This window comes from Pocillopora verrucosa, chromosome 1, assembly GCF_036669915.1.
Source record: "Pocillopora verrucosa isolate sample1 chromosome 1, ASM3666991v2, whole genome shotgun sequence".
In the NCBI taxonomy this organism is placed as follows: Eukaryota; Metazoa; Cnidaria; class Anthozoa; order Scleractinia; family Pocilloporidae; genus Pocillopora; species Pocillopora verrucosa.
Window position 1 is genome coordinate 14,664,355 of NC_089312.1, and position 246,253 is coordinate 14,910,607.

At 37.5% G+C, this 246,253-nt stretch overlaps 16 protein-coding genes, 1 long non-coding RNA gene and 1 pseudogene across 42 annotated transcripts in view; 9 read left to right on the forward strand and 9 right to left on the reverse strand.

The window, feature by feature from the left end:
• The window catches only part of LOC136277430 (fibroblast growth factor receptor-like 1), a 98,081-nt gene extending 34,463 nt beyond the window's left edge, over positions 1–63,618 (forward strand). For 2 of the 4 annotated variants that reach the window (XM_066159498.1, XM_066159508.1), the window contains exons 6-9: positions 40,032–40,316; positions 40,542–40,910; positions 41,646–41,702; positions 43,295–44,443. In XM_066159498.1, coding sequence (XP_066015595.1) covers positions 40,032–40,316; positions 40,542–40,910; positions 41,646–41,702; positions 43,295–43,602 — 1,019 coding nt within the window. In that variant the 3' untranslated portion in view covers positions 43,603–44,443. Of the gene's footprint in view, positions 1–35,154; positions 35,423–37,370; positions 37,665–38,045; positions 38,082–40,031; positions 40,317–40,541; positions 40,911–41,645; positions 41,703–43,294; positions 44,444–63,539 lie in introns of those variants that run through there. The other 2 variants (XR_010715871.1, XM_066159483.1) reach the window with 2 other exon arrangements.
• LOC136277445 (macrophage mannose receptor 1-like) lies at positions 410–27,403 on the forward strand. 7 transcript variants are annotated; one of them, XM_066159558.1, is made up of 14 exons: positions 410–414; positions 1,038–1,070; positions 7,827–7,942; positions 8,590–8,776; positions 9,408–9,616; positions 10,933–10,980; positions 12,337–12,490; positions 14,709–14,962; positions 17,227–19,240; positions 19,945–19,994; positions 22,072–22,213; positions 25,154–25,269; positions 25,984–26,094; positions 26,721–27,403. In XM_066159558.1, exons 3-9 carry the CDS (start codon positions 7,852–7,854, stop codon positions 17,322–17,324), a joined length of 1,041 nt encoding a protein of 346 aa, XP_066015655.1. In that variant the 5' UTR covers positions 410–414; positions 1,038–1,070; positions 7,827–7,851; the 3' UTR covers positions 17,325–19,240; positions 19,945–19,994; positions 22,072–22,213; positions 25,154–25,269; positions 25,984–26,094; positions 26,721–27,403. The 7 variants fall into 7 exon arrangements, with proteins under 7 accessions (XP_066015655.1, XP_066015657.1, XP_066015649.1 ...); XM_066159560.1 differs by lacking the exons at positions 410–414; positions 1,038–1,070 and adding an exon at positions 6,612–6,634; XM_066159552.1 differs by lacking the exons at positions 410–414; positions 1,038–1,070 and adding an exon at positions 7,661–7,719.
• Positions 27,760–32,930, forward strand: LOC136283184 (low affinity immunoglobulin epsilon Fc receptor-like). The gene is made up of 4 exons (XM_066171611.1): positions 27,760–28,694; positions 30,073–30,326; positions 31,261–31,326; positions 32,890–32,930. The coding sequence occupies exons 1-4, from the start codon at positions 28,567–28,569 to the stop codon at positions 32,928–32,930; spliced, it is 489 nt and encodes a 162-aa protein (XP_066027708.1). The 5' UTR covers positions 27,760–28,566.
• On the forward strand, positions 49,534–63,644 carry LOC131785924 (fibroblast growth factor receptor 3-like). Its single transcript, XM_066159451.1, has 9 exons — positions 49,534–49,812; positions 55,773–55,854; positions 55,971–56,127; positions 58,082–58,375; positions 58,757–58,792; positions 59,618–59,914; positions 60,132–60,515; positions 61,252–61,308; positions 62,898–63,644. The coding sequence occupies exons 3-9, from the start codon at positions 56,043–56,045 to the stop codon at positions 63,203–63,205; spliced, it is 1,461 nt and encodes a 486-aa protein (XP_066015548.1). The 5' UTR covers positions 49,534–49,812; positions 55,773–55,854; positions 55,971–56,042; the 3' UTR covers positions 63,206–63,644.
• Positions 63,645–74,958: 11,314 nt separating this feature from the next.
• Positions 74,959–125,847, forward strand: LOC131781650 (fibroblast growth factor receptor 4). 3 transcript variants are annotated; one of them, XM_066159408.1, is made up of 17 exons: positions 74,959–75,178; positions 75,295–75,451; positions 77,511–77,804; positions 79,170–79,472; positions 80,749–81,129; positions 81,556–81,858; positions 83,134–83,514; positions 117,963–118,309; positions 118,760–118,913; positions 119,172–119,282; positions 119,756–119,943; positions 120,468–120,590; positions 121,340–121,410; positions 121,671–121,711; positions 122,472–122,568; positions 123,180–123,285; positions 123,948–125,847. In XM_066159408.1, the coding sequence occupies exons 2-17, from the start codon at positions 75,367–75,369 to the stop codon at positions 124,575–124,577; spliced, it is 3,615 nt and encodes a 1,204-aa protein (XP_066015505.1). In that variant the 5' UTR covers positions 74,959–75,178; positions 75,295–75,366; the 3' UTR covers positions 124,578–125,847. The 3 variants fall into 3 exon arrangements, with proteins under 3 accessions (XP_066015505.1, XP_058954342.1, XP_066015512.1); XM_059098359.2 differs by lacking the exons at positions 74,959–75,178; positions 75,295–75,451; positions 77,511–77,804; ... (2 more) ...; positions 81,556–81,858; positions 83,134–83,514 and adding exons at positions 110,276–110,583; positions 110,869–111,032; positions 114,125–114,397; ... (1 more) ...; positions 115,252–115,554; positions 116,827–117,207; XM_066159415.1 differs by lacking the exons at positions 74,959–75,178; positions 75,295–75,451; positions 77,511–77,804; ... (2 more) ...; positions 81,556–81,858; positions 83,134–83,514 and adding exons at positions 110,276–110,583; positions 110,869–111,032; positions 114,125–114,397; positions 115,252–115,554; positions 116,827–117,207.
• LOC131785921 (fibroblast growth factor receptor 3) lies at positions 98,921–108,052 on the forward strand. Its single transcript, XM_066159574.1, has 7 exons — positions 98,921–99,167; positions 101,120–101,413; positions 101,795–101,830; positions 103,795–104,091; positions 104,308–104,679; positions 105,399–105,446; positions 107,042–108,052. The coding sequence occupies exons 1-7, from the start codon at positions 99,083–99,085 to the stop codon at positions 107,347–107,349; spliced, it is 1,440 nt and encodes a 479-aa protein (XP_066015671.1). The 5' UTR covers positions 98,921–99,082; the 3' UTR covers positions 107,350–108,052.
• A 1,486-nt stretch (positions 125,848–127,333) lies between the features above and the next one.
• LOC131781679 (uncharacterized) lies at positions 127,334–142,234 on the reverse strand. Its single transcript, XM_059098401.1, has 6 exons — positions 142,177–142,234; positions 129,757–129,881; positions 129,033–129,131; positions 128,436–128,621; positions 127,975–128,070; positions 127,334–127,474 (listed from the first exon to the last, which is right to left on the reverse strand). Exons 1-6 carry the CDS (start codon positions 142,232–142,234, stop codon positions 127,334–127,336), a joined length of 705 nt encoding a protein of 234 aa, XP_058954384.1.
• On the forward strand, positions 134,567–158,715 carry LOC131781660 (enolase 4). 7 transcript variants are annotated; one of them, XM_059098375.2, is made up of 15 exons: positions 134,568–134,824; positions 135,903–136,015; positions 141,987–142,066; positions 144,332–144,568; positions 145,393–145,437; positions 146,213–146,296; positions 146,649–146,932; positions 147,829–148,186; positions 148,795–148,923; positions 149,214–149,276; positions 149,358–149,522; positions 150,406–150,531; positions 151,010–151,202; positions 151,484–151,551; positions 157,380–158,715. In XM_059098375.2, exons 4-15 carry the CDS (start codon positions 144,425–144,427, stop codon positions 157,569–157,571), a joined length of 1,851 nt encoding a protein of 616 aa, XP_058954358.2. In that variant the 5' UTR covers positions 134,568–134,824; positions 135,903–136,015; positions 141,987–142,066; positions 144,332–144,424; the 3' UTR covers positions 157,572–158,715. The 7 variants fall into 7 exon arrangements, with proteins under 7 accessions (XP_058954362.2, XP_058954358.2, XP_058954357.2 ...); XM_059098379.2 differs by lacking the exons at positions 141,987–142,066; positions 157,380–158,715 and adding an exon at positions 153,364–154,595 and having other exon boundaries at positions 134,567–134,824; XM_059098374.2 differs by lacking the exon at positions 141,987–142,066.
• On the reverse strand, positions 152,073–156,307 carry LOC131781661 (trypsin). Its single transcript, XM_059098381.2, has 5 exons — positions 156,039–156,307; positions 154,418–154,662; positions 153,917–154,145; positions 153,385–153,585; positions 152,073–152,938 (listed from the first exon to the last, which is right to left on the reverse strand). Exons 1-5 carry the CDS (start codon positions 156,127–156,129, stop codon positions 152,745–152,747), a joined length of 960 nt encoding a protein of 319 aa, XP_058954364.2. The 5' UTR covers positions 156,130–156,307; the 3' UTR covers positions 152,073–152,744.
• A 2,247-nt stretch (positions 158,716–160,962) lies between the features above and the next one.
• Positions 160,963–175,479, reverse strand: LOC131781640 (uncharacterized). Its single transcript, XR_010715731.1, has 3 exons — positions 175,342–175,479; positions 167,830–167,932; positions 160,963–161,238 (listed from the first exon to the last, which is right to left on the reverse strand). It is a non-coding gene; the product is annotated as an uncharacterized lncRNA (long non-coding RNA).
• Positions 175,480–177,263: 1,784 nt separating this feature from the next.
• LOC131781676 (leucine-rich repeat-containing protein 27) lies at positions 177,264–191,711 on the reverse strand. 2 transcript variants are annotated; one of them, XM_059098398.2, is made up of 13 exons: positions 191,563–191,711; positions 191,236–191,366; positions 190,283–190,341; positions 189,418–189,503; positions 188,577–188,646; positions 188,026–188,091; positions 183,069–183,321; positions 181,883–182,023; positions 181,233–181,324; positions 180,875–180,927; positions 180,038–180,108; positions 178,813–178,939; positions 177,264–177,640 (listed from the first exon to the last, which is right to left on the reverse strand). In XM_059098398.2, exons 1-13 carry the CDS (start codon positions 191,704–191,706, stop codon positions 177,512–177,514), a joined length of 1,422 nt encoding a protein of 473 aa, XP_058954381.2. In that variant the 5' UTR covers positions 191,707–191,711; the 3' UTR covers positions 177,264–177,511. The 2 variants fall into 2 exon arrangements, with proteins under 2 accessions (XP_058954381.2, XP_058954380.2); XM_059098397.2 differs by lacking the exons at positions 177,264–177,640; positions 178,813–178,939; positions 180,038–180,108; ... (2 more) ...; positions 181,883–182,023; positions 183,069–183,321 and adding an exon at positions 184,006–186,490.
• Positions 191,712–192,287: 576 nt separating this feature from the next.
• On the reverse strand, positions 192,288–197,127 carry LOC131781677 (probable alpha-ketoglutarate-dependent hypophosphite dioxygenase). Its single transcript, XM_059098400.2, is given in 5 exon segments — positions 192,288–192,817; positions 194,118–194,283; positions 195,047–195,206; positions 196,342–196,433; positions 196,667–197,127. Coding segments are annotated over 3 exon segments (765 nt in total). The 5' UTR covers positions 195,197–195,206; positions 196,342–196,433; positions 196,667–197,127; the 3' UTR covers positions 192,288–192,368.
• A 2,821-nt stretch (positions 197,128–199,948) lies between these two features.
• Positions 199,949–209,663, forward strand: LOC131781656 (F-box/WD repeat-containing protein 1A-like). The gene is made up of 13 exons (XM_059098367.2): positions 199,949–200,066; positions 200,166–200,400; positions 201,406–201,592; positions 202,282–202,372; positions 202,846–202,983; positions 203,225–203,343; positions 203,967–204,072; positions 205,207–205,350; positions 205,945–206,063; positions 206,416–206,478; positions 206,736–206,783; positions 207,267–207,345; positions 207,888–209,663. The coding sequence occupies exons 1-13, from the start codon at positions 200,025–200,027 to the stop codon at positions 208,029–208,031; spliced, it is 1,515 nt and encodes a 504-aa protein (XP_058954350.2). The 5' UTR covers positions 199,949–200,024; the 3' UTR covers positions 208,032–209,663.
• A 150-nt stretch (positions 209,664–209,813) lies between these two features.
• Positions 209,814–224,004, forward strand: LOC131781702 (condensin complex subunit 2-like). 4 transcript variants are annotated; one of them, XM_066169971.1, is made up of 22 exons: positions 209,814–209,855; positions 210,201–210,233; positions 211,745–211,970; positions 212,415–212,499; positions 212,984–213,079; positions 213,676–213,787; positions 214,659–214,723; positions 215,726–215,806; positions 216,207–216,411; positions 216,517–216,605; positions 217,614–217,689; positions 218,189–218,274; positions 218,458–218,573; positions 218,654–218,802; positions 219,409–219,524; positions 220,248–220,370; positions 220,673–220,715; positions 221,531–221,592; positions 222,496–222,690; positions 222,949–223,056; positions 223,229–223,402; positions 223,823–224,004. In XM_066169971.1, the coding sequence occupies exons 3-22, from the start codon at positions 211,750–211,752 to the stop codon at positions 223,880–223,882; spliced, it is 2,262 nt and encodes a 753-aa protein (XP_066026068.1). In that variant the 5' UTR covers positions 209,814–209,855; positions 210,201–210,233; positions 211,745–211,749; the 3' UTR covers positions 223,883–224,004. The 4 variants fall into 4 exon arrangements, with proteins under 4 accessions (XP_066026068.1, XP_058954401.2, XP_066026066.1 ...); XM_059098418.2 differs by lacking the exon at positions 209,814–209,855 and having other exon boundaries at positions 210,184–210,233; XM_066169969.1 differs by lacking the exons at positions 209,814–209,855; positions 210,201–210,233 and adding an exon at positions 210,735–210,854.
• On the reverse strand, positions 210,392–211,643 carry LOC131781705 (uncharacterized). Its single transcript, XM_059098422.2, has one exon. The coding sequence runs from the start codon at positions 211,476–211,478 to the stop codon at positions 210,408–210,410; it is 1,071 nt and encodes a 356-aa protein (XP_058954405.2). The 5' UTR covers positions 211,479–211,643; the 3' UTR covers positions 210,392–210,407.
• Positions 224,005–225,885: 1,881 nt separating the features above from the next.
• LOC131781704 (uncharacterized) lies at positions 225,886–232,658 on the reverse strand. 5 transcript variants are annotated; one of them, XR_009339981.2, is made up of 3 exons: positions 231,714–232,658; positions 230,641–230,781; positions 228,834–229,459 (listed from the first exon to the last, which is right to left on the reverse strand). XR_009339981.2 is itself a non-coding variant. In XM_059098420.2 (2 exons), the coding sequence occupies exon 2, from the start codon at positions 227,916–227,918 to the stop codon at positions 226,416–226,418; it is 1,503 nt and encodes a 500-aa protein (XP_058954403.2). In that variant the 5' UTR covers positions 227,919–227,969; positions 231,702–232,140; the 3' UTR covers positions 225,886–226,415. The 5 variants fall into 5 exon arrangements, 2 of the variants coding, with proteins under 2 accessions (XP_058954403.2, XP_058954402.2); XM_059098420.2 differs by lacking the exons at positions 228,834–229,459; positions 230,641–230,781 and adding an exon at positions 225,886–227,969 and having other exon boundaries at positions 231,702–232,140; XM_059098419.2 differs by lacking the exons at positions 228,834–229,459; positions 230,641–230,781 and adding an exon at positions 225,886–227,969 and having other exon boundaries at positions 231,714–232,138.
• A 3,492-nt stretch (positions 232,659–236,150) lies between these two features.
• Positions 236,151–238,315, reverse strand: LOC136276797 (toll-like receptor 6). The gene is given in 3 exon segments (XM_066171997.1): positions 236,151–236,602; positions 236,895–237,032; positions 238,180–238,315. Coding segments are annotated over 3 exon segments (726 nt in total).
• Positions 238,316–239,239: 924 nt separating this feature from the next.
• Positions 239,240–242,665, reverse strand: LOC131781680 (fibroblast growth factor receptor-like 1; annotated as a pseudogene).
• Positions 242,666–246,253: the final 3,588 nt, after the last annotated feature.

A 246,253-nucleotide genomic window follows, 5' to 3' on the forward strand; every position in this document is an offset into this window, starting at 1 on the left:
TTGGTGATTGCCATGATAGGTCAGATGAAAATGGATGTCCAACGACGGCTCCTCTGGTTTGTTCAAAAGAAATGTTTCACTGTGATGGAGACTGCATACAAGGTCATTTGCAATGTGATGGAAAAAACGATTGTGGTGATGGATCCGATGAGAGAGGATGTGGTGAGTATAAAAAGTGTTCATTCATGAATGAGAAGATGCGATTTTTCCGCTCAGTACGAAAAAGAAAATACTGAAGTTGAGGAAAAATCTATCGATAAGTTTTATAAAAAGTACAACTGTTGTTTTTGACCAAACATTGAAGTTTTAGATTTTCTTGTGTCTTATGCTGCAGCTGCGCCCCAGTTGAGGCGGTCGTCTCCTCCAAGGCTCGTTGAACAAATGAGACAAAAGGAAGTCAAGCTGATCTGTAACGTGAGCGATGCTAAAAATTACATTTGGTATAAGGATGAGAGAAAGATTCATCTGCCCTCTGATCGGTATTTTGTAAAATCACATTGGTATCTGCAAATTACGGACGTTCTTAAATCGGACAGTGGAACGTTTGTTTGCTTGGCTTCCAATAGCTATGGAAAATTAAATTGCACAGTGAGGTTGATTGTTGAAGGTAAGAGTTTTTGAAACTTTGAGCAAATATTAAATTGGGTTTGTTGTTTGTGTGATGATTTGATTTCGTTTCCACTCAATACAACAGAAAAAGAAAGAAAATGCTAACGTGGAGGAAAAATCTATCGATGAGTTTTATTAAATGAAAAACTTTTGTTTATGATCCAACATTGAATATTTTCGACTTCGAAAGGAGAGCTGTGATCTTAGTTATTGGAAAACTATTTGATATCTAAATGTTCTATAGTTAGAGTTGAAAATTGTATTTTGGTGTAAGGTTGTCTCAGTGCTCTTCATCATGTCAAGCTTTTGAGTTTAAAGGAAACGTTTTGCAAGTGTGATATGAAAAAAGAAAGGAATTTGCTTATTAGCCCTGGGGTATTGGTCATTGGTAGTTGTTGTGTGAAAAAACAGTTTTTTCTTTTGTTCAGATCCAACGGCTTCACCTACAAATGTTTTAGGAGGTACAGTTCATTGATATATTATATAACTTAATTACTTCTAGTTATTATATAGCAAGGTAGTCTTGAAGTAGATCCGAGCGTTCTGATCGGTTCTTACTTGGTCGGTATTTTGCCATACGGACTGTTTCCACGGAAACGGTCATACGCCCTGTATTTTTCTTTTGATAAGCAAGCAAGTTATAGAACAAATTTAACTCAATAACCTCGCTTGCTCGAGCCACAATGGGGAATATTGGCCCCCAGTCGTTTTTTGTAAGAACCTGGCTGCAATTGGTCCAGACTGCCAAGACCTGGGCCAATATTTCCCAGTACGGCCCTTTCGCTCGCTTGGTAAGAAGTTTTTATCTTAGATTACAAATGCCTTTTTTGTGTAGCTCTTTACTTTTGAAGCAGATTGTCAAGAAGTAAAAAAGGAATATGCGTCCTAGGCTGCCAAGCGCGATAAAAATGCGGGGTTTGTGGTCATATTCCTAATGCATTTGAAGACTGTTATGTGAAAGCTAGGTTACTATTTAGAATCTTAGACCGCGTTTTCAGTTTCTTGATTTCAAAAACGTTTTGAAATGGCGCCGGGAGAATAAAAATATTGTGGGTTATGAAGCAAACTTCTTCTGCTGAATGGAGGAAATTTGCATGATCACTCGACGATCATTTCGTGGGAAGTAGACTGTAATACATCTAATCACTTCATGTTAAGGAGGCTTGGTTAACCTTGAGCTGTTCAACATAAAACCACTAGATTAAAATACTCTTATGAGCTTGCCTTAATTCAAGGCTGAATGTAAGCGATGTATCACAGTGGTTGCTCTAAAGTTATAAATATTTATTAAAGTTACTAATATTTACTAAAGTAAGTAATATTTGTTAAATAAATTCCCACGTCGCTTAGCTGCATTTTTTAGGATCTAATCCTGAGACATTAAAAAAAAAACAGGATAAACAGGATATGAGATAGAGGAAGAAAACTGAAAAAGTAAAATCCATTTAAAACAAACTAGCTGTTTCTGTATTTAGAAACTTGGATGTAACAAGCTCTGCTTATAATAAGTGTTGGCCTCAATTACTTTTCCAAAACTTTCAGCTCCTTTCGGTTGCGAAAGCTTTAATAACAAAACCTTTTCCGGGAGAGCAAGACAACGAAATTAGTTAAGTTCCTACTACTTTAGTCTCTGGACGTTTCCAAAAAGCCAAATATTGTTGAATTTACAGGAAACTATTTGTGGGTTAATCATAACCATTACAATTTCCTCAAATTTGATTAGTGCACTAACGCTTTATTTTTCACTAATTATTTTGTAGAGTTGTAATCGAACAGTGTAACAAGACAGTTGGCTGTAATCGGACACTTGTTATCTGACAGTTGAAGAAGCCAATCGTACTTAATCCACTAAGCTAATCAACTTATAAAAAAATTGATCACAATAACCATAGCAACAACCACTTATCCTAAGAAAAACTGGGGAATTTCCAAAATGGAGGAATTTTCAACTTGAGACAATTGTTCTAAATGTATTTTTATCGGAAATCGTGATGGTTATGATTAATTGGTCGAGATTAACAAATCGCTTCGCGTTCGTCCGATTTGTTAATCAAAAGTATAATTACATACCGAAGTGGACTCCACTTGATCCTATCACCACTATTGCGCATGAAGTGCTATAATTTTGTACGAAATGCGACACGTTCTCATTTTTCGGTGAATAGTTACAATCTACACAGACTAAGGTCGTTCTCTATCATCTTAACATGTTGTTGTTTTTGCGGATATCACCTTTATTTTTTATAGCTGGACCAACGTTTGGGAATTTAGGCAATGGGCTCGATTGAAAACCTATACTGCTAAACTAAAAGTAGAGAATCGTGGCATGATGCGAATGGCTAAGAGAGAAGAGTTCGAGGTACAGCCATCTCCTCCAACTTGTACTAAGAAAACACCAGCTCATCTCGTCAAAACCCTGCTCCCAGTGTGACCTTGCATGTTCATATTCTAGTTCCTCCTGACTTCTATTGCGTATGAAGTCTTTGATGATAAGAAATGATAACCTTGAAACGTATCCGTTCCTCAGATAAGGCTCGCGATGCTCTTGTCCCTGGAATCGTCTCGGCAGGCGTGCTAATTACCGTAGCTGCTTTATCTTTTATCTGCTGGCGCCGTCGATCCCGATCCAAGGAGCCCGTGAATAGTGCAATTTCAATGTCAGGTTAGTCTAACTTGGGTTAGAGGTTTAAAGATCTCTTTGTTACTTCTTTGTTTGTGTAGGCTATCTACTGAAAGCCGAAAGCTCGCGTGTTTGAGTCAGAGAACGCCCTTTGATCTCATTATGAGTTTTAACCGTGCTGAGCCATATTTTTAATATTATTAAGGTGATTCCTCGGTATTGAACTGTGCATCTTGTATTGGGCATAAAAATCACGTAATCAGGCGAGTAAGCGCGCGCATATTCCGAGAATACGGTATTGTTTTTCAATAAGGGGACTGCGTAATGAGGTAGGATGGTCTTTAGCTCGTGGACGAGCATGGTGACCCATATTTTTTAATTGCACAATTATTGTTTATAAATTCTCCCCTTTAAATTGGGCAAATTAAAAAACATTCATCGAATTGGAAAAAAAGATATTGCTAATATCGTGCAGAGACTGTTACTCGATGATGCAAATTATGACTTAAAAACAACGACTCGAGGAACGTTTTGAGTTGATGTCATTTAAAATTGCATGATTTTTTCGCAAATTACATATCAAATTGTTCTATACGTTCAAGACTTTCAACTTATAGAGTTTTTCAGTTTTAAAATGTTACTTTAGCCACCCTTGCTTCCAGCTGCAGCAAAATGTGCTGCGAATCAATGAAATGACGCGCATGATTAGTGCTAGAATAGGCATAAGTGGGGTACGTTTGGCTCATCATATCTCTTAAACGAGTATGGTGACCTACCTTTGAAATTGTACTTTTCGAAACAGACATTGGAAGGGAACATTTGAAGAAAGTCGAAAAAAGAATTGTTCAATAACTTTATTTTTTTCTGAGGAATCACCTCAACGGGTTTTGATTAAAAATCTTACTCCAATAAATTTTTACTATAGAACTCTCAGCCAACAACATGTCCTTATTTTTTGCTTTCAGAACTTGAATTTGAATACGACGCGTTCGTTATTTTCAGCTCCCAAGACTCGGATTGGGTGACTAAAACTCTAATTCTAACTTTGGAGGAAAAGCACGGTTTTAAATGCTGTGTACACTACAGAGATTTCGTTGTCGGAGTACCTTTTCGTGAAAATATGGTCAACAGTGTTTACAAGTCAAGAAAAACAATAGCTGTGGTGTCTAATTACTTTTTCAATAGCAATTATTGCGGTTCTGAAATGGATTACGCCCTTCACCGACTCATGGAAAGGAGAGATAACAGTTTAGTCGTCATCAAACTTGATGATGTGGACAGAGGAAAACTCCCAAAGGAGCTGCGAAAAAGGAGCTTCATAGACCTTTCAAAGAATGTTGAAAAGGAACACTGGGAAAGAAAATTGGTTAAATGTTTAACGATCCCTAGCGACTTGTCACAGGAACAGATTTTGTAACAAGCTTTTTGATAATTAGGTTTTAACTACTTTTGTATGTGCGGTAACTAACTCGAAACGTGGCGCTGTATAAGTATATAAATAATATTTATCATTTGCGCTGAATAACCAATTTACTTTGTGCTTTCCCTTCAATTCCATGTGCTTTCAAGTGAGATCGTGACGCCTTGAGCTGAAGACACCGATTTTTTTCTGCGCAATCAGTACAGAAAAATTTACTAGAGATCGAACGCACTTTACTAATCTTTGATCATTACTAGTTTTATTACTATTTTGTACTTCATTCCTGAGCTACCAAATAATTTTGCTTTCGTTCGTGTGTTCCGGCCTATTTATTATTATTCAGGGACATTGTTAGTTACTTAATGCTTAATGACATTGAAGTAAACCAAGTTGCTAGTCAGAAAATTATGCAATATGGATACTGGCTCATCAGATTTTGGAAAAATGTTTATTACGCAGTTCGCAGAACCACACAAGCGTGAGACTCAACAAATTATTTACAGGTATTCCAAAGAAAATCCACAAATGTTCCAGTAAGCAGGCCGAGTAAACACTCAGTTAGGCAATAAGGCAGGTTTTCTACGAACAAAAATTACACCTTTAGCAAGCGAAATTACAATACATACGAAATACGATGGAACTTACCGACTATTTCTAGTTTAGGGTAACCATAACTCAACAATTTTGGTTAGCAAAATATGCTAGTACAAACACGGTAACTAGTTCTTTTTCGACAAAGCTCATGGTCGATGTCCCGGATGTTGACGTCAAAATGCAGGCACTCAATGGGAGCTACAACATTTTCATGCTCGATTTAACATATAGAGTCCAATAGTACATCGTTAAGGACCAATTAAAATGTGATTCAGATCATCACATAAAGTGCTCTAATTTTTGCCAGCGGAACCTATATTAAGCGGTCAACATGTATTAAGGGGCGGTAACCATTCCTTGTGGGTGACCGCTTAATACTGGTTTGACCTACATTAGTTTTACCAAAACTTGACGCATAATTTTGTGTAAACATCACAATATCTTTATCAATATCTTAAAACTTGTGCAATATGGATACGGGCTCGTCAGATTTGGGAAAAATATTTTTATGATCGATACCGCTCTTACTTTAGCCAGCAATACTTGGAGTGTGAAGCTTAGTGAAGGTCTTCTGTGAAAATCTAGGAGGTCCATGTTGAGTCCTTTGGCGAGTGTAAAGAGCCGTGACAGAGTATATACGGCCAAGGAAACGTGCAAAGCAAAGTTGAGATAGTTCTTCCGCAATATCCTTTCTCTTCCTTAGTCATGATGACATTTCAGTAATACAGTTAGAAGGCTTTTGTTTTCAATATCTATGGAAACCAAGGATTTTGCCCGTGTCTCGTTCTTAGCTATAATAAGCTAATTGATACTGAAAGTATTATGGGCTTTGGGAATTAAGGAAAATTTCGCTCACTGCTGGCCAATCGCAGCACACATTAGATCTTGACAAGTGCTTCTCGTTATTGACGGAAGTTTGTGTCTCACCCTTTAGATCACATGTTTTGTTTTATTTTTTTCCCTCAGGATTCTGAGAAATGTAATATCGCCTAACTAAGTTGGCCGTCCTTGTTTCTATAATCGGAGACTTGTTTTCTTATGCCAGAGTTTTCCTTTGTAGTTGGTTACGTGTTTGAATTATACAGAATAACCACTTGAAATCAGTCTGGTTTTACATCACGATCTTAATCATGACCTTAACTAGTTAGTGCAGGAAGTTTGCTCGTGCTGTTCAAAAAGGTCTGAGAAAACCTGTCGGCACCAAAAGGAAGACTCAGCTGTAAAACCTACGAGTCCGCTGGTAGAAGTCTGAAGTAGAAGTAGAATGAATTTTCTTGTCATTCCTTCCTAGTATTTATCTGCCGAAATAACAAGTGATCAGACAGAATGACTTCGCTTTAAGGGATGGGTTGAAACAAAACACCATTGGATCAGTTTGGACAGGTCAACCGGTACATGAAATTATAAACGTTGCACGACATTGATTAGAAACCGAAACATTCCGAGATATTTTAGACAAGACAACCTAAACTGTAACTGATATTGGTTTTCTGGTATAATTACCCGCCACTTGGAGTGTTGGAAAAATACCCTTAAAACCCCCTAAAAAATGAAAGGCAGACGAAACTGCACTATGCGAAAATAAAGTTTTTGGCAAAATAAAGTTTTTGAAACAAAAAAACAATTTACTTTAACTAGTCAACGGTGAAGTGACGTAGTTTTAAACTAAAATGACAAACAATAACAAAAGTTACACAATATGTGATGTAAGGAAATAACGAACAACACGACGGAAAGAGGACTCTTAAACACTAACGTTGTTAAGGCCGCACAAGAGACCAATATCAATACTGCAAAATACAAAGGCCAAAAATGGAAAAAGATAAGCGAAAATTACGTTAAGTTATCGAACAGCTGCACTTTGCGCGATAGGAGAGAAGAAAGGCATATTGTTGATATATATATATCGAACAATTATGTGAGGTAGCAATAGGTCGGCAATGAAAATGACGAAAAGAAAAAGGTGCTAATGAAACAACAAATATAAACGTTGGCTGGTTACCGGGTGAAAAGACTTAAATAATAAACTCTGAACACGTGAAAAATCCAACACGAATAAATGTTGCACTTGGAACTTACAGCAGATATCACCTTTAAAAATATTTAAAATTTAACAAAAAAATTTAGAAAAAGACAGGGATAATCGTGCTTCTCTATAAAATGAGGTATATTACAAATCAGAAATAAGGTATTTTGGGATCTTTGTTACTGCTGACAGTCAGCTTTTCTTTCATGGCACAGGTGTGGTTGTTACGTAATATGCTTGATAGATGTACGCTTTTGGATATGAGCCAGTTTGTTTTTCACAATGGCACATTATCATTTGCGTAATGTTTGCTTGAGGTAACATGATATTGTCGTCGATATAACCAGGGATTAGTCAGGGCTGGTATCAAAAACAGTTTTATTTTCGAACTTCTGGCAGAAGCGCAGAGTTTCTTGTTGTTCCTTTAGTATGCTCCTCTGGTAATAACCGGTAAGCAAACAGAATGTTTTATTTAGTATTTTAGAATTCGCGCCGACAATTGTTTAGGTTCCAATATCTTCCATATAACTTAGGCTAAGTATTTGTTTTCTTTTCAGTCTGACTTGGACTCACTCAGACACCATGATACTCACTTTGCACTTGTTCAAAGCGTTGATAGTTTGTGTTCCGTTCGTTCTTGTTATTTGCGAAGCAAGGAATATCTCTGAATCAGGTGAGTGTGAACCTATTTCAAAACATTTTCACTCGCAATGCCACGTTCTGAAAATCTTTCCTTGCCGAAATTTTTAACTTTAAGTTAATTAATGTTGGCACGTATGGCGCAGCAACAAGAACGCTCCGCTCACCCAGATCGACTCCCACAATGTGAGTTGGATTTGCTTTTATTTTTCGTCGTTCGCTTTCACGAGGGTTTTTACCCCCTCGACAATAATCTATCTTCCAATTGTCAATTCGATCGAGAGAAAGTAGACGAAGAATCACCTGAGGGATTTGCTTTTCTTCGTAGTTAATCCAAATTAGTTTTAATTCTTACGCCTGAGGAAAGGGGTAGTTCTAATTTTATGAAAAGTGTAGAGATATGGGCAGCACCAAAATGTGTTTTACGGCCCTGAATAAGTGGGGCATTAGAGAAACACTTAATCTGACTTGTGTGGCCAATTATGACACTGAATACACTTTATCTGATTCGTGTAGCCAATCACAACACAGGATATATATATACTTCATCTAACTCGTGAAGCCAATCAGAACACAGGATATGCTTTATCCAACACGCGTGGCTAATCGTTTTATTTTCGTTTTCGTGGCGGGGAGAAAATTATGGAAGGTTGCTATTTATGGGCATTTCTTTTACAACAGCTCCTGACATTTGCCCCCCCGGATGGATGCGCTGGAATAATGCGTGTTACTACTTTGCAAATGATTCTGTCTCAAGCCGGGTCACATGGCAAGACGCTCGACAGGCATGTCAGAGAATCCGTGGAGGAGACCTTGCCAGTATTCACAGTGCTGCGGAGAACGACTTTATAACACGCCATGTCTCAGGGTAAGAGCGGTCCAACTCCCTTTCTGAATTCTCACCAAATATGAAGAAGTCGAAAAACTTAATTTTTGGAAGGGGGGTGGGTAAATGTGTCCTTGCAAGGGAGTGTACCGCTGGATATTGCGTAAAAGACTGTTGCAGCATTTTAGCAATCACTGGGAAAAGGGCAACCTAGTTTCACTGTGTGCAACGCTTACTGCTTAAACCGGAAAACGTTGCGAGACACATTAATCTTATACTTGTGCGAAAGAATGGGCCTAAGAACAAATGTTTATTGTTGTCAGATGATTTCTTTGTGTTCAATTGACTATTAAATGAGTTTTATTCCATTTTTACTTAAAAAATATTGTTGATCTCATTGCGTTGAAATCTATATTAATTAATCGTAAACCTATCTCCCAACTCAACCAACATTTGAGTTTGTTTTGAAAATCGTGCATGGAGAAAAGTCATGCACTGTCGCATTGAATGATTCCGAAAATATGATTTTTTGGTTATGACCTGACTCAGTTCGTGCGTTCCATCGTACAACTCTCAGTGCAAGCGCAATTATTCAGCTGTATTTTATCATTAATAAAATAATAGTCTTTATGATTATTTTTTAATTATTCTTATCATCAATTTTATTATGTAGTATTTGTTGGATTGGACTTAATGACCTCAGAGCAGAAGGCAATTTCCAATGGTCGGATGGATCATCATTTGTTTACAAAAACTATAGCAACAACGAACCAAATGATATCCATGGCCAAGAAGACTGTATAGAAATAAATTGGTGGTCAAATGGTTGGAATGACTTAAATTGCGGTAGGACCCTGTGTTACGTCTGCAAGCAGACCAAGGGTAAGTTACCCACAGTATGCCAGCTGATATGTAAAACTTATCACATTTTAGGCTGATACATTATTTTGTTTTTCACTCTCCGTAGTCACTGTAATGAGAAGTCAATTGTTCGTGTCAAATTTCTATCCCAAGCATGTACGAACCTCACCGCAAGCCCTTACTGAAAACTTAACCCTAAGATCAGTATGCATATTCTCCATACTGTTCTCTACAAATTTCCTAAGGTGCTGATAGGGAGAATTTATTTAAAAGTCAAGAGCCTCTTAGTTGGTGATCATTTCCTTTATTCCCTTCCCGTGACTATGATATTTGTTTCAGGGGTGATATTCAAGGGAGAAATTAGCTGCTAGTCCATGTTAGGGTGAAAAGGATTTAAGTGCTATTGAGAACAATTTTAGCTTTGACGTTTGATTTCATAAACGAATATTCAAGGCAACGTCACTGATCACAAGGTAATCTGTTTTATAACTAGGCTTCCTAATATCTTAAACTTGGGTTGATTATGCTGGGTCTGTAGTGTATTTTGGGAAAACAATTTCGTGAGCTTGTATTACTCGCAAGCATATTCTATCCTTTCACGAAGTTAATTGGTTCGGAAAAATTAAGAAACATATTTCTAATATTGCTTTTTTGCAACAAAATTTGGCAATAAAATTTGGCAATAAAATTTGGCAATAAAATTTGGCAATTAAAATTTGGCAAAAAATAAAAGCTACAGATATTCATGATATTTACAGAGTCGCCGGTATATGTATGGTCTCTGACCACGTTCTCGGTGCCCTAGTCAACTCTCGCACTATATTTTTACTTTTCACTTGCCTTTCGCTACCGGGTACGTGACACCTTAATTCTTTTACTTCACTTTTTCTCCGACTTTCCAACCCGTCAAGATTTCCGCTTTCAAGCTGCAAACCTTGCGACGTCGTGTATATTTCATTTGTTAGCCCATTTAATTTTGAGAAGAATTTTCCAAAATCGAAAGAGATACGAGCCGATGACTCGAATTTCAAAGTGTGCAATGTTGTACCTAAAATTCATTTCGAAATACTATTTTTTTTCCGTTAGTTTGAGGGAAATTAGAATTTTTCAAAACTTGTCATTTAATTCCATATGCTTGTTATTCCGGCCCCTTCATAGTTGCCTCGGAGCATTGCTTCGCTAGAGATACTCATTTAAAGTAACAGATGCGATCACAATACTGCCCGTCTGAATCAAAATATTCCATAATTTGTTTTTGTCAGAAAGTGACGGCTGATTAAAAGAGAAATTCTGCACTGGCTATGTACTAAACGATATTTTTATGATGTGATTCACAGACGCCATCATACCAGAATCAAATGTGAACTCTTGGGCTTTAGAACCAAGTAAGTATTATCGACATTAGTTAGAGACACTAAACCTTTTGTTATCAATATTGTTTATTGTTAATATGTTTGTGTTTGTAAACAAGAGCCAGAATGCTTAGTTGCTACTTTTGGTTTTCAATTGTCGGAATATCTTAGATGAAAGAGGTATTGTACATAAAAGTTTTCCGATCATCTCAGATTTAGCTGATTCAGGAATGAACACCAAATTTTAAGGAGTTTAATCTTCCAAGAAGATTTTGTCGCAAATGTATTAATATTCAAGCGGTAAAAGACATTTTCTGTGTTAACCTAGCCAAAAAGGAAGTTGGAAAGCAGGAAGCTGACGTCGCAACATGCTCTAGTCTAAACACACTATCGACCAATGAGAGCGCGCGTACCGTCTTAAATATTTTACGGTGTTGAATACTCCCTAGAACAATGTTTAATGAAGTGAGGCAGAAAATTGTTTAGCTATGATTATCCAGGTGGTTAACACAGTAAAAACGCGTTTCAACTTATTAGACTTCTACTGGCCACCAACTTGCAACACATTAAAGAAAATGGACACGAAGTCTGACGCCTAGATTACTTGGTCAATCAACCAAGTGCACGCGCCTTAAGTTCAAAGAAAGAACAAAAAAGAGAAAAATGCGCTGTATCAAGAAACAAATTGTAGCTTATTCAATCCAAAGAGTAAAACATCATTATTTACCTTAATGTTACTGTGGCCTTGAGAAATCATATTTGTGTCTGAGCAGTTTACATATACAATAAAGTTATTAGTTAGAAAAAAGTCAAAACGCCGTAAAGCTGTTTTGAGAGAATAGCAAGCCTTAATAATTTAGGTGCGCTCGACGGCTGTAAAAAACAACAACAACAACAACGAACAAACAAACAAACAACTGTGAAGTTCGTTTTCGATATACGCGCGAAGCGTGAAATTGTGTGCAGTTACGATGCGAAATGTGGTACTACAAGACTTCAAGGCCCCGATCCAACTTTGAACTTTTCATGCATTGAAATTTACCTCCTTACTGAGTTCATAAGTAGAAAGATGCTTGAGTCGATGAAGCTGAACATTAGTTTTGGTTGACCCAAGAATTTTGTGCGAGTGGCACACACGAAATTCTGACTGTAGAGCAACTTCTATGCAAACGAAGTTTTTTTATGAGCCAAACATAATGCACGAAAGATTACTTCGCGTCCCATAATTCTCTTCTCTTACTGTATAGCATCAGTTCGACATATTAAGTTTAACAATATATTCTTCTGCAGAACTTTCTCTTTTAACTCCATTCAAATAGGTATTTCAGTTTGGTACATGAGAGGTTTGAGACGGGCCAAGGTGATTGTTTTTTCTTTGTTATTTATAAGCCCTTGGACGATGTGAGGATGGCTGGGTAAACTATGAAAAGAGCTGTTACCGCAGCGTGTCAGATCCTCTTCTTTCTTGGCAGAAAGCAAGGGATGTTTGTCGAGAAGGAAATAACACCAGTATGCATGGAGACCTTGTTACAGTCGATAATCAGTAAGTATTATATATTTAATCATAACCATTACAATTTCCTCAAACGCGATTGGTGCATTAGCTGCTTTATTTTTCATTATACATTCTGTAGAGCTGTAATCGAACAGTGCAATCGGACAGTTGACTGTAATCGGATAGTGTATTGGACAGTTGAAGTAGTCAATCATACTACGTCCTCTCAGCCAAATCCACTAATCACAGAATAAAACAAAATAACCATAGCAACAGCCACTTATCCTAAAAAAAATTGAGGAATTTCCAAAATGGAGAAATTTCTTTATTTAGACATTGTCTCTACCAAAGATATTTGACCTAAATGGATTTGTTGTCTTCGGAAATTGAAACGGTTATGATTAATGGGTAACAGGACTTCTTGTCATCCAATTCTGTCTGTATTCATACTCGTGATTGACAAATTACAGAGCAAATTGGACTCCACTCAGTCCTTTTACTTAGTCCTAGTACCATTATTAAACTTACAAGTTACGCGTTTATATCACAGCTCTAGTGTGAGCCTTTTACGGTTGTTTATTTTAGCTCGTCTCTTTCCTCTTTTATGTCGAAAACTTACTGTAACGCAGTGTTTTGTTTTGTTTCGAGATGAGGTGTGCTCGAGGCTTATCGGGTAATGTTCTTATGATAAGCTGTCACTTTTGTACAATCTTTGCTGAAAGTAGAATATAACTCTAATTCCTGGAATCGGTTTACTGTCACGTCGCCCTGAAGTCCTAATTGGCACCCACAGATATTGTAATTGTCTAACGGGAAAAATTGCATCCTTACCCTCTTGTCCAGAGGTGACTTTGTACCTGGCTGATAATCAATCAGTTTTCAATGAAGTCTACAAGTCCTCAGCTTCTACGTTCGCTATGAATGATCGACTAAAAAGGTCCGAAGTAAAAAAACGAAGGAATGGTAAGGGGCTAGCTTTGTTGGTTCAGTTGGGTTGCGGTCAGCTGAGTGTGTTGCTAATAGAAAACGGTCATATGTAAATTTCCTTCTGAGTTGAAAATAAACCTTTTCAAGGTACTTCTTTGTTTATGTTTTTATGATTGCGGCGTCGTTGAAGGAAGTTTTGCGCGGGTTAAAATGTCCTTGAGTGATTTTTCCTTCCTGTGAGTGGCTGGTTAAAGATATGTGCAGTCTAGGCTGGTGTTGAATGATGTGCCAGTGTTTCGTGAGAACCTTTTTAAGATTCGGTGTGGCCGGGTTGTGATTGGTAACAAACGGTGAAAGTTCTTTCGCCTTCTTTGTTTTGTTACAAAGGGTCTTTGTTCTGTCGGAGAACTGATCTTCAGTTTGGATTTTATGAACGAGCGTCGTAGGATAGCCTCTGTTACAGAGTCTTTGCTTGAGATCTCGTTTATTTTTATCAAAATTCTCCTTTATTGAGTTGGTCATTAAAAGACTTAATGCCTCTCCTTTGATAAAACCCTTTTTCGTATTAAAGGGGTGGCAGGATGAGAAATGTGTATATTGAAGTGTTTTAGTGGGTTTAAAATGGGTTTGTGAATCGAGAATTTTAAGAGTTGAAAGACGTGGTCCTTTGAATATCTCTGTGTCGAGAAAAACAGCGTGTTCGGGTGACATTTCACAAGTAAACTTGACTGTGGGGTGGAACAAGTTGGCGAAGTCTACAAAAATAGAAATTTCCTCCATTGGGATGTTCCACAGAGAGAATATGTCATCGATTAACCTTTTCCAAACGAATGATTTAAGTAGACTAGCGGCTAACAGTCGTTTTTAAAGGTCCGCCATGAAAATAACGGAAAAAGCGACTGCCATTTTAGTTCCCATAGCGATCCCGTGAGGTTGTACGAAGTGTTCAGACATTCTTTGTTTCCTTTTATGATGAAAAAAAAAAAAGAATAGAAATATCAGGTAATCAAAGAATTGGCATTTGATAAGAAATCGTTCTAAACCACCTTGATTCATATTGCTTTCTCCGAGGCTGCCATGCTTTTTGGTTTGTTTTTAAACTTTCAGGTATTTTCAAAGATGTGATTGGCGATAAAATAATTGCATTTGCCCTTAAGAACGTGCTCGTTTCAACTAATGTTCAATCAATCATTAACCCCGCTTTTCGCACACTCTTTTGCATGGGCATGACCAGACTATGAAGTAACGTGGACGGCAAACTACAGTTAACAATTGTAAGACTAAGTTTATTTACCGAAGCTAAAACAAACTAAAAGAGGTTTGGCTTTTCATTTTCCAGGCAAGAACAGGCATTCTTGAATACTGTCGTTCGAGAAAACAGCACTAATTTTTGGATTGGCTTTAATGACTTGATCTGGGAGGGCACATTCTTCTGGACAGATAACAGTCCTATCAGATACACCAACTGGAATGTCAATGAACTTTCAAAAAATAACCCGTCCATGGATTGCGTACTCATGAATCCTCATAAAGATGAAGGAAGATGGAGGACTGCCTCATGTAGTCAGAGATACGGGTTCATCTGTGAGGCAGGTTTGTGAAGAAAAAAATGATTTTATGAACTGGCCATAAAGTACACAACCATCGAGGAAAAATGTTCACACAAAATAAGTTAATTTAAAGATGTCAAATTAACGTAGGGAAAGAGGGAAATCTGACTTCCAAGTGAGAATTTGAACCCAACATCTCCGATGACGAGTCGGATGTTGTATCTTCAAGCTTTGAAAAAAAATCGGTGTGATAGGCCTTGTGCAACGTTGGGGTCATAGGTGACAGATGTCGTAGGTTCTACTACGATCAGCCTCTGTAAGTGCGTCCTGTAGGCAAAGGAGGTACGTATGGTATGTTACATTAGAGCACTTTTTGATTGGGTGTCATGTAATTAAAACCAAAGCAATCTCAAAAGCCGAACTGGCATAAGAAGAAACATATCACGGGGAGGCATATTATGCGAACTTGAAGTAAAAACAAGCAAACTGCATGAAGCGCGGGAAAACGAGGGTGACCAAGTCGAAATTTGTTTTAGTTCTGAATCTGACTGAGGTGTTTTTTTTTCACATAGCGATGTAAAGCAAAAACAAAGCAATCCCGGGTTATTTTTTGCCACTCAATTGAAAATTGCTCTATTCACACGTAATTTATTGTCATGGCCACCGTGTTTTCTATAGTAAGGTGAGGAATTTTTAACATTATAAAGCAAGGCTGAAAGAAATAACTGTAAGGGAAATTTTCAGACGTGCAGATAACCATATATCTATAATCTCCTTCGCAGCCGTTGTTTGTTCTCGTCACACAACACCCTCTTTTCCACGTTGGAGAGAACACCATTGTGTGACGAGACCAAATGATGGTTGCGAAAGAGACTCTGCTTACAGCCGTTCCTCTAACAGAAAGGGAACCACAGTTACTCACCTCAAAAATATAATTTCACGTAATTTTACAGCGAAAAGCAGACTGAAACTGTCATACCTCCAATATAACCTAACCAAAGACACATGGCGAACTTGTATAAGGGAAGATACACTAAGCAAGAGAAAATGATCATATTTCAAAGAAGGATCCTTGATTGGTTGTTACCTATCTGGACTTTGCCCTCTGTGTGTGAGATACGTGATAAAATACAGGTTGTTTACTGGAATTAACACGCGATTGAGTGAATTCCAGAGTAGCTAAAGCGAATTTCATTCCCAGAAAGAGTCAAAACGCGGGAGAATGCGTGGAAAATTCACTATCTGTAGCATAAAGTTTCATGTAAATTTTTTCCAGTGGTGTCGGATAATGCGGTTAGAATACGTGATAAAATGCAGGTTGTCTACAAGGAAATGGCATGTGATGGGGCGAAGTCTAATGTGACAAAATGGAATTTGATTGGTAGAATACATTTCAAGCAAGTGAACAATTGCCTCATGTTCATGTAGTGCAATGATTGGGTATGTCGTAATTGGACTTTGGATGATGTTTTCACAGTACGTGATGAAATTTAAGTTATTCGGCGTGTGCATTATGAGAAAAGGTGCGGAAAAAACACGTTTTATCAGAAAAAATTATACAATAAAAATAAATGTGAACCTTTCATATTCCGAAAAATTTCGACCTCACTCGAAGAGGCTCTTGAAAGGCACAATCATAAAACTTTTCAAATGAGCCCAAGATTTCTGGTTAATGTCATTCTTTGTGCGCAGCCCCCTGATTCCATGACATCATTTACATGAAAACAATACCCAAACGCTGTGATTGGTGCATGATATGCAAACGCTGTGATATGATTGGTGCGACATACACACCCTTATGCGGCAATCTGATCGGTGCGAGATACATACCCTAATGCGACGATCTGATTGGTGCGAGCAACATACCACTCTACACGCTAACAAAATAACTCAAAAAGAAGGCAAGAAACAATACAAGAATATGAAAAGAAAATGGGTGATTTGTACACAAACTGAATACGGGATACTTGAAATGACTGTTAGAGATATAGTCAGGCCACCTAACCAGCATTAATGGTAGTTTGAATAATATAAGATTATGCTCGAGTGATAAAAGCATTACGATTTAAACAATGGATAACCATAAAAACGACTACAAATGTATAAAAAAATAAGGAAATGTGTGAATTAGGCTACAGATATGCAGAGTTTGTTAGCTTATACTCTCTCTCTCAGTGTCTGCTCTTTCAATTCCTGATGAAATTATTTGTCTAGGTAGTATTTTCAAGAAAGATCACTTAATTAATGCCATTTAGCTCACTCGCATATACTGAGGGTTTTTGTTTTTGTTTTTTTTTTATTTCACAGACGCTCTTCCCATTCTTACAACTCTTCCACCTTATGACCGACTGCCGGGTGAGCTTTTTTTATATGTTGTCCATCTAACCCTCCCAACGATGATTTAATGGAAAGTTGAATTTAACCGTTACCGTTGAATTTTTTCTTTTGTTTGTTTGTTTGTTGGTTCGTAACTTCGTAACTTGGCGCGCAAGTTGCTAACTTCGGACCACATCTTGGTAACTTGCAATGGCAACATAATGACTTGCGACTTGCGATTGCACATAAACTTGCATGGCATCACTTGGTGGCTTACAATGATAACATAGCAACTTGCAATGGTAACTTAGTAAATTGCAAAGGTAATTTAGTAACTTGCCATGGTATTTTCGTAACTTGTCATTTGCAATAGCAATTGAGAACTCTGAAATGGGAATTTAGAAATTTGCCATCTTATTTTAATACCTTTTAATGGTATTTTAGTGACTTGTAATAGCAACTTGGCAATTTACAATCGCAATAGAAGTGGCAATTTAGGAATTTCCCATCTTATTTTAGTAACTTGCAATGGACACTTAATAACTTGGAATGGCGATTTAGTAACTTGCAATAGCAATTTGATAACTTGCCATGGGATTCCAGTACCTTACAATAGCAACTGAGCCATTTGCAGTGGCAATTTAGTACTTTGCAAAGGCAATTTAAGAATTTGTCTTTGTATTGTATCTTGCAATGGCTATTTAGTAAATTGCATTAGCAATTTAGTAACTTGTCGTAGTATTTTAGCAATTTACATTAGCAACTAAGCAATTTGCAGTGGCAATATATTACTTTGCTGAGGCAGTTTAAGAATTTGCCTTTGTATTCTTGTACCTTGTAATTTATAATGGCTATTTAGTAAATTGCATTTATCAGCAATTTAGTAACTTGCCATAGTATTTTAGCAACTTACACCAGCAACTAAGCAATATGCAGTGAGAATATAGTACGTTGTAATGGCAATTTAAACATTTGTCTTCTTATTTCAGTAACTTCCAATAGAAACTTAATAACTTCTAATGGCAGTCTAATATCTTGACGTGGTATTCTTATAACTTGCAGGCGCAGCTCAGTAACATGCGAAGACCCTTGATTAAGCAATTTGCTCTGGCGACTTTTTGACTTGCAATGGCAATTTTGTTACATCCAGTGGCAATTCACTAACTTGTCAAAGCAAACGATTGCAAATCAATCACGTCATGCGGGGCGTGGCGGAAATTTTAGTTTATCGCTACACTTGCGTTTAAGATGCTCGTAAGTAAGTCAGATGACCAGACAATTTAGTTCCTTGACGGGGCGCGCAACCGCTTGTCAAAAATGACAAGGACTCTGCGAACGACATTGGCAACCTTCAGGACAATTTGTAGGAACTACTTATCTTTAAACCTCATCTTCTAACATTAAGTTGGTTTTTTTTCTTTTTCAGTATGGCTGTTTTGGTTGAGTCGTAACCTATACTCAGCCACACATTAATGGCGCGTTATGAAACGCAACACAGTAATTTTGCAGTTTCTTTTAAAAATGCTTTTCAGCCCGCGAATGTCGCAAACGGGTCACCGGGTCAGGTTCATTGTTGGAGATTTCTTAAGCATTTCCATCCATGGTAAAGCAATTGCGCATGGTCACTGCATTTTCTAAGATATCCGTGGCGACAATTGAAAATGGAGATAAAAAGGAACAAATTTTGATGAAAAGTAAATAATGTGGATTCATGTATATTCCATTGAAATGTTGATATACGGCTAAAAAGTTGCGTTATACAAAAAAATGTAAAATAGAAAGAAAAAAGATTTGTTGGCTATAATCACAGGAAATCCTTTGTCAAATGAGAAGGTTAAGACTTTGCCAGAGAATCTCCTAAGAATACTTTTCGAGGATCAAACAAGCTGAGCATAACAATAACAGCAAGAATTCATCCTTTCCTGGTAGAAGCCATCTCAAAATTTCTCCAAATTTACAATTTATAGGCAGTCATCGATTCCATTGGTGCTTGTGACATTAAAAGGTTTGTATGCACATTGTCTTTTTTTCCTGAAATAAAGCTGTCGCGATGTTTTAGAACGGTGTTTCTGTTATGCAACGTGATTCCATACCAAAACTGCTGTTTGCGTTAGGTGCAAGTGGGCTGGGAGAGATTTTGTATTCAGAATGGCCAAGGATTTGTGAGAAACAAGTGTTTTTACACGAGGAGATAGAAAGACTGAAGTATAATTTTAAGAGAAATCCCAGAGAAAGAAGGTTTATTTCGAGATGTCAGGGCTTCAGCTTAGAGAAAGACAACAATCCAGAGCCTTGATTTCACTCATAAATCATACATACACAACCCTTGCTTAAGTGGCCTTCTCCCGGGAGGCTAAGATTCAATCATATTTAATTTTTGACTTAGAAAACATATTTCGTGTGGCTCTGATTATAGCATCCATATGCGTCCATTCCGCGGTAAAATACCACATTTTTGTCATTCGCCAGACAATAACGTAGACAAGATTTTTCTCCGCTTATATGTAGGTTGGATGGACTTTGTCATTGTTGTCTGGTGATGGAGAATTTCATTAACACCCCCATTACTCTTGGGTTAATTATTTCCATACCCCCACCCTCACTGCACCTCGCCTAATTCGTGAACTTAGTAATATTCATCAGGTACATTATCTGAGAAGTTGTGCGATTTTTCACCGTGAACCCGTGATATTTGTGTTCTATTCCCAGGTCCTCAATCCTCCGCGTTGGGAAATTGAAGAGGAGAATTAGATAATAAGGTAATTAAATATGGAGAAGGAAAGGGTTGAATGGTGCATGGACTGTCACAGTGACATCTCTTTACGAATTCTAACTTTAGTGAGATATGATTAGTTTCGTTACTCATTCTTGGTTAGCTTACGCAATCGATCTGCCATTTTTCCCAAAAGATTGCGGGAAAAACTACGCTTAGGCAAAGTACAGGAGACTTTTAGAGAACACCGATGGCGACGATAACGAGAAGGTGGCGAAATATAAGATTTACTGAACCTGAAAAATATCTTAGCGTGCGTTTGAAAACTTTTTATAAATTGCTCTGAGAAATGCGCGCGCTGTGATTGGTCAGAACGGGTAATATTTCCATGACGCACGCGTCTACGTCACACGAGTGCACCGTTGAAATATAATGCACGCAGCCTACGTCATCGGTATGAGCGCGCGCACCTCACGATACATTTTATGAAAAAAATAAAAAAAAACTTGTTCCTCGAGCATTGTTGAGTTCTATAAGCACTTGGGAATTTTTAAGAACACTCGAGAAGTGCGAGAAGCACGAGCCGAAGGTGAGTGCCTCTCTGCACTTCTCTCGTGTTCCTGAAATTCCCGCCTGCTTATAGAACTCAAAACGCACTCGGCGCATTTTTTATTTCTCTATTGAATATCTTGGTCGTCCTCTACAAATCAACATTATGAAATCTCCAAAATTTTGCGCAGTCTGAGAGTGGGAACCCCTTGGGCAAATTATCCACGTTTCTGCTTCGAACTCTACGCTCTATTCTCATGTTTTGCTGAAAGAAAAGATCTGGCGCCGTTTAAGACAGCGAACACCGCAACAGTTTATATACCCATGCTTGAAGTTCAATTACAAATGAACACATCACAGAACGGTACTATATAGTTTTCTACATCGAGATTGACGTGGGTCTTCTTGATATATTTGCTACTGAAGGTCTTAGTCTAAGGTATGCCGTGTTGATTTTAAGTCTCTGATGAAGCTCACGACCCTTGTGTCAAATCCTCCTTAGCATATGATAAAATTAATTTTCTTCTAAGATAAGCTTGATCAGTAAGTATTGATAAGGCCGATAAGATCAGAGATTATTATGCAGGGGTACATTCAACGAGAAACCCCAACAACGCAAATACTGATCCTTGTGATATTTAGATGACGATTCATTGGGCGCGCCTTTAGAGGTCTGAGTTTAAAATTTCAAGGTCTTTCCAGTCACAAATCACTGTCAAGGCTCTGATGTGCATGCTTGCTTACAAGATGTTTTACATGTAAGCTTCAAGGAAGACACGTTGAAAAACATATGAAAACATTAGGTATCAGCGACAACATTTTCGCATGCTTTTGAAATGATTTTCACGTGCCTTTCACTTGCACATAAAACTATAGGTGTGAAAATCGTATTTAGACTTCGTCTAGATTTTACCATTACAAGAGCCTGAGTACGTGCAAATATGCATCTAGGTTTTTTTAAGGCTTTTGCCTTGTATTGTTGTCTATCATGCGGGGAGCTTTTCTTTGTGTGAAAAAAAAAACCTTTCATTTTTTTCTCGTGACTCTGGCGAACCCTTCTCGTTATCAAACGGAAGTTGTGAGATGATCCTCTTTCGAAATAACAGTCAAGGTGAAATTATAAGGGTTTGTATGGGAATATTTATGACCGCTCTAAAGAATAAAAAAATAGGTCAAATGCTGAATGAAAATACCTCACCTTACTTCCAGAGTACATTTCCTGTTATTTGGCTGCTTACTCCGTTGAAAGGAATCCATTTTAGCGAGTTATACATTTCGAGGTTTTCTACGCACATAAGAAAAGCTTTTCTTATATGTATGTATGATTGTGTGTGTGATCTAGCAATGACTTATGAACAGCATGTAGGCAAATAGAATTTGCTTTTTTTGTAACCTTGCTCCAAATTCTGCTACCTCAGTTTGTTGGTTATCTAAAATATTTGACAGTCAATTATCTCTTTTTCGTTGACGGGCCCAAAACGGGATTATTTAAATTTTTATGAACTTTTGTGGCCTTTACGGTTCGTGGGCAAGACTGCTTGAGAAATGACGCAAGTTTTTTTTTTAATGAAAAGGAACACAAATGCATTGCGAGCAGCTCTGAATAACTTTATGAAAGAAACTGATACTTCAGGAATCATCATTCGCAGCCAAACACCTTGAGAACGTCAAGTCACCAACCGTGTTTACAGGGAACTTTTTCTATGCGCATTACAGGTAAGCAGAGTTTCACTAAAAACTACAAACTTGAAAACAATTTTTCTGATAATAATTAACCAATGCTTAACCAATTGAAAATACTCCATACTAGAAAAAGCTGAGACAGACTAACTGAAAAATACTACATCAAACTTCACTGGAACTACACGAAACCATGCTGAAGAACTTAAGCTACTTACAGCATCCCACAACAAAATTCACGAAACTACACTAAACTACATCAAACCATACTTGACTTCATCAAGCTACACCAACCTACACCAACTTACTCCACACTACGCCAGCTTACACCAAACCGTACACCAAACTACACCAACTTACACCAAACCACACCAAACTACACCAACTTACATCAAACTTCACCAGACTACACCAAACTACACCAATGACTACACCAGAATACACCAAACTACACTAAACTACATCAACTTACACCAAACTAAACCAGACTACACCAAATTACACTAAACAGCACAAAGTTATACAATCTGTGAAAACCTGCAATCGGACTACCATCTGAACTACAGTGTGCTAGATTAAAGCTCACCCAATGCTAAGCAACTTCACTGATTTCACCAACTACACGAACTGAAGCTAAAAGTACGCGAAAATACACCCAACTCCACCAGTTGCTAAATTATCAACCAAACTCAAATATGGTCAATTCATTTCAACCACAATTAAAATAAACTTAAAAACTGTATAAACTCTTCATGATAAGGACACGAGACAGAACTTTACATTTCAATTGGCTGTCATGTGCATTCTCCTCTCGGTGGAAAAAAAATTGAAAGGAAAAACTTAAAATCACTTTACGGATGGTCTTATACTTAGTAGCTGAGAATTATGTGCTAGCAAAAAATGTTAAGCGTCACACTTTCATCATCAAAATTTCAATAGTCAATCAGTTGTTACCTTGGAGAAAGGTTTCATTATGAAAAGCACTTGAAATTTGAGCTTTTCAACAATAACTGTGGAAACAATGTCTTGATATCCTAAAGTGCGCTTTTCAGCATCCACTGGCATATTTTCATCTGACAGGAAAATGAATCATGTCTTATACAGAATTTGCGTTACACTTTGAATCGTATTCCGCTAGCACAATAACAACTTCAATCTCAAGAATCTATTTTTTCCTTTAGTTCCGCGGCATTGATCTCGAATCATTAAGCTCTTTAATTCCCAAATCTCATGAAAAACTAATTGAAAAAAATATGACTCGTTTGCGGTAAAATTTGGTGATTAAAAGCAATGTCAAAGTAAGGCAAACTCGTCATGTTCAACCTTGATAATACGGAAACATAACACAAGGTACGTGCAATTTCTTTTGGGAAGGAAAAAAGAACAAGGATAATTTGGTTACGACTGGATAAATATGCTTCTCATTGATCGCCGAACCAGTGTGCTAGTAGTATATGGTTTGAAACTTAACCATGATGCAGATTGTTACTACTGTGTTATTGGCCTCTTATTTTCTATCATCAAATGTGTTCTGATATGGTTGAAAATATTTGGAGCTTAACTTTCATTGTGCATCTGCGGCCACACTAAAGGGTAGCAGATTCCAAGCCCTATTTTTTTCAGTTTTCATTTTTATTGTATAATTAAGAAAATTGAAGACGGAAATCTTTGCGAAATTTGCCTCAAAAATTTCGAAATAACTGCTATTTTTGCATTAGCATTGCATCAGTTCTTTCCTAATTCGGATTTTGAATGTCGATGAAAGGAGGAGAGGAACCCGTCGGTTTCATTTTGATTAAGGGCACTGCTACTACGTTATATTAAACGAATTCTGAACAGGACGAGGATAGTCATTTCCTTAAGAGTACTTTTTATACAGTAAAACGTCTAATCTGAGGGCTAAGAAATATAGACTTAATAATCTATTTTTGTTACGAGAATTCGTCGAGATGCAAAACGTGACATGAACTGACAGATTGACTTCCGTTGTGTCCTTTAGAGCTCAGAAATCAAATTTCAGATATACAAGATAGAATTCCTTGATTTATAAGATAAAAGTTTTCTTTTCGTTTAACGCTGACTCTAAGATATATCCCAAGTAACCTTGCTTTATGAGATGGGGTGCATTCGGTTGCAAGGTTGCAGAAAAAACGTTTAGGAACAGCAATAATATAAGGGGCGTGTAAAACTGCACTTATATGAAAAAGCAATAACTTTTAATAATGTAACATGCTGGTCTGAGCCTTATACGAGTTTTTTAGGTTTTTTCTTATCTTGGATCGATATCATTTCTCTATAATTACTATATGTTCCAAGCTGAAAAAACCATGAGTCATAGACTCGTCCTAAAGATAGCATCACTAAAAGCTTTCTCGGCAACAAGATTTGACTGCAACTTGGTACCCTGGCCTGGAAACAAAACCTACTACAAGCACTGGGCAATGGTCCTTGAAAAGCCTGGCTGTTTTAAAGGAAACGACCGAATGATTTTTCTTAGTCCTACCGTTTAAGCAATACTTTAATCAGAATTTTAACACTTGTTACCATGAATTTTCCATTTAATAGTTCTGCTTTTCAAATCCTTCATGGGAACGTGGGAAAACACCATCAAGCAAGATCTATACGTTTAATCTAAACATTATATGCTTGACTTAAAGATGTACGCTATTGGAAATGAGTCACTTTGTTTTTCACAATGATACATTATCATTTGCGTAATGTTTGCTTGAGGCAAGACCATACTGTTGTTGATATAACCAGGGATCAGTCAGGGCTGGTATCAAAAACAGTTTCGCTTTCGAACTTCTGGCCAAAGCGCAGAGTTTCTTGTTGTTCCTTTAGTATACTTTTCTGATAATAACAGGTAAGCAAACAGAATGTTTTATTTTATGTATAACGAGCCGTATAGCATCCGCGCTGACAATTGTTTAGGTTTCCAGTATCTTCCATGTTACTGAGTATTTGTTTTCTTTACAGTCTCACTTGGACTCACGCAGACACCATGATACTCACTTCGCACTTGTTCAAAGCGTTGATAGTTTGTGTTCCGTTCGTTCTTGTTATTCGCGATGCAAGGAATGTCTTTGGATCAGGTGAGTGTGAACCTACTTAAAAAACATTTTCAACTGCAATACCATGTTGTGAAAATCTTTCTATGAAGGAAAAATTTAAGTTAAGGTTGATTAATGTTGGCATGCATGGCGTAAGAACACTCCGCTTACGCAGACCGACTCTTAGAACTGGATCGTATGTGAGTTGGATTTGCTTTTAGTTTCCGTCGCTTTCACGAGGGTTTTTACTCCCTCTACAATATTCTACCTTCCAATTGTCAATTCGATGGAGAGAAAGTAGACGAAGAAGCACTTCTGGGATTTGCTTTTCTTCGTAGTTAATCCAACTTAATTTGAATTCTTATGCCTGAGGAAGAGGGTTGATCTAATTTAAAAAATGGTAGAGATATGGGCAGCACCAAAATGTGTTTTATGTCCTGAAAAGGCAGTGCGTCAAAGAAACACTTTATCTGACTCGTGTAGCCAATCATAACACTGAATACAATTTATCTGATTCGTGTAGCCAATCATAACTCAGGATACACTTTATCTAACTCGTGAAGCCAATCAGAACACAGGATATGCTTTATCCAACACGTGTGGCTAACCGTTTTATTTTCGTTTTCGTGGCGGGGAGAAAATTACGGAAGGTTGTTATTTATGGGCATTTCTTTTACAACAGCCCCTGACATTTGCCCCCCTGCATGGATGCATTGGAATAACACGTGTTACTACTTTGCTTTATTTTGAATCAAGCCGGGTCGCATGGCAAGACGCTCGACAGGCATGTCAGAGAATCCGTGGAGGAGACCTTGTCAGCATTCACAGTGCTGCAGAGAACGACTGTATAGAACACCATATCTCAGGGTAAGCGCGGTCTAATACCCCTACTAAATTCTTACCAAATATAAAGAAGTCGAAAAACATAATTTTTGAAATGGGGGGTGGGAACATGTGTTCCTGCAAGGTAGTGTAACGCTCAATATTGCGTAAAGAACTGTTGCAGCATTTTTTGCAATCATTGGGTAAAGGGAAACTTAGTTGCACTGTGTGCAACACTTACTTCTTAAACCGGAAAACGTTGCGAGACATATTAATCTTATATTTCTGCGAAAGAATGGACGCATGGAGAAAACAAACATGTGCACAAACGTCTATCGCTGTCAGATGGTTTCTTTGCGTTCAATTGACTATTAATTTAGTTTAATTCCATTTTTACTCTCATTGCGTTGAAACTTACATTATTAAAGCGTAAATCTAACTCCCAACACAACCAATATTTGAGTTTTTTTCAAAATCGTGCATGGAGAAAAGTTGTGCACTGTCTCACTGAATGATTCTGAAAATATGACTTACTGGTTATGACCTGACTCAGTTCGTGCGTTGTATCGTACAACTCTCTGCACTTATTTCACCTGTCGTTTATCATTAATAAGATAATAGTCATTATGATTATTTTTATAATTATTCTTATCATTAATTTAATTATGTAGTCCTTGTTGGAGTGGACTTAATGACCTCAGGACTGAAGGCAATTTCCAATGGTCGGATGGGTCATCATCTGTTTACAAAAGCTATAGCAACAACGAACCAAATGATTTCCATGGCCAAGAGGACTGTGTGGAAATAAGGTCGTGGTTAGCAGGTAGTTGGAATAACTTAAATTGCGGTATCAACCTGTGCTACGTCTGCAAGCAGACCAAGAAGTTACCCACAGTATGCCAGCTGACATGTAAAACTCATCACATTTTTGGCTGATACATTATTTTGTTTTTCACTCTCCTTTGTCACTGTAATGAGAAGTCTATTGTTCGGAAAACAACGGTAATTTAGCGAGCCTGCAAATACTTGAAAGCATTCTATCCTTTCACGAAGTTATTTGATTCGGAAAAACAAAGACACATATTTCTAATTTTACTTTTTTGCAGAAGCAATTAAAATTTGGTGAAATAAAAACAACAGATATTCATCATATTTACAGAGTCGCCGGTATATGTATGGTCTCTGACCACGTTCTCGGTCCCCTTGTCAACTCTCGCACTATACTTTTACTTTTCACTTGCCTTTCGCTACCGGTTACGTGACACCTTAACTTTTTTACCTCTCCCTTTCTTCAACTTTCCAACAGGTCAGGACTTCCGCTTTCGAGCTGCAAACCTTGCGACGTCGTATACATTTCATTTGTTAGCACATTTAATTTTGAGACGGGAATTTTCCGTTAGTTTGAAGGAAGTTAGAATTCGTTTCAGTGGCGCTTTAAAAAGTATTCGAGGATAACGGGGTCTCAAAACTTGTCATTGAATTCCATACGCTTGCTCTTCCGGCATAGTTTTTGTCTTGTCGCCGTGGAGCATTGCTATCCATTTGAAGTAACAGATTACGACCACATTACTGCCCGTCTGAATCAAAATATTCCATAAATTGTTTTTGTTAGAAAGTAACGGCTGATCAAAAGAGTAATTCTGTACAAGTTATGTACTAAACGATATTTTTATGATGTGTTTCACGGACACCATCGTACCAGATTTTAATGTGAATCCTTCGGAACCTAAACCAAGTAAGTAATATCGACATTAGTTAGACACTATGTATTTTGTTATCAATATTGTTACTATGTTTGTGTTTATAGACAAGAGCCAGAATGCTTAGTTACTACTTCTGGTTTTCACTTGTCGGAATATCTTAAATGACAGAGGTCTTGTGCATGACAGTTTTCCGATCATCTCCGATTTAGCTGATCCAGGAATGAACACAAAATTTTAAGGAGTTTAATCTTCCGAGGAGATTTTGTCGCAAATGTATTAATATTCGAGCAGTAAAAGACATTTCCTGTGATAACTTAGCCACAAAGGAAGCTGGAAAGCTCAGGAAGCTGACCTTGCAAGATACTTTCGTCTAAACACACTATCGACCAATGGGACACGCATACCACCTTAAATATTTTACGGTGTTGAATACTCCCTAGAACAATGTTTAATGAGGCTGAGGCAGGAAATTGTTTAACTATGATTATCTAAGTGGTTACCACAGTAAAAACGCGTTAGAAGTTTCAACTTATTAGACTTTTACTGGCCACCAATTTGCAACGAATTAAAGAAAGCTTCTTTTATGAGCAAAACACGATGCTTGAAAGATTTCTTCGCGTCCCATAATTCTCTTCTCTTACTGTATAGCATCAGTTTGACGTATTGAGTTTATATATTCTTCTGTCGAACTTTTTCTTTTAGGCCCACCCAAAGAGATAGTTAAGTTCGGTATATGAAAGGTTTGAGATGGACAAAGGCGATTGTTTTTTGTCTTTGCTGTGTTTAAGTCCTCGGACGATGTGAGGATGGCTGGATGAACTATGAAAAGAGCTGTTACCGCAGCGTGTCAGATCCCCTTCTTTCTTGGAAGAAAGCAAAGGATGTTTGTCGAAAAGGAAATATCACCAGTACGCATGGAGACCTTGTTACAGTGAATAATCGGTGAGTATTTATATTTAATCAAAGCTACAACAAATTCTCGAACATGATTGGTTATCACCAGTCCGATTTGAGCACTAATAGGAAAATGTTTGCGTCATGCTTGTAATTGGACAGTGTAATAGGACAGTTAAATCGTGATGACGGCGGCTTATTACCTAACGCCCATTTACACCTCGTCAGTTAAAAGGGCAGCTAATTAGTGAGCATATTCAAATACCCCTTGTCGCAGCAATTTGATCACCCCTGATGAAGGCACTAGACAGGGGTGTCGAAACGTTGGGTCTATGAATTGTAACTTCTCGGTCACATTCATTTAATCTTTAAACCAGAGTAGCATCATACTATGTCTGAGTCAAAGGGACAGTTAACACGTCAGGCCTTGTAACTGTGAACAGAACGCGTCATGTGCGCGCGCTGTTGACTCGCATTTCTCCGAGTTAACTGTAAGTTTTTTTTTATGAGAACGTACAACTGATGTCCAGCTTCTTTCTCAAATTTTATTATAGTTTTGATTAATTGATAACAGGACTTCGTGTCGTCCAATTCTTTCTGCAATCATACTCGTAATTAACAAATCGAACTCCCGCTTCGCGGTCGTCCGATTTTGTCAATCACTTGTATGATTACAGACCGAATTGGACTCCTCTTGGTCCTAGTACCATTATTAATCTTACAAGTTACGCGTTTATACCCCAGCTCTAGTCTGAGCCTCCTACTGTTGGGTATTTTAGCTCGTCTCTATCCTCTTTTATGTTGACAACCTACTGCTAATGCAGTGTTTTGTTTTGTTTCGTGATGAGGTGTGCTCGAGGCTTGTTGGGTAATGTTCTTATGATAATCTGTCACATCTGTGCAATCTTTTCTGGAGGTAGAATACAACTCTACTTCCTGAAATCGGTTTGCTGTCACGTCGTCTTAGAGTCCTAATTGGTACCCACAGATATTGTGATTGTCTAATGGGAAAAATTGCTTCTTTATCCTCTTATCCAGAGATGAATTGGTACCTGGCTGATAATCAGATCAAGATTGAGCAAGAAACAGCACTGATTTTTGTTTCCTTCAGTTCAACTAAAAAAAAAGTAGAAATATCAGTTAATCAAAGAATTGGCGTTTGATAAAAACGAAACCGTTTTAAACCACTTTGACTCATATTGCTTTCTCCGAGGCTGGCATGCTCTTTGGTTTGTTTTCAAACTTTCAGGCATTTTTAAAGATGCTGATAAGAGATGAAATAACTTCATTTTCCCTTAAGTGGGTGCTCGTTCCAACTAGTGTCCAATTAAGACTAGGCAGTTGTTGAGTCCAAACAAATTGGAAGACGAGTTTATTAACCGAAACTAACTCTAATTAAAAGAGGTTATGGCTTTTCATTTTCCAGGCGAGAACAGGCATTCTTGAATACTGTCGTTCGAGAAAACAGCACTGATTTTTGGATTGGCCTTTATGGCTTGATATGGGAGGATACATTCCTTCGGACAGATAATAGTCATCGCAGATACACCAACTGGAATGTCAATGAACCCTCAAAACATAACCAGTCCATGGAATGCGTACTCATGAATCCTCATAAAGATGAAGGAAGATGGAGGACTGCGTCATGTAGTCAGAGGAACGGGTTTATCTGTGAGATAGGTTTGTTAAGAAGAAAATGATTTTATAAACTGGCTATAAAGTACACAACCATCGAGGAAAAAATGTTCACTCAAAATAAGTTAATTTAAAGATGTCAAATTAACGTAGGAAAAGAGGCAAATCTGACTTCCACGAACCCAACGCCTTCCGATGACAGGTCATCTTCAAGCTTTGAAAAAAATCATCGGTGTAATAGGCATTGTGAAACGTTGGGGTCATAGGTGACATATGTCCTAGGTTCTAACAGGATCAGCCTCTGTAAGTGCTCCTGTGGGCAAAGGAGGCACGTATGGTATGTCACATTAGGGCACTTTTTGATTGAGTGTTGTGTAATCAAAACCAAAGCAATCTCAACAGCCAAACTGACAAAGGAAGAAAAATATCACGGGGAGGTATATAATGCAAACTCGAAATAAAAACAAGCAAACTTCATGAAGCGCGGGAAAACGAGGGTGATCAAGTCGCAATTGATTTTAGTTTTGAATATGATTGGGGTAGCAGATGACCAGTTTTGTTATTTGAACAGAGACATGCTTCTTTCGTTTTATTGTAATTTTTTGGGCTTTTCTTCATTCAAATCCCTATGTTGTGAAAAATGTTTAGTGAAGGGGGTTGATGGAAATGACTGTTAAAGATGTAGTCCGGCCACATGACCGACATTAATAGTAGTTTGAATAATATAAGTTTATGATCGAGTGATAAAATGTAAATAATGGATAACCATAAAAACAACTACATATGCATAGAAAATAAGGAAATGTGTGAATTAGGTTAAGAGATGTACAGAATTTGTTAGCTTATACTCTCTCTCCGTGTATGCTTTTTCAATTCCTGATGAAATTATTTGTCTAGGTTGTATTTTCAAGAATAATCACTTAATTAATGCCATTTAGCTCACTCGCATATACTGAGGGTTTTTCTTTGTATTTCACAGAGGCTCTTCCCATTCTTCCAAATCTTTCAACTCTTCCAACTCTTTCAACTTATGACCAACAGCCTGGTGAGCTTTTTTAATGTTTTCCAACTAACCCTCCTAACGATGATTTAATTGAAAGTTGAATTTAACCGTTACCGTTGAATTTTTTCTTTTGTTTGTTTGTTTGTTGGTTCGTAACTTCGTAACTTGGCGCGCAAGTTGCTAACTTCGGACCACATCTTGGAACATAATGACTTGCAACTTGCGATTGCAACCTAAACTTGCATGGCATCACTTGGTGCCTTACAATGATAACATAGAAACTTGCAATGGTAACTTAGTAAACTGCAAAGGTAATCTAGTAACTTACCATGGTATTTTAGTATCATGTCATTCGCAATGGCAATTGAGAACTTTGAAATGGCAATTTAGAAATTTGCTATCTTATTTTAATACCTTTTCACGGTATTTTAGAGACTTGCAATAGCAACTTGGCAATTTGCAATAGCAATTGAAATGGCAATTTAGGAATTTGCCATCTTATTTTAGTAACTTGCAGTGGTAATTTAGTAACTTGCAATAGTAATTTGATAACTTGCCATGGTATTTCAGTATCTTACAATAGCAACTAAGCAATTTGCAGTATCAATTTAGTAGTTTGCAAAGGTAATTTAAGAATCTGCCTTTATATTCCCGTACCTTGTAATGGCTATTCAATTTAATGGCGGGAATTTTAGTTTATCTTTACACTTACGTTCAAGATGCTTGTAAGGAAGTCGGATGACCAGACAATTTAGTTCCCTGACGGGGCACTCGACCGCTCGTCAAAAAGGACGAGGACTCTGCGAACGACATCACAACCTTCAGGACAATTTATAGGAACTACTTATCTTTAAACCTCATCTTCTAAAATTAAGTTAGTGTTTTTTCTTTTTCAGTATGGCTGTTTTAGTTAAGTCGTAGCCGAAACTCAGCCACACATTACTGGCGAGTTATGAAATGCGAGACAGTGATTTTGCAGTTTCTTTCAAAAATGCTTTTCAGCCCGTGAATTTCGGGTCAGGTTCTTTGTTGAAGATTTCTTTAATATTTCCATCCATGGTAAAGCAGTTGCACATGGTCAATGAATTTTCTGAGATATCCGTGGCGACAATTGAAAATGGAGATAAAAAAGATCAAATTTTGATGAAAAGTAAATAATGTGGATACATGTATATTCCATTAAAATGTTGATATACGGCTAAAAAGTTGCGTTCTACAAAAAATGCAAAATAGAAAGAAAAAAAGATTTGTTGTCTATAATAACAGGAAATCCTTTGTCAAATGAGAAGGTTAAGACTTTGCCAGAGAATCTCCTAGGAATACTTTTCGAGGATAAAACATTTCAGCACAACATTAGCAGCAAGAATTCATCCTTCCCTGGTAGAAGCCATTTCAGCCATATTTCACGCCAAATGCTGTGGCGAGATATTCGGATAAAAATTTATAAGCAGTCATCGATTCTAATGGTACTTGTGACATCAAAAGGTTTGTATGTACACTACAAGTTGCCCAACTCGTGAACTTTGACATATTCATCTAGTACATCATTTGAGAAGTTTGTTATTTTTGTACCGTGGACCTGTGATATTTGTGTTTTATTTCCAGGTCGTCAGTCCTCCGTATTGGGGAATGTAGAAGAGAATTAGATGTAATAGGTAATTTGGTATGGAGAAGGAAAGGTTTGAATTGTGTATGGTCAGTTTATTCGTCATGGACTGTCTTTATGAATTCTCACCTCTGTGAGATATGATTAGTTTCGCTACTCATTCTCGGTTAGCTTACGCAAGCGATCTGCCATCTCCCCGAAAGATCGTGGACAAAACTACGCATAGGCAAAGTATGAGAGACTTTAAGAAAGCAACGACGGCGACGATAATGAGTAGGTGACGAAATATAAGATTTCCTGAATTTGAAAAATCGCTCAGCGCGCGCGTTTAAATACTTTGTAAATATCCGCTTGGTCGTCGTTTACAAAACAACATTATGAAAGCTCCAAAATTTTGCGTAGTCTGAGAGTGGGAGCCCCTTGGCAAATTATCCACGTTTCTGCTTCGAACTCTACACTCCCCTCTCACGTTTCGCTGACAGAAAAGATCTGGCGCCGTTTAAGACAGCAAACATATCATGCGCTACTCGAAAAATACTTAGGAAAAAGGGAAGTTTTTTTTTGTTACCCCAGGTATAGCTGTCGTGACTCCCTAATTAAATCTGTGGCAGAACGTATGTAGAAAATTTATTCAAACACATCATCAATTACATAACGTTGACGAAATAGGGCAACAATTTCTATACCCATGCTTGAAGTGCAATCACAAATGAACACATCACAGAAAGGTCTAAGGTATACCATGTCGATTTCAAGTCTCTGATAAAGTTCACGACCCTTGTTTTAAATCCTCTGAAATAACCTTGATTAGTGAGTATTGATAAGGCTAATAAGATCAGGGATTATTATGCAGGGGTCCATTCAACGAGGAACCCCAACAACACAAATACTGATCCTTTTGATATTTAGATGATTCGCTGGGTGCGCTTTTAGAGGCCTGAGTTTTAAATTTTCAGGTCATTCCAATCACAAATCACTGTCACGGCTCTAGTGTGCATGCTTGCTTACAAGAGTTTTTACATTTAAGCTTCAAGGAATCATTGAAAATCATATGAAAACATTGTGCATAAGCGATAACATTTCCTTATGCCTTTTAAATGATTTTCACGTGCCTTTTACTTGCACATAAAACTTGTACAATATAGGTGTGAAAATCGAATTTAGACTTCGCCTAGATTTTACCATTACAAGAGCCTGAGTACGTGCAGATATGCGTCTAGGTTTTTTTAAGACTTCCGGTTGTCTATCATTCGGAAAGCTTTTCTTTGTGTGAGAAAATAAATATCATTCTTTTTGTGACTCTGGCGAACCCTCCTCATTATCAAACGGAAGTGACGCTTTTATTCAATCAGTACTTATAACTTGTTAATATCAGTTTCCTGCCTTTTATGGTGGCGTTCTGGTGTTCTCGGTATCGGAAACTTGTTTTGCTGAGTTATGCATTTTGTTTAGTTGAAACAATTAAGCTAGTTATGCATTTTGTTCAGTTGTGCCTTTTAAGTAAGTTTGACTGTTTGAACTACTTCAGCCAATTAAGATAGATTGTGAAATTTGTGAAGTTAAACTGTTCTCGCTGAAGTTTTGGTTTCGGTTTGACACGCTGCTGTTCCCACGGACGCATTCAGTAGCGTGCAAACTTGACTGACTCTGCTATCCGCTTGTTCCTTTGTTTTTTTTTTTATTATTATTATTATTAGTTAGTTGTTCAACGTTACCAGACGACGACCACCAAATTATGCTCGACTTTTTTTTTCAGAGTGATTGAATATATATTTATTTTTAACCGCAGAATATGACATCTGCGGCCTACAGAAACTTCGACATGACTTATATCAGTTTGCCGAATATAAGACGAGAGCCGAAATACTGTATGTGCTAAAAACAACGTTCTCAGCATGATCAGAAAAACAGGTCATAGATATCCATTTTAAACTCTCCCTTTTAAATTTTTTATCAAACATTTCACTTTCCTCCCATTTCTTGACTTGTACCAAATAGTATTTCGCACAAAACACCGAGGCTTCAAAGACAGAACAGCCCATCTCGCCACAATGTAGAAGTTGTATTTGCGTGCCAATAATAAAAGCTGATTTTTTTTTAGTAATATATCGTGATTATTATAAGTAAGAATCATTGGGACCTTGTTCACTACTGACTGTCTGCAAGTTTTGACTTTTATGTAACCTCGATGTTTTGATTGTGGTATGACTCTGTGCGTGATCTAGCGATGACTTTCAAATAATGACATTATCTTTGACCTTAAGGGCTTGGAAATCAGTCTGAGAAGGAAATCCGCTGGCTTCTGTAGCATCCGGTTGCTCCAAATTCTGCTCTGTTTGACAGTCAATCACCTCCTTTTCCTGAACGGGCTCAAGACGAAATTACAATTATAGCTGTTCAAGGAAGCTGTTCAAGAGATCACCCAAAACAGGAGTATTTTCATCGTCATGATACTAAGTGCTCTCCTATTCAAAGCGATTCTTGTTGCTGTCCTAGGCTTTCTGGATAATTGGCACGCAGATGCGTGTTCAGGTTGGTGTGAATCCACGTTCCTTCTTATCCGCTGTCAAGAATAAGGGTATTGTTGCGCTAAGTGTATCCTCAGCCTTATTCGGGAGAAACTTTATAAAATCTCTCGTTATCTCTAAATCCAAATATTAAAGCAACTATAGTTTAGTCACTGAATGGAACATGAAATGTGTACGTACCCAGATGAAACAACATCAAGATATTTAGATTGACTGTGGATTGTTGCACCTTAATTAATGATCATAAACAAGAATAAGTCCATCATGGTCATTCAGGCAGCCCATTAAAAAAGAATTCGCCTTACTTGCCTGGCAGCAAGGCCATCATATCATCATATCATACCCATGATATCGAAAAAGAGTAGATAATGGTCCAAGTTTCTTCTTTGTCGCATTTGTAGGAATTCCAGGTTCAAAATAAAAGTCCGGATACGCGGCATGTTTAGTAATTTTAACTCTTCCTATTCAAGCGGAAATCGACTGCATTCTGCATTTAAATTGGTTTCATTCAAAAGACTCACACCATTTTCGCCAAACTTTGTGCCTTTCAGTCAAGAGGAGGTTATGAAGACGGGGGTTTACGATCTTCCAAAAGAAAAGTATGAAATCAGCAGCTAACAACTATTATTTCCATAAATGATAACGTCCTTGTGATAGCAACTATTTTGTTTACCGAGGAGTCTGGAAGTCTTAAGGATTGCAAAACAAACTTGATGATGTAAACGTATATCATTATCAATTTGTGCTTTGTGTCGCCAAAAAAAGCTTCCGATATTGTCTCTTTCTCTGCAATTTTAATGTACGGCTTAGATGTATAGGGTGTGTACGATGGGATTTTCTAGTTACGTCGAATAAATTCACGTTTATTTTTGTAAACAAATTTTGACTCGACTGAACAATTACCCCAGTGTTGTAGGCGAACATGAAACTGAAAGATTCTTTCTGTATTTATTAACATATATTTTGATTATTAAGTTCTAGGTTTGCATCCTAAGCTTTAAAGAAAACAAATTCTCTGAAAAGGCAGGGGTGGTGAAAGGCAAAATCCAAAACTCCTAATTAGACCGTCAACAAAGTTTCATTCATTTAAATGGGACTATGATTTTCAGAGTAATTTAGTGTTATCAACTGAGTTGATAATGTGAATTGGCCACCGTGAAGAGTTTAAAGGCTGACGTTTAGAGCGTTAGCCCTTCGTCAGAGCGATTGACGCTATACTCTCCCACCGACGCAGCACTATAGTTTCTTTAGCAATTAACCCCCTTTATTCATTTGAAATCAGCTCGTTAGCCGAGAGGAGTTCCAGCCACGAACTCATTAAGAGACGATTTTTAGAGATATATATTCTAATGAAGCATAAATCAAATAATTTCACTCAGATAGTGAGCTGGTTCCATCTCGTGAAATAAGTTCAAGTCAGGTATCATCGACTTTTTGATAGCTTTTGTTAGATTTTTTGCTTACCCTGTAGGCTCTCATTGGCCAAATCATCGCTGTATTCAAAAATTGATCAGGTACATGGAATAAAGATTGATATAACGTGAATTTAGATTATTAACGTACAACACCAGGACTTACGAATTTTCTTTCATTGGAAAACTGGAATTGACAGAAGTGGAAAAATCATCATACAGGGCAGGTTACCGGTGTTTATGGAAGTATGTGAACTTCATAACGTATATTCTGAAATGTGACCTGTCAGTCAGTATATAATTATGATAGTATTGGCGATGGAAAGTGACGCAGTCAGCTGATGGATGCGTCACAGTTATGTCAGGGTTTCCGCGTTTGCTCGCCTGATGAGGGAGCCGTTAGTAAGAACACTGAATTTAGTATGTAAGCATTAATATTGCAATTGCGGGTGTTCGAGTAATGTGAATCTTAGTAATGGATCAGGAAGGGCATCTTTGGTATTTCGGGTTGAACTCACAAAAATTTTGCTGCTTTTTCAGTTCCTAACATTCGTGAAAAGGAAGGAAACGAGATAAAAGTCATCGAGGTGACCAGCGGAGAGGATGTTAAACTCACTTGCCAGATCAGAACCGTTGGTCAGACCTCAAAACCAAGGTATTACTGGCTCAAAGACAATCAGACGCTCAGTCCATCGAGTCATCAACGTCTGAGGTTAAAACTCTACAGATACCTAAAGATAAAAAGAGCCAAGAAAGAGGACGCCGGCTTCTACACCTGTGTCGCAGTAAATGACTGTGGCAAGAACCCTTTTACAATGCACCTATTTGTCGGAAGTAAGTAAACATTTGCGACCATTTGAGTTGTTTTAAAAATACAAGTACGCATGTGATTTATAGCGGTATCCTGGGAAGCAAAGTTCTTTTATACTAGTTGTGTGCGACAAACTGAGGTGATGTCAGTTTAAGTAGGAGTTGCTGAGGTAGGCAAATAAGAAGGGAAAAGATGGTAATTTCATACTTGCCATCACAAAAAGTTATTTCTGACGAAGGTGCAATGTTTCCTTTACCATTGCTTAAAGTATTTAACTGAGACAGCTGGGAGTTCAAAATCCCGTCAGGACGTGAATTGAAAGATTCAGATGTGTGTGGCCTCAGATAATCTGCATCACAAAAGCATTTTCCATCTGGATAATTTCTTGTGTTTTTCTCTTTAAGGTCCAACACTGAATCCCAACAAAATTACAATAGGAGGTAAGACAGATGTGCTTTCATTTCTAATCGGAAGAAATTAGTGAAAGATGAATATAGAAGCAGTTTAGTTGATACAGGAGCCGATATTGATGTCAGTCTTTGAAATAGAGAAAAGCAACCTTCCTCTGGAAGAGTCTCAATGGGGTGATGGCTTTTACGGCTAACGTAACGTTACGGCTAATTTTGGCCAATCTACGGCTAACGGCTAAATTTTTGGCTGTTGTAAGGCTGTCGGATAACTCCATTAACACCCTCCGAGAAGAAAACTGATGATGAAAAAAAATTATCAAGAAATTATAATCTCTTGAAAAAAAATTGATGAAGTGTTGAAGCTCATCTACAAAGCCCATCAAATGAATCTTTCAAGTTAAGATTTTGTAAATCCGATCAAAAAAATTATATTTTGGCAATCGCATATGTTATCCAGTAAATTTCATAATTTTTCTACGCTTTGTGCGTTAAACATTGACTCGGGAGCTGAGACGGCCAAGATCTGATTGTTAATTCTCCCCTTTAGCTGCTACACGCATTTCCTTATAAATGCTGGAGGAACGAAAATTTGGTGTTAGTTACTTCTAAGTGATAAGTTTGATTATTCTCATTGCCTGTTTGCTGGATAATGTATGGATATTATACTAGGAGAAATTACATGTTGGTCACTTGTGGGAGTTAAAGGGCAAACGGGTTATGGGTCAGAGTGACGTGTTACAGTGAAACCTCGATTCAACGAAATGCCAAAGGACCGGGGAAATTGGTTCGTTACATCGAGGGTTCGTCATATCGAAAACCTCAATTTAACAAATTTGCGGAAGAACAACCAAAATGTTCGTTATGTCGTGGCATGGTTAACAATTGCTTTCTTTTTCTTCTTTCTTTTTTTTTTTTAAGAGTGAGGTACCACAGGAATCGGAGCAATTACTGTAAATTATATTACTGAATTATTATATTATATTACTGAATTATTTTAAATTATTTTTAAAAACATTTTTTAAAAATCTAAACTAGTGAGCAGCAATCTGCGAACAGTGGTTGTAAAACTTTTTAATTCTCCGACGCGTTTCGTCTAACTGTCGTAGACTTGAGGGAGTTTTATAAGTTAACACGAAACGCCTGTATTTATAAACCATAGTCAGTGGCTTTTACTGGGACCAATGACCATATAGGCTTGGCTGGACTTACGAACAGGAACAGGTGAAGTTGTGAACAATTTTGAACACTTTTAAAGCAAGGTTAGAAAAATATGTAGGGGCCACGGTTTTAATTTAGTGTTAACTTGTTAAACTTCCTGAAGAAGTCCACGACAGTTAGACGAAACACGTCGGAGAGTTAAGAAGTTTTACAACTACTGTTCGCAGAGTGCTGCTCACTAGTTTAGATTCTTAAAAAATGTTTTAAAAATAGTTCTTCACATAGACATTAAAGCAGTAATATAATTTACAGTAATTGCTCTGATTCCTGTGGTACCTCACTCCTCCAAAATATTTGAGGAAATTGCATTTGCGAACGATGTCAACGCGATGAGGCCCTTTCAATGCCGCCACAAATGTCGAAAAAAACGTAACTCTTAAAGAGATTCAATCAACACTTTATTCACAGAATACAGTTATCAATGTTACATGCATGGCTTCATTCAGTTACATTGCAATCAATAAATCCTTGCCGCAAACAGCAATATGGCTCAATCAGTATCAAGCAATCATGCCCTCTTGATTACCAATAGTGCCCACGTGATTAAGAAAAAAATACTCTCTGTCTCAGCAAATCTGCATTCAGTAATTTTGCCCCGCATGTGATAAAACTCTGAACTATCATCAAAAGATCAGTACTGTAGAACACTTAGAATAAAATGATGTTTAGACTCTAACTTGAAATGTGTTAGTAAGGGGTGGCTTCCGGGCAGTTGTCGAGAAGTTTAACGCTCAAATGCTCTGGCTGTTCTGCACTTCACAGCTGCTCCAAGATTTACGGTACCGCAAAGCAAGATGAGGCGCAACCTTCTTCATGTACCCGTTGGAAACTCTGTTCGGATGGACTGTTCTGCCGATGGAAACCCTCGTCCTACCGTGAAATGGTATAAAGACGGAAAATTGTTTAAGGAAAGGAAACTTTATTCGAGTCGAAGGACAACCTTGTTGAGTCTGAAGGACTTGGTTCCCTCTGACGCTGGGTCATACATATGTAATGTGAGCAACTCATACGGATGGATTAATCATACATACAAAGTATACGTTCATGGTAAGAGGAAAAATCCTTCAAATTTTTCTAGCTGACACAGACTCTGAAGAGTACTCACGGTTTTCTTTATCTGAGAAAAAGAATCTTCAAACTCTTGTGGTCAATATAAATCCCATTTAAAAAGTCAAATTAAAATAAACATTACAAGTAACGAAACAATGGATGTTTTTGGGTTACATTGACAGTATTGACAGTATTGACAGTATTCTCTTTTCAATTTTTTAGAACGAGCTCGTGCTGAACCAGTCGTTCTACCCATGGAAAATGTCACAGTTTATCGAGGAGATAATGCCAGCTTTACATGCAAAGCATTAAGTGATTCCATGCCTCATTTCCAGTGGCTAAGGTGGTTTCCTACAAGTTTCAACAGTTCGATAAACGGTTCAATTGAAATTCCTCACTACGAAATCGTGAATAAAGAAGATGCAGACCAACATGTAATTATGCCATCAAGTGGTGTAAAGATTGATTTCCACGTAGTGAAGTTGACTTTGTTAAATGTCACAAAGAGGGACGAAGGCAAATACACTTGCATTGTGGGAAATGCTGTTGGTTACGCATCCGAACATGCTTACATCATTGTCCAAAACATTGGTAGGTAAAACTATAATAAAATTACTGGTTCTTATTAATTTTTGTTATCATTCACTTTATTATGATCAGATTTGAGGGGCTTTCTGTGATGTGCTCATAGCAGCTGTTTTTCTTACCACATTTTGATGTCATCTGTGATATGTTACTGAACAGATGCACGGCAACATGGAATTTATTTGTTAACCTTTTAACCCCTAAGAGTGACTAGCATATAATTTCTACTTATAATATCACCCTTGAATCAAACATTAAGGTGAGAGAATAGAGGAAATGATCACCAACTAAAGCAGCTCTTGATTATCCAACAAGTTCTCCATGTCAACACCTTACGAAATGTATAGTGAATAGTATGGAGAATGTGGATACTGATGTCAGGGGGTGAAGGGTTAATCCGTTAGGTGTATTTTATTGTCCATGAACCGCTCGTAAACAGCTTTCTTTTCTTGAGAGTCTACTTCGTCTCGGGAATCACGGAGGGTCGATTTTTGCACGACTACGTGCTGTATTTAGTCGAAAAAGCTTGCGCTACCGAGCGACCTGTGGCCGTTTCAATCACTTTGATTTGGGTTTAGAACACTCAGTTACAGTGTTTGTGTCGTGACTCTGTTCAGTTCCACTTGGGCGTTAGAAAATCAAACACGGGCCAATTAAAAAAAGCGACTGCTTTGTTATAGCTGATAATTTGCTGAAAATTGTTTCCAACTGAGCATAACTCATTTTTTTTCACTTTTTTAGTTCGTGAAGATAAAGCAAAACTAACCGAACTTCAGAAAACTGAAAGCACCACAGATGGTAAGTGTAACCGTGAAAAACGGATAGGATTCATTTTTTTTAAAATAACATTTGTAATTTCTCTATCTCATTGAAAAAAGAAGCACCATCGTTCACATTTCGGGTACGTATCGTTACTAAAAGACCGGTAATTACTGGTCATCCTGGGGAGGGGGGGGGGGCACCCTGGAGAGGGGGGCTTCCTGGAAAGGGGAGGCCTGGAGGATTTTGTCTGCGTCACAATAAAATTCACCTGATTCCCTCTCACTGGCAGTTAATTAGCAGTCAGTTTTTTGTATTCCCCCCCCCCCCCCTCTGTTCCCCCAGAAGACTATGTGATCCGCCCTCAAAATCCTCTGCCCCTAGCTCCAGGCTATAAATTATGAATGGTCGCCAGGTGTGCCAATTGTTAAGCATGCACACGCCACGTGGTACACCACGTGCGCACTAAGTATAAGAAAAGCTCATGAAAATCTTGACTGATGGTTGCTGCAAATAAGGATGACCATATTTTCGTTGGATGCACCTTTGTATTTGTGGATCTCTTCCTTTCATAATTCTCTCCATCTTGCCGAGCAAATGAAACACTTAAATGCGATATAACATGTATCAAGAAGCCTTCTTGTTCGTATTTTTTCTAAATAAACAGGAGCTTAATTCTGGCCTGAGGGAATGACTTTGGTATCAAACAGAATTATCGAAACGTTTTATTTCCTGTAAAAAACACACAACGCCTATCTCAAAGAATTTTTGAGGGATTTGTTGAAGGTAAAGTTCCCTTGTCGCATTTGGCAAAGACGAGCTCAATACCAGTCGAAACCAGATTTTTTACAATTCTTTGTTACGACGACTTCAATTACTGATAACCTGTAGATATTCATTCGTTACCTGCTGTTTCGTCACCCTCAGATCAAATCAACTACTTACTATTTGTAGTCAGATCCCTTTACGCGGAACTACCTACTGAAATTTGTCTCGCTTCGTAGCTCAATAGGTATTAGCGCTCATTTGATATTTGAGAGTAGGTCTGTCCTGATCGTGTTCAGCAACATTTGAGCAACTTTTGGCGTTTGGAGTAACTTTTTGCGGTTGTAGCAACCTCGAGGAATTCTCGCCTTTCTCGACAATTTTTGAGCAAAATATAAGTTTAGAGCACATATAAAGGACGAAAGAGTCAACGATTTCATAGAAAACTTCAGTTTTCATGAATTGTTTGTTAACCTTTTGAACACATAACTTGTCACGTGACAACATTTGGCAGGCCTATTGAGATCCTTATCTAAGATTTTAACAGATAATCGGCTAAAATGACTTTCGGTAAGACGTCAAATGAACCATGTGTTTTCTTCCGTTTAACTAAAGAGTATTCTTAAATTTCGCCCATATTTGCGAGCAACCCTTTAAAGCTAAGTTTCTTGACCGGTGTTGTTAGCAACTATTGTGAAGGCGAAAAATAAGGTTATAAATTAACATTTATATATAGATATCAAAAAATTTTAAGTAGCAACTTTTTGGAATTTTGGCAATTTTTAAGCAACCTTTGTAGTGCTGGGGGAAAGGAGGGAATTCATTCAAGATGGAGAGATATATATGTTTGGTTCATTCTTGTGTAGGCTCTACTGTTAACCTGACATCCATCAGTTCTGAAAGTGAAGCAGTTACGCAGACGTCAATGGGTTGGACTGATAGAATAAGGTACCCGGCGGCTGTAATCGCAGTTTCAGTGGGCGTGGTCGTTATGTTGATCATAGCTTCCGGTCTCTGTTATTGGCAGGTGAAGAAAGGCCGAGCGAGCTCGTCCGCAACGATGAAAAGCCGACACAACATCGATTCACTTCAAGCGAAGCACGTAGTCCAGTCAAATGAGTACGTAATAGTGCCAGACCTAAAAGGACTCGGGAATGATTTTGGCACTAAGTGATTGTAGATAAAAAGCCACATAAAAGAGGAGCTCAAAAGTAAAGTTAAAAGAGAAAAAAGACCGAGGGGGTAAAAACAACAGCAAGACATCTAAAATTGCCCGACACGAAGAGCAGTTATCACTTTGTTACATCTATTTGGAAATCGCAAAATACAGTCGCTCAAATATAGATTATTCAGTCTCTACAAATATTTTATTGATTCAGTGATGAGCTGGTTTGGAAAAAGTTGTAAAAGCTGTCTTTCATTTTCCTTGCGATTTGATGGATTTCTTTAAATAAGCCTTGAATGGTTGATGTGTTATAATAAAGTTGTCTCATTGGCTTGGAAAAAGATGCGATTTAGAACATAAAGTGGTGCTATTCGTGGATAAATCGCACGATGAGAGCCTGTCAGATTGCAAGGATCACAACGGATTTCAAAATGGATGTAACAAACATAGTAAATTAACCATGAGCAGAATTTCAGTTTAGCAGAATAAATGAATAAAACTGCATACCCTCAAAGAAACACAAAAGGGTTTGTCAGGCTTTGTTCAAATTCAATTCTTCAGTTCAGTTTCGATTAGTTTTTTTCTACAACCGTCGAAGGGAAAGGATTAACGTTTTAGTTGTTAGAACCAGTTTCCTTACCGAAGGGACCGCTCTTTTCTGCAGCATGTTTGGTCTCGTCACGCAACGATGGACGGCTTCAAGGAGATGTTAGTAGGAAACGGTTCTCACACCTTAAGTGTTTTTTCTTTGACTTATTTCCTCGTGCGTTTCAATTTCATCCATAGTTAAAATGTTATTTTTGATTGATTTTGGTTGAAATAAAGTACCTTGTGGGTTTGAAACAAGAAACGTCATGATGTGAATCGTTAATAAAAAAAAAAGAGCAAAGGGAAATAGAACAAGGTCAAAGGACTTGAGCGACAAAAGGGTTAATAGAAGGAAACATTAAGGGAGGAGAGGAAGGAGTGCGAACATGGGTCGGGGGAGTGGAGCTGGGCCGGGCTTTACCTCAGTGTCCCTCCTTCGTATCAGCCTTCTTTTGAAGGTCGTTCTCCAAATTTAACTTTCAAAGTATGCAACTTTGCATTTACTATGATTGGTTATCACCAGCCCGATTTTAGCGCTAATCGCACAATGTTTGAGTCATGCTTGTAATTGGACAGTGTAATAGGACAGTTAAATCGTGATGACGGCGGCTTATCATCTGACGCCCACTTACACCTCGTCCGAAAAAAGGGCAGCTAATTAGTGAGCATATTAAAATACCTCTTGTCGCAGCAATTTTATCACCCTTGATGAAGGCACTAGACAGGAGTGTCGAAACGTTGGGTTTATGAATTGTAACTTCTCGGTCACATTCATTTAATCTTTAAACCAGAGTAGCATCATACTATGTCTTACTCAAAGGGACAGTTAACACGTCAGGCCTTGTAACTGTGAACAGAACGCGTCATGTGCGCGCGTTGTTGACTCGCATTTCTCCGAGTTAACTGTAGGTTATTTTTTATGAACGTACAAATGATGTCCAGCTTCTTTCTCAAATTTTGTTATAGTTTTGATTAACTGATAACAGGACTTTATGTCGTCCAATTCTTTCTGCAATCATACTCGTAATTAACAAATAGAACTCCCGCTTCGCGGACGTCCGATTTTGTCAATCACTCCTATGATTAAAGACCGAATTGGACTCCTCTTGGTCCTTCTACCATTATTATTCTTACAGGTTACGCGTTTATACCACAGCTCTAGTCTGAGCCTTCTACGGTTGGTTATTTTAGCTCGTCTCTTTTCTCTTTTATGTCGAAAACTTACTGGTAATGCAGTGTTTTGTTTTGTTTCGTGATGAGGTGTGCTCGAGGCTTGTCGGGTAATGTTCTTATGATAAGCTGTCACATCTGTGCAATCTTTTCTGAAGGCAGAATACAACTCTACTTCCTGAAATAGGTTTGCTGTCACGTCGTCCTAGAGTCCTAATTGGTACCCACAGATATTGTGATTGTCTAATGGGAAAAATTGCTTCCTTATCCTCTTATCCAGAGATGAGTTTGTACATGGCTGATAATCAGATCAAGATTTAGCAAAATTCGTTCAGACATTTCTTTGTTTCCTTCAGTTCAACAAAAACTGGAATGTCAGTGAACCCTCAAAACATAACCAGTCCATGGAATGCGTACTCATGAATCCTCATAAAGATGAAGGAAGATGGAGGACTGCGTCATGTAGTCAGAGGAACGGGTTTATCTGTGAGACAGGTTCGTTAAGAAGAAAATGATTTTATGAACTGGCTATAAAGTACACAACCATCGAGGAAAAATGTTCGCACAAAATAAGTAAATTTAAAGATGTCAAATTAACGTAGGAAGGGGGAAATCTGACTTCAGGTGAGAATTTGAACCCAACACTTTCCGATGACAGGTCACCTTCAAGCTTTGAAAAAAAATTATCGGTGTAATAGGCCTAGTGTAACGTTGGGGTCATAGGTGACATATGTCCTGGGTTCTACCAGGATCAGCCTCTGTAAGTGCGTCCTGTGGGTAAAGGAGGTACGTATGGTATGTCACATTAGAGCACTTTTCGATTGAGCGTCGTGAAATCAAAACCAAAGCAATCTCAAAAGCCAAACTGGTATAGGAAGAAAAATATCACGGGCAGGCATCTAATGCGAACTCGAAGTAAAAACAAGCAAACTGCATGAAGCGCGGGAAAACGAGGGTGACCAAGTCGCAACTGGTTTTAGTTTTGAATCTGATTGAGGTAGCAGATGAGCAGTTTTGGTATTTGAACAGAGACACGCTTGTTTCGTTTTATTTTAATTTGTTGGACTTTTCTTCATACAAATCCCTATGTTGTGAAACATGTTCACTGAAGGGGTTGATGGAAATGACTGTTAGAGATATAGTCCGGCCACATGACCAGCATTAATGGTAGTTTGAATAAAATAAGATTATGATCGAGTGACAAAATGCAAATAACGGGTAACCATAAAAACAACTACATATGTATAGAAAATAAGGAAATGTGTGAATAAGGTTAAAGATATACAGAGTTTGTTAGCTTATACTCTCTCTCAGTGTATGCTTTTTTAATTCCTGATGAAATTATTTGTCTAGGTTGTATTTTCAAGAAAAATCACTTAATGCCATTTAGTTCACTCACATATACTGAGGGTTTTTCTTTGTAATTCACAGAGGCTCTTCCAATTCTTCCAACTCATGACCAACAGCCTGGTGAGCTTTTTTAATATGTTATCCAACTAACTCTCCTAACGATAATTTAATGGAAAGTTGAATTTAACCGTTACCGTTGACTGTGCTTTTTTCTTTTGTTTGTTTGTTGGTTCGCAACTTCGTAACTTGGCGTGCAAGTTGCTTACTTCGGACCACATCTTGGTAACTTGCAATGGCAACATAAGGACATGCAACTTGCAATTGCAACCTAAACTTGCATGGCATCACTTGGTGCCTTACAATGATAACATAACAACTTGCAATGGTAACTTAGTAAATTGCAAAGGTAATCTAGTAACTTACCATGGTATTTTAGTAACATGTCATTTGCAGTGGTAATTGAGAACTTTGAAATGGCAATTTAGAAATTTGCTATCTTATTTTAATACTTTTTAATGGTATTTTAGTGACTTGCAATAGCAACTTGACAATTTGCCATAGCAATTGAAATGGCAATTTAGGAATTTGCCATCTTATTTTAGTAACTTGCAGTGGTAATTTTTTATTAACTTGCAAAAGCAATTTGATAACTTGCCATGGTATTTCAGTATCTTACAATAGCAACTGAGCAATTTGCAGTGGCAATTTAGTACGGTTTGCAAAGGCAATTGAAGACTGAATTTGCCTTTGTATTGTTGTACCTTGAAATGGCTATTTAGTAAATTGCATTAGCAATTTAGTAACTTACTCCAGCAGCTAACCAATGGCAGTGGCAATGTAGTACGTTGCAATGGTAATTTAGGAATTTGTCATGTTATTTTAGTACCTCCCTATAGAAACTTATTAACTTCTAATGGCACTCTAATATCTTGTTGTGGTATTCTTATAACTTGCAGGTGCAGCTCAGTAACTTGCGATGACCCCTGATTAAGTAATTTGCTCTGGCAACTTACTGACTTGCAATGGCAATTTTGTAACATCCATGCAGTGACCATTTACTAACTTGTCTAAGCAAACGATCGCGAATGAATCACGTTATGCGGGGCGTGACGAGAATTTTAGTTTATCTTTACACTTGCGTTTAAGATGCTCATAAGGAAGTCGGACGACCAGATAATTTAGTTCCCTGAAGGGGCGCACGACCACTTGTCAAAAAGGACGAGGACTCTGCGAACGACATTGACAACCTTCAGGACAATTTGTAGGAAGTACTTATCTTTAAACCTCATCTTCTAACATTAAGTTTGTGTTTTTTCTTTTTCAGTATGGCTGTTCAGCCTAAACTCAGCCACACATTACTGGCGAGTTATGAAATGCGAGACAGTAATTTTGCAGTTTCTTTTTAAAGTGCCATGAATTTCGTAAACGGGTCACAGAGTCAGGTTCATTGTTGGAGATTTCTTTAACATTTCCATCCATGGTAAAGCAGTTGCACATGGTCACTGCATTTTCTGAGATATCCGTGGCGACAATTGAAAATGGAGATAAAAAAGATCAAATTTTGATGAAAAGGAAATAATGTGGATACATGTATATTCCATTGAAATGTTAATATACGGCTAAAAAGTTGCGTTATACAAAAAATGCAAAATATGAAGAAAAAAGATTTGTTGGCTATAATAACAGGAAATCCTTTGTCAAATGAGGAGGTTAACACTTTGCCAGAGAATCTCCTAGGAACACTTTTCGAGGATAAAACATCCCAGCACAACAATAGCAGCAAGAATTCATCCTTTCTTGGTAGAAGCCATTTCAGCCATTTCACGCCAAATGCTGTGGCGAGATATTCGTATACAAATTTAAAAGCAGTCATCGATTCTAATGGTGCTTATGACATCAAAAGGTTTGTATGTACAATCTTCTTTTTTTTCATGAAATAAAGCTGTCACGATGTTTTAGAACGGTGTTTCTGTTATGCAACGTAATTCCATACCAAAACTACCGTTTGAGTTCGGTGTAAGTGGGTTGATAGTGATATTGTATTCAGAATAGTCAAGGATTTGTGAGAAACAAGTGTTTTTAGCACGAGGGAATAGAAAAAGGCTGAAGTAGAATTTTGAGGGAAATCCCTAAGAAAGAAGTTTTATTTGGAGATTTCAGGGCTCCAGCTTAAATCCAAGAGAAATTCGAGATTCGAGACAATAACGTAGGCAAGATTTTTCTCCACCTATATAAAGGTTAGATGGACTTTGTTATTGTTGTCTGGTGATGGAGAATTTCATTACCACCTCTATTACCCTTGGTTTAATTATTTCCATACCCCCACTCTCGCTACACGTCGCCCAACTCGTGAACTTTGACATATTTATCTAGTACATCATTTGAGAAGTTTGTTATTTTTGCATCGTGAACCTGTGATATTTGTGTTTTATTTCCAGGTCGTCAGTCCTCTGTATTGGGGAATGTAGAGGAGAATTAGATGTAATAGGTAATTTGGCATGGAGAAGGAAAGGTTTGAATTGTGTATGGTCAGTTTATTCGTCATGGACTGTCACAGACATCTCTTTAATATATAGATTTAGCCCAAGCCTAAAAGCGGAGCTCTTGTTGATTTATTTTCTAGCCCCTCATAAAAATAAAAACTGCAATAAAACTCTTCAGCAATGGCTGTAGGAGAGTTTCTTCAAGGGAATGAAGAGACCAGTCCGGGGGATGGGGAGGGAAGGGAAGAATTGGCGAGGTCTCGAACCCGGGGACAACGTTCTCACAACCTGCGATAAAACGCATTCTAGTCAGCGGTATCTTCAAGCAGCTGAGGACCTCCGTTGTGGTTCTTAATGTGGTCGATGAGCAAATTTTCGAAGATAGAGAATCTTTTCTTCTTCAGAGGAAGTGTGCGATGTCAGCATCAGTTGAAATTATATTCTTTTGAGTGTGACTGATAATTTTGGTTTGGGAAAATGAGCCAAAACTGAAAGAAACGACGGTAAACTACTTCGAGTCCAGACATCACCAGTCGATTGAAGAGTATAGACGTGATAACAGTGAATTAGTAAATCAAGACGCCAGAATCGTATGGGCTTCTCTTATATCTTCTATTGAAGTTTCCAGGTACGACTGCTTGTTTCATGATTGTCCTCTGGCTGGAAATACACGGCGCGTTTTAGAGATTCTTTCTGTTAAATTATTCCGTAACCTCTGATATAACTGCTTACAATGTAGGTTTCTTTAAGCCAACTGCCCATGATCTTAGTAACTCGAGCTAATGAAGTATGAAATTTGTCTAACATGTTTCTTACGCTGCAAAAGTTTGCTTTAAAAGAAGACAAGCTAGAGCTAAAATGTCGTGATTCAAACTCGATGACAAAGACAGACTTAGGAATTTCGATGATGAAGACATTATATTTTATGGAAAACTTGAGATAATACCTGGATTTCATTTTTACCGTAATGGCATCACAGCAATCAATTCCAAACATCAATCAAGTTTTCTCTTTAGTTTAAATGTGAGTTGATGTTGTTGGCTATGTGAAATGGGTTGAAAAATTTTTGATGGTATTTTCTCATGTTTGCAAATAGTTGAATTTACTGGAAGGTAGAGTTATTGCAACTGTTAACATGAAACACAACGATAAATTTTATGGATATGTTAAAAGTATTCATTTGACTATCTACTGGCAAGTTGTTATATTATATTTCAACCCAACTATTTTCCACAATTTGTAAACACCATTACAAAATAATTAGTCAGGGAAACATACATCATGTTTGAAACGTTGTGTCCATAGTAAGCAAACAGGATTGAGGAGGGTATATGTGGGAATAGGCTCTCTTGTCTGTATTGTTAATTTGCTAATCACTCCTGTTGCCAATGTTTTGATGAGGTTGGGCTGTCAAGGTAAAGGAACAGAGGATTTTAGTAGGCAGTGACTTTTTTCAAACTTGGAAACTATCATTGTGAAAGCCATACTCGTGCCTGGTAACTCATTCTTATTCTGATAAACTAGTTTTAAGAAGGATACAATATTTTATTGCAAATATTTGATGCATAGACTGAGCACAAATATTTAATTTCACTATATTTTTAGAGCCAATACGAATCCCTAGGCATGATGAAATGTCAGTAGGATCAGTGGAAAATGTACTATATGACTATACAGGTCATGTGGGTGGTTCCTGCTTGGGGACTGACATTTCAATTACCTCATCAAACTGTAATCATCAGAATTGCAAGCCAAGTTGTATTTACCAAGTGCTCAAGTTTCAAATTTAAAGTAGTGACCTATTTGTTACAGTCGAGTTCACTCCTTTTTGAGGCTATCTTCAGCTTGATCATCCTGTGTTACATGTGAAAACATCAAATGTTACTCACATATTCAAATACTTGGCTGCTTGAATCAAAGTTATAATGTTTTTAATAACCTGCTTCCTTTAACAATTAATTTCTGATATTGACTAGCATCTAATTTCCCCTTTCAATATCACCCCTGAATCAAACATTAAGGTTATGAGAATAAAGGCAATAATAATAAACTAAAGAACCTCTTGATTGTTAAAAACAAATTCTCCCTGCCAGCACATAATGAAGTGTATTGAGAACAGTATGGAGAATTGGCATGCTGATGTTAGGGTGCAAAGGGTTGATAGTGCTTCAAAAATAGTAAATAGTGTTGGAGAGAAAGAAAGAAAGTTCTTGAAACATTCTATGTTAAATGAAACTTTGTTATGAATCAATATGTTAGTTGCGACAGCAATGAAAACATCTGTGAAGCTACAATAACAATTACTTTTCCATGTAAACAAACCATGATGAAGCATGATATGGATAAATTTAATTTCACACAGTTTGAATGTACAATTCGAAATCTAGTAAACTTACTAGTGAAAAGGGAAAAAGCTCTATACGTTTTTCCTGCTTCTGTCATTCTAAATATTACAAATCAATCATGCCACTACTTTAGTTTGTTTTTCTTCAAGATGTGTACTTTTTCTTATGGTCATCTATTTTTAGTATCCATCTTTTAACAGCTGACATCTGAGAAGAATCAAGTCCACACTGGTGATTTAACACATTGTAATCAAACCCTACAACTGATTAAATTTTATTTGATCAAAAACATGAAGGGCAATAGATGAAATTGGCTGGCACAATTCAAGTTTCCTTTCTTAAGTATTCTTTGATCATTTCTTCTACCATAGGGTAAAGTTTATAGTGTCCTTTATTTCATTGTCTTCTGTTCATCTGTTTGCTTTCATAACAATCTTAACTACTGTTGCCGACAAATGCAAGGAGCACATAAAATGTGTACAGTTATTAACACTTTAATTTCAGAGAGTGACTAGTATCTAATTTTTCCTTTCAATATCATCCCTAAATCAAGCATTAAGGTCATGAGAATAAAGGAAATGGTAATCAACTGAAAACCTCTTGATTGTTGAACAAATTCTCCTTCTCAGCACATTAGGAAATGTATGGAGAACAGTATGGAGAATATGTATACTGATATTAGGGTGTAATGGGTTGAAGACATCAGGTAATCAGTTTTATATATGTAGAGTATTGCTTGAATATTATAATTGTGGTGAGTGCAAGTGCCTGGTAAACATTAGTCTATGGTCTTCTATTCTTCCACCTTGGAGGGTGCCTTGTGTACATAAAAATTGAAGTTGAGTGCCTTTACCAGCTTTTTTAGGCAACAAAGATCAACAAAGAACAACAGCCACACCAAAAAATATTTTTCATGAAAGACATCTCTACAGTGGTAGGTACACACAACTGACATGTTTGAGGGAAGCATGTCAAGCATTAAGGTATGATTGTCAGTTTGCTTTTCATTTCTTGCAAACAGCTTATTTCTACCAGCTTCGAAAACTTCTGTATCCTCGCTTTCAAAGAAAAGCATTTCCCATGAATATTTAAACATTAAAGACATAAGCTACCAGCAACAGGTTTTTCCATTGTTTCATAACATCAGATTCTAATCACATTTTTTTTGTTACATTTGAAAGCATAAGAAAATTGTAATCATTACAATATAATGAAATCCCACATTTTAACTGTTTTAGTCCCACTAGTGACCTTACGCTATCAGTACAATATCAAGCAGACGAGTAATGAGAATTGAAAAAGATATCAATTAGAGGATAATTGGTTGATCCAATTCCAAATTCTCCACACAAACATCACATGAATAATTCATGCAAAGAGAATTACTAATAAAATCTTGAAAGTTAAATGGTTATGTAATCATATGTACCAGAAAGACAGCAAATAAATGTAACATACTCCAGTAAAGTGTTCTTATGTACAATGACGTTTCAAACTCACTGAAATTAAGTTGACTTCATGATTCAGATTTTAGTGTAAGAAATGTGTTATATCTCTTAACATGGATGAAAAGAGAATGCCATTTATGAATTTTAAAATAGTAAATGCAAAAAAACTTAAGGATGAAATTTAAAGAGACTGATGAAATATGGCATATATATTAATCACTGGCTGGCACACAGAGATATAAAAGAGGCTTTGTGAAAAAGACTAGGGCAATAAAATTAAAGGTTCAGGAGGAGCTTATGACATCAACTAGTTTACTGATGTTCTCACCTGAATTCAGTCTGTAAAGAGAACTCTGCATCACTTCTGTTTTATCTTCTCGCTCTTGAATTAAAACATAAAACTTAATTATTTGCAGGCAGGTTAAGGAGGAAATTAAAGGAATGGATATATGTTACATAAAAAGAAACCCCTTACAATAAAAATAAAGCAGAAGCATATTACTTACGTGTCTTTGCTTCTGAATAATAGGTATTTTTTTAAGCAATTATCTACATAATTATGTAAACTGGGTGCAATGTACGGTCGTAAAAGCAATCATTTTATTCTAACCTTCCTTCTTCAAGGGTGCCTTGTGTAAAAAATCAAGTTCAGTACCTCTAGAGTCATAAGCCGGGCTTTTAGGGCTACAAAATAATAAAATCAACGCGTTATGGCAGGTCAATTTATCGAGAAATGAATAAAGGGGTAAGTTTCTAAAGAAACTGTGGTGCTGCGTCGGTGGGAGAGTATAGCAGGTTAAATTTAGTGTTAACAACTGGGTTGAAAACGTAAATTAGCCACCGTAAAGGGTAAAAAAGCTGAAGTCAGTTAAATATAGTTTCCTAAAATCGTATGGAAAGTTTAACGTGTGCTTCACTTGTGTTACATATACGGATTTATCGTTGTAAATTACTGATGAAATTCCGAGAGTGTGACTCGATTAATTCAAAAGAAAATATCCAAGTAGATTACAGAAATGGTTCACAAGTTGTAAACTGGTAATGCGTTCACAAAACCTCTCTAAATTATGGTGCCGATACGAATTTATCGTTCATAATCACTTATAAAATTCCAAAATTTTGCGCAGTCTGAAAGTGGGAACCCCTTGGGCAAATTATCCACTTTTCTGCTTCGAGCTCTACGCTCCCCTCTCACGTTTTGCTGACAGAAAAGATCTGGCGCCGTTTAAGACAGCAAACATATCATGCGCTACTCGAAAAATACTTGGGCAAAAGGGAAGTGTTTTTTTTGAGCGATGTTATCCCAGGCATAGCTGTCGTGACTCCCTAATTAAATCTGTGGCAGAACGTATGTAGAAAATTTATTTAAACACATCATTACCTCACGAAACGTTGACGAAATACGGCAACAATTTCTATACCCGTACTTGAATTACAATCACAAATGAACACATCACAGAAAGGTCTAAGGTATACCATGTTGATTTCAAGACTCTGATGAAGTTCACGACCCTTGTTTCAAATCCTCTTAAAAAACCTTGATTAGTAAGTATTGATAAGGCTGATAAGATCTGGGATTATTATGCAGGGGTCCATTCAACGAGGAACCCCAACAACGCAAATACTGATCTTTTTGATATTTAAATGATTCATTGGGTGCGCCTTTAGAGGCCTGAGTTTTAATTAGGTCGTACCAATCACAAATCACTGTCAAGGCTTTAGTGTGCATGCTTGCTTACGAGAGTTTTTACACCTAAGCTTCAAGGAATCATTGAAAACCATATGAAAACATTGTGCATAAGCGATAACATTTCCCAATACCTTTTAAATGATTTTCGCATGCCTTTTACTTACACGTAAAACTTGTACAATATAGGTGTGAATAAAAACCTAGATTTTACCATTACAAGAGCCTGAGTACGTGCAGATATGCTTCTAGGTTTTTTTAAGACTTCCGCCTTGTATGCCGGTTTTCTTTGAGTGAGAAAATAAACCTGTCATTTTTTCTGTGACTCTGGCGAACCCTCCTCATTATCAAACGGAAGTGACGCTTTTATTCAATCAGTACTTATAACTTGTTAATATCAGTTTCCTGCGTTTTATGTTGGCGTTCTGGTGCATTGGAAACTTGTTTTGCTAAGTTATGCATTTTGTTTCGTTGAAACAATTAAGCTAGTTATGCATTTTGTTCAGTTGTGCCTTTTAAGTAAGTTTGACTGTTTGAACCACTTCAGCCAATTAAGATAGATTATAAAATTTGTGAAGTTAAACTGTTCTCGCTGAAGTTTTGGTTTCGGTTTGACACGCTGCTGTTCCCGCGAACGCATTCAGTAGCATGTTAAACTTGACTGACTCTGCTCTCCGCTTGTTCCCTTTTTTTTTTTATTATTATTATTATTTAATTAGGTGTTGAATGTTACCAGACGACGGCCACCAAATTATGCTCGACTGTTTTTCAGAGTGATTGAATATACATTTATTTTTAACCGCAAAATATGACATCTGCGGCTTACAGAAACTAATACATGACTTACATCAGTTTACAGATTAAACGACGAGAGCCGAAATACTGTATGTGCTAAAAACAAGTTGTATTTGCGTGCCAATAGTAAAAGCTGATTTGTTTTTATAGTAATATATCGGGATTATTATAAGTAAGAATCGTTGGGACCTTGTTCACTACTGACTGTCTGCCAAGTTTTGACCTAATGTAACCTTGATGTTTTGGTTGTGGTATGACTCTGTGCGTGATCTAGCGATGATTTTCAAATACTGACATTATCTTTGACCTTAAGGGCTTGGAATCCAGCCAGAGTCAGAATCCGCTGGCTTCTGTACCATCCGGTGCAAGGTTATTTGTTTCTCCATGAAAAACAGGTAGGCAAATATAAATTGCTATCTTTATAGCGTTGCTCCAAATTCTACTTTGTCAGTGTGTTGGTTTTCTAAAATATTTGACAGTCAATCATCTCCTTTTCCTTAACGGGCTCAAGACGAAATTACAATTAAAGCTGTTCAAGGAAGCTGTTCGAGAGATCACCCAAAGTAGGAGTATTTTCTTCGTCATGATACTAAGTGCACTCCTGTTCAAAGCGATTCTTGTTGCTGTCCTAAGCTTTCTGGATAATTGGCACGCGGATGCGTGTTCAGGTTGGTGTGAATCCACGTTCATTCTTATCCGCTGTCAAGAATAAGGGTATTGTTGTTCTGAGTGTATCCTCAGCCTTATTAGGGAGAAACTTTATAAAATCTCTCGTGATCTCTTAATCCATATATTAAAGCAACTATAGTTTAGTCATTGAATTGAACATGACCGTGTGTACGTACCCATATGAAACAATATCAAGATATTTAGACTGAATGTGGATTGCTGCACATTAATTAATGATCTTAAACTAGAATAAGTCTATCATGGCCATTCAGGTAGCTCGTTAAAAAAGAATTCGCCTTACTTGCCTGGCAGCAAGGCCATTATATCATTATATCATACCCTTGATATCGAAAAAGAGTAGATAATGGTCCACGTTTCTTCTTCTTCGCATTCGAAGGAATTCCAGGTTAAAAATAAAAATCCGGATACGCGCCATGTTTAGTAATTTTGACTCTTCCTATTCAAGCGGAAATTGACTGCATTCTGCATCTAAATTGGTTTCATTCAAAAGACTCACTCCATTTTCGCCAAACTCTGTGCCTTTTAGTCAAGAGGAGGTTATGAAGACGGGGATTTACGATCTTCCAAAAGAAAAGTATGGAATCAACAGCTAACAACTATTATTTCCATAAATGATAACGTCCTTGTGATAGCAACTATTTTGTTTACCGAGGAGTCTGGAAGTCTTAAGGATTGCAAAACAAACTCGAAAGGGAAAAAACTAGATCCATTTCAGCAACTCGATGATGCAAATGTATATCATTATCAATTTGTGCTTTGTGTCGCCAAAAAAAGCTTCCGATATTGTCTCTTTCTCTGCAATTTTGGGATTTTCTAGTTATGCTACGTCGAATAAATTCACGTTTATCTTTGTAAACAAATTTTGACTCGACTGAACAATTACCCCAATGTCGTAGGCGAACATGAAACTGAAAGATACTTCCTGTATTTATTAACATATATTTCGATTATTAAGTTCTAGGTTCGCATCCTAAGCTTTAAAGAAAACAAATTCTCTGAAAGGCAGGGGTGATGAAAGGCAAAATCCAAAACTCCTAATTAGACCGTCAACAAAGTTTCATTCATTTAAATGGGACTATGATTTTCAGGGTAATTTAGTGTTATCAACTGAGTTGATAATGTAAATTGGCCACCGTGAAGAGTTTAAAGGCTGACGTTTCGAGCGTTAGCCCTTCGTCAGAGCGATTGACGCTATACTCTCCCACCGACGCAGCACTATAGTTTCTTTAGCAATTAACCCCCCTTTATTTATTTGAAATCAGCTCGTTAGCCGAGAGGAGTTCCAGCCACGAACTCATTAAGAGACGATTTTTAGAGATATATATTCTAATGAAGCATAAATCAAATAATTTCACTCAGATAGTGAGCTGGTTCCATCTCGTGAAATAAGTTCAAGTCAGGTATCATCGACTTTTTGATAGCTTTTGTTAGATTTTTTGCTTACCCTGTAGGCTCTCATTGGCCAAATCATCGCTGTATTCAAAAATTGATCAGGTACATGGAATAAAGATTGATATAACGTGAATTTAGATTATTAACGTACAACACCAGGACTTACGAATTTTCTTTCATTGGAAAACTGGAATTGACAGAAGTGGAAAAATCATCATACAGGGCAGGTTACCGGTGTTTATGGAAGTATGTGAACTTCATAACGTATATTCTGAAATGTGACCTGTCAGTCAGTATATAATTATGATAGTATTGGCGATGGAAAGTGACGCAGTCAGCTGATGGATGCGTCACAGTTATGTCAGGGTTTCCGCGTTTGCTCGCCTGATGAGGGAGCCGTTAGTAAGAACACTGAATTTAGTATGTAAGCATTAATATTGCAATTGCGGGTGTTCGAGTAATGTGAATCTTAGTGATGGATCAGGAAGGGCATCTTTGGTATTTCGGGTTGAACTCACAAAAATTTTGCTGCTTTTTCAGTTCCTAACATTCGTGAAAAGGAAGGAAACGAGATAAAAGTCATCGAGGTGACCAGCGGAGAGGATGTTAAACTCACTTGCCAGATCAGAACCGTTGGTCAGACCTCAAAACCAAGGTATTACTGGCTCAAAGACAATCAGACGCTCAGTCCATCGAGTCATCAACGTCTGAGGTTAAAACTCTACAGATACCTAAAGATAAAAAGAGCCAAGAAAGAGGACGCCGGCTTCTACACCTGTGTCGCAATAAATGACTGTGGCAAGAACCCTTTTACAATGCATCTATTTGTCGGAAGTAAGTAAACATTTGCGACCATTTGAGTTGTTTTAAAAATACAAGTACGCATGTGATTTATAGCGGTATCCTGGGAAGCAAAGTTCTTTTATACTAGTTGTGTGCGACAAACTGAGGTGATGTCAGTTTAAGTAGGAGTTGCTGAGGTAGGCAAATAAGGAGGGAAAAGATGGTAATTTCATACTTGCCATCACAAAAAGTTATTTCTGACGAAGGTGCAATGTTTCCTTTACCATTGCTTAAAGTATTTAACTGAGACAGCTGGGAGTTCAAAATCCTGTCAGGACGTGAATAGAAAGATTCAGATGTGTGTGCCCTCAGATAATCTGCATTACAAAAGCATTTTCCATCTAGATAATTTCTTGTGTTTTTCTCTTTAAGGTCCAACACTGAATCCCAACAAAATTACAGTAGGAGGTAAGACAGATGTGCTTTCATTTCTAATCGGAAGAAATTAGTGAAAGATGAATATAGAAGCAGTTTAGTTGATACAGGAGCCGATATTGATGTTCTTTGAAATAGAGAAAAGCAACCTTCCTCTGGAAGAGTCTCAATGGGGTGATGGCTTTTACGGCTAACGTAACGTTACGGCTAATTTTGGCCAATCTACGGCTAACGGCTAAATTTTTGGCTGTTGTAAGGCTGTCGGATAACTCCATTAACACCCTCCGAGAAGAAAACTGATGATGAAAAAAAATTATCAAGAAATTATAATCTCTTGAAAAAAAATTGATAAAGTATTGAAGCTCATCTACAAAGCCCATCAAATGAATCTTTCAAGTTAAGATTTTGTAAATCCGATTAAAAAAATTATATTTTGGCAATCGCATATGTTATCCAGTAAATTTCATAATTTTTCTACGCTTTGTGCGTTAAACATTGACTCGGGAGCTGAGACGGCCAAGATCTGATTGTTAATTCTCCCCTTTAGCTGCTACACGCATTTCTTGCCGCAAACAGCAATATGGCTCAATCAGCATCAAGCAATCATGCCCTCTTGATTACCAATAGTGCCCACGTGATAAAGAAAAAAAATACTCTCTGTCTCAGCAAATCTGCATTCAGTAATTTTGCCCCGCATGTGATAAAACTCTGAACCATCATCAAAAGTTCAGTACTGTAGAACACTTAGAATAAAATAATGTTTTGACTCTAACATGAAATGTGTTAGTAAGGGGTGGCTTCCGGGCAGTTGTGGAGAAGTTTAACGCTCAAATGCTGTGGCTGTTCTGCGCTTCACAGCTGCTCCAAGATTTACGGTATCGCAAAATAAGATGAGGCGCAACCTTTTTCAAGTACCCGTTGGACACTCTGTAAAGCTGGACTGTTCTGCTGACGGAAACCCTCGTCCTACCGTGAAATGGTACAAAGACGGAAACTTGTTTAAAGAAAGGAGACGTGGCGACAAACTGTATTTGAGTCCATGGACAACCTGGTTGAGTCTGAAGGACTTGGTTCCCTCTGACACTGGGTCATACATGTGTAATGTGAGCAACTCATACGGATGGATTAATCATACATACAAAGTAGACGTTCATGGTAAGAGGAAAAATCCTTCAAATTTTTCTGGCTGGCACAGACTATGAAGAGTACTCACGGTTTTCTTTATCTGAGAAAAAAGAATCTTCAAACTCTTGTGGTCAATATAAATCCCATTTAAAAAGTCAAATTAAAATAAACATTACAAGTAACGAAACAATGGATGTTTTTGGGTTATATTGATAGTATTGACAGTATTCTCTTTTAAATTTTTTAGAACGAGCTCATGCTGAACCAGTCATTCTACCCATGGAAAATGTCACAGTTTATCGAGGAGAGAATGCCAGCTTAACATGCAAAGCATTAAGTGATTCCATGCCTCATTTCCAGTGGTTAAGGTGGTTTCCTGTGCGTTCCAACGGTTCGGCCCACAGTTCGGTAAACGGTTCAATTGAAAGTCCTCACTACGAAATCGTGAATAAAGTAGACAGATACCAACATGTAATTGTGCCACCAAGAAGTGGCAAAAAGTTTGATTTCCACGGAGTGAAGTTGACTTTGTTAAATGTCACAAAGAGGGACGAAGGAAAATACACCTGCATTGTGGGAAATGCTGTTGGTTACGCAGTCGAACATGCTTACATCATTGTCCAAAACATTGGTAGGTAAAACTATAATAAGATTACTAGTTCTTAATAATTTTTGTTATCATTCACTTTATTATGATCAGATTTTAGAGGCTTTCTGTGATTTGCTCACAGCAGCTGTTTTTCTTACCACATTTTAACGTGATCTGTGATATGTTACTGAACAGATGCACGGCAACATGGAATTTATTTGTTAACCCTTTAACCCCTAAGAGTGACTAGCATATAATTTCTCTTTATAATATCACCCTTGAATCAAACATTAAGGTGAGAGAACAGAGGAAATGATCACCAAGTAAAGCAGCTCTTGATTATCAAACAAACTCTCTTTGTCAGCACCTTACGAAATGAATAGTGATTAGTGTGGAGAATGTGGATACTGACGTTAGGGGGTGAAGGGTTAATCCGTTAGGCGTATTTTATTGTCCATGAAGCCCTCGTAAACAGCTTTCTTTTCTTGAGAGTCTCCTTCGTCTCGGGAATCACGGAGGGTCGATTTTTGCACGACTACGTGCTGTATTTAGTCGAAAAAGCTTGCGCTACCGAGCGGCCTGTGGCCGTTTCAATCACTTTGATTTGGGTTTAGAACACTCAGTTACAGTGTTTGTGTCGTGACTCTGTTCAGTTCCACTTGGGTGTTAGTAAATCAAACACGGGCCAATTAAAAAAAGTGACTGCTTTATTATAGCTGATAATTTGCTGAAAATTGTTTACAACTGAGCATAACTCCTTTTTTTTTCACTTTTTTAGTTCGTGAAGATAAAGCAAAACTAACCGAACTTCAGAAAACTGAAAGCACCACAGATGGTAAGTGTAACCGTGAAAAACGGATAGGATTCATTTTTTTAAAATAACATTTATAATTTCTCTATCTCATTGAAAAAAGAAGCACCATCGTTCACATTTCGGGTACGTATCGTTACTAAAAGACCGGTAATTACTGGTCATCCTGGGGAGGGGGGGGCACCCTGGGGAGGGGGGCTTCCTGGAAAGGGGAGGCCTGGAGGATTTTGTCTGCGTCACAATAAAATTCACCTGATTCCCACTCATTGGCAGTTAATTAGCAGTCAGTTTTTTGTATTCCCCCCCCCCCCCCTCTGTTTCCCCAGAAGACTATGTGAACCGCCCTCAAAATCCTCTGCCCCTAGCTCCAGGCTATAAATTATGAATGGTCGCCAGGTGTGCCAATTGTTAAGCATGCACACGCCACGCGGTACACCACGTGCGCACTAAATATAAGAAAAGCTCATGAAAATCTTGACTGATGGTTGCTGCAAATAAAGATGACCATATTTTCGTTGGATGCACCTTTGTATTTTTGGATCTCTTCCTTTCTTGATTCTCTCCATCTTGCCGAGCAAATGAAACACTTAAATGCGATATAACATGTATCAAGAAGCCTTCTTGTTCGTATTTTTTCTAACTAAACAGGAGCTTAATTCTGGCCTGAGGGAATGACTTTGGTATCAAACAGAATTATCGAAACGTTTTATTTCCTGTAAAAAACACACAACGCCTATCTCAAAGAATTTTTGAGGGATTTGTTGAAGGTAAAGTTCCCTTGTCGCATTTGGCAAAGACGAGCTCAATACCAGTCGAAACCAGATTTTTTACAATTCTTTGTTACGACGACTTCAATTACTGATAACCCGTAGATATTCATTCGTTGCTTGCTGTTTCGTCACCCTCAGATCAAACCAACTACTTACTATTTGTAGTCAGATCCCTTTACGCGGAACTACCTACTGAAATTTGTCTCGCTTCGTAGTTCAATAGGTATTAGCGCTCATTTGATATTTGAGAGTAGGTCTGTCCTGATCGTGTTCAGCAACATTTGAGCAACTTTTGGCGTTTGGAGTAACTTTTTGCGGTTGTAGCAACCTCGAGGAATTCTCGCCTTTCTCGACAATTTTTGAGCATTTTTGAGCACATATAAAGGACGAAAAAGTCAACGATTTCATAGAAAACTTCAGTTTACACGAATTTCATGAATTGTTTGTTAACCTTTTGAACACATAACTTGTCACGTGACAACATTTCGCAGGCCTATTGAGATCCTTATCTAAGATTTTAACAGATAATCGGCTAAAATGACTTTCGGTAAGACGTCAAATGAACCATGTGTTTTCTTCCGTTTAACTAAAGAGTATTCTTAAATTTCGCCCATATTTGCGAGCAACCCTTTAAAGCTGAGTTTCTTGACCGGTGTTGTTAGCAACTATTGTGAAGGCGAAAAATAAGGTTATAAATTAACAGTTATATATAGATATCAACAAATTTTAAGTAGCAACTTTTTGGAATTTTGGCAATTTTTAAGCAACCTTTGTAGTGCTGGGGGAAAGGAGGGAATTCATTCAAGATGGAGAGATATATATGTTTGGTTCATTCTTGTGTAGGTTCTACTGTTAACCTGACATCCATCAGTTCTGAAAGTGAAGCAGTTACGCAGACGTCAATGGGTTGGACTGATAGAATAAGGTACCCGGCGGCTGTAATCGCAGTTTCAGTGGGCGTGGTCGTTATGTTGATCATAGCTTCCGGTCTCTGTTATTGGCAGGTGAAGAAAGGCCGAGCGAGCTCGTCCGCAACGATGAAAAGCCGACACAACATCGATTCACTTCAAGCGAAGCACGTAGTCCAGTCAAATGAGTACGTAATAGTGCCAGACCTAAAAGGACTCGGGAATGATTTTGGCACTAGGTGATTGTAGATAAAAAGCCACATAAAAGAGGAGCTCAAAAGTAAAGTTAAAAGAAAAAAAGACCGAGGGGGCAAAAATAACAGCATGACATCTAAAATTGCCCGACACGAAGAGCAGTTATCACTTTGTTACATCTATTTGGAAATCGCAAAATACAGTCGCTCAAATATAGATTATTTCAGTCTCTACAAATATTTTATTGATTCAGTGATGAGCTGGTTTGGAAAAAGTTGTAAAAGCTGTCTTTCATTTTCCTTGCGATTTGATGGATTTCTTTAAATACGCCTTGAATGGTTGATGTGTTTGGTCTCGTCACGCAACGATGGACGGCTTCAAGGAGATGTTAGTAGGAAACGGTTCTCACACCTTAAGTGTTTTTTCTTTGACTTATTTCCTCGAGCGTTTCAATTTCATCCATAGTTAAAATGTTATTTTTGATTGATTTTGGTTGAAATAAAGTACCTTGGGGGTTTGAAACAAGAAACGTCATGATGTGAATCGTTAATAAAAAAAAAAGAGCAAAGGGAAATAGAACAAGGTCAAAGGACTTGAGCGACAAAAGGGTTAATAAAAGGAAACATTAAGGGAGGAGAGGAAGGAGTGCGAATATGGGTCGGGGCAGTGGAGCTGGGCCGGGCTTTACCTCAGTGTCCCTCCTTCGTATCAGTCTTCTTTTGAAGGTCGTTCTCCAAATTTAACTTTCAAAGTATGCAACTTTGCATTTACTATGATTGGTTATCACCAGCCCGATTTTAGCGCTAATCGCACAATGTTTGAGTCATGCTTGTAATTGGACAGTGTAATAGGACAGTTAAATCGTGAAGACGGCGGCTTATCATTTGACGCCCACTTACTCCTCGTCCGAAAAAAGGGCAGCTAATTAGTGAGCATATTAAAATACCTCTTGTCGCAGCAATTTTATCACCCTTGATGAAGGCACTAGACAGGAGTGTCGAAACGTTGGGTTTATGAATTGTAACTTCTCGGTCACATTCATTTAATCTTTAAACCAGAGTAGCATCATACTATGTCTTAGTCAAAGGGACAGTTAACACGTCAGGCCTTGTAACTGTGAACAGAACGCGTCATGTGCGCGCGTTGTTGACTCGCATTTCTCCGAGTTAACTGTAGGTTATTTTTTATGAAAACGTACAAATGATGTCCAGCTTCTTTCTCAAATTTTGTTATAGTTTTGATTAACTGATAACAGGACTTTATGTCATCCAATTCTTTCTGCAATCATACTCGTAATTAACAAATAGAACTCCCGCTTCGCGGACGTCCGATTTTGTCAATCACTCCTATGATTAAAGACCGAATTGGACTCCTCTTGGTCCTTCTACCATTATTAATCTTACAGGTTACGCGTTTATACCACAGCTCTAGTCTGAGCCTTCTACGGTTGGTTATTTTAGCTCGTCTCTTTTCTCTTTTATGTCGAAAACTTACTGGTAATGCAGTGTTTTGTTTTGTTTCGTGATAAGGTGTGCTTGAGGCTTGTCGGGTAATGTTCTTATGATAAGCTGTCACATCTGTGCAATCTTTTCTGAAGGCAGAATACAACTCTACTTCCTGAAATAGGTTTGCTGTCACGTCGTCCTAGAGTACTAATTGGTACCCACAGATATTTTGATTGTCTAATGAGAAAAATTGCTTCCTTATCCTCTTATCCAGAGATGAATTTGTACCTGGCTGATAATCAGATCAAGATTTAGCAAAATTCGTTCAGACATTTCTTTTTTTCCTTCAGTTCAACGAAAAAAAAAGTAGAAATTTCAGTTAATCAAAGAATTGACGTTTAATGAGAAACGAAACCGTTTTAAACCACTTTGATTCATATTGCTTTCTCCGAGGCTGACATGCTCTTTAATTTGTTTTCAAATTTTCAGGCATTTTTAAAGATGCTGATTAGCGATGAAATAATTGCATTTGCCCTTAAGTGGGTGCTAGTTCCAACTAGTGTCCAATTAAGACTAAGCAGTTGTTGAGTCCAAACAAATTGGAAGACAAGTTTATTTACCAAAACTAAATCGAACTAAAATAGGTTATGGCTTTTCATTTTCCAGGCAAGAACAGGCATTCTTGAATACTATCGTTCGAGAAACCAGCACTGATTTTTGGATTGGCCTTTATGGCTTGATCTGGGAGGACTCTTTCCTTTGGACAGAAAACAGTCCTCGCAGATACACCAACTGGAATGTCAGTGAACCCTCAAAACAAAACCAGTCCATGGAATGCGTACTCATGAATCCTCATAAAGATGAAGGAAGATGGAGGACTGCGTCATGTAGTCAGAGGAACGGGTTTATCTGTGAGACAGGTTCGTTAAGAAGAAAATGATTTTATGAACTGGCTGTAAAGTACACAACCATCGAGGAAAAATGTTCGCACAAAATAAGTAAATTTAAAGATGTCAAATTAACGTAGGAAGGGGGAAATCTGACTTCAGGTGAGAATTTGAACCCAACACTTTCCGATGACAGGTCACCTTCAAGCTTTGAAAAAAAATTATCGGTGTAATAGGCCTCGTGTAACGTTGGGGTCATAGGTGACATATGTCCTGGGTTCTACCAGGATCAGCCTCTGTAAGTGCGTCCTGTGGGTAAAGGAGGTACGTATGGTATGTCACATTAGAGCACTTTTCGATTGAGCGTCGTGAAATCAAAACCAAAGCAATCTCAAAAGCCAAACTGGCATAGGAAGAAAAATATCACGGGCAGGCATCTAATGCGAACTCGAAGTAAAAACAAGCAAACTGCATGAAGCGCGGGAAAACGAGGGTGACCAAGTCGCAACTGGTTTTAGTTTTGAATCTGATTGAGGTAGCAGATGACCAGTTTTGGTATTTGAACAGAGACACGCTTGTTTCGTTTTATTTTAATTTGTTGGACTTTTCCTCATACAAATCCCTATGTTGTGAAACATGTTCACTGAAGGGGTTGATGGAAATGACTGTTAGAGATATAGTCCGGCCACATGACCAGCATTAATGGTAGTTTGAATAAAATGAGATTATGATCGAGTGATAAAATGCAAATAGCGGGTAACCATAAAAACAACTACATATGTATAGAAAATAAGGAAATGTGTGAATAAGGTTAAAGATATACAGAGTTTGTTAGCTTATACTCTCTCTCAGTGTATGCTTTTTTAATTCCTGATGAAATTATTTGTCTAGGTTGTATTTTCAAGAAAAATCACTTAATACCATTTAGTTCACTCGCATATACTGAGGCTTTTTCTTTGTAATTCACAGAGGCTCTTCCAATTCTTTCAACTCATGACCAACAGCCTGGTGAGCTTTTTTAATATGTTATCCAACTAACCCTCCTAACGATAATTTAATGGAAAGTTGAATTTAACCGTTACCGTTGACTGTGCTTTTTTCTTTTGTTTGTTTGTTGGTTCGCAACTTCGTAACTTGGCGTGCAAGTTGCTTACTTCGGACCACATCTTGGTAGCTTGCAACGGCAACATAATGACATGCAACTTGCAATTGCAACCTAAACTTGCATGGCATCACTTGGTGCCTTACAATGATAACATAGCAACTTGCAATGGTAACTTAGTAAATTGCAAAGGTAATCTAGTAACTTACCATGGTATTTTAGTAACATGTCATTTGCAGTGGTAATTGAGAACTTTGAAATGGCAATTTCGAAATTTGCTATCTTCTTTTAATACCTTTTAATGGTATTTTAGTGACTTGCAATAGCAACTTGACAATTTGCATAGCAATTGAAATGGCAATTTAGGAATTTGCCATCTTATTTTAGTAACTTGCAGTGGTAATTTAGTAACTTGCAAAAGCAATTTGATAACTTGCCATGGTATTTCAGTATCTTACAATAGCAACTGAGCAATTTGCAGTGGCAATTTAGTAGTTTCCAAAGGCAATTTAAGAATCTGCCTTAGTATTCCTGTACCTTGTAATGGCTATTTAGTAAATTGCATTAGCAATTTATTGACTCGCCATGGTATTTTAGAAACTTACACCAGCAACTAAGCAATTTGTAGTGGCAATGTGGTATGTTGCAATGGCAATTTAGGAATTTATCATCTCATTTTAGTAACTTGCAATGGACACTTATAACTTGCCATGGTAATTTAGTAACTTGCAAAAGCAATTTGATAACTTGCCATGGTATTTCAGTATCTTACAATAGCAACTGAGCAATTTGCAGTGGCAATTTAGTACGGTTTGCTAACTTGTCTAAGCAAACGATCGCGAATCAATCACGTTATGCGGGGCGTGACGAGAATTTTAGTTTATCTTTACACTTGCGTTTAAGATGCTCATGAGGAAGTCGGATGACCAGATAATTTAGTTCCCTGAAGGGGCGCACGACCACTTGTCAAAAAGGACGAGGACTCTGCGAACGACATTGACAACCTTCAGGACAATTTGTAGGAAGTACTTATCTTTAAACCTCATCTTCTAATCTGGTGATGGAGAATTTCATTACCGCCTCTATTACCCTTGGTTTAATTATTTCCATACCCCCACTCTCGCTACACGTCGCCCAACTCGTGAACTTTGACATATTTATCTAGTACATCATTTGAGAAGTTTGTTATTTTTGCACCGTGAACCTGTGATATTTGTGTTTTATTTCCAGGTCGTCAGTCCTCTGTATTGGGGAATGTAGAGGAGAATTAGATGTAATAGGTAATTTGGCATGGAGAAGGAAAGGTTTGAATTGTGTATGGTCAGTTTATTCAATTCGTCATGGACTGTCACTGACATCTCTTTAATATATAGATTTAGCCAAGCCTAAAAGCGGAGCTCTTGTTGATTTATTTTCTAGCCCCTCATAAAAATAAAAACTGTAATAAAACTCTTCAGCGCTGGCTGTAGGAGAGTTTCTTCAAGGGGATGAAGAGACCAGTCCGGGGGATGGGGAGGGAAGGGAAGAATTGGCGAGGTCTCGAACCCGGGGACAACGTTCTCACAACCTGCGATAAAACGCATTCTAGTCAGCGGTATCTTCAAGCAGCTGAGGACCTCCGTTGTGGTTCTTAATGTGGTCGATGAGCAAATTTTCGAAGATAGAGAATCTTTTCTTCTTCAGAGGAAGTGTGCGATGTCAGCATCAGTTGAAATTATATTCTTTTGAGCGTGACTGATAATTTTGGTTTGGGAAAATGAGCCAAAACTGAAAGAAACGACGGTAAACTACTTCGAGTCCAGACATCACCAGTCGATTGAAGAGTATAGACGTGATAACAGTGAATTAGTAAATCAAGACGCCAGAATCGTATGGGCTTCTCTTATATCTTCTGTTGAAGTTTCCAGGTACGACTGCTTGTTTCATGATTGTCCTCTGGCTGGAAATACACGGCGCGTTTTAGAGATTCTTTCTGTTAAATTATTCCGTAACCTCTGATGTAACTACATACAATGTAGGTTTCTTTAAGCCAACTGCCCATGATCTTAGTAACTCGAGCTAATGAAGTATGAAATTTGTCTAACATGTTTCTTACGCTGCAAAAGTTTGCTTTAAAAGAAGACAAGCTAGAGCTAAAATGTCGGGATTAAAACTCGATGACAAAGAGAGACTCAGGATTCGATGATGAAGACATTATATTTTATGGAAAACTTGAGATAATACCTGGATTTCATTTTTACCGTAATGGCATCACAGCAATCAATTCCAAACATCAATCAAGTTTTCTCTTTAGTTTAAATGTGAGTTGATGTTGTTGGCTATATGAAATGGGTTGAAAAATTTTTGATGGTATTTTCTCATGTTTGCAAATAGTTGAATTTACTGGAAGGTAGAGTTATTGCAACTGTTATCATGAAACACAACAATAAATTTTATCAGCGGATATGTTAAAAGTATTCATTTGACTATCTACTGGCAAGTAGATAGTCAAATAGATAGTAAACACGATTACAAAATAATTAGTCAGGGAAACATACATCATGTTTGAAATGTTGTGTCCATAGTAAGCAAACAGGATTGAGGAGGGTATATGTGGGAATAGGCTCTCTTGTCTGTATTGTTAATTTGCTAATCGCTCCTGTTGCCAATGTTTTGATGAGGTTGGGCTGTCAAGGTAAAGGAACAGAGGATTTTTGTAGGCTGTGACTTTTTTCAAACTTGGAAACTATCATTGTGAAAGCCATACTCGTGGTAACTCATTCTTATTCTGATAAACTAGTTTTAAGAAGAATACAATATTTTATTGCAAATATTTGATGCATAGACTGTGCACAAATATTTAATTTCACTATATTTTTAGAGCCAATACAAATCCCTACGCATGATGAAATGTCAGTAGGATCAGTAGAAAAATATACCAAACATCTGCAAGATTTGATGTAATTATTTTAGTTACATGAATATTAACTGATACTAGGAGATCTAAGAATATTCAAAAGAATGTAAACTTTTTTTGAAAAATTAGAACTCAGCATAGGCCAAAAAAACAAGATTCTTAGAAAAAGAAATGTATGTTGATGAAAAAAGCTAAGCAACCTTTTTACCAGTTTTATATGTTGAAAACACACACACATGCAGATTTCTTATAAACCTGTATTTCAAGCCTACCATGACTTCAAAATTTTGATGCACACCTCAAAAGGAGAAGAAATAAATTTGAATTTTCAATTTATACAGCTTAGGTTTGTCAGGTAAAATAGAGTCAAACAAAGAAATTTTCCCAACTAATTTGATAGGTTAGCCTACCTAGAACAATCAACTTCATGTACGAATAATACTGGTTGTGTTCTAATGATGCACAAAAGAATTATCTGTAGTAAGAGGGCAGGCTTTCCTTTCTTCATTAAAAAAATACTGAGGTTATCATCTTTCCATAAGCTCAGTGGAAAGTGGGAGTGAGAGAGACTGATAGTGACTTTGTTATTTGAGTAAAATTAATATCCAGAGAAGGATAAAAGGCAAGATATGGTCTGCACAACTTTCTTATTTCAATTTTATAACCTATTTAGCTAAGTCATTTATATTCTTGCTTTGTGCATTATGCAGATGCCAATTAATTTAACTTTCATGCAGGTCAAAGTAAAAACATGAATTAAAATAGCAGAGCCCACTTTAATTTCAGTCCTAATTAAAGGGGAATCTTTGCTTTTCCAGTTTCCCACCCTTTAAAACTCACATATCTTGTGACCAATTCCTTATATCAATGTTTAGTCTGGGTATGAGTATTGGTAAGAAACACCATGCATTAATGAAAGTTTGAGCAAATGCAATTCAAATAAAAATATTACATGTTACAATGTGGCAACTTACACAGCAAAATTATGTAATCACACAATGCCAAACAAAGAAAATCAGATAACCTGTATCATTTTTTGAGGACTTGAGGTAGAAAGAAATAAATATGGTAAACAGTTACAATTAATACAAAGTTGAAAGTTTAAAAGCTAAGAGATATACATTACAATCATCAAATCCTATGCATTTTAACAAAAAAGGGTTGGTTACCACTATAACTTCTCTCAAACATTCATACTTACAGGAAATTATTAATTTTTGTCACTAGGTGGTACTGTACTTACAATAGTTCCACTGACACAAATACATTTGCCTCAAGGTATCTCATAGCTTATGACTATACAGGTCATGTGGGTGGTTCCTGCTTGGGGACTGACATTTCAATTACCTCATCAAACTGTAATCATCAGAATTGCAAGCCAAGTTGTATTTACCAAGTGCTCAAGTTTCAAATTTAAAGTAGTGACCTATTTGTTACAGTCGAGTTCACTCCTTTTTGAGGCAATCTTCAGCTTGATCATCCTGTGTTACATGTGAAAACATCAAATGTTACTCACATATTCAAATACTTGGCTGCTTGAATCAAAGTTATAATGTTTTCAATAACCTGCTTCCTTTAACAATTAATTTCTGATATTGACTAGCATCTAATTTCCCCTCTCAATATCACCCCTGAATCAAACATTAAGGTTATGAGAATAAAGGCAGTAATAATAAACTAAAGAACCTCTTGATTGTTAAAAACAAATTCTCTCTGCCAGCACATAACGAAGTGTATTGAGAACAGTATGGAGAATTGGCATGCTGATGTTAGGGTGCAAAGGGTTAATAGTGCTTCAAAAATAGTAAATAGTGTTGGAGAGAAAGAAAGAAAGTTCTTGAAACATTCTATGTTAAATGAAACTTTGTTATGAATATGTTAGTTGCGACAGCAATGAAAACATCTGTGAAGCTACAATAACAATTACTTTTCCATGTTAATAAACCATGATGAAGCATGATACGGATAAATTTAATTTCACACAGTTTGAATGTACAATTTGAAATCTAGTAAACTTCCTAGCGAATAGGAAAAAGCTCTATGTGTTTTTCCTGCTTCTGTCATTCTAAATATCACAAATCAATCATGCCACTACTTTAGTGTGATTTTTTTCAAGATGTGTACTTTTTCTTATGGTCATCTATTTTTAGTATCCATCTTTTAACAGCTGACATCTGAGAAGAATCAAGTCCACACTGGTGATTTAACACATTGTAATCAAACCCTACAACTGATTAAATTTTATTTGATCAAAAACATGAAGGGCAATAGAGGAAGTTGGCTAGCACAATTCAAGTTTCCTTTCTTAAGTATTCTGTGATCATTTCTTCTACCATAGGGTAAAGTTTACAGTTTCCTTTATTTCATTGTCTTCTGTTCATCTGTTTGCTTTCATAACAATCTTAACTACTGTTGCCGACAAATGCAAGGAGCACATAAAATGTGTACAGTTATTAACACTTTAATTTCAGAGAGTGACTAGTATCTAATTTTTCCTTTCAATATCATCCCTAAATCAAGCATTAAGGTCATGAGAATAAAGGAAATGGTAATCAACCGAAGAACCTCTTGATTGTTGAACAAATTCTCCTTCCCAGCACATCGGGAAATGTATGGAGAACAGTATGGAGAATATGCATACTGATATTAGGGTGTAATGGGTTGAAGACATCAGGTAATCAGTTTTACATATGTAGAGTATTGCTTGAATATTATAATTGTGGTGAGTGCAAGTGCCTGGTAAACATTGGTCTATGGTCTTCTATTCTTCCACCTTGGAGGGTGCCTTGTGTACATAAAAATTGAAGTTGAGTGCCTTTACCAGCTTTTTTTGGCAACAAAGATCAACAAAGAACAACAGCCACACCAAAAAATATTTTTCATGAAAGACATCTCAACAGTGGTAGGTACACACAACTGACATGTTTGAGTGAAGCATGTCAAGCATTAAGGTATGATTGTCAGTTTGATTTTCATTTCTTGCAAACAGCTTATTTCTACCAGCTTCGAAAACTTCTGTATCCCTGCTTTCAAAGAAAAGCATTTCCAATGAATATTTAAACATTAAAGACATAAGCTACCAGCAACAGGTTTTTCCATTATTCCATAACATCAGATTCTTATCAAATTTTTTTTTACATTTGAAAGTATAAGAAATTTACAATATAATGAAATCCCACATTTTAACTGTTTTAGTCCCACTAGTAACTTAGACAGAATTTCTCCTTACACTATCAGTACAATCAGTACAATATCAAGCAGACGAGTAATGAGAATTTTAAAAAAAATATCAATTAGAGGATAATTGGTTGATCCAATTCCAAATTCTCCACACAAACATCACATGAATTGTATGGCAGACAGTAAAGAGAATTACTAATAAAATCTCGAAAGTTAAATGGTTATGTAATCATATGTACCAGAAAGACAGCAAATAAATGTAACATACTCCAGTAAAGTTTTCTTATGTACAATGAAGTTTCAAACTCACTGAAATTAAGTTGACTTCATGATTCAGATTTTAGTGTAAGAAATGTGTAATATCTCTTAACATGGATGAAAAGAGAATGCCATTTATGAATTTTAAAATAGTAAATGCAAAAAAACTTAAGGATGAAATTTAAAGAGACTGATGAAATATGGCATATATATTAATCACTGGCTGGCACACAGAGATATAAAAGAGGCTTTGTGAAAAAGACTAGGGCAATAAAATTAAAGGTTCAGGAGGAGCTTATGACATCAACTAGTTTACTGATGTTCTCACCTGAATTCAGTCTGTAAAGAGAACTCTGCAACACCTCTGTTTTATCTTCTCGCTCTTAAATTAAAACATAAAACTTAATTATTTGCAGGCAGGTTAAGGAGGAAATTAAAGGAATGGATATATGTTACATAAAAAGAAACCCCTTACAATAAAAATAAAGCAGAAGCATATTACTTACGTGTCTTTGCTTCTGAATAATAGGTATTTTTTTAAGCAATTATCTACATAATTATGTAAACTGGGTGCAATGTACGGTCGTAAAAGCAATCATTTTATTCTAAACTTCCTTCTTCAAGGGTGCCTTGTGTAAAAAATCAAGTTCAGTACCTCTAGAGTCATAAGCCGGGCTTTTGGGGCTACAAAATAATAAAATCAACGCGTTATGGCAGGTCAATTTATCGAGAGTCAAATATAGTTTCCTAAAATCGTATGGAAAGTTTAACGTGTGCTTCACTTGTGTTACATATACGGATTTATCGTTGTAAATTACTGATGAAATTCCGAGAGTGTGACTCGATTAATTCAAAAGAAAATATCCAAGTAGATTACAGAAATGGTTCACAAGTTGTAAACTGATAATGCGTTCACAAAACCTCCCTAAATTATGGTGCCGATACGAATTTATCGTTCATAATCACTTATAAAATTCCAAAATTTTGCGCAGTCTGAAAGTGGGAACCCCTGGGGCGAATTATCCACTTTTCTGCTTCGAACTCTACGCTCCCCTCTCACGTTTTGCTGACAGAAAAGATCTGGCGCCGTTTAAGACAGCAAACATATCATGCGCTACTCGAAAAAATACTTGGGCAAAAGGGAAGTGTTTTTTTTGAGCGATGTTATCCCAGGCATAGCTGTCGTGACTCCCTAATTAAATCTGTGGCAGAACGTATGTAGAAAATTTATTTAAACACATCATTACCCCACGAAACGTTGACGAAATACGGCAACAATTTCTATACCCGTACTTGAATTACAATCACAAATGAACACATCACAGAAAGGTCTAAGGTATACCATGTTGATTTCAAGACTCTGATGAAGTTCACGACCCTTGTTTCAAATCCTCTTAAAAAACCTTGATTAGTAAGTATTGATAAGGCTGATAAGATCTGGGATTATTATGCAAGGGTCCATTCAACGAGGAACCCCAACAACGCAAATACTGATCCTTTTGATATTTAGATGATTCATTGGGTGCGCCTTTAGAGGCCTGAGTTTTAATTAGGTCGTTCCAATCACAAATCACTGTCAAGGCTTTGGTGTGCATGCTTGCTTACAAGAGTTTTTACATTTAAGCTTCAAGGAATCATTGAAAACCATATGAAAACATTGTGCATAAGCGATAACATTTCCTAATACCTTTTAAATGATTTTCGCATGCCTTTTACTTACACGTAAAACTTGTACAATATAGGTGTGAATAAAAACCTAGATTTTATTATTACAAGAGCCTGAGTACGTGCAGATATGCTTCTAGGTTTTTTTAAGACTTCCGCCTTGTATGCCGGTTGTCTATCATTCGGGAAGCTTTTCTTTATGTGAGAAAATAAACCTGTCATTCTTTCTGTGACTCTGGCGAACCCTCCTCATTATCAAACGGAAGCGACTCTTATATTACTTATAACTTGTTAATATCAGTTTCCTGCGTTTTATGTTGGCGTTCTGGTGTTCTCGGCATCGGAAACTTGTTTTGCTAAGTTATGCATTTTGTTTCGTTGAAACAATTAAGCTAGTTATGCATTTTGTTCAGTTGTGCCTTTTAAGTAAGTTTGACTATTGTGGTATGACTCTGTGCGTGATCTAGCGATGATTTTCAAATACTGACATTATCTTTGACCTTAAGGGCTTGGAATCCAGCCAGAGTCAGAATCCGCTGGCTTCTGTAGCATCCGGTGCAAGGTTATTTGTTTCTCCATGAAAAACAGGTAGGCAAATATAAATTGCTATCTTTGTAGCGTTGCTCCAAATTCTACTTTGTCAGTGTGTTGGATTTCTAAAATATTTGACAGTCAATCATCTCCTTTTCCTTAACGGGCTCAAGACGAAATTACAATTAAAGCTGTTCAAGGAAGCTGTTCGAGAGATCACCCAAAGTAGGAGTATTTTCTTCGTCATGATACTAAGTGCACTCCTGTTCAAAGCGATTCTTGTTGCTGTCCTAAGCTTTCTGGATAATTGGCACGCGGATGCGTGTTCAGGTTGGTGTGAATCCACGTTCATTCTTATCCGCTGTCAAGAATAAGGGTATTGTTGTTCTGAGTGTATCCTCAGCCTTATTAGGGAGAAACTTTATAAAATCTCTCGTGATCTCTTAATCCATATATTAAAGCAACTATAGTTTAGTCATTGAATTGAACATGACCGTGTGTACGTACCCAGATGAAACAATATCAAGATATTTAGACTGAATGTGGATTGCTGCACATTAATTAATGATCTTAAACTAGAATAAGTCTATCATGGCCATTCAGGTAGCTCGTTAAAAAAGAATTCGCCTTACTTGCCTGGCAGCAAGGCCATTATATCATTATATCATACCCTTGATATCGAAAAAGAGTAGATAATGGTCCACGTTTCTTCTTCTTCGCATTCGAAGGAATTCCAGGTTCAAAATAAAAATCCGGATACGCGCCATGTTTAGTAATTTTGACTCTTCCTATTCAAGCGGAAATTGACTGCATTCTGCATCTAAATTGGTTTCATTCAAAAGACTCACTCCGTTTTCGCCAAACTTTGTGCCTTTTAGTCAAGAGGAGGTTATGAAGACGGGGATTTACGATCTTCCAAAAGAAAAGTATGAAATCAACAGCTAACAACTATTATTTCCATAAATGATAACGTCCTTGTGATAGCAACTATTTTGTTTACCGAGGAGTCTGGAAGTCTTAAGGATTGCAAAACAAACTCGAAAGGGAAAAAACTAGATCCATTTCAGCAACTCGATGATGTAAACGTATATCATTATCAATTTGTGCTTTGTGTCGCCAAAAAAAGCTTCCGATATTGTCTCTTTCTCTGCAATTTTGGGATTTTCTAGTTATGCTACGTCGAATAAATTCACGTTTATCTTTGTAAACAAATTTTGACTCGACTGAACAATTACCCCAATGTCGTAGGCGAACATGAAACTGAAAGATACTTCCTGTATTTATTAACATATATTTCGATTATTAAGTTCTAGGTTCGCATCCTAAGCTTTAAAGAAAACAAATTCTCTGAAAGGCAGGGGTGATGAAAGGCAAAATCCAAAACTCCTAATTAGACCGTCAACAAATTTTCATTCATTTAAATCGGACTGACTAAGATTTTCAGGGTAATTTAGTGTTATCAACTGAGTTGATAATGTGAATTGGCCACCGTGAAGAGTTTAAAGGCTGACGTTTCGAGCGTTAGCCCTTCGTCAGAGCGATTGACGCTATACTCTCCCACCGACGCAGCACTATAGTTTCTTTAGCAATTAGCCCCCCTTTATTCATTTGAAATCAGCTCGTTAGCCGAGAGGAGTTCCAGCCACGAACTCATTGAGAGACGATTTTTAGAGATTTATATTCTAATGAAGCGTAAATCAGATAATTTCAGTTTGATAATGAGCTGGTTCCATCTCGTGAAATAGGTTCAAGTCCGTCATCATCGACTTTTTGATAGCTTTTGTTAGATTTTTTGCTTACCCTGTCGGCTCTCATTGGCCAAATCATCGCTGTATTAAAAAATTGATCAGGTACATGGAATAAAGATTGATATAACGCGAATTTAGATTATTAACGTACAACACCAGGACTTACGAATTTTCTTTCATTGGAAAACTGGAATTGACAGAAGTGGAAAAATCATCATACAGTGTGTTTATGGAAGTATGTGAACTTCATAACGTATATTCTGAAATGTGACCTGTCAGTCAGTATATAATTATGATAGTATCGGCGATGGAAAGTGACGCAGTCAGCTGATAGATGCGTCACAGTTATGTCAGGGTTGCCGCATTCTCTGCGTCAGGGTTACTGTTTTAGGGGAGTCTACAAGGGAAAAAGCTTTATACATCGGTTCCCAGTATTTGTTTCCGTGTTTGCTCGCCTGTTGAGAGAGTCGTTAGTAAGAACACTGAATTTAATATGTAATTTTTACAGGATTACCGTTACCTCTACCAAACATTAATATTTTAATTGCGGGTGTTCGAGTAATGTGGATCTTAGTGATGGATCAGGAAGGGCATCTTTGGTGTTTCGGGTTGAACTCACAAAAATTTTGCTTCTTTTTCAGTTCCTAAAATTCGTGAAAAGGAAGGAAACGAGATAAAAATCATCGAGGTGACCAGCGGTGAGGATGTTAAACTCACTTGCCAGATCAGAACCGTTGGTCAGACCTCAAAACCAAGGTATTACTGGCTCAAAGACAATCAGACGTTAAGTCCATCGAGTCATCATCGTATGAGGTTAAAACTCTACAGATACCTAAAGATAAAAAGAGCCAAGAAAGAGGACGCCGGCTTCTACACCTGTGTCGCAGTAAATGACTGTGGCGAGAATTCTTTTACAATGCACCTATTTGTCGGAAGTAAGTAAACATTTGCGACCATTTGAGTTGTTTTAAAAGTACAAGTACGCATGTGATTTATAGCGGTATCCTGGGGAGCAAAGTTCTTTTATACTAGTTGTGTGCGACAAACTGAGGTGATGTCAGTTTAAGTAGGAGTTGCTGAGGTAGGCAAATAAGAAGGGAAAAGATGGTAATTTCATACTTGCCATCACAAAAAGTTATTTCCGACGAAGGTGCAATGTTTCCTTTACCATTGCTTAAAGTATTTAACTGAGACAGCTGGGAGTTCAAAATCCTGTCAGGACGTGAATTGAAAGATTCAGATGTGTGTGGCCTCAGATAATCTGCATCACAAAAGCATTTTCCATCTAAGCTCTTTCTTTAAGCTCTAGCACTGAATCCCAACAAAATTACAGTAGGAGGTAAGACAGATGTGCTTTCATTTCTAATTGGAAGAAATTAGTGAAAGATGAATATAGAAGCAGTTTAGTTAATACAGGAGCCGATATTGATGTTCTTTGAAATAGAGAAAAGCAACCTTCCTCTGGAAGACAGTCTCAATGGGGTGATGGCTTTTACGGCTAACGTAACGTTACGGCTAATTTTGGCCAATCAACGGCTAACGGCTAAATTTTTGGCTGTTGTAAGGCTGTCGGATAACTCCATTAACACCCTCCGAGAAGAAAACTGATGATGAAAAAAAATTATCAAGAAATTGTAATCTCTTGAAAAAACATTGATGAAGTGTTGAAGCTCATCTACAATACCCAATCAAAAGTTAAGATTTGTAAATCCAATTTAAAAAAATAATATTTTGGCAATCGCATATGTTATCCAGTAAATTTCGTAATTGTTCTACACTTTGTGCGTTAAACATTGACTCGGGAGTAGAAAAGGCCAAGATATGATTGTTGATTCTCCCCTTTAGCTGCTACATGCATTTCCTTATAAATGCCGGAGGAAAGAGAATTTGGTGTTAGCAACTTCTAAGTGTTCTCATTGCCTGTTTGCTGGATAATGTGTGGATATTATACCGGGGAAGTTACATGTTAATCACATGTGGGAGTTAAAGGGCAAACAGGTTTTGGGTCAGAGTGATGTATTGCTGTAGAACATCGATTCAACGAAATGCCAAGGGACCAGGGAAATTGCTTCGTTATATTGAGGGTTCTTTATATCGAAAACCTCGATTTAACGAATTTGCGGAAAAAAAGCCAAAATGTTCGTTATGTCGTGGCATGGTTAATATTGCTTTTTAGGTACCACAAGAATCTGAGCAATTACGGTAAATAATATTAGTGATTTAATGTCTACGTTAAGAATTATTTTTGAAAACAGTTTTTAGAAATGTAAACACTTATTTTTATTTGTCACTTTTGACAGCCGTGAAGCCCCACTTTCTGTATCCAGACAAAATGGCGAAGGACACGGCAAAATTAGATTATACGGAGGGAGACAAATTCCAACTACAATGTGACGCCAAAGGAACACCAACACCGACTGTCACGTGGTACAGGGGTAAAGAAATATATCGTGGTTCTAGATCTGACGAAACGATAACACCAGGGCGTTATCACTATACTATATATTTCAACGGGGTGGATGTCAAAGACGCAGGAAATTACACGTGCGTTGTGAAAAACTCATATGGTACTTTGACTCATTCATACGTCTTTGAAGTGAAGGGTAAGTGACAAAGACGGCGACGATTTGTAATAGAGGTTCGATCTGTCACAACCTCTCGTAATCTCTAATTTCCTACGTAGGATCTGTGAAAATAGGCTCGGTAGTGGTAACGATAGTTTGAGGTAGACCTGTTACCAATGTAATGTCGGACGCAATCGATTATTGAGTTGCGTTCGCTTTTTTGAATAGGTCGATTTAGTCACCCACTTATATGTGTCAAATTGGCTTTGTTCCGCACCGTAACTACCAATAATCAGGACGCGTGAGCGCGAAGGCGCGTGGGCGCGTGGTGCATGTTTTTCTGGTCCAAGGATCGAACAAATTACAGTCGAACCTGTATTAAATTATTAGTATTATTATTATTATTATTAGTAAAGTATTAAACAGTCACCCTGTATTAAGCGGTCAGTTGTCGAAGACCCGAATTTGTTTCCCCTTGATCACTGTAATTTTTACGTCTTTAAGTGGTCACCTCTCTTAAGCGGTCGTGGTCACCTTAGTGGATCAATATCAGTAGCTGGGAACAGACCCTTATATAAAACTACCGTACAATTTTAACAAAACACCCCCCAATATAACTCGCCTTAAGCGGTCGCGGTCACCTTAGAGTGAGTCACAACGGCCTGCTTCTATTATCCTCCAGCTGTGTTGAACGGTCACTAAAGCGGAACTACTCAAATAAGACTAAGAATATTATTACAACTAAAATTTAATCCTTATTTCTCTCCCGAAATCATTTTTTTATATCTTTGAGCCGGTTTTTGTACATTAAGAGTTTAGTTATGGCATATAACGGCATTTTTTTATAGTGTTCCTTTTCTGTGGAACCTGTATTAAAGTGGTCAACCAGTACCAAGCGGTTACCATTCCCCGTGGGTGATTGCTTAATGGAGGTTTCACTGTATATGCCGGAAATGGGTTTTAACGGTCCGAGCTTTTGACCAGTTTCTTGGATTCATGCCTACGCATGCGCCAGTCGTAATCTAGCCCCCCTTACCTGATTTAACTTTATGCTCAGGAATGCAGTTTAACTTGCGGTATCCGCGATTGCCGTGAGATGTTCACATCTATGCTAGTACCCATTTCAGTGGTCGACAATTCAATTGATATGATAGAAATAGCCGAGTCTACTTCGGTGGGATACGCTTTAACCTGTAAAACGTTTTTCCTTACCATAGGCCGTCATAAAAATGGAACATTGCATGACAAGAAAGTCTCTACCGGATTGTGTTTTGACCTTTATCTGGCATTTACTCTGTTTTGTCTTTTTTCATAGAGAAAATTCGAAGTGCTCCTCAGATCTTATCTATTTGGGAACAGAACAAACCTGAATATGCTGGAACCGATTTGCAGATGCACGCCATTGTCCTTTCCAAGGATGAGAATACGAAATTCTTTTGGTATTTCAGCAAAAGCTTTGTTTCAGATGAAACCAATCTAGGCACTTTAATCAACCAAACTTTGTCTGAAAGTCGTCTGGAGACACTGCCTAGTAGCGGTGTATCGTGGCTTAAATGGAAGGTAGTCCTGAATTTGAAAAATCTTTCTGTGGCTGATTCGGGTTCATATTGGTGCCAGGCTGAAAATATCGTTGGAACTGTTCAACGTCAGACCCCGCTTAATGTGACTACAAGGCCCATTACACCATCTCCTTCAGGTAGGAAGTGATTGAGTAAGCATGCTGAGGCAAATGGATTATGTTACTTCAGAAACCCACTCCAGACTATCTGTTAGCCCTTTTCACTCCTAAAATCTCATTAGTAATTCTCCCGAAAATGTGCGGGAGGCTTGAGTCGGGTCACATGAAAAAGCGCGGGAGGTTTGAGTTGGGTCACACTGAAAAAGCGCGCGAGGCTTGGGTCGGGTCACACATAGAGGCGCTCGTCAATTTCCTTTACTAACTCCTTTGTACTCTGTTGGTGACGACTGATCCCCTCACCGTTCTCTTGGAAAACCATGTGATCCCCCCAAAATCCTCCAAACCCCCCTTTTCCCCTCCCCCCCCCCCCATCCCGTTAGGCGAGAAATAATAACTGCTCGCCCTGCTTCTATTTCACTTATTTTTATTTGTCACTTTTGACAGCCGTGAAGCCCCACTTTCTGTATCCAGACAAAATGGCGAAGGACACGGCAAAATTAGATTATACGGAGGGAGACAAATTCCAACTTCAATGTGACGCCAAAGGAACACCAACACCGACTGTCACGTGGTACAGGGGTAAAGAAATATATCGTGGTTCTAGATCTGACGAAACGATAACACCAGGGCGTTATCACTATACTATATATTTCAACGGGGTGGATGTCAAAGACGCAGGAAATTACACGTGCGTTGTGAAAAACTCATATGGTACTTTGACTCATTCATACGTCTTTGAAGTGAAGGGTAAGTGACAAAGACGGCGACGATTTGTAATAGAGGTTCGATCTGTCACAACCTCTCGTAATCTCTAATTTCCTACGTAGGATCTGTGAAAATAGGCTCGGTAGTGGTAACGATAGTTTGAGGTAGACCTGTTACCAATGTAATGTCGGACGCAATCGATTATTGAGTTGCGTTCGCTTTTTTGGATAGGTCGATTTAGTCACCCACTTATATGTGTCAAATTGGCTTTGTTCCGCACCGTAACTACCAATAATCAGGACGCGTGAGCGCGAAGGCGCGTGGGCGCGTGGTGCATGTTTTTCTGGTCCAAGGATCGAACAAATTACAGTCGAACCTGTATTAAATTATTAGTATTATTATTATTATTATTAGTAAAGTATTAAACAGTCACCCTGTATTAAGCGGTCAGTTGTCGAAGACCCGAATTTGTTTCCCCTTGATCACTGTAATTTTTACGTCTTTAAGTGGTCACCTCTCTTAAGCGGTCGTGGTCACCTTAGTGGATCAATATCAGTAGCTGGGAACAGACCCTTATATAAAACTACCGTACAATTTTAACAAAACAACCCCCAATATAACTCGCCTTAAGCGGTCGCGGTCACCTTAGAGTGAGTCACAACGGCCTGCTTCTATTATCCTCCAGCTGTGTTGAACGGTCACTAAAGCGGAACTACTCAAATAAGACTAAGAATATTATTACAACTAAAATTTAATCCTTATTTCTCTCCCGAAATCATTTTTTATATCTTTGAGCCGGTTTTTGTACATTAAGAGTTTAGTTATGGCATATAACGGCATTTTTTTATAGTGTTCCTTTTCTGTGGAACCTGTATTAAAGTGGTCAACCAGTACCAAGCGGTTACCATTCCCCGTGGGTGATTGCTTAATGGAGGTTTCACTGTATATGCCGGAAATGGGTTTTAACGGTCCGAGCTTTTGACCAGTTTCTTGGATTCATGCCTACGCATGCGCCAGTCGTAATCTAGCCCCCCTTACCTGATTTAACTTTATGCTCAGGAATGCAGTTTAACTTGCGGTATCCGCGATTGCCGTGAGATGTTCACATCTATGCTAGTACCCATTTCAGTGGTCGACAATTCAATTGATATGATAGAAATAGCCGAGTCTACTTCGGTGGGATACGCTTTAACCTGTAAAACGTTTTTCCTTACCATAGGCCGTCATAAAAATGGAACATTGCATGACAAGAAAGTCTCTACCGGATTGTGTTTTGACCTTTATCTGGCATTTACTCTGTTTTGTCTTTTTTCATAGAGAAAATTCGAAGTGCTCCTCAGATCTTATCTATTTGGGAACAGAACAAACCTGAATATGCTGGAACCGATTTGCAGATGCACGCCATTGTCCTTTCCAAGGATGAGAATACGAAATTCTTTTGGTATTTCAGCAAAAGCTTTGTTTCAGATGAAACCAATCTAGGCACTTTAATCAACCAAACTTTGTCTGAAAGTCGTCTGGAGACACTGCCTAGTAGCGGTGTATCGTGGCTTAAATGGAAGGTAGTCCTGAATTTGAAAAATCTTTCTGTGGCTGATTCGGGTTCATATTGGTGCCAGGCTGAAAATATCGTTGGAACTGTTCAACGTCAGACCCCGCTTAATGTGACTACAAGGCCCATTACACCATCTCCTTCAGGTAGGAAGTGATTGAGTAAGCATGCTGAGGCAAATGGATTATGTTACTTCAGAAACCCACTCCAGACTATCTGTTAGCCCTTTTCACTCCTAAAATCTCATTAGTAATTCTCCCGAAAATGTGCGGGAGGCTTGAGTCGGGTCACATGAAAAAGCGCGGGAGGTTTGAGTTGGGTCACACTGAAAAAGCGCGCGAGGCTTGGGTCGGGTCACACATAGAGGCGCTCGTCAATTTCCTTTACTAACTCCTTTGTACTCTGTTGGTGACGACTGATCCCCTCACCGTTCTCTTGGAAAACCATGTGATCCCCCCAAAATCCTCCAAACCCCCTTTTCCCCTCCCCCCCCCCCATCCCGTTAGGCGAGAAATAATAACTGCTCGCCCTGCTTCTATTTCACTTATTTTTATTTGTCACTTTTGACAGCCGTGAAGCCCCACTTTCTGTATCCAGACAAAATGGCGAAGGACACGGCAAAATTAGATTATACGGAGGGAGACAAATTCCAACTTCAATGTGACGCCAAAGGAACACCAACACCGACTGTCACGTGGTACAGGGGTAAAGAAATATATCGTGGTTCTAGATCTGACGAAACGATAACACCAGGGCGTTATCACTATACTATATATTTCAACGGGGTGGATGTCAAAGACGCAGGAAATTACACGTGCGTTGTGAAAAACTCATATGGTACTTTGACTCATTCATACGTCTTTGAAGTGAAGGGTAAGTGACAAAGACGGCGACGATTTGTAATAGAGGTTCGATCTGTCACAACCTCTCGTAATCTCTAATTTCCTACGTAGGATCTGTGAAAATAGGCTCGGTAGTGGTAACGATAGTTTGAGGTAGACCTGTTACCAATGTAATGTCGGACGCAATCGATTATTGAGTTGCGTTCGCTTTTTTGGATAGGTCGATTTAGTCACCCACTTATACGTGTCAAATTGGCTTTGTTCCGCACCGTAACTACCAATAATCAGGACGCGTGAGCGCGAAGGCGCGTGGGCGCGTGGTGCATGTTTTTCTGGTCCAAGGATCGAACAAATTACAGTCGAACCTGTATTAAATTATTAGTATTATTATTATTATTATTAGTAAAGTATTAAACAGTCACCCTGTATTAAGCGGTCAGTTGTCGAAGACCCGAATTTGTTTCCCCTTGATCACTGTAATCGCATATGTTATCCAGTAATTTTTTTAATTTTTCTACGCATAACTCATTTTTTTCACTTTTTTAGTTCGTGAAGATAAAGCAAAACTAACCGAACTTCAGAAAACTGAAAGCACCACAGATGGTAAGTGTAACCGTGAAAACGGATAGGATTCATTTTTTTAAAATAACATTTGTAATTTCTCTATCTCATTGAAAAAAGAAGCACCATCGTTCACATTTCGGGTACGTATCGTTACTAAAAGACCGGTAATTACTGGTCATCCTGGGGAGGGGGGGGGGCACCCTGGGGAGGGGGGCTTCCTGGAAAGAGGAGGCCTGGAGGATTTTGTCTGCGCACAATAAAATTCACCTGATTCCCTCTCACTGGCAGTTAATTAGCAGTCAGTTTTTTGTATTCCCCCCCTCTGTTCCCCCAGAAGACTATGTGATCCGCCCTCAAAATCCTCTGCCCCTAGCTCCAGGCTATAAATTATGAATGGTCGCCAGGTGTGCCAATTGTTAAGCATGCACACGCCACGTGGTACACCACGTGCGCACTAAATATAAGAAAAGCTCATGAAAATCTTGACTGATGGTTGCTGCAAATAAGGATGACCATATTTTCGTTGGATGCACCTTTGTATTTGTGGATCTCTTCCTTTCATGATTCTCTCCATCTTGCCGAGCAAATGAAACACTGAAATGCGATATAACATGTATCAAGAAGCCTTCTTGTTCGTATTTTTTCTAACTAAACAGGAGCTTAATTCTGGCCTGAGGGAATGACTTTGGTATCAAACAGAATTATCGAAACGTTTTATTTCCTGTAAAAAACACACAACGCCTATCTCAAAGAATTTTTGATGGATTTGTTGAAGGTAAAGTTCCCTTGTCGCATTTGGCAAAGACAAGCTCAATACCAGTCGAAACCAGATTTTTTACCCTTCTTTGTTACGACGACTTCAATTACTGATAACCTGTAGATATTCATTCGCTACTTGCTGTTTCGTCACCCTCAGATCAAACCAACTACTTACTATTTGTAGTCAGATCCCTTTACGCGGAACTACCTACTGAAATTTGTCTCGCTTCGTAGCTCAATAGGTATTAGCGCTCATTTGATATTTGAGAGTAGGTCTGTCCTGATCGTGTTCAGCAACATTTGAGCAACTTTTGGCGTTTGGAGTAACTTTTTGCGGTTGTAGCAACCTCGAGGAATTCTCGCCTTTCTCGACAATTTTTGAGCAAAATATAAGTTTAGAGCACATATAAAGGACGAAAGAGTCAAAGATTTCATAGAAAACTTCAGTTTTCATGAATTGTTTGTTAACCTTTTGAACACATAACTTGTCACGTGACAACATTTCGCAGGCCTATTGAGATCCTTATCTAAGATTTTAACAGATAATCGGCTAAAATGACTTTCGGTAAGACGTCAAATGAACCATGTGTTTTCTTCCGTTTAACTAAAGAGTATTCTTAAATTTCGCCCATATTTGTGAGCAACCCTTTAAAGCTGAGTTTCTTGACCGGTGTTGTTAGCAACTATTGTGAAGGCGAAAAATAAGGTTATAAATTAACATTTATATATAGATATAAAAAAATTTTAAGTAGCAACTTCTTGGAATTATGGCAATTTTTAAGCAACCTTTGTAGTGCTGGGGGAAAGGAGGGAATTCATTCAAGATGGAGAGATATATATGTTTGGTTCATTCTTGTGTAGGCTCTACTGTTAACCTGACATCCATCAGTTCTGAAAGTGAAGCAGTTACGCAGACGTCAATGGGTTGGACTGATAGAATAAGGTACCCGGCGGCTGTAATCGCAGTTTCAGTGGGCGTGGTCGTTATGTTGATCATAGCTTCCGGTCTCTGTTATTGGCAGGTGAAGAAAGGCCAAGCGAGCTCGTCCGCAACGATGAAAAGCCGACACAACATCGATTCACTTCAAGCGAAGCACGTAGTCCAGTCAAATGAGTACGTAATAGTGCCAGACCTAAAAGGACTCGGGAATGATTTTGGCACTAAGTGATTGTAGATAAAAAGCCACATAAAAGAGGAACTCAAAAGTAAAGTTAAAAGAGAAAAAAGACCGAGGGGGTAAAAACAACAGCAAGACATCTAAAATTGCCCGACACGAAGAGCAGTTATCACTTTGTTACATCCATTTGGAAATCGCAAAATACAGTCGCTCAAATATAGATTATTTCAGTCTCTACAAATATTTTATTGACTCAGTGATGAGCTGGTTTGGAAAAAGTTGTAAAAGCTGTCTTTCATTTTCCATGCGATTTGATGGATTTCTTTAAATAAGCCTTGAATGGTTGATGTGTTATAATTAAGTTGTCTCATTGGCTTGGAAAAAGATGCGATTTAGAACATAAAGTGGTGCGATTCGTGGATAAATCGCACGACGAGAGCCTGTCAGATTGCAAGGATCCAACGGATTTCAAAATGGATGTAACAAACATAGTAAATTAACCATGAGCAGAATTTCAGTTTAGCAGAATAAATGAATAAAACTGCATACCCTCAAAGAAACACAAAAGGGTTTGTCAGGCTTTGTTCAAATTCAATTCTTCAGTTCAGTTTCGGTTAGTTTTTTCTACAACCGTCGAAGGGAAAGGATCAACGTTTTAGTTGTTAGAACCAGTTTCCTTACCGAAGGGACCGCTCTTTTCTGCAGCATGTTTGGTCTCGTCACGCAACGATGGACGGCTTCAAGGAGATGTTAGTAGGAAACGGTTCTCACACCTTAAGTGTTTTTTCTTTGACTTATTTCCTCGTGCGTTTCAATTTCATCCATAGTTAAAATGTTATTTTTGATTGATTTTGTTTGAAATAAAGTACCTTGTGGGTTTGAAACAAGAAACGTCATGATGTGAATCGTTAATAAAAAAAAAAGAGCAAAGGGAAATAGAACAAGGTCAAAGGACTTGAGCGACAAAAGGGTTAATAGAAGGAAACATTAAGGGAGGAGAGGAAGGAGTGCGAACATGGGTCGGGGGAGTGGAGCTGGGCCGGGCTTTACCTCGGTGTCCCTCCTTCGTATCAGCCTTCTTTTGAAGGTCGTTCTCCAAATTTAACTTTCAAAGTATGCAACTTTGCATTTACTATGATCGGTTATCACCAGCCCGATTTTAGCGCTAATCGCACAATGTTTGAGTCATGCTTGTAATTGGACAGTGTAATAGGACAGTTAAATCGTGATGACGGCGGCTTATCATCTGACGCCCACTTACACCTCGTCTGAAAAAAGGGCAGCTAATTAGTGACCATTTTAAAATACCTCTTGTCGCAGCAATTTTATCACCCTTGATGAAGGCACTAGACAGGAGTGTCGAAACGTTGGGTTTATGAATTGTAACTTCTCGGTCACATTCATTTAATCTTTAAACCAGAGTAGCATCATACTATGTCTTAGTCAAAGGGACAGTTAACACGTCAGGCCTTGTAACTGTGAACAGAACGCGTCATGTGCGCGCGTTGTTGACTCGCATTCTCCGAGTTAACTGTAGGTTATTTTTTATGAAAACGTACAAATGATGTCCAGCTTCTTTCTCAAATTTTGTTATAGTTTTGATTAACTGATAACAGGACTTTATGTCGTAGGAAGGAAGAAAAATATCACGGGCAGGCATCTAATGCGAACTCGAAGTAAAAACACGCAAACTGCATGAAGTGCGGGAAAACGAGGGTGACCAAGTCGCAACTGGTTTTAGTTTTGAATCTGATTGAGGTAGCAGATGACCAGTTTTGGTATTTGAACAGAGACACGCTTGTTTCGTTTTATTTTAATTTGTTGGACTTTTCCTCATACAAATCCCTATGTTGTGAAACATGTTCACTGAAGGGGTTGATGGAAATGACTGTTAGAGATATACTCCGGCCACATGACCAGCATTATGATCGAGTGATAAAATGCAAATAACGGGTAACCATAAAAACAACTGCATATGTATAGAAAATAAGGAAATGTGTGAATAAGGTAAAAGATATACAGAGTTTGTTAGCTTATACTCTCTCTCAGTGTATGCTTTTTAAATTCCTGATGAAATTATTTGTCTAGGTTGTATTTTCAAGAAAAATCACTTAATGCCATTTAGTTCACTCGCATATACTGAGGGTTTTTCTTTGTAATTCACAGAGGCTCTTCCAATTCTTCCAACTCATGAGCAACAGCCTTGTGAGTTTTTTTAATATGTTATCCAACTAACCCTCCTAACGATAATTTAATGGAAAGTTGAATTTAACCGTTACCGTTGACTGTGCTTTTTTCTTTTGTTTGTTTGTTGGTTCGCAACTTCGTAACTTGGCGTGCAAGTTGCTTACTTCGGACCACATCTTGGTAACTTGCAATGGCAACATAATGACATGCAACTTGCAATTGCAACCTAAACTTGCATGGCATCACTTGGTGCCTTACAATGATAACATAACAACTTGCAATGGTAACTTAGTAAATTGCAAAGGTAATCTAGTAACTTACCATGGTATTTTAGTAACATGTCATTTGCAGTGGTAATTGAGAACTTTGAAATGGCAATTTCGAAATTTGCTATCTTCTTTTAATACCTTTTAATGGTATTTTAGTGACTTGCAATAGCAACTTGGCAATTTGTAATAGCAATTGAAATGGCAATTTAGGAATTTGCCATCTTATTTTAGTAACTTGCAGTGGTAATTTAGTAACTTGCAAAAGAAATTTGATAACTTGCCATGGTATTTCAGTATCTTACAATAGCAACTGAGCAATTTGCAGTGGCAATTTAGTAGTTTGCAAAGGCAATTTAAGAATCTGCCTTTGTATTCCTGTACCTTGTAATGGCTATTTAGTAAATTGCATTAGCAATTTATTGACTCGCCATGGTATTTTAGAAACTTACACCAGCAACTAAGCAATTTGTAGTGGCAATGTAGTATGTTGCAATGGCAATTTAGGAATTTATCATCTCATTTTAGTAACTTGCAATGGACACATAACTTGCCATGGTAATTTAGTAACTTGCAAAAGCAATTTGATAACTTGCCATGGTATTTCAGTATCTTACAATAGCAACTGAGCAATTTGCAGTGGCAATTTAGTACGGTTTGCAAAGGCAATTTAAGACTTAATTTGCCTTTGTATTGTTTGTACCTTGAAATGGCTATTTAGTAAATTGCATTAGCAATTTAGTAACTTACTCCAGCAGCTAACCAATGGCAGTGGCAATGTAGTACGTTGCAATGGTAATTTAGGAATTTGTCATGTTATTTTAGTACCTCCCTATAGAAACTTATTAACTTCTAATGGCACTCTAATATCTTGTTGTGGTATTCTTATAACTTGCAGGTGCAGCTCAGTAACTTGCGATGACCCCTGATTAAGTAATTTGCTCTGGCAACTTACTGACTTGCAATGGCAATTTTGTAACATCCATGCAGTGGCCATTTACTAACTTGTCTAAGCAAACGATCGCGAATCAATCACGTTATGCGGGGCGTGACGAGAATTTTAGTTTATCTTTACACTTGCGTTTAAGATGCTCATAAGGAAGTCGGATGACCAGATAATTTAGTTCCCTGAAGGGGCGCACGACCACTTGTCAAAAAGGACGAGGACTCTGCGAACGACATTGACAACCTTCAGGACAATTTGTAGGAAGTACTTATCTTTAAACCTCATCTTCTAACATTAAGTTTGTGTTTTTTCTTTTTCAGTATGGCTGTTCAGCCTAAACTCAGCCACACATTACTGGCGAGTTATGAAATGCGAGACAGTAATTTTGCAGTTTCTTTTTAAAGTGCCGTGAATTTCGTAAACGGGTCACAGAGTCAGGTTCATTGTTGGAGATTTCTTTAACATTTCCATCCATGGTAAAGCAGTTGCGCATGGTCACTGCATTTTCTTAGATATCCGTGGCGACAATTGAAAATGGAGATAAAAAAGATCAAATTTTGATGAAAAGGAAATAATGTGGATACATGTATATTCCATTGAAATATTGATATACGGCTAAAAAGTTGCGTTATACAAAAAATGCAAAATATGAAGAAAAAAGATTTGTTGGCTATAATAACAGGAAATCCTTTGTCAAATGAGAAGGTTAACACTTTGCCAGAGAATCTCCTAGGAATACTTTTCGAGGATAAAACATCCCGGCACAACAATAGCAGCAAGAATTCGTCCTTTCTTGGTAGAAGCCATTTCAGCCATCTCACGCCAAATGCTGTGGCGAGATATTCGTATACAAATTTAAAAGTAGTCATCGATTCTAATGGTGCTTGTGACATCAAAAGGTTTATATGTACAATTTTCTTTTTTTTTCATGAAATAAAGCTGTCACGATGTTTTAGAACGGTGTTTCTGTTATGCAACGTAATTCCATACCAAAACTACCGTTTGAGTTCGGTGTAAGTGATATTGAGTTCGGCTGGTAGTGATATTGTATTCAGAATAGTCAAGGATTTGTGAGAAACAAGTGTTTTTAGCACGAGGGAATAGAAAAAGGCTGAAGTAGAATTTTGAGGGAAATCCCTAAGAAAGAAGTTTTATTTGGAGATTTCAGGGCTCCAGCTTAGATCCAAGAGAAATTCGAGATTCGAGACAATAACGTAGGCAAGATTTTTCTCCACCTATACAAAGGTTAGATGGACTTTGTCATTGTTGTCTGGTGATGGAGAATTTCATTACCACCTCTATTACCCTTGGTTTAATTATTTCCATACCCCCACTCTCACTACACGTCGCCCAACTCGTGAACTTTGACATATTTATCTAGTACATCATTTGAGAAGTTTGTTATTTTTGCACCGTGAACCTGTGATATTTGTGTTTTATTTCCAGGTCATCAGTCCACCGTATTGGGGAATGTAGAGGAGAATTAGATGTAATAGGTAATTTGGCACGGAGAAGGAAAGGTTTGAATTGTGTATGGTCAGTTTATTCGTCATGGACTGTCACTGACATCTCTTTAATATATAGATTTAGCCAAGCCTAAAAGCGGAGCTCTTGTTGATTTATTTTCTAGCCCCTCATAAAAATAAAAACTGTAATAAAACTCTTCAGCACTGGCTGTAGGAGAGTTTCTTCAAGGGGATGAAGAGACCAGTCCGGGGGATGGGGAGGGAAGGGAAGAATTGGCGAGGTCTCGAACCCGGGGACAACGTTCTCACAACTTGCGATAAAACGCATTCTAGTCAGCGGTATCTTCAAGCAGCTGAGGACCTCCGTTGTGGTTCTTAATTCAGAGGAAGTGTGCGATGTCAGCATCAGTTGAAATTATATTCTTTTGAGCGTGACTGATAATTTTGGTTTGGGAAAATGAGCCAAAACTGAATGAAACGACGGTAAACTACTTCGAGTCCAGACATCACCAGTCGATTGAAGAGTATAGACGTGATAACAGTGAATTAGTAAATCAAGACGCCAGAATCGTATGGGCTTCTCTTATATCTTCTGTTGAAGTTTCCAGGTACGACTGCTTGTTTCATGATTGTCCTCTGGCTGGAAATACACGGCGCGTTTTAGAGATTCTTTCTGTTAATTATTCCGTAACCTCTGATGTAACTACTTACAATGTAGGTTTCTTTAAGCCAACTGCCCATGATCTTAGTAACTCGAGCTAATGAAGTATGAAATTTGTCTAACATGTTTCTTACGCTGCAAAAGTTTGCTTTAAAAGAAGACAAGCTAGAGCTAAAATGTCGTGATTAAAACTCGATGACAAAGAGAGACTTAGGATTCGATGATGAAGACATTATATTTTATGGAAAACTTGAGATAATACCTGGATTTCATTTTTACATCACAGCAATCAATCCCAAACATCAATCAAGTTTTCTCTTTAGTTTAAATGTGAGTTGATATTGTTGGCTATATGAAATGGGTTGAAAAATTTTTGATGGTATTTTCTCATGTTTGCAAATAGTTGAATTTACTGGAAGGTAGAGTTATTGCAACTGTTAACATGAAACACAACGATAAATTTTATGGATATGTTAAAAGTATTCATTTGACTATCTACGGGCAAGTTGTTATATTATATTTCATCCCAACTATTTTCCACAATTTGTAAACACCATTACAAAATAATTAGTCAGGGAAACATACATCATGTTTGAAATGTTGTGTCCATAGTAAGCAAACAGGATTGAGGAGGGTATATGTGGGAATAGGCTCTCTTGTCTGTATTGTTAATTTGCTAATCACTCCTGTTGCCAATTTTTTGATGAGGTTGGGCTGTCAAGGTAAAGGAACAGAGGATTTTTGTAGGCAGTGACTTTTTTCAAACTTGGAAACTATCATTGTGAAAGCCATACTCGTGCCTGGTAACTCATTCTTATTCTGATAAACTAGTTTTAAGAAGGATACAATATTTTATTGCAAATATTTGATGCATAGACTGAGCACAAATATTTAATTTCACTATATTTTTAGAGCCAATACGAATCCCTAGGCATGATGAAATGTCAGTAGGATCAGTGGAAAATGTACCAAACATCTGCAAGATTTGATGTAATTATTTTAGTTACATGAATAATTATTAACTGATACCAGGAGATCTAAGAATATTCAAAAGAATGTAAAATTTTTTTTGAAAAATTAGAACTCAGCATAGGCCAAATAAACAAGATTCTTAGAAAAAGAAATGTGTGTTGATGAAAAAAGCTAAGCAACCTTTTTACCAGTTTTATATGTTGAAAACACACACACATGCAGATTTCTTATAAACCTGTATTTCAAGCCTGCCATGACTTCAAAATTTTGATGCACACCTCAAAAGGAGAAGAAATAAATTTCAAGTTTCGATTTATACAGCTTAGGTTTGTCAGGTAAAATAGAGTCAAACAAAGAAATTTTCCCAACTAATTTGATAGGTTAGCCTACCTAGAACAATCAACTTCATGTACAAATAATACTAGTTGTGTTCTAATGATGCACAAAAGAACTATCTGTAGTAAGAGGGCAGGCTTTCCTTTCTTCATTAAAAAAATACTGAGGTTATAATCTTTCCATAAGCTCAGTGGAAAGTGGGAGTGAGAGAGACTGATAGTGACTTTGTTATTTGAGTAAAACTAATATCCAGAGAAGGATAAAAGGCAAGATATGGTCTGCACAACTTTCTTATTTCAATTTTATAACCTATTTAGCTAAGTCATTTATATTCTTGCTTTGTGCATTATGCAGATGCCAATTAATTTAACTTTCATGCAGGTCAAAGTAAAAACATGAATTAAAATAGCAGAGCCCACTTTAATTTCAGTCCTAATTAAAGGGGAATCTTTGCTTTTCCAGTTTCCCACCCTTTGAAACTCGCATATCTTGTGACCAATTCCTTACATCAATGTTTAGTCTGGGTATGAGTATTGATAAGAAACACCATGCATTAATGAAAGTTTGAGCAAATGCAATTCAAATAAAAATATTACATGTTACAATGTGGCAACTTACACAGCAAAATTATGTAATCACACAATGCCAAACAAAGAAAATCAGATAACCTGTATCAACTTTTGAGGACTTGAGGTAGAAAGAAATAAATATGGTAAACAGTTACAATTAATACAAAGTTGAAAGTTTAAAAGCTAAGAGATATACATTACAATCATCAAATCCTATGCATTTTAACAAAAAAGGGTTGGTTACCACTATAACTTCTCTCAAACATTCATACTTAAGGAAATTATTAATTTTTGTCACTAGGTGGTACTGTACTTACAATAGTTCCACTGACACAAATACATTTGCCTCAAGGTATCTCATAGTTTATGACTATACAGGTCATGTGGGTGGTTCCTGCTTGGGGACTGACATTTCAATTACCTCATCAAACTGTAATCATCAGAATTGCAAGCCAAGTTGTATTTACCAAGTGCTCAAGTTTCAAATTTAAAGTAGTGACCTATTTGTTACAGTCGAGTTCACTCCTTTTTGAGGCCATCTTCAGCTTGATCATCCTGTGTTACATGTGAAAACATCAAATGTTACTCACATATTCAAATACTTGGCTGCTTGAATCAAAGTTATAATGTTTTTAATAACCTGCTTCCTTTAACAATTAATTTCTGATATTGACTAGCATCTAATTTCCCCTCTCAATATCACCCCTGAATCAAACATTAAGGTTATGAGAATAAAGGCAATAATAATAAACTAAAGAACCTCTTGATTGTTAAAAACAAATTCTCCCTGCCAGCACATAATGAAGTGTATTGAGAACAGTATGGAGAATTGGCATGCTGATGTTAGGGTGCAAAGGGTTAATAGTGCTTCAAAAATAGTAAATAGTGTTGGAGAGAAAGAAAGTTCTTGAAACATTCTATGTTAAATGAAACTTTGTTATGAATATGTTAGTTGCGACAGCAATGAAAACATCTGTGAAGCTACAATAACAATTACTTTTCCATGTAAACAAACCATGATGAAGCATGATATGGATAAATTTAATTTCACACAGTTTGAATGTACAATTCGAAATCTAGTAAACTTACTAGTGAATAGGAAAAAGCTCTATGTGTTTTTCCTGCTTCTGTGATTCTAAATATCACAAATCAATCATGCCACTACTTTAGTGTGATTTTTTTCAAGATGTGTACTTTTTCTTATGGTCATCTATTTTTAGTATCCATCTTTTAACAGCTGACATCTGAGAAGAATCAAGTCCACACTGGTGATTTAACACATTGTAATCAAACCCTACTACTGATTAAATTTTATTTGATCAAAAACATGAAGGGCAATAGAAGAAATTACCTAGCACAATCCAAGTTTCCCTTCTTAAGTACTCTGTGATAATTTCTTCTACCATAGGGTAAAGTTTATAGTTTCCTTTATTTCATTGTCTTCTGTTCATCTGTTTGCTTTCATAACAATCTTAACTACTGTTGCCGACAAATGCAAGCACATAAAATGTGTACAGTTATTAACACTTTAATTTCAGAGAGTGACTAGTATCTAATTTTTCCTTTCAATATCATCCCTAAATCAAGCATTAAGGTCATGAGAATAAAGGAAATGGTAATCAACCGAAGAACCTCTTGATTGTTGAACAAATTCTCTTTCCCAGCACATCAGGAAATGTATGGAGAACAGTATGGAGAATATGCATGCTGATATTAGGGTGTAATGGGTTGAAGACATCAGGTAATCAGTTTTAAATACGTAGAGTATTGCTTGAATATTATAATTGTGGTGAGTGCAAGTGCCTGGTAAACATTGGTCTATGGTCTTCTATTCTTCCACCTTGGAGGGTACTTTGTGTACATAAAAATTGAAGTTGAGTGCCTTTACCAGCTTTTTTTGGCAACAAAGATCAACAAAGAACAACAGCCACACCAAAAAAAAAATTTTTCATGAAAGACATCTCTACAATGGTAGGTACACACAACTGACATGTTTGAGTGAAGCATGTCAAGCATTAAGGTATGATTGTCAGTTTGCTTTTTATTTCTTGCAAACAGCTTATTTCTACCAGCTTCGAAAACTTCTGTATCCCTGCTTTCAAAGAAAAGCATTTCCAATGAATATTTAAACATTAAAGGCATAAGCTACCAGCAACAGGTTTTTCCATCGTTCCATAACATCAGATTCTCATCACATTTTTTTTTACATTTGAAAGCATAAGAAATTTGTAATCATTACAATATAATGAAATCCCACATTTTAACTGTTTTAGTCCCACTAGTGACCTAGACAGAATTTCTCCTTACACTATCAGTACAATCAGTACAATATCAAGCAGACAAGTAATGAGAATTAAAAAAAATATCAATTAGAGGATAATTGGTTGATCCAGACAGTAAAGAGAATTACTAATAAAATCTTGAAAGTTAAATGTACCAGAAAGACAGCAAATAAATGTAATATACTCCAGTAAAGTGTTCTTATGTACAATGACGTTTCAAAGTCACTGAAATTAAGTTGACTTCATGATTCAGATTTTAGTGTAAGAAATGTGTAATATCTCTTGACATGGATGAAAAGAGAATGCCATTTATGAATTTTAAAATAGTAAATGCAAAAAAACTTAAAGATGAAATTTAAAGAGACTGATGAAATATGGCATATCTATTCACTGAGATATTAATCACTGGCTGGCACACAGAGATATAAGAGAGGCTTTGTGAAAAAGACTAGGGCAATAAAATTAAAGGTTCAGGAGGAGCTTATGACATCAACTAGTTTACTGATGTTCTCACCTGAATTCAGTCTGTAAAGAGAACTCTGCCACATTTCTTTTTTATCTTCCCGCTCTTGAATTAAAACATAAAACTTAATTATTTGCAGGCAGGTTATGGGGGAAATTAAAGGAATGGATATATGTTACACAAAAAGAAACCCCCTACAATAAAAATAAAGCAGAAGCATATTACCTACGTGTCTTTGCTTCTGAAGAAAGCTATAATAGGTATTTTTTAAGCAATTATCTACATAATTATGTAAACTGGGTGCAATGTACGGTCGTAAAAGCAATCATTTTATTCTAACCTTCCTTCTTCAAGGGTGCCTTGTGTAACAAATCAAGTTCAGTACCTCGAGAGTCATAAGCCGGGCTTTTGGGGCTACAAAATGATAAAATCAACGCGTTATAGCAGGTCAATTTATCGAGAGTCAATTAAATATAGTTTCCTAAAATCATATGGAAAGTTTAACGTGTGCTTCACTCGGCTACATATACGGATTTATCGTTGTAAATTACTGATGAAATTCCGAGAGTGTGACTCGATTAATTCAAAAGAAAATATCCAAGTAGATTACAGAAATGGTTCACGAGTTGTAAACTGATAATGTGTTCACAAAACCTTCCTAAATTATGGTGCCGATACGAATTTATCCTTCATAATCACTTATAAAATTCTAAAATTTTGCGCAGTCTGAAAGTGGGAACCCCTTGGGCAAATTATCCACTTTTCTGCTTCGAACTCTACGCTCCCCTCTCACGTTTTGCTGACAGAAAAGATCTGGTGCCGTTTAAGACAGCAAACATATGCGCTACTCGAAAAATTTTTGGGAAAAAGGGAAGTTTTTTTTTGAGCGATGTTATCCCAGGCATAGCTGTCGTGACTCCCTAATTAAATCTGTGGCAGAACGTATGTAGAAAACTTATTTAAACACATCATTACCTCACGAAACGTTGACGAAATACGGCAACAATTTCTATACCCATACTTGAATTACAATCACAAATGAACACATCACAGAAAGGTCTAAGGTATACCATGTTGATTTCAAGACTCTGATGAAGTTCACGACCCTTGTTTCAAATCCTCTTAACTCACTCTCCTCAATGAGTGCCCCTTTAGAGGCCTGAGTTTTAATTAGGTCGTTCCAATCACAAATTACTGTCAAGGCTTTAGTGTGCATGCTTGCTTACAAGAGTTTTTACATTTAAGCTTCAAGGAATCATTGAAAACCATATGAAAACATTGCGCATAAGCGATAACATTTCCCAATGCCTTTTAAATGATTTTCGCATGCCTTTTACTTGCACGTAAAACTTGTACAATATAGGTGTGAATAAAAACCTAGATTTTACCATTACAAGAGCCTGAGTACGTGCAGATATGCTTCTAGGTTTTTTTTAAGACTTCGCCTTGTATGCCGGTTGTCTATTATTCGGGAAGCTTTTCTTTGTGTGAGAAAATAAACCTGTCATTCTTTCTGTGACTCTGGTGAACCCTCCTCATTATCAAACGGAAGTGACGCTTTTATTCAATCAGTACTTATAACTTGTTAATATCAGTTTCCTGCGTTTTATGTTGGCGTTCTGGTGTTCTCGGTATCGGAAACTTGTTTTGCTGAGTTATGCATTTTGTTTCGTTGAAACAATTAAGCTAGTTATGCATTTTGTTCAGTTGTGCCTTTTAAGTAAGTTTGACTGTTTGAACTACTTCAGCCAATTAAGATAGATTGTGAAATTTGTGAAGTTAAACTGTTCTCGCTGAAGTTTTGGTTTCGGTTTGACACGCTGCTGTTCCCACGGACGCATTCAGTAGCAGGCTTCAAAGACAGAACAGCCCATCTCGCCACAATGTAGAAGTTGTATTTGCGTGCCAATAGTAAAAGCTGATTTGGTTTTTTTTAGTAATATATCGTGATTATTATAAGTAAGAATCGTTGGGACCTTGTTCACTACTGACTGTCTGCAACTTTTGACTTTTATGTAACCTCGATGTTTTGATTGTGGTATGATTCTGTGCGTGATCTAGCGATGACTTTCAAATAATGACATTATCTTTGACCTTAAGGGCTTGGAAATCAGTCTGAGTAGGAAATCCGCTGGCTTCTGTAGCATCCGGTTGCTCCAAATTCTGCTCTGTTTGACAGTCAATCACCTCCTTTTCCTGAACGGGCTCAAGACGAAATTACAATTAAAACTGTTCAAGGAAGCTGTTCAAGAGATCACCCAAAACAGGAGTATTTTCATCGTCATGATACTAAGTGCTCTCCTGTTCAAAGCGATTCTTGTTGCTGTCCTAGGCTTTCTGGATAATTGGCACGCAGATGCGTGTTCAGGTTGGTGTGAATCCACGTTCCTTCTTATCCGCTGTCAAGAATAAGGGTATTGTTGCTCTAAGTGTATCCTAGCCTTATTCGGGAGAAACTTTATAAAATCTCTCGTTATCTCTAAATCCAAATATTAAAGCAACTATAGTTTAGTCATTGAATTGAACATGACCATGTGTACATACCTAGATGAAACAACATCAAGATATTTAGATTGACTGTGGATTGTTGCACCTTAATTAATGATCATAAACAAGAATAAGTCCATCATGGTCATTCAGGCAGCCCATTAAAAAAGAATTCGCCTTACTTGCCTGGCAGCAAGGCCATCATATCATCATATCATACCCATGATATCGAAAAAGAGTAGATAATGGTCCAAGTTTCTTCTTTGTCGCATTTGTAGGAATTCTAGGTTCAAAATAAAAGTCCGGATACGCGGCATGTTTAGTAATTTTAACTCTTCCTATTCAAGCGGAAATCGACTGCATTCTGCATTTAAATTGGTTTCATTCAAAAGACTCACACCATTTTCGCCAAACGTTGTGCCTTTCAGTCAAGAGGAGGTTATGAAGACGGGGATTTACGATCTTCCAAAAGAAAAGTATGAAATCAGCAGCTAACAACTATTATTTCCATAAATGATAACGTCCTTGTGATAGCAACTATTTTGTTTACCGAGGAGTCTGGAAGTCTTAAGGATTGCAAAACAAACTTGATGATGTAAACGTATATCATTATCAATTTGTGCTTTGTGTCGCCAAAAAAAGCTTCCGATATTGTCTCTTTCTCTGCAATTTTAATGTACGGCTTAGATGTATAGGGTGTGTACGATGGGATTTTCTAGTTACGTCGAATAAATTCACGTTTATTTTTGTAAACAAATTTTGACTCGACTGAACAATTACCCCAGTGTTGTAGGCGAACATGAAACTGAAAGATTCTTTCTGTATTTATTAACATATGTTTTGATTATTAAGTTCTAGGTTTGCATCCTAAGCTTTAAAGAAAACAAATTCTCTGAAAAGGCAGGGGTGGTGAAAGGCAAAATCCAAAACTCCTAATTAGACCGTCAACAAATTTTCATTCATTAAAATCGGACTGACTAAGATTTTCAGGGTAATTTAGTGTTATCAACTGAGTTGATAATGTGAATTGGCCACCGTGAAGAGTTTAAAGGCTGACGTTTCGAGCGTTAGCCCTTCGTCAGAGCGATTGACGCTATACTCTCCCACCGACGCAGCACTATAGTTTCTTTAGCAATTAACCCCCTTTATTCATTTGAAATCAGCTCGTTAGCCGAGAGGAGTTCCAGCCACGAACTCATTAAGAGACGATTTTTAGAGATATATATTCTAATGAAGCATAAATCAAATAATTTCACTCAGATAGTGAGCTGGTTCCATCTCGTGAAATAAGTTCAAGTCAGGTATCATCGACTTTTTGATAGCTTTTGTTAGATTTTTTGCTTACCCTGTAGGCTCTCATTGGCCAAATCATCGCTGTATTCAAAAATTGATCAGGTACATGGAATAAAGATTGATATAACGTGAATTTAGATTATTAACGTACAACACCAGGACTTACGAATTTTCTTTCATTGGAAAACTGGAATTGACAGAAGTGGAAAAATCATCATACAGGGCAGGTTACCGGTGTTTATGGAAGTATGTGAACTTCATAACGTATATTCTGAAATGTGACCTGTCAGTCAGTATATAATTATGATAGTATTGGCGATGGAAATTGACGCAGTCAGCTGATGGATGCGTCACAGTTATGTCAGGGTTTCCGCGTTTGCTCGCCTGATGAGCGAGCCGTTAGTAAGAACACTGAATTTAGTATGTAAGCATTAATATTGCAATTGCGGGTGTTCGAGTAATGTGAATCTTAGTGATGGATCAGGAAGGGCATCTTTGGTATTTCGGGTTGAACTCACAAAAATTTTGCTTCTTTTTCAGTTCCTAACATTCGTGAAAAGGAAGGAAACGAGATAAAAGTCATCGAGGTGACCAGCGGAGAGGATGTTAAACTCACTTGCCAGATCAGAACCGCTAATCAGACCTCAAAACCAAGGTATTACTGGCTCAAAGACAATCAGACGCTCAGTCCATCGAGTCATCAACGTCTGAGGTTAAAACTCTACAGATACCTAAAGATAAAAAGAGCCAAGAAAGAGGACGCCGGCTTCTACACCTGTGTCGCAATAAATGACTGTGGCAAGAACCCTTTTACAATGCACCTATTTGTCGGAAGTAAGTAAACATTTGCGACCATTTGAGTTGTTTTAAAAATACAAGTACGCATGTGATTTATAGCGGTATCCTGGGAAGCAAAGTTCTTTTATACTAGTTGTGTGCGACAAACTGAGGTGATGTCAGTTTAAGTAGGAGTTGCTGAGGTAGGCAAATAAGGAGGGAAAAGATGGTAATTTCATACTTGCCATCACAAAAAGTTATTTCTGACGAAGGTGCAATGTTTCCTTTACCATTGCTTAAAGTATTTAACTGAGACAGCTGGGAGTTCAAAATCCTGTCAGGACGTGAATAGAAAGATTCAGATGTGTGTGCCCTCAGATAATCTGCATTACAAAAGCATTTTCCATCTAGATAATTTCTTGTGTTTTTCTCTTTAAGGTCCAACACTGAATCCCAACAAAATTACAGTAGGAGGTAAGACAAATTTGCTTTCATTTCTAATCGGAAGAAATTAGTGAAAGATGAATATAGAAGCAGTTTAGTTGATACAGGAGCCGATATTGATGTTCTTTGAAATAGAGAAAAGCAACCTTCCTCTGGAAGAGTCTCAATGGGGTGATGGCTTTTACGGCTAACGTAACGTTACGGCTAATTTTGGCCAATCTACGGCTAACGGCTAAATTTTTGGCTGTTGTAGGGCTGTCGGATAACTCCATTAACACCCTCCGAGAAGAAAACTGATGATGAAAAAAAATTATCAAGAAATTATAATCTCTTGAAAAAAAATTGATAAAGTGTTGAAGCTCATCTACAAAGCCCATCAAATGAATCTTTCAAGTTAAGATTTTGTAAATCCGATTAAAAAAATTATATTTTGGCAATCGCATATGTTATCCAGTAAATTTCATAATTTTTCTACGCTTTGTGCGTTAAACATTGACTCGGGAGCTGAGACGGCCAAGATCTGATTGTTAATTCTCCCCTTTAGCTGCTACACGCATTTCTTATAAATCCCGGAGGAACGAGAACTTGGTGTTAGCAACTTCTAAGTGATAAGTTTGATTATTCTCATTATCTGTTTGCTGGATAATGTATGGATATTATACTCGGAGAAATTACATGTTAATCACCTTTGGGAATTAAAGGGCAAACGGGTTATGGGTCAGAGTGACGTGTTACAGTGAAACCTCGATTTAACGAAATGCCAAAGGACCGGGGAAATTGGTTCGTTACATCGAGGGTTCGTCGTATCGAAAACCTCGATTTAAAAAATTTGCGGAAAAACAACCAAAATGTTCGTTATGTCGTGGCATGGTTAACAATTTCCTTCTTTTTCTTCTTCCTTTTTTTTTTTTTTTTTTTTTTTTTTTTAAGGAGTGAGGTAGCACAGGAATCGGAGCAATTATTGTAAATTATATTACTGCTTTAATGTCTATGTGCAGAATTATTTTTAAAATTTAATTATTTATAAAAACATTTTTTAAAAATCTAAACTACTGAGCAGCACTTTGCGAACAGTGATTTTAAAACTTTTTAATTCTCCGACGCGTTTCGTCGAACTGTCGTAGACTTGAGGGAGTTTTACAAGTTAACACCAAACGCCTGTATTTATAAACCATAGTCAGCGGCTTTTACTGGGGCCAATGACCTTATAGGCTTGGCTGGACTTACGAACAGGAACAGGCGAAGTTTTAAAAAATTTTGAACACTTTTAAAGCAAGGATAGAAAAATATGTAGGGGCCACGGTTTTAGTTTAGTGCTAACTTGTCAAACTTCCTGAAGAAGTCCACGACAGTTAGACGAAACACGTCGGAGAGTTAAGAAGTCTTACAACTACTGTTCGCAGAGTGCTGCTCACTAGTTTAGATTCTTAAAAAATGTTTTAAAAATAATTCTTCACATAGACATTAAAGCAGTAATATAATTTACAGTAATTGCTCCGATTCCTGTGGTACCTCACTCCTCCAAAATATTTTAGGAAATTGCATTTGCGAACGATGTCCGCGCGATGAGGCCCTTTCAATGCCGCCACAAATGTCAAAAAAAATGTAACTCTTAAAGAGATTCAATCAACACTATTCACAGAATAGTTATCAATGTTACATGCATGACTTCATTCAGTTACATTACAATCAATAAATCCTTGCCGCAAACAGCAATATGGCTCAATCAGCATCAAGCAATCATGCCCTCTTGATTACCAATAGTGCCCACGTGATTAAGAAAAAAATACTCTCTGTCTCAGCAAATCTGCATTCAGTAATTTTGCCCCGCATGTGATAAAACTCTGAACCATCGTCAAAAGTTCAGTACTGTAGAACACTTAGAATAAAATAATGTTTAGACTCTAACTTGAAATGTGTTAGTAAGGGGTGGCTTCCGGGCAGTTGTCGAGAAGTTCAACGCTCAAATGCTGTGGCTGTTCTGCGCTTCACAGCTGCTCCAAGATTTACGGTATCGCAAAATAAGATGAGGCGCAACCTTCTTCAAGTACCCGTTGGAAACTCTGTAAAGCTGGACTGTTCTGCTGACGGAAACCCTCGTCCTACCGTGAAATGGTACAAAGACGGAAACTTGTTTAAAGAAAGGAGAAGTGGCCACAAACTGTCTTTGAGTCCATGGACAACCTGGTTGAGTCTGAAGGACTTGGTTCCCTCTGACACTGGGTCATACATGTGTAATGTGAGCAACTCATACGGATGGATTAATCATACATACAAAGTAGACGTTCATGGTAAGAGGAAAAATCCTTCAAATTTTTCTAGCTGACACAGACTCTGAAGAGTACTCACGGTTTTCTTTATCTGAGAAAAAGAATCTTCAAACTCTTGTGGTCAATATAAATCCCATTTAAAAAGTCAAATTAAAATAAACATTACAAGTAACGAAACAATGGATGTTTTTGGGTTACATTGACAGTATTGACAGTATTCTCTTTTCAATTTTTTAGAACGAGCTCGTGCTGAACCAGTCGTTCACCCCATGGAAAATGTCACAGTTTATCGAGGAGAGAATGCCAGCTTAACATGCAAAGCATTAAGTGATTCCATGCCTCATTTCCAGTGGCTAAGGTGGTTTCCTACAAGTTTCAACAGTTCGACAAACGGTCCAATTGAAAGTCCTCACTACGAAATCGTGAATAAAGAAGATGCAGACCAACATGTAATTATACCATCAAGTGGTGGCAAAAAGTTTGATTTCCACGGAGTGAAGTTGACTTTGTTAAATGTCACAAAGAGGGACGAAGGCAAATACACTTGCATTGTGGGAAATGCTGTTGGTTACGTATCCGAACATGCTTACATCATTGTCCAAAACATTGGTAGGTAAAACTATAATAAGATTACTAGTTCTTATTAATTTTTGTTATCATTCACTTTATTATGATCAGATTTTAGGGGCTTTCTGTGATGTGCTCATAGCAGCTGTTTTTCTTATCACATTTTGACGTCATCTGTCCTATGTTACTGAACAGACGCACGGCAACATGGAATTTATTTGTTAACCCTTTAACCCCTAAGAGTGACTAGCATCTAATTTCTCCTTATAATATCACCCTTGAATCAAACATGAAGGTGATGAGAATAGAGGAAATGATCACCAACTAAAGCAGCTCTTGATTATCAAACAAATTCTCTATGTCAGCACCTTAGGAAATGTATAGTGATTAGTATGGAGAATGTGGATACTAATGTCAGGGGGTAAAGGGTGAATCCATTGGGTGTAATTCATTTTCCGTGAAGCCCTTGTAAACAGCTTTCTTTTCTTGAGAGTCCCCTTCGTCTCGGGAATCACGGAGGGTCGATTTTTGCACGACTACGTGTTGTGTTTGCTCGAAAGAGCTAGCGCCACTAAGCGGCTTAGGTTTGATTTGGGTTTACAGCACTCAGTTACAATGTTTGTATCGTGACTCACTTGGATGTTAATAAATCAAACGCGGGCCAACTGAAAAAAGTGACTGCTTTATGATAGCGGATCATTTACTGAAAATTGTTTCCAACCGAGCATAACTTATTTTTTTCACTTTTTTAATTCGTGAAGATAAAGCAAAACCAAATGAAGCTCAGCGAACTGAAAGCACCACAGATGGTAAGTGTAGCCGTGAAAGACGGACATGATTCATTTTTTAAAATAACATTTGTAATTTCTCTATCTCAGAAAAAAAAGAAGCACGATCTTTCACATTTCTGGTACGTATCTAAACGACCGGTTATTATTCGTCGTCCTGGGAAGGGGGGGGGAGGCACCCTGGGGAGGGGGGCTTCCTGGAAAGGGGGGGCTTGGAGGATTTTGTCTGCGTCACGATAAAATTCACCTGATTCCCTCTCATTGGCAGTTAATTAGCAGTCAATTTTTGTAGTCCCCCCCCTTTGTACTTTGGCGACGAATGCTGCCCCTCTGTTCCCCCTGAAAACCATGTGATCCACCCTCAAAATCCTCTACCCCTAGCTCCAGGCTATAAATTATGAATGGTCGCCGAGTGTCACAATTGTTAAGCATGCACACGCCACGTGGTACACCACGTGCGCACTAAATATAAGAAAAGCTCATGAAAATCTTGACTGATGGTTGCTGCAAATAAGGATGACCATATTTTCGTTGGATAAACCTTTGTATTTGTGGATCTCTTCCTTTCATGATTCTCTCCATCTTGCCGAGCAAATGAAACACTGAAATGCGATATAACATGTATCAAGAAGCCTTCTAAACGGAGCTTAATTCTGGCTTGAGGGAATGACTTTGTTATCAAACAGAATTATTGAAACGTTTTATTTCCTGTAAAAAACACACAACGCCTACCTCAAAGAATTTTTGAGGAATTTGTTGAAGGTTAAGTTCCCTAGTCGCATTTGGCAAAGACGAGCTCAATACCAGTCGAAACCAGATTTTTTACCCTTCTTTGTTACGACGACTTCAATTACTAATAACCTGTAGATATTCATTCGCTACTTGCTGTTTCGTCACCCTCAGATCAAACCAACTACTTACTATTTGTAGTCAGATCCCTTTACGCGGAACTACCTACTGAAATTTGTCTCGCTTCGTAGCTCAATAGGTATTACCGCTCATTTGATATTTGAGAGTAGGTCTGTCCTGATTGTGTTCAGCAACATTTGAGCAACTTTTGGCGTTTGGAGTAACTTTTTGCGGTTGTAGCAACCTCGAGGAATTCTCGCCTTTCTCGACAATTTTTGAGCAAAATATAAGTTTAGAGCACATATAAAGGACGAAAAAGTCAACGATTTCATAGAAAACTTCAATTTACACGAATTTCATGAATTGATTGTTAACCTTTTGAACACATAACCTGTCACGTGACAACATTTGGCAGGCCTATTGAGATCCTTATCTAAGATTTTAACAGATAATCGGCTAAAATGACTTTCGGTAAGACGTCAAATGAACCATGTGTTTTGTTCCGTTTAACTAAAGAGTATTCTTAAATTTCGCCCATATTTGCGAGCAACCCTTTAAAGCTGAGTTTCTTGACCTGTGTTGTTAGTAATTATTGTGAAGGCGAAAAATAAGGCTATAAATTAACATTTATATATAGATATCAACAAATTTTAAGTAGCAACTTTTTGGAATTTTGGCAAGTTTTAAGCATCTTTTGTAGTGCTGAGGAAAAGGAGGGAATTCACTCAAGATGGAGAGATAAATATGTTTGATTTATTCTTGTGTAGGTTCTACTGTTAGCCTGACATCCATCAGTTCTGAAAGTGAAGCAGTTACGCAGACGTCAATGGGTTGGACTGATAGAATAAGGTACCCGGCGGCTGTAATCGCAGTTTCAGTGGGCGTGGTCGTTATGTTGATCATAGCTTCCAGTCTCTGTTATTGGCAGGTAAAGAAAGGCCGAGCGAGCTCGTCCGCAACGATGAAAAGCCGACACAACATCGATTCACTTCAAGTGAAGTACGTAGTCCAGTCAAATGAGTACGTAATAGTGCCAGACCTAAAAGGACACGGGAATGATTTTGGCACTAACTGATTGTACGAAGAGTAGTTATCACTTTGTTCCATCTATTTGAAAATCGCATAATACAGTCGCTCAAATATAGATTATTTCAGTCTCTACAAACATTTTATTGATTCAGTGATGAGCTGGTTTGGAAAAAGTTGTAAAAGCTGTCTTTCATTTTCCTTGCGATTTGATAGATTTCTTTAAATAAGCCTTGAATGGTTGATGTGTTTTAATAAAGTTGTCTCATTGGCTTGGAAAAAGATGCGATTTAGAGCATAAAGTGGTGCGATTCGTGGATAAATCGCACGATTAGAGCCTGTCAGATTGCAAGGATCACAACGGATTTCAAAATGGATGTAACAAACATAGTAAATTAACCATGAGCAGAATTTCAGTTTAGCAGAATAAATGAATAAAACCGCATACCCTCAAAGAAACACAAGAGGGTTTGTCAGGCTTTGTTCAAATTCAATTCTTCAGTTCAGTTTCGATTAGTTTTTTTCTACAACCGTCGAAGGGAAAGGATCAACGTTTTAGTTGTTAGAACCAGTTTCCTTACCGAAGGGACCGCTCTTTTCTGCAGCATGTTTGGTCTCGTCACGCAAAGATGGACGGCTTCAAGGAGATGTTAGTAGGAAACGGTTCTCACACCTTAAGTGTTTTTCTTTGACTTATTTCCTCGTGCGTTTCAATTTCAATAAATAAAGTACCTTGTGGGTTTGAAACAAGAAACGTCATGATGTGAATCGTTAATAAAAAAAAAAAGGGCAAAGGGAAATGGTACAAGGCCAAAGGGCTTGAGCGACAAAAGGGTTAATAGAAGGAAACATTAAGGGAGGAGAGGAAGGAGTGGGAACATGGGTCGGGGGAGTGGAGCTGGACCAGGTTTTACCTCAGTGTCCCTCATTCGTATCAGCCTTATTTTGAAGGTCGTGCTCCAAATTTAACTTTCAAAGTATGCAACTTTGCATTTATTCTCCTGGCTTCTTTTACACTGAGTAATTTTCAAGCTTCAGACTTCTCTTCCCGCCGGCAGCTTTGCAACAACTTCTACAAGGTACTTTTTATGTCAAACAAAGCTTGTTTTAATAATTTTAAATTTCAAGTGCAAATCGTCATTAAGGTGGGCACACTTCTGTAATTAATCATAGGAAACGTGAGTAGAATTTGTCCCAAAGGAAATTGGATTAAACTACAGGAAGTGGTTATTGCATTATCTTCAGTGAGATACATCGTTCCTCTCAGGGCACACAATTGCTATTTATGTATCCGGCCTGTTTTGGACTCTGTTTGCTTAACTTTTGGCGAATGTGACAAATAATCTAGATTTTAAAAAGCGAAAAAAATCTGTATTCAAATAATAATCAATAAACTGTTGGGGCGTTCCAATTAGACGATTTTGGCACCCGGGCTGTCACAAAAATACTCTTTGCACTTTTTGTGCTCTCGCTATGTAACAAGAATGGGCTTCTGACAAGAACCAATGAAATTCAAGAGATTTTATCAATAATCCGACTCTAATAATCTGAAAAAGCTGGGCTTACATAGCTGGTAATTTGCACTTATGGTGCATTTAAGATTAAGCCTTTTTTTTCAATCAAGTTTTACGCATTTCGTCAATGTCCTTGCTCAAAAATAAAGGGGCTTATGTAGTGTTTACTTGTAATTGTAGTCGTAATACGAATTTTTCTCAGCCACATAGTCTTCGCTGTTTCCTGTCGCTGCTCCAGTTGTATTCAAGATCACAACTGGATTAGCGACTAAAAACAGCCGCCAGAGATTAGGAAGCGCTCTAGCTGATCGTGCCATAGGCTGCATAGGCATAGGCTTTGTCGCTCGTGCGGCAGAGCTTGGTGAGACTTTGACTGCAGGTTTTTTAGTCACAACATCTAGATCTAGCTATATTATATGCTGATCGTTTTGATTGCGTTACAAAGGTCAACTGTATTTGATGCACCAATCATAGCTGAGATACATCCATTGAGAGGTGCGTGGTCGAAACATTTCTTTCAATAGCTATCAAGGAAAAAATAAGTTGACATTTCTCTGGAGGTAACTATGCGGGGGTGATTTTGAAACTTCCACAGATCATCAACGATTAGCTGTTGTTGGTTACTACAGGAAATCGATGGCCTTGTCTCCGAGCGAGAAGTAATAACTGCATCTGTATGAAGGGGTGTATGAACAGGAAGAGAGATCAAATCATTAACCTAAATTGCAGGAAGCCTTTTAACGCGTTCAGCCATTGGTGCTTCGTTCCATAAAGTTTATAAAATTCATCGATGATGCCCTAGAGTGGTTTTGCCAGATGCTTTATGGCATACACTCACATTTTTCGACATATCATTTCATTTCATAATTTCACCTGGAGCATGCGAAAAAATATTTACCGACCACAACAAGTGCGGTGAATGAAATTTGCTGTTATATTCTGTTTGCTACTTATATCTTGACAAATTTACATCCTGAAATAATTATTACCAAAACAATAATTTCTCTATTCAACTTGAAAACATAAAAAAAATTGGAAAATCATGAAAAAAAAAATTCTGCTGGACATTTAGATGTTCCTGGAGTGTTCAGTTAGTTTGAATCTTTTAAAATAAATAAAAGGGACAATTCTTTATTTATTCATTCATTACGATGGTCTTTTTGTACTATCAAGTACCAGCTGCTTATAGCTCCAATGCGAGCTCAAAAATAATTAAATGCTCTTTGGTGTTAATTTATGTCAGATTTTTCGGAGAAATGGTCGCTACGTGTATTTAAAAGTGTTAAGAACAAAAATTGGAAAATGTGCCCCATTTAACGCATGCATTAGTCTAATTTTCGGTTTTAATAAGTCTCTTTGATTTTCGAGCGGAAGTTTTGTAATAAATATATCAGTATTCTGGTCTCGTGTTGACAAGTCATGAATTACTGTCAAAAGTTAATTTCAATGTTGTCGTGTATTCACCCAAGCGTGTCCATGTAATTTCCACGCGCTCGCCGTCATGGGCTTCTGGCGAAACTTCATTTATTTCAAGGTTTTTGGCGTGAAACCCCGAACAATTTGAACTCTCAGGATTTCTGCAGCTCGACAGAAACACCATCTTCCTCGGGATCTAGAGCTTCATGCGTTAACAACTGAACAAGCGAGTGGAAGGAATTTTTAATATTGAATGCACGCCACAATCTATCCGGCGCCTGTTGAAAACGAAATGACTTTAACTTCTCGTTAAGACCAACAAGACCACTTCTACAACTTCCTATTTACGCAAGGTAAGGAGAAAGAAATTATTGAGAATACAGTGTTGTTTTTATCTCATTTTCTGAACGTTTGTGCTCATTACAAAGTCAAACCTTGTCTCGACGGTCAAACAATCGTCCGGATACTCGACGGAGCAGAAGAATGAATAATTTCTTAATTCGTTTTTCCGCACGTAGTCTTGTGGTTAAGTCCTAGCACCTTCGATCTCTCTAGCAAAAACACTGTGTTAGTGCTTGACCGATGTAAGATGTTTTGACTTTCCTAACATCCTTATTTAATGTTCAATTCCCCTCCAGGGCTTGACGTCAAGGCGAAGGTAGCCAGCACGTTTTCTGATCTACTCGAGTAGAAGGCATATTTTACCGCTGGAAAATGGTTCTCGCATTTCGTCGCCGGAGTGGTTTTCTCACCGTCTTTATTCTTGCCGGAATTTCTGCGATTGAATCTCAACAATCTGGAGGTAGGTTTGTGTGGCAAACCTTACGTACATCTGTAGACTGTGTTTCTTTTGTGCGTTTTATGAATGCATTTTATCATCATAGAATTCAGACACTGAGACAGGTCATGCCGCTTAAGATTCTCAATGAAATGTTTGATGATGAGTAACGCGCCAAAGCAGAATTTAAATGTTATAAACGATGTACCCGTTTTAAGTCGAGTGAGATTCTCCACTGATAGTCAAATGTGTTCGAATCTTTCCAAAGAAAAGTGTTATAATTTTATGCGCAAAGTTTTGGTTCGTTTTTAAACCTTATCGGCTCTTTGTTGCGTCTCAAATTTTGTTATCGTACACCGGTAATTATAACCAAGCCGCCAACGTCTTTCTCGGCAGCAATAATATTTATTGAAAAAACTTAGACGTATATTTCCCAGCGTGATTCTGACAGTCATCCAACAGCGGGATCCTTAAAGGGAACTATCGAAAATGATTTCGATTACCCAATTTATTTATTTACACGGGTTAATGAAATATCCCTATAGAAAAACAATTTAATTTAAAAGTTTTAAAGAACGGCATAGTGGAAATTTAAGTTATTGTGCTTTTCTTTATCCAAAACTCTTGATTCTTCGCTACAATACTTCTTCGTGAACATTCGGTCAACAATGGGTTCGTTTGCAAAGCAGTACGTGAAATTTCAATGGCTTTGTTCAATATTGGTTTACAATACAAACGGGTTGTTGTTGAATTTTTACACTATGATGTAGCGGAGTAACCGGAAAGTTCGCACACAGATCAATTTGGAGGTACTGTCAGAATCCAAGGCTTTTTGGTACAAGTTGCATCTGAAAGAGCACGTACACATTATATTTTCACAACATGACCCCTAATTAAAACGCAGAAAAAGATACAAATAGCACACAAGCCGGAATTTCGCGGCAGTCATAATACATTTTTTGCTTTGATTTCAGCTCAATTTCCTAGTTTATTGCGATATTAGGAAACTGTTATATCATTCCGTCGCCGTTTCGTTCTAATTGTTTCGGCTAATTCGCGGTAGTGGCGAAAACAAAAAATTACAGGGATGCGATATTCAACGATCGATTGGTCGAGTGAAAAGCTTAGTTAGTCGTTCAATAATGGTAAATTTGCACTGTATTTTTTTTTATTTGAACAAAAAGTTAGCTCTCATCCCATGTGACGTTTCAAAAAAAGCTTTAGACCAGATCTTGCGGACGCCAGCAATCGAAGTTATCAAGAACTTTTTCAGCTGGATTATTTTTAGGAGGAAAATTTGCATATCTTCATGGAGCCCACTCTAAAATGATGCATGGTCATGATTTGCCTCTAGCTACAGAGAAAAACCACTCAACTTGCGGTCACTTTTATCTCGAGTTGTTCCATTAAGGTGGTTGAATCTTTATTCACAATAAATGATACAAGATCACAGCCTGCAACAAACGTACAAGGTATATAAATGTGTAAATAAATACTAAGAAAAGCCCTTTTATGAAAGCTCTCTTAAATCGGCCTTGTCCAACGTAAGTAGGAAAGTAATTATGGCCACCGTCACGTAATCTCCTTTTCTTTGCGGGGAAGAGCTGAAGTTCATGGAGGCTTAGATAGGGATCTTGGTGATCTTCTCCCCGGCGCAGTGGTAGTCATCCCTTTCATGTTTTACTTTTTATTTCCTTTCAAAAATTGAAGAATAACAAGTAAACGGACTGATTAAAAAATTGGTGTCGGTCCCTGTCTGTGAAGTAACAGAAGTGAAATGTTTATCTCAGCTTGTCTACTTACTACATTGAGCGAACTCACAGCGAAATTGGCCACTCAGGAACGTCATCATGCATTAGTGGAGGATCAGCGCGCATGTGCGTGTGCGTCCTCATTCATCCCCACCCCACCCCCCCCCTCTCCTCACCCCCCCCCGCCAAAAATTGTAGTCAATGTAGTCAACAGGGCTCATGCCCAGTCACAATTGTTCTTTCTAAGAGTAATCTTGTCAAAGTGGGTAATATGTCCCGCATGTCATTGAATTTGGTTATTTTTAAAATGGTCTGGGTCGACATTGATACACTTAATGTTGTTAATTTTATGAACACAAAAAAAGCACAAATTAAACGCGAAAACATCGATGGCTGAAAAAACTCGTGCGACACCGGTTGACGTGTGTTCACTTCTAGTCTCCCTAAGAATTGTGTGGAACTAAAGTAATATCAAAAGTACGAGTTAACTTAAATTTACTGCTTAATGCCCGTCACTTTTTTACTAGTTCTTCCTTTTTTTGCGTCAGTATGACGCCACGTTAATTCCAGTTTTTGTCAGAACATAATTTATCGTGTTGATGACGCGTAGACTCGGCCAAGATTGAACACTGGCAATGACACAAACCTTTATGGTTACCGCTACAGATTAAATGTCGATTATTTTTTTTCTGAGAATTTATTCGCTGGTAAGCACAGAAGAAATAAGTGTTACTAAAATTCTTACTTTGGCATAACAAATACTATACGCAGTACAATTTTTTCTCCAGACTTCAGAGATATTTTTTATAATATTTTGTGCAGCAACTTTCATCTTTGAAAATAAAACTGAACGTTGTGGTGTAAACATTTTCTAATATGGAGCCTTTTATTCCTTTTGTCTAAACGTTCTAGATTACTAGCTGTGAAAAAACAACTTACTCAAATTGACTTCTGCAAAAACCTGTTTTTTGAAAACCGGGAGCTCGCAGGGTGAAGGAAAATGCATGATTTTCCTGGCTCCTCATCCACTATAATTTTTATTTTAAACGGGATTCGTCATGACTTGCGCACGATCATCAAGAATCGAGAAAAAAGTGACACGAACGGGCCGTTTGCGGGCTTTGCTGTCGAGTTTTATACTATCTGTGACCAAAATCCCTGTGGTCGTCGACTTATGCCGCCACACGCTCTGCTTCTCGTCAATTACGATGGGAAACAACACACTTAGATGACGCCTAGTTGGCGAACACGTAGTGTGACATAGCCCCTTTAACTAACAATTCACGTCAAAAATGGAGGTGCCCCTAATATTTCAGTCATAAGAAGTATATAGGGCTAAAGTCAGTCTTTTCTCTTTCTTTGCAGTTGCGCCTGATTTGAGGCAATCGTCTCCTCCAAGGGTCGTGAAACCAGTAGGACAAGAGGAAGTGAAACTGACGTGCTATGTGAAATACGCTCAAAACTACACTTGGTATAAGAATTATAAAAAGATTCATCAGCCGGCTGATCGATATGTTGTGAAAATTCCGCGGTATTTGCGAATAACGGACGTTCTTAAATCGGACAGTGGAACGTTTGTTTGCATTGCTTCCAACAAATATGGAACAGTAAATTGCACAATAAGGCTGATTGTGGAAGGTAAGAGCTTGGAGGAATTGAGTGCAAACTAAAAATTTTCCCTTTATTGATGGGAGAAAGGAGTGGGAGAGAGAAAGAGAGAGTTAGTTGTGAGTAGGGAAAATCGTGTTATTTGAAAACTTATTCCGACTGTGTAAGTTGAAAAATTAGGGAACCAAAGGGTATAAAAAGCAAATCAATATCTGAATAGCGCATATGTTAAATATTGTTTGTGGCAGTGGAGGTTTTTTTTGATAGAGGATAGATATAATGTATTCCACATGATTTTTCTTTGCTCAGATCCAACGGTTTCGCCTACAAATGTCTCAGGAGGTACAGTTAATTGATATGTTATCAAACTTAATAGCTCATAATTGTCTCATAGAAATTTTTGTATGTGTGATTAACCCTATTTTTTACCTTGCTCAAGGCGTCCAGTTGGTAAATCGGCGTGAAATAGTCAACGAAGCGAATGGAGGTCGGGTTAGCGGAGTGAAAAAGCGTGGGAGGCTTGGGTCGGGTCACATTGAAAAAGCGCGGGAGGTTTGAGTCGGGTCACACCGAAAATGTGCGGGAGGCTTGAGTCGGGTCACATGGAAAAGCGCGGGAGGTTTGAGTTGGGTCACACTGAAAAAGCGCGGGAGGCTTGGGTCGGGTCACACAGAGAGGCGCGCGTCAATTTCCTTTACTAACTCCTTTGTACTCTGTTGGTGACGACTGATCCCCTCACCGTTCTCTTGGAAAACCATGTGATCCCCCCAAAATCCTCCAAACCCCCCTTTTCCCCTCCCCCCCCCCCCCATCCCGTTAGGCGAGAAATAATAACTGCTCGCCCTGCTTCTATTTTACTTATTTTTATTTGTCACTTTTGACAGCCGTGAAGCCCTACTTTCTGTATCCAGACAAAATGGCGAAGGCCACGGCAAAATTAGAATATACGGAGGGAGACAAATTCCAACTACAATGTGACGCCAAAGGAACACCAACACCGACTGTCACGTGGTACAGGGGTAAAGAAATATATCGTGGTTCTAGATCTGACGAAACGATAACACCAGGGCGTTATCACTATACTATATATTTCAACGGGGTGGATGTCAAAGACGCAGGAAATTACACGTGCGTTGTGAAAAACTCATATGGTACTTTGACTCATTCATACGTCTTTGACGTGAAGGGTAAGTGACAAAGACGGCGACGATTTGTAATAGAGGTTCGCGCTAACGATCTGTCACAACCTCTCGTAATCTCTAATTTCCTACGTAGGATCTGTGAAAATAGGCTCGGTAGTGGTAACGATAGTTTGAGATAGACCTGTTACCAATGTAATGTCGGACGCAATCGATTATTGAGTTGCGTTCGCTTTTTTGGATAGGTCGATTTAGTCACCCACTTATATGTGTCAAATTGGCTTAGTTCCACACCGTAACTACCAATAATCAGGACGCGTGAGCGCGAAGGCGCGTGGGCGCGTGGTGCATGTTTTTCTGGTCCAAGGATCGAACAAATTACAGTCGAACCTGTATTAAATTATTATTATTAGTAGTAAAGTATTAAACAGTCACCCTGTATTAAGCGGTCGGTTGTCGAAGACCCGAATTTGTTTCCCCTTGATCACTGTAATTTTTACGTCTTTAAGTGGTCACCTCTCTTAAGCGGTCGTGGTCACATTAGTGGATCAATATCAGTAGCTGGGAACAGACCCTTATATAAAACTACCGTACAATTTTAACAAAACACCCCCCTATATAACTCGCCTTAAGCGGTCGTGGTCACCTTAGAGTAAGTCACAACGGCCTGCTTCTATTACCCTCCAGCTGTGTTGAACGGTCACTAAAGCGGAACTACTCAAATGAAACTAAGAATATTATTACAACTAAAATTTAATCCTTAATTCTCTCCCGAAATCAATTTTTAATATCTTTGAGCCGGTTTTTGTACATTAAGAGTTTAGTTATGGCATATAACGGCGTTATTTTATAGTGTTCCTTTTCTGTGGAACCTGTATTAAAGTGGTCAACCAGTACCAATCGGTTACCATTCCCCGTGGATGACTGCTTAATGGAGGTTTTACTGTATATGCCAGGAATGGGTTTTAACGGTCCGAGCTTTTGACCAGTTTCTTGGATTCATGCCTACGCATGCGCCAGTCGTAATCTAGCCCCCCTTACCTGATTTAACTTTATGCTCAGGAATGCGGTTTAACTTGCGGTATCCGCGATTGCCGTGAGATGTTCACATCTATGCTAGTACCCATTTCAGTGGTCGACAATTCAATTGATATGATAGAAATAGCCGAGTCTACTTCGGTGAGATATGCTTTAACCTGTAAAACGATTTTCCTTACCATAGGCCGTCATAAAAATGAAACATTGCATGACAAGAAAGTCTCTACCGGATTTTGTTTTGACCTTTATCTGGCATTTACTCTGTTTTGTCTTTTTTCATAGAGAAAATTCGAAGTGCTCCTCAGATCTTATCTATTTGGGAACAGAAAAAACCTGAATATGCTGGAACCGATTTGCAGATGCACGCCATTGTCCTTTCCAAGGATGAGAATACGAAATTCTTTTGGTATTTCAGCAAAAGCTTTTTTCCAGATGAAAACAATCTAGGCACTTTAATTAACCAAACTTTGTCTGAAAGTCGTCTGGAGACACAGCCTAGTAGCGGTGTATCGTGGCTTAAATGGAAGGTAGTCCTGAATTTGAAAAATCTTTCTGTGGCTGATTCGGGTTCATATTGGTGCCTGGCTGAAAATATCGTTGGAACTGTTAAACGTCAGACCCCGCTTAATGTGACTACAAGGCCCATTACACCATCTCCTTCAGGTAGGAAGTGATTGAGTAAGCATGCTGAGGCAAATGGATTATGTTACTTCAGAAACCCACTCCAGACTATCTGTTAGCCCTTTTCACTCCTAAAATCTCATTAGTGATTCTCCCTACTGTCTGACATACAGTTCCTATTCTCATCACTTTTCTTCTTGGTACTGTATTGATATTGAGAGGAGAAATTCTGTCTTGCTTACTCATGGAAGGTAAAGGGTTAAAAAGGGTTTGGGAGCGGTAAGGGAGATATGGAAGATAAAGAGCCAATATTCAGTGGGCGATATGGTGGTACGTGCTCTGGTTTGCGGGCTCGATACCTGGCCTGTTGTTCGCAGGCAAGACACTTTACCCTCACAGTGCCTCTCCCACCCAGGGGTAGAGATGGATGCAGGCTTCCTCTCGCCGGGGGAGAATTTTGGATCAGTTTTTGCTGGGTTTGTGCTGCTGGCCCCTTAGAACCTTTACCCCATTATAGTCTACTCTTTGGCCAATTATGGACCCCTTAATCACTCTTGGTAATACGGTAACAACTTTTAAATCACGCATCTTTCCATTTTAAAATCCCTACTTTCCAGAATTTTCATACCCCCAAATCCGAAAATGTGTGACTCCATTCAAGTAACTTAATTTAAAATTAATTCAGTCAATCAATTTTTTACCACTATTGGCTGCGCCTCGTGAGTCCACAACACTTTGACTACTGCGATTTTCATTGTTTTTCATAATCAACGAGAATTTTATAATGTCATTCTCAGGTACACCGTCAGTCACAACTCGACCAGATACAGAAAGCGCTGCTCCAGTAAGTGATGTATCAGGTCCCCCTCCGATTTTAAGTCCATTGGAGATTACTCTTTTCGGTGTCGGCGCTTTTATCTTCATACTGTTATTGATCATCTGTGCAGTTATCTATTGTGTGCGCTTGAGAAAGCGTAAGAAGAGTCGCAACTTAGATGTAAAATACGACGTCGTAACAGAAGGTGCTGTCATCGAATCACAACGCTTCGCTCCAAGAACAGCGTCTGTTTCTTCTACAGCCTCAGCGCTTTCCTTAATGCGTCAAAGGAGCTTTCGCAGTCGCCTGGAATCGAGGTTAACACAGGTGAGGGTTAGATAAAAGACACTTTCTGGTGGTCTTCTGCCGCCTGTGAGACCTCTTACCGCCGTCTGTTTAGCCATCGAATAGGTTTTCGTGTTTGGGTTTCACCATGCCACACTATCAAAGATGCTTAACTGTCAACTTCCCCTCCCCCTTCCCCCCTTTACCGTGTTAGGCAAAGCGCATAACATTTCCTTTATAGTCTTCTACTTCTTGGGTGGACTTCAAATTTTTCTTCCGAGCAATAATGATATTTAAGGACAAGCAACACTCCGCCTAGTACACCATCGACAGCTGCCCACGGAAAAAGTTATCGACAACTGAAATTTGTACTTAAGCTTCACATTTTCACTTGGTGTGAGCCCATTTTGTGTTGTTTTGGATGCACATGTTCTCCTCTTTTTCCCACCCCATTTATACCTAGTTGTCTATTTTTCTCTGTATTATGGTTAGGTGTCGGACATCGAAGTGCCATATGAAGAAGCTTGGGAGATTGACAGATTTTCGTTGGTTCTCTCTGACATACTCGGTGAAGGAGCATTTGGACGAGTTATCAGAGCAGATGCTCTTGGCCTAGGTTGTACTGTAGCTGTGAAAATGCTTAAAGGTAAGTGAGGGGACCTATTTTGAGGCCCCACTTAGTCACGCTGGTTTTTTGTGGGCCCCCTTTACCGCGCAAGTCAAAGTACATAACATTTCTTTTATATAATTCTTCTACTTGCGTGCATTTCATTTCCGAGCAATGATGCGACGTAAGGGCAAGCTAAACTCATTTTGGTAATCATAGAGCTTACAACGGTGTGATGCTTGTCTTGATATAAGAATTACCAATAAATGTTTTGTGATCTTTTGTTATGATTTGCAGAGGATGCGACGGATCAGGAATTGATGGACTTGGTGTCGGAAATGAAAGTGATGAAGACAATAGGAAAACATAAAAATATCATCAACTTATTGGGAGTGTGTACACAGGAAGGTAATTTTCTCCTTTGGTTAGGCCTTTTCACCCGAACATCAGTATGCATATTCTCCATACCGTTCTCCATACATTTCCTATGGTGCTGGCAAAGAGAATTTGTTCAACGATCAAGAATCTCTTTACTCGGTGATCTTTCCCTATATTTTTGTGACCGTAATGTTAGACTCAAGGGTGGTATTGGAAGGAGAAATTAGATGTTAGGCACTCTAAGGGGTTGGTGGGTCAAGAGATGAAATTCTTTTTTTTTTTCTTTGAATCATGTCGTGAAGTAACCATGCATAAACCCACGCACTCTTCAAGACATGTCTTATACTATAATTGATCTATATTGATCTGACATAATCTGTTACCATCTTTTCTTCCTTACGCTGGTTACGTTGCTTGTCAGTATGTTTGATATCAACCACATCGTCACGTAGGAGAGGAACTTACTTGTCGCTTAACCTTGCATCGTTTGTTTTGCTTTCCAGGTCCCTTATTTGTTGTGGTAGAATTCGCGGCTCATGGCAACCTTCGGCAGTTCCTTCAAGAGAGGAGACCTGGGTTGGAGTACCATAATGAGGCTGATAGCCTCTCTCCAGAGCAACTTACTCTTCAAGATCTTATGTCTTATTGTTATCAAGTAGCAAAAGGAATGGAATTTCTGTCATCCAGAAAGGTGAACAACAATAATCTTGCTTGTTTAATTACGTTTTCACGGAAATGAAACAAGGAGCTGATCCGTTGTTATATTTTCGGGTTTTTGTATGCTACTTCACATGCTATGTGACTGATTTGTCTGATCGCATAACTTTCGAACGGAATATGCTTTAGATTTGATTAAGAACAACCTCCCTCCCAAGGGCTCTATCCTTAATTTTCTCGTCACGATCGTGAGAGTAATCCGGGATTGAATTGGTTTTGCTTTCCTTTACTCTGTGATTGGTCCAGAAAACTCTCGCCGCTCTCTCAACCAATCAGATGCACAACTAACGTCAATTGCGACTTGATCGCCCACGTTCTCTCGCGTTTTATGCGATTTGCTTGTTTTCACTTTGAGTTCTCATTGGCTCGGCGTTATTTCTTACTTGTGATTGGCCTTTGAAATTACTTTGGTTCTGGTTTTACGACACTCCATTGAAAAGAGCTCCATACCATTATATGAAAAATAACTCACTACTTTAATTTTTTGGTCTTTTTTAGTGCATTCACAGAGATTTGGCAGCAAGAAATATTTTGGTGGCCCAAGACTACGTCATAAAAATTGCTGATTTTGGTCTAGCGAGGAACGTGCGAGACGATGATTATTATCGGAAAACAACAGACGTAAGATTATAGATAGCAAAGAACAAATATTTAATGTCTTAGTGATATTGCCGAAACATGATCGAGCACTTATCAAGCCGAAAATGCGTCAGAAGAAAGTACGAGCTGTCTTGATTGGGTATCTTCTATAACGCAAATCACTCGAAGACAGAATGTTTCAACTCGGATGGAAATATTGTATGCGCATCATGGAAAACCGACTTGTCAATGTTGGTAGCTCGTGCAAACGCTTGCAGAAATTTCGTGACCAAAGATTGTTGTTGGATGTTGTTGTGTAAGGTATTATTGCTTCAAACATTATAGCCAGCATTTCTTTCGTTTTGTGGTCATCGGAGACCATTTGTAAGCTTCCACCCGTGCAACCCAACAGCTGCTAGATTCTCAGGTTGTTGAAACGTCAGTGGACAGTGGACAGACAGTCAGTCACAGACAACAGCGCAGACCTCACCCCAGATGATCATAATACAGAATCTATGGCTAACCGTTGATATTGGCACCGAGTTGTCTTATTGTTAACTGAGCACTTTCCACAAAGGATACAGTTCATTCGGTCCTAATACGACTTTTACTATATATATCCTGGGTTCTCTTGTGATTATCTCTTCTAGCAATTGTTTTTAGACCTTAAAAAATGCATAGATCTTCACTTTACTTGCAGCTAGTGTTCAACCTCAAGATGTGGTTTATTATCCATAAACACGAGGAAGTGTTTTACACGTTCGTATATTCTCTCTACTATCCTTTCTTAGGGAAGACTTCCAGTCAAGTGGATGGCGCTTGAGGCATTGATCGATAGAGTTTATACCACGAAAAGTGATGTGTAAGAATAATTTACTTTGATGTTACTGTGATACTGTTGTTTTTTTTTTTTATGAAACTGCCATCTTTTCATGCTGTGTCAGTTCGACGTTGCTACACTTCTTGTCCAAGCTTACATGTTATTTCTCTTTTGCTGATGTTTCAACCTGATGTAACTTCTCTTAGATTTAATTGATGGTTTTCAAGCTGTACCTTATATGATGTGATACTTCAGCTCTATAGTAGCCAAAAATTAATGTAAAATTTCATTTCTTTGTTTAGATGGTCGTTTGGAGTGCTAGTATGGGAAATTGCTACTTTTGGTAAGTGAATGGTACTTTGTCTTATTTATGAATTTTTATCCTCTGCATAATCTATCTTGACACTGACATCAACACTGACATCAACACTGACATCAACATTGACAATGACATTGACAATGATGGTGACAATAACTGACAATGATGGTGACAATGACATTGAAAGTGATGGTGACGATGATATTGACACGGGCAATAACATTGACAATGATGGTGACAATGACATTGACTGTGATGGTGACAATGACATCGACACTGACGATAACATTGACAAAGATGGTGGCAATGACATTGACACTGACAATAACATTGACAGTGATGGCGACAATGACACTGAAATAACATTGACAATGATGGTGACAATGACGTTGACCCTGACAATAACATTGGCAATGATGATGACAATGACATTGACAATGATGGTGACGACAACATGGACAATGATGGTGATAATGACATTGACAATCACAATGACAGTGACAGTGTTGATGAGGATGATGATGATGATGAACGTGTATGGCTTAATTCAACATTTGTTTAAGTGAAGTAATGATGTGACGGTTGAAGGAATAGAATGAAATCCTTTATCATTCATTTGCCATATACGCGTTGCGTATGTTTATATGACCTTTTTGATGCCCACTGATGGCCACGTCAACTTGGATTTCAGGATATTCATAACTTCTTTACACACCACTAGCCAATCACCTTTGGTTGATCACTCATTCCACTTCTGTTATTCTTTCTTATCAACTTGTTTAAGGGGGCTCTCCATATCCTGGTATTCCCGTGGAAAATCTTTATGGACTGCTCAAGTCAGGTTACAGGATGAAACGTCCCATCAATTGCGACAGGGAACTGTAAGTGAGATTGACCTCCTTCTTCAGAAGCGCTAGTTATGTCTTGTCACTGCTTCAGTTCCTCTAAGAAGAGGTTCGAATTTAATCACATGATAATGTTTCTAAGGCTCTTTTTAGGTAAATTGTAACGTCAGGCAAAGTTGGGAAGGCTAAATGGAGAACAAAATTTTAGAAGAATTTACCGGATTGACTCTTAAAATGATTACGTGTATTAACCCCTCCGTTATTTATGTATGTATTTTTTTTTATTATTCTGTTTTGTCATATATTTATTTGTTGTTGTTGTTGCACTCACATACGCATATAGGTAATTTATGACGTATTGTGTGTTTGATAGTGCCTGTGAAGTAGTGTTTTTTGCGAGTGTTACCCGTGCATTGTTATTAAGTTAACATGCTCCACGTAATTTCATTACTGGATTTAATATGAGTTTTTCAAGTGTAAAATAGTAATGTAAGTACAGTTAGTATCGTATGTAATCTTTTATTCTGCTGGGTCTAGTGGTGCGAGTAAAAATTGAGTTCAGAAAAACTTCATTATCGTTTTTATTGCAAACTTATCTTTGTCAACACAGATCAACTCACTTTCTCGTTATATTTTCTTCTCCTTAGGTATCAGCTTATGCTAAATTGTTGGAATGAATTTGCTGATAAAAGACCGACGTTTCCGGAACTTGTCCACGAATTCGATCAGATGATATCGATGCTGTCAGACAAGGTAGATTGCATTAATACCTGACGCAGAAATAGTACTCTGAAGAAATGTCCCCCCCTCTTCTCCCCCACTCACCTGTGCCCATGCAATTACAATACAATTTTAAAGAAATTCGGATTATAATCTCGTTTCTTACAATGCCCTGTTCACTGTTTCAAGGAAAAAAGCCAGTTTTACCATCTTGTGAGAGACTTGAATGCGTACTGGTTAAATTAAAACATGCCACATAAATGATCGCCATGCGTGTGATCGAGCTGGTGATCATGTTATTTTGGTTAAGGGCTTAAGTCTTTCTCCAAGCATAGTAGGTTTATCCGTCTAGCCAACTCTTTTTTCAGTTCATCAGGGGGCCAACGATTTTAATCCACACTACTCTTTGAATTGATTAGTAACGCGGAAAATCCACTTAAGTATTGGTCACGATTCGCTTCCATCCATTTATCATGCTGCAAGAGTTAAAGCTCTTTGAATACGAAGTGTTTTTCCGTCAAAGCAACACAGTAACCAACATACTCGAAACTGGCCGGCCCAATTCGTGACTAGGCACCGTCTAGCCTTTTGAGTCCCTTGGTCAATAAGACATATTCCTGACATTGTCGGCTTAAGTATCAAACAAAACTCCAAAACGAATCTCTTGTCTTAAAAATTGCCTTGCTCCCCCATAGGAATATCTTGACCTTCAACCGCCACTTGTGAGTCCATTGACTCCCAAAACCCCTTCGTCTTCCGAAGAAGACAACGTTTTCGGAAGTTCAGAGCACGTGTCTAAAAGTAGCAACAGTTTGAATTGTGATGACGGGGAAGGATACCAAGATGACGTTCACGATGAAGAACACACGCCTGACAGTGATGGATACGCAGATATACGTCATAACCTTGACAGTGAACCCTTTTTAGCCACAGGTGGAAGCAAAACCTCATTGGCGTCTCACTCATCGTCTCTTTTTGCAAAAAGGAAACTAGACCAGCTTAATGGTAGCATTGTATCGCTTTCCTCTCAGCTGAGCAAACAATTTCGTGGCACAGGAGAAAACGAGGATGATAGCAAAGAGGAAAATATTGGGCTTTTGGACGAAGACTTGGATCAAGCAAGTGACGATGCTTTCGAGGTGAATGATTCGAAAGCCGCACGTGAAGAATCCAGTGACAAGTGCGCGTCAGAAAAACTGGGAAATAGTGTTACCATGGAAACTGATGCGCCGTCAAGACAGGTAGATCCCTCTGTCTTAATTCACAAAAGACAACAAGAAAAAAAGACTCCTCAAAGGAGGCCTTCTCAGCAGACTGAGGTCTAAACAAGAACATTTTATGCGGTTGGTTCAAGTTTTGACCCATTCCTTGTCCTTTATTTGTGACTGGGCTCGTCCATAAAATGAACCATCTTACGTGAATCGAAAGGGTTGCTTCCGGTCCTTGAATGCGTTCATGTGGGTACAGTCGTCTTTCGCTGCCATCGTCGAGGCGTCGATGTCAAGATTATAGGCTTCTTTTAGTTGTGTCACGTCGTTTAGCAAGATGGTGTTACACTGCGTTACCAGTGATGTTACTAGCGACTGAGATATCAATGTAGTATCAAAAGTATCTTTCGTATTAGCGTTTGACGTTTAACGTCGGTTATTTATGGAATAACTTAAAAGTTTCTCTATAAGTCAAAGCAATCAATACGCAATCCTTCGCCTTATTGGTTCCTGACCCAAATTGTTCCATGTCATAATTTCTTATGCAAATTCCTGACCAGACTCAACGATACCATTTCTTGGGAGACAAAAAATCAGGGTCTAAACTACTCAGTGGGTGGGTAGTGGGATTCTGGAGAAGTTACGAGCTCGCACAAGCGATTATTTTGTGACAAAGTTAACAGCATGTTAACTACCAAAAAAGAGAAAGAGCTCGCCTTTTTATCGTTGTTGCCCAAGAGTGTTCGTGATTCCGATTTAGAAACCTTTCACCAAACTTTCACAGGATCATTGTTTTGGATGAAAAGTTAAGCTCTGTTGTTTATTTTTCCAATCGTTGGAAATATTTTAGATAACACTGGTAAAACTCTCTCTACAATATTTAGTGGGAAATGGATTTTTATATTCAATGTGAGCAAGTGAATTAGAGTATACTCGTCTTGCTCGACGATTAAAACAATGTTGAACTAAACCAAAAACTGGGAAATGTTCGAGGGAAGCAAGTAAATTCCATTGTTTTGTTTAAAAACAGGAAAATTTGCAGTAGAAGATAAAAGTGGAAAAATTATATTTTAAATGAATACTTTACTAAGCGTAATCTGCTTTTTTTTTTGTTTCTTTTCAAAAGATATTTTAAATTTTTTTTGAAATTTTTCGGAATTTAATTGTAAAAAGTCTCATTTCATTCGTGCACTAGACAATAATGTACAAGTAGAATGTTTGTGAACAGAGAAAAACTTCTGTAGATATGTTCTTGTTGCCCTGCATGGATGCTTCTTCGGTGAAATATTAATTTTGTAAGTAATGAAAAAAAAAGCGATCATCGGGAATCGATAAAAATGAAGAAGTAAGATCCTATTTGAGAATAAAAGTTACTGTTCTTTAAAAAGGTTCGTAGATTTCTTCAACTGCACTGTGAAGACCAAGGACTTAATTCATTCTTAGTTAGTGAAGATTCGTGTTGAGTAACGTTTCCACAAAGAATAAATCGGGTGTTGAAAGGTTTGAAATCCAAATCCTGAACCCATACACAGCAAGTTTATCCTGAAAAAAAAAGTCGAACTTGCCACAGTGGTGTGCGCTCTTTTTTATGCAGCTGATTGCCCATGGCGGGCGATTTATATTTGGAAATAAACTACGGCAATTAAGATCGGCTCGATTAAACTAACGAATAGATCCAATCGGAAATAAATCGTGTTAACGTTACTTCAACATGTGCGAAACGAAAATCGACCATAATGGTGGTGCCAAGCAGTGACTTGGGTGAACACCTCCTATTAATCTTGTAACCCCAAGAGTATCTAATTTCTTCCTACAATATCATCCCTGAATCAAACATTAAGGTCATGGGAATGAAAGAAATGATCCCAATTATAGAAGCTTTTGCTTGTTAAACATCGTCTCTTTTAATCACTGTAGGAAATGTATAGAAATCAGCAAAGGGAATATGCTTACTGATTTTTGATTGTAGGGGGTAAATGATAGAGCATCGTAGCGCAGAATCTGACGGCCTGAGGTTCTATTCCTAATGGGAGTTCTATTTTGTCCCACGCTCGTGATGAGGCGAAGAAACATCTCTGTAGCCCTGCCGTTTGTTTCTTCCGCAAATGGGCGTTTTTCACACGAAGTTAAAACGCTCTGTTGGTGCAAGGACGGCTTATAATAATGTCGACTGTTGTTTATAAAGATGAGGTCAGTTAGTGATGCATTGTTTACAGTTACTCTACTTATTCTAGTTAAGTCTCCTATCGAGTAATTTTTTCAATTGAGTCTCGAAGCTAATCGGGGATTGCATTTATTTTGGTTTACTTCGCTCTGTGATTGGTCCAAAAAACTCGTGCCACCATCTCAACCAATCAGATGAAAATATAAATCCAGTCACGACTTGGTCGCTCCCGTTTTCCCGCGTTGGCATTTTGGTTGCTTTTACTTTGAGGTCCCAATGGCTCTTAAAGGTGTTTCCCTTTCTTCTAACTGGCAGTTGTGCTCTATTTGCATACATAAAGAACGCAAGAACCACACATCTCTGTTGCTAAGCAAATGCATTTATTTCAGTGAGTATAAAAATGAATAAATAGTATGATATATCTGTTTGAATAAACATCTCCCTATAACCATATGTTCCAACCAAAATAGTTTACCATGAATATTCTTACAGAACAATAAGTTTTGTATTCAATGTGAATAGTCTATATGAGAAGCTGTTCGAATGAACCTCTTCATATCCTTGAAAAAATAGACCTACTCCAAGTATATATTAAAATAGAAAGTTGCAAATTTCAAATAAATCAAATTCGAGCGAGCGTTTGTTTTTATCCATAATGTCGTTTTCTAGCGATTAAAACTTGATCTTTCCAGGTCACCGTCAACTGATCTCACACCGGGCAAATCTGACTAAGCTGAACTTTGGTATTAAAGCAGGATCTTGGAGTGAGTTTTATGTCGGAAACAACTTCGTTTAGGTAATCCAAGAAGACATAATTTCGAACTACCACTGCTCGACTTGCCGACAATCCCTGAAAGAAATGAACGAAAGAAAAATTGGTTAATTCGTCGATAAACCATTAATTGTTGTTTGTTAATTTCTGCGAACAACTTAAAAAAGCTTTGATAGCTTCGGAGTTTTTTTCTTATTTGTATTTTATTATTCACTCATCCTTTCGCCCTGTGAAAATTTCAGTTTACCGCAGGAAGGCGTTTGACTTTTCAGAAAACACTTAAATATCCCCAGTCACATTAATTTTGATTAAAGAGAGTTTCAGATCATGATTATCTCTTTCCACCTTAACTCTGGAATTGACACTCTCCACACTGTTCTTTTTGAACTTCCTAAGGTGCTGATATGGAGAATTTGTTTGACAATTCACAGCTTTAGTTTGTAATGATTTCCTTCATTCTTGTGACCATAATGTTTGACTAGATGCCAGTCACTGTCAGGGGTTTAAGTGTCAGAGGAGCTGAGGAAACTTTACGCTGGTTTAATTCCACCAATCATATCGCTGTATCAATTTCTTACCGACTGTTTCAGTTGCCTCTTGGCTAGTGCTGTCATTCTTGTCATGTCCACAGATGTCAGTTTAAATGGTTTCAGGGAAATACTTTGACGACGGGCCTAAAGACAGATTTTGAAAAGAAACGTTGACAGTCATTTTCAGAACATGTGTATCGGTTTTAGTTAAAATACTTGATGTGATGGACTCCTCAGACTTGTTAAGAGTATTAACCAGAGCGAAGTAGCGGATCTATCTTTTCCCAGTATGACCTAGTCGTGAAATCTAATAAATTTAGTGTTTATAATCCCATAAAAGCCACTGTAAAATGTGTAAGCGAAGCATGACTCAAAAGTCTCCGCCACTTTTCGCGTCAAAAGTGTTATATTTAAACATTTTCAGTTTTGCATATGAAAAAAGGTTCTGAAGTAAACGTACTCATGTGTATTTACAGAAAATACACAAGAATAATTTTAACCAAACGTACATATATGTTAATGTCCTTAATAGCTGTCTCCAGGAGTTGATGTAATCCATGGACTGTCTTGTTCAACGTGTTTCCCGATGACTTGCAGTTAAAGTGTGGCCGTTTAAGGCTTGCCATGACAACCTCGAGTGGCGCCATAAAGTTCTTCAACGATGTCAAACACTTTTGTGCCTTCTGGCTGTTATTCTGTTGATCAGTTAAAATTCACAGGCTATTTTTTGATAAACGTGATTGGTTGGTAAAAATATGGTCTCTCAAAACAAAAGTCGTGGAACCATAGTAGTGAGCTCATTTCAACCCTCGCCAAACTCAAGCTACAGTGACTCTAGGTCTGAGTCGGGCCCAAAACATATTTATGCCTGCGAATATAAACTCCTAACCCCTTATTAACCGAGCATGAGGGCTATACTGGGGTGTATTCGTCCGATGTCCCGACAGTACAAACTGACCGCTCGAGATTCGTGCAAAAACGACTGAGGACCAATATTCCCTACTACGGTTCGAGCTAGTGGGTAAGTTACCACAATTATGGCAGAATTAATTATTGAGTTTACCTCAAGACTACCTTGCGATATAATGAATTGTTTTAGTACCCACCATGCTAGGCCAGTTGTCGATATCTGTCGGAAGAAGACTCTTCATAGCCAATCCAAGACTTCTTCCACGCTGGAGACCAGCGGGGTTATGGGCTGCTCTCTGTATCCATCGATCAGACAAAAACAAAAACGAAAACAACAATACATAAATAGTTCTGTTAGTGAATACGTGCCTGAAGTGATTGATATCATTTTGTTCATATATCTTGAAAAAGTGATTCGAAAATGCACTGACAGCACTCTTTTTAAGATCTTGAGAATGAAAATTGTAGGCTAAAAACTAGAACAAATAGTGCGCGTGTCGAATGGGAGAAAAGGTTTGAATTTTCTGTGACGGGAATCCTCCAACTGAAATTGCATACAAGATGTGGAACAAACGAAATGCCTCACCCCTGAAAGGGAGCTTTCTGTTTTGTTTCCTTCATAAACAATTACAAGTTATTAAAACCGCCCTCCATTGCAGATGACTTTATGAAGACAAGATCACTTTAACCCTTAACCTCCAAAAGTGATTAACATGTAGTTCCTCCCTATAATATCCATACATTATCTAGCAAACATGGAGTGAAGATACTCAGTCTCAACGGGTACAGGTTTTTATCTTGATCTAAAACCAAATCTCATAACTGATTAATTGTGCGGCAGCGAGAGGGGAGAATTGACAATAAAATCTTGGGAGTTAAGAGTTAGTTGCGATGAACATGCTTTTTGAAAACTGTACTTACGTAACATGTCTCTGCGGCATCTGAGGTTTCAAAAAGGCAGTGAAAAACTGGATCACGAATTGATCTCCCATTACCAAAGGCAAAACTGATCACAAAGATAGTGGCACAAAGGAAGAAAGCTTTATCTGGTTAAAAAGATAAAACAGAAAATAAATTGAAAAGAACTACCACAACAGTTAACAACAGTTACTATTTTTGTTTCAGTTTTGTTGATAAAACTAACCCTTGACGGGTACAAGTTTCTATGTTGATCTAACACCAAATTCTTGTACCTATTTACAAGGAAATGTGTAACAGTTAAAGAGGAGAATTAACAATCAGATCTTTAAGGTTAAATAGTCAAGAAAGCCGCTGGCGAGAAGGTCGAAATAATTGCTAATTTAGGGGCGATTGTAAGCTTTCTCGCCTCTCTTTGCGTAGCTTTTATTGGTTTCATTTTAATCCTGATTACATAGTATTGAAACCGTAAAACCTTTGAATTTTCCGCAATAGCTTATTCATCCATCTGGAGTTTGATGACGTTCCGCCTTTATTGTCCTCAACCAAAAATAGAAGTTTATCTGTTTTACAAAGGAGGGTTTACGAAGGCCGAATCTCAACTTTACTGAATGAAACCATTTCCTCTGTTCAGGTCATCCCAGTACACCTTGGTCATTTAAGGCCAAGAAGTAGTGTGCCTTCTGCCAGAAACTAATTAAAGTTTCATGAAAATTAAGCGAAATTTTGACATTGTGAAATAATTCGATTCCTTAATTACGTCACACTTGAAAAATATTTATGAACAAAAATAGTTAGATTCCAGTAATATTTTACATAGAATAACTTTTGACGCACTGTTTTTGTCATAAAATCGATTTAGCGCAGCAGCCAATTGTCAGTCAATACCTTTTGTTTGGTGAAATTTTTGTTCAGTGAAATATTCAAACTTGGAATATTGTAAAACTTAATGAAAATTAAACGAAACCGTGACATCGTGAAAATAATTCGTTCCATACAATACCTCGCACGCGAAAAATAATTGTAAACAAAAATGATTTTAAAAATTTTTCTTACTTTTTGCACATGAAATAGTTTCTGACACTATTTTGTTTGATAAAATTGCTTTAGCACAGTGACCAAATTTCATACAGTATTCATTCCTATCAGTCAAAGTGTTCGTTCATTTGGCCTATCTAATTTGAAAAGTGGTTTTATTCACGATAGTAATATCATTTGAAATGTTCTGTTATGTTATGCCCCATCTACATTTACCTCTTTATCTTCAAACCCTCTTCAATACTCTTTTACACTATGTTAAACACCGAGAGATCAAAATATAATTATGAAATCTCAAAAGAACCGATAACTAATTACCACGTTGCTTTAGTGCCCTGGGGCGATTAATGAACACTTATAACTGGCAACAGAAACTGCAACATGATTGTTGACGTCAATGACAACGGTTTGTCGTCGTTGACACAGGAAATCAAAGCGCTTTCGACGCAAAATGTCTAATCTTTTCTTTTGAAACGTTTGGCGCGAGTTTTCCGCAAAGCAACTCAGCTGTGAAATGGCCTTTCTTTTCGTTTCCAAAGGAGTGTATGTAAGTCAATTGAAGTTTGGTTAATTAGGCTTTGCTTATTATTATCAATTGTATAAACAACTGCAACTAATATAATTCCTTAGAATGGCTTTAAATCAAAAATTTTATAAGCTTCACTCAAATGTCGTAATGATATTCCCTATTATTAGAACTAAATAATTAACGTTGATAAGATAATGAATAAGTTTTCAAATCATCTTTGTTACAAAATTTCATTTCTTTAGCCAGTTCGATTCTCCATCTCATGGTTGACTGAATTATCCAAAGCTATGATTTTACTACAAAGTCTCTAGTACTAAAAACTTCTGAATTGGTAAATTCATTCTTCATTCGGTATATCATAAGAATATTCATTCAGGGCCCGATATGTGCAACATCTAAATAAAACGATATTTCAGATAAATTCAGTTTCATTATTACTGAAATTACTCTACTATTTCGAACGTGTAACGCTTATAGAAATTTGTGAGATCCAATAGGAGCGCGAGAACTACCTCGTCGGTGTTCATATAAGCGCTGTATAAAACGATTTTCATAAATATTTAACTTTTTCGGATTGGAATAAAGAGAACTAGAAGATAGCGGAATGATCATTGAAAGGGAATTTTTTTGGAGAAATTCGACCAGTCACAGAACGTTTTACTTTTGATGGCGGCAAAATTTCATTTATCAGAACAATAGCAAATTTTTGATTATGAAGAAAAAAAAAAGTTAGTTTCCCTTAAAACCTCATTCCCTAAGAATTTATTTTAATTGATCTTTGAGCAGTGTACCCAAAGTTTAGAGAGGTATTTCTTCTGATTCATGAACTGAGCGGTGGTTCCTTCATAATTTCATTTGCGCATCTTCCTTCAGTGGCATAAATTCGACGACAGTGTACAGAACTTGGTACAAACCATTAACTTATATGAATATGAGCAACGATGTATCCCCAATAAAGCACTACAGGTGGGAGAGAGACGGTGTTGTGTTAACAGATTAAATCACTTACCCATAATCATCTTCGACCCTTGATTATTCTGTGTAACGTAACTCTTTTGAAATCACAAGCTTGTATTTTGAAGTGTAATAAGTGATGTTCACCAAGATAACTGAACAAGAGTAGAACCTTGCCTCTTTTATACATGTTGAGGGCGGATGTTCTCCGGCCTCTTTCCTCCTCCATGTACCCAACAGATAATTTTATCGTAAGGTATTACATTCCGTCATACTCCACTAAAAGGATGCTTTAAACATTGTCGTTAGACTCTCTTCCTGATTAAAGCTACGTGGGGAAGTAAGAACTGCTCAATTTCCTGTTTCCAATGTTTTCAAATCCCATAAATGCAACCAAGCGAATAAGGTGGAAGAAGTGGAGATTACTGGAAACTAAACAAAGGGGTTTCGGTTTTGATAGCACGATTCAATTTGACCGTAGCCATATAACCAGGAAGTTATCTGTCCCTGACATGATAACACCTATGGATTTTCCAGCGATTTTCTTACACTGTCATCGCACCCAATCAGTCATAGATACAATTTAGCCCCGAAAAAAAAAGGAATGCGCATTCTTTAGAAAAGTTTTATAGATTGCAAATCGTATTTCTTGTCTAGAATCGTGCAGACAGCTTTCATATCTATAATGAAAAGATGAAATTCCTTGTTACGCAAGAAAATGACTCGAAACTACTCCAACAATCATGATTCTCCACGTCTAACGACAATTCAGCAGTTTATGAACACACCTTGATTAAAAATAACTAAACAGCAGTGACGGAAATTTCGCAATTTCTTGCGCGATATCTGCTAAAAATAAGAAAATATGAATTCCATGACTTTTATTTCCCTTTTCAGTTACTTTTACTTAGCTCTCTACTTTTTAATTGCAGAACGTTACAAGCAGTTTAAACGTGCAATTATTTTCAACTCCATTGTTATTCATTCTCATACTCGAAACCCCTAATTTCCAGTATATCTTAATCACGATTAAAATTAGCGTACAGCTTGATAGTTTAGCCATGCATACAAGAAAACCTCCAGACTTCCTGGAGAGGAGCCTAAAAGCTCAACCAAAAACTCTAACACATGCACGTAACGAAACCATTAAACGTGAGTTCAGACACCATTCGGATTTAAAAATAAAATTACTTAATGATCTGCGAGACTTGTTAAGAACTGGTCAAAATAGAAATCGCGACATACTTGTGAATACGCTTTTGCAAGGGCAGTGCCCCTGCAAAATACACCTTGAGCCCCCGCTGTAAATAGGCAACATGATCGAATTTCCTGGGTACAATGAAGTCTTTGATAAGCCAGGTGCTACCCCGTATCCAATTACTAAATTTGTAACAAGATACCTTTTGTAAGAGGATGGATTGCATTATTATATTTTAGCTGCCTCAGCACATATACATAAACTACTAATTTAAGCTGAAAAAGCCTAAAGATGGGTGATTTGCGCCCATTAAATGGCTGTACTTTGAACTTCTGTTTAGTGTAGGTTGTGGATTAAAACGAGAACGATGCTGATGGTTCTAAATCCTTTTTAAATTTTCTCATTCAAAGTAAATTTCTTACTGTCGTCGAAGTTGCTATTTACAAATAAGATTTCGATCGAGTGGAGAATTCAAGCTATTGTTAAATTCCATTTTAAACGTGTGACACACAAAAATCGTAGATAACAGAAGGGAAGTCAGTCTATAGTCGAAGGTATCCGCAAGGAAGGAGGACGTGACTTGGCGACACAAACTGGTTACACCGGATATGAAAATCCGGTTTAGCCGGGCTAATCACTTGAGAGTCACAGTTTACAAACATTCTAATTAAGGCAGTAATTTTAAACATGGTGATTGTTGCACTTTCTAACTTGCTGATAAAGCTGCTTGTTATCTAAAGCGTGGGTGGATAACAACTTTGAACAATAATTAAAGGTCGTCAAATGCATATTTAGTCTGCTTCGCTCTCTGGCTGACAACTTCTGTTACTATGACAACAGGCTTTTATGTAGAGTCCTGCAATATTTCATCATTATCATCTGCACTTTTCCCACAACTTTTCTTACCTTTTGACTAATCTTAATGGCATCTCTTGTTTTTTTTCACTTTTTCAATTAAAGATGCGAAAGCTTTCCCCCGGGAGCGATGGAAAGCGAATATCCTGTTGTGTGCATTTCAAAGGAATTGAAGCGTGAGAATTTCTTGGAATTAACGCCTCGTTGCACTGGATTGTACACCCAAGATTCGGAAGTAACATTAAAGACGAATTCTAAATAATAAGCAGTTTCAGTCATGGGAAATTTTGAGCTATGTGCACTTCTTCGAGTGTGAGATCAGAAGTCTTCCTGTTAAATGATCAAGGTAAGTCGCTTTTTACAAGGATGTGGTGACGTCATCAAGAGCTTTACGATAGAGAGACTGCCTTATTCAACTGATACTCAACTCAAGATTTTCGATCAAAGACATGACCAGCTTCCGCTTTTCTCTGGACGATACATTTTCATCTTGTCAGGTAAGACATCATTTTTTTTACCCTTCAACGGAGGGAAATGTTTGAGTATTGTCACCAAATGATGAAACGGCAAAACTCTCGTAAAAAAAAAAAAAGGAACTTGAAAAAACCCTGATTAAGATTCCCTAATTTCACAGTTATCGAGCACAATTCCCTTCATTGTGTCGCCTTTGTGCAGCAGTTCAATTATAGCACTGTAAAGGCATTTTATCAAAGTGAAATGCAGAGCAATCTTTTTCGCCATCCTATCTAAAGAAAAGTATTATTCAATACATATGAGTTAGTTTTCTGGTTTATTCTAAATAGCTGTAAATTTGATTAAACAGTATTGATTAGCACTTTAACTTGAACAGATTGGACAGAATTCTCGAAATACTTGAACTTGTCCATTATTAAGCCTGAATTATTTAGGATGGTTTGAATTTCAAGTTAAGTTTTTATATATTTTAACAATTCTTTACTCAATACCAAACGATCACGAGAACGCAATTTTAAGTTCATGGATATTTAAAAAGAAAGCAAAAGGACATTCTGTGAAATTTGAAACCACTATTATCCTACAAGAGTTTATCATATATTGCAAACTCGTCGTCCTCAATGCTTGGCAAATCAGTCTTAAAACTTTCATTTTCTCATTTAACTTCTACTGCACCATGATATCACATTACTCATCTCCAATTTGTTAAACAGAATTCTGATGAAATATCGCGAGAAAATACAAATCTAAAAAAAAAGCTTTAACTTTGGAAGAAAGCGCTGAAGCATACGAGTTTCTAAGAATTCATGCACCGTTTAACACGCGTCAGAGAAAATGTTAATTCCACTCTTAATGTTTCGACGCTCGTTTTTTTATCGTAAAAAATCACTTCAAACTAAGTAAAAGCATTTCCTTTAAATGAAGGGAACTTGTAAGTAAGTCGTTTAAACGATATTTATTCACAATATGCAGCTTTCTTCTAGCCTTGCGCATGCGTACAAGCATGGATGGTTTTCCTAGAAGGAACGCTCCATTTAACACAACGAGAAAATAACTCGTGAATTTCTACACATTTGTCATATTTTGTTTGCCCTTTTGTAGAGCAAAACCTCCGCTTTGTTTGAAGAACATCTTATATAACGATTTCAAACACTGCAAGGAGTTTCCAGACCTGCTTGTAAGAGGCTCTACTTAAAAAGATCAAGCTGTTGACAGTTAAGTACATTTGAATGACTTTTACGAGCTACACAGAGATTTCTGTTTTTTAAACAACTCAAAGAATTAAAAAAAGTTCAAGGACGTCTCTTAGGTCAACTTCTTGAATTGGATGAAAATCTGACAGAAAAAGTCCTTTGTTGTCTGTAATTGATTCGCTATGTAAGATCAAAATGGAAATTTAAATGATTGTCTGTGCAAAGGCAATGCAAGTCTATAAAGTAGAGGCTAGCAAACATAAACAATAAACTAAGTTATTAAAAAATATAAAGCAAACCATCTGAAATGAGGATAAGGATACTGGCAAGCAACGAAAAACAATCAGCTGTTGGGAAGGAAAAATTTTCAGGATTGAGGGATGCATCTCAGCATGACGAGCTTTGCTCACCAAAAGAATTTATGCAAATGAGGCTGAGGCGGATCTGAGATCCGCCTGGCAATTATTAACTGTAAGAGAAGAACTGACTTCGCGCCCACAGAACGACCGAGGTGTTGCGGATGAATTTTCAGTAATTACTTTTTTGGCACTTTTCGGCGTCCAAATTACATGGCGAGAGTAACCCAAAACCTTAAGCAGACCCTTCTTGTCACAATACGAATGTTTTCCAGATAGGGACACGCGTTAATGTCAGCTCCACTCGCGTGATTGCATTTTTCAAGGTTAAACCCTCGCGTGGATCTAACAACTCAAGTTTACTTTAAAGCGCACAATGTAAGCCAAAGTAATTTTATAATTTAACTCCATGATCGAAATTTTGTTTACAAAGGATAATAATGGATCGACATCGACCTAGAGCGTCAGCTTCACTCGCGGGGAGTCAACCATTTTCTCTTGCCCCTTGCGCAACATAGAATGCAAATTTGCTGACCCACTCTATTGATACACACAACTCGACAGTCGTTAAGTGTTGAAAAAGATGAATTTTTTTACCAAAACCATGTGTTTCCGATTTTTAAACGCTAACAAAAATGTAGTAATGGTATGTCCACTCCGGAAAATAATACCGCAAACAACAGCAAGCCCTAACCGCGATGAGAACACTCATGGATCACACAGCGCAACAGAACTCATTTTGTTTGTTTGTTTGGGTTTTTTCCGATAATATTGGCCTGTAAAGAAATATATAATGGAGTTTTTTTGTACCCTCCGCCGGCACCATATAATTGGCTAAATGCTAAGGAAGTAATATACTTTAAAGAGATCATTAAAGGAGTAAAATCTTTAAAAAATTTTTCCTGCTGGGGTTTCCTGGCGCGCCACTGCGAACACAGCGAACCTCATGTATAAGGCTGCGAGAAAATAAACAAAGACAAGTAGAAAAAGTTTTTTACTCACAAATCTCTTTTACAATCTATGACCGATTTTACATCTCGTGTCTGAAGCAAGAGTTGGAAATGTAAATGCAATTTAATACGTTACGAGAAGAGGTATTTTACTCGTTGGTAATTTTATTCCTAAATTCGTTATTTATTTTTAATTGAAAAATCACGGGATTTGAGGACAGACACCACCAAGGCAAACACAACATCGACGTAAAAATTACCAGTCAACGGAACGTGCACTTATGATGTGTAATTAGGTTAAGGTTGGTTGGTCATCTAAACAGGAAAACTATCTTTTTCTATTAAAACAAACATTGCTTTTTCATCACGGCTTTTCGCGGTTAACGTTCAATTAAATCTGCAAAGGAAAAAAAATCAAGGCAAGTAAATTTAATTATGTCGCAATTCAAAATTAGTTTGTCATAAGATAAAAACGCACAGTCTAAAATGAAACAACTCCCAAAGAGAAACAGAACCAAATAAAAAAAAGGAAAGATTTTGCATTCAGATAGCAAAAGTCCAAATAGGACTGACTATCCAAGAGAGACAGAACCAGGTGAAAAAAAGGGAAAGGTTCTGCCTTCAGATAACAACAGCCCAAATAGGACTGACTACCCAAGAGAGACAGAACCAGGTGAAAAAAAGGAAAGGTTCTGCCTTCAGATAACAACAGCCCAAACAGGACTGACTACCCAAGAGAGACAGAACCAGGTGAAAAAAAGGGAAAGGTTCTGCCTTCAGATAACAACAGCCCAAACAGGACTGACTACCCAAGAGAGACAGAACCAGGTGAAAAAAAGGGAAAGGTTCTGCCTTCAGATAACAACAGCCCAAACAGGACTGACTACCCAAGAGAGACAGAACCAGGTGAAAAAAAGGGAAAGGTTCTGCCTTCAGATAACAACAGCCCAAATAGGACTGACTACCCAAGAGAGACAGAACCAGGTGAAAAAAAGGGAAAGGTTCTGCCTTCAGATAACAACAGCCCAAACAGGACTGACTACCCAAGAGAGACAGAACCAGGTGAAAAAAAAAAGGAAAGGTTCTGCCTTCAGATAACAACAGCCCAAACAGGACTGACTACCCAAGAGAGACAGAACCAGGTGAAAAAAAAGGAAAGGTTCTGCCTTCAGATAACAACAGCTCACATACGAATGACAAAACCGGGAAAAAAATTAAAAAATGAAGGTTCTTCCCTCACGGAGATAAGTCTGATTACACGAGAGAGTGGGTAAGAAATAACAAAAGAACGAGAGTATCTTCAGGATTCTGCTTTCGAAAGTGCGAAATAGTACAGTACGATTAGTAAGAAAACACACTAACCTGCCAAGAGCGCGTCATCTTATAGGGAAGGAGTATTTGAGCTGTGATGTCAGGGTTCATTCCATAATTAGTTCATCTTGCTCATGTTAGGTTTCAACAGTTTGATAATACACCATGTGATTTTAAGCATCTGTCACCTAACTATCACAGAAATAATTCCTTCTCTTGCTTCGAAAGCACAGAAGTAAAGGTAAACCTTGCTTTGCTGATTAAATGGTTTGGGCATCATCATTTTCCGCTCAAAGGTTATTAAGCAGCGAGCTTTATCGCGCGTCATCATATAGCTCTAGACAGAAATTATCAGGCATACAACCTTATCTAAAACCCAAATTGGACAGGCCAGCGAGTAGAATTTCTTCCTCGCGAAGTTTTACACAGTTAAGACCTTACCTTAAGGAAAGAACGATGGCCCCTTTTCGCAGATACCGCCGAATATACTCGTACCTTCGCACAGAATTTTCGCGGGATAAGTTCCCGCGCTTACCTGATGATTGGGACTTACTAAAATGATATTTTATACTGAAAGAGCTCCTCAGTATGGACGCCAGAAAAGTATTATCAAAATATCTGCCCAATCGTTTCAAGTGTTAAATGATACTCTTGTATCTCCAGAATATACTGCAGTCGAAATCTCTCTTGAAAACAAGGTCCTTACCGAGCGGCTCACCGGCTTCCATGTTGACTTAGGGTCAAAGGTCTGATCAGAGTGAAATATAAGTTGGCTAACACAATTTAATTTTGGTATTGTCGTGACAGAACAGATAATCGCTCTTTGCGTCACAAACCAATAAATCTGTAGATCACGAACAAAACATGCTGGGTACAATAACTGTTACTTGATAGTCATGTCACGCACTACAACCAGGCTATTCTCAAATGCCATGACACACTACGGCTTAGCTAAGCCGTTCTTGTCGCTAAATCATTCTACAATTATGAAAATTGCCATTCACGCCATGAATGCGTAGTTATCTCCAAAGAGAAAATTGTGCAAAAGAGTCCTAAATTTACGTAGCACTCCTAACGCGCAAGCCGCGCGGATCCTCGCGCCTGTTTACATTTTAATTGTTAACTTCAATTAATTTCACGCTCGAAGCCAAACACCTCGCTTTCACTTGCTAATTGAGCCCTCTCGCTTTACTTTGACAAGCCTATGGATCATTTTACGCATCCCTGGTGTGAATTCTTTTCTTGAGCAAAGCTCGTCATGATAGCTCAACGGATTTAACTTACAAAGTACCAACATCTACCATATCGTACACGAATTTATATCTCTTTCTAAATTAGTTTCATTTACGATTTAATTCGAAGACAAAATGACAAAAAATGAAATTAAGGTTTCACTCGATCGGTGCTATGCTTTTTGAGTTGATAAAATCAGTCGTTTGGTGAGTTTACTTGGTGATTAGATTACTTATGACCAAGCAGGTCTGATGGTCAGTCACAAGTAGTGATTCAATTAAATCAAATCGTTAGTTAGCTGCTGCCAATGTTTTTTTCCGTTTTTTTAATATTCATTAACTTACTCACCTTTTTGTTCATCGTGTACTAACTGTTCAAGTAGGGTTATAAGTAGTTGTAGATTCATATTTTGCAAAAGAGGAAATAGTATGATGAGCCTATGTCAACAAGAGGTAAAGTTCAAACTTAAAGTGAATCCAAGTTATCGATTATTTAGATCAAAATAATTTTTTATTTCATTCATCTATCCATTCATCTTTTTTCCCTTCCACGTATCTATCTATCTTGTTTCTTTCATTCACTCTTTTAATCATTTACTCATTTATTCAATTCATTCTTTCATTCATTTAGCCCGTCAGTCATTCAGTCAGGAAGTTGTTCATTAAATTTGTCATTTATTCAGTAGGTTACATAGTAACTGAGTCAGCCAACGCGTGAGCCAGTCGTTCGGTCAGTCAGTCAGCCTGTATGTCATTCAGTCAGTCAGTCGGTCAGCCAGTCGGTCAGTGACCCAGTGAGTTAGTGAGTTAGTGTGTCAGTGTGTCAGTGTGTCAGTGTGTCAGTGTGTCAGTCAGCGAGCCAGTCAGTTGGTCGATCAGTCAGTCTGTCTGTTTGTCATTCAGTCGGTCTGTCTGTTTGTCTGTCAGTCATTCAGTCTGTCAGTCAGTCAGTCAGTTTGTCTGTCCTTCTGCTGTCTGTCTGCCTGTCTGTCATTCAGTCAGTCTGTCAGGCAGTCAGTCTGCTGAACAGTCGACCGGTCTGTCAGGTTATCCCATGGACATTCAGTGGTTTAATCATTCAAACAATAAACGTTTCAGATGGTTAGATAGCTTTTAATCCTATTGTCTAGGTTGTTAATTGGTCAGTCAGTAGGTAGAATACTGAGGTAACAAAGTAGAAACTCAGAGAGTAAAGTTAGCTTTTTAATCACCCGGGTCGTTGATTAGTTTTTGATTAACCTGTCTGTTAATTAATTGGTTAGCTTGAAAATAAGTCAATCCATGTGTTCTTCAGTTAATCTTTCTGTCAGCCAGGCAGGAAAACATAGAATACCAGTCAGTAGGTTCATGTCAGTGGTTAACTGCTTAAGAAACTCTCAACCATCTGTTCGTCTGTCATTCAGGCACTGAATAAGACAGTTTGCCTTTAGATTATCTAATTGTTTGGAAACTTTTTCATTCTTTATCAGTTTGAAAGCCATCCATTTGGCAAGTTATCTCATTCATCCAATTACGTGGTCCACCATCTGGTTTCGTATTCACCAATCAGAGATAGAAATCCGCCATGATAATCGTATTGTTTGCCAGGACACCATATGTAGCGCTAGCATTCAACATATGCCGCGTATAGAAATCAAATGAAAAGGAATGAAGAAATTTATATCAAAGTGTTACAATCTTACACTTAGAAGTTACCAATTGTGGTTGGCTGCTAGTCAGTTATACCTTCTGTTCGTCCGTCAGTCAGGTAAATAGACAGTATCATCATCCAATCATGTAGAATTTTTCTTTTTTCACTAGTCAGCAGTTTGAAAGCTAGTCTCCATTCACTAATTGATTCAACCTCTTCAGCAACCACTCAATCACTGACCTTTACCAAAATTCAGCACTTTGAGGTAGAAGTCATAATTGTGGTGTTCGCCATGATACAAGAGCTATCGCGCTAGCCTTCAAAGTTATGTCATATCTGATGATCAAGCCAAGATGAATTTAAAATTTCATGTAATCTTGGTCTTACCTGAACATGTAAGCTGATTACCTTTTGTGGTTAACTTACAATTGAATTTATATTAGTTTTTATAACAAGCTTGATTTCCCAAAACCACTACAACTTTATAACCAGTGCTTTTTGATTTCCCAGAAGACTTTCATTGGCAAATGCACGGGGTAGAATTGGTTAGACCTACGACACACTTCCGTCAAGATGGGGAAACTTTTCCACCGGTACGGCTCTTTATAGATAGAACTAGAATAAATTTATATCTTCAGATCTTTAAATACCATTATCAATCTAGAGGAAAACACCAGAAGTGTTTTAACTTTTACATACTCACCATCAAGAGGTATGGCATACATTTGAGCAACCTTGATCTTCTCAAAGTTGACTACCATTCTCCTAAGTTTACAAAACTGCATGGTGTTGATAAGAAAATGAAAACGCCGTTTTCCTCCACGCTATAACAAGGTCATGTGGCACGTAATGCACACTGCTCGATATGGAACGCCTCGAAGTCATTTAAATAGAAGAGAGCTTCTACCAGATTTTCAGAGGAATCATGCAATTATGGACAAACAAAATATACATTAACCAAGCTCCTCACACTGTGTAACCACCCCTGGCTCTATTATCATATTGTTCAAGGCAAAGTACATTAACCGCACATTTCCATAGCTAGAAGTTTACTGCATGCTGTCATCGATAAAAAAAACCAACACTTGACAAAAACAGTGTCTTAGCATTCTAGAAACTCACTTGACGAGTGTTAATCGATGTGATAACGTTTCTCGGAATTCTTTTGTCTTATTCTAATTTTGCTTAGAACGGGAAAAGATAACTAACACAAAGGCTTGCAGTATTCCATTTGAGAAAACTGGCGATTTTACTTTGATTCCGAAGAACTATCATTTTTAATGGATTCTAGGAATCCAATCGTTCTCGCCAGGGGAGCTGAACTGTAGTGCCAAGAAACTAAAAAAGTGACAGCGTTGTAAGACTCGGTCAATTGGTTCAACACGCTAGAGTAATAAAGTAAATCTCTACTTTTTGTTGGAAGAGAAAATATTTTTTGAAATTATTACTGATTGCGATGGGATCTTAAGGAAGTCTCGAAAAAGTCAAAATTTCTATGCATGAACCTTCGTCAGCGACTGCTATATTGAAGTAGTTAGATGTATTTAGATTAATTAAGATTTTCATGGACTTCTGTGAATCGTTTGAAGTGAAGCAAAGCAAAGTTAGGGTTATCCTATCTTTTTCCGTATACATGCACGTGCGTGCTTTTCTTTTCTTCATTCTTATTACTTGTCTACATAACGTTGTATTGATATTTTAAGGAGAAATTCTGTCTTAGTTACTCGATTGGTTTGCTCGATTATCTTTTTAAGATGGAGAGAGTTGAAAATAGACTGGGTGGCTCTCTCCTTTCTATCAGTCTGTATTTTTATATCCTCTTGCAACATATTCTTCCCTCTAACATTGTTTAAGATTTCGTTAATATGGCATATCAGTCTAACAGAGCCAAAACCGAGTTGTTTCATCACACAATTGCGGATGTCTAACTGAAATTTGCAATCTGTATGTATACACACGCTAACTGTTTGTGATGAGCCAATATAATTTAGTGTATGCGAAACTAATGGCGTGTAGAAAAATATTTGATGATACCAGTTTGCTATCCGGCCGTTTTAATCATTTTTTGTGGTTGTCTATAAACGCTTGGCTCAGCTTCCATGAGATGAGTTAAATGCTCTGTTAATTCAAATTCATCATGTTTCAAGTTGTAAATCTTGATCTAAAAATGGTCAGGCACGATCTCACGAGGACTTCATATACTTGTTAGACATCTCTTTTAAAAGAAGCGAAGACATAAATAGTTACTAGTGTGTTTTGGCTCAGGTTGATAATTTCTTAAAAATTTAGATTTACAGAGTTTTCCTTAGTGCGGCTAAATTTCAGAAACGCATAGCGTTCCACTACTTTCTTGACAGAAATTTCTAGACGTTACAACTCAGCTGCACGTTTGTTTTCTATACTCTACGCCTAATTTTTCTTTCTCAGTCAAGCATATCTATCACTTTTCAATGTCACTCACTCAGAACTAATATAACTTTTACTCGTTGTAGACGTGCTTATCATGATTGGTTATACAAGAGCAGTATGAAAGCTGTTCCTCAGAATTTACTCAAGTTTGCATCCCGTTATTTTCTATCGTGTCTTGCCGAGATAAGATAGCTAGAAGATGGTATTACAATAGCCAAAATGGTACTACAAAACAGATCATTAACACGATTGCTTTTTTTAGTTATTTTTTGCAATGTTTTATATGCTCTGTTATAGATCGGCAAAGGTATTTGGAAATCTTTCTTAACATTTTTAAATCCAAGTTAAAAATTGTCGCATGTGAGAATAGTAACCAAAGGATAAGAGTCTAACTTTTGTGTGAAATAAATCAAACAGCTTGTTTTCAATATTTATTTCACCGATTAAAGATTCTTTCTGCAAACGAGGAGTCTGGCACTAGCATTTGTTTTGCATGAAAACGAGACTAGGGTAAACTGTTCAAGTTGCCTTGGTGATTCAACATGGCGGTTAAAAACGGTGCATACAGTCTGGAGGAAAAACGGGAAGCTGTGGCTTTTTTTAACAAGAATGAAGTGCCAAAACAGATTGAGGATCTTTTGAATAAGATGTTCAAGGAAAAACCCAATGATGTTTTTGGATACATGGTACGTATATTCTTTCCTGTGCTTTTTTTTTTCGCGTCAGCTTACGGAGACCACAATCTTGCACGATGTTTACTAATTCATTCTACAAGTACATACGTTTAGTTTTGGGATTAATGAGCGCATATAAAAGTGACGAAAAAAATTGAGAGACCCTCACTCTCTCAGTTAACATGGAATGTTTTTGGGATATTTTCATTCTTTCACATTTTGATACATTGATGTTACAGATTTGATTCAAACAACAGAAACTGTGAGTTTACTGCATTTCTTTTTGTTCCCACGGTGGCATGTAAAACACACATACCCCGTTATGGCAAATTATTTTAGAGATTCATCTACAATGCAGCACACCTTTTTACTTGTCACCTTGGTGATTTTTACGTATCAGTCAAATATTGAGACAGTTACATCTCCATCTAAGTAACATATTCATTGGGCATTGGAGATCAGAAGATTATTCAGCTACTAATGATGTAATTTACCGCTCAAAAGTAAGTTGACAGTCTCGACTCAAAACTCGATCCTCGATGCTTGAAACTATCGAGAATCGAGAATCGAGAATTGAGGATCTAGACGCTAGTAGAACTTTTCGAGGATCGAGAGCGCATTTTGGAGGAACGATTATTTATTATTGTTTATTATAACTTGTGTTTAGAGTTACATTGAGATAGCTGGTATGAAACACTTGGATAAAACTGATGAGGAGAATATGTCAAAGTCAGTTTATGTAACTTTCTGATTTCCAGGCATGTAACTAAGATGCTGTCTTATTCACTGTCATAGACTATCAGGTCATTAATGATAGTTTCATTTGATGTTTACAGGGAGAATATTTTGGGAAACGTTCCAAAACACCAACAATATCTGAGGTATTTTACATAGCTTGTGTTTTAATATTAACACCTCAATGGTAGTAGAACCAGTGATTATTATTTTGTTCCTATACCTTTTCACAATTATGTTATGTAATTAAAAGTGAGTTTTTGGTGTTCTCTATTGTGTATAGTGTCTTAATTTAAATATTAAACCTTCAGTTGGTAGTGTAGCAGTTTTTGCAGAGGATTCTTTGGCAGCCTGTGCTATGTTGGCCATAAAGAAAAGGATTTCCTATTTTGATGGCTTTGATTTTAAACCTACTTTCCTTTCCACTGGAAGTTCCATTATGTGTTTGTGCATCCTATTTAAAAAATTTTTGATTTGGGTCTGGAACTTCATCCTTGCCTTCCTTTCCAAGGTTTTCATTTTGTTTAGCTTACTCAGATTTTTTTCTGAAATGACATACTTGCTCTAACGTTTTAGATGTATGTACTTTAAAACTGCACATGAACATGCTTTTATTATTTATGATTTGTGGGCACACTTCACTGCTACTCTTTATTCTTTCATACAATGATAATGAATACAAGACAATGAAAGTGTCAAAATCAAACTGATTTGAAAAATTGTTTTATCAAGAAATATTTTAAGCACAACACAAAACAAGCATGGGGATTTTCATCCTGATTTTTTAATCAGTACTTTTGTTATAATGATTACTGTTTTAATATAACGATTAAGTACTTACAAATTGTAATCATCCTAACAGAAAGAAACTAATCCTGATTAGCTTAGCTGATTTGAATTGTTTCATTATATTGCTGACAGGTCTCAGCGGTAGAAATCCTCAGTACCCGAGGATTCCCAACCTTTGAAGTTAGCTTTGACTGCACCGTCAATGGACTCTCAAAGGTACAGTGTTGGTGTATTGAATGATTGACGTCATCTGTGTTTAATTTGCTTCCCTCCTTATTATATTTTTGACGAGAGTTATATTTAAAAATTGTTTACTGAAGTGGAGGTGGCTAGTGATGGATACACTGCTAGCCACCATTACACCAAGGTGAATAATTTTTTTAGTGTATACACAAATAGTGAGACATTCATTTATTCCCACTATGGTTACAACATTTTGGGGCACAGATCCTGCGTGAGTTTTTCAGAGGTGAATAATGAAGGAATTCAGGGTTTGAGTAACCAATTAGAGAGCTCCTTTAACATTATCCTCTGTTTTAGTATAAACTAAATTTATATGTCTTTTCAGCCCATAGCAAGTGTTGTATCCCTTATTGATTCCAGTCCCCCAGCAGACTCTTTGAGCTCCAAGATGGTCAAAACCCCAGACATAAAAACCAAGACACCTGTCACTGAGCAATCCAAACAGCAAAAGGGGACAGAGACTGTTGTTATGACCACTGAAGGGGAATCCATTAGTCCAGCCCCAGGACTAGATGTGGCAGAGTCAATTGAGAGAATCACTGATACTATTGCACCACGTATTGTGGGACTGGACCCAACTGATCAAATGAAGATAGATGAGATGCTACAGTAAGGGAGTTTACATGATTTTGTTGAATTATGAAAAGAAAAAAATTGTTCATGTTCAGTGTGGGCTCCAAGTTAGTACTTTTTGGCCCAGCAGTGAAGACACAATATGCAGTTGGTACATGTACTTACTGAAAAGAATTCTAGACTTAGGGTAGATTCTGGTTTCCATATTGACCAAACAAAACAAATTCATCACATTTCTTTTTGAATTTCTGTAGTACGATGCAAAAATAAATCAGCAATGTATTGTTAATGACATCATAGTAGAAAAGGCTTTATGATTTTAAACTAAGTTAATTTATGGTATTTCTTAGATCCCACAGCAGGGCCATCAGCTACAGATCATTCAAAATGGTGTTTGGATGAAAGTTAGATTGGTGATAAAATCTAGGATAGATTACCTTAAGGTCTTTGTAAAACAGAGCCTTTTTAGCCTAACCTGTCTTGTTTTTGATATTTCAAAGGCAAAGTTGATATACAACTTACACCCAAAAAGAGGGGTCATGGAAAAAAATTCCATCTTGTCCAAATGGTTTTCATCAGTATTTCAATGGTTTCTGAGGGCTGAGATTCCCCTGTGTTGTCATGTAATCTAAAATTAGCAGATTACCCCCTACACTATTCCTAGGTTTGCAATACCAATTAAGAGGAGTAGGAAGCTTCCTTTTTTTCTTGTCAGGCAAGGCTATCTAGGAAATTAAAGCTGAAAGGTGATTGGGGATTAAAATTTGTCTGAGCAGTATTGCTTCTGTGAAAATCAGTATTATCCCCTCCCCTTCCCCCCGACCCCCGGTAGCTGGGTCACTTTGAGTATGAAAGTTTCCCACCTCACCCCACCCCCCCCCCCCCTTCACCAAGTCACGTACACATCAAAATGTACTCTGCTTTCAATTTAGGAAAATGTTAGAAGAAGAAAGGCAGTCACTACATATTAATAACAATGACTGTGATAAAGATCAAACTGAGGAAGAACTGGAGCCTGAAAAAGCTGAGGACTCAAACAAGAAGTCAAATATGTCCAGAGGAGAGAGCAAACAGTCGCAAATTTCACAGGATACTAGCAAGAAAGGAGACAGCAAAAGAGGAACAGCTGGCATCAAAGAGTCACAAGCACAACTGGTGCCTGATTTGGAGGAAGAGGAGATCTGCAGAGATGCGGCTATAATTGGCGTTTCAATGGGGACGGTAGTCACCGGGGCAAAAATTAAAGGACTCTCTTTGTACCAACATCTTGCTAAACTTGTTGGAAAAGAGGTAAATATGCGTTCTATAACTTCTCGTGCTTTACTTGGTGTGAGAAGGCGGGCAAAACCAGTTACTTCACTAACGAGTTGGTTTTCAAGACAAGTAAAGGGGAACCTTGGAGAAAATATTATGAAGAAGGGAGATGAAGTTTGGTTCTTGGTTCCTTTAACAAGAACAGTGTGCAGCGTTCTCCTTTTCAGGCCGTAACCGGTACAATTAACCTCCTGTAGTGCCTCTTATTACCGCCTAAAATCGCTTAGAATTCTTGAAAAAACCAGCTAGTAGAAAGATTACTCTACCGATTTCTGTAACCTTTCGTGCTTAAAGTAGGGGAGAACTCTGAGTGTGAGAAGGTTGGGGTTTACTGCTGATCGATAAGGGCATCCTTGTTAAACTAGAAAGCCACACTCTTTAAGGATTGCTTTCGACATCTCTCCTACATAACGTGGGCGTTATATAGGAGAGTGATATAAAGTTGTGCATTTGACTAGCCAAGAGAGTGACGCGAATTTTCTGATGCAATCCTGAATCACTTTTGACACAAGTTAAAATGCTCCATACACTAACTAACTCTTACAAAGCACAGTTTTTGATGCAGCAAATTTTTGTTTTTGTAGACTGATGATAACTTTACTGTACCTATTCCAATGATGACATTATTGACGAGTGGAAAGCAGGCTGCGGGAAAGCAAAATCTTATCAAAGAAGTTCTCATTTTACCTCAGCCAGGAACGCCCATGAAAAAGGTACTGTGCTTAAAACTAACCACTTTTGATAGTTTAGTTTTTGGTTTAAATTACTAAGCGTTTTACCACCGCTCAAAGCCTTCATGGTTGGAAAACGATTCAACGAAACACTTTGTGAAACGGGGTGAGTTTTAACCAAAACATTGTCATGGCTTTAAAGGGAGCGAACATAGGCAAATTGTTTAGTTAACCAAGGTGGAATAAAATCTAATCAACCCACTTAGTTGGATTGCAATACAGAGTTTTAAGGTTGAGGATTTAAGAACTTGTCGTTATATTCTATCTATCAGGCCTTGCACCAGCTGACCAACATCCATCAGCAGATGGGCGAGACTCTTGTTCAAAAATACGGAGTAAGTTTTGCTTTTTTTTATTTCCTCCCAGCCCGTTTTTTTGTCACCTTTGAATTCGAATTCTTTTATATCTTTCTCCAGCCTTCTGGTCGGTGTGTTACTGATGATGGTAGCTATTCCCCTTCAATGGATAAGCCAGAGCAGGCTTTAGATTTTGTTCAAGACGCAGTGTCTTCATGCGGCTATAGCCTAGGTACCGATGTTCACATCGCACTCAATTGCGCAGCCTCAGAAATTTATGACCAGGTGAGAATTTGAGCTGAAGGGAAAAGGAAGAGTACTGTGGTATATTGTTTCTTGAACACTGAGTTCTTTTATCGTGATCATGTTGTTTCAACATCCTGAAAAATACTATATTTTTTTCTGCAATAGAGTTGTGGGTTCAACTTATTTAGTGTCGATCGTTTGTTCTAATCCTAGCCGCAGCGTCGTGGAAACAAGAAGTCAAAACTTGTTAGTAGCGATAGAAGTTTTATCAGTATCACTGCTTACAGAGTTGTTGAATAAACGAGTTTTTCTTTATTGCAAAGCGTTTCCAATTATACGATTGATTTAATCAGTGGAGGCAATTTAATACTCCATTCACACCAACAACACAAATGTAGTTAGACTAAGTTTAACTGAATGAAAACCTGAAGGAGAACTGAAAAACTGAACTTTCCATAGGTTGTAAGTAGTCTTTCACTTGTATGTTGAATTTGCTAAATTTGAAGTTAAATAGCTTCTACAGAGAAAACGATTTATAACCGTGTTTAACGAAACACATTAAAACATGTTTAACCTTTGGTGTGAATGGGGTACTAGCCTAGTAATTCAATGAGTAACGCTGACAAATTAGTCGTGAACCAGGTTGTAAACGCAGTTTTGGTTTCATCTTAAACAAATGCGTGCATGTATGCGTTTATGGTTAACTGTGGTTGAGGTGGGTGCTGCATGTAGAGTTTTTTATTGCTCTGTTGTGTGACTCCTTAGCATAAATAGACGTTTGTGAGTTCGTGACTCTTTAAGTTGCTACAAGTGTGGTTGTTTGCCCGCGGTCGTGAGCGAGTAAGTGACACCCTATCAGCGCTGCTCATTTGTTATCGGCGAAATCTATGGGCATGAATCGAAAAATCTATTTTTTTCTCAGGAAAAACTAAAGTATGAGATAATGGCAAACGCCTTCAAGAGTCTGGACGATGTGATCAACCTGTACTGTGAACTTCACGAGAGATACCTTGGAATCATAGCTATCATTGATGGTGTCAGGAGTCCGGTCAGTGTTGTGATGCGTGTAAATTGGGATTTAAGACTTACCTTCGCTTTAAGGAGTTAAGTCAGTGTTTTTGCATCTCCCAAAGAATGGTAGCCTAAATTTTCAAGTCGTTCCTTAGTAATTCGTCTAAACCCCTCAACCCTATGAGCGATAAACATCTAATTTCTCCCAACAGTTTCACCCCTAAAGCATTAAGGACTTGAGAATAAACGAAATGATCGCGAAAGAAGCTCATGATTGTTAAACAAATTCTCCTTGTAAGCACCACAGGAAATATATAGAGAACAGTATGGGGAATATGCATACTGATGTTAGAGTGTAAAGGGTTTAACTTCTTCATCTACTTATCCTTGTTCCTGCTCGCTTTTCTTTTGCGCTTTTCGGGGTTTTTTTATCTTTCCGAACCGACGTTTCAGTTTGGAAGCAGTTTTGTTGTGAACTCATGATTCCTTACTTGAAAATTTACCAAAACCTTTAGGACAGGGAGGGCTGGAAGAAACTCAGTCAGAGGATTGGAGAGAAGTGTTTCATTGTTGGCAGTGAATTGTACAGAAAACATTCCAGTGTTTTGGACAGTGGAGTCACCGACAAACTCAGTAGCGTTGTAGCTTTAAGCCTGGATCAAGCCAACACTATCACAGGATTGTCTCAAATGGCCAGGACCGTCACAGGTTGGTTAAATGAACAAACTGAGAGAAAATGCAGCCTTGTGAGTTTAAATGATTCAGGGATTTTGCTGGGCCCTTGTTGTAGGTCAGAGGCGCTGCTAAGCAACATCCTAATGGTTCCATGCTTACCGTCCATAACAGACGGCTTCGTTCACAAAATAATTTGCCCAATTTTCTCTTATTCCTTTTAATACTTTGGCTATGAAGTGTTATTCACGCAACTTTTCTTATAAACTGCATTTTTTCGTTCAGGTTTATTTACTTATCCACAATTTTTTATTTAGATCAGGGAGGCCTCATTTCACTTGCAGATGGACCATGTGCAGATTCTTCTTCTATTCTAGCGGATCTGGTGAGTTTTGTTGACTTGTTCACTCACATAGAATCAAATTTTCCTTTACTTATCTAAACTTAAGTTGTAACCTAGTTTTGATTGGCAGTGATTGTCTACGCCAGAAGTAAATATACTGTAATGGTTTTCTAAGCAAAGCGACTATTTATAGCTGACCTGTAACGGAGAAGACCCGAGGAGGGGATGGAGAGATGGAAGTAATGCTTTGCTGCAATGCAAAAGCTATATTTTGATTGGTCTTAGGAACAAATGTCAAAAGCAACTAGACACAACATTTGCTACACGTCTACTTTGCAGTACGCCTTATTCGGTCTACAGATTTTACGTCATTCTCGTCATCAGTCAACAGATAAACTAAAACTAATCACGACTTAGTCATTCGCTTTTCCCACGGCTGAAGGTCGTTTACGTGTACATGTGTTTGCTTTGACTGCTTATCGGTGCTTAGTCAGCACCTTAGGAAATGTGTAGAGAACAGTGTGGAGAATATGCATATTGATGTTAGTGTATCGGTTTTTTATTTATTCAGCTATTCCTTTTTTTCGGTAAAGACAGGAGGAAAGAACTGTTTATTTTGATGTGCTTAAAATAGTTTCTTCTTTTTGTTCGAGTTATCACTAGCTCGGTTTGGCTTACTACTCACCTATTTTAACTCATTATTTTTCCAGGGAATGCTTGATAGAACAAGTAGTTAATTTTTCTTATAGGGCTAGAAAACTTAAGGGCAATATTCAAGCATCAGGTCAACGTAAAAATTGAAGAACTTGGTAGCTTTTTGATTCATAAATGTTGATCAAGAAATATTGATCGTAGTACTATTCAATGAAAAAATTACGTACGAGTTGATGTCAGTACTCCCCGGTCAGTATGGATCAGATAGTAGAGGTTATCAAAGGGATATTGGAAATGCGTCCATTAAGAGAAGATTGAGTAAAATTTTCCTTTTTTAAGCGGTGGTGTGCTCTGTGTACTTCATGTTTTTTGCCTTCTTGGCAAGTTTCTGTTTGTGATTTTCTTCTCAAGGGTTGTTTAAAGGACCCTTCATGAATATGGCTGCAAAAGGCAGGTAATGGTTTTCAGGCATGTCGCGTGAATTCCTCTCCTTCTTTCCTCCTCCATCCTTTCTTTCTTTCTTCCTTCCCAACTGCCGGCAAACGTGCCAGCGTCAAATACTACACTGTCATCAATCATCTCTATGTAATCAACGGTACATAGTCGACTTGTGGCTGTGGTAGGTCCATCCCTGTGACTTGTGATATCCACTGTAGATGGTTCACTACCCGTGTGTACACACCATATTTGTAAGGTACACCGCAGCCAATGTGTCCAAAGGACGCCACTCCTGTCAGGAACCACCTCTTTCCATCTCCTTGGCACATTAGTGGTCCTGAAAAAGGAAGGACACTTGTTATTCCTGAATACAAATTACTCAGGTATAAAAAAGGTTTTAGGTGGTCGACGTCCGTTGCTTCTTTAAGATCGTGCCTGTGACAGCCGTAACTCAAAGGAATCATGACTTAACGATCGAGATTTACGTGGTCTGAAAAACGCTGAAAAGGGAGGGGATTTGGAGTTATGTTTTGCAGATATCAAGGTCGTCCAATGTAGGTAGTCTGGAAGTGGTTCAAATTGTCCATTAAAGTTATTATCTAGGTGTTTGTGATTCTCAGTGCTCGATGGCGATGCAACCTCATTTCCTCTATTTCTGGATATTGTAAAACCCATGAATACATATGACTGATGCATGGAAAAATGTTTTCAGTTGTAAGTAGGGGGCTCGTTTCACTTTCCTTCGAATTCTGTATTTTTTAGTGTTAAAAAAGTCCATCTCACCTCCACTGTCTCCCTCGCAAGTATCGACACCCCCCTGTTTGTATCCAGCACAGATCAAGTTGCCACCGATAACTCCACTGTATGACTTGGGGCCATTGCACTGTTCATGCGACACAAGTGGTAAAGCGGCTTCGTGAAGAATTCTTGTAGCAGGGCCTTTTACTTTCTTAGTGCCCCAGCCAGCGATATAACACATCGTGCCTAAGAACAAAACAAACTAGATAGGTAAATAGATCAAAGTTGAAGTTATGCTCTGATTATTGTAATGTTTTATGGGAGCGTGGTGTACTTTGTTTCACTACTTTTTTTAATGATTTTTGGTTGTTTCCAAAACGTCGTGCCACCCACTCGACTAGTCTGTAGCTTGTATACCAAGCGTGTTTCCATCTCCAAGGACATAAATTTTCCGTTCTAATTGGTTGAAGATCAAGTTTGCAGCGTCACTAACAACATCTGAAAAAAAATTACTTAAACATGCAAATTGTAAAAACTGACAGACAAGAAACGATTGATAAGTTCCCATTCTTCTTACCAGCTTTGAAGAGTTGCCCATTATCAAGACACATGCTTTTCACATTTGAAGTAAAGTTGACCGGACTGCTAAGCTCTATTAAAGCGATGTCGTGTTTTGAATAAATTTGCTTTCCGTTGGGCGTGTTTTCCACTCCTATGTCCCATTTAGGATGCAGCACAACTTTCTTTACGTTTAGATCCTCCTCTGTTCCTTCAGGCTGATCCAAATTATGTTCACCAACGCGCACCTTGAATTAAAGGTTTGTTTTTAGATTTTGACTTGTAATTTAACCCTCAAGCACTAAGAGTGACTGGCTCTTACTATCTCCTTACAGTATCACCCTTGAATCAAATTTGAAGATCACGAGAACATTATATTCATCCTCTTTAAGTGTCTCCACTGTGTACGAGGTTTCGTCTGAAATGTTCGAGGTGATTTTTGCTAGAGATACCGAATTTGATGTCAATAGACAATGGAAAATTCTGGTCGATATATCAATAGTTACGAGGAATACATTACCTTCAGCATCTCTGGATATTTACTGGCTGCTGCTAGTATTGGTCCAATATTGGCAATGGTGCAGTGAGCTGCGGTGATGACCCAGTGGTCCGATATAAGGGCGGCCCCACATTTGAAATACTCTCCCAGCCCCGTAACAAAAATGCTCGTCATCCAGGGCCAGCTGCCGGGCTTAGCTTCATGTCCTCCAGTGATCCTTTTATCACTTGACTGCTCGGCCCATTTCGGTCTTACACCACATAGCTCTTAGAGAAAAGATGCAAAGGAAAAGGTGGAGTCAGAAAGCTTCCCCTGAGACTGTTCAGTCTAAATTTCGAGTTTAGACAGTAAATCCTCGAATAAGCCTGGGCGCTAATTTCCAGTTTGTGAAGGTACTAGTGTTGGTCTGTTTGGTAAAGGTCTGTGTGGTAACCTGTCAACCCCCAGAAGCGATAACCTCTCCCTATAATATCCATACGTCGTTCAGCAAACAGGTAATGAGAATACTCGAACTTATCAGGTAGAAGTTGTTATCTTTATCTAATTCTCGTAACTAATTTGAAAAGAAATGTGTAGCAGCTAGACGGGGGAATTAAAAAAATCAGATCTTTAGAGTTAGGGGTTAATAGTGAAAGACTTCGGCAAACGTCATAACATTACGGTGTATTTCCACCCGAAGGTCTTCACTCTTTCCGGAATTTCTTTTTCAAAGAACACTGTATTAATTCAGCAATTGGTTTACTAGGTTTCGATAGGCTTCTCTGTAGCAGTTGTTCAAGAAGCTATAAAAGTCAATTTTGTGGACAATATTTTTGTTTGTTGGTGTAAAGTGGATCTTTGCAATTCAATCAGTTTAGCTTGGTTTCATTTCAATTTTGAGTTGGCTGTACAGTTTTGTGACATGAAGATGAAATTGAGGTCTCCATGGCAAAAGCGTTGTCTGAAATTTACTAAAAACTTTGTACGGGTAGGAAAAGTAGGTCAGACTCGATCTTCTTTGACGTCACATAAAAACCCGTCATACGACCTGCTTAATCTGAGACCGCGAGAGTTAGAAAAAAAAACGCGGCTAATTCGTTTACTTCACCCACACCTTTTGTTGAGTTTCAAATATATAACGAAACGGTATTTTTCTGTCCAGAAACGCAAGTTTTTCTTGGCGTTGAATCGTTGATGAAGGGGGCCGATAGCTTAGAACACTCCTAACCGCTAGATTGCTTTTGTTGACCAACCGTTTAGCTGAAGACAGGTTTAAGGAGCGGAACAAAATTCCTCATGGGTTTTTTTACCTTTCTGAAGGAGTAGAAATTAAGCAAGATGAAACTTTTTACGTTTCAGAGCCGTTCTTAGCAACTCTAACAAGCAAACCTTGCGTAGTATAGAATCGAAGGTATTAGATGTGACGGTCAAAATGTTCACCGTTGTCCGACTCATTCATTTCAAATGTTTCCTAGTTATAACATGAGATGACAAGGCTAGTGTAAATCCTATGGTCGCTAGTTTTCATCTTATTGCGCGAGCCTTCATTCTTAAGCTATAAGCGTTTGCTGACAATTGGTGGATGTTTTCGTATGAATTACCAAAAAGCGAAGGATTATCCACTCACCGCGGTGAAATAACGGAATTAAATATTCGCTCTCACCTGCTGTTTGGGAAGAAACACAAACTTGGCAGAAGTGACAGGTAGAATATATCAGCAAGACACAGCTAACAAAAGTCCTTTGCAGAATCATTTTTTGTTGTGGTTTGTCGCTGAACTTATTTCCTGTTCTTTCTTTGTTTTATGTATAATGTTTTCTATACATTGCTGGTAGAGACTGGTGAAATTATGAAACCGTTATTTTTAACCATTACTCTCATAAAGTCAAGTGTTCAAGGCAGGTCTGTCTGACTTTTCTCTAAGAATCATGTTTAGCAGCTAACGTCTCAAAGATTTGCTCTTTTTATTTTGTTTATTTCAACATGGATTTGTGTTAACAGTGGTTTACCGTTTGCTTTGACTGCTAATTCAAGTTTCCAAGAGTTCTAACTAAGTTAAACATACCTTAACCTTATCCCTTAGATTTTGACTTTTGTAATTTAACCCTTAGCCACTAAGAGTGACTGGTTCCTATTTTCCCCTTACAATATCACCCTTGAATCAAAGTTGAATGTCATGAGAACATTTCATTCATCATCTTAAAGTGTCTCCACAGTCTGCAAGGTTTCATCTGAAATATTTGACATGATTTTTGCTAAGGATACTGCATTTGATGTCGATAAGCAATGGAAAATTTTGGTCGATTTATTTATAGTTATGAGGAATACATTACCCTTAAAATTTCTGGATATTTAGTTAAATTCTGTGGTCAGTTTTGCGTTTAAGTGTCTATTGATAAGCTCAACTTGACCTTACTTGTCACGGTGAGGGTTACCCGTAAAACAGCTTGAATTGTGTCACTGTGGTTCATTCAGACGTGAAAAGCCGGAGCCCGGGAAAATCAACAAAATTTTATCCACTTCATAGCTAAATAGATAAAGATTTACACTTTTAGCTCGAAAACACGTTTCCAAACATACTGATCTTTACGCTCGTGAATCAAAAGACTGTTTCAAATGTTCAAAGTTTTCTCTTGTCAGGGAAAATCTTAAGGAAAGACTGAATTAAATGGAAATCTACGTTAACTCTCTAACCTTGAAAACAAAGTCCAAATGTAACATACTTCATTGTTCAGATGTACTTTCCTCTACTGCGCAAGAGTCGTTGATTTTTTTTCTTCAGTATCGCGTAAGTAACTGTGCAGTCGTGACGCAGACAAACGGTGCGAGCGCGCGCGTTTCACCATTTGCGCGTTCGCACGTGGAAAACTTAACTCGAATTTTAGAGCTCTCGACAGAAAGATGGAAATACGTGGTTAATGGTTGAGCTCTTGGAATGCATCTTGCCTTTCCTTGCAGCTGGAATTTTTTTCTCTAATAATAGCAGCCGTGTTTTATTTTTCAGGCAGTGGCTTTTGGTGCGCGGTTCATCAAACTCGGCGGTCCAGTCCGCGCTGAGCATGTCAGTAAGTACAGAAGATTGCAGCAGATTGAGCAGGAACTGGAACAGAGAGGTCGCTTAACGGCTCAGGAAGAACACGTGTTTCCTGTTATTAATGAGGTCGATGAGGAAGAACCGGAGAGCGAACAAAGTTAAAGCCTGTGGGACATTTTTTGACTGTAATTAGTTAAATTCTTTTCGCCCTTCGTCTTTCGCTTTGACGAACATTTAACGCTAGAACTTCAGTTTTAGAACCTCTTTATGGTGGCTGATTTTCATTATCAACTCAGTTGATAAAACTAAATTATGTTGTAATACCCCTACCAACGCATTACCACTGTGACAGTTTCTTTAGAAACTTGCCTCTTTTGTTCCTATATAAACGCAGGCTGTGAGGTTGTGATTATCACTATGTTTAATCACTTTAACAAAGGGCAGGTGAGTTTAACGTCAACTGCAGTCAGACTAACAGACACATTTCGTGAGCGCGCACAAGGTATTTAGTGCCAAATTTAACTTGCGAGTGTCGTTAAACCAAAGAAATCACTAAAACCAATGGGAACAGAATAAACTTGGCAAGGAACCTTTAAGGTAAGGAACTTAAGGTAAATGCATCCTAACGCCTCATGCGCGGAAAAGCGCAGATTACACGGTCGCGATTTCTGTAAAAAATCAATTTTCGAAAAAATAGGCTAGAATCCAAACTCCTCAGAAAACATGTACTAAACTTGTTGAATGAGCCACGATCATATTTGGCTAAAATAAAAACTAAGAAACTTCTTAAAAAATTCCAAACACAGGGGTAACAAATTTATGCGAACGAAAGCTCAAAATCATCGAACAAAACTCCGTAGAATAACAACATACGAGCAGACACTTTGTCCGGTCCAGCGTGTATTTGATGCGTTAGTTTTCTTCGTCATGTTCACAGGCGATTCTATGGTCATTTCACAAGCGAAATGAGACTAAAATGATGAAATCGCACGTTTGATAATTATTGTATAGTGTTGTACAAAGTTAAGTTTCGTTATCAGCGTATTTGTGTTTTGGATTCAGTTGCAATGATGTCGTCGCCTGCTAATGTAGTCTAATTCGAAAAGCGTTCAACTGTGGTTATCTCGCAAAATAGCTCTGGAGCTTCCAGAGCTTTTTGCACGACAACGGTAGGAATTAGAACTCTCGTGTATATATGACGAGTGGGTAATCACATTACTAATGAAAATAACCGCATCTGGATAAAGTTGTACATATAATTTTATTTGTAGAAGTGAAATATTTAAATAAAGTCATTTTGCCACAATTCTAGACATCAAGATTACTACATTATCACATATTTTGAAATTTTTACAAGAGCGTCAAATTGTACTCCAAAATGCATCCTTCGATCTCTTCTCGATGAAAAACAGCAAAATAGGGTGGACCAATTCTAAACTGTTATTTTCAAAGGTACAAATGTGAAGTTTTTCTCAAACACTCTCTCTCAGAACCAACTCCTTTACGTATATGATTTTTTTTTTTTATCTGAGAACATGTTCAATCAAAATTCAACATTAATTAAAAAACCAGTCGATTTACATTCTCCACAATCCTATGTCCATAACATTATTTCGGAGCATTTTTTTGTCTTTCCTTTTGTGTACCAGTTCATTGACGACACATCGTCTCCAGTAAAGGCCCTCAAGCAATAATACAACCCTTTGTTTCTGACTTCACGTTGAAACTCCCGAGCCTGAAGATAAACAAAGTATGAAAGATGCGGCACGATTTCTTCCTAAAGTATTGATATGAATCCTGGAAGGCTGGTAAGGAGAATACGCAACCTGAGCAACAATCATGACGTTGAGGAGAATAGGCCAAAAATAAATTTTGATATCGCCCACTGCTTCCCCCCCACCCCCCCTCCCCCCATTATTCTTCACTGTTTGAGCGCAGTGTTTTGATTGGCCGTAAAATTAGCTGATAGTAAAAAACAATTTTTTTGGAATGGCGGGAACTGTATCTATCTTTTACGATAAAGGATCCCAAACGATCCCGGGTGAGAGAGATAACGTATGACTTTAATGGAAACTGCAAACGAGTAAAAATGAATTCTGATTAAATATCACGTCTCCTTTAATGTGTCATAAATCATGCTGCGGTAATTTTAAGTTCAAAGGGATATATTTGATATAAAACATCTAACTCGTTTTCGGTACTTTTATATTCATCCTCACTGACACGTGATAACAATTTGAAACAAAACTATAAGAATAATATCAAGCTTGTTACAAGCAGTCAACTTCACTTTGCCTATTTACTACCAAATACTTTGGGTCACTTCCCTTCCCTGGTTACCCCGGCTTGAACTTTCATTGTGAAACCTTTTATATCCTTACATCAGTATGCGCATGCTCCACACTTTTTTCTATAGATTTCGTATAGTACTGACAAAGAGAATTCGTTTAATATTCAAAAGCTTCTCCAGTTGATGATCATTTCCTTTATTCTCATGACCTCACGACTATAAGGAGAAATTCGATGCTTATCACTTCAAGGATTAAAAGGTTAAACATTGTTTTCTTCACTGCGGAGACCCGAGAGTGAAAATGAATGCAAACAATATGTGGTGAAATAAACAAGTAAATAGTAACTTCTTAGAGTTTCCTAGGAAACAGTTAATAGAGAATAGGAAGGGCATCCAACTTAGAAAAGACAAATAAACCACAGTTTAGCGAATATGGGAAAAAGCCCTGCAACTGACCCTTTAAAACTAAGGAAAAAAACATAATTTCTCATTATAATAGCAGTCCATTTTCAGACACATAAATGATGATCAAAGACAACCTTGTCAGCCAGAGAGTGTTGCCTTGATGTCAAGCCTAATTCTCTAAACTACCTAATTGGGGGTAGAAATGAAGAATTAGTCAATAATCAGAGTTAGGTGGTTCAATTCAATTTGTTATTCTGTAATGTCTACAGTAGCTAACAGGCCACTGATATCAGTGTAGGTTCAAATTTGACAATTTGTCGTGGTTCAGATGCGTGCTGTAGATCCAGAAGACTGCTCAGAGCACGGGCAGAAACAACACAGGAACACTCGAAAACAAGGGACAGATCACAGGTTCGTCCTCTATTGGTATCATTCGCTAGCAGAAGATGCGTCATCTTTCATTCAAATAACTGAAGTTAACACTTTACAATCTTTATATTCATCACTGAGCAATGCATCTGATCGAAAGTCAAACCCTGTCAATGTGTGGGATGCTCCTCGCGTTCTTGCAGTTCAACATCTCAAAAACTTGTTTTTATCTATTTTCAGTTTTTTTTGTTATATCTAAATCACCGATTCAATTTCCTTCTGCCAGGTTTACTATCTTCAATTCCCAAAATGTTCTTTATTTCATTTACCCAGTTTCGTAACCAAGGAAATCTAAATTAAATGACAATGGTAAATTTGAGTTGTTGCATTTTGCGGAATGGCAGAGTCGAAAGATAAAAATGTCACATTTTTGCTCAGACTTGACGTTGTTACAACAAAAGAAACTGAAGGACTAAAAATGAAGACTACAAGAACACAAAGACACGGCAAACGATAAACTTGTTTTGCTATTTGTGTCCTACAAGAGCAGCCAAGAATTCTAAACATGCAAACATAAAATGCAAATGCTCCTTAACTCATGATTGGCTGCAATTTCTAATCAATATTCATGAACCCTTGTTGAATTTGCACCACATCCAGCAGTCCGTGGCTTTGTGAAGACGCAGATTCGTCACCTCTCGTTAAAGTTCTTCTTGAAGAAGGTGAGTGTACTTTCTACTTATCCTTAACCTTCATGTTTCGGCTCTACGGATTGAAAAGGAGATTTTAAGTGCTGTGTCACAAGTCTGGTCGCCATTAACCTAAAAGAGACATTCCGCCCCATTACCGAGTTCTCTATTCGACGTTGAAGAACAGAGAAAGCAAACAGTGACATGAGTCACTTCCAAACTAATGTGGTGGAAGTTTCTACAAGTATTTGAAGTTTATTTAGTATTTTTTTTATTTATATCCACGACAGCTTGCAGAAATAAAGAAGTTGGGTTAAGACATGGGTTCATCAGTCGCTTCTCGTCAGAATTCCTTCTTGAAGAAGGTGAGTATATTTTCTACTCATCATTAGACTACGTATTTGGTCTCTGTAAATGAATCCGAGATTTTTGTCGCCTGCGTATGAGTTGATGTACCTTCGGTCGAACCGTCCACCTTCTCGTTATCATGCAATTTTTTTTTTCGTCTTTTCGAGAACAGTGGGGAAAAATAAAGTCTCCTCCAAACTAACGTCAGCCGGGAATGTTTGTAAGGAATTTTGGAAAAATTTGTGTTGCATTTTAATTCATCGTTGGAATTTAAGTTCGAACATTCAGCACGTGCAACCTAGTTAGCCGACACTGTAGTGAAAGAGTTCCGTGCTTATTTAAGACATTTCAAACCATCCTCTGCAACACATGATATTCCGAAGGCTTTTGGAAATTAACCGTCAACTACATCCATTACCCGCACTGATGGTAGAACCTCGCCTGATAACCCAAATATTTCACCAACAACTGACCACTCATTTGTTTGCAACTTGTGACTCCCTTGATTTTCATTACTTGTCTCCCAAGAGATGCATTTTAACAGTAAGGAGACTTTGTCTCCTGCATAGTAGTTTCTGGAAGTGAAAGAGTTAAATCTAAAAATAGAAATTCTTAGCTTTTTTACTAAGAAAAATCTTCAACAGATTTCTTATCTCCTTTTATCTTTTTTGTATTTCAGGAATATCAGCGCAAGAAAGAAGTCGGTTTACTCCTGAAAAGCGCAGTACACGAAGGGGGAACTCACAAGCAAGGATTCAAGAACATTCCAAGGACTCGTAGAATTGGAGACGACAAAGATAAGAATTCAAATTCAGTTTTTTACTTTAAAATTGGGCCTTTGTATTTGAACAACTGAACAATTTCGATCTGTAATACTAATAAATTTTATTCCAAGTTTTGACTAAACGCAAAAAAACTTAAAAATTCCTGTCTTAAATTTCTTTAAGTCGTTCAAATACAATGGCCCCCTTCTTAAAGATTCAGAAGCTATAATTTTTAGAGCGGTTTTCCATCAAAGCCTCTTAAAATAAGGTTAGAAAAACTTGCTCTTCGGCCAGCAAGTACACTCGACAATCAGTGCTTTTCTTTAAGACTTGTAACCAATGAAAGGAGTGCGAATTCTTTCGCATATTTAACTAAAAATTATTTCGACTCGATGGATTTGATACGAACAAAGTTATCATGAAATCCATTTTCGAAAGCCCAGAGTGCCGCTCTAGGTTTAGCTTTGAATCTTGTATCGAAAACTGTTTGTGGTGGTGTATCAATATCTAAAATTTTTAAGGTGGCCCAATTCTCGACATAAGTTTCCAACCAAAACATGATTTTGGTCGAACATAAAGAAATGACTATTTGCGAAGGTTCTTCGGTTCGTAAACGGAAATTTATGTTAGAATACAAATCCACTCGCAAAAGATGAGTCAATTTGGGTGAAAAATTACTTCACTGTACTCACTTACCATATCAGCTTGACAAACTTATACTACTGATACCAACTGACTTGTGTTCTTAACACCGTGAAGGCTATGGCCTACAAACGATCCGACAAAACGATTGATAGTGACTACAGCAATCATGGGAAAAAATTACACGATTAAAACGCGACAAACAGAAACAATGACAACTGAGCTAGGGACATTTCTTCCTCGCCCATGGAAATCATGGGAGCCAGAGTACAGTCACACCCTTGGACTGAAACACTAAGTGACGTAGAAACATTCACTGATCAAGGCTATACTGTGTTATCTTTAATTCAGGTAGTTTTGTCTCGCCAAAGAGACTTGTCTGAACTGACCTAAGATGACATTAGAAGTAACATTGAATCCAATGTACGATACTTGACTAAAGACGAACATATACAGTTGAGAAGTAATGACACGACTTTAGGCAACTACGACAATGTTCTACTGACTGTCGACGAAGGACGAGATACTGCTGTTATGATCAAGACCGTCAATTTGGAGAAAGTAATAACACACTAGGTGACAAAAAAAAATCCAGAGTACTTACATCTAACACGACTTCAAAACTTCGATATGAACCTTATAGAAGGCAACGTAAGGTCAAGTGCTTTGGACACAAATGAGACCACATGAAAAACACTTTAACTGGACTGAACAACACAAAACCCAACTTTCCAACTCGTATAATCAGTTTGTTTTCTCTGTGGATCTCCCACACCATAACTTCGCCACCTAACGCCATACTATACTGCAACCGTTATCAAACAAAACTAGACGCCAAAAAGAATTTGACGTTGTCAAGACTGTACTAGTGATAATTACCGAGAAAGTATACCGATTCTATTGGCCTTACACTTCACTCAAACCACCGTAACTCGCAGAAATATTCTTCATTGCGAACGTCCAACTTTCTAGATGGAAAAAGAGCCATTGAGCCTAGACATTCTTTTTAAAATGTATAATTCTTTCTACCATGTGGTAGATAAAAATTTTGGATGCATCGGGCTAAAATTTTCAGAGAAGGGTAAATGTCCTGTATTTCGATTACGCAAAATCAACATTTTTGTAGCTTGAAAGGAGAATGAAGTACTCGTGCTAATGAGCAAAAGATGGAAACAAAAATTTCCCCATAACATCACAGTAAAGCTGAGCAAACATGCAGTATTTGCAAACGAGACTTGAAAAATTTGACTGACTAACAAATCTTAACTTGCGTCCAGTGATGACGAAACGACAATCAGTCACAGAAACTGGTACTTTTACGAGCTAGCCTCACTCATACGAGCAGACTTGGCACAAACTGCTGCTGCATTTTCGGGTCGAAACATTCACCACTTAATCTCAATTATAGAGAGCCACCTTAATTAGTTTCAAGTTCTTATAATAAACCACCACAAACTTCGTGTAATTTACATAATGTTATGAGTGATTGAAGGGTACTCCATCATGAAAAAAAAGCATTCGTCGCTTCGGGACCAATTTCAGCGGAGTTTACTTTCTATCTTTCAGTTAGAAATTGCAGCTTGTTTAATTCTATGCAAAAAAAAATAATAATAATCACCGAGTGATTGAATGGAAGGCCCTTCACTAACTCTAAAATACAGTAAGGTTTTATAGCAAATCAATATCTGGTTCATTGAGATGTCTATTGAATTGGACTAGGCAACGCGCTTTTAAACGACAATACAGGCTGGCCTCATTGCACCAGTGTCGCGATGAAATTAGCTTCATTACGCCTAAAGCAAAGAAACACAAAGTTGACGAGAGTATACAACCTGAACTTGCAAATTCGGCTTGAAAATGTCCTGGACCACAGTTTCAAAAAAAACTTTTCCTTCTTCTCAAAATTCCTTCGGTAAGAGTTTACAAAAATCTAGCGAAACTTTTTTTCACCGATTTTAACTTTTTCATTTTTACAACCGATATAAGCATACCGTCTAAACATTTGCATCAAAGTTTACGTCATTCTATCTGGCCAAGTATATCAAATCCATGTTTCTCTTACGACTATTTAAGGAATTTCACTTGTGTCTTTAAAAGCCTCCTTCAATTAATCAAGTGTTTATTACATAATCCTCTCATCTCCAAAACGACGAATTCTTAAGAAACGAAATGAATTTTCAACAAATTTCAGACAGAATTTAAAGATGAATTTAATAGATTCAGCATGACGAAAACAAATTTGTAAATTTCAAAAAGCTTCTTTCAAATAATCAAGTGTTTATTTTGTTTCTCTTATTTTCCAAAACGATGAATTTTAAGAAACGACAAAGAGACATGCATGTTCGAACTGACATAGGATAAATATCAAAAGCAACGTGGACTCCAATGAATAATACTTGACTAAAGACGAACAACATTGAAAGGCATTGGCAGCAAATTTCAACAGGAAGTTAATAGATTCAGTATAAAGAACACAAATTTGTAAAACGCAACTGAGCTTTTCATTGGGATGCATACAGTCCAGAAGAAGAATAGTAACCAAAAGGAATGATCTGGCAGTTAAGAGACCTCATTAAACAAAAAAATTGTCATGCTTCCGCTAAGTAAACTTGCAAATTGAGATTTCATGGATTTGGAAAAAAAATTTACGAAAATCATCTCCAGCGAAAATAACCTTTCTAACAGAATGGCTGTATCATTGCTCGTATCATTTTAAAGGAATTAGAGAAAACCGAATGGTAATTTGTGTCTAGTATGTCACAACCATGATTAAAAGAACTAAATGGTGATTCTATGAAAGTTGGATATAGAGGATGTTTTTTATTTCCACTTTTTATTTTATGTCTGAAATACCCGAGCCCTTTTTTTTTTGCTTTCGAAGTTCGTTTTGTTTACTGTGGAAAAAGTGACCATGGTGAGTCTCTTTGTTTTGTAATCAAGGCGCTATTCACACGAGCAATTGGCTATTGTATTGGAGAAAAACTACCACAACAAAACCTAACGAGATTGAGCTAATTAAAAACCCAGAACAGATCACCAACGATCTGAACAATAACAAGGCTGATTTGTGTGATATCATTTTCAAGAAATGAAGTAAAAAACTGCTGGTAACTGTCTAACTTTGTCGCCCAAAAAATCACTTAAAAATGTGGTCAAAAGAACTGAATTGTGATGCTAAGAAGACCGATGATAAACATTTTTTTTATTTCAAATTAAATTTTTCATTCACGATCAAGTTTAAGTCTAACTTTGAGACGAAGTATGGAAAACACGCAGATGAATGTCTCTATTTGTCTAAGAATCAGCGCACGAAGTGTTCATACAATTGGCCGTTTTGCAAAGTGACGATCAAGAGAGAAATTTAAAGATATTCTTGTACAAAATTATAAAGCGACACCAGCTAGGACTGCAATTCTTGATGTTACTATGAAAGAAACCTTGGTTGTACTTCAAAATAAAATTACTGAAACGTTGTGACATGTTGCGAAACACTTATAATTTTAGTTCCGATAACGATTTTGGATTTAATTCATTTTCCTGTGGTCCTAAAGGTTTTCCAACCCAAACATCTTTAGAATCTCGCGCGCGATTTCGAACTTGACATCTCAGAAGAACCAGACAATGATTTTAATGGCCTGTTGCTCTATTGCTTTTAACACAAGTCGAGAGAACAAATTTCAGAGCAAAAAAAACCAAAAGTTAAAATATTTGGCAGCTATTTATTGGATCTTGTCGAAGACAGAATTATTGGAGAGTGTAAAAGCATAAAAGTTGCACGGCCAGTAACTAGTCTAAATGAAATGGCAAGATCAAAGGAGAAATCAAATTAATATTAAAAACAATTGAACACTTTAAACATTTGAAGAGAAAAACGCGCAAAGGCAAATAAAAATTTCATTTGTACATCGAGGACTTCTATCAACAAATCTTTTAGCTTGCCATTTCATCTTCTTTTAGCGTAGAAACTTTTGCATCGCTCTGCACATTTAAGATTTCTTGAAACAGTTTAAATTGGAAATCGAGGACTTTTTGGCGAACATTACTTAAAACAAAAAGAACAGTCTAAATTTGACAAAATTCAAACTTGTGCAAGGAGGTGCAATAGTTTAGTTGGCGGGAAAATGTGTAATTGTACCCTGTAAGATTTTCTGTTTGTCAAAAAGTCTTCTGGGGATCCTCTTTAAATTTTTTGTCAAAATAGTTGTCAGGGGAAACTCTGTGCAAACTGGATCAAATTTTCCCGCCAAAAGTCTTAGTATATAGACGAATTTTTTTTCTAGACACCTTTTAATTATTTAATCGAAACTCAATTAACTAATTAAAATATTTTGACTTGAATAAAAAAATTACTGAAATGAAACACAACTGTTGTCTTTGTATAATGAATTGCTTTACTTGAAACAATAAAGAGAAATCTGTTATTTTATTGAGTCTTTATCGTAAAATAAATATAAAAGAGACTAGACAAGCAAATAACTTTTATTTGATTTTACGAAGCAATAATACATTGAATAAAATATACCTTTGAAAATTTTTTTTAAAAAAAACCGGCGCATGCGTATTCTGGGCGCCTGTATTTTTCTAAGTCTTTTGGCGGGAAAATTGGAGTATTTTGAACAGCCAATACTTACAGAACATAAAAAACGCGGAAACGTAGTTTGAGCGCCCGTATTTTTTAAGTCTTTTGGCGGGAAAATTAAAGCTATTTAACCAAATAAGAATCATGGAAACAAAACTGACAGCAATAATGAAAAGAAAAATTACTTGACTCCACAATTTGCTTCCTTTCGAACTTTGCCAATTGAACTTGAATAATGAGTAACCTGAAGAAATACTTCTTCGCGGCCGAGTCGCAAAGTCGCGACACCTAGTTTGAGTATTCTTGCCCAAAAAAAAAATAAATAAAAAGCTACCTTGATTTAAAAACCAGATTCGCCGAAGAAGAAGGATTTCCTTGAAGTGAAGGTGATGGGCTTGGCTTTCTTTGCTTCGTCTTGATGCCTCAAAGTAAATATACTGAAAAACAACAAAAGAAAAAGAACATTAATGACAGTTCATTTGCATTTAGTATCACAGGAATATTTACGTACATATTATCCTAAATGCTCTACTTAGCTATGAAGTGGCATCGGTGAAGCGTACCTGGGCGTATTTAGTTTTGCTTCTTTAAAATTCGTTTTTGAGCTGTAGCTCTGATAAATGACTCACAAATATTCCAAAAAAATACTTTAGAAACAGGGCAGTATTTTGCAAATTCCTTTGCTAAGTTAAATTTGAATCTACGCTCTTTCTTGGCCGAAAGATTTCCTTCTAACCCCATGCCCTACTATTCTAAAACAAAGCCGTGGTCCCGAAGGCAATCTGTTGTTTTTGCTGTTGTTTTTGCCGTTGTTTCCTTTATCCACGAACTGTAGGCATCATGAAATATGGGGGCTGAGCGGGAATCTTGCCCTCTTTACTTGAAATAAAGAAAAATAACTGGAAGTTCACACTAGTTCAACGTTTTGCTTACAATGCTTACTAATAAAATCTACTTGCTTTAGTCTTCCACGCATAAACTTTGAATGAACACTTTGGGTAGAGTTTACTTAGTCCACAAAATTAAGATGCTAAATAAAAATTGACACGAATTTCAACGGTTTTTTCGCTAATGTTTATCCAAATCCATACAACACAATATCAGCACGCAGGAAGCATAAGAAAAAGTGGGGTAAGATTTCAGCACAGCCTCCTACTGTTCTACAGCAAAGCCATACTCCCTGAGGCAATTCTATTGATTTCGCCATTGTTTCCTGAAAGCAAGAGCTGTATGCATTATGAAGTATGGACCTATGAGAAATCTTACTGAAAGTGGAGTATCTTAACTCTGACTAACGTTAACTAAATAACCTTTTTAGCACTGTTTTGTGAATTTCCGATGCAAAACACGAACTTAGCCCTCTATAAATTAGCATAACTTAACATTTTCAAAATGTCAAGTTATGATAAATCAATCTCTGTCTGCACTAACAGAAATCAATGATCACAGAGTCTTCCATAAGTACGTATAGATTGTCTCGATAAAATAACCAAGAAAATATACAAGTGGATATCACTGAACTAATGCCACGAGAAAGGAGAAAAAATAACCTTATTTGTTTTTAGTTGTCAAACAACGATAGCCTTTAATGCTTGGTCATCATTCATTGTAAAAGAAAAACTGAGAGCCATGTTCTTATCAACATCTCAATGAAAATACTCGCTATGTCGACTGACCACCCCTGTTTTTGATTAATATTATGAGATTAGTTCCTAAGATTTTCACCTTGAAGAAATTAAAACCTACTGTGTTGTTCCTATGCTGTCCAACATGATGAAGTAAAAAAGTTTTGAAAACAAACTCAAAATTGCCTTCCAAGGATAATAATAATAATAATGATAAATAATAATATAAAGTATGATAATGATAGAGGTGGTGTTAACGATATTACACGTTATTAAGGTAAAGGCAAGCAAATGGTACAAAAATTGGCATTAGCACTGGCAAAGAAATTGTGATGGCAGCAGAAACAGAAATAAAAAAGACACTGTCAATGGCACTGGAAATGGCAATGGTTAAAGGATAATAGAAAAAGTAATGGTGAAAGCAATGCCAATAGCAATAGTAAATTGGCAGTGCAATGGAACTAGCAATTAGTGATGACAATGGTACAATGTATTGGTTATGAAAATAGCAACAGCAATGGCATTGGCAATGATTATTATAAAAACCTTGACAATATTGCTGAAGGCAATTTTTTGCTGACGTAGTTTCCAAAAGAAAATAGTTCTTAAAGTATTGCAGTCTGCTCATGGTGGACAAAAACAAAATACACTCACAGTTGGTTTGAAACATAATCAGTGTTTAAGGTGGTAATCTACAAACAGTACTTGTCACATATTTCCATTGAAACTTTGTACACTGTTGTAAAAGATGTCTGGGGCAGATGAAAAAAGTTTGTTCTACATGTTTTTTTTTTCTATGTTAAAATCAATGTACAATACTATCAAGTACATTTAGATTTCCTCTGACTGTTTACTGAAACCAAACCTAGGTAAAATAAGGCACTGTTTTTATATTCCAACTTTGATATCATGCAGAGTCGACATCCATGTCCAACTGATTGGCCATTTGAGGTTTAAAAGATGTCCTTTTAATTAACAACCTTCTGTACACTTTTCACTCTAAAATAGATCTAACATTCCTATCTGACATGGGTTTCCAAACCTGAGTCAGTCAGCCGCTCTGTTAAAACTTGCAAGATGATCATAACTTTTCCAAACAATTTTCCCAGATCACTGTATTCTAAAGTTTTACATGATATTAATCTTAAATTCTTGGAAAACTAGTTTATTACACATACAATCTATCTGACTCAATAGCATGAAGAGCTGTTTCTGACAAGTTTGCAATAATGGATGAATTGAAAACCATTTGAAATTAAAAGTGTGAGTTCTTTAAGCAAAATAGGGAGCCCTCTGGAAAAAATGTTTCTATGCATGCATTACTATACTATATATCACTGGAAAGTTTATAAAGTCCATATTGTGTAAATAAAAAATGTTTTAACAGTTTTTGTTTTGGTTGGCAAAAGCACAAAACCTTTATAGACAAAACTGATGGTGTTTGCAGTACCATGTTACCAGCCTCTGCATTACTGCAGACATCCAAACATTTTACTGGACAGTATCATTCAGTAGGTAATTGGCTAATGCAACATTTCTTGTAAATTTTACCCTACAGTATGGTGACTTTCCTCTTTTTGGCTGTTTCATGAATACTCTTATTTCTCAATGTTTTGCAAAATGTGCCCAAAAAAATCCCTTCTTCTGTGCTGTGGAAGACCAAGTGTAGACAACATTTTCAACTCCATATCCCAGACAAAAGCCAATAACAAACCTTAACACTCTGCTGAAGGCCCTGTGGATCAGGACATATTTTGATATTCATACCAATTTTCCAAAGAGGCTCTTTCAGCAGTATCTTACATTCCTTCTAAGATTGTGTGAATCATTTTTTTTTTTTCAGAAAAAGACAGTAACTTTTTGGCAGTAACCTTTCAATTTAAAAGCACCTTCCCTGAGACAGACAATTATACCAAGTTAATGATAGTCTTCCTGGAAAAGTCTTGAAAACAGCAAGTTACCGCAATCTTCATTGGACTAATTTTATGCCTAACCCACAGCTCATTACAAAAAGTGATAAAACTACATATAGAGTACTGGCTTCCTGAAATAAACATAGAGGCTTAAGTGTAAAAAGGTTATCACTTAAACTAAATACTTTTACAAACACTCCAAATTGGAAGTGTCTCACTAGAAGAAAATTGTTGGAAAACCAAGGTTGAAGACTTGTTGGGTTCTATTGTTAAACCCTTATACCCCAACATCAGTATGCATATTTACCATACTGTTTTCCATATATTTTCTAAGGTGCTGCTAAGCAGAATTTGAATAACAATCAAGACCTTCTTTAGTTGTTGATCATTTCCTTTATTCTTGTGACCTTATTGTGCGATTCAGGGGTGAAATTATAAGGAGAAATTACATGCTAGACACTATTTATTTAGGAGTCAAAGGGTTAAGAAATAATCCTTTCCATCAAAAAATAGTTGAAATTTACAGTGCAACTCAAAGACAAGGGGACCAATATGTGCATGTTAAACAGTCTTACAGAATGAGTCCAAGACCAAATGCAGACCAGTCTTGACAGAAGAGCATACAAGTCTTACAGTGGATGCATCTGCCTACTATTTTAAGTATGTATGTCGACCTAGCTGATTGTTTTCTCTATTATAGAATGTAGTGCTTTCAATAAGACCTGGCACCCACTGGAGCTTGGGTGGGTATTCTATTATGAATTGCTGCACGTACTTTGTTCAAGTTGAATCTTTAGAACAAAAAATAAATAAAGAACATGGAAAATAAAAGTAAACTTAGTATGAGAGTATTCACCTTATTTATTTTTCAAATTCCTTGGTCTTTGATCATTAGATTCATTCTTTTGTTGGCAGTTTTCTTTTTGTGCTTGTTCCGTGTGTTCTACATAAATTCATCATGCCAAGTAGAAGTACACATCATCTCTTACTTAAAAAAAATTTTAAGGCAACAATAGTTCTTCTCAACTGCTAGTTAGAGAACAAACTGAAAGTCAAAATTGTCAAAACAGCATACCAACCAATAACACAAATGATTCAAATTTGCAGGTTTTTGGCAAAGATTTAAAAAAAATTTGCATTAAAATGGCTCACCCAAGGCTTAACGACAAAGAGAAGAACAAAAACAGCCATTGAATACTTAGTGTCTAACCTTTTATCAAAAAACAAAAGCTACACTGCTGGTTACTGGTTAGCCAGAACACAAGTAGTTAAGTGACTTGTTATTTTTTGGACAGCAATCGGACAATTGACAATAGTTTACGATCTGATGTGAAAAACAAGCCATGGGAACAGTTAGAATTCATTGGCTAAATGTATCAATGCTTCTCCAGACAAGAATAATCCTAGGGTTTTTTTTAAGAAGTAAAACTCATGGAATTCATTACCTCATAACTCTAATTTCACACAGTAAAAAAAAAAAAAGCTTGCAATCACAAAAGACTGCTTTCCGCATTTTGAGCCAGGAGACTGATAGGTTTGTTTCCAATTGCAAGCAGAAGAAACCTGTCGTGTCACAAAGTGAGTCAAAAAGTGATGTATGAATGGAAAACATAGAATCTGGCTAATGGCCAGGGGCCAAGAACAGTTTGAATCAAAGCATCAAAATTTGAGATTGTTCATAGGGAAATTTGATACACACAGGATACTATCTTGTTTTGGTTTTGTAGACTGCCTGTTGAAAGTGTCTAGTATTATGCAATGTTGAATGGTTATCATCTTTCTAAATCTTTCTACAACTTTTTGGAAGCATTCAAGCAAACTAACATTAAGTGACACCTAAAATATCTCAAGATCTTTTAGAGTTTTACCCTAATGAAAAAGTTCTTATAAAAATGACTGATATTGACTCTCATCATTACAGAACATTTCCAGAAAAGAAAGATTTTGAGTTTCCAAGAACAAGAAAACTCAAATTTTGGTAACCGGTAACTATATGTCCTTTAAGAGGACTAATTTGTGAAACTCAAGGAGCAGGTTTGCATGTCAGCAAATAGAAGATTTTGATTAGAAATAAAATGATCAGTTAAACAATTGTTACAAAGAAAACTAATATTTAATGACAATTTATTTAAGTGAAACACCAAAAACTCCGTTTGAAGCCGGTTTATCCTGAATGAAACTAATGGGCTATTTCGAGAAGGAAATTATTTTCCATTAGTAGCCACCTAATCCACATCTTATTTGAAAGCACTGCATTTGCAGTTAAAACTGGTGGTTAAGCTACACAAAATATCAGTCAATCATCTTGCATTTCTTTTGGTTGTGTTTGTCTTTTCACAGCTGTAGTCTTGTTAAATTTTCACACATTTTGCTTGCTGGCAAATTTCATCAAGGTTTGCTCACCAAATAACACATTACTGTTGAGTCCATTATAGTTAAAAGAAAGAAAATGTCTTTAAAAACAGATCATTTTGTGCCTTACAATCAAAGACCTAATTTTCTCAGTGTTTGCTATGACACTATATTCCAACTTATTTCACCATAGCTTCTTGTCTGCACCCCATGCTTAAAAACAAAAACACAACAAAAAAACAAAAAAAAATGCAAAAAAAATACAAAAAAACACAAACTTTCCCTTGTAGAAGAATCAAGTAGATTTTATCAGCTTATCGTAGAACATTTCAATTAGAAAACTGTTATTATGAGAACCAAAGAAGTAATTTTCTCCGTTCTTGCTGTGACACTTCAAAAGTCACAATGGTATACAGCTGTAATAGTTATAGACTGGTTAGAGAAATCAAAACTCTTCCTTGCAAAGAAAAAACTGTTAGGTGTGAGCGGTGTATCATGGAAACGCCAAAGAAAAATCTTGTCTTGCCTAATATAATCAAAGACATAATCTACAATTTGAATAATGTAGTATTCATTGACATTTTCATAATTTTTTGTTTTATTTTTGTTTTTGTTTCATAATTTTCATGAGGAAACCATGGAACATGGAAACAAGAGCCAGATTGAAATGCACCAATCACAACAGACCACCATGATATATAATGCCGTGCCACAACCAGTCAACCCCATCACCTGAAGAAGACTTGTAGTAAGCAGTCAAAACATTGCGTTCTACATCAAGTGACCTTGTCATGAGAGAACAGAACAAACTTATAATATCATCCAACTACCACGATGAACAACAACCTATTTCATAACATTTTCATAAAGGTTTTATGAATTTACATCACCATCTCTTTTGTTATGGAACAGGATAGCACACTAAGTCAAAAATATGCTAATAACTAACAGTGGCACATACACTTTGTCTAAATGCATTTTCAGACTAGTCTGCTAACAGACGCATACATGTCAGACAACTGTATAGTAATAGTCTGCAATGTCCTCTTATATTTGAACTGCACTGTAGACAACTCAATGTAAGAGTGAGTGAGAAGACAGATGAGAGGAAGCCATAGAATTACATTTGGGTTCTTTTAATTAGCTGCATAAACTCTTAATCTACTCATATAAAATCTCAATCTGACCAAGCAATGCATTATACTCTTCAAGTCTATTTCACAAATAGCCTCCATGTTGCCATGTTTCAGTTCAGTTATAGGTCACAGATAATGTCAAAATGTGGTAAGGACAAAATAGTTGCGTACAAGGGGCAGTGGAGTGTGTCACTGATGTTTTTATCACATCTTGATGTCTCCTGTGACTCACAGCAGCATGGAAAATATTTATTTCATATAGTAAAGAGGTAAATTATTGTTGGTAAACGAAATGTTAACTGTGCTTCTGCCCTCCAATAGATCATAGGTAAGAACTAATCACAATGCGAATATATATTTCAGCGTATTACATAAATAGTCATCCACATGTAATGATGATTTTTGCTGTGAAGTTAACCCTTTGACTCCCATTAGTGACCAAGACAGGAAATTTCCTTACAATATCAATACAATTTCAAGCAGATAAGTAATGAGATAAAATAAAATAAATTGGGAATTATTAATCGATCCAATCCCAAATTCACCGAACTAACACCATAAGAATTGTATAACAGATAGTAAGGAGAATTACTAACGAGATCTGGGGAGTGATAGCATCAAGCTTGCTGTTCAGTTTTATCGCGAGGTTCAAGCCAAGACAAGAGGCTTTCAAAGCCTCAAAACCACAAACCCTTCAGCCTCTCAACAAATTTCACAACTTCTTGACTGTAATCCTTAATTTCACCGGCTATTTTGCAGCGTAAATTTCTCCTGCACACCGGAGCCATTACATCCTCGGTTGAAATATTTCAATTCTTACCTTGTTCTCCTCGTGATTACTCGTCAGATCCAAAATGTCGGCTGTCCGCGCACGTTCGCCGCACTGTTCCTTACAACCTCCCAGTTTTCGTTGTCCGCCTCTGTTTCTCAAGTTGTTTTCTACGTTGCAAATTTAAATTCTGCGCCATTTTCAACCACGAGGAGCGAAGGATATGTAAATTACTTTAGCGACTTGATAGCGCATGTTCAAATTTGGGTCTGTGTTGCTATGGCGATCCCCTATTTCCACAGTCATGGAATTTTTCATTTTACAGATGATTTATCAAGAAGACATTATCAAGAAGACACAGCTAACATTTAGCTTTCGCAGAAAAATTTCCTCTTTAAGTTATTTTCTTTCGTCATTTCTTTGATAGATGTTTCATGTTTTTCTACATTGCTGGTATTGACAGATGAAGTAAAGAAATCTTTTTCTTTCCTTGACTAAACTGAAAGTCGAGTGCTTAACGCTGGTCGGCTCTTACTTTCCGGTTGTGTTTAGATGTCAGCTTCATTACTAATCGATTTGCGCAAAATCTAGATTTTTTTTATGAAAAACTGCTAAATCTGGTTGAAAGTTGCACTTAGTGAAACACACAATTTCCATATACACGATAAAAGCATTTACTTTGTGGCTAGTTAAGGTAAAATTTCCATTCAAAGCCTACTAATCAGGGTGAGGGTTACCCATAAAAAAGCTCGAACTGCGTGTAACGGTTTCATGCAAAGTCAAAAGTAAAAGGCGAAATTCTAAATTTTAGACACTGGATAACTGAAATGAGTACAGATATTCATGATAAGGGCAATTTTTATGTAAGTTTCCAAACTAATCCAGAATTACATTAAGAAACCTTGAAAAAACATACCGTAGATTTGTTTTCGTGTTTCATTCAAAACCCATGTATCGTAAAACTACTGCTCCATCGTCGTTCTTGAGAATGCCACGGCAAACCAAAAAGATGCATTTGACTCTAGCCGCACGGTTGGTCCAGCTTTCACAAACCACTGTTGATTGCTTAGAAGCACTCGATCCATGTGTCTGCTCGTCGTTGTTGTTTCTTTTTTATTCGGCGTAAGTTCCCTTGATTGTGACGCAAACAAACGGAGCTAGCACGTGCGTTAATTACTTACGCGTTTCAGCGCGTACGGGAAACCTAACTCAATTTTGTAAGCTTACGAAAGAATTCCGCATTCTCCAAATTTAACACTAGGGTTCTTCGGAACAGGATTTTTTTTTCTCCTTTACATATATGATCGCTGTTGTGATTTATTTTTCAGGAGTTGGTTTTGATGTGCGGTTTATTCATTTATAACGCGGTCCAGTCCGTGCTAAGCTTATCAGTAAAGGTTGCAGCAGATCCAAGCGGAAGGCAAACCAAGCTACTGAAAGCTGTTGATTATATAACTTTTTTCGTTTTAGTCACAAGGACATCCATGTTCTCTTCCCCGTGAAAACTTAGAGATAAGAAGGATATTACCACTTATCAAGGAGCAAAGTCAAATGATTATAGTTACAACTTGTTTTGCTATTTTGTCACAGTCTTCATACTTATTCTAGGGCTCTGTTCCTGGAAACCAGGCTAGGAACGCTTGGGCATGCTTGCTTTACCTCGGCTAAGGGCAAGTCATTCAATCTTTAGTTACAGTCAAGCCTTCGTTAACGGGCACCTTAAGTAAGGACTCTATGAAGAGACAGCGGCGATACAGCAATGAATATGCGCGGCTTTCCGAAACGGTGTGCTCAAGTTTCGGAGAACCTACGTTGTGAAATTGTCGCGGAGAGCTAACATCGAGTTATATTTCTCAAATCTGTGTTCTAAATTCATGCCAAGCTCTCAAACATCGAACATTTTCACAGTCAAATAGCGCGCGTCGTAACATCAGATCCAAAATAATCACCACGTGATGCAGCATAAATCAAACTCAGTAATGGTGATCTTTATCTCCTTATTCTTTGTACAGTGAATAACAGCACTGGTGAGGAAACTAAAAGTATTATGATTTTCAAAAGTATAAATATGACACATTCTGAAATAATTCCTTTCGTAACCAACGGCTATAAATCATAGAAAACGTTCATCATATATTAATCTTAAAACATAACTCAGACACCACTCTGTGTAAAATTCTCCACAATCTTATGTACATAACATTATCCGAGCAGTTCATCTTTATTTCGGAGCGTTTTTTGTCTTTTCTTTTGTGTTCCGGGTCATAGACGACACATCGTCTCCAGTAAAGGCCCTCAAACGATATTCCAACTGTTTTCTGTCTTTGACTTCACGCTGAAACTCACGAGCCTGTCATCAAACAAATAATGATGAAAATCTGACTTTTTTTTGTCTAAAAACATTAATGTAAATTCCTGTAGTTAGGGAGAATTGATTAACGCTTTAATCACTTAAAGTGATAAGCATCTAATTTCTCCCAACAGTATCACACATGGATCAAACATTAAGGTCATGAGAATAAAGGAGATGGTCGCAAACGCAAAAAGTTCTTGATTGTTAGACAAATTCTCCTTGTAAGTACCATAGGAAATATAAAGATCACAGCATGGAGAATTTGCATACTGATGTTAGGGTGTAAATGGTTAAGAGGTTATGAGGTTGGTAGAGTAAGCACCCTGATCACCAAACGGAGAGGGGCGCATCCAGTGAATTAGAGCAAGATATTTACATCAACTTCAATACAGGGTCTTGATATTAGCAGGCAAGTCAATAATTTAAAGAAAGCGACAAAACTTTTGAGTCTGTAAAACATATTTCGACAGAAACTTCTGTCGTCTTCAGTTAATTACTGTACAAAGCGTTGGAAGTTGAATTATATAGTTATTAGAATAATGCTAATTATGATGAATGGTGACAACAAGAAAAGAGGTAAAGCATGCAAGTGTGAGAATTAAAAGGATAGTTTTAGATTTACATGGTGTAATTGTTGATTCAAGGATGGTTGTTCTCTTTGAATATAAACTTCAATACAGTTCTAATTCTTACACTTTATTATTGCATTAAGCCCGGTGCAAAAATGAATTTCTCATTTGTGACAACTCCTATGTTCCTTGCATTTCGTTTGCTAACAACTGTGTACTTAGCTCAGTTCCGAGGAATACCTTGATTAATGTAATTTTCAATTGAGTGTCGAAAGTGAGCCGAAATTGCTTTGTTTTTGCTTTACTTCGTTATGTGATTGGCCCAGAAAACTCGCGCCACTTTCTCAACCAATCAGAAGCAAAACTAAAACCAATCTTGGCTACCCGCGTTTTCCCGCGGTTCAGGTTAGTTTCAAGTTTTTATTGGCTCTTTAGGGTATCTACCTTTCATCTGATTGGTCGAGATGATAATTTTGGTTTTACGACACTCAATCGAAAATTGCTCTAAAACAGAAACTTAATAATTCATTTGTCTTGTGCCTGTTTCGTTTCTTTTTTGATCGAAACTTCACTGGTCCCAAAAAATAAAGCTTCACTTACCATTTCTAGGTTCTTTCTTGCAGATTCAAGCTCTTCCTCTATCGATCCGTACGTTTTGCCTCGGTGCTCTTTTAACTTTTCCATGTGAACCTTAATTCTTTTCTCCAAATCACGGTCTTCAAGCGTCCTGTGTCATAAAAAGAAAACAAAAGTCACTAACGGCGAGTAAATTATAAAGTTACAAGACACATGGTGTAAGCCAAAGAAAAAGCTCTCTAGCTCTCAAAGTAAAGGAAAAGGAGCTCACGGCATCATATTTATTTAAAATACGAGAAAAGTTCATACTAGTCTTCAAATCAGAGTACAAATTTCAACTTAGCGCCAAGTATTTAAGGCCCGGTTCATACGTCGCACTTCTGCCGTGTCGAATTCAATTCAATTAAGTGCGGCAGAAATGCGACAGCTGATTCATACGTCGAATTTCTACCGAATTTAATTCTTTGAATTGATACTGCGGTGCAGGTCCGTCAGCGGAAAAATGTTACATTGGTTACGTAACTAGACGTAACTATCTAATATGGCGGACGAAGATACTAAACGGAGGCTCTTTATTTTTCAAAAAGTTTTTGAAGGAAGGCGAAGGAGGAGGCTGATACTGCAACAGTATATGCTGCATCGTCTTCAGGAAAAGCATAGACTAATAATTCAACTTTTGCTGTTGATTGTTCTCATTTTGTCTCATCAAAATGCAACACAAGTTTATCGATCCTGTCGGCGACGTGACAATCTCGCCATTGCGCTTTTCTGCCTCGTCTCTTTTTATTCGGCGGGGCCAAATTTTCATTGTCAGACAAAGAAAAAGAGCTTTCTTCTTCTGAATCTGAAGTCTCTTCCCTTCGTGACGCCATCTTTTTATAGCTAGCCTCAGTCTACGCATGCTCAGTACATTAACATAATGTATGAATTAAATTCGACACGGCAGAAATTCGACGTTTGAATCGGTGTCGCATTTCTGTCGGATAATGCGACAAGACTAGTCGAACGTGCGGCAGAAATGCGGCAGCCGATTCAGACGTCGAATTTCTGCCGAATTTAATTCGTTGAATTGAATTCGACACGGCAGAAATGCGACGTATGAACCGGGCCTAAGTTACGTCTCATCCACAATTTCAACTGTTGAAACTTCATAAAAGACAGGTTTAGGATCAAAGATTTTATTGCTTGTTCTCGTTTTCAAGTTCAACCCCAGATTTTAAGCTCCTATGTACAATTTTAAGTACACCACCTTCTGGCCGCTCCTTTGCCATCCTTTTCCTCCAATAGTTCCTTTAGTTTCTTCGCGTAGCCGTGAGGAGACTAGAAACAAAATTTAATGATATCTATTAATCTCATGCCCTTAGATCTTTTATTAAGAAGGGAGGTTAACATTTCCCTGTTGTTACAATCGTTTGCCTTTCATAAACTGTGTGGACACAAGTTATGAAGAGATCGAAGCTGTCCTTCAAGAGAAACTGTGTATAAAGACCGGGATGCGAACCTAGTTTCCATTGCTGCTGAATTTCGTAGCATGAGTCGACAGGGAGTATTGCTAATCCAATTTAAGGCCATCACAGGATTCTCCTTCTCGCCCCTCCCCTTCCCAGAATTTCATTATGTTTCCCTGAGTATTCAACAAGGCTATTTATACCCCCGAGGGAAGAGAGACACCGTAAGAATGAACTACTTTGCCTACAAACACGGCGCAATGACTGGGTCAGGACCCGATGCCAAACCTTTCAATCACGAGTCTATCACACTAACCACCGGGAACCTGAATCTCTCTTGAGAATATGAGCACATATACCGTCGAATCTACGTGACAGAACATCGCTCGCCTACCACAAGATCACAACCTCTTACAAGTCACGAAAGAAGCATAGCATTATACTTTGCATCTCTCAGCACGCCCCTGAATATCTGTCGTTTTAAAGACCAAGACATGGTTACGAAATCTCCTGACTATAGTTTAGTCCACACAGCAATTTATTGTCAGTTTAATGTCTACTGAATTCATGTTAACTTCCAACTTCTACTGATGGAAAACACCATTACAGGAGCGAAACGCTTCATAATACCACCCTACCTTTTCATCTTCCTTGGCAGATTTTTCGGTTCCATACGGTGCTTTTACTTCAACTATAATGAAACAAAACACAACCAGCGATAAAGAAGTTTTTGATTGAGTGCCGAAACAAGTCTAGATTTACATTACACTAAGTGATTGTTCCTAACAGAAGTACTCTGCACCATACGATTTCGCAGTTTGATGTTCTAACAACTAAGCTTCAATGAACTCGTACCTGAGTAACAACATCTCACGTAAAGTTCATATCATGGTTGAGAGCGTTCAGCATACTGCAAGCACCAGGTACATTTTTTTTTTTGGTGCGTCTAAGTAATTCAGAGACAAACGAATTGGTGGAAATTGTTGGGAGCCTTACCCGTTGAAGAGCCCTTTACGGCGGAAAGCCTCTGCTTTTGTTGACGAAGGAGTTTAGTCTTTTCCCGCCAGTCATCTAGGGCCTTTTTATCCCTACAGCAAAAAGGGAGAGAATTTTCAAACAAATTTAAGTTCAAAGAGATTTTTTTTATCATGATGCCTTTGCGTTCTGAAATCATTAGAAAACAATTTAAAAAAACTAACAAGAGTGACTTGAATTGTCAGACATGGTAACTGATACCAGGTTGGTATACTTTTTCAAACATAACTACAGCGAGTTGACCGAGGGGATCTCTGTAGGAACAACACCGACGCCACCGATTAAAAACGAAGTTCGAAATGAACCAATGAGAACCCCCAAAAACACACCAATAGCATTTAACCATCATACCACATAACAATAAAACAACCTGACATAACAATAAAACAACCTGAAATGCCAGCTGATGCCAGCTACATGCTATTGCACGACACCTATTGAAAAATGCTCTAGCCACATCCCTTTGAACATATTTTTTAACATGTTGAACATCCGGGCTGGGCAGGGGCCATAGTCGCAAACTGTTACTAAACTACAATGATGTTGTATCGATCAAACTATTAATAGGAAACATCTAATTCTGCTAATTATTTTCAATAGCACGAACTTACTTCCTTTTCTGCAAAATCAAGGCTTCTTTTTCATTCATCACAGCTAAAATCGCCATTTCTTGTTGCTCAGCCAACCGAGCTTCGTAATCTGGGAATGTTGGAGTCGCGTTGGCGTCGTACTGGAACCGAGCTGATCTGGAACTTAAATTTAGTAAAGCTATGTTAGCACCTCAATGACTTTGACAACTAAGACATTCTGGTTGAAGAAAACATATTGCGGGCCATATCAAATCTCTCTGTAGTTACACACTTACGAAAAGCAAGGCCAATTTATCGATAAAAACATATCGTAAAACTCCTTTTCCAAAATCTTTGTCAATAAAGGTGTCATTAAATGTAACAACCGATATACAAAATTTTGTCGTAAATCAAACCTTTAAGAAGTCTCAACTCCAAACAAAAAAAAACGCAACAAATCGAAAACAACATAGGGCTCAAAACTAAAGCTTAATTCCACCGTTGTTGTCAAGTACTAGGCTCTGAACATGATTGGCTGATTATAGATATTAGAGATCACATGCGTCGCGTTTAAATACAGTGAAGAGGGAGAGAAGGGAAAGGAGAGAGAAATTGAAGCTTGACTGGGAAAACGTACATTCACGAAACTCAAGGAAATTTCCACAGATGTGGAATGTATTCACTGTTATTCCTGTTACAAGACAGAGTCAAGCTTGACTCTGTCATATAATAGGAATAACAGTGATGGCAAAGCAAGCCCAAAACGGCAAAACACAAAACACCTAGACACCAGAAAGCACAACGGACACACAAGGATTGAGTAAGTTCCATTAATCTTGCGTGTAAAATGTTCATATTTCGGAATATTTAGCGTTGTCAGTCGACCATATTTCATTCCCCGTACTATTTCTTGGAGCGCGTTCAAATTCTCAACGGTTCCTTCACAAGCGACCCAAGCTCCAGCTGTGAGATGAGTGGTCGTAAATATTCTCATATAAACTCTTATATTTCTGTCATGACTGTTATTGTGCAAGATGATTTTCTCACACCTGGAGCTTGGGCCGCCTGTGGTTCCTTGCGTAACTTAACACCGCGTCACACACCGCGAGACGCTTTCATGAATTAATCGTTTGCTTTTTCTCGAGACGTGAGCTTGGGACGCCTCTGGTGGTAGGTGCGCAGTTGCTTACTGACGTTGAAGAGTTTTCATTTACAGGTCAGGCCATACCTCTCCGATTTAGGGCTGCTTTTCTTTAGCCTAGATGCATTTTTACCGGACCCTGTCAGTTCCCTGCTTCGGATATCCACTGTCTGTCCGCTGCTTGATTGCAGTTCCATCCTTTGCCTGTCATATTCTCGCCGTAAAACGTCTGACCGCGACGGAGGGGGATGGAATGTTACCGGCGTGTTTATAAGTCCTGGAAGCTGCTTCGAATCTGTTTTACTTCTTCTCCGGCGGGTTGATGAGGCATTCTTCTTACCTAGATTAAAATTGACCGGAAAGAATCGACATCAAAACTTACTGTAGGGTACAGGTTTGGCCGAGACGGAAATGCTAGGATGAGGTTTGTCCAACACGACTCGACCTCGCGCGAATGTTTACACCGGAAAGTGCGAGTAATTAGGGAACAGTCAATATTAACCGACTGAGAGCGGGTGGTGGAGGACATTTGTGGAAATTACAGAGGATTACATAAATCGTCGTCAACTGAGTATCCAGTAAGGACCATAGAAAATCGATTGCCATTTAACTGCCAATGACGGGGGAGGGGAGGGGAGGGGGACAACCAAAATCTTCCAGTCCCCGGGCGATAAATAATGGTCCCTTGTTTAGACAGGCACGCTAAAGACAGAGAGAGCTTACTGGCGCGTGTCTGCTCTCCCTGTCTGCGTGTTATTCGCGATCTCGCCCCTCCTCCCCAAAAACAAAGTGCGCATGGTCTAAACAAAGAGAGGTTATAGAAAGATCGTGTTCTGGACACTAAACAGAAGGCGTATAAACTTGTCAAGTAACAACCAAATACATTCCCTAAGAGAGGTGTGTTTCTAAAGAAACTATGGTGCTGTGTCTTTCGGAGTATAACAAGATCGTTAGCACTTTTCTCTCGAAACGTCGGTTTTTGAAACTCTTTACAGTGGCCAATATACATCATCAACTCAGCCGATAAAATCAACTCTTCTTTTAAATTCCCTGTCGTGTACAATGACTTCACATTCAGAAATGCACGTTTAGCTGAACAAAAACAGACACTGTGCCAATCAAGCACACCGTGATATAATTATGAAGTTCACTAAAGTTAGAATTATTCTCTATCAAAATACTACTACATATACATCTAGCGATAACAGCTTTTATCAATAAAGGGCAAAATTACTGAGCGCTGATTGGTTGAGAGAGAGGGCATTTTTTCTTAATCGAGGGCATTTTTAGTAATCAAGAGAGGGCATGATTACCTGTTAATGATTGGCTAATCCGTTGCATTGCTAATCCGTTGCTTCCCAGATAAAAATAGACTGCGCGCGTGATTTTCCTTCGTATAAATTTTGCCCTTTATTGATAAACAAGTAATCCCATGAGACCTCGTACTATTAAGGATTAATTGCACTTGAGTTTTCAAAATTTTGGAAAATTTTGAAAACTCTCGTGCAATTAATCCTTAATAGTACTTGGCCTCATGTGATTACCTATACTAATTACACGCTTTTTTCAAAGACTAATGACTATACATTTTGATATAAAGGTATACTTTGAGTTTATCATTATAAAAATATGTATGTATTACTGATTTAAGGTATGTAAAGCTGTGGGCGCTATGCATGATAACTGAAACAATTATTAGAGAAATGTAGCTCTTCCTTAATTTTCAACTTTTGTCATGTTTAGTACTAATTGTTATGCATCATTTTATTATGCTCCAGAGATACTATTAATCTATCACTGGAAACAAAGCTATAAGGTTATCATTTGAGACATTTATGGTTAAAATAAAAGTCCCTAAGTATCTAGAGGACGTGAAAATACCTTTTTTTATTAATTTCGATACCTTATTTTCCTCTGGTCGCTATTGAATTTTACGACTTGTTGTCGAGAAAATAAAACAAAAAAATCCCTTTTCGTGGGGCAAAAATCCTACCCAGAGGAGTTATTGAGTATCCTAAAAGCATTGTAGATATTTTAAATGATTACTAATCTCAATTCATATCTATTTAACGTTTCACATAATTTTCATCTTCTCTAAGGATGCTGTTAATCTATTATAGGAAACAAAGCTCTAAAAAAGTTAACATCTGAGAGACATTCATGATCAAGACAAAAAAATCCTAAATGACTAGAGAGCGTGAAAATACCTTTCTTGTTAATGTTAATACCTTGTTTTACTCGACTCGCTACCGAATTTTCCGACTTGTTGTCGGAAAAAAATCCCTTTTTAGGAGCGCAAATAAAAGTTAGAGAGTAATATTAGTATCCAAAAGCATAGTAGATATTTTAAACAATTGCTAGTCTCAAGATACATGTCAAATAAAATTAAAAAGGGCTAGGAACGTTGATTTTCTCCTCCTACGAGCTGAAGTTGTTCCGAGTCTAGTTGCACTGTATCCTTTCCTATAAACTTTTCGGTCCTGGGTAGATCATTTCCAGAACTCTGCCTCAGTTGGGGTCACTGTTTTCATTTCTTTGATCATCAACAATAGTTCTCAACTTCTTCTGCGTGATAGGCGACATACGGCCATCAGTAGTCAATTTAAACTTGCATAGAACATTATCGGCAGCCACCTTCCTCAGATACGGGCTTGTTCTGCTCATCATCGGTCTCCACCGGCCTCCATAATTACCCGTGAAATAGTGTACCGTGAGCAATCCCTGGTGGTCTGCTAATGATGTTACTTTGCCCAGACAAGGCTGTCCCTTAATGTATAGCTTTTCTGGCACTCTGACAGCAACCATGTCCCCTTCGAATACAGACAATGGCTTTGACCCTTTGCTATATAATCCATGAGCACCTGAATATTCGGGATGTTTAGGTTTTTTAGTTTCTTTAGAAGCTTTTTCATCTACAGTTAGTTGATTTTTCTGGAGCTCCAAAGAGGCAGTTTCTTTCACATTGCTTGAGTCTTGATGCGAAGTCGACACATCTGCATCGCTGTGACTAACAGAGCTCCCCACTACAGGCAACCTTTTCTGAGGGTTTTCAGGCTTCGGCAATCTTTTCGTTTTAACTTTCTCGCGTTTCTCTCTTCTTTCATTGCCATGGCTATCCACAATGTATAAATTTTTGTCCAATTCTAAACTACTGTTCGAATTCTCCAAGTAGTTATCTGATTTTTCACCCTTTCGCCGTTTTCCCTCCAATGGTTTCAACTGAACTTTCCCGTCCTTCTTCTCTGGACCATAAAAAGAAACATCTTTCCTCGGTGATCTTGCTTCGGGCTTCACCGTCCTCACTGGGGACTTTTGCTCAAAAATTCGCGTTGGTTTTTCCTGTTCAAATTTCCGAGCTTTTTGTCCTCTAAGCAAGTTTTCTTCCGACTCGTCAACCGAGCGGTTTTTCGGTCTCGCTGCTGCCGCTTGGATGATCGGCGGAAGCTTGAAAGTTCTATCCGCTTTTATGTTTCTCTCGTTTTCAACTTGATCCACGTACTCTCTTTCCCCTGAAACGCAGATTTAAAAGTGGATATCAGTAACTTCTCAGACATTCTGCTCAAAATCTAGCACGATATTTTTGGAAAAAAGGTTAACATTCCAATTTCGCTTCTTTTTGGATCCATCACATGACATTTTGCCCAAGCCAAACGTATTAAAACAGAAGTTATTTTGATCGAGGAACACAGTAAATCTATCCATAAATGGAGTGATATCCACTTTTAAATTTGCATGTCTCACCCCTCAACTAAGACAACTTACATGGAAGACAGCAAGTAACTACATTAGTACGCTCTCGTTTTCCATTAGTTGTTGAAAGTGATCTGGGATTACAATTAATGTCCTTTGTCGTTGATTGGTCCAGAAAACTCGCACCACTCTCTCAACCAATCAGATGCAAAACTAAAACCAATCGCATCTTGGTCACTAGCGTCTTCCCGCGCTTTTTTACGCAGTTTACTCGATTTTACTCTGCCCTCTCATTATCTACTTGTGATAATTTTCCCTTGATCTGACTGTCTGTTCCAATAACTTTGGATTCGGTTTTACGACACTCAAATTAAAAGCGCTTTATTTCCCTTACCTCTGATTAGGGGATTGGATTATTTTGGCTTTGGTTTTAAGACAATTAATTGAAATGCACTCTAAATGGCGATTTTTACTTAAATAGTCTACTTGTTCTCAGTGTCTGGAGGAATATTACAAACACGACAAATTAAGGATTATTTTAATCTTTTATGAGTGACAAATATCTTTACCAATGTTTTCTTTAAGATATTTTTATTATTCTCATCATTAACAATATTTCTGGCTTCAGATTACAGTCATTATATTTCAATACATTTCCATTAATCGTTATAATCACATGTACATGTATATCATTATCAGAATTGTACTGTAATTAAATCATCCCTTTTCTCAATGTCGTAAAAGAAAACCACAATTTAAAGGAACCACCATCATTTTGAAACTTTTTTACCAAAATAACATGCAGATTATCATTTGACTAGTGTAGCCTCACTGCCTAATCCTAAAGAAAGCCGAAGTGAAAGCTGACTTGAGCCAGTCCTAAAAAAGGCATGCAGCCCCGCACTTGTACGGCTCTGTTGCATTTCTAGAGAACAATGAATTCTAATGGAGCACTTAAACTTAAAATAAAACTAGGTGAACTTTTTGATGAATTGTGAGTTTCTTACTTTGACTTGCAGAAATATAGCAGTTGTCAAAACACACCTTTACAATGTATTATAATTGTGCCTTATTTAGGCACATATGTTATTTCCAAATTTAAAGACTTAGTTGTAATTTGATAAATACTTAATGACTGAGTTTGGTCAGGCAGCATGGGAAAATATTTGGCTGAATGTTTAGAGCATGGTCTTAATTCTTACATCTATTCAGGCTCTATGGTTAAGGAGTTTGTAATATTTAAATTTTCTTGTAGTTTTTTCAAGAAAAATTTGTCCTTATCCTGAAGTTCAAGATGTTTCAGAATTGTAATCATAAAACAGTATCAGAATGTAAACAAAGTATCCTAACTTACTTGTGATTTCACCATCTCGTGTTGTAGCAAATAGCAACTCCTCACTTGAAGAGGATTCTGGGTGCTCTGACAGACAAATGCAAAACAAAAAAATTATAATAAATAAATGTAACAACATTTGGTTCATGACTTAAGAAATAATATCTTGTGCCTTGAAAGTCATCACTCACTCAGTCCCTCATAAAACACAATTATTCATGTATGTAATAATCATGGCAACTTCCAGATAGTTCATAACACAATCACCCATTTCCAAAGTTTTTGAAGATAATTTAAACCATAAGTACACAGTAGAGAAAATAACCTGTGAATTCTTGGAATTTCCACCAAAATTAGAGATATCTCTTTAACATAAACAATTCCCAACCCAATAAGAATCATGCTGATCTAGGTAAAAACTGCTCAAAATGCAGAGTAAAAAGAAGGAAGTTAGTTAAACTTCTTGGTTACTCCTTGAAATGGAAAAGGATTAAAATTGATTTAAAAATATATGTACTTGTGTACAGGATTTTTACAATTTCAGCCATTTTTCACTGAGAGCTTGTAGTTACCTTCTACAAGGACTGCACCTTTTTCTTGCAGTTGTAACATGTACTGTTCTCTGAGAAACTTGAGTACTTCCTACAGGAAAATATAATTTATTTATTAAACAATTACATTGACAACATAATATTTTAAGTATGACGTAAGCTGTTTTAAACACTAAGAAATATAAATCAGTGAGAACAATTTTTATACATCAACTTTTATCATTCTGCAGTGTTCACCTTTTCAGGTGGCAACCTGTAAAATTTAACACCTGTAGCACCTCTCATTGTGGCCTGAAATCCCTTAGAATTCTTGAAAACTCACCTGGTAAAAGGATTGCTCCTCTGGTTTGAAAATTTTGTTTATATGCTATACTTAAAAAACACTCCTACAATTTTTTGCCTTACAGTACAAGGACACAAAAAAAAGATTATGTGTATGCCAATATAGTTATGGTGAACATTTCTGCAAATTTAAAGGATAACAAATAGTATTTTTTGTATTCTTTTTCACTTGCCTTTGTGATAACTCAGGATACAACTCTCTGAATTATTTTGATTTCTTTTTTAATCATTTTATTTCTCTCCAACCAGATTATACATCTACATTGTACCTGTCACTGCTCTTTCTCTTATTCAACAAAGTAAGCACTAACTACTGTGGTACCAAGTGCACCTATTTAGAGTTGCCTTCCTGTAACTTTCATCTAAAAATTTAATTTAACACTGTCTTTCAGGCTTGGGTTGTTCAAAGGGCAAACAACAACATCTACTGGATAAATCTCTCTCCAGAAGATACCACAGTATTTTTTGTACATATTTATCCACAGGATAGCAACTAACCCATTTCCCTGAAACAAATTACCTGAGTTCCTTTTTCCACAATAAATGCTGGAGGAAATTCAAGTGGATTGCTAGAAATGTTGAGTCCTGATAAACTCTTTACTAAGCCTAAAAACAGCAAAAATTAAGAAGGTTCTTAATTTTGTTGAAAAGAAGGTATAAATAACGGGCGCTAACCATCATTATGCACATTCTCTTAACTGTTCTCTTTCTTCAGAAACTTTTGCCATTCTCTCAACCAATCAGATGCATAACTGAAACCAATCCCACACTTGAGGCAGTTTGGTCAGGTGTACTCTGAGCTCTCATTGGCCCTTTAACCCTTTAACCCCCATGAGTGATCAAGACAGAATTTCTCCTTACAATATCAATACAATATCAACTAGATAAGTGATGACAATAAAGGAAACTATCAATTTGGGGATGATTAGTTGATCCAATACTAAATTCTCTGAACTAACATTATATAATAATTGTATGGTTGACAGTAAGGGGAATTACAAATTTGATCTGGGAGTTAAAGGGTTAAGGTATTGTCATTTCCTCTAATTGGTCATTGTGTTTACATTGGTTTTGGTTTTATGACACTCCATCAAAAACCTCTCTATCACAGTTTTACCTTTATCTTACACATCTGAGAAAGTATATTTAACCCTTTAACTCCCAGGAGTGCATGACCAAGACATAATTTTCCTTACAATATCAAGCAGACAAGTAATGAGAGTGAAGAAAATTCTTAATTAGGGGATTATTAGTTTATCCAATACCAAATTCTCCAAACCAACATCACAAGAACTATATAGCAGACTATAATGAGAATTACAAATGAGATCTTGGGAGATAAAGGGTTTAAGGCACAACAGATTGTATACATGTTTTGTTCTTACCTAGCTCTAGTGGTAGTGATTCTATGGTGTTTCCTTCCAATAGTAAATTTCTCAAATTTCTGTTGAGGAAAAATAACAAGACTGAACACAATTCAATTTATAAGTGAGATCAATAAGCTTGTGTAACATATCAGTTAGTTATAAATTGATGGTCCATCAGTCGGTAAAAACTAATGTCATTTTTGAAGACAGTTGTCTTGCTGTTATGCATGTAATAATAAAGAAACTCACAGAATGACTTTTTCTATTACTTTACAATCATCTCCACCACCAGAGAGACTGTCACATCATAGCAAGCTCACCACCAAGGCAATCTCACCACCACCAAGTTGACAACAGTAAACCTGCCACCAAGGTTGCTAGCTAATTTTGGTATAAATTCAGAGTTTTAGGCAACTCTTAAGTTTGATCTTGAGTTTTGCAAGCAATGCCATAAGAATGTCATGGGCAATACTGCTAAGCTGTGCTGGATAGTTGTAATTTTCTCAAAGACTACAAAATTTTAAATAGTTGTAAATTTTTCAAAGACTACAAATTGCACTCACCCCACAAACTCGTGCAATTTTGATGTCTTTGAAAAATTTACTTGAATGTGCTTATTACCATCAAATTGCACACGAAATTATGTTATTACCTAAACTAATAGCCCAGACGAATATTTTGCGAGCTTGTGCATACCTTAAAATCGCTTTGTCGGAAATGTTGTTTAAGAGTAAAAAAACCTAGCGATCCACAAGCTCGGAATAATCGTCTAAAACATGAAATTATAATAAAGATAAGTTTTGGAATGGCCTGACATTTCTAAACAAACATACGATAGGTTTGAAAGATCGTTTCCTGGGAAAATTCTATGAAAATTCAATTTCTTAATAATCTCTATTAAGATCTTGCCCGGCTGTTGGGCATTTAGGCATAAAAACAATGAGTAACTATAATCAAACTCTCTATCAAACCTGTGTTTTCCAATTATGGGAGGAATATCCGTTATCCGGTTGTTCCTCAAATCGAGCCATCTCAAGTATGGCAGGCAATCAAACAACTCTTCTGGCAAGGAGCTGATTGCATTTCCCTCTAAATACAAGAACTGGAGAGAGTGGAGAAAAGAAATCTCTTATTAACAATTCATATCACCAACACAAACAAACGCTATCATTTGATTCGATACCATTCAAAGGTGTTAGCGAATCAACTCGAAAAGGTCAATACAAACTGTTCAAGAAACTGTGAAAACCGATATCAAGACGCGCGAAAAAGTTAGTCTAAAACGATATCAAAAATACCTCTAATTGATGTAGATTAAGTACTTCTGCAGGAAATTGTGTTAATCTTTTATTGCTGAGGTCAATAGTGGTACTCCCTAAGGCAGAAGCAGTATTAATCAGCTGTTCAACAGCTTCGTCAACTCCTCCATCCCCAACCGCCATCTTTTTCTGCTAATTTACTGTCCGTTTACGTTACCATAGTGACGTTTATTTGTCAAATCTTGCCTCGTTTTCGCGAATAGAACCCAGCCTCCACGCCTTACGCTTTAGTGCCCCAAGAAATGAGATCGACCGTTGAAAGCAATTGATTATGAATTCGATTATCTTTTATATAATAGGCTCAGTTATGCTCGCATTCTGATTGGTTCTCACTTATAATCTATTGGAGGACAGACGTATAGATGACGTCATCATTAAAACTTTTTTAATTCTTTAGTATATAAAACATTATTAGTTGCCGTGCGTCTGTTCAGTAATAGATCACAGAGGACGTCAAAATGTGGCAAGAACATCAGTGACACACTCGGCTGCGCCTCGTGTGCCACTTTTTTGTTCTTACCATATTTTGACGTCATCTGTGATCTATTACTGAACAGACGCACGGCAACTTGGAATCTGTTTGTTAAATTTATAACCAAATCGCTTGTTAATAGGTATTTTTTGAAAGAGTAATCGGAGGGAAAAGAATGTCGGAAAATCTGACAAATTATTAAATTAAAAAGACGCCATTAATGATTGCACAGTTTGACTACTCTTTATTCAACTCTTTTGATGAAAAGTTTTAATAAAGTGTCCACGATTTTCAGAAAATGCTATTTCTTCCCCTAATTTTTTGGGTTGCCGTGGATCGATTTACTTTCGCGCGCGAAGAAAGGAGCAATACTTTCGGTAGAAAACGGAACCGGAAGTGACACTGGAATTGCTTCCATCCGGGGAAATCTGCTTGCTTTACCTCGGACCACAGTCGAACAATATCGGTCCCAGTCTACTGGGCCCCAGAGTTGTTCCTCCTTGCCCACAACACCGATGAGAGGCCACGCATCTGTGGCGGTGAAAGATAACGCAAAGTAACGCTTCGATCGATCTGATTGGTTGGCGGCAGCACCATGCACAGTGAATGGATGATGAAACGAAATTCCACCCGCGGGAACCTCCACATAAACAGCTTGACTGGGATCAAACGTCGGGTCGTTGATCTCAGAGGCAAACTTGTCTTCGATGAAGTGATTATAAAAAGGACCCTTATGACTTCCCGGTATGACTTGTAGACAACCTGAATAAATGAAGTGACTTGTTGATTTACATGTAACTAGTTTCTTCGATCTATTTTTAGTGAGAAGTGCTCCTGATATTTAGTAAGAAAATATTCTTTCAAAGTCGTGCCTTCCCTCAACTCTAAATTCTGCACTCAATCCGTCGTCGTTGCATCGCCGTTGTTGTAAATGTTTCCTTTCAAGCTAGAGTTAGAAACTCGATTCCCGGGTTGATACATGCGATAGACAAACCAATATAGGATCTTTTCTTTCTTTATTCCTTTTCCTATTCCTTAGGGCGTTATTATATCGAAGAGGTCAACTGAAATCATTAGATGAAGAAATTACCTAAGTATTGAGATCATAGCTTAAGAATAATCTCGATTTTGGAAACGAGTACTTGGCAATTAAAAGAACCAAAAGAAAGGTAAAAAAGGAGCGATAGGTTTCGCTTTGAGTAACAACTACGAGCTAGGTAATACAATCACAAAAAAAGTTATTGCTTACCAACGTTCGTGGGTCTTGATTACTTTATCGAGGATTACGGTCTAACTCGTCTTCTATTCAAAAACGACCTTGATCACGCGGGGTCTTATCCTGAACTGAAACGCTAACTATAATCTTCTGTCTAAAAGGAACTAATCACGGGGGCTTTAATCTAACCAAAAAATATTTCGCAACTTTTCTCGGAAGCGGCAACATTTAGTTTCAACGGAAGCAGTTACAGTCGTGGTTTGCTTAGTTCTCTGAAACATCTCATGCCAGTTTATTCGTAATGAGAAAAGTTTGAATCGAGTCCTAATTTGAAAATTTTTTGCCTTAAAAGAAAGGGCACTCAATTACACGGTTGATTTTTAAGAGCAAAAGATCTTTGAAATTAAAATAAGAACTATTGATTCAATCAGCCGCGTTTGAAAAATACAGTAAATTGATAAAAAAAAAAAGACACGATACCCTCTCCGATTAAAAAAGTTCAACGCGCAGGAAAGAAAAAATTTACTCAACGCGTTAATTCACTGTTGTAGCAATCACCCATACTAAAACCTCAAAAATCAATTTATCCCTTATTATATTTTTGGCGAAGTTCAGGGTGGTTTTAATATGAGAACATAAATTTCTCACGGGAATAATATAACAAATATTGAGATTTCTACGCGCAAATTTCTGCCATTGGAAAAATTTGAATGTGGCGCTCAGAATAATAAGAAGGTGAGTGGAGGGGAGCCACGACCAAAGTTCGCCTGGAGACTTAAAAAATTGTATGTGCACTTGCCCTTCCTCCCCCAGTACTTGTTATAGAGGCCGTATTTATTTTCTTACCATTTTCTCTGCTAGAGTCATCAATTGAAAGGAAGCCCATCACAAGGTCTTTATTTGTGTGAGGCCAAAAAGTCCAGTCCTAGTGCCACTTGATCGGAAAACTGCCACCTTGTGGAAAGTTGAAGAATAGGGCGTCGTGCTGGTTGTAACGGACGGAAGGACCAATCTGAAAGTCAAATAACTTACAGATCTTTCAAGTCTCTTTCAAAACTAGAGAACCGAAATATGGGAAGAGAGACGGAGCTGCGGGATATTTTCTCAGGAATATTATCTCAAGTGTTCACACATTCTGACAGTGAAATACATATACGGTATTTCCTCGAATAAGGGCACGTCCTCTCGACTAAAAGGACGTGCACTTATTTGAAGGAGGGTGCTTGATCGAGAGAGGCGCTTGTCAAATTATTTTTCAACGAATTGTACCCTTTTTTTTTTGGCGAAATCTTCAATAGAAAGACAAAAACTTAACATTATCTACATATACGTAATTATAAAGGCAATATAGAGATAGAAAAATTACCGGAAGTAACTTAGTGGAAAAGATACTATTCTCCTGTACTAATTCCCCCTTGGTTCTTGTATCCCCGCTATTTAAGAAATTGAGGAAGGAGGGGTGGACGCTCATCCGAGAGGAGCGCTTGCGTGAGATTATGGCCTGGTATGGGGGGGGGGGGGGGGCGCACCCATAGGTGCGTAAGTGCTTAGTCAATAAATTATGGTATACCAGCGATTTCCAGATGATTGGATTGCTATTTTACGGTCGGGTCGAAGAAAACCTAACAAACATATCAATAAAAGAAATCTGTTGTGCTTCCGAATCAGTCATTTTGAAGGGAACCTGAAAATAGGATCAACAATTGAAGATTCTATACTCACTGCACTTTTGCCTACTTGGTTTATTTACTTATTGGATATAGTACATGACTCACCAAATCACAAACAATGTCTAATAGTTTCTTGTCGCGGTGTATTTCCTCAAATAATGGGTTAATGGCGGAAGGAAGTGAAACTCGTTTTAAAGTAGGCTTGAATGAGTTGTCTCTCCACTCAAGATGGAAACTTTTATCTGAGTTGGTCATAGTGGCGCTTCTGAAGAAAAATAAGCAAGACAGACAAAAAGTTGGATGTCAAAAATTACATTGACTTTCATATCTTCCCACAGTTACGGAATTTTTATGAGCTTCAAACTCACGAGAAATAAGCCTATACGAGCAAGCCATCATTATTAGCGCAGCAGGACGCGCGCTTCTCGACGAGTCCGGCGGGAAGAGCTTTCAGAGGGTCTGGTAGGGCGAGACCCCTTGAGATCTTTCGCCGACCTGCAGTGCTCAACTTGAGGGCTTCAAATTTTATCACGGACGAAAAAACGCTCGAGCCGAAGCGCTCATAATGATGGCCTGCTCCCACGCTCCAAGCAATTCAACACAGCGGCTGTTCATTTCCTGTCATGTTCAGTTGGCAATTCAAACATAGCCCTGAACAGGCCATTTTACAGTTGTATACTTAGTTGTCAAGCCTTTGATTTGGAGTGAGGCTGAAAGTGACCTTCTTATGATAGAGACCAGTATCTGGTTAGCATGGTAACAAAGTAATTTACACTTGAAAAGCAGCAAGGTTTGTATCATAACAAGGTCACCCCTAGCCTCACTCCTGTTCAAAGGCTTGGCAACCAAGCACGCAACTTTAAAATGGACTACTAAATTAATTCACTGGGCGTTTAATTATCCTAGCCCTCTGAGGGTTCAATTAATTGATGGTTTAATGTAATATTTCTTTACCATGTTTGCAAGCTTTCAATTATACTCAAAATTGAAAAGGAACCCAAGTCCCGAGGGTGTATTTGCATCATAAGTAACAATCGTCAGGGGCAGGCAATCTTCATTTTCAATTCTATTACAAAATTAGTCGATTGTAAACGCAAGGTTGAAGAGCTTTCAGTAACTTTTTCCATAAGCTGCTATAGATGGTGTAGTAGGCGGCTGTACGCAGAAAGTGGGCCTCAAGGCTAACCTCAAACTCAAGAGCCTGCACCCTGGCTAATCACACAACGGTAATAGGACTTATGTATGACTTAAGACTTATGACTTAAGTAACCGGCTTTGTTGAAAACCCTTCCTCGCGCCCTGTGTCCCCTCTCTTTCTTAAAATGAGAGCACGAGAATAATTTCCCTTCCGGCCCCTCCTTACCAGCATATTTTCATACCAAGTGTATATAATACTCAACCTTTTAACAAAATCATCTGCGGCATTAGAAAGCTCTTTGACTTTGGCAGCATCAAAAACGTCCTCTACGACAAGATAACCGTCTCTCTCATACTGTAGGATAAAGACAAGTTGAGGGAAAATCAAATTTTAAACTTAAGTTTTCAATAAACTACATTTCCGTATGGCAAGGTAGTCCTGAGGTGAATCCGGGCGTTAACAACTAAGTCCGTATTTTGCCATACGGATCGTTTCCAAAAAAAAGGGTTATATAAGCCATACTGCAGGCAAATTCAAAATAATTAAGTTTGGTACGAGTGCCATAAATAAACTACTAACTAACTAACCTTGTTTGCTTAAGCTGTGCTGGGAAACATTGGCCTTCGGTGCTCTGTTCGCTCTGCCACGACCTCGAGCCAAATTTCCCCAGTACGGCCCTCACGCTCGGTTATTAAGCAGTCGGAAGTGTTTATGCATGTTGAGTGACGTTACCGAGGGTAATATGGCTGTGATACCACAGCCAGACCGCACTATGTGTTTGGGGTTAATAATTGTTGACGTGAGACGGCCAAAAATAATTTAGTTAAAGAGACGCTTCAAATGGCCCATGAAGGCTGAAAAATATCCCAAACGCGTCGACTAACATTTCATTTCACTTAATTTAGATATTCAGACCGAGAGGTAATTTAGATATGTAATATTCAGAGCTTTATTCATAACTCCCGTAGATTTTCATTTTTCACGTGAATTCATTGAGACCGTCACTGCTACGGCCAGAGTAGTTCGTAATCAATTGCATAGATCGCTCGTTAAATTTCGCTCAGAACCGGCTAGTTCAGCCAGTAATAAACCCTTAAAAAGAGCGACTGACACTCGTGTCATAATGCATTAAGTTAAAGAAATTCATAATGGCACCAAATGATGATATTTCGGATTGCATCTCGCTCTCTCGATGGTATATAACGTATACGAAACGTGATATTACTACAACAGAATTACATGTACTGAGTGTAAAATAAACCTTATATTAATGCAATAATACCTTTAACTTTTGTTCTCCCGTGAGGCCTGAAGTTGTCATTGCGCAATTAATTAACTATCAGGAGCCCCGGCCCCAATCACAGGAATTACTCACTCAGTGAAACTGGGGGAGAGAGAATTAATTAATTAATTAATTAATTAATAGTCACGCTTTACGCTTTCACGAGTTTTCATTCAGTCTGAGTTAGTGATCAGCCTGACCGCTCGAACAATTACGCCAAATGTTGAATAACTTGTAAGTGTCTTGAGAATCTATGGCAAAGTCATGGAATATGGAAATTAAAGTTTCTACTTTTATTTTATTTTTTTATTTATGACATTATCGCTTTTGCATACAGGCACAGTCACATAATAATTTGCGAAATACAACATTGCTATTAAATGTATTTAAATCTTGGTAATTTATTTGTAAAACAAGTAATAATCAAAATCTTGTAAGGAACGTTCGATCTCTGGAAAATAATATTTTTCGGCAGAAATATTCAGAGAGAGTGATATATTTTTCCGCGCAGTGTTATAAGCAAGTTGTAAAGTTGAACACAACAATATGGTTGAAAAGCTCAGCATCTTGGTTAAGGACTTAATTCAAAGGTGTCGGTGGACTTGGTGAAATCGTTTAACATCCAGAGAGAGGCGACACAAATAGTATGCGTTCTCCTTACGTCGAACACAACAAAGTAGACAAAATGGAGTTTTTTTTCATAAGTGCGCAGCGGATTAGATAACCTGATGGCCACTGTTTTCATTTGTCTGGTCACCATACAAGTCTGCTTTAAGAAAGAGCAAGATGGATGATGCAACAAATCTTGTCTGCGAGTCGTAATTGGCAGCGAATTCCTCTGTAACGTAAAAATTAAATTTTGGAGGATTTTTTTAGCGACTTAAACAAAGGATACAAAAAACTTTTGATGTTGTGTGACATTATCTGCGTGTAGGCAGGCCGAGAGAGGCACGGAGAGACATTCGTGACCAGCTGGCGGATGATTAGCCAGTAATCAAACGCCTATTTTCCTGCTCTATTCATTTCCACACACTGGGAAATTTACCACCGTAAACATGCAGTGGGAGAGATTCTCACGAGAGGAAATGTTGTTTGTAATAAACACGTCACCCTTGTATTTGGAAAATTGTTCTTCTTTTTGTGAAATAGTCCAGTTCCTGAACTCGGCTGTACCTTGTTGTATGATTGGATCGCGAACCTGATCCTCTGAGGTAGAAGAGATTCATCGAAAGGCTCTTTAGGAATTGCCTAAATTTATTTTCTCTTTTCTTTTCTTCACTTTTTTTCCGTCCCTAGCCAATACGTACCCACTGATACGGAAGTGGATTTCCCGGTCGAAACACCCTTAAACAGGCTGCGGTGAAGGGCGTGCTGCAGATTGTGATTAAATTTCATTCACGAGCCTCAAGGAAAGTGCTGACGGTGTTGATAGGATCTATGCAAGATATGATCAACAAAAAATAGACGTAACATAAAATTGCAGGGGTTGATCTTCCCCCGTAAGAAGACACGCGGGGACAGCCCGAGGACAGGAAAGGGGGAATAGGGAACTAAGAGACAGGGTTTACGTGTGTATGTGATTCTCGCCTTTTTTCTTTTTTTTTTGGGAAAAATGATAATAACAATGATGATAATGATGATGAAGCAACAATCTAGGTCGTTTCACAATCTGGCAAGATGCTAATGCAGTATTCTGACCTCGGTCTTTGACTCGAAATAGACGGTGGAAAGGTTAAGAAGTTATGTTCGTCGCGATAATCTCGATATAATTATTTTGAATCTGTCCAGCTTAAAGCCTAGTTGGTGGTCTAATATAATTTAACTCTGCTCCTGTTTTCACTAAGGTTACAAGGACGATGGAACTGGGGCTGCTTTAGCTCCCTACTTTTTGCAAGGACGAAGTTTCATTTTGTGTTAGCATGAGGTTAGTATGAAGAAGAGCGCGAGAATTAGCATGAATAATAAATTTCAAACATTACTAGGGGGGAAAGGGTTAGCCCCGAACCCTTCTGCAATACTCGTTTTCAAGCATCCTCAGTTAAAAATAGGCTTTGCTGTCCCTGCGTTACCATCAATCAAAACCGTATTTTAACGCTCAGCTTTTCAAAATGATTTCCTAATCTTGATCATTTGATGAAAGGCAGGGTCAGCTTTTTTTTTTCTTTATTAACGAACATCAAGTGTCTATAAGGGCTTTTCCCGGTCGGCTGGTCAGTTCCCCTTTCGATTAATTATGTTTGCTTGTACTTCTTCGCATTTCAGCCGGTCAGACAAGTTTTTTTGAGGTACAAAAGGTGTAAATTTAATCCTGTTACCGGTACGACCAGTCTAGCACGCAATTTTCTTTCCTGTAAAAGCTCAACTATTGATACTTGACTGCACTGCAAGACGAGATAATCACAATTGAAAGAAGCATTTTTGTTTTGTATAATATTTTTAGAACACCACGACAAACAGGAAGCGATCCGTTTCCTTGGGGTGTCTCCCTTGAGATCATTTATTTCCGGCCGAGTGATTTAGCGATCTGGAGAGAGTTATTGTTTGGACTGCTCATGCGTAATGGAATTTTCGTGATGTCACGATTAGATTCAAGAAGGTTCGCTATCAAACAGAAGGAAGAAGGATTTTTTCGGACTTCTAACAAAGTTCGGTATTCTACAGCCATGGAGGACGAAATGATTGATTACGGCTTCGAGGAAGATAGTGTAAGAGAGAAATTGAAAGCCGCTAGGGAGATTCTCCTCTTTAAACTCTTAACTTTCCGTGTTGTTTGATTTGAAATATCCTTTTCGAAATTCGTTTAGGTGATGGTTATCGATGGCGAAGACGAAAAATCAAGCGAGAAGGAAAGCGAGAGAAGCCGAGAACTTTTCATTGAACAAAGTCAAGCTTGTGCTAAGCATTTTGAGAAATGGTCAGAAACCCAACAAGTCGAATTCGTTGAATTTTTACTTTCGAAAATGTGCCATTATCAACATGGACACATAAATTCGTATCTGAAGCCAATGCTACAGAGAGATTTTATAACCGCTCTGCCTGGTAAGTTGATTATACCTTTTTGTGCTCAGGCAAGTTTACTTTTCCTTTCGTGACAGGCTTAAGCGAGTAATACCATTTCGAATTAAGATCTATACGTAATGGTTTCACCAAACGGAGAACATTCAGGCGACACTCAGACAATTCCATGGGGTTGTTTTGGAAGGACTGCTGTTTTATCATAGTCACCTACAAAACCGATGTGTTGATTATAGAGTGTTTACCATTTTTTACGGGACCTTTTGACAACAGTTAAGTAACTTTTCATCTGGCAGAGGAAATTTCCCAATATCACGGGAAACCAATATCGGTGCTGTGGCATGTTTGTGTCAAAATATTTTCGACTTGCCGTGTTTAGAGATGGCTTGTGCACCTCACAATCCATCGGCAATTGTTTTCCTGAGTTCTGGGGAATGTTTATATAAGATTTAGCCCCGGCGTACCCTATAAAAAAATGTACTCTTAAAAATTAAGTGAATAGTTAACACAGGGTTAGGATTTTGCTAAACACGACCTTGAAATCACGAAAGATATCTATCGTCCAAACGTTATTTTTCAGCCGGTGATACATATCATGTTGATATCTAACTTGTACAATATCAAGTGATAACAAATTAAAGAAGGTGAATTTAAGAAATTATAGAAAATAACCCAAGGATTGCATCTCTAATGCCACACATTTCATTGTTTGGTTTCAATTTTAGTTTTTCTCCGAACGTTTTTTCTGAAAAACACGAGCCACAGATTTATTACTTGTTAATAGATCTTTCAAGGTGTTCTACACGCATGCATGTACTTGGTAATCTTTTTTATGCAAATCTTTGGTTTCTTTTTGTTTGTTTTTTTTGTTCCATGTTGTAAGCCACCGATTTACCGGAAGATCTTAAAATTGCATCAGTTTATGACCTTATTATCAAAACTGAGAGAGTGATTAGTTCCAGATTGGCTGGTTTTTTTTTGTCTTTTTGTAATGTAGAATTCAGCTTTACTCTCATTTCTGCTCTACAGCTAAAGGTTTGGACCATATAGCCGAAAAGATTTTGTCCTACTTGGATGCAGAGTCCTTGTGTGCTGCAGAAAGGGTTTGCAAGGAGTGGTATAGAGTAATTTCAGATGGTATGCTATGGAAAAAGCTCATTGAAAAGAAAGTTCGAACTGATCCTTTGTGGAGAGGATTGTCAGAAAGAAGGGGATGGTAAGTAAGGATAAATCATTTAACATGATCCTTCAAGCTGCTAAGCTTTGATCTAAATTGTGTTTGAGTAGGAAATTTCCTTAGTTACTTAGCAGTCATTGTGGCACACCCACAGAATGGTTGTTTATCTTTTGATTCCACTGGTGATGTGAGGTGTAGGAGTTAGATATAGGCTACCAGGGTTGTAGCTAAGGATATGAGCCACTCAGGTTAGGATTAGAGTCACTCAGGTTAGGATTAGAGTGAGCTAGCTCAAGAAAGGAATGCTTTATTGAAATAACATTCCCAATCTTTGGCATCCCCTTCTCAGCAAGACTTTTTCAAACATTTTAAATGAAAAGATTTCTTTCAACATCAAACAACTTAGCTTGCATCACCTTAAACTGTTTGCCTTTACTAAGTAATTGCTGAGAAAAATAGAGGCAGCTCTCCTGTTACTCAGATGGCAAGCCTGAGCCATAGTAGTGGGTGGATGGCATTATCACCTTGCTTCAAAGATGTATCAAAAGCAAAGTGTGTCTTTGAGGCATATGGGACATAAGTGTCTCCTCTTCATGAGTAACTTAGTGATCCAGATGTATTATTACGTGTTTCAATATACTCTCCTGGTATATGTTATGATATGCTAGATGTAGTATCACCATCTGTTAGTTTGTGAGAAGACTTACAGTTGAGGTGTGTGTCTTTAGGGACAAGTATTTATTCAAAGCCCAAGTACCCGAGCTTCCTGACAATGCTTCCTTTAGAAGACTGTATCCAAAAGTTATTGAAGAACTTGAGGTAAAAAATTATATCAATGTGAATAAGTATTTAATGCTACAATCAAAGTTGAGCATAAAACTTTAGGTGGCTCTAAATGATTTTGCTTATGTGTATACACTAATTTTTTTCACACATTGATGCTACCACACTTTTTAATGCTTTCCTTTTAAACTTATTTCTCAGCATGTTTAAATCATTTTCCAGCATTTAACATTACTAGAGCAACACTATATGCTACAAGTACCCTCAATTCTAGCTTTATGTGCTTATAACTTAAAAATGAGCATCTTTTATTTCAATGTCCTCATTTTTTATTGTTAAGAGACAATCAGCATATCAAGATTCATTTTAATACAAGAGCCATGTGAAATTTTAAAAAAATTGAAAAGAATGGAAAGAAAATATAAACAGACCATTTTGAGCCAGCTCAAATCATTGTTCTGGAAACCTCTGTATTATTAACATTTGTGTCTCTTAATTATTTACTGTAGACAATTGACACAAATTGGCGTTGTGGTCGTCATGTTCTTCACCGTATTCTGTGCCACAGTGAGAATAGCAAAGGTGTCTACTGTCTGCAGTATGATGACCAGAAAATAGTTAGTGGACTTCGAGATAATACAATTAAGGTATGCAGTCGGAGGATTAGTTGTTTAATTGATTTATTGTACCTCTAAATATTTTTGCATGCTTATTTCTGCCTATTGTTGATTTATTTACTTCTAACTTGATTATGAAATGGTAGTCATATCAATACAATTTCTATTTTAAAGCACTGCTGAAATTGCATTTGTAATTTCACAAGGGGAAATTAATTTGTCTTCATTAACAGTAATTTAAAGTGGTGATGTACATTTTTTCACAATGTAGATATGGGACAAAAACAAATTAGAATGTGTCAAAGTTCTAACAGGCCACACTGGGTCTGTACTGTGTCTTCAGTATGATGAGAATGTTATAGTCACAGGATCAAGTGATTCCACAGTAAGGTACGTTTCAAAAACTGCCTAGCCTGGCTAATGAGCTTGGGAAGTTGCAGAAGCACTCTTCTTACTGTCTAATGTTGTTAGGAAAAGAAATGGTTTAAGTTTGAAACCTTTTATGATGATTACTCATGGGTAACGACAGTCAATGGAAGTTTCCTGTGTATTTCTTAATGCAGAGAGATCAGTCAAGGAGTTTTTGACGTAGTGAAATATTTAGACCTCAAATAACTTCAGGCAGGATTTATACCCTAAGTAGCCACAAACAAATGAATTTGTGGACAATATATGAACTTTACTCTATTCTTAAACAATTCCTAGTAGTGTCATGATGGTTTTATTATTGTTGACTTATTGGAAGGATCCTCTGGTAAAATCCTCTGATAATTTGAAACCACCAAAGTAAAGTGGTTAGTTGTAGGATCTGAAATAGGGCATTTTCATAGGGTAACAGTACAATAATAATTTGAATGTTTTTTGCTCAATTGGTGAATCCTGGGTCACATTTTAAGTGACTTGAGTTGTGAAATTAAAGGATATGACTTCTAATGTCAGTCTTTTTTCTTGGCTGGCACATGCATCTTATCCATATATTATGTAATCATATAGTTTTGTTATATAACTTGCAGGGTATGGAATGTTCACACTGGAGAAATGTTGAACACCTTAATCCATCACTGTGAAGCTGTGCTTCATCTTCGATTCCAAGAAGGCATGATGGTGACCTGTTCAAAGGTACTGAAATGAAATTATCATTGATTGCCATCTTAGAATGAGTGCCCATGCCTAAAGAAGAACTCCCCCCTGCCCTCAAAAAAAAAACAACAACAATACCCATTCCATGGCCAAGTTTGATGAAGATTAAGCACTCCTTTTTATTAATAATCTTTAAAGAAAACTTTATCAGCTGAGATTAACATGAAACAGTAACAGCCTGATAAGGTTGTGGCCCTCAATTCAAGCAAACTGAGAATAAAAGTAGTAAATAGATGTAAACATAGTGTTTAAGAACGCCAACTTGAAGAAGGCAGACCAGCTAGCTATGTGCAAAGTGCAGCCAAGGAGTTAAATTCAGGGCAACCAGAGACAAATACAGTAAGTATTCTTGTGATAAACACTCTCTCTGCCCTGGGCTTGGGCTCAAATTTTGAAAAAATGTCCAGCAGTTTCTTCAAGGAAATGAGGAGTAGGCAGATGAAGCAAATTTAATGTATTAGTTTTACTTTGAAGGAGTCACCTGTACCATCCTTGATCGTGTCTACCCTTCCATTTGATAAAGTCATGTTAGTTGGCCTATCAAACTTCAATGTTTTGTCAGCAGAACTTCACAGTTTTCCTGCCCATTTGGGTGAAGGTTTTACATTACAGGCTCACTTGAAAAGGTTTTCATCCTTGTTGGTCAGCAATGGCATTTGTAGTCAACAAACAAGGCAGAAATATCAACACAATTACACCAAATTACAGTTTCAGGGTTGTGGACTTACTGGTATAAAACTGTGAAGTTTTGGTGTCAAATCATTGAAGTTTGATAGGCCATGGGAACTGTTTTTATTGCCTGCAAGGATAGATGCAATTGAAGATAAGACCATGCATGCAATTTGAACAAACATTTCCACATCCCAAGTGACCGCATTGTGAGACAAATAATTACATTTCTCTTTTGAAATGTTATTTACCACAGTGAATAACTGAAATCTATTTTAAGACATTTTTGGTTTGTAAGTGAAGCACGTTTACTTAAGTTCTCTAAGGAAAAACACAGCAATACAGGTGGAACAGGTGCTTTGTGACAGTTGTTATCTCCAGAAGGGAAATAATTCTGAGCAATGTTTGCTTCAAACTTAAAACATTTCATGGTGATCTTGATAGGATCGCTCCATTGCCGTGTGGGATATGCAGTCCCCTACTGACATAAACCTGAGAAGAGTTTTGGTTGGTCACAGAGCAGCTGTGAATGTGGTGGACTTTGATGATAAGTACATTGTGTCTGCATCTGGGGATAGAACAATAAAGGTATCAGTGAAACTATTACTTGGGTTGACCAGCTAAAACTTTTTTGTCTGGTTGAGGGTCTGGTCAAGGAAGGAGCTTTTAAAAAATGCTGCTTTTGTAGATTCAGCACGAAAAAAAAATGATTGTTGTTTGGCTTGAGAAACTGTCTTTAGCTCCTTAACTCAGCAAGTTTCCTCTTATTTTGCCACAATGCATATTACTACATGTGGCTGTGTTAAAGGGCTTTGTTGAAACACATCATCTGTTCAAAACTTCAATGGTTTTTCAAAACTGTGTTACAGTGTGAAAAGAAAAAAAAATCCCAAACCCTACTTTGTTTAGGTCAGCTTGGTTACATTTAGAACCTGCATTTCTTTCTTGCTAAGAGGTCGGCCTTACAGTTTTGTCGATTTACACATCTTTTAACACTCCATTATTCTGAAGTAACAATCTACTGTACTACTGTCTGATGAATTTTTACAAGCATTTTGATTACCTAGAATTTCTTTGAACTTCTTACTGCATAAAGATGTGACCCAGGCACCCAAGAACTGTAAGGTACCTTGTAAGGATGCTGTTAACTTAATTATACTTACAGTGTTACTTTTACCTCAGGTATGGAGCACCTCCACTTGTGAATTTGTGAGAACCTTGAATGGACATAAACGTGGCATAGCATGTCTGCAATATCGTGATCGTTTGGTTGTTAGTGGGTCTTCAGATAATACTATAAGGTGAGTAACCCCTAAGAGTGACAAGCATCTAAATTCTCCCTACAAGATCACCTCTGAATCACATATCAGGTAACGAGAATAGAGGAGATGATCATCAAGTAAAGAAGTTCTTGATTGTTAAACAAATTCTCCTTGTCAAAACTGTACTAGAGAACAGGTGAGTATAGGGGATATGCAAACTGATGTTAGGATGTAAGGGTTTGCCTACTGATTGGGTTTTATCATAAATGTATAATGTTTCCTTATGACTGTCAGAGGCCTTTTAATAGAGATATAAAATAACAGTGGAACTCAAATTATGTTTTAGTAACATCTGGCATTTTTTTGTCTTCAATGTTATGGTTTACAACAGATTATGGGACATTGAATGTGGAGCCTGTCTTAGAGTCTTGGAGGGCCACGAGGAATTAGTCAGGTAATAAGGTTTTTTTGTGGTATCTTGTCTTTAAACCAGTCCCTAATCCTCCAATTCCCAGCAGTGATTAACATGTAACTTCTCCATATAATATCCATACATTAACCAGCAAACAGGTGATGAGAATATTCAAATTACTACAAGTAGGTAGAAGGAAGAATTAGCCATCAGATTGTGGGATTTAAAAGGTTAACCAAACAACAAATTTAGTGTGAAAGATTGGACTAAATTTTGTTGTATAAATGTTTGGTTCTCAGGTGTATCCGGTTTGACAACAAAAGGATAGTCAGTGGAGCTTATGATGGGTGAGGAACTGTTCCTATCTCTAACTTCAGAAACAAGGAAAACAAGAAATATTCAGGCTGTGTCCTCAGTATATGAGATGAAGTTGAAAACAGCACTTTCTCAGAAAATATAACAAAAGGTTCCCATTCATTGTGGAAGAGGATGAAGTGTTTTTTATCCCTTTGTGTCTGATAGATTTAAAGAAGCAACACATATCATTGGCAGAAATGCTTTACATAATGATGGTCAAAAAGGGTTTAAAAGTTTTTTGTTTTGGTCTGTTTTCATATGGATGGTTGGCCTAACTGTATAAATAAAAGTTGTTGTTGGAAAATGCAGTTTTTAATGGTTTTTGTAAGCTCTTTTTTTTGTCAACAATAAATCCACATTGAGTATTTAGTTGGAAATTGAAATGAATATGTTTGAGGGCTCTAATGAAGGATTGACAAATCCAACATGTTGTGTAATCAATCCTGAAATACCTGGTCCATTTCTATTGACAGGAAAATCAAAGTTTGGGATCTTCAGGCTGCTTTAGATCCAAGGGCTCCAGCTGGAACACTCTGTCTCAGAACTCTTGTGGTATGTCACTATATCATGTTGTTAATTTGTCTTAAACCCTACCTTGTATCCAGATAATGGAACTTCAGCAAATAGTCATCTCTTTCCTTTTGGAGTCCATGCTATTGCAGACACTATGCCCTTATGGACAATTCAATATCTCTGAAACTGCATTAAAATGTATTGAAACAATTCGGGCTATTAAAGAATTGCAGATAATTTCATGTGGTCCAAAACTAACCTTTCCACCATTCTACTTGGTGGCCATGAATGAAGTTGATGTATTGAACGACTAATTAACTTTTAACTGTCTGAGAGTGTTCAATTTGAACAGTAATAACACCATTGTGCATCAATTTTGTATCACATGAAAGTAAATTTGAACTACAAATTAGACAAAAGTGTTAAAGAGTAGACAGTATGTTACACTTTACAAAGGAACCCTGTGTTTCCATCTCCTTGTGCTGTTTAGGCTTTACTTTTACAGGCACCAAATGGTGGTCTGAAAGTTGGCAGCTGCCTCAAAAGATGGCTATTTTTAACATTGTTCTATTTCTCTACAGGAGCATAATGGCAGAGTATTCAGACTTCAGTTTGATGATTTCCAGATAGTTAGCAGTTCCCATGATGATACAATACTCATGTGGGATTTCCTTAATTACACTCCAGACCAAAATGGAAAAGCAGCCGTTAGCCCTTCAAGATGACCTGTTCATAATCTACCCCTAGCCCTTTGTTTATCGTATATTTGTACAAAAAATGGAAACCCTCGAAAATGAAGATAGTTGTAAATAATTTATGGCATAGTAGTCCAATCATGTAGTATTTGGTGCTTTCGCTAATGCATATAGAGAGAGTTGTGTAGGGTAAATCTTCATGAAGAGTGTAATAGCAGTATTACACCAATAACGTTTAGTTCACTGTTTCAATTGGGAGAATAATGCCCATAGGACTGCCTGTACAGATAGAATATAACACTTTAAAAATTGTCCTGTCGGCTGATTTTTGTATATTGCTGTGTCACTTGATAGTTTCAGTCCATAAACTGGCATTGCTGGGCATGGTCAATCACAAGTATGTGTTGAACTTCTGTGATTTCTGTTTGGCAATCGAGGGCTTCTGTGGCTTATTCTTAACATTTCAAACTCCCCAGTTAAATTTCCTATGCTTAATTATTTCATGGTTAGATATCTGTGTGAGAGAGTGAAACTTTCAAGTTCATTTTCTTTTTAACTCGGTTGACAGAAACCTTCAATTAATGTTTTCTTCTACGTATTGTAAAATCAATCCAACAGGACTTGATATCTTGGCTTAATTTGCCAGAGAAGTTGTAGATTTCTTTGCAGTCTACATCAGTTGGCATGATAAGCTTTCAAGTCAGTTTATTTAAACACTTTAGGATTCAACACTGAGAAGTGTCTTCCTTAAAAGGACCTGTGATGTTTTAATTAAGTTTTTTTTCTCTTTTGTCACCCACATCAAATGAATTGGAGCTGCTGCTGCAACAACTCTTGAAACTACCTTAATCGCTGAGTCTTTGCCCCCTGACACAGTGATCAGTTAACATTTTGGTTAATTATCTTTATGAAATTTTCCATGGAAACAAGGACATTTGAAAAGTAATGTTCTTTTTACAGAATACTGTTACACATTGTGATGTATAAGTTTGGTGTAGCATTTAAGCCCGTGATTACTCAGCTTTTTGATCAACTGTACATTGCAAGTTTGTTGTGGCTAGTGTAAAAATTATTGACTAATGCTATTTTGATAATTTTCTCTTGGTTTATCTTCATCTTTGTCACTCTGACAAAAGCTTAAAATTATATTAAATTTTAAGGGTAAAGTAGTATTTGTTCTTATCTTTTGATTGTCACGTTGTGTACTTAGTGAAGAGCTCTAAACTCTATTGTATTTATCTCTCCAGGCAGAAAGCTCACCCTCATCTCAATGGTGTAAAAATAATGATGTATCTTCCAAACAAATAATTCTTGCTGTTACTGTTGTCATTTGTAAGTTCCTAGAATGGTCGTCATTCACTCTTTTCCCCATTATTTACTTTATTTCTAATCAAAAGTATTGCAACAGTGGTGAGCTTTCCTAGTGAGCTGGTTCCAACTTAGCTTAAGTGTCTCTAATCTCATAAGTAGATTAAAAGCAATTATTGAAAGAAGTTACCTATGTGTGATGATAATTTTCAGTTAATAGTGCAGTGTCAGTAAGATTATGTAATGATATTTACTGTGTGTTGTACATAATTGGTGCATGTTGTCCCTTCAAATTTTTGTATCTCTTGGTTTAGTATACAAAAATTGTATATTAAATTTTGTTTCACAACTTTATTTGCTTGATAGTTTGGCAAGGGTTCTGAGCTGGGACACAACCTTAAAGAAGGCTGTTGTGGGTGTCATGCAAGATAGAAAATAGAGGGTTGTTCCACATTTTCAATAGCTTTTAGCTTTGTTCCTAGAAAGAAAGCTGAGGAAAACAGCAACAGATCCTCTGTGTTCTGTTGCAACTGCCTTTCTAAACTTGTAAGTTAAAATGTACTGGAATACTTCATTGACAATTCTGATTATTCTGAGTTGGGGGGGGGGGCTGCTCAGAGGAGCAGCAGAGGCTCTTGCCAGCATCTTCATTTACTCTGATTGCTTACAAACACCAACCAAGTAATTTGTCGTGACAAAAACAAGAAATCTGAAGTTTACGTTTGCCCTTTCCCTTGAAATTGTGATACGAATTTGTGTAATCTTAGATTTGAGAGAATGCCCCTATAAAATATTTATTTTATGAATCCAGGCCCCTGATTATCTTGTATCAAGCCGGAATCATCTGAATTTAAATACACAACGCATAATACTGGCATTATACTTTTTCAGGAAGCAGCGGGAGACCTGATTGACACCAATAGGGTGGGTAACTCAATGATTGCTTTCAAAGAGATAAATGTTGCTATGGCAGTTGGACCCAAGTTAGTATGTAAATCATTGTTTAAAATGATTCAGCCCAGAATATTACCCAGATAAACTATAAAGTCTAGTCATTGGGAATCTACAAACAAGCTGGAAGATACTGCTTTCGGATTTTTATTGAACTACATCAAAGTAGGCATCTGTATCATCCACAAGTTGATACACCCTTCCTCGTAACTTGAGTCCCGAGTGTCTCAACATTTGGATGTATTTTCGGGTTTTTATCACAATATGCCATCGACGAGAAATTCTTTGAACGCACTTTATATCCTTCACATCCACAAGTTCACTGAGTGCCTCCACGATTTCCATAACCCTGAAGTCTGGTAAAATTCTGTGGCTGTTGTAGTACTCTAAAGCAAAGAAAAAGCACACTGCATCCTCTCCGTAGGGAGCCAGCTCTTGTTCCTTGTCTGTCGGGATCACGCCGTTATTTAGCTTCTCTTTCACCATGAGATTATCTTCATACGAAAAATGGTCATCAGAAGAGTTAAGCGCAATATCCTTCTTACTTACAACATACAATTCATCGTGGATTTTGTCGAATCTTGAGAAGAATGGGTAATTAAACAAACCCTGTGCATTCCTATGTGTTCTGTTTACGTTGTCGTCAACCTCGACAATGCCACAATTAGCACCAACCTGTCTGTGATTTTCAGACAGAGGTACCTCTGTGTCGGAGTTACTTCCTTCTTGAAAAGGATGTTGATATTGTTTACATCGGCCTTTAAAGTTTTCTGAAAGTTTAATTTTAATATCAATTCCTAAGCTGGACGTTTCCGTCTGCGTCCCAGTTGAACATATTTTGAATACTTCCGAAGGTAGAGGTCCGGATTTGTCTTCGTCAATTTCAGATCCTTCCAGATCCTGCTTAAAAGGCTGACTCTCCTTCAAATTTACGTTTGTGTTCTTCTTGGACTTTGTCTTCCTCTTCTTTCGTCTCCTGGACAAATGTTTTCCCTTTTTCGAGTTTTCCCGGGAACTTTCTTCGTCTAAGAAAGGCCGGAGGCCTAAAATGCCACTGGAAAGATCAACCTCGCAGACCCCAAGTTCCTCAGCTTCTTTCAAAAATACATCAGGAAAACATCCAACACAGCCGATTCCTGTACACAAAATCCTTCCCTCTGAAGTTTTGTGAGTTTCAACCCCCGTTGCCCAGCGATTCGCTGTCACAAAACCAGCCATCTTTCATTTGTTTTGATACTGACCGGGAGGGGAGGGTGGATACCAATGACTTTAACGTCACGTGGTCGTTTAAGGACGGTTTGTTTGGGCGCCAAGATATGAAAAGTATATACTGCGTTTAGATTGAAACCTCAAACTTTTATCTTACAGTTTATTTCCAGCCTATTCGTGCCTTTTGATAGGAATATCATTTTTTTCATTTAAATCGACGAGAAACACCAAGAAATCATACAGTTCGAGTTGTTTAAAAAAATCTTTTATTTCAGCAAATATGGCGGCCGTCTCTTCACCGTTTCGAACACCAGACTTAATCTCTCCCAATGCGAGACGACGTCGTGCAATTGCCCTAAAAAGCACTAACACTCCGCCAACACACTTAAGAGAAAACGACGATGCTGCAGAAAGAAGGCAGAGGCGTTTATCTAAAGCGACATCTGCCACCCTTCAAAGTCCCGCAACTCCGAGAAGTGCAACTCGTCTTGACAGCGAAAGGTACTAAATATCCTAAGTTTATTTGATCATTTTCCGCGGTGAATGTATAGAGAGTTTTGAAGCATTTTTTAAGCTTTAATTCCACTTCGATAAGTGAATGGTTATGTTTTTTAAATACCATGATAAAATGGTACATGTACGTACGCTCGAGTCATGTATGTAATTTGTAAGTTTGTGGCAGTTTACCGTGGTACGTTCACTAATTAAGATCACTAATCGAACTATGCAATTCTGTGAACTACATCCTCTCTCTATATCGCTTTTAACTTCTAGAATATATCTCTAAATGACTTGAATGTTTTCCTACATGACATGTTTAGTTTAATATTAATCAATATCAGTATGTTAATCAAACAATTCCTTTAATTTCCTTCCAAATTAAAGTTACTTTCCTCCTCCCCTTCCACCTGATGATTGCACCTAAAAACTGTGGTTTCTTTCCAGGGGCCAGACTACAGGCAGCAATGGTTTAACTAATGTTCAGTTGAAAGACTTGTATTCAAACTGCATAAAGTTGTCTACTGAGAATGTAAGTGTGCCTCAAGTTCACAAATATTTAAGGCGCAACAGTCTTCATTTATACATTACAATTATTTAACTTGAAACATAAAATGTAAAATATGTATTAACCCTTTAAACCCCTAAGAGTGACTAGTGTCTAATTTCTCCTTACAATATCACCCCTGAATTACACATTTAGATTAGGAGAATAAAGGTAACTATCACCAACATATTATCCATCCCAGCTACTTAGTAAGTGTATAGAGAACAGAATAGAGAACATGCATACTGATGTTAAGGTGTTGAGGATCAAGTTGAGGTGTAAGTCATTTTTCCCTGACAATCCTATTAAGAGTGTTCTTAAGCAAAATTTTATAACATATGTTTCAGTCACAAGTCATCTGGATCCTGATTAAAAGGATAGAACTTTAAAAAGTCTTGTCTTGTAACAAAGTCAATTGTTATGGTCTTCATGTATTTTACTCAATGTGCATGCCACTGATTCTTTTTAGAAAATCAATGCCAAAAATGCCTTTGGTCTGCATTTAATTGATTACATGCAAGACTTGATAAAAACAGTCAAAGAGGGAGACATGACTAACTTTCAGGTAATAACAATGTCAGTTATTTGAAAATATACAGCAGAACCCCCACAAACTTGAACTCTCAGTGGAAACAAAAAGTGGTTCAAGTTATTGGGATATACACTGAATTCAATTTGTCCTGTAAATAATAAGTAACAAATCCTGTTTTACCATCCTTGCACAATCAACAGTCATTTTGTTGCATTAAGTTTGTTTTATAATTACTTTTTTAAAGAGAAAGTTTAGTGTTGGAAGGTTAGCTAAATGTTTTATGTTTTCATAAAATTTGTGTTTGTATCAATTGCAATTACGGATTGGAAGGTGTCTATTAGCTATGTTCTGACATTTATTTACCAATGTTTTTAGTTCAAGTTCAAGTTACTGGGGTAAATTTGGCCAGGGGAAGTTGCATTAGTTCGAATCAGCAGGGAGGTCAAGTTAACTAAGTTTGAGTTGGAGGTTCTACTGATTTACTGGTTTCTGTCTTTGGATATATCACAGACACAGGCCCATGCTTCTACATTGCATGCGCTGGGAAAATTATTTTGATAGAATTATTATTGCTGGTAAAGAAGCCTTAGAGGAGACAAAAAATTAATATGTGATTTCGTTACTGAAAGGTTGCAAGCTGTACATTAGATGCAAGTGCCAAAATCTATGCTGGTCGTGTTGATTCCATCCATGCACAAGCCTATAAAATGCTAGGAGGTTTAGGAAGAGCTGAAAACCAAGGTAAGTTTGTGTTTGAAGATAAGTTTGTATTATTGTTGTTTCATTTGTTTGCAAAGGGTGCATAATCAAAGTAAGAATTTTCCTCTTGAAGTAACTGGAGGCAGTGGTTCCAAATATCATTGCCTGAATTTTTTAACAAAAAACAGTAATGGCTCTGGGACTGTTCTCCCTTATTTTGTTGCACTTTGAAGAATTCTGAGCTATTATTGGTGGCAATATGAGGTACTACTTGTACTAAATTTTACAGGTTATTGCCTTAAAAGGAGAACACTGCTTGGACGGCTGTATGGTACTTATAATTACTTGGTTTTTTAAAGAAAAAATACCCTTGGAACAGAAAATGAGTAAAACATGTAGTATGCACTGTCAGTATTGTTATATCTGTTTAAACCAAAGGGCATAGGCTTGATAACTAGCAGCAGTTCAGGAAGTTAGCCTGCACCTCGCTCCCTTTCAGGAGAATACAAGCCCTTCTTCAAAAAATGGTGGAAGACAAGCCTACTAAAGAAATGAACAGGGTTGAGATGGCAAATTCTGTGTGTTCCTAAGACCCCTAAGAGTGATGAACATCTGATTTCTCCATATGATATCACTCCTGAATCAAATATGAAGGTCATGAGAACAAAGGGAATGATCAATGACCCCTGGAATGGTGAAAAACAAATTGTCCTTGTCAGCAACCTAGTAAATGTATAGAGAACAATACAGAGAATTCCCTATTGCAGATATTAGGGTGGAAAGGGCTGACATTTTCACTATTTCTGAAATTTCTGTATCCCTGCCCATCAGTTGTGGAATTTTGAAGTCAATTATAATATTTGGAGCAAAAAGATGAAATATTTGAGTGGTATCATATACTATTGTGTTGTAGATGGTGATGAGAATGATGGTGAAGGTACTGCTGAGGAACTCCAAGGGTCCCAGAAGCCAAAAAAGGTATTATTTTATTACAAGCATTAAAGGCAATTCCTTCATGATATGTTATTTCATATAATTAACAACTTGTACCAAGTTCATAGGCAGAGGTTTTCATAAATTCAAAAGTGAACTTAAGAAATGTTCATTTTTATAAATTTCAAGAGTTATGAGTTATGAATTTTAAGTGGGTGTTTTAAGATAAAATGTAAAGTTTTTGTTGAATTAATGGGTTGTCATCATGAAAGACCTGTCTTTACACAATTATCTGTATACTATAGAAATAAAATATCTCCTATGCAAGTAAATTCTGCTCACAAACAGCTTAATTTGCATTATGGAACCTTCAACCACAAAGAGGGTACAGCATCCAACTTCTCCTGACAGGATAACCCCTGAATAAAAATGTAAAGCCATAGGAACAAAGGAACTGATCAGCAACTAGAGCAATTCTCTATTTTGAAACAAATTCTCATCTCCAGTTCCATGGGAAAAGTAACGCAATCAGTAGGGAGAATATGCACTTTTATATCTGAATGTAAAGGGTTAAGGCTTGTGTGCTCTGCATTATTTTACTGCTTCACACAGCTGCATTTTTTATTGTTTATGGTCAATATTGACAATCTCTTCTGTGGAAAATCATAAATTGTACCCATAGAGGCTAACTGAATTTTAGTCAATTGTTATAGACTTCTTCAGTTGGGACTAAAACTTGGAAAAGTAGATACTGAGGGTGTCAGTTTTCCTAATATATCACAAGATGATTCCTTTTTTACTTGGTGGAATCATGACTTTAATCTTGTAATGTCTGGACCAGTTAAGGAGACAAAAATTTTTTAAAAGATCTGTCTACAGCCTTATCCTTAAAAAAAAAAAAAAAGAAAGAAAAAAAAAGCTATTTAGAATTAAAGTCTCAACAAATTCCTTACCCCAGTCACCAAGCCCACCCTTCCCTCCACCTGTTACTCAGTAGCTAATACATCTTAACAATCTAAATACTCTGTGTTTTGTGTTTTGTTAAAGGCTGCCCATCATCGGCCTGGAAATACCATCGAGTCCAACCTCAAAAACATTAATGTCAACCAGTTTGACTTAGGTTTTGAGGTAAGTACTCTACATTTGTTGGTTAATTCTCTCAGACATAGTAAAGGCATTCAATAATTTAGTGATGACTACTGTTTATTAAAGTTGATTAGCTTAAGTTTACTCTCCTTCTGTCACTTTAGGAATATTTAAATTCTCTATGTACATGACATGTAATACATAAACCACAGATAACATGCATATCATTGTTTAGAGTCATTCTCCCTCTAGCAGCTACACCTTGTATGGTAAATAAGTCACAAGAATCTAGTGTTAGATCAAAATAACAACTACCTGATAAGTTTGAGTACTCTCATTATCTGTTTGCTGGATGATGTACTGTATGGATATTACACAGGGAGAAGTTACATGTTAATCATGAAAAAAGAGGCAGAAGCATATTTTTTTTCTATGTGGTTAGGTTGATCCATTATTCCACAAGACATCAGCTGCGTTTGATGAGGGTGGAACAGGAGGCTTGCTTCTCAACCATCTTCATGTGCGTGATGACACATGCGATCTTCTGCTTGACTCCACAACTTTAACTGGTACAACAGCCAGGGAGATGTCATCTGAAGGGGAAACAACATGCGACAACAGCATGGTTGACCTATCACAACTTCGAGGCAAGACACATTGTCATTATTATCACTCATCTTATTGATTTAGGGATTCTAAACACAACCCTAAAAGTTTATTAACTGAAGGCAGTGTTATATTAAATTTTACAGATGTTTACAGTCGTGTCAACTTTGAAGATCTGCAAATTTGTCCTCACTTTGCTGATTTTGAGTTCACTAACTGGGCAAGCAACAGAGAGGTAAGAAATAATAGCCTTTGTCACAATTGATTGCAAACTTCAAAAAAGTTGTACTCTATATAAACAAAATAAGAGAGTTAGATCTGCTCTCGTTCTCTTGTTTTTGTATTTCACTAATTAAGAAGCCTTTTTCCTGGTACTTACAAGAGATTTCTATGGTTACAATAGAACTGAGTGGAGTCCTACTCGGTCTGTAATCATAGGAGTGATTATCAACATTGAACAAACACCAATGTGCAACAACACATGCACATGTGATGCGCATCGTCCAATTACACAGGCGTAACACATACAATGTTCTATTCTTGTTCGATAATTTTGTTATAGTTTTGATTACAGTTGAACCCTGATTATTCTGATTTTTTTATTATCTGGACTAGCTTCTCTGGTTCCATGTTTCCACGAATATAACTTAGTCACATTTGAAATCCCTAAAAACTTTTTCATATGCAATTAATGCAACTTCAAAGAATGATAGAATTAGCTACATGCATACACTGTAGCAGCTTGAGACACTGATTTATGTCAGCATTTTATGTCGTTGTCATAAACATTCTTGTAAATACTTTGGCAAGTTTTGGTAATGAAGCACAATGATTTGAGAGTGTACTTTATTTCTGGCATAATATTGATTTAACAATGCATATTCAGTTTTATTTTTTAGCTAGCTACTATGGACATTTTTGATTATCCAGACTCTTAATTATGCAGACTATTTATCCTAGTTCCCATGACTCCAGATAATTGAGGTTCAACAGCCGTCATAATATATCTTCAGTTAATGATCTATGGTTGAAATTTGGCACTTACACTGTAATCCCCTATGTTGAGCTGGAAAATTATTCACTGCTATGTGATGGGAATTTAAAAAATGCAAAAAATCAGACCAGCTTGGTCTGAACATGCAATCAGCATATTCATTCTACAAGACACTATGATAATCACCATTTAATTAATGGATTTTGTAATTGATGGCCCAGTAGCTCATCACTTTCTTTGAAAATCTAGCAAGCCAATACAGATTATGGTAAAATGGTGGCAGACATGGAGAAGAATGAACATGCTTTTGATGTTGATGGACCAGGTGAGAAACCACAGCACCTAATTTTAAAGAAATACTGGCAACTGTAAGTAATTGCTGTCCAGTGTTGTAGCTGCATGTAAACTCAAAATTTTAACTTGAATCATCCTGTGTATTCTTGAAAATACAGACTTTTCATCACAGCAATACATTACAAACCCAACAATAATAACAACAAAGTGCTTTGGTTTATTTCTTAGTTAGATGGTGACAAGTGTCCTGGCCTGTGGTAAGCTAACTGCTTATCTTGGTGGGCTAGTACACTTTAAAAATTCTCAGACTTTATGCACAGGGAAAGTTTGCTCAAGAAAATGCAAGCAACCATGTCACAATGGGTTTTAGCTGTGAAACTTGTCTGTTGAGAGAGGGGCACAGGTTTTCTGGACCAATTACAAAGCAAAGTGAAGCAAAACCTGAGTAATCTCAGATTACTTTTGAAATTCAATGATTGAAAATTTACCAAAAGACTTCAATCAAGTGTTTGTATTTGTCTGCATTTTAGTCACTGAGCCAGAGCCAGAGTGTGATTTTCCAGAACCAATAGGAAATGGTGACATTAGTGATGATGGTATGCCTGACATGGGTGAGGTAAGCACCGTTACGTATTCTTGCAGCAAACAGTAATAAACTGGTTATTGCAGTGTTTATCAATGGACTTGGATGATGTCATCAGGACTTGCTATATTTTACAGAAAGCTATCCATGATTTTGAAAGTCAGTAGAAATTATGGTGATTTGTGACACATGGAAGTAAATTTTCTTTCTCGGCAGGACATTGAATATGGAAGAGATGGCTGTGAAAATGTCTTCCGCAACCCCATCTGTAATGCCTCGCTCGCCTTTGCTGATGGACAAGAAGCTAGGCTTGTTGTGTCACAGGATGGAAGGTTTGTCTGTTGTGAAAAGCATAATTGGCAGAAGATGAAAGATTTGTAAATTCTGAATATTGAGTGTCTTTGTTATTCAGGACAACTATTGCTTCTGCTGCTGCAACTGCAGGGTCACTGTGTTTGGAGCTTTCATCTCAGCCTAGTGACTATTCTTACTTCAAGTCTGACCTCATGTCCACCTGGGCAGGACCATTACATTGGAAGCTTCGTGACAAGCTTTCAAAAGGTTAGATGTGATCTTTGTGGTTTTTTTGCTTTACTACTTACAAATGTGTTCACCAAGCAAACAATTGACTCAGGGATGACTATCTGAGCAGTCATGCTCCAATCCCCTCCCTTAACCCACAAACAGTCAATAGATAACAAGTTAAGGTTAATGTTGGGTTAGGGGAGGGGTAGGTGCTCAGTTGCTCAGATACAAATGATACAAATTTAATAGGTAAGTTACCCTAAGCTTTTAAAGTGAGCCCTTTTATTGTAATGCTGTAACTTTTTCTGATTGGTATTTTTAGTCTTCCAGCCATAGTTATCTTTCTTTGTGATCCTTATGAAGCAGGAGACAAACAGGCTGCAACACAGTAGAAGTCTTTATTATTTTATGGGAAATATAAAATAAAACTCTATTTGACTCTTGGTAAAGGTTACTGAACCAATAAAAGAACAAACAGAGCTTTATCTGACCTCAATTCTTGATGTATCATGAAGATCAGTTTTCATATATTTCATATATTTAGTTTTCTGTACCAATCTATTCTTACAATGAAGTGGCAATAACTGTAATTCTACCCATGCCTATACCACCTATTATTTTAAAACAATGTCTTTGTTATAGGTTTGATAAACTCAACAGCTGAACAACAAAGTAAGAAAAAGAAAGCAAAGAAACAGCCTTTCACAATCAATTTTGACAGTGAGGTGGATTTTGCAAGCAGTTTTTCGAAAGGAAAGGTAATGACATTTAATATTGCCTCTGCGCTTGTATGTAGTTTGGGGGTGTACCTGTTGTCCATTAATCTGTTGGTAAGTATATGATAATTGAAACTAATTTGAATCTTAAACACTATTTGAATTGTTGTGCTCACTGATTCATCTGGCTGTCATTATCTTCTTGCTTGTAATCCCAATAATGCCCCCTGCAAGTTAGAGATTTTTTGATCAGGAGGAAGTCGTCTATGAGGACAAAGCTCCTAAGTCTCATGCATTAAGGGCAAAAGTCATGCAAACTTATTCATTCAATCTCATGTTCTCAAGCTGAAACTGTTATTTCTCGTGCATTTTAAGATTTTTAGATTTAAACTGTTGATTTTGAGACAGCAAATTAAGGAAAATAAAAAATTAACACCCTTCTAAATATAATTTACTCCTTGTTCTCTTTTTGCTCACTGAAAACACTTTCCAACAGTGGAAATTTTTGCTCAGATGAAAGAAATGCACATCTTAGTTTCCTTTTTGTTTTCACAGTTTTCCCCTGGGCATGGCACTCATACATCTTCCCCCAGGAAATAATGCCCACCAAAGTCAGATGCCTGTAAAAAATTTTAGTGTTTGCCAGAAAATACACTTGAGAGCTTTGAGACGAGTAGCAGTGGGTGAAACAAATTACTCTCCAGCTGTGATCAAGCAGCTCTGTGTGAAAACATTTTGCATGGATAACTCTTATTTGTGTCCTAGGCAGCAACAACATTGTCCAAAACAACCCTGGCTAAATACACAGCAGCCAAGAACACATTACCAGAAGACCTTCACTATAATGCAGACAAACTCTTTAGGCTTTTTATTAAGCCCAAAATTATGGTTAGTACAACTGCTTGTGTTTAATGGAGGATTTTTCATTATTAATATAAAACCATAAATGTCTCCAGACATTTTAAGAACTTACCGTTGTTCTAAATAACTATAATAATTATATTCTTTATGATGACTCATCAGTATTATTCCCTTACATAAACAATGAAGGTTAAACCCTTGAATTGAAAGGGACAGGTCACCTTAGATAACAATTGAAGAGGAAATTTTAGGATACTAAATACTGTTTCACTTTTAACTATTATTTTTATTATTTTACCTTTTGTTTTCCTTTTTTGAATTCCATGTAGGTTAAACGTCAAGTTCAAGCACAAACAGAACTTAGAGATGATGGTGAGAGATGTTCTTTGTTCTCCAAATAAAGCTTCTGTGTATGATGCATATAGCTACTTTGGTTGTTGTGGACTTTGGTACACTACAACCATGGGTATACCATAGCTGTCATCATCCAAGCTGGCAAATTTCTTTGTTCCTCACCAAGCTTCCTCAACTTGAGATAATAAAACAAATGCACAATGTTGTTTGATAACACAAGACAAAAAAAGAGAGTGCTTGCATTAGCATGCCACTTTTCAGGCCCTTCATTGGTTAAGGCAAAATTTTTGAAATTTTGCTGAAATGCAAAATATTAATTGTTTGCTGTGGGAAATTTGATGTTTCCAATTTTCCCACTTTTATAGATACTAGTACCCTTTCAAAGACTAATAAACCCTGTCTTGCCATAAAAATTAATGATAAATGGCAAATTGCTGGGTGCAATTAGGGGTTAATCCTTTGCAAATCTTTGTAAATCATCATTACTTAACCACTTCAAATCAGTCAATTTTTCATAGGATAAGCTATCAATCATCATCTGTCAGATAAATACAACTTCATTTTTCCCTTTTTAAACCCTTAGAGTGTCCAGTATCTAATTTCTCTTAACAGTGATACTGTTGAATCATTCATTAAGATCATGAGAATTCATTAAGATCAATAGAATAAAAAGAAATGACTACCAACCTATGAAAACAAAAATTCTCCATGTCTATGCCATAGGAAGTTTCTAGAGAAGACTAAGGAGAATATGTATCCTGATGTTGAAGCATTAAGGTTTACATGCAAAATGGACATATATTTGATGCTCCGTATTTTTTTTCCCTTGGCAGGTTCAGCTTGGTATAACTATGAGAATGCGAATGATTGTGCTAACTTCTGTCCAGATCTCCAAGTAAGTGCTGTCAGCAGAAGCCTTCTCATGTCAGTCATTGTTGGTGCAAACTTCAGGCTGGCAATTAGTTACATGTATGCAAATTATGTGATCCTCTGTTAAGTCTTCACCTAACAGTTTTTTAGGCTAGTTGCATTCATTTGGCCAAAAAAACATGCCCAATATCAGAAAAAGAATTGTCTTTCCTAGGTTCAGGGCACTTACTCGATCTTAATTCTTGAAAACATACAGAAAAGGGCAACCTAAATTAATTTACCAGAGCCAAGAAAGGAAATGAAAGGTGTAAGGTGGGTTATTCCAAGTGTTTTTATGGTGGCTGGACACACAGTAAATGACTGTGGCCTGTGTGGGAAATTCCACAAGTATTACTTCGTCTGCTTAGCCCCACCCCAGGTGATTGGTTTACATAATTGACCAATGTCAGCAGGGATGTTGCAAATGTTGTTTGAGACAGTTTAAGTTTAAAAAAGCTAGGATAATTTTGGTCATTCATGGCCATCACACAAATTGTGCCAGGTGTCGAGAATAGTTCCCCATCAGCCAAAAAGCCAACAGACTACATGTTTAAATTAAAAGAGATTGAGACACAATTAAACAATCATAAGATGTTACAGAGATTAAAGCAAAAGTCTTTATTAAACTGCTTTGGAAAAACATTAGTGTTAAAAGTAATATTCACCTGTCCACATGTGAAAATATGCTAAGACAGAACTTATTTAATTACAAACATGCAAAACTCTTGATTGAGGTAGAGTAAATGGATCAAAAAGAATATCTGTTTTTGTGAATGTGAGAAAATGATAGTTTCAAAATTTTCACAGTTTGAATTTATTTCATTTAACTTCTTGTGTACTGGAAACTGTACCACATCTTGTTATTGTAGTAACAATTTTTTCTTAATAGGATGGTGGCGATGATGATGATGATGCCTTTGATGGTGCAGATGGTGGATGCGACATGCCTTCTGGAGAAGCAGAATTCCCATCTTCACAGGATATGACCTTTGGAGACTCAACCCAAAGCCACAGCTTCACTAATGAGAGTGTAGTGGATCAAACACTCTTTGCTGGTGATGGCCTTGTTGCCCAACCTAATAAGGTGTGAATAATTCTTTGCAACAAAGTTATTGTGGACACCTGAAGAGAAGGTTGAAGAACAAATTAATTAATTCTGCAAACAACAGTCCTTGTCTGAAAGGGACAACAGTGAAGCTGAGGTTCTCAAAATTAATTTTCCCCCTGATCTGAGAAAATGAGTGTCATGATTAAAGAAATTTGTAGGACTCTGCATGTAATCCTGCTCATAAAAATTATTCTCTTCCTGTTAATAAATTTACTTTGATTTTCTTTACTGCAGGTTCAGAAAATTGACATTGGCTATGCCAAAACTGCTAAAAAGATGGATGTGAAGAAATTAAAGGGTGCCATGTGGGGAATTTTAGCTGACAAGGGTGAAAGTGACAAGGTTGGTTGGCTTATTACTCTTCCTGACTGTTGACAATTCAGAGATTTAGTTTTCCTTACAACATGTTTATTTCACAATGTCATTTTGATGTTACATCACAAATATGAAGTATGCTTTATTTTAGTGTGTTACTAATGAAATGTCATTGTTTTTATTTAACCCCAAACATCAGGAAAATATTGCTGTAGATCAGCATGGAACAGGAAAAGGCAGTGGATGTGTGACATATCCTTGCTCATTTAAGGAAATCTATACTAAATTACCTGAAAAGCTTTCCAAGAACATGGCTAAGAATCTCTCAGTATCCATTGCCTTTGTCTGCATTCTTCACCTGGCGAATGAAAAGGTAATAACAAGACACTCGACAAACCACACCCCCCCCCCCCAAAAAAGTAATAATAATAATAATAAACCCACATTTTGAACTTCAGTTACTTTAATGCAATAATTTCTAAAATTTTATATATTCTGAACATTAAAGAATGAATACCAATACAAGATGTATACATGCATTTCCCCAAGATAACTCTGTAAGTGTCAAATGAGCCCGAGAGTTAGTTTTTCCCCACAACTGTATTGAATTAAGTGTTACCTGGCTGTGTATGCTGCAAGTGGTAAAGCAAACAGTATGGAATAGGTTGGGGTTTGCTTTCCATTTGATCTGTTGATCTGGCTTGTTATATTATTTACAGATGTGATGAGTTTATTCAGATCAGAATTATCAATTAATTACAATATACATTAAGGTTCTTCTGTATCTTTCTAGTGCCTCAAGATGACTGGTGAGCCTGGAATGGGGGACTTTTCTATTTCTCAGGGCATTTGATGCTTTTCAATGTACTTCAGTCTGTCATCTATTATAAACTCATGAAACAGTGTGAAAAAAGAAATATGCATAACATTTCAGCATTGTATTATGTTTTGATCATTAATAAACAGATAATTGGAGTGGAGTATCATCTTAACTGTTCGGAGAATTAATGTAGCAGATTTTTGTTTCAATATTACATGATTGGGGTAAATTATATCAAATGAGGTTTGTATTGTACAACCTACATGAATAAGGCGATATGACAATCACTGTGACAGATCTCTGACATGCTACTAACCCATTAACCCCTAATAAGGATAGTTTAACTTTTCTTAAGCTTTTTATCCAGCTTTCTATAAATTGTCCATGTCAGCACCTCAGGATATGTATGGAGAATATGCTTAATGATGTTAGGATGTGTGTAAAGTGTTAACAAAAATAGATGAACATGACCTTGTAAAAGAAAACAACCAAATTACCATGTACTAACTTTAAAGAGTATTTAGGTCATTTGTGTACATAAAATCTCTACCAGACAAGAGAGTTTGGAAATGACTGAATTATACAGAACCCTCTCCTAACCTCTAAATAAATATTTGACTTCAATTGCTCATAATAATTATAAAACAAGTTGAAATGTTATCCAAGAAGCTCATGTTATATACAAAAGGTACGGAAGGTGTTTAACCCTTCTCCCCCTGCCTGAAAAGTTTTTAAAATTCATTAACTGGCAAGAGCTTGAAGGAAGAGAAAAGAACACATGATTACAGACATAGTTGCAGTGCTCTTGAACAAACCCTCTTCTTAACTATTCCAAGACTATGACCCTAAAGAATGATCAGCTTCTAATTTCTCCTTACAATATCACCCCTGAATTACACATAACAAGAATAAAGGAAACAATCACAAACTCAAGGAGCTCCCTATTGTAAAATAAATTATCCATCTCAGCATCTCAAGTACTCTATGAAGAACAGCATGGAGATTATACATTCCGATGTTAGGATTTTACGGGTAAACGAATATTTTGAAAGTGATGATATCTACTGAGAAGGCCCACTTCCCAAGTGGTTTTTTGTATGGCCTATGCATGTGTACACAATCATGGTATGACTTAACCTTGTGACCCCAAGAATGGCTAGCATCTAATTTCTCCTTAACTGTTAACCCTGTATCAAACATTAACGTCAGGATGATAAAGGAATTAATTACCAACTAAAGAAGCTCTTGATTGTTAAACAAATTCTCCTTGTCAGCACATTAGGAAATGCATGGAGAACAGTATAGAGGATATGCTCACCAACACAATGATGTATAGGGTCAAAAGTTATCATGAAAGGATAATGATATCAACAAAGGAGGCCCAGTTCCCAAAGTGGTTTTTTTGTACAGCTTAGGCATGTGTACTCAACAATGATCTGACTTAACTCTTTGTCCCCAATATGACTTTCATCTTATTTCTCCCCAAATATCACCCCTGAATCAGACAATGTTAGAAGAATAAAGAAAATAATCACCAATTAAAGAAACTCTTGATTGTTATACAAATCATCTTTGTCAGCACTTTAAGAAATGTATGGAGAATATGCTTAATGATGTTAGAATGTAAAGGGTAAAACTCATTTCTAAGCCATGCTAGAACAAAAACAGAGAGACAAGAAACCTAACACAGTTTTAGCATAAGAATATTATTACATAGTTACATGAACCTTACATTTTTTACATGAATCCCATTTCAACCCTACTTTAAAATAATTAACACAAAAGAAACTACTTGTCAAAACTACCCTCTTGGGATTCTGTTGAACTAAAAAGAGACTTGATGTACAAGACCATCCTCAGAGAAAAAGAAATTGACACTAAACAAAAGCTATCTTACACCCCAGCCTAGCCAAGATAGTAGTGTTTGTCTACCCACCCAAAAATTACTTTTAAGTAAAACCTGTGCAAAGTTATGATTATGATATTTGCTCAGATGAATCTCAATAAATAAATCTAAGAAAGAAATCAGTCTTAGAGAAGCATTAACAATATTTTTATTGAATAGAGAGCTTTATACAAAGGTTTGTACGCTATCTTACTTTGTACGTTAATATCAACTTTTTATGATCTTTCAGAAGACAGCAAAATCTTCAACGTTGTCAATCAGTCTCAAACTGTTTGTGCACAAAATATACCTCAATTCCCAGTACAATTCCAATGAATCTCATATTTCCATATCACTATTTGAAATTTATTAACATAAATAAGGAAAGGAAAAAAATCACTTTTTTGGAGGCATATATGTTTCAGCTCCATAAGTTATATGATTGCAAAAATATGTTGATCTGTCAAGCTTTTTTGTGACCTACAGTTGGACCCCTTTAGTGCAACTTTAATGAAACTTTTCCATGTATAGAAATTAATGCACATTTCACTCAAGCTAATGAGCAAGACCTGTAAGACTGTATGTCTTTGGGAGAACTGTTCCGAAACATACCCCACGTTTTTCTTATAAATTGCATTTGCCCTTTTCTAACTACTGGGAGCATTATTTAGAACTGTTCTTCTATGTTGCTAATGTATTTTGCGAGTGTAATTCAGGTCTAATTTTCATGTAATCTCCGTACCACATTTTTAGCATCTTATCTGCATTACCTACAGTATGATAGCGTCGATTGTTTATTGTAACTTCTGTGAAATTTTCAAACCATTCCTCAGGAGAGGGGTAAACATCAACATAGCGCTGCTCTACTGCAACATTCTTTACTGGAAGAAGTTTCTCCATCTCTTTGAGGATCTTGCTACTGAATAAAGCATCACTCTCAAAGCTATCAGCCCCTTTGAAGAAATGTTGAGTATCTATGGCCACTGTTGGAGCATAATGTGCAAAAACCCTGGTGACTGGGGGGTTCGCTTTCCATGCCACAAAGTACCTGGAACCCAAAATCCTTTGCACCAACTGGAACTTTTCATACTGGTCATTGTCAGCTTTGTGGATTGCAAGGTCTACATCATCTGAATAGGGAACCATTGACTGGCTTCTCACAGCACCAAGGAGTGTCCCATAAACGACACGATACTCAATTCCAACTTGATTCATGGCATCCACAAGGGTGGACAAGATCTCATCCATGAGCACATCACAACAGATTGGATAGCCATCAGCTGCAGCAAGAGTGTTTGGGCGAGAGGTCAAAGGTTTCTCAGGGCAGAACTGCTTGTCATCTGTGCACTTGGTCCATTCGATTTTATCTGGACGTACTATGCGTAAGATGCTGTGTATTTGGCCAAGTGTGGAATAATCGAGATAATACCCTGTGCTCTGAAGGATTTGGTGATCAAAGTATGTTATGGCAGGCGAGAAAAAGCAGTTTGATAGTTTACCTATTTTCAGGAGTCCTTCTGACCTTTTAAAGAAGTCAAGATGACTCAAGCTACCACATTCAGCACGCCACCTCAGGGACTGAAAGGTACTTTTGCGAAGAACAAATGCTGTTTCGGCAATATTGCACTCTTGAAACCAATTAGTAGCTTTGCTGCTGTCATCTTCACGGTGACTGGGTTTATGGGGGTGAATTGGTCCAAAATTGCGAATACTCATTGTCCAGTTTTTAACCAGAAATGTGCAGCTACTTTCTTCAAGAAGAGTCTTGGCACTGTTGAATCCTTTCACTCTTACCTGGGTCAATACCCCCATTGCCCCATCAAAGTTTGGACTTGCATCAAGGAACTGTAATAGCTTCTGTAATTCTTGTTTGTCTTGCAAGGACAGGCCAGCCACACCAAGAGATTTCAACCATGGTTGTAATTTGTGGGGAACCATCAAGACATACTTCACAACATTCCTGGCCAGTCTTGCTTCAACTTCATCTTCTGGCTGGTAATCCCACCCAAGTATTTCTACAGAGGACATGTGAAACCTTTCAATGGGAGGAAGGCGGAAGTGACGCTTTATCTTCTTTGAACATGTAGATGATGGACTGGAGAAGCACTTCATTTGTAGAAGAGTAAAGGTCACACAAACAACCAAGAACAATGGACAAATCACTTCCCACTTTTTCTGCCTCATTTTACCTTAGTCGAGAAATTTATTAAGCTGCTTACAGTCTATAAATGAACCCTGAGGATAAGAACCAAATAAAATAACTTTTTATTAAATCTTTCTTGTTTTACAATGACAATTAAAAAGTATCAATAACAACTACTGGTAGTTTCTATATTACAGCCTGAAAAAAGAAAATTGTTAGCGACTTCATTGGATCTTTCTGTAACAATTCCCCTTGAACTATCTCAAAATACCATTTCATTAGACACTTGGTATACTCTTCACCCAAAGACAGCAGGAACATGAAGTTACCGTCTGTGCATAGGGTATAGTGACAGGACTTTCCCACTTAACAGATGTGCAGAGTCTGTTCTGGATTCTGGATAAAAATGAATACCCTGAACTTTACCCTGCTTCATTTCCATATTAGAAATTGCTTCCAAAGACTTGGCTCCTTCTCATTCATCTCCCTCTGAAACAGGGTTCATATAGTTGTGCAAATTCACAGAGGTCAAGGAATACTGATACTGAATACTGAATTGCTGTCCTGGGTCTTGTGGAACTCCCTCAAGATCAGTTGAAATTGGGAAATGTAAGACTGATGCAAAGTCTTGCATTGGTGAATCAAAAACACAGTCAGCATGGAGAGATGATAGATAGTCACATATGGCCACAATTATTTACCAACACAAATATAACAGTTGCTTTCACTTAGATTTCAAAGTCAGTTACCCATCAAACCTGCCCTCCTCCACAAAACGAAATCACCCATGCTTATTAATTCAAGTAGAAATTTTTATCTCATTTTTTTGGAAAAAAAGGTTAATTTAAAACTCTTTTAATGGCCTAGTGAAACCCCCCATTATTTTCTTTTTAAGGTTATACCCTTGTTTTGAATCAACTTATTATACAAAGTTAAACTGAACTTTTCAAGCTAGAGTTAGTAACGTAAGTTTATTAAAGTTTCTGAAAACTGTGTTACAACTACACCACACCAGACATAAAGGCCCACCTATATGATCTCTGGTTCCCAAGACAATCCTACCTTGAGTTTCCCTGTCCTGCTAACTTTTCATTTATTTCTTTGAAAAATTCAACCAACTTACTTGTAAATGGCAAACTCATTTTAGAGGACAAGATAACTTAGGAGGGCATGTTCTCCTACCCCAGTTGGCAGTAGGGTGACCCTATCAGGCAGAACAACTTTTTCTCATATGAAAACTTTGGCTAGTCTGTCAGCCTTCTGTAGTCTGTGCATTTTGGGTCAGTTTAGGGCAAGGAACAACTGTTACAACTCTGAATCCTTAAAAGAGCTCCATAAAGTTGTATCCAGGGTAAAGGTTATGCTGGGAACCTGAGACCATATATATAGTGCCTAAAAAACATCCTTAAGCAATCAGAAAATTAAAGAGAGAAGTGTCTGAGGAGTCCAAAAGAGTTTTCCAGATGGATTTTTCTGCACAAATGCTGGAATACACCTTCTCCCTCTGTTTCTTGTGGTAATCAAGAAAAATGTGCTGGCTCACCACTATCCAACACCTGCCATAAGTCACTGTCAACTGACCCTGTTACATGAGAGATTTGTCATTCTAAATCCACTAAAAGTTTATTCTTTTTTTCTTTATTTTCACTTTATAAACCACTGATTGCAGTTACTAAATAGACTCTATAATTTACAGTGGCTTTCTATTGTTGCCAATATCAAGGATGTCTAGCACCAACTTCCAGGTGTCTGGTAGTCATCATATTCAAGTTTATCTTTGTGAGTTCCTTATACCTTTGAATTTTAAATGTGCATCCCTGCTCTTTTGAACTTAAACTTAAAAATTCATCATGTTTGCTGCCTTATTCAAGTTGCATAGGATTGATTGGATTGACAGTTTGCAGTGTCTTTACGAGCAATACACCATATGATAAGTGGAAAATGATGATTAACACTTAAAAATAGTAAAAAGAGGATATCAGTGTTTATAATAAGTATTGGCATAAATTAGCAAGTTAACATTTTAAGACATGGAATTTGCTAAGTCAAGCTTTAAAGAATTATTTTTAGTAACATGCCTATTCCTGTCAAGTTATGTTGTTAGTGAAGTAGGATTTAAAGCACTCTTGAAGGAAAATTATAGCATCAAATAATGTTAGCTTATGGGTAATGAAAGTTTTGCTTCACCCCTATACCAGTAAGTGTGATCAATGATTACTTTCTCCTTGCAATTCTCTGAGCTACATAAAAATAATATATGACATGAATTGCATCAAATTGACTCCAAACTTAATTTCATCTCAGCATTTTTTGTTCATCAAAACCTGCCGATGAAAAATCTGATCTAGAAATTTGCAGGAACGTTTTAGCCCCTATCTCTACAAATACCTGTCAACGAGCAGAATATTATTTTCCTTTTGTTGCATTCGAATGTCAGGTCAAAATGTATAATTACCAGATCAATGCGATTAACTTATTTCTAGAGGTCTTGAAAAATTCAAGTTACCTCTGAATGCTTCAGCTACAAGCGATCAGAAAACTACGAGATCAACGCACGCTCTTTCGCAATGATTTCCCTGAAACAACTACCGAAAAGCCTGCATCAAAGGTTTCTTTATGTTCTTGCGAATAAGACCACAGAAATGTAAACAGATCTATGATATGCTCTAGTGTTGAAAATATGCGAAATATTAGATTATCAGTCAAAGGAAGCGAACGAAAAGTTATCCAAACGCCCAAATACAAAACACAGGAGCAACATACCTTGATTGGAAGACTGTGGCACAACCGCTATTTAAAGCAATCTTTTGTCAAGCAAACGCAACTCGGAAAAAAAGTGTTATGTTCTTTTCAAAGTTCATTACAGCCATGCGCCGAAATTTTAATTACAACGACAGCGAAACTCTAGTAGTAAAAATGTCAAAGGATAAAGTTCAGCTCATTAAAACTGGAAATCACGCCAATGGACCGGATGTAATGGCAAACGCTTGTAAATTACACTTGGCGAATAACTATTCTGAAGCGAAGTAAGAGACAAGTGGTTCGGTTGTTCCGTTTGCGCGGGCCAACAGGACTCAATCAAATTAGACGATTAGCGTAAGAATTTCACTGCACGATGTCTCCAACACTATGTTCTTTTTCAAGGTAATGCCAGTCAAGCAAATTGCTAATTAACACTACGAGGAAATCTAGAATGAGAACTCTTGGAGTAAAATCTGCGAAGATACATCCAGGCACGGCTATAGAAACGGCAAACCAATCTTATGAATCAGGTATTATGACATATCAGGTTAATGTAAACCCCTGTTGGCTCCACTTTTGAATAATTTAAAAGGTCACACTTCTTCGAATCGAAGGTGAAAGGAAAGAAGTTCATAAAATTTCCGTTACGATCAGTTGCGATGCTTCCAACTTGGCCCCCCTTCAGGGTAGATCAAAAGAACTGAAAATTATTGTTGTCAAATGTCTTCAGCATTGATTGTAGACTTTATCCTAACTCTTAACAATTCCAGATCTTTAAATTTCTGTTAAATCTGACATGGAGTCATTTCGCTGTTACATTGCCAACAAAGGTCGCCATTTCGCAACACATTAGAGAATCGATCAAAATGTTGAGAAAAATTCATGTCCTCATCACCATTAGTAGTTTGGCTCATGAAAAGGGTTTTATTGTGTAAAGTTGTGTTTCTTAAAGAGATTTACAAGTTTACGCTAGGTTTTTTAAATCTTAAATGAAGGAAGCTAAGTTAACAGTACAAGCTTTATTGAGATCACTTTAAAATTGACTGTAACCCGCGGTGAAAAATGAAATGAAGCAAACTCACTTCCGTACTTACGTCTGATTCTTCCAGTTGCTTTAGCTCTAAGGTGATCCCTCCGAAACGCAATTACGTAGTTAAAGAAAAGTTTAGATAGTCGACAACGCTTCGAAGTCTGCACTCAAGAAACCTTACATTAGGGTGCAGTTTGTTGAAATACCTTACGTCAAAGTAATTTTACATCGCGTGCTCCCTGTCGATACGTATCCTAAATGTGTCAGCCTTACGTCAATCTTTTCGGTTCCCAGAGGGTCCAGTTCTGAAATACCATCACGTACACATTTACAACTTGCATTCGGGCTTTTGTATTTCGGTGGGGAGCCCACGATTTTTGCATAATCTCCCAGCGACACCCATAAAACAAGAAAGGCTATACAGGCACACACACTCACAGCTTCCCTTATGTCTCGCAAATTTATGCTGAAAGTTAGTTCATTAATGTTTACTTTTTCTTTTCCAAACGCTTAATGGTCCCTACTCAAGATTTTCCACGGGCCTTTCCTTTCAACAAAGAGGGCACATTTCCAAATGACAAACTACGCCCTAATTTGAATTATTAACCGTTTAAGATCCCGTTATATGCTGTATTACCCAACCTACATCAACAGGGAGACACTCTCCAAAGATTCCAATTTCTCTATCAGCACTGATTAAAACATTAAGGCCACGAGACTGATAACAGACGTAATAGTCGAACAAATTCTCCTTATCACCATCTCAAGAAATGTATGGGAAACAGTAGGGAGAATATGCATACCAATGCTAGGATGTACAGGGTCAGATCAGTCGTGGTTTCTTCATTTCAATTTAATCCCTTCTACAATCAAATTGTGCAGTTTGTAGCAATACGTGTATCGCACATGACCAAGAATTGATCACAGATCCTCTCTTACATATGACGCAGTTCGAACAAGTATTAAGTTCAGCTGATTACTAGTTTGGAAAATATAAATCATACGCAATAAAGCATTGCAAAATATTGGTAGTCATTTCGGTCCGGTTCATAGTGATTGTGAACTCCGTGTGACAAGGTAAAGCATGGCATCATATGACAAAACAAGACACACTATAGAGGTGTGAAAGGGCTTTGTTAGATAGAATCTTAATGAGTAAGAAATTATGTATTTTAATACTTCACGCAGCATCAATCTGATCAATGTAAACTGTAACAGAGTGAATTGAATGCCTTGTGTCTCGTCAGGGTTAAAGAGGTTTTAGATTTATTGGGAAATTGGAGGTCAACAGCATTGAAAATACCCCTTTCGGTTTCACGCGCTGCCATCACGACGAGTCCGCCCTCAAATGAAAAAGTTTGACAACATCAAACTGACCAAAACAAAAAGCAGAAGCTTAGTATTTCCTCATCCTCCCTCGAGGCTATACTCAGTGTCTAGTTGTTGTGTCATAAAAAGTCATGCCTTAAATTTGGTAAAATCGGTCTTAAACATATCTGTCATTCGAACGCAGGAATTTCTTTTAAAAAACAAACTCTTTGATAACAACTACTTTTGAATTTTGGAGAATCGACCTCAGCCTATAATTAAACTTAGCTTTTAAATTAGCGATCGAAAACTGCAAGTTACTCTACTATATATATAAAGTCTCATATTGATAAGCATTGACCGGTTTATATTCCTCAACATACAATTTGAAAGCGCACTTTATCAGTTGTCAATTTAACAACTAGATTCCAAGTTGCCGTGCGTCTGTTCAGTAATGGATTACAGATGACGTCAAAATGTGGTAAGAACATCAGTGGCACACTCGGCTGCGCCTCGTGTGCCACTGATGTTCTTACCACATTTTGACGTCCTCTGTGATCTATTACTGAACAGACGCACGGCAACTTGGAATCTATTTGTTTTATATAATAAAGAATTTTAAAAAAAGTTTTAATGATGATGTCATCTATACGTCTGTCCTCCAATAGATCATAAGTGAGAACCAATCAAAACACGTGCATAACTGAGCTTATTATATAATCTCTGTTAGACATTTTTCCTTTTATGAACAGAAACTCATGGAAACTCGATGCGGTTTTTTTTTATTTTTATTTTTTAACAAAAATGCCCCTTTGGCTAAGCTAGGGCCTTTAATTAGCTATTGAAAGATAGCAAGGTGTGGCAATAAAATCCTGCGGTTTTTCTCACGATCAAACCCCATCATGTACAAAAAGAGACCAAATGCAAATATTCTGGATTTTTTATTTTCAAGTTCAAAAGGAGCATAGAAAGACAGCGAAAGTTTTAGCAGTGTTAAATGTCAATCGTAGACAACCTCAAAATGATAAGGCTACCCAAAAAATCTGCTCAGTGGCTTTGGATTGATTCTACAGGTCGCACAAAATGATTTTGGTTGTGTATTTGATTTATTTTTTATAAGGAATTATTTGATAGGTACTTGTATCAATGTGGTCCCCTAAACAAGATTCGCTGCCACGTATAAACTCTGGACCAAAAGGACAGTTAAATTTTAAATGAAGATCTGGTATAAACAACAAAGGACTAGGGACTTTATTTTTCAGTTGTCGTTTTCTAGAACGTAACGACCGCTACCCACCGAAAAAAATAAAGATCCTGAAAATATAAGTTAAGATACCAAGGTCCCTGACCTAACGTGATTTCGAGATTTTATCCACAGAATTTAAAAAAAATTATTCTTGTATTATAAAGGATGAACAATGACTTACTTGCGAAGATTTGAGTGATGGAGGAGGTGTGCGAGGGAAGAGGTATATATTGTTAAAACGAAACGCACTTTGAAGCTATTTGCCGTTTAATCATTGCGCAGAGTTTGCTAATTGTGACATGTATTCCTTGGGCGCTAACATCTCACAATACTTATCAAATGTTGACGTGTGTAGTTAAAAGTAAACAAAATTGATGTTAATTTACCAGTTTCTTCAAAGAATGCAGAGGATGTTTCTTGCTGAGTATATCTTTAATAGCAGAGTAGAGTAATGCTGGCAAATTTTAGGACATCGATATCTGGAAAGTTTAAAAGGGATATTTATCATTTCGTGACCTGATCAGTTCCGGTCAAGTTTGTTGTTTACAAACACAAATGTCAAATTCTATCACGCACACGATTTAGGCTTGCATTTCCTATGACTTTCTAATATTTCCAGTCCACCATATGGTAAAGAAAGGCAGAAAAGCAAATATATCTTAACCCGGTAGACTCCTACTTACTAGATTGGAGTAAGATTACAGCTTGCCCAATGAAAACGCTTTAATTGGGGAGTGGGGGACGGGGTTGGGGGTTGGGCTTCTTAATTTCTCAGGCTTCTAGAAAATTGGAGAGGAATATTTACATGATAAGGGCTCATTAAAATACGCCATATGGGAAGCTCAAATGTATGTATTTCCTTTGCCTTTGACCTTTTGTAAGTAGAAAGAACACTGAAAAATGCTGAAAACTGCATGCATCTCTTTGGTTGGAAAACTCACGATAACTTACACTTCGACAGGCTTTTTAAGTCAAGTATACTTTGTAATTAAACACTTCCTATCCCAGAGTAATGATAATACCACGGTTTGAAAATTTGCAGAGCATTTGCAAGAATGACAGGGGCAGTTCCGAGTAATCGGTTTTGTTCAAGAAGGGGTGTGAAACCATGCAATTTTTTTTGATGAACCGAAAGCATTGACCAATATTTTCATGTTAAGTAACTGTGATTGTACTAAGAGGTAACAAAGAGGGATTTAATGGGGGGGAGGGGGGGCTTAACAGGGGGCGAGGGAGGATAGGTCTCACGGTTGACAGTCCATTTTTTTTTTAGTTTGACCATTGACGGTTAATTTTTACGGCTTTTGACGGTGATGGTTCAATTTCAGGGATCTTAACGGTTGACATTTGTTAGAAAGACATATTTCTATGAATTACAAGTAATGTTAAGTTTTTCTGTTTTTCAGTTTTTCAATATGAATGATAAATGATTTTCGATTTATTCAGTCTTTTGCTGACGAAAAAAAGTGAAGCAAAGTGAATAACTTGCCAATAACCGGATCCTCGTGCACGTTTGCTCATAAAAAGCATTGGCCCTCGTGAAAATAGAGAATTTAATGACATTCTTTCTATGAGGACTTCGTATAATGGGTCTCATTAGATCTTGTGATTTAACAAGTTCTAATTCACTTAACATACGGTAGATCCACGATAAAAAAAAAGACCCATTTCCATCCCAACCCCTGTATACATTAGTTACAGTCATCCTCACTTATTTCAATACTATTTTCTTCAAGTTTCCTACAAGACTGGTTTATAAAACTTAAAATGTTAAAGTTTTAACACAATCCATAACAAAATTACATAATTCTGGGAAGCCTGAGCGTATTTAAGTAGGTGATGTCTCACTTGAAATCACAAGGAATTGGAAGGAAATTCAACCGTCACTTAACTTCTCATACACCACCAAAGTTCGAATTAGTGACTGCATGAACAAAAGAGAACTTCTTACAAAATCTGTTCCTGTAGCTGATTGTTTGGGATCTTTAAACAATGAACTAGTTTTCTTTCCCAGTGATCCTTTTCAACAGTCTTTGGATAGTCAATATAACTCCTTTTTCGCAACTCCTTAGGAAGTTTTCCTCTGTCAACGTCATCAAGTTTGATGACGACTACACTATCATCTTTCCTTTCCATAAGTCGATGGAGAGCGTAATCCATCTCAGAACCACTATAATTGCTGTTGAAAAAGTTTTTAGACACGACTGCTATTGTTTTTCTAGACTTCTAAACACTGTTGACCATATTTTCACGAAAAGGTACTCCAACAACGAAATCTCTGTAGTGTACACAGCATTTAAAACCATGCTTTCTCTCAAGAACTGGAATTAGAGTTTTAATCACCCAGTCCGAGTCGTAGGAGCTGTAAATAACGAATGCATCGTATTCAAATTTAGGCTCTGAAAGAATAAAATATGATATGATATTAGCTAAGAGGTTATTATATTTAAAAATCATTAACTTTTAAAGTAATAGTTTGAATCGAACCCATGGAAAAACAATATTAACAAAAGGGCGAACTGGCTCGCATATAATAACAAGGAGGGATGTTCTCTAGTTAATTAAGTTTTTTTCTCAAATACGCAAGCTTCCGGCTTTCAGTCCAAAGCCTATGCAAAATAAGATGTTAAAATAAAGATCATTAAGCCTTTGAAAAAAGCTGCCGACCTCTACGTTTCAAGTCAGACTTACTTGACAATAAAACTGAAAGTTGTAAGGATCTCTTGATTCGGGATTCACGGCGCCAGCAGATAACGATGAAAACAGCCACAGTAATTAGTAGGCATGCTGCAACGATTCCGTGGACAAGAACATCACGAGTCTTCTGATCTGATGAACGACAATACGTTACAATATTATCATATCTAATCGTTAAAGACATAAAGAACAAAACAAGACAAGAGAAACTTGACGAAGAAATTAGAGATAAATTTGAGTGCTTTATTTTGATGATATAAGTTAGTGTTTTTATGGTACAAGTGGCAGGAGATGGGCGCACTTCAGATTCTTCGCTCCTAATCGCTCGCATTATGCGCCCACGTTACGGGATGAGTGAGTGAGTGAGTGGAATGAAATGCCGAACTTCACCCGATTTTGACCCGCCCGTCACTTATTGTTTGTTTCAGAGCATCTTCGTAATTCAATATTCGCACTAAAGATTATTGATCATTATTGGGCGCAGCATACACTAAATAAAGAAGAGTGCGTTCGAAAAAAATCATTTTGTGCTGACAACACCCAAGATGTGGTTGCCGTGACGTTTTTTCCAAAATCACTCGTTCATCATGGCCCCTCGCCCGCTTAACCCTTTAACTCCGAAGATCTCATTGGTAATTCTCTTTACTATCTGACATACAATAATTATGATACCAATTTGGAGAATTTGGTACTGGATCGACTAATGATCCCCTAATTGATATTTTACTTTATTCTCATCACTTCTATGCCTGACATTGTGTTGATATTTTAAGGAGAAATTCTCTGTTGGTCACTCATGGGAGGTAAAGGGTTAATAGAAAACTTTTCCTTTTAGAACAAGAAAATGTGATCAGTTTATCTAAGAAACCTTAACAAAAACACTTCCTTTGAAAAAAGAGAATTTTATCGTACATTAGCCAGCTGTTTTCAACAGAACCGAAGAAATAATTTTTCAGTGCTTACCTCGACACTACAGAAGACAATTTTTATTTCACGAAGGCCTTTCGTGGACGCATGATAAACAAATAAAACTTTTCCAAGAAGAAAGATCCTTAATGTGCAATGGGAGCAAGATAAAAATTTTTAAGAAAGGGCATTTTACCCTTTCAATCAGCGAATTAGGTGCCCAGTAGATCCGAAGACAAGACAGAAGATGATTGACATCTCAAAATAATTTCACAGTGACGTCTCGCCGACGCGTAATTGAAAAGAAAACTTTTCTTTGCAGAAATATCTTTTCACAAAATATATCTAAGTATCAACAGGAAGTAAATGTTACTTTTGATCGCTGCTGCTGTCACATTTCCAGTGTGATTAACAAGGTGTTCTTCGTCAGAGGAAAGAGTTCCAGGCTCACGCGTCCAATTTAGTTCATCAATCCCGCCCTGGGTGCTGTCCTGGGTAAAACTGCACATTGGTTTGTTGAGGTTGCAACCGTAGGGAGCTGAAAATTTTGGGAAAAAATTCAATCAAGACCAGCAGTGGTAATATGCATAGATATCAAATCCATGGTTCTAAATGAAATAATGACCAGTTTTTTTTTTTAAAGAGAATTTCCCTTCCACCCCACATGATCAAGTATTGAACGCAATTTACAAGAAGTATCGTGCATTGTTCTCACTAGCAAACTGAAACTGTAGAAATAGTTCCAAGGTTCCGTTTAGAAAGGTGTGGGTATCCTGTTTTCCGAATACAATTAATTCCGTTTTTTTTAAATTTGAATTTCCTATAACTCCTTTATCAAGTGGTCTCGCTTCCATGAAATGATACTAGTGACGTCGTTCTCCTGTAACAAAACCGACCAGAGCGTGAACCGTCAGGCCACCGTTTCTCCAATTGAATATTTGTAATTTGACTCAATTTAATCCTGGTCACTTCCTGACCCTTTTGGCAGAGAGTCTTTAGGTTGGATTTTAATGTAAGTTAATCCCTTTGCCTCAGCATGCTTACTCAATCATATCCTACCTGAAGGAATATTGTAACGTGCCTGGTACTCACATTACAACGACATTTACCAACGACATTTACAGCCTGACATGAATATGAACCCGAATCAGCCACAGAAAGGTTTGTCAAATTTTGAATTAACTTACATTTCAGCCACGAACCATTGCTATTGGACAATGTCCTTTAAACAAACATGTGATTTTATAATGGCAATCATCGCCATTCCATGTCACTTACCCTTCACATCAAAGACGTATGAATGAGACAAAGTACCATATGAGTTTTTCACTACGCATGTGTTTGTCTTTGATATCTACCCCGTTGAAATATATTTCATAGTCATAACGCCCTGGTGTTATCGTCTCGTCAGATCTATGACCGAGATATATATCTTAACCCTTGTACCATGTGACAGTCGGACCTGGCGTTCCTATGGCGTCACATATTAGTTTGAACTTATCCCTCTCCGTATATTGTGATTTTACCTTCGCCATTCGGTCTGGATGCAGAAACTGGGGCTTTATGGCTGTAAAATGTGACAAAAAAAAAATGAGTGAAATTAAAATAGGGTGAAACCGATGTTTTCGAAGCGGGAAAAACGCAGAACTGAAGCTACAGCTCAGGGACGTGGAACTCTCTGATAACTAGCAGGTGACCAGCGATACATCGCTAACATTCAACAATGAATTACTGTAATGATTCGATTTAGTGCCCATGTTCCAACAAGCGCCCACCAAATAAAAAGCGCCCCCCTCGAATTAGTTTTTGTTGATAAACACCGTTATTCTTAAAAGCGCCACTATTGAGTAAGCACCCTCATTCCAATAAGCGCCCCAATACTAAAAACGCCCCTATTCCAATAAGCGCTAATCGCCCCCAATTCTGTTTCAGTGATGGCACTGTTAGAGTTCATGTGCATTAAGATCAACCATGGTTCATCCTCCTCTGATTGCTTGCTTAAAGCCTCATTACAAAAACAGTGGCGTTCCTCTCAGTCTCTCAACTATTATGTCTAGGTGAGTGCACAGATCCCTCTAAATCCCTCGTCTCAAATTTTTTCAGCGATTGCTTGGCTGGTCGTTTTTAGCCAGAAAGGATCCAGGGACAATAAGCCCGTTCTCCAGTTTTCACGATCCTTTTCAAATAAATATACAAACTTTGTTTTGCTCATTCTGATGTTTCTTAAAATATAAATAAGCGCCCCGTTTCGAATAGGCGCCCTCCCTAAAGGTAAATAAAAGTAAATAAGCACCCCGGGCGCTAAATAGAATCATTATGGTCAGAAAAATTTAAAAGAAACAGCGTTATTTTGATAACTGCTATGAGGGCATTTCAATCTAGTGTTTCATCCTGCGGAATAGCTTATGGTTATCCTAGTTTCCTTACCACGAATAGATTTATGTTATGAGCAGTCATGAAAACTACAACAGGATTCTCGATCGTGATTGGTTATAACCAGCCCCATTTGAGCACTAGTAGGATAGCACCTTTTTCGTAAGGACGTGCTGCGCTTGGTCCGCACTGCCACGACCTCGGGCTAATAAACCCCAGTACGGCTCTCACGTCCCCTTAATAATAAGTTGATGATTAAAATATTCTTTTTATTACCATGAACATCTACTTTGAATGTATGGTTAATCCATCCAAATGAGTTGCTTACATTACACGTGTATGACCCTGTGTCAGACGGAAGCAGGTCCTTTAAACTTAACACCGTTGTCCTCTGTGTCAAATAGATTTTTTTTGCCACTTTTCCTTTCCTTAAAAAGTATTCCGTCTTTGTACCACGTTGTAGTAGGACGGGGATATACATCGGTAGATTAGTTCAACCTTACAGAGTTGCCAACGAGTACTGCGAGGACTTCGTGTCTTAGCTTATCTCGTGATGGAGCAGCTACAGAGTAGAGAACAACCACTGCATTTCAGTACTGACCCTATCGATAGCCACACCCATCTGGCCTGGAACCCATCTATATGGCTGATACCAATCGGCACCAACAATATTTACTAAGGGGACATATTGCGCCTTTCCATATTCTCTTGATACAAAACAATGCATTCAGATTAAGTTTAAGTTTGCAAATAACTGCATGTAATAGAAACTGCATTGTTGCGTCTTCAGTATTCGTTTATTTCTAGCCTTGTTGCATGTATGTGTGTGCTGGTTGTACTAACCGAGGAGCAAGGGGCGGGAGTAAGCAACCCTTAGCCCAAAATGCTCCCTCCTGATTATGCACCGTCTGACATACCCCTCCGACATCCTCATAAATTGAAACTAATAAGAATACTACCAACCGGGAGAGGTTCCGGTATGTTGTTACAACGCGACATGTTTTACTTACGGCTCGCTCATGAGGCGGGTTTGTGTTGACGCAAACACTGCGGAATCAATGCAAATATGTTATCATTGTTTATTATGAGAGGATTTAACACGTCACAGGAACTCAAGGTTTTAGTTTCTACTATATATATCCCCCAAAAGTAATTCTGAGGTAAAAATTGAATTACCCTTGATAACGAAATGGCCATAACGCGTAACCTTGATGCACCTATCAACTGAATCTTTGATATTTCATAGAACATAAAAGTTTAAATACCTTTGACAATGAGCTGCATCGTATGGTGATTTTGTCCGCAGTTGTTAATCGCAACTCAGGTGTAGACGCCGGTCGTCTTCTTTCTTTGTCTCTTTTATCTTTAGATATCTGTAACGCGCTCCCTTCATAGCTATATGGTAAATCAAACTGAACACCTGACTGCGCTTGAACCAGTCATACCGAAGTTCTGTGTCCTGACCACCGGCTCTGACCTGGCAGTTGAGTTTCACATTCCCTCCGCTGTTCACCAGGATGACCTTTCGCTTGATGCTATTTTTTTTCACGGATGTAAGGAACTGAAAAAGGAGAATTATTTCTGTGCATTTTTAGTTTTCCTATAATAGGAAATTTGTACATGCTTGTGTGATTCATTAAAATCTTAATTACTTTAAATAAATTGCAATCTTAATAGTCGAAGAACGAATCTCTTAGGAAGTCAACTCATTGGAATTTTTATTTGTACTCGATTTCCTCTCAGCCGTTCCTGTTAAACTACATAATTTCATGGTGTACTGGGGAACATCGCTTTGATGTGGAAATTTCCGACAGCCGTCGCGAAAATGTTGCGAGTAATTTTTAAATGAGCCAGCATGCATCGCTAAAGTGAGACTAGAGAACGGGTTGGTTTGATTCAAAATTCAAGTGCTGGTCGTGTTTGCGGATTTCTGCCGGAAAACCCACGGACACGGACCAGTACTAGGGATGCTACAAATGGACTCGACTTAACATTTTGATCTTCTCATGGAGTTTCAGACGTTCGCATGTGAGTCATTTTCCCTCTAACTTGAGCAATTTTTAAAAGTTTTCCTTTTCCCCCACGAAGCCTTTAAGGTCCGACATTTTTAAATCCCAGTAAAGGAACGTTGAGCGCATGCTTGGATGCCATGATGTCCTCAATTTCTGGCCATGATACGCTTAAAAATAAATTCTCTAACGTGACAATATACTCTTGCATGTATTGCACCTTCAGTTTTGACGCTACACCATAGACAGTGAAATTCTGAGCTTACAACTCTGCTAGAGTCTTTTTCGCAGTAAAGGCTTGGTCGTGTCACGTGAGATGTTATCTAATCAGCCTCGTCCACTTCGCTCATAATCGATAGTGGAAATATTTAAGGCGGATTCAGACTAACCTGGACACGCACAGGTTTGCCTTCCACCATCCAGAGAGCTCAGAACACCAAGAAGAAGCACTTTTAGTATCTGGGAACAGAGGATCATGGTTACGTGTTGATTTCGACTTTCCCGGCGATTGACTCCAATTAAGGGCATTCACTGGAAAAAAAAAGAAACCAGGAACTGCTGGCTTTTATGTCTTACATGTAACAAGGAATAGCACCAAGTCTTTCCTCCAAGAGTTCAGTTGAAGCAGCTTATTAAATAAATGACAGCTTAAGTTGCTGACTTGCTTCATGGCCACTGTACGTGTACTGTAGTACAAGAGGATGGTGTCAAGTACACTTCCAGTGTGTGTGATATATGTTATGTGATGAATACCCAATGTTGGGGGCTGAACCTTGTCTGAAAACTCATGACTATCATCCTTAGTATTGAACACTTCAATCGTAAGGTGAGTATCATTTTAGTAACTAAAAGCAATATCTAAAAAATGAGACGAGCTAAAAGCTGTAACAGACTAAAAGAAATACCATTTTTACTTTCTTTCTTTTTAATGAAGTATTGATATACACCATGAATTCGGATATGATGGTTTTACCGAGAAAAAAGGCGCAAAATCTCCCATACTGTATATCTTTGGAGCAAGCATTGAAGTAAATCGCCGAGATGAGCAAACATATTGCCTGGCTCTGCTTCAAACATATAATTTTAACCTTGAAACATCACAAGCTTAAAGATTGCAAAATGTAAACGTTCCATAATTTTTTTCTCTTCATAAAAAACAACCAACCCTTAGCTTGATTTGATTTGGTGCAACCACATGACGAACATAATGAATCGAAAGGGGGTTGTCACAATTTCAAATCATCTGAGACCTCAGGGACTTTGCATGGATGAGAATTTCACCTGGTTTGATAGTTTTATAGTTAAAGTGAAATGAGCTTAAACACCTCTTGCAAAATAGATTTCCAAAAATAGAGAGATCTCAGATACCCCCTGTCACCATGGAATGTGTATATATAACGTCGTCATTTCGGAAAAAGTAACGTTCATTTGTAACTGACATTTACGCAACGAGTTTCTTGTCTTCCCTAACGATTCTTTGCATGGGTGGAGGGGATCGATAGACTGACGTGGAAGATCGCATTACAATTATGTCAGGATGTTTATGGAACGATTCTTCGAGCCAATCTCGAAAAGTTCCATGACGTTATGGATATCCTTGAGAAAGGGGATGTTTTGTTACCCTTGAAATTATTTTCAGAAATAGTGACAACCCCTTTTCGATTCATTGTGTTTGTCTTGCGGTTGCACGGGGGAGGGATGGTCGTGGTCGTAGGATCTAGAGGGGATCATATGGTTTTCAGATGTGGTTCAGACGGGGCCTGAGATTAAGGTTGAATATCGGCGCTTTTATTCATAGGAATGATGCAGATGTTCTCTTTCACTTGTCAAAAAACGGTGTCTTATGAACTGTCCCGCACTTTTCATTTTAAAATGGAAAAAGGAATTTTCTCACCCATGGGTAAGAAATTATGACCAACGCCTTCTTTTCTCGTTTTCTTCATTTGAATTGCAGATATTACATTAGAATTAAATTATTCACAATTTTTTCGTCAGCTTTGGAGGGTTTGAAATTTACGTTCCAAGTGCAACACGGCCGAATGTCATTTTCTGGTCGATTATTGACCAAAAACTCTCCAAATAAACTACGGAGACGTTGTAAATCACCCATGCGTTTATGATAGATGTTTGGTGGTACACTAATGGATTAGACATACCTTTGTTTTGCCTGGTCGAACTTCACGTCGCTTTCATGACCACGAACACGTGGATTTTTAACGTCGAAGAAGTGGAATAGTTGACTCGTTATGGCCCCTTATCGACAGGTATTTAACGACTGTTTTCATTATTACTCTGTGATGTGTTTGAGTTTTATTTTCAAATAAATGTGAAAACGGTATTTTTCTTGGGACGTTGAGTCCATTATTTATGAAATTGAATTCACAAGGATATCGCATATTTAATGAATTTGAATAGAATGGCAATAAATCATTCGTGGTAACTTTCTGATGCGAGAGATGAAGAACAAAATCACTTCTTTCTCTGCTTAATCAAGCTTTGAGGGCCGTAGTTTACACAAGAACCGGTACTATCAATTTTTATGAAAATTGTGAGATCTCTGTAGGTTTAAGAGCAGATTTACCTTTCTTAGTCCTTGAAAGTTCAACGAAGAATATTTGTGAACATAATGATAATATGAATACAAGAGAGGAACTTTCTGAGTATTACTGAATACTGGCCAGTGAACTGACGTTTGTACATGTGTGTGTAAGATTCTAAGGTGGAAGTTTTCGCTTAGAAGAGCTTTGTTTATCAAAACTCATAGAATAGATTTCATCAAATACCATAGGTGGTGTTTTCAAAATATTAACTTACGCATCATTATTTGTTGATACACAAATTTCTTATCTGTTTTTAGGCATTTTACAGTACGGGTGGGACAAGATCACAACAAACTGATCACTTATGACGACGAGAAAACTACGCGAGGATAACATTGCGTTTGCACGAGGTGGGTGAAATTAGCCCAAATACCATTGACACAGTCTAACTGATATAGTTTCAATGAAAAAAAACTGATGAAACAGACAAAGTTATAAGCTGCAGGTTTTTGTTTTGACAAACACTAAATTATCCTATGGAATCCATAGGAGGAATTTATGGCACGCAGGTTAAATAGAGAAGTGGTAAACAGATCTTGGGATTGATTTAAATAATTTATTTGCAGACTGTACAGCCCCATAGAGACTAATTAGTATTTAACGAAATGAAGTGACTTCAAGAAATGGAGACATTTCATGTAGGGTGTAAAGATGTTTTCACTTGCGAAATGGTCTTTAAGTTTTAAAGGTATAATTCAGAAACTTGGGGAGATGTTTAGTGCCAGGGGTAAGGTTTCAAACAATAGGCACATTGGGAGTAAATATCACCTGATGTCATCATCATTGCAAGAGTTTTTAAGTTGTATATTCAGAAGTGTTTCTTCACCCGGGAGTTTTATTAATGGATTACGGCGAACTGTAAAGGGGCCTGACAACGTAGTAGGGAGTAACCTGTGTTAGACCGGCATCCCGTCCAGGGATAAGAAACACCCTTAGACGCTTTACGCTGCTTAAACGGTGGTAACCTGCGTTCAGATATGCCGGTTTTTGGCTCGTAAACTGACTTACTCTTTGCTTTTTTATTGCTCAAACGCTCACCACTTAGGCTTTCACAGTGTTATAAATCATTCGGACCCAAACACTGACCCGACTCAATACGAAATCTCTAATTATAACCCTTTGAACGTGTGACCATTACATCCCCTGTTACTATATCGGGAAGTTCTCCACTTCCCCCCTCCCCCCATCACCCCCCAGATCATTCTCAAATCAAAGGTAATAAGTGTTTCTTGTTTTCAAGAGTCCTTCCATCGTCTCACAAAACGAGTTGTACAAATCGATACCGTAGTTACTCAAAATAACTCCGCCCTGGACTGATCGCTCCACGGACGCCACCCTCGATACAAGCTTCACAAGAGAGAATGTACAGTTATCAACACTTCATCTATTGCAGCGAGAGCAATTTACAATTGAGCGTCGAAAGGAGTCTGAGTCTGGCACTAGTCTGCTTGATTTTGCTCTGTGG

What these genes read in the sequence shown, in the direction of transcription:
- LOC136277445 (XM_066159558.1), top strand. Translation starts at nt 7,852, where the DNA reads ATGATACTCACTTTGCACTTGTTCAAAGCGTTGATAGTTTGTGTTCCG. An exon ending in AAGGAATATCTCTGAATCAG is followed by an intron (nt 7,943 to 8,589) that starts GTGAGTGTGAAC and finishes CTTTTACAACAG; the next exon opens with CTCCTGACATTTGCCCCCCC. An exon ending in CGGGTTCATCTGTGAGGCAG is followed by an intron (nt 14,963 to 17,226) that starts GTTTGTGAAGAA and finishes TTTATTTCACAG; the next exon opens with ACGCTCTTCCCATTCTTACA.
- LOC136283184 (XM_066171611.1), top strand. Translation starts at nt 28,567, where the DNA reads ATGAACTATGAAAAGAGCTGTTACCGCAGCGTGTCAGATCCCCTTCTT. An exon ending in CTTGTTACAGTGAATAATCG is followed by an intron (nt 28,695 to 30,072) that starts GTGAGTATTTAT and finishes TTCATTTTCCAG; the next exon opens with GCGAGAACAGGCATTCTTGA. An exon ending in CGGGTTTATCTGTGAGATAG is followed by an intron (nt 30,327 to 31,260) that starts GTTTGTTAAGAA and finishes TGTATTTCACAG; the next exon opens with AGGCTCTTCCCATTCTTCCA.
- LOC131785924 (XM_066159451.1), top strand. Translation starts at nt 56,043, where the DNA reads ATGATACTAAGTGCACTCCTGTTCAAAGCGATTCTTGTTGCTGTCCTA. An exon ending in GCACGCGGATGCGTGTTCAG is followed by an intron (nt 56,128 to 58,081) that starts GTTGGTGTGAAT and finishes CTGCTTTTTCAG; the next exon opens with TTCCTAACATTCGTGAAAAG. An exon ending in ATACAAAGTAGACGTTCATG is followed by an intron (nt 59,915 to 60,131) that starts GTAAGAGGAAAA and finishes TAAATTTTTTAG; the next exon opens with AACGAGCTCATGCTGAACCA.
- LOC131781650 (XM_066159408.1), top strand. Translation starts at nt 75,367, where the DNA reads ATGATACTAAGTGCACTCCTGTTCAAAGCGATTCTTGTTGCTGTCCTA. An exon ending in ATCAATTGCGACAGGGAACT is followed by an intron (nt 122,569 to 123,179) that starts GTAAGTGAGATT and finishes TCTTCTCCTTAG; the next exon opens with GTATCAGCTTATGCTAAATT. An exon ending in TATCGATGCTGTCAGACAAG is followed by an intron (nt 123,286 to 123,947) that starts GTAGATTGCATT and finishes GCTCCCCCATAG; the next exon opens with GAATATCTTGACCTTCAACC.
- LOC131785921 (XM_066159574.1), top strand. Translation starts at nt 99,083, where the DNA reads ATGATACTAAGTGCTCTCCTGTTCAAAGCGATTCTTGTTGCTGTCCTA. An exon ending in CAACAAAATTACAGTAGGAG is followed by an intron (nt 101,831 to 103,794) that starts GTAAGACAAATT and finishes TGCGCTTCACAG; the next exon opens with CTGCTCCAAGATTTACGGTA. An exon ending in CATCATTGTCCAAAACATTG is followed by an intron (nt 104,680 to 105,398) that starts GTAGGTAAAACT and finishes TAATTCGTGAAG; the next exon opens with ATAAAGCAAAACCAAATGAA.
- LOC131781679 (XM_059098401.1), bottom strand. Translation starts at nt 142,234, where the DNA reads ATGGTAGTCAACTTTGAGAAGATCAAGGTTGCTCAAATGTATGCCATA. An exon ending in TCGACAACTGGCCTAGCATG is followed by an intron (nt 128,622 to 129,032) that starts GTGGGTACTAAA and finishes ACTGATCAACAG; the next exon opens with AATAACAGCCAGAAGGCACA. An exon ending in TTAAGGACATTAACATATAT is followed by an intron (nt 128,071 to 128,435) that starts GTACGTTTGGTT and finishes ATCTGTCTTTAG; the next exon opens with GCCCGTCGTCAAAGTATTTC.
- LOC131781660 (XM_059098375.2), top strand. Translation starts at nt 144,425, where the DNA reads ATGGCGGTTAAAAACGGTGCATACAGTCTGGAGGAAAAACGGGAAGCT. An exon ending in ATGATGTTTTTGGATACATG is followed by an intron (nt 144,569 to 145,392) that starts GTACGTATATTC and finishes TGATGTTTACAG; the next exon opens with GGAGAATATTTTGGGAAACG. An exon ending in CAGGAACGCCCATGAAAAAG is followed by an intron (nt 148,924 to 149,213) that starts GTACTGTGCTTA and finishes TCTATCTATCAG; the next exon opens with GCCTTGCACCAGCTGACCAA.
- LOC131781661 (XM_059098381.2), bottom strand. Translation starts at nt 156,129, where the DNA reads ATGATTCTGCAAAGGACTTTTGTTAGCTGTGTCTTGCTGATATATTCT. An exon ending in TGTTTCTTCCCAAACAGCAG is followed by an intron (nt 154,663 to 156,038) that starts GTGAGAGCGAAT and finishes CTTTTCTCTAAG; the next exon opens with AGCTATGTGGTGTAAGACCG. An exon ending in TTGCGAGGGAGACAGTGGAG is followed by an intron (nt 152,939 to 153,384) that starts GTGAGATGGACT and finishes TTCCTTTTTCAG; the next exon opens with GACCACTAATGTGCCAAGGA.
- LOC131781676 (XM_059098397.2), bottom strand. Translation starts at nt 191,706, where the DNA reads ATGGCGGTTGGGGATGGAGGAGTTGACGAAGCTGTTGAACAGCTGATT. An exon ending in ATCACTACCACTAGAGCTAG is followed by an intron (nt 189,504 to 190,282) that starts GTAAGAACAAAA and finishes TGCTGTTTTTAG; the next exon opens with GCTTAGTAAAGAGTTTATCA. An exon ending in AGGTGCAGTCCTTGTAGAAG is followed by an intron (nt 188,092 to 188,576) that starts GTAACTACAAGC and finishes TTTGTCTGTCAG; the next exon opens with AGCACCCAGAATCCTCTTCA.
- LOC131781656 (XM_059098367.2), top strand. Translation starts at nt 200,025, where the DNA reads ATGGAGGACGAAATGATTGATTACGGCTTCGAGGAAGATAGT. An exon ending in TTTTATAACCGCTCTGCCTG is followed by an intron (nt 200,401 to 201,405) that starts GTAAGTTGATTA and finishes TCTGCTCTACAG; the next exon opens with CTAAAGGTTTGGACCATATA. An exon ending in TCAAGTGATTCCACAGTAAG is followed by an intron (nt 203,344 to 203,966) that starts GTACGTTTCAAA and finishes TATAACTTGCAG; the next exon opens with GGTATGGAATGTTCACACTG.
- LOC131781705 (XM_059098422.2), bottom strand. Translation starts at nt 211,478, where the DNA reads ATGGCTGGTTTTGTGACAGCGAATCGCTGGGCAACGGGGGTTGAAACT.
- LOC131781702 (XM_059098417.2), top strand. An exon ending in ACTGGGCAAGCAACAGAGAG is followed by an intron (nt 216,606 to 217,613) that starts GTAAGAAATAAT and finishes TTGAAAATCTAG; the next exon opens with CAAGCCAATACAGATTATGG. An exon ending in ACAAGGGTGAAAGTGACAAG is followed by an intron (nt 223,057 to 223,228) that starts GTTGGTTGGCTT and finishes CCCAAACATCAG; the next exon opens with GAAAATATTGCTGTAGATCA.
- LOC131781704 (XM_059098420.2), bottom strand. Translation starts at nt 227,918, where the DNA reads ATGAGGCAGAAAAAGTGGGAAGTGATTTGTCCATTGTTCTTGGTTGTT.